Raw genomic sequence first — 266188 nt, 5'->3', positions numbered from 1 at the left:
CAGCAGTGCACCCAACATGTGTATTCTCAAACCCACAGAAATATGAATAAGGAATGAAAAAGAGATGTGTATAAGAGGATGAGGGGAGCCACTGCTGCAATGCTTATTATCATACAGAGGGGGATGAAGGAAAAGGACTGTGGGTGGAGAAGGAGCTTTCTACTGATGAGCTGAATTGAATAGCAAGTAGAAATCAAGTCTATTATACCAATCAGTGGCAAGTGAGGCATGTCAAACTCACTTTGATGAGCTAACACCCTTTTAATAGTTTGGAAGTAGGCTGTTTAGGAGAGTGGTTGTGTATAGACAAACAAATGCTTTTCAATAGTCAGGTCTCCTGATATGTGAAGGAACTCTTGTCGTTATTCTGGTAAGATATCAGAGCCCCAGAATTACAGAAAAAAGTAAAAAAAAAAAAAAGAAAGAAAGAAATGAAAATGTTCTGTAGAAATGTCCTCACTGGGGTTGGTTTCAGATGATTTTGACAAGTGCTACACAAAATGTGAAATATAATCCCTAGTTTAGAATCCAGTGATGGTAAATCTTTCCTACAGAAACCTTTTTTCGATTAATTTTGCCTGTCTCCGACTTTCCCATTGCCTCTTTTACTGGTTATCCTGAAATGTTTGACATTTTGGAGCACATTTCCAAAGGGTTTTTCATGCTCATGAAATATTCTTCCTTATCATGAAACTTGAGAGGCTTGTCTGGGTTTGGGTTTTATTTAACCCCACACAACAGTGTTGTTTTATCCTACCATATTCCCCCAAGCAAAATTGCTTGCCTTTTTATTTTTCATTTTGAATGAAGCTGCACAAGCTTCAATGCATTCAACTGATTACCATGCCTGCTGCTATATTTCTGATTGAATCTGGCAGCCTGCACCTAAGTATAGAACAGAAATGCTGCATGCTCTCATGAGGGAAGCAAATGTAAATGCATTATATCTTAGGCATGGTGAGGCCGCCTGTGCTCATACTCAGGTTGTATTGACAGCAAAAGCCTAACGTATGTTTAAAATGAAAGCCTTCACTGTGTTTTGTTTCATTAGTATTACGTCTGTGCGCTCTATGCATTTAGAACTGGATGTGAATTAAATGAATCCTCACAAAGCGGGTGCTGTCCACCTCTTCACTCAGTCAGTGACACATAGAGGTAACCTTAACACACAGTATTTAAAATTAGTGGAATATCAGATCTTTTTGGTGTGCACTGAATTGTGAGCATTATTTCCTTTGTCCCAAGTATCAAGTTTCATTAATCAGGCTCAAACTGGACCAAAACATTAATTGTAAATTGCAAATGTGTAAAAAAAGATTGCAATGCCTCATCAAAAAAGCACATAGCATGACTGTGGCTCAAAAAGGAGACAGCAGAGTAGACTTAATAGCAGGCAGTCAGACTTAATAAAGAAAGATAGCCACAATAATAATAAGAGCAGTATCCCATATTGTGTAGATGACATTTTTACCACCCTCCTCTGTTAGACATACAGGGTTTTGCTACAGTCATAATTTACACTAATGCACTGACACATCAGCCAGTAGCCTGTGCCACGTGTCACCTGGGAAATAATGTATAATGTTAGTGCACCTCGGTATAGCCCAAGCCTATTTCTGAGGGTCACAAACCATCTGTGTCTCTTTGCCACTCCTCTGTTGATGATGATGATGCCTCCAGTATTCTACACTCATCCAAAAAACCTACAGCAACTCAACCCAGTCAGCCATTTTGCAGGGCTACAACTGCCTTGGCAGAGCTCATATCCCATGACAGATTATAATCCCCAGACCCCTGAACAGAAGAAACATGGCGTCTTGTGGCTGCATGTGCATTGCATTTTGCTTTAATAGAGTTGCAATGTGCACAAGAAAGAGCAGAAATGTGCAATGAATAAATAAAAACTGTGGAAACGTATCAGGGTTAAAAGCGGTTGGGAAATACTTGTTGTGCCATAGAGTTGGAGTGGGCATATTTTATTATAAGCAATAAAACAAAAGTGGCAAAGGGCATCTGCTTGAATGGTAAGCCTTTTAAAAAAATGGCTTTGGTTATGACTGCCTTTGCAATTCATATTTCAGGGGAAAGATGCAGTTTTTTTACTCCACTATATAAGGCTATTTATTGCACATATAGTGCACAATATTCAGTATTATACCATAACTTACATCTATGGTATAATTGTCAAATTTAACTAGTTTTCTTTGACGAATAGCCAGATACAGCAAGTATGTCTAGTACAGCCTATTTTTGGTTTTGCCGGATTATTTATTTAACTTTGTAAACTAAGCGTGAACTAAAAAGTTGTTTAAAATGGACTTTATACATGTAGCTGAATTAACATTAACTGTCTCATATCAGTCAGGAAACATTTAAATAATAACCAGTTTTACTCCTAATAATCCTGTGCTGTGTTATAAGATATAAAAGATTGGAGTATTTGCACTCACTTAAGAACGTGTCTTCATGTTTTGCAACCAAACTGGAACCACGGCTGAATTAATGGGTGTTTAAATATTCACAGAACAAGCCTGCCTGTGTTCTGTTATGACAGCTGAAAAAAATTTAATTTTACTATTTGTCCCCCCCCCCAATCCCCTTTACTGTACCATCTCTAAACCCTCCATTTCCTCATTGCTGTAACAGATAATCTCCCTTTCACTCTCTTTCTGTCCTCATTATGAGAAATATGTTATACTTGGCAACTGAAATAGCTTCTTGGCTGGTAGCGAGAGCTAGAAAGAAAGGCAGAAGTGGGTCATATGCTGTAAGAGAAGAGGGGATTGAGGAGAAGAATGCTGGTTGTAAGATGAAAGGACAGGTGGAGGAAAAACAGACTGAGCACTCAAACAAGAAGGATCAACACTTGCCCCGGGCATAGAAATTAACCAAATGAATATTTTAGAGTGGGAGGGGAGTGAACACAAACGAAGGAAAAATAAAAGGACCATGAGTATGAAACAACTATTTTCTTTGCCCATTTTACTGCAGCTTGTAATTTAATCTTCCTCTGATTGTATGCTGTGATGAGCTCCGGCTGTGTTAACAATTCAACATAATGTCTATTTAACTTTAATGGAAGTAATCAATGTATTCACAATATAACATAGAAAATGCATCAAATTTTAAATGAGATATTTTACTGTTTCATAGGAAATATAAAGGCTTCTTGAATTTAGTTGCAACAACGTGTTGAAGTCAGGATGGAGCAATAAAAAGTAAATGGTACTTAAAAGAAACAGCTGGAGGAACTAGTTGTAACTCATGAAAATATTCTGAAATTGCACCACAATTTATAGATGTAATATTTTGCAGATTGTTCCTCTGCCCATCTTTATTTTATAGAGACTCTGCCTCTTTAGGGTGCTCTTTTTTAATCCCCACTCATTTCTTTTAAATATTAAACTGGGAATACTTTGAATTTTCTATTGTTTATAGAGCACAATATTAAAAGATTCAGAGAATCTGGAGACATCTCTGCACAAGGGAAATGACGGAAAATCAGTACTGGCTATCCATAATTTTCAGGTTCTTGGGCAGAAATAAAATAAAAATTCTTCTATGGAAATCACTGCATGGGAACAATTCCAGAAATCAATAACCATTTGTGGCTTTTTGTAAGATGAAGCTAAAATACAATATGTTGAACTTTCTATAAACTTTTCAATGTGCATGTACAATTGTTAAGTATTTATTGCACAACATGCTGTGTTCTCATTAAATGATTAACTGCAATAAAATAAAACCCCAAAGAAGTGTATGTACCATGCATATACTACCAAATGTTCTGGTTCAATGACAACTTGTATTTCCTCTTCATCATACTGTTCAAAATTTGACATCATCAGACCTGGACAACACCTAACGTACGACAAGTTACTGAGACATTTTATGTTGTGTTATACCCACCATTGTTGGCAGCTTTTGTTTCAATAAATCATTAAAGATTAAGGAACTACCACTGCATAGTTCTACTTAAATGCCCTACATCATTGATATAATATTGTAGTATTGATTTTTTACATTTTTCAAAAAGTTCCCCCAAAAGTTAAATATATCTTAATGTTTTGTGAGTAGTGTGGCCTATGTGCACATGATCCAGAGAAATTGTTATTATTATTATTATTTAAAACCAACTGAAAAGAAAACCTCTTCTGTGACCAGGTGAATAGAAGTTAATGCAATGGTAGTGCCTATGTGAAACTGGCCATTTCCATCCATTTTCTTTGGTTCTTACAAGCATAAATACATTTTTCTTGTTGTAGCTTCTGTTCTGTTCTTTGTTTTTTTTCATATATTATATATATATATATATATATTTTTTTTAATCCTTTGGAGACTAATATCAGATCATGCGGCACATCACTGAACAAATAGTTAATAAGGAGCTGTTTACCTGCTAATGAAAATAACTGATTGAAACTTTTATCTGAATTCCATAAAGCAGACACGACAATGCCCCCAGTTAAATAATAATGAAAAAATGTGAAAACTGACACACTACGGTAGAGAATGCTTATCTAATGCACGATATGATTAAATGGGTTGTCATTTTAAAAACATTTTTGTTGCTTTTTCCCCTTTTACGAGCCACGGGTGATAGCTGTATTTTTTAAAAATGGATATTTAACACCATCTTTAACCCTGTAGTTTATACTAAGAAAAAAAGAGACATTTTTTTCTTTTTTCATTTCTTTCTTTTCCTTTAAACCAAAATAATAAGAATTGATATTTGTTTTACCAAAAGGGTGAGATAACAGATTAAATAGAAATAATAGTTAATTGGTCAAAATAATTTGGTGTTTCTGGACCAAACCAGGTTATAGAGATTAATCAGGAAGGTTTATTTCTACTCATTTTTAACAAGATTTATAGTCACTGATATTTTTACTCTACTAAACGGTTGATCAAGTTGTTAAAGTGTTAAGTACTTGAAGAAAATACCCAGAGACAATACATTTAAAAAAGAATGAAGTGTCTTTAATGATATAGGCTACATTTGTACATTTCTACAGCAGACTTCCAGTAAGACTAACACCCAGTTAGAAAAAAAAGAGTAAGTTTTTTTTCTGAAACAATCAGAAAACTGGATAAGATGTCAAAGACTGAAATTAAATACTCAATGTAAATATCATCTTGTCCCATTAAATAATTAAAACAAAAACATTTTATAGTCTGAACAATCAATGTGAAATATAAATTACATCAAAGCACCTTTTCAAGAGTGAGGATATTAAAATAAATAATTGGCCTTTACATATCAAGACAGTACATCTTTATGGTAGTAATATAAGGCTGTGCAGCATCACTGAACACTCCGGCCAAATCATGTCAACATACAGCACATCATGACAAGAGGGGAATGCTGTCATGATCTCCACAATCAACAGTAAATAAATGGTCACACTATAAACACCTGCAAATGTGTTGCACAAACACAACTAAAAACTAATACTACTGCAAAAATAAAAATGCACAATTTATCCTATTGTTCTTTCCTTGGGAAAAAAAGAAAAACTGAATAAGAGAGCTGAGTTGGGCGAGAGATTGTCACATTTTTTTTGCAACATGTTATATTGAAAATATTGTCTGCCAGTGGTGAGAACTTCCAATACAAAGATCTGTTGTATAATATTCCTCAACTCATGAAGCACAACTGGCCTGAAAAGAAACATATTGCTATTCCTCTAACCTACTGGTCCACATCTGTACTCGAAGAGCACAGTTGTGAGAAGCTGCAGTTCATCAAACACACCTTCGTCCAGTTGAATCGTTCTTGAATGGGTCAATTTACTGTACACTGTTCATGCACAAGCCTTTCATTTATGCATTAATAAGTAATGTTAAAGCAACGGTCATGTGATCAGGTATAACAACACGTCCATTTTCATCCCCAAAAACCTGCCCATGCATGCACACACACACAGAAAAGTGAGAAAAAAGGTTAGAGTATAAAAAACAAAACAAGGGTTGACATTGTTTCAATAGGTGCTTCAAAAAGTCACAAGAATATCAAAGACTGAGGCACAAAGCTGCCTTTTTAACCCCACCAAAACGAGTACCAGCAAACAGGGATGGTGGCGTCTGTCTCTACTACCATAAAGGATTTAGAAAATTCATACATCTATGTTACAGTACGGTTAGAGGGGTTTATTGTTTACAAGGTAGCTTTTAAACTTCATGTCACACAAGTAAATTTTAACGCTTTGTGTTCTTTACGAACTTGAAATTTGGTATTTTAAGGAAATTGTAGTGTTTTTTTTTTTCTTTTTTTTTTTTTAATCAGACATCAATTAAAACACTGAGAAAAGTCTGTCTTCACATAAAACTGTACAATTAATTTGTACTTTAACAGTCCATTAAAATGTTTATAAAAATGTAAATCGGTGGACTTAATAACTGGTAGATTTTGACCTGCAAGGTTTACAAAAACATATTTTGTAGCTGAGACTGGATAATCACATAAACAACCAAAGCATCTTAAGAGATCGGATCCAGTGACTTCTGATAATAATCAATCCGAGTACTGAAGATCTAAGTCTACGGTACCGTCTGTCACCACCAACCTCACCCTTTTGGGTTTAGTGGGACCCATGGAGTGTGATGTTGTAACAGGTCCATAGTGTGATGTGCCCTGGTGTTCCCCTGGCGGGCACTGCTGCATGTCCTTCCTGCAATGTTCATCCTGACCTTTGAGCCCTGAAAATCCACCCAACGAAGACGGGTTAGAGAGCGGTGGCCCGCAGGGCTCAAGAACCAGCCGCCCTTGAGTGCCTGAAGGCTCCATCAGGCAGTGGTAGGTGTAGTTTGTTGAGCATAATCCTGGGTAACCCTCAGCACTATCTCTTAGACCCAGGGTCAATGAATGGTCTCCACTGAAGTTGAGCACATAGGGAGGACCTTGATAGCCATAAGGAAAAGAAGCTGAAGTCGAGGGCTGACTCTTGTTCGCTGGTGCTGGTGTGCTAGGTGGTGTGCTGTGGACCACTTGGGGGCTGCTGTGCTGAGACATTGGCGAAAGCGATGAGCCAAAGGAGAAATCAAAAGGGTCTTGCTGAGTGTAGCAAGGCTGGGGTTTGTCAGAGATAGTGGGTTTGTCTAGTTTCAAACTCTTCTCTTGTGGTGACGAATAATCATCCAAGCTTTTGCTGGGAAAAAAGAATTGTCTTGGCAACGCAGAGAAGTTTTTGTACATCATGTTAGTTTCATCCCTCTCTTGCTTGGCAGACGACAGCTTACTTTTAGTAAAGGATTGTGAAATGCAAGACTCTGGTTTGTTGAAATGAATGTTGGATCTGATGGGATTGTTGGAAGAACTGTGGTGGCTGACAATCTTTCCAAAGCCACTAACAGAAATGTTATCCCTTTCATGACTTTCCATATCGACACCAAATTTCTGACTCTGCTGAGTCCTTTCAATACCACCTGTCTTTGCACAAAATGTCCTGGATGTGATAGTGGGGCTGCCAGCAGCCATGGCATCTTCACAAGGTGCACTGTACAAGTTCTGACTCTGGCTTCCCCCCTGAAACTTGAGCACCCTGTGGATAACTGTTGAGGGTTTCTCTTGAAAGCTAATTGGACTGTCAGGAACATGGGGATGTTTTGCTGAAAAGAGTTGAGGAGAGGGGAATCTGTTGGACATTTGGGAATGAACTCCTTTGACTATGTTGGCCTGATTACTTGAAAACAACTGAGATTTACTTGCAGTGGCCATACGATGGAAAGGGCCCTGGGTTTTGAGGTTAGGCTGGGTTTTCATTTGGCTGGTGCTAGGCTTGCTGTTGATAGAAGGCTGAGTTACAGCAACAGGATTTTGAGATGCAACAGATGATAATGTTCCAACTAATCGAGGCTTGTTGGCAACAGAAAAGGTCTGAGCTTTAAGGTCTTCTTTGGACAGCCTTGCTCCTGGAGCTCTGCTTGTAATCCGGTCCTTAGCCATCATTTCGGTGTTTCCCATAGCTGAAAAACCAAAACTGGGGTTGTGTGGGTTTTTGTCTTTTGGGGCATCCCTTGCTTCACATTCTAGAGGAACAGAGTCACTTTTGGAAGAAATTAAACCCGGAAAAAACTGCAGATCCTCGCTAGTAAAGTTATTTCCTGGACTGGGGGGACCAAGGTATGGTGTTTCAGTGGTCCAGGTGTCAGATGGGCTGTGCGAGAGGGGGCTGCTGAAAGGATCAGTGGGGGGATCGAGTGAACACAGATCTGAAGGAGAAGACGGGAGTATGTTTTGTGGCTGATAATCAAAGTTTAGACACTGAAAGTCGAGAATATCATCACAGCAGTTGGTGAAGCTGGGCTCACCAGTAAGCATGTTATCTGCAGTTGTGAATGGAGGAGACTGGGATGGGGGCTGGATGACAGAATTAGAAGCAGTGGGACAGGCTGTGGGCTTTTCCAAGGTCTGAGATGAACACAAGCCTTCAGAGAGCCGAGAGAGACTGTTATCAATTTGTTGGAGTGTGTGACTAAGGCAAGTAGTGGGTGTTTCCACAGGCCCACACTTGCGTGTTCGGTCCATTTTGTGCCTCTGTTTCCTTCCTCCATTGTTCATCTCTGACCTTTCAGCGATTCTATCTGAAGCCGAGGATTTAACTTCACTTTTATTATCACTAAGAGGCGAAGACAGCGACAGTGGTGACAGAGACAAGGAAAATGGCGGGGGCTCTGTCTTAAGCGGAGCTGCATTGTTGTTCAGTCTCTGAGAAGAAGGGCACTCTTCTTTGAGTGTGCTAATATCATTACATACCATCTTTTGTTTCTCTACAATATGACCCTTCATCTCTTTCTTAATACTGGGCTCTATTTTTAGCTCAGGATGTAGGAGCTCCTCTTTGCTGTCCACCTCCCAAATATCCTCCGTCTTCCTCCGGAGTTTTATTACTGGTAGCGGAAAACCATTTAAATCAAATTCCGGCTCCAGCTTTTGTTGTGATCCACCTTCAAACAAGCAGCAGTTGTTTCGAAAACGATCTTCAGTCTTTGCTTCCTGCCTCACTATTGACAGTTTCTCATTGGAGCAATTCTGACCTTCACATTTTTCAGACTCTTGCGGGACTCCAACCAGATGCTCCTTCTCGAGTTTCTCTTTAATATCTACTTTTCCATTAGCAGATTCACCTGTCTCACTTACAGTTTCAGCTTTTTTAAAAACTTTATCTAAATTTACACCAGAGACAATCATGGCTTGCTTTTCGTTCATCCTCTCACCTCTACGCTTCAAACGATGCAGCCTGTTCTTTGACTTCTTACTAGCCTGCACGTGTGCCTGAGCTGCCTCCATCTCCATGTTTAAAACTGAAACAGAATCCATGATGGCCTTAAAAGGATCACAAATCACCAAATCATCTCCATTTTCTGTTTTTAATGCCAAGTTTTCATTTTGCATCTCCCATACTTTCCCTCTTCTCCTCTTTAATCGGAACTTAAAGTCGAGGCTTGGCTTGGTCTCCTCTGAGCCGCTCTGTTCGGGGGTTAAGATTCCCATCTGACCTTTTGGTTGGGATTTATTTTGATTTTTTGCACACCGTTGCTGGATTTTATCTGGATCTTCAGCTTGTTTGTCCTCTGCGATGTCATCACTCTGTAGCGTCTCCACCTTGATGAGCTCATCATCTTCCTTCTCTGACTTGCATTTTTGAACATTCCTCAACAGATGATCTCGCTGAGCTTTGTTAGCTCTGGAGCGGAGCACTCTGTTGAAAGGGGTTTGTTTGGTGATCCTTTTGGGAGTTGTCTTCTGAGGTTCTGTTCTAACCCTGACTTTACTCTCTCTTTTCACTTTGTTATTCTCCCCTAAACACGTAAGATCCTGCCTCTGCGCTAGACATGAATTCAACTCAGGGGCTTTTTTGGAAACTTGATCAGAAACAGAATTTAGACTTTGTTCTGAGTCTATTTCCACAGAACTGCGAAATGTGCGTTTCTTCAGAGGTATGTTGGACTGTGTGTGCGGATGTGGATTAGTGTCTGCACGCGAGTTGGTCGAAGCTTTTACAGAAATCGGCGACCGATGAGGTAGTGAGTTGAGGCAGGTGGCCGGTGGAACGCTGTGCCTCTGCAGAGTCTGAAGCGGCAAACTGTTCTCACTTAATTCTGTCTTCAGAGCAACTGGAAGTTCTTTGTTCAAGTATCCCTTGGTACTTTGTTTATCGTCTGCTTTTGTTTTCTTTGCTCTAGGCCTCTTCTTGCGTCCTTTTATATTCCTCCTCTGTGCTGAACGATGGCACCTGCCTCCATTTATTTCCATCTGCCCTTCAGCATTTTGCATTTCTTTTGAGACTGCGGTACTTAACATTTTCTCTACAATATCTCCCTGCAATCGTTTGTCTATGATGGATCTGTCTTTTCTTAAAATATCAGATAGCAGAACCTTTGCCTGTTTTATAACAACATTTTCATGTCTGCTCACTGGCTGTTTACGCAAACTCCTTTTCACTAGTTGTGGTACTTTCAGAACTTCATCCTGTTTACATGCAACACTGGCTGGATTTTCAACACACTGGATGTTATTTTTGTCATTGGACACCACTTCATCTTCAGACTCTTTCACTTCCACAGCACTTTTACACTCTACAGCAGGCAATGCAGAATTTCTTTTTTCACTCCGTCCTTTACTGTCATTTACAACATCCTGATGCTCTTTCTGTATGCAGCGTTTCTCCTTTTCTGACACCATTTGTATTTCAATAACCTTGTCTACCTGCTTCTTCTCTTCATGGGAGAAATCCACCCCAGTCTCGGTTGGATGCTGGCTCCTTACGTTATCTTTGGCCTTGAAAAATACTTCCCTCACTCCTCTGTAACCTTCCACCATGCCGATGTCTGACCTGGAAACTCGTTTTTCTGTCAGAGGTGCAGGTTTAGGAGGCAGTTTGCCGGTCCCTTTGACCACAGCCCTTCCTTTAATGTCTTTGCAGGGCTTTGTTGGATTTGAACTTTGTGGCAAAGATAACCTTATTAGACTAACCGTAACGTATTGCTTCAGAGATATTACTGGATTGTCTGCAGCCTTCTTCGATCCATCTGCGATGGTCTGACGAACCTCTAATGAGGACGAAACATCAGTCTTGAGCTCTGTTTGCTCTGCAGCCCCATTTTGAGCTGAGGTGATAATGCAGGAGTCAACGCTGCTGCATTTGTTGCTTTGAATTTCTGTGATTGCTTTGTCTAGCTTTTCTTTTGTTATTGCACTGCATGTTTTGTCAACCTGAACAGGTTGACAAACAGTTGTAGTGTTAGCTGAGTCCACGTTACCGGACTTTGTCTCCTTCTGCTGCGCGCAGCTAACCATGTTCTTTGTTTCTGAAGAGGTCCTCGTGTGAACTGTTTGCCTGTCCAACACTTTGACAGGCATACTGTTCAGACCTGCACTTCTTAATGAAGTTCTGCTTTTTCTAGTCACCTGCATTGAAGAATTTACGGTAAAAGGCTTCAAATTGACAGCACTGCTGTCATTTTCATCACCGGTTGAGTTCAGCGGCCTCAGCCCGTTATCTTTTGGCTTCTCCTCCTCCAGCTGAAGCAGCAAGGCCCTCTCCTTGCTTTTTGGATCTTTACAGTTCAGTAGAAAATCCACAGAGTGGCGCCGCACTCTGATCTTAAGGTCCTTCAGGATAACCTGGGACAAACATGGAACTGTCCTATACTGTTTGACGGTGGAGGATTTCAGGGGGTGGTTGCCGGATCGTCTTTGCTTCTCTCGTCTCCACTTCTTTGTTTCATTCAGTTTTCGGTTCTTCAAGGCATTTCTTCTCATCTGCTGGGTGAAGGAGTTCCTTGAGGGGATGGCTATGAATGAAAGATGACAACAGAAAAAGCCATGAGGGTATTACATTTTCACTCTTTAATGGGAAGTTAACAGGAATAATCCATCAAGAAAACAATAAAGAATGTTTTTAAAAACACGGTGCCATTCTTTCATATCCATTTACCATCTAGGTCAAGTGAAATGTGAATTTGCAAACTTTAAATAATAATCAAATGGGGGGAAAAAAGGCTGGGGGAGGGTGGTGCTTTTCAAAAGATGGCCTTAAACACCTCTCACGCTTAAAGCCCAGTGACAAAGCTGCTTAATGCATCTGCTAATGTATCATCCGACAGCTGTTCCACTGGAACCACTCTTACGCTTGAAACAATAAATTTTCCCTCCTTTTACATCATCATCTCGTCTAGTTAGCTCATAAAAAGCAGATGCACTCTCTCGTACAACCAAATCAAGACTACGACCCGACAGTCATCATTTATGCATTAATCAATGACTTTTAAGAAATCAGAATGTTCTAATTATGAGTTTTAATATCTTTGTAAACGGTCTTGCATGATGTTTGTAATGATCCCTGTCTGTCCCCAAGGAAGATGAGATCTAATTACCTAAAATCCTCTACGGTAAATCCTTTGTTTTGCTATGACGATTACATAACACACATCCTACTTATAAGCAGACTGATTAAAACAAAAAGATGACAGAAGTGTCTTAGACAAAAAAAACAGACAGTTTCAGTAATCATGCTTGCCGATACTGATGTCATATGAGGCAATTTGGTTATGTGGAAGTGACATGTAAACATGTTTTTACAAATAAGCGATTACATAAATGATTCCATTAGTTAAAACTGTTTCTGGTCTATTACTGCACAAAAAATGTGTTCTGGACTTGAATCTCTTCTGAATAATCCAAGTTTCAGGACGCTGTACTAATTCTGAACTTGAACTCAACCAATTCTTTGATGAATTTAAAGCTAAATGAACTTTAATGAAGGTGTGTCACTTTTTCAAAAAGCAAGCAAAGCACATCCTCTGTCTTAGGTTAAAGTTAATATTCATTTTAACAATATTTAGCATTTATATAACTCTATTTAAGCAACTGTGTTTAAGCTTTTATGACTCTTGCAGGATCATTTCTAGCAGAAAAAAACTGTTACCTTTAAAGAGTCCAGCGTGTATTCCTGGCGTTGCTGGCCTTGCAGCAAAGTGACCTTTCTCTCTGTGATGACGAAGATATCGCTCTCTCAGGCGGTACTTTGGGCCTACAGGGTCTTTTGTTTCCTCACATTCAGGCTGTTTTCCTCTGTGTTTGAAATGACCCTCTCCATTCCTGTAGAAAAGTTTTTAAAAATAAATGCAAGCTAAAAAAATATACGAAATCAGATTATTTCCTCACTGTGTAATCACAGTATATTTAAGATAACGCCTGATAAAATGATGGACACACCTCTCACAGGTGCAGCATTCACACATTTCGTTGCCTTCTCCGAAAAAGCTGGCACCATAGTAACATGTGATCTCCTCCCCTGGCGATATGGGTCGAATCACTTCCACACAAGCAATATTTTTCTCACCAGGGACAAACTGGGCAGGTGCAAAAGGAAAACAAAACTGCCTTAGACAAAGGTTGGTTGATCCCATGGGATGCAACAACAAAGCAGTTCAGAAACAGAAGAAGAAGAGGAAAAATACAACCTTCAACATGCTAAATTAACAGGTAAGCATTTAACAATTAATCGATAACTTTTATCTTGGAAAGTCTTTTAAAAGTGCATGAATTATCGTTACAGATTACCTTGCAGTTTGGTTTGCAGTCTTCAGCCCCAAAGGCCAATAAAAAAGAAACAAGAGACAAAATATTTCAAGTCATTAATTCGATCACAGAAACATATAAAAGGAATTGTTGATGCTGAATTAATCTTGTAAAAGCTCAAAGGCAAAGCCGATTAACTCTAAAAAAAATTGTTATAAGAAACAGCCCCCTGAAGTGGATGGAAAAAAATGACTTTAAATCCAAGAAGGCTTTTGTTTAAAGTTCAGTTCAGACTGTCGACTGACAGGAAACCGCTGTGCTGTCGTCATTATGACAGATAACACACTAAAATCAGAATCTGACTAATTTTCAACACCAAGTATGACTAAGACACAGTTTGAGATACATGCCAAAGTATTTTCTATGCAAAGTGCCCCATTTTTACAGAGTGTTGTTAAAAAAATATGTCGAAATATGTCAGTGATGAAATCTAACCAGACAATACTTTGCATCCCAGTTTAGTCTGAACTCTAATAAAAGCATGAACACAATGTGTCTATTATGCACGACATTTTTAACAAATATGATCAACAACCATCTAGTGTACATTAGTGAGAACAGCAAGAAGCAGTTAATGCCAGTCAAGCTTCAAATCACATGTCCAAGGACCAAATAAAGAGACTTGCTTACAAAAGCTCTGTATTAGATGACAATGTAAATTGAAATAAGGCTAACTCACTGTGCAGTTTGACGTCATGCAATACAAAAAGGCTATTAGTCATTTCCATAGTAACAGCAGCTTGAAGTGCTCTACTCATGAAACTTGTCATCAAACCACTTCAATCAGGTACAATAGGCTTGAATTGGTAAATGATTATGTATTATGCATGCATGGAGAAAAACATTAATGGTGAATGCAAACAAACTCACCGTGGTTGATGAAAGCTGCAGGCCCGAGCCAGAGCTGAGCGCAGCGCTTGCGTGTAGAATACATCACACTAAAGTCATTGACCCCTGCCCTCAGCACGGCGCTGTCAGCTGGGCTCAGCTCTGCTATGCAACCTAGCAAAACCTCAACCCGTTCTCCTACAAACCTGCAGATCAACAATTCAACCATCACAGAAAAACAGGTTAAAAATTCCAGAGTGGAACATTGTACTGTAACAACAGCAGATAACATTTAGTGCTCGTCTAAAAATAAAAACAATGTTACGAGTGTGTGTGATTACCAATGCCTTGTTGATGTAATCTTTGCTCCGTTAGTCTCTGAGGAGTATCTGTCACAGGACTCAATCTTGATACCACTATCCAGCAGGAAGGCACTGAGGTAGCGATAAACCTGCACCACATCAAATTCCAAGGATTATTATTAAATTCGCATTTAAGTATGAGTCTTTCAAGCACCATGAAACAACTGTTTTATTCCTACATGTTGTCTCAGCAGCTCCTGCCGATGGCTTCCCAAAGCATTGAAGTAGTCACCAGCCAGTTCTCCTACGGTCAGTGCCTCAAACGTGGCGTTAAAATCATGCGTCCGCTGAAACCGCAACAAAGTCTCCTTGAGGTTACCCCAACGCCGGATCTCTGGTGGAGGACTAAAACACAGATAACAGTAAATAAGAAACAGCTTCGTAATATAGTCCAGACACAATCACGCTGGTTTAATTAAATGCAGATTTTAGAGATAACATCCTCAAGTGCAAAATATATATTATTCTCTGTTAAAAATATCAAAATAAATAATTTTTAAAGTATATCAGTGATCAGTTAAACACACAACTGATTAGGACTAAATAATAAACAGTTATATGCTGGTCCAAATTTAGAAAATGATCACTGCCTGTGGATCTTTTGTCAGTAAAACACTCATCGCATATCTAATAAGAAATATAAGTTACACTAAATTCAACACTGAATGTGACAAAATAGTCAACAAAATATTTATTGAAACTCAAATAACATAACCTATAATAGTCATCAAAGTATAGAATTTTCCCTCCATAGTAGATCCGGTTGCATCACTTGAAGTTGGCCTACACTGAAAAGGGTATAATGACTATAATAATAATATATATATATATATATATATATATATATATATATATATATATATATATATATATATATATATATAATAATGAATATGAAATAGAGTTATGAGTTCAAAATTACACAATTCTTAAATGAGGGCTTGCATTAGCACTTCCACTATTTTTTAAGTTAATGTTTTGTTTGTCAAGCTAAGCAATCATTTCCAGTACACTAAATATCACAGAATAAATGGAGTGTACAAAGTGTACAAATTTCTACAGAGCAAATATGGGACAATAAATTAATGTAATTCAATTCCATGTGTACTATACAACTGGAAAAAAAGATGTCCAACAAGGAAAAGCTTAGATGTCATGGCATGCACACACATGGCCAGGGAAAACACCACAATAACAAAGTATTCACGTGGAGGCCAAACAGAAATTACTCACAATCACTAGGATGCAATTACACTCTATGACTGTGACACTGTTTGACTTGGCTTTGCATCCCATGACTAGCAGCCTACCTGATGTTCATCTTGTGGGTGCTGAAGCCCAAAAGAGGGTCCAGCACCAAACTGGTGGCCAGATCATCGGTGTCACACAGCTCCTTCACACTCATTCTAGTGTACCCGTCCATTGCCTCCCACCATCAGCATGCTGCAATAACAAGGGTCAAAATAACGCCATGAAAGCCACAACAACAAACCACAAACAGCTAGGAGTTTTGCATTTCTGAATATCCACTCTGCATAATGGCATCACATTCATGTAACATTAGTTACTGGATCGGTCGCTTATGTTGGAACACAATCCGAATGTGTTTTCCATATTTTTCTGTGTTACGCATATAGTAAACTCACAACTATAAGAGGATAATGACGTTATGTAAATGTGACTGTGTTCCAATTAGCATTAGTAGCACATTAGCTTAGCATTTAAGCTTACTGGGAAAATATGCTATGTTATCAGCTGAGGAGGGAGGAAGCTAAACATTTAAGTAGCGGTAAGGGCCTGCTGCTAACGTAATACAACTGCATTACATCGTTGATAAAATCAAGGTTTTAAGAACTGATGTGCTGAGCAATATACTTTTACATGGATGTTAGATAGTATACATACCTGGGAGTATTTTGTAATCAACGAAAGTATCGTCAGGTAGACAATTTTAACGCAAGCTGCTCGCTTGCTTTGGATTCCGTTGCCTACAAGGGAAAGTTAGCCTAGCAACACAAGCAGCTAGCTTTCCGCCGTCTTGTTGGCTAGCCCGATCAGCTGCATACGAAAATGGAGTCTCCTCGTCACTGCAGGTACTCGGCGGTTTGCTGGCAGTTGTGGGTCCCGGTTTGAAGTCAGAGAGGTAGAAATGCACCACACTCAAGCATAAACTATCTGAAAAATTTAAATGTTTTTGTAACCATTTAGTAGTTTTGCAAGGGTCGTCTTGTAGCAAAAGTTGATGAGCGACATCCAGCGCAACCAAACTACTATTGGCCACGCCCACTACTGCGCTATTCGCTGAGGTCAAGGGCAATTTTACAAATTGAACTTAGTGCAGTGTTTTGAGTTGTTTGGTTGGACGAATTCTTAGGGGGTGGAGCCACCGATGCCGCTAGATTTACTATGCTGGCCAGAGGTGAGTATTTAATCTGATACAGTGGCCTCTATTGAGCTATTGTGAAGTATTTCACAGATTCACTCACACGAACCAGGACACAGCGAGACTGCATCCATCAGGAGCTACACTGTAACCTGCAGGCACAATGGCACGAGTCCCTCCGCAAGTTGTGTACTGTAACTAAGGGTTACTACGTCTGATATTATTAGCGGTGATTTGTTTAGGATTGTAATTACTGAGAAACTCACTCCGATGGAATAGTGTTTTTAGGGAGTCACAATTAATTTCGAAAGGACTTTAGTATTTACAGACGGTAATTAAAGGCGCTTATTTTAAGTCTCAGCCAAGGAATTCAACATGCATTTCTGAAATGTTTAACTTAAAGGGGCCCCACCCGCGGTTTGTTTAAAAGTTATAAATGTACACCTTCACTTGAAATTAGATTAAGTCTGTTTTAGGATAGATTGCAGTTTTGTTTTTTTGTTGTTTTTTTTTTTTTTGTTTGTTTTTTATTTGTTTGTTTGTTTGTTTGTTTTTTGCCATTTAATATACTGAAATATACCCTGCCTCTACATATACCCTCTACCAACAATCTTCCTAATGTGTGGACATGTTTCAACTGGAAAACAATCCTATGTAGAGCTATTGCATATTTTAAAGCACCTCAAGCATTACAGCTATGACCTGCGGCAGTAATCACTGTTCAAAATATAATTACAAAACCTCAGCTAAACTGTTTTATGTGGTTGACTGAATTTATTAACTATGAATTATGGTTCAGTTAATAAACACTGATCAAAAATAAGTAATTTACCTCCCTGGAGGAGCAGTTACGCCCTGACATTTAGTTACTCATCCTTTATTTATTATCCTTTAATCTTTTTAATAGTTCTGATGAAATCTGATACACGAGTCAACAAGGGTTGACTAGTGATTACCTAATTTTAGAGGTCTTAAATAACTCAAATGGTGTAAAACATTCCACGAAAAAATCATTAATCAAGTTATTGTGGAAGAAAAAAAAGAAGGAAAGATTCAAGGCATGAAGACAACCAGTTCATGCTATGTTGATATTCTTTTTATGTAGTGTCTCATTATGGTGTCTGAGTCATATTGCATTAAATGTATGATTATATGTGTACATAGAGAAAAATAAAAATAAAGTGACCTTGAGAGAAGAAAAAAAAACGTAAAAATGACATACTCCCATTGCATATGTCTTCTGTAACTGTTGTGGCTTTCAATTTAGTGATAAACTGAGACACTTGCTTCCTTTTTTCACATTTACCATAAAAGGAGAACCACACACAACTTTAAAAAGTCTATAATTTATTTATACCTTGGAACAGAGACCATCCGATTGACTTGAAAACAAATTAAATACAAATTAAAAAGAAAAAAAAAGCCACTAATTTCTATTTAATCTTAATTGCAATAACCTTATTATATTATTGTTACCCAGTGACAGTACATGTTGGAAAGCATCCCTGGTTAATAAAAACCCTACACTGATATTATTAAGCTTGCAGTATCTAAGGTTAAATTTGTCAGTAGAAACAAAATGGAAACTAGCGGTTTGAGAGCAGACATTAGGAGGTAACATCTATTCAGAAGCAGTTGGAAAATTTCCTAATCAGAGGTTTTTATGGTTGTGGAAACGAGTGACAGTAGCCTTTATAGTATCATTTATTCACAATGTAGTATCTGTACATATTCAGCTTTCCTTTAATTTAACTAACAAAAATGTCAGCACTGATTGTAATCAGCTTTCATACCAATGAGTTTTAACAATTTTCTAAATGAGGTTTTATCCACAAAAAGGGCCACTTAAAAATAAAAATAAATAACCTTCTCAACAACAGTTTGAACATTGCTCCCTCATGAACATAGTCTGCCAGTACATTTTAAAGTTTACATTTTTAACTTTACAAGTACCCTGACTTACATCATCTGCAGTAATGTTATTTAAACATGTATATTTTCTTTAAATGTGGAGCATTGCACTTAATTTCTATATATTTAAATTTCACTTCCTGAGTTGATCGTACTGGATGTGAATTGGATACGAGCACATAATGAGAACCAGTGATTTCTTTTGTTCATCTCATGCACATGTGCAGTGAAGTGCTGCACCATATCCTCATTGTTAGAAAACCATACAAAATATCAATAAACATCTTATAATAAAATCATTATTATCTTCTGAAGTAGCAAGTTAACAAGCTGAGGCTGAGTAAATGGTAAAAAAAACAAAAAAACAAAAACAAAAACAGGGGGAGTATGATGGCTGAACTCCAGCTTTTCCACCCTCCGCCTAAGTATGTGTTTGTGAACTGCTCTCATTTTGGCTTCGCAATCCGCAGGGCTGCATGTTTTCATATTTAAACAGAGGGCTAAAGAATGAGGATAGACAGCAGACAAATAAAACCAGACACACCAATTATGTAACAGGGCAGACAGAGTGTTTGGGTTACAAGAAATGGGCAGGGAGAGACCCTGAAACATTGCAGTGAAGTATTATTCACCAGTTGCAACAGCCTGAGCTGAACTATGGTCTGCTTTCACTGGGAACACCCTGTATGCCAGCCAAACATAATGCACAGTGGTAGAAATGCAAAGTGGACCATTTGGAACATTAAAAAAGATCATTTCCATTTCAAAAGGTATAGAAATAAGAACAAAATTAATTTTTTTGGAATATAGTTTTAGTTGAGATTACTGTGTCTGAGGGGGGATCACAGTTTGTTCACTTGAATAATCTGAGAGCATAAATTTAATTTAGTTTATGGCTCTTATTTCCATGGCAAGCAGCTGAAAAAAAAAATGAAAACACACTTGGAGAAATTTAGAATAAATGCTATCACAAACATTGCAAGTACTTCCACATGAATGCAGAAGTTTTACAGAGCATAGAAAATTATTTATTGACCCTAAACAGCAGCAGCTGGTCCTAAACTTTAAGCTAAATTCAATGGTCATTTTCTGTACATGATTATCTTCAGTATATTCATGTTTTTTTTTGTTAGCTATGATTTGCATGTATTACCCATACACACTGCGAGGTTCACCCCCACAAAAAAAAAAAAAAAAAAATGAAATAAATAGGAGTGATTTAATACCCTTTCCTCATGAACTTTACCAGCAACCCTTTGGTTTAAGCTTGATAATCAAATTAACCCAATTGTTGATTTTACAATGAACAATCTTGAAGCACTTTGAACTGGAAGTCAAAGCAGCGGTTTAACATTTTTTCTCCTTTCAATTACAGTTAAATATACACATTGCCCACGTTCTCCTTAAAGACTATATATGCATACATCGTTCAGCACAGATTCAGTATCAGTTTGTGGGACTGCATGATGATGGTTGCTGAAAATATTTGCTTAACATCTTCAATACAAAATAAGCTGAGTGACAGAGTCACCTTCTGAAACTTAAATGAACTTATGTTTCAGATGCAAATAATTTAAAAATACCTGTATATATTTAGGTTATTCCTGGCAAAAAATCTGTTGTCTAAAAAAAATAAGATTGAAAAAGCCTCTTCCAGTGCACAACCTTTGCCAAAATCTCATTTCCTTCTTTTAAATATAGTCTCATTTACAGGAAATTTCAAAATGCTGAATCAATGAAAGCCATAAAAAGCAGCCACAATGTCAAATGACAAAACAGCAAACACAAAGTGATGATGGAATACCTCAAATAAATGTTTATTCATCTTCAACTTCAAGTGAACTAAAAACAAAAGCAAAACAAAAGAAAAAAATGAAAAATATAACAAAAAAAAAAAACAAAACATGGTTTTAAGTATCTACAAAAACAAAAAAAAAAGAGCAGATGTACATAACATCTATGTCATCTCATGATTATGATCTCAAATAATTGATTTTCATAGATGGGAAGAAAAAAATATATATCATGAATCCATCTAAGATAACAACTCACTTGCACATATAATGATCCTGTGCACCCAGTGTGTGGTATGTGCCGTTAGCATTTGACCGTGCAACTTCATCCCCAAATACCCCCCCCCCTCACCCAACCCACCCATCATACAGGCATACATGAAACTCTGAAACATGATGTACAAAAGCTTGTGTTTAGCAATAAACAGTGGCTGGCCTTAACATAAACAGACAAAGCTCCCCTCTCTCTTGTTTCCCTACCCTCTGCAGCCAGGCTTGAATTTGCATGATGAACGGGCAGAACCCATCTCTACAAATGACAGCAAAAACAAAACAGAGGTTGTGAAGGATGGTGGGTAAATGAAAACATACATACAGAAGACAGCAACACCCTCTGTGTCACTCACTTTTTTTTTAACCATACACACAAAAAAAATGTACGCAAATATGCAAACAAATAGATAAAATTAGTTGTAGAGGGGGAAAAAATAGAGCATGAATGAACCCTGGACATTTATTTTCTTTGTTGCCATTTGGTGACAATGGAGAAAAAAGTTTGGGAGGTAGAAGGAAGGAAAAAAAAAAGAAAAAAAAAAAAAAGACTGTTGGGCCAACAGGGGTGGCAAGTCGTAGGAATGGAGACTCAGCGGGTGTTATTTCTTGGCCTTAGCAGCCTTGGCTGAATTTCGTGGAGGGGTGACCGGTCTGCCAGATCCCATTCCTCCTCCTCCACCATAAGGATACAACTTCTTATCCGCAGGCTTTAGAATCTATGAGACAGAAACAGAAGATCTCCATTAGCCTGGAAGATAAACTGTAAAGGAAAACAGTCATTTTAATAATTTATTAGTGATCAATCTTTTCACTCATGTGACAAAGACAGTACACCTTTTAACTAAGATTTTAAATAAAGACAATCATCTTGATCTGGCCAGGATATATTTTACATGGTCATTTGTTTTTATCACAAACCATGCTTAAAAAAAACAAACAAAAAAAACTCCATGATTTAGAATATTTGCAGAAACACTTGTAAGAAATAAACTATAATCCAGTTAATACTTTCCAACAATGTGAGGGATCACTAAAGGAGTTCTGGTCCAGTCTTCTGTACAACATTGCTTCACTTTGTTGACTTTCCTGTGATTTGTTTATCCGCAGCTCTGTTAAGGTCCCGCAGCCGAGGTCTGGACTTTGACTGGCCATTGCAACACTTCAGTTTTATTTTTTCCTTTTTCAGCCATTCTCCTGTTGATCTGCTGCTGTGTTTGGGGGTCACTGTCCTGTTGTTTGACCCAGTTTAAGCCCAGATTTAGCTACAGTCAGATGACCTCACATTTGATTCTACCATATTTTGGTAGAAATAGAAGTTTAGGGTCAAGTCAATGACTGCAAGGTGTCCAAGTCTTGTGGCTAGAAAGCAAGCCAAAATCATCCCCCTTTGACAGCTGGCATGAGGTGTTTGTGCTGATATGTTGCAGTTAGTTCTCACTGAACATGACACTATGCACCATGAGCAAACATCCACTTTGGTCTGGTCTGTCCAAAGAACATTGTGCTTGTGGTTTGTTCAGATGCAAATCTGTAAACCTAAGTTGTGCTGCCATGTTCTTTTTTAACCAAAACAAAAAAAAAAAAAAGCTTTCTCCCAAATAAACTGTATTTGTTCAGTCTTTTCCTAATTGAACTGTCATGACTTTTCTCATTTACTGAGGCCTATAAAAACTGAGATGTTTATTTTTTAATAATTTCTCTGAACACTGTTTGACCTTGGGTGCCCATTCCTGTACAGACCAAGACTGGCTTAAATATTTTGTAATCTTTCACACTGTAGCAGATGGACTTTGCTTAGAGAAGTGGCTTTAAAACCTTTCCCAGCCTGAACAGTTGCCTCTGTATGATCATAAGATAATAACACTCGTGTTTTTCTTATTTGGCAATGTGCTAGTTTTTATTAAATAACTGAGTTTGTATATACCAAATTCTAAGGTTTAGTAAGGACCAGACTATTTTCCCTCATACATAAGATCCAAATATGAGAGGAGAGTGTAAGTTCCTTCTCATATGACTGTAACTTTATATATATATATATATATATATATATATATATATATATATATATATATATATATAGATATATATATTTATTACACATACATTTATGCCAAACTTCCACTACAACTGTCACAATCAGCCATGCTGTACAATGATGAAAGTAGAAAGTAAAAGGCTGTATTTAACGTACCTGGAAGGAACACATGAGTGTCTCATCCACACTCATCATTGCACCAGCGTTGTCAAATTCTCCACAATAGTTGGGAGCTGAAAACAGAGTGACGAGTTGTCTCTTTGCGAAAAACTCATAACCATCTTCAACCACCTTAGGACAGAAAATAGAGGCATCAGTACAAAGCAGAGGATAATCTGATATATAATCTACCTTTCAGAAGAAACATCATGATAGAATCATAAAAAATAATAAAATAAAAATCTTACCAATTAAAAGTTTGATGTATCATTATTACATACAGCACTTAAGAAAAGGCTTATCAAGGTTTCCAGATTCTAGCAAGCTAAGGCTTTCGTATACAAGAGGAAGCCAATAAGAGCCCCTTCATTGTGCTGACATGTAATCATTAAGTGAAAAAACATGCAGACAGGCATTTTTTTTAAGTCTCTGAGCCACTCTTGCTATGTTGCATACAACCAAAGCATGCTTATGTGAACTCCAGTCTCATGCAACATGCACACCAGAAAGTAGACAGTACCTGATGTGCCCTGCATATTAGGTCCATGTCATGTTTGTGCAAAAATTTGGCCACCACATCTGCCCCGAATGTGAAGGAGACACCACGGTCATTTTCACCCCAGCCGAGTACGTCTTTATCTGGATCAGCCCACAGCAGGTCGCACAACAAACCCTGGTCAGGCACGTCTGTGGGTCGCATTACTCTGCGGATCTGCTCCATCGACTGAAGATCGGGAGAGAGGCCTGGAGGGAGAGATGCAGAGAAAGCACACATTTTTTAGTCTGCTTCTCAATATCTGGTCGTTTTAAAATCATCTAAGGACATGACTCACCTCCATGACAGCAGAATATTTTCTCATCTACAATGGCAGCCACAGGTAAACAATTGAAGCAGTCTGTGAAGGTCTTCCACAGCTTTATGTTATATCGTCGCTTACCTATGAATTGAAAACAGAAAAATTTTAGTTTGCTTAATAAGTATAATGATTTTTCACAATTTAGAAGTTGTTTTGTACTTACACTCATCATAAAAGCCATAAATTCGATTAATAGAGGCGCACTCATGGTTGCCACGCAGCAGGAAAAAGTTCTCTGGATATTTGATCTTGTAGGCAAGAAGAAGGCAGATAGTTTCCAGTGACTGCTTTCCTCTGTCTACATAGTCACCCAGGAACAGGTAGTTGCTTTCTGGAGGGAAACCTCCATATTCAAAGAGTCGCAGCAGATCATAGTACTGACCATGGACATCACCTGTAGGGGGCAGCAGAGAAGAACAGTTTCAACACAGTGCAGCTGCTTTTATATGCAACATTAACAGCTATCAGCTGAATAAACCCCACATTACATATGAGCAAACCGTCTAGTGAATAATTTAAGCAGCCCTCATAAAGCACATTTTCTTATGTAACAGAATTCATCAACTGTGCAGCTTCTTGGGACTTTTTTTCCCTCCCCATTCTTGCAGTCAAACTCACTGACCCCCTCAGTTCATTAAAACTCACCACAGATTTTTAAGGGAGCCTCGAGTTCAAGCAGGATTGGTTGGCTCAGGAAGATTTCTCGGGACTTGAGGCACAGGCCTCGGATTTCATTCTCTGTTAGCTGAACATTCTTTCCTGGCCGAGACCCCTTGACTGTAAAAAGAGAGATGGGACGCATTTTAGACATAGACACAAAAACCACAAAGAAAAACCTTTACTCAAAGCAAGAGTAAGAAAGATTGGCATAAAGCAATGAAATGTGATGTTTGGATTTTTTACCAGACCACCAGGCTGGAAAGTTAACACCTCCCACCAGCCAAATGCTGTCAAATTCTGTTAGCAGTTCAGTCTAACAGCCATTTCAGCAGGTACTCGCATCATTTAGAGGTGATATTGAACTGTACACTTGGATATTACAAGCTACAAACACAACACAAAAAATTGAGCCTGTTAAGCAATAAGATATGATCAGTGGGAACTAGCTTAATGTTATCGGGTTTTCCTTCAAAGGCGAAAGCTGAAACTTACTTCCTCTTTGAGATGATACTGCTGCAACACAAATACTAATAAGGTGTTCTGAGCATGCACCGCTAGAAACAACGATTTGTAACACTCCCTCTGGTCAACTGAGAGGTAAGAAAAGGCTGTAATAAACCTTAAATCAGACAGAAACATTTATTATGTAATAATGGCGTTTACATTCTGTTCTCACTTCTTCACTTTTGTATTCTCAAGAACTCGGCAGGTTTGTAAAGTGTCTGCTTATCTTGCGTTTTCACATTTACAGGACCAAAGCCAAAATATAATAATAATAATAATAATGGATTAGATTTATATAGCGCTTTTCAAGGCACCCAAAGCGCTTTACATTGTGTGAATCCATTATTCATCCACTCCTCACTCATACCTGGTGATGGTAAGCTACATGTGTAGCCACAGCTGCCCTGGGGCAAGCTGACGGAAACGTGGCTGCCAGTCTGCGCCTACGGCCTCTCCGACCATCACCGAACATTCATCCACACATTCATACACCAGCGATGCCAACACTGGAGGCAAGGAGGGTTAAGTGTCTTGCCCAAGGACACAACGACAGATGACTGCGGGAGCGGGAATCGAACCGCCGACCTTCCGATCATTGGACGACCTGCTCTACCGCCTGAGCCACTGCCGCCCCTAATAAGACATAACAACTGAGACTAATCTATTTTCATGGCAACTTATTTCTCTTTGTCACACATAATATAAAAAATGTGTGGTCATGGCTTTAAAAAGAGGGGGGAAAAAAAGACAACTACATCTCAGGAAGTTGTGTGTGCAGTCATGCAAAATGCTACTGATGCAGTTTGGAATCGGGTTTGTTTGCATCACTGACAGAATCAATCACATTTGTACATTTATCACTTGATGCCTAAGCACCTCCCAACAGTAAGAAACAAGCTTACTAAACAAAAAAGTCTTTTCCCCAACTATTTCTACACGGACTAATAAAAAAAAAGATACACTACCTAGAGCGTTGATAGTATCTGACAGCTCTCTCTGGTAGACTAAATCGGTGTTAACCATCTACCACTCAGACTACATCTATACCTGATGCAGTGGGTGCTGGGTCGATGAAAAGGATTTGTCCATTCAATGAAAAAGATATTCCCTTTCACAACTTTAACCACACAGGATCAATTAAGTATCTGTACATCTTTCTTAAAAAAAAAAAAAAAAAAAAAACATTTCTTTCTGGTTATAATGATAGAACAGCACTCAAATTCACTAATTTTGCATATTTAAACAAGTAAGTATACACTCTTATGATAACCACAAATAATGGATATCCAGTGAAACGCAAACCCTTTTAAAATCAAATAATTACATTCAGAGATAGGGTTCAGGTACATTACTGTTGATCACAATGAAATTAGTATTTGCTTGAATATGTAACAGGGCAGATGTAATGGATTAATTTTTATCTTTAACTTCAGAAAAAAATACCCTTTTTACTTCTTTTTACATACAATGAGCCTGAAACTGAAAAATGAATGCAAAGGTTAAAGCAGGAATCCCCAAATGGATATGCAATAATGGCGCTATTGTGAGCGGACGACAAAAGGCAGTGAAAAGTAGATATAAATACCACAGTGCTGCTTGTTGCTTTAAACCTGGATTATAGAAGGCTAAGCCCTGACAGAGCTTACTCCAAAGTTAGCCTCATAGCTAGTGGGCAACAGTGAGCCCATCATGAGGAGTGCAGACAAAAGGCTTTCCGTTACACTGATCAGGACGCCCAAAACAAAGAGCTGGACCGGTACAACAGAAAGCTGTCGGCTGTCAGGAGTGGTGGACTCAACAGTTGATGCGGTTCAGCACTCCTGGGTCAATGCTAGGTGATCTGGTTTGGCTTATGTGACGTCACGCTCTCCAGACATGCCACTAACATGGCGCCCCCAGAGTTCTATTAGCTCAAGATAAACTAAGTAATCCAATTGAAACTGCTTATTATCCAAACACATTTAATTGGTTTGGTCTCAAAACACAGTCAGCAAGCGGGAGGGCAACCCTGTTGTTTACATTTGTGATTGAGATGGCACAGGATGATTTAGCAGTCTTTGAATGTAGCAACTGCAGTGGGACATGTACTTTTGGGACTCTGGTAGTCCTGTTTTAAACTGAGCAATTGGCTATAAGGTAAAAAGTGATGACCTGTTATTCCGAGTAATAAAACCACAGGTGCCACAAAAAGGGTCAAGTGAGTTACATAACAGGATATAAATACAGCCACTATCAGGCTTGTGTCTTTTCCTGCGTTGAGCAGACACCCTTATCAGGGCTGATGTACAAAACACTGCAGCATGTTCCACAGTCAAAGTCAAACTTCCTGGAGGCAATCTGACTGCACGTGCTTATTTGTGTATAATCCCAATCACCACCACCAGCTCAGTTAAGGCTGATCATGCGGGGCCTTTACAGAAGAAGGTAAACAAGCTGAAGACTAAGGTTAAATATATTAAAACTATTAGTTTAGGGGAAAGTTTGTGTATCCACCATTCATAAAATGGTCAAAATTATTTTTGACATTGTGGCTTGTTAAAGATTCCTTCATCTATTTTCTTTTGGAGCTTTAAATAATACCTTAAGGCAATGAGTTAGGTGCTTTGGACAAATCTTTTATTCATTTTACTCATTTTCACTGAGAATGTTGTTTGTTGCAATTCCAGATGTTCTCAAGATGCTTCATTTTTATTAATTCAAGTTTTACATTTCCAACTCTTTATTCTCTTAAAAATGTACTAGTATTCCCTTAATCAATTCATACATCTTATAACATTAGAATTTTCCTCCAGGAATTAAAACAGTTTTCATTTCAATCGCATTCGTTCATATGGTTGTTCCTACATCAAGCACTATTTAGCTTAGTTGTCCTCACCCTGCAGTTGAAGGTTTCTTGAGAAAACAAGCAGCATATCAGAGCCAAACTTTTCTAAAAGTTTACTGCAGAAAGCTAGGAAATGAAACACCTGCAAAAAAAAAAAAAAAAAAAAAAAGGGGGGGGGGGGGGGGGGGGGCAAAACTAAACTAGCTTTATAATCAGTGGGGCTTTTTCTGGGGGGTCTTTTGATCTGTTGAGAGATGAGGTTAGATTTTTTTTTAATAGTTATGTTTTACATTTTAGGCACTTCTTTATATAGGCCACATTTTTAAAGCTATTATATCCTCATTAAATTTAAGTGAATCCTGGATGAAGAACCTTAAAATTTTCATTGGAAAGAAAAAGACTTAAGGAATATGGCACGCCTATCACTACTTGAGGAGCTTAACTGCATAGTTGGTCAGACAAGATTTGTGATCCAATTTGCTGTCCTCACTGCCCCCAATACACAAACTATAACTTCAAGATGAAATTGTCCCATTTATGTTTACATCCTTCATGACATAGCAAATCATAACAGAATACAGCTAGAATTCAGGATCTTCCACTCATAGTCTCCATCACTCAGATTTAGAAAACAATAAAGCCACACATCTGACTAAAGACTATCTTAACATGCTTTCAATAACTTTGTGATATGCACAATTAATATATCTGCATGACTGTCACAAGATACAAAAGGTTTTATAACTATTTAAATTTTTTTCTTTGATATGATAAGCACATGACAAGGATGTACAGATGCTATATCAGCAGTGCCACATGGCAATTCTTTGTCATGCAACTACAAAACAGCAAATCCCAGTACAACCCATCTATGCATGAGATGCATGCATCCATGATTTGCGTGTGTGATCTTTGTTTTTTCAAATAAATTTCTGTAATGCCACACATTTAATTTTGATTTGTGGATACACATTGATCTCCAAAGACAACAGATACGGAGAACTGGCTATAAAAAAAAAATCTGACTGAATTATATCGTTCATAATAATAATAATAATAATAATAATAAGCTGGACGAGCTTCGAACAAAAAAGAATAAGAGAAATCCAACCACTGAGGCTGCGCGCAGAGTAATCTTAAGTAGCCTACTTTATCATACTGCAACCGCCTTTAACTTTACTGACATATCTTGTATTTGGAAAACACATTTCGCCCCAACCAATAAATTACAACATCAATTTCTACCACATTGATACATATCGGATTCGGTTCTCCTCACCTTCCAAGAGACGCTGAATTATAGAGTCGATGTTTAATTTGTCCGGCTCCGCCATTTTCTTTATTTTCTGACGTTATCGGGAAGTAAAGACCTTGGTATTCCGTGTTGCTCCTTAAAATAAAGAAAGAGAAAAAATAGTGATTTACCAAATGTTGAGTACGATGCACGTCATATTTCACACCGTTTAGCTACCGAATGTTTCGCACTGGTACTTAGCAGAACAGGGAGATGATCTATGAGCTTATCCGAGGTTGGGCTATCTAGGCTAGCTAGGTAGCTAGCTGTAGCTAGCAACCAAGTAGCATAAGCTACACATTCAAAGTAGCAGCGGCACAACTGAACCGCAGCTGGTTCGATGAATAAACATATATATTAAAACATGTATTAATTATTTAAAATGCTCCCGAACCTTCTCTTCGAACTGATCCCAATCCTCCTGGTAAATTAAATATCTGTTTATTTGTTCAATTTAGTCTTGGCCCTTTTTTCTGGTTTGTCCAGGTCGCTGCTCTTCCTCCTGGAACTTTAACAGAGGGGCATAGCAAGCGTCTACGGTAGCACAAGAGGCTGAATCAAACTGAGCATTCACGAGTTTCTAAAGAGATGATTGGTCCCGTATCATTTTAACAACCCAAATGTTCACATTTCATTGGATGAATTCCGGCTCTGTCTTATATCTAGACTCCACCCTCATCCATTTACAACTGTTAGAATGGATAACCGAGTTAAATCTAAAGCGCGCCACCCAGTATTTATATGTGGAACTACATTAAAACCTAAAAACATCCCTTCATACACTGATCATAACAACTTTAACAACACATCTTGGACCTTGATTAAATAAAAATTCCAGTTGAAAATCTAAAAAAAAAATAGTATAGTATATATAGTACAGTATTCATTATACTGAGAACAGAATAACACAAGAATAATCAAAATCAAAATTATTAATCCATAGAAATCTGGATTCGGAATAATACTCAAAAGTGAAAAGATCACAGGCAAACCCAGCTTCTGTGGAAATTTATCAAAGGTCAGGGCAGTCTACAGCGTCCCTGCAGAAACTGCTGGCACACTCCAGCTACACGAGGCAGAGCATTGTCCTGCATGAGAGAGAACCCAGAGAGGTCCCACTGTATGGTCTGACAATGGGTCTGAAGATTTCATCCTGGTACCTAATGGTAGTCAGGGTACCTCTGGCTAGCACACAGAGGTGTATGCAGCTCTACAAGGATATTCCTTCCCAGATCATCACTGACCCATTTCCAAACAAGTCATACTGGAGCAGAACATTCCCCACAGCGTTTCCAGGCTCTCACATCTGTCACATGTGTTCCATGTTAACCTGCTTTCATCCGCGAAGAGCCAAGGGTGCCAATGATGAATCGGCCAATTATGGTGTTTTTTGGCTAATGCCAAAGTTAGGCTGTGAGCACAGGTCCCACTTGTGGACATTGGGCCCTCATACCACCCTCATGGAGTATGTTTCTGTCAGGATGAGCAAAAACATACACATAAGTGGCCAGCTGGAGGTAAATTTATAAGGGCTCTGGCAGTGCTCCTCCTGTTCCTCCTTGCACAAAGGAGCAAATAGAGGGTTGTTGTCCACCCACGGCCCCTCCACGTTTCCTGATAAACTGGCCTGTCTCCTGGTCACTCCTTCATGCTCTCAACACTGTGCAGACACAGCAAACCTTCTTGCCACAGTGCACATTGATATGCCATCCTGGATGAGCTGTACTACTTGAGCAGCTTCTGTGGGTTGCAGATTACCTCTAGAGGTGAGGGCACTGGAAGGATACCAACTTGGTCAAAAATCAGCCAGAAAGGATGAAGATAGAAAGACAGGGAAATGGTCTGTGGTCACCACCAGCAGGAACATTCCTCTTTAAGTGTTGTTTTGCTAACTGTCTCTCATTTCCATCTGTTGTCTGGTCCATTTGTACAACAGCAGGTGAAATTGATTCACAATCAGTGTTTCTTCATAACAGGACAGATTGAAATGCTAGAAGGGAGACTAACTTTATTGTAGTTTAATCTTAGGCACGCACAAGAAAAGGGCACAGCCATCCTACAAGTGTCTGTATACACACTCTGTTACATACACTTATAGTTAATTGTAGCATGTGTATTTACTGTAACACTACAAAGGTAACAATAAATAAATAAATAAAACAGAGTAAGGAGACAATAAGTAATCCAGTTAATCAGAGAATAGGGAGAAAGTAACAAAGTTGTAGTAAAATAATATGGCAAGTGACATTTTAGTGGGATATTTACATTTAAAAACATTTGTCAATTCAAAATTGGAAGACTGCAATCCCACCCTGTCCAAAAAATTACAAAGAAGCATAAGCATGTTCAGTCCTACCCCCGCAAAATCATTGATTGATTTTGATTGATTGAAAGATTTATTTGAACAAGAGACAAATAAAAAACAGGAAAACAAATGGAATATAAAAAAGAAAGGAAAAGTAAATTAAGGTTTTGTTCAAAAGGAGTAGGAAGAAGCCAGCGCTTATTCAGTCCCACCCCCTTAGCCACACACCATTTACTGCCTCATATGTATTTCATAATATGCTTATATAACATAAAAATCTTTGGATCAAAATAAATAATATTGATATAATATTGACATAATCAATAATAGAAACTATACTTGTGTAATCAATAATCATAATGATGATGCCTGTAATAATAATAATAATGATAATAATAATATCACTGCCCCCCATTTTTATACTTTTGGTTGACCATGTTCTATTCCACAGTTTAACACCACATACAGACACACAAAAGCTCTTCCTTCTGCTTCCCACCAAGTACATTTGAATATTGCATTGCCCCGTAAATTATGACCCCCATTTCTTTGGCTGAAAAGATGTTGAGTGGTAGTAAATGCTTACTAACTGTACACATGATTTGTGCTGCATGGTAATGAACCAGGTCCGGAAGTTTAAGTAACTTTGATTGTAAAAAACAGGGAATATGTGTGATTAAGAAACCCAGCTTTGCGTATGATACGGACAGTTTTTTTTTTTTTTTTCTTTCTTTTTTTTTTTTTTGCTATACTGACATTGAGTACAGTAGGTGAAATATGGAAGAACGACCAATCCAGAATATGGAGTGAGTTGTTATATAAAAGCTGCTTTATTTTATTTATTTTGTGTTTTTTTTTATACTTTGTTTTGTATGTGTCTGATGTGGGCTTCCAACTAAGTCTATCATCTAGTATCACACCCCAGACTTCAATTTCCCTTACATTTTCAATAATTACATTATCAATTTTTATATATTTATTAACTTCCTTTTTTATATATATAATTATCAGATATTGCCTTGGTTTTCTCTATATTCAGCAATAATGTATTACAGTCCATCCTTTTTTTAATTTATTTAAATTTATAATATTAATTACATCACTAAAATTATTTCCAGAATAAAATATATTAGTATCAGCTAACAGTATTGATTTCAGTGATTAGAAACTTAAAATATGTCATTTATATTTGTTGTCAAAAGGTTTTTCCAGGTTTTTGAAAGTTGTGGTAGGCGTGACACTGGTCTGCAGTTTGTATTTCGATGTTTATTACCTGGTAGATCAATGGTATTACTTTAGTTGTTTTCTTTTTCTGTGGAAATGAGCCAGTTTGGAGAGATAAATTGTAGATGTAAGTTAATGGTTTTGGGATGCCATCGATAATGTGACACAAGGACTTCGGGGAGACAAGGGAACGTTAACAAGGTTTATTCAGTGACTGGTATTCTGAAGAGAAACATACAGTTACCGATACAGGGTGAGGAATCTGGGAACGGAGAGGGAGTGAGTCCATTAGGTGTGAGGTTTAAGGTCCGACAGGGAGTGACTGTGGTGCTGGAGTATATGAGGACTAGGGACACAGTGGAAGACAGGTGTGACAGGTTGGCTTGATTATGGTGAGCGGATGAGGAACAGGTGTGGAGGATCAGGGGAGTGAGGAGTGAATGGAGGAGAGGCAGGACAGGGGAGTGCTGGAGGAGTGGCAGGACAGGGGAGTGCTGGAGGAGCGGCAGGACAGACTGTAACAGATAACGCTCTTAACCAACAGCATATCAATATCATCACAGTCCCTGGAGAATTTGTTATTACACTTTTAACAGCTGATTTAACCTCCGACTTGTCTACTGCTGAGAGAAAGATGGCATGAGGATTATTCCTAATCGGTGTTCCACTTCCTTGGCCTGAAATCTTCGCTGCCAACTCTAGTCCCACATTCACAAAAAAAGTTATTCATTCTATTAACTACCTTATTCAAATTGTAATTATCACCGTGTTAATCAGTAAAATGTTCTAGATACATAATTTTCTTTTGTCCCACCTTTTCTTAGCTTGTTTAATATATCCCAGACAGCTTTTATATTAGTCTTATTCTTATTGAACATATTTCTATAATATATATATATATATATATATTACTATCTCTTATTACTGTTAACTTGTTTTCATAGGTTTTATATCTATTTTCCGATTCTTTTGTTCTAATTTAATTCATTTTCTATAAATATAATTTTTTCTTTTTACAAGCATTTTGTTTTTCCTCGATTACAAAATCATATCAACTATTTTTATCACATAATGATTTAAATATATCAATAAATTGCTTTTCTCTGATACTTTCTGACATTACTGACATCATCATATATAAATAGGACAGGTAAGTGGTCACTAATATAATCGATAAGTATGCCACTTATATTCTGTTCAATATATTTGGTGAATATATTGTCTGTTAGTTGCGCAGTGTGTTGTGATTCTTGTAGGTGTTGTGACTTTCAGAAACAAGGAAAAGCTATTCATTATTTCTAAGAAATCTTCAGTTGGTTTATGTTGCTTTGACTTCATAAAATCTATTCTGAAGTCTCCACAGTTTTAGGTACTTCTCAACTATACAGTTCCAGTTTTCCATTAAAATCTCAACCATTAAACCGTTTGGTTTAATGGTTTTATATATATATATATATATATATATATATATGGATGAATAGATAGACTTTCTCTAAACATTTGGATGCACATTCAACTTTCAGTGTATTGCACATGATGCTTCTTTCTAAGAAGGTGATTCACTGCAAGAAAAAAAAAAAAAGACATCAGAGCAAGACAACACCTAACACACACACACACACACACACACACACACACACACACACACACACACACACACACACACACACACACACACACACACACACACTGTTGATGCATCTTCCAGACATAGATCTTGATATTACGCAAACCAAAATGTGTCTCTTGGAAAGAAAATGAGACATTGAAAAGACATGCCCCCTTTACTTTTCTCCCACGATAAAATCAGTGGAATTATAACTATTGGAAGCAGTTATATGTTAATTCTTCTTATTACGTTCTAAGCAAACCAAGTAACTAGCTTTTTTTTATTTTGTTTTGTGAAAATGAAACAGATGTGTTCTAATTATTACTTTATTATTTCCGATTGGGAAATTGGGCTGTGCATTTTACCCATCTGTATATGTACCAGAAAGCAATGGGCTGCCACTTTTTAGTGCCAGGGAAGCAGTTATACTGGTTCAATCAAGTCTATTTGTGGCTTAGAGTCAACAATTAAAGTGCTCAACAATGATCAGAAGCAAAAGATCAGCAACAATTAAATATTTATAAAACCAGATACACGTAGACTGATATAGGAAGGATAATCTAGCTTTGGAGCTTTTTCATTCTAGCTGCAGGATCAGATAAGAGCAGCTGATTTGTAGATCTAAGACATGTAGTGATAAAATACGGCAGAGAAGTTCGACAATGTAATGGGGAGCTGCGCCTTCTAGAGCTTTAGAAACATAAAAGCAGCTTCAACTTAATGTGATATTTTACTGGAAGCCAGTGCAGACCGTCTCTTTTCTTTGTTCCAGTTATGAATCTAACTGCAGCATTTTGTACCAGCTGCACACGAGGCAGAGCAGACTGAGAAACACCCGAGTAAAAGAGTTACAGAAATCACACCTGAGGATATGACTGCTGAGGTAACTGATTTTAAGTTTTTCAAGCAGATGAGCGGCTTCATTTTGGCTGCTCTTCATAACTGGAAGAAACAAGATTTGACTACAGAGTTGATGCGTTTATCGGCTGCTACATTACAGTAAAACTATAACTCCAACATTTGTCCCTAAGATAAGGGTCTTGCTCGAGGGCCCATGGTGGTTCACCTCTCTTGGAACTGCTGGGACTTGAACCTAGGTTGTCCAAATCCAAGCCCCCCTCACTAGCCACTATTCCACTACCCCCATGGAAGTCCCAATTGTGAACTTTAATAATAAATATATGGGTTTGAAATTTTTTTCATGCATGTTGCATATATAAAATTAATGAAAATAAACTTAGAGAAGGTTGGGAACAGAAGAGCATCATTACACATTTGAACTTCATGAATATGAAGGGGTCACTAAGCAAACTGGTATCCATCATGGAAACCCCTGACCACCCTCTCCACCACACACTGGTCAGTCAGCAGAGCACCTCCATCACGTCGTTTATTAGTTCACCTTGGGCAGACAGAGAACAGCCTGGACAAACAATGGACTCTACCTGCCGCTTTTAACATATAAATATGTCTATTTTATTGTTGTGTTTGTTGATTTAAGTTATTGTTTGCCTTAACATATGCTGGTGCAGCCCTAATTTCCCAGTTTGGGATCCATTCTTTCCACTTCTACACTGTTGCTGCCTTTCCAGACACAGATAATTATATTATGCAAGCCAAAACTATGAATGTGTCACTTGGTAAAGGCGGTATTCCTTTTCATGTACTTGTTTTCTTTCCCTTTTTCCTCATGATAAAATCATTGCGATTCCAATCACTGTTCCTCATTTTAAAGTCTGAGAAATTCAGGTTACTACTCATTTTTCAGTTTTATTATATGAAAATAAAACCAGGGTTTCACCCTAAAAAATGATAGGGTTTAAATTTGTTTTCCACATGTCACATTTATAAAAGTTAACTTAGAAAAAGGTTTAGAACAAAAGTCAGTTATTCCAAATCTGAACCTAGGATCACAAATATCTGCTCCAAACTGCTACAACCCTCCTTATTATTTTACCATAAGCCTGAACACAACAAAGCATTTTGAAAATACTTCTACACTGTTGATGCCTCCTCCAGACATAGATTTTGATATGACGCAACTCATGAATGTGTCTGAAAAAAGGCAGCATTCCTTTTTTATCGCCTCCTTTTTTTTCCATGATCCATGAAACTGTGACTGTGATCCTGCTAAAAATCCCAGTCTGTTTTGGCTTTGCGGATCCTTGCATTCGTCATCATAGTTTCGACAGAAGTACCGTAGGTGTGGATGTAATGGAGGTGAGCTGGGATGTGTAACTTTGGAATCTGTTTGGACTTGACGGGAAGAAAAACTTTTTCCAGATGACTCACTTTGTTTTGTTTCTAATGGCCAACTTGTAATGGATACAACAACAATTCAGCATCATCACTTTTATGACTTTTATGACATAAAATCTCTGCTTGTGTCAAGTTTTGATCACTAATGATGGGACATTGCGATCTTTTTTTTTCCCAGAAACTGGCTAGTTTTTCTACTGAGACATACTGAGAAGCAGCTCCTCAGCAAGTCTGAAGAGAAAGAGGAGGGAAAAACATAGGTACATGACAAGTCCATTCTGGTTTGAGGTCCATTCCACCTCCTTTGTTGCCGTGTTTAAGCTGAGCCCCACCTACACCTTACATTCCTGTATAAATACCCCATCTGATCCCACATAGTCTGCACAATAGTACATCGCAGAACAGCATCTTAAAGGACGCAAAGGAGGATAAAAGTAGAAGAAACCTTGATACCTCAACTAATTCATACACTTTCAACAAGGTAGGCACCATTTTCAATGTTTTGTAACTTAAAAGTTTGGGTAAAGCTCTAAAAAAGAAACAGACAGAAGCAAAAAAAGCAAAGAAATAAGATTATTTTTGTCTGTATTTGCCGCTTTTAGCATTACTTTAAGAAGTCTTTTATAATTTTTTTTAAACCGTGGGTTTAAATAGAATAAAACCCAGAAACTGAACACTTTAAATATAAAACAAACTTTCAGAAAAAGAGATAAATGCATATAATTTTAAATCCACTGATTCACAAAAGATGGGTATTCAGTGTTTCATCTGCATCTTATCTTCTCTTTGTTTTGTTTTTTATCACATATATTTTAAATACTTGTGAGCTTCCCCCAGGTGACATCTTACATAAACCTTTTTTTTCTTCTTCTTCATTATATATTTAACTTACTTTGTGCAGGCGTATATATATATTTTTTTACTGTATCTTTAATTTGGTTTGTAAATAGAGATGAAAATATAAGAATCCAAAAACTAAAAGGAAAAACAAAAAAAGTAAAGCTAATTGGAGGATGTATGGGAGTGGTTTATCTATTCCTGGGTGGAGGACCCGGAGGCTTGGGCCTGTCTGGACAGGAGTTATAAAAATGTAGCTCTAAGCCACAGTTTCTGTGAAGACGTGTATGTAGGAGCTGGTGTTTGTCTGAGTGTGCTGATCTCAAAGAAAGATCACAGATTAACAGTAACACAAAGGACTGATACAAAACCCACTTTAAAGCCTGGAACAGTGAAAAACATTCAGATTTGTTCCACTTCATTCAGAATTAGCATTTAAGTAAAGGAACTGAAAACATAATTTACATATATACATACATGACTTGCTTAAATTAACAAAAAGGGAGATATCATGAGGTATAAACTAAAAAAAAGGGGGAATTTTAGAAAGCAACCACTAAATCAGATTTAACAAAATCCAAAAGAAAACATAATATAAAGTAGTAACAAGTGCTTTAATTATCTCCCTAATGCTTTCTTCCCGTTTTCTCCCCAGCTTTGATTTTCCAGAATGGGATCTTCTGCAGTTCAGATGGCATGTGTGGCCTTTGGGGTCCTTGGACTCATTGGCGTCATTATTTGCTGCTCTATTCCTCGCTGGAAGGTGTCGTCCTTCATAGGATCCAACATTGTGACAGCACAGGTAATGAAACAAATTACTAAAGGAACATATTGTGATCTTATCATCATGCTAAGAAGAGCTCTGCATTCTTTACCTTAAACAATTGTGTCAGGCAGCAAAATGTTTAGTCCCACTAGTTCATACTGAAGTTAAGGAAGTACTGAATGGGAATACTACTAGTAAAAGTTCTACCACCAGGCATGAACGATACGTGAAGTGACCCACAGTGTGTTTCTTTATGTGTGTGAGTAGACCACTCAAGAGGGCCTGTGGATGGAGTGTGTGGTGCAGAGCACCGGGCAGCAACAGTGCAAGAACTACGACTCCCTGCTGGTTTTGCCCTCAGACCTGCAGGCTGCCAGAGCCATGACCATCATCAGCTGCATGCTCTCCTGCCTCAGCCTCCTCATCCTCTTCTGCGGTGCTGACTTCACCACTTGTGTGGAGAACGAAGACGCCAAGTCTAAGATCAGCCTGGTGGCTGCAGTAGGCCTGCTGCTTGCTGGTCTCATGGTGATCATCCCAGTCAGCTGGTCTGCAAATAATATTGTGAGAGACTTCAACAACCCCTTGGTACCTTCCTCCAATAAAAAGGAGTTAGGAGCATGCATCTATGTGGGTTGGGGAGCTGGTGTGCTGCTGATTCTGGCTGGTGGTCTGCTCTGCTGCTTTAGCAGACCCAAATCCAGCAGCTCTGGAGGAACCGCCAAGTACTTTAGCAACAGTGCTTCAGCCCCAAACAAAAACTATGTGTAGTGGCTTTAATGAAAGGGACAAAGATTTGAGAGAAAGAAGATGAGGAGAGGGATATTTAGTGAAAGACTGGGGAGGAATGATGTAAAATAACACCAGGGTTTAGGTTTAGAAAAAATATGATTGTGTAAATATTTAACACTGATAACTGGCTCCATTTCTAACACCATTCCAAGCTATGATGGAGATCTTTTCATTTTGGTAGCAGGGTGAGGTGTATGGCATCAACATAAAGGCTATAAAATTTAATTTGCAGCGTTTTTTAAGCATAAAGGTAATAAGTTTTATTTGGGTTACTTTCTTCAGAGCCAGCTCTTCTAGCTAGAAAGAAGTTGGATTTTCTTTCTTCTCACTGAAATGTTCAACCTTAAAATTGGCTTTAAATAAATAACAACACAGATGATAAAACTGTAAAAATGAATTAATAAAGGAAAAAATAATCTCACTTAATGAGTTCTAAACTCAGCAACTATATGTATGAAATATCAAATCAGTCTTTTGATGCACTATGGCTCTAAATGAACATATATTTTGCTTTTTATATTAATTTACCTGTTTCTGTTTTATCTTTAAGGTTGTGGTCAGAGAAAGCTAAAAAAAAATCTTTAACCAAATGCACCTCAGTAGGCCTCAGGGAATATCTGTGTGCAAATGTTTCTCAGCTGATACATTTTTAAGCATATATGTTATATTTCACATAGATTTATACATTTGTTATTACTCAATTTGTTCTGTTTCTCATTTTGTATGATGAGTAAAAATGATTAAAATCTGGTAAAATTCAAATGTGTATTTCTTGTGTTTTGAAATTACTAACAGTATAGTTTTATTGTTAACACTATTCTTTGTAATCTTACCCTGGGTGGTACTGTCATGGGTTCATATTTCTTCTCATGATGCCGGTAGAATCTGAAATATTTGTTTAGATTTTAGGTTTAGATTTTTATTTGACAAACAATCTACAGCTATGCTATGCTAACAGTTTTAATGGTAAGGCAAGGCAAATTTATTTGTATAGCACATTTCATGTACAAGACAATTCAAAGTGCTTTACATAAAACATTTCAGCAGGGTGCAGAAAGCAATTCAAGTTCATAAAAAAAAACAACAACAAAGATTAAAAGAAATGTGGTAATGTAACTTCTCTCTGGACAAAAGCAGCATGACCAACAAACATCACTAGATCCTGCAGGGTCAGCTGCTGTTCAAAGTTCTTTCTTAAAAAGACAACCACATAAGAAAAACATGTATTTAATCACATCAAATAATAAGTGTGAAAACAACAAAACAAAGTCTAGCCAGATTACAAGTAAGCCAAGGATTTCTTTAACTGAGACTAATGTAACCACCCTTGGTGCTGTAATCTGGCTGTTGGGAAACAATGGTGTTGTAAATATAAAAGGTAACTCCCTTCTTAATAGCAAATAGTTCAACTATCAAGATTTCCATGTAATATCTAATCTTTACCTCCTAAGACCTAGAGTCCTCATATGCGGACATCACATATTTGGCTGCCTGCATCATAATACTGAATTCTGTGTAACAGAAACCTGTTGAACACTGAAACTGCCATTTGGTGGTGTTAGAAGAGATTCTGCTTTCTACAGTCCAATATTACCACAGTAGCATGTATGGTGCCCTTATGTTTCCTTTAGTTGGGTTTAAAAAAAACTGCTAACTTAATTGACAACTAACTGACATTGTCATTCTTTCATTGTCATGCTTATCAGAAAAGAGAATGGTTTTCAATAAAACTGGTGCAAACAGTCATATCAGGTCTCTCCTGGCAGTATTGAGGGTCAGTCACACTTTAAGTCCCCCAAGTCCAGCAGAGGGTGCTGTAACATGCTTAATATGTAACAGCAGCTCAAAACTGATTATTATGCTGCATACAAAACACCAGTTCTGTTGGAAATTGATTCACAAAAAACACATTACAAGAAATAAGGCAAACAGTATCACAAAATTTATAGTGAGGATAAGAGGACTCAATTAACTCCTAATGAAAGTCGAAAAGTTGCTCGTTTTGTCCTTTCAGAAGATAAATGCTTAATGATAACAAGTCATTTGCCAAAAAAAAAGTCACCACCTACATTTAACTAAGCAAACAGGTATGAGTCTCCTGTTGGATAATTACTGCATGGGTGATTATCTTTATTATTGATTATCTTAACAACCATGTGAAAAGACTCATCCTTTGTCATGAAAAGGAGGTTCATTTTTTTCAGAAGGGTCAAATCATTGGCACCAAGCAGAGAAGAAAAAGAGAAAGAGAGATGCAGAAACTACTAAAACTGGGTTTAAGAAGTGTCCAACACATTATTAAATAACTAGAAGGATAATGGGAAACCATCATCTTCTAGGAATAAAAAGGGGTCAGAAAAACATTTTACCATTTATCCTGTTTCAGAGTGATGCGAGCATCAGGGCAAAAGAGATGCAGCCATCATTCCTAGTGCCTACTATAAAAGCTTGTGGGGGCAGTCTATGATCTATGAAATAGTGGTTCAGGGAGCATGAGAAATCATTTTCATACATGGATTGGCCACCACAAAGTCTAGAGCTCCATTGAGAATCTTTGGGATGTGCTGGAGAAGGCTTTGCACAGTGGTTGTTGGACTCCCCATTATCAATACAAGATCTTGGTAAAAAATTAATCCAACAATGGCTGGAAATAAATCTTGTGACATTGCAGAAGCTTATCGAAACAATGCCACAGCAAATGCTGCCGTAATCGATGCTAAATGCCCAACGAAATATTAGTGAGTGTGAGCTACTTTTTTTTTTTTTGTGACAACTTTGTTTTTTGGCCAGGCAGTGTAAAAACACTACTACATAAAAACACAACAGTATCTAAACACTATTTACCAAAGAGTATTGTCCAAGCATGGAGCCAGAAAACATGGTGGGGACTGAGTTTGTTTACAGTTTTCACTGCCTGTTAGAAAAAACAGAGCCGCCTCTTTGCATTGAGGCTCTTGTGTCGTTTAAAAATGGGGTGCATTCGTTGGGGACTCCGTTCAATTGGGAGTTGCAACATTTTTCCAAAACTGGGCCTTTTAAATAACATATTCCCCTTCTCGCTAGAGGCTGTGCTGCATCAAGAATAACTGAAAGAGAAGATGAGACACACAACTAAGAAGACAACTGGCTCATCTGGTTAATACAGGTAAAATTCTTGTTTCACCACATTAGAGCAAACCACAGAGCTTGAGCATTTTTCTATGAGAACTTTTAAAGTGTTCTTCCACATCTGACCACAACTGGAAGATTGTTAAACTATGCTCTCCTAGTCAATGAGTCCAATTCATCACTTAAAAAACTAAAACAATAAATAAATAAATTAAAGAATTACAAAAACATTTAGTCTCTTCTGCAGGCTTTACTGTTTCAGAGTGCATCATCCGCCCCTGTCTCACTGACTTAAACTTGATTTCTTTGGAACTTTGTAAATAAGCTATTAGTCCTCTGGAGATTTGCCTTTGTTTAAAGATCCTTTAACAGTTTTGTCAATTTTTTCAGGATCTGTAAAGGACAAAAACTTTAACTGCATTTGGTTCACAGACAATTAAAGATCATCCTGAATTTAACCAAAGCATTTACCACAGATAAAAATGAAATGCACCTTTAAAGTTGCTTTGCACCTGCTCATGTACCACATATACTGTCTCGATGCTCTGAGCTGAAATCAAACTGCTAATATGTGGCTCCATTCAGACCCCACGCAAACTCTGTCAGTGACAAGCCACAAAACAAAACCACATGTAACCTAATTTTCCTGCATGTATTTAGCCTTGAATTTATCACAACCTGAACCCAAAATACATGTTAACATATAGCAGGCAGTGCTTGGCTGAGAGGCTCACACACATCCATCACACATAAGAAATAAAAAATTAAATTAAATTAAATGCACTATTATTATTACCACTGGGAAGAAAAATGCTTTTTTTGTGTGCGATTTTCTGAACCTGCTGCATTTGTATGTGAGTGAGGCAAGGAGTCCATTCAGAGCAGAACGAATTCATTAAAATATTTTTATTTTCAAAGTTTAAAATAATGATTTTCTTTACTTATCTCACAGTTATTTCAAGCCTTATTAATATGAAGATTTCTCTGATGCACTAGTGCTGGGATCGCCAACTGTCGACCTGTTGAGCCACTGTCCTGCAAATTTTACATGTTTACCAGCTGCAATACACCCGAGTCAAATTATTAATAGGTCATTATAAGGCTTGTGCAGAACTTGTCAACAAGGTGTCATGTGAATCAGGTGTGCTGCAGCATGGAAACGTCTAAAAACCTGCAGGACAGGTGGTAATCCGGCACTAAAGTGCAGCATGTTGACCCTCCTCTCTACATCCTGGAAAAAAAATTATATGAACTGCAGTATTAGTATTTTGAATTACTCTGTGGGTCCAGATGGATTTTAGTTTACATTAAAAACTTTTAAATAAGTTATGTTAAGAGCATATTTACTAATCTAAATACGTTTCTGTGTTCATCTACAGGTTTTACAAATACAGTAAAGCAAAGAAAACATCTACAGGGGAGGGACAGTGTCATGGCCCACGCTCCCTCACATCTCCTACTTCCTGATGACCTTATTTGGAACACCGTGTGACACTGCCATTAGGACGGCGCAGCTGGAGGACATCAGATTCATTACTCATCCCACATTTAAACCCCAGACGGACCTCCAGTCATCGCTGGATTATACTACTTGCTATGGTAACCAGTCGTGCTCCAAGTCTTGTCTCTGTCCTGTGAAACCATTGCTGACCTATGTATGTTCTCTCTCCTCAAGTACTCAACCTGGACCTCGCCTGTGTTACAGAGAATCCTGTCTGCCCGCTCCAGCCCGTCCTCCAAGCAAACTCACCATATTCCTCTGTACATCTCATAATAAAGGGTTCTTTGACTTTTCCCTGCTCTCCCTTCTCCTTGGATCCACACACCAAGCCCTGACAGACAGAGCATTTGTCAGTTTAAGCTACAAATCAAATCAAACTTTATTTATAAAGCACTTTTCATTCCACAGGCAACACAAAGTGCTTTACATGATTAAAAACACTTGTGCATATTAGAAATAAAATAAGCCTTTGCATACATCAAAGCAGAATTACATAACAATAAAAACACTCATTACAAAATTTCACACAGTCGCACACACACACATGTATACACACACACCAAGCATCCCCCCGAGGAAAACACTGGAGTTAAAATGAAGATTAAATAACCTTAAGAAATAATAAGAACAGCTAAGAAGGAATAAATGAAATGAAATGAATGAAATGAAAAATACTTTATTAATCCCAAAGGGATAAATGCATAAATAAATCAATAAATAAATAAGAAGTACAGTTGAGTAAAATTAAAATAAAAAAAAAACATGAAATAAAATTATGTAACAAATAGAGATCAAATAAATTTAGTTAAAAGCTAAGCTAAAATGATAGTTTTTAAGCCTCTTTTTAAAAACATCAACATTCTCTAGAGCCCTAAGGCCCTCCGGCAGACTGTTCCACAGACGAGGGCCGCAACAATGGAAAGAGGCCTCGCCATATGTCTTGGTCCTTACCCTTGGAACAACTAAAAGGCCAGTACCAGAGGATCGCAGGGTCCATGAGGGTTCATGACTTAAAAGAGGGTCTGATAAATAAGAGAGCCCAGGACCATTAAGACATTTATATACTACTAAAGAACCTTTTAGTAATCCTGCAACGTAAGGGGAGCCAGTGCAGCTATTTTAAAACTGGTGTAATGTGTTCCCACTCTCTGTTCCTCATCAGAACTCGTGCCGCCGACTTCTGAAGTAGCTATAGGTTTGAAATGGACTTTTTGGGAAGACCAGAGAGCAGGGCATTAAAGTAATCTAAATTACTAGAAATAAAAGCATACATTAGCACCTCCGTGCTGGCAAGAGAGAGAAATGGGCGGACTCTGGCAATGTTTTTAAGATGATAAAATCCAGTTTTTGTTCTATTTCTGATGTGTGTCATAAAATCAAGCTCAAAGTCGAAAAGAACACCCAGATTTCACACACACTGAGAGGGATTAACTTGATTTGATAAAATTATCTCTCTCTTGCCCTCAGGACTGATAATTAAAACTTTAGTTTTGTCCTGGTTAAGCTGTAAGAAGTTCTCTGCCATCCATGACTTAATATCTAAAAGACAGTTTAAAAGGACATTAACTTGCTCCAGGTCATCAGGAGACACGGTGATGTAAAACTGTGTATCATCAGCATAGCTGTGGAAATCAATGCCATGTCTCCTGATGACATCCCCAAGAGGTAACATGTACAAATTAAAAAGTATTGGGCCTAAAATCGATCCATGGGGAACCCCAAAGTTGACTTTATGGATTCTTGAGGAGAATGTATCCATACTTACAAAACAAAGGCGTTCTGTGAGATAGGTGTAAAACCACTTAAGAACAGTACCTGAGAGGCCCACTAGACTCAGAAGTCTGGTGGGCTTGGTGGTCTATAACTTGTACTGGATAATACAGGTAGATTGTTAAAAACAAATGAGTGATGCTCAAATGAATTGTAGTTTTTCAATTAAATTATTTGTGCTGATAATGACTGTTGAGCAACTGAAGCTGTCCCACCGCCTTTTTTACCTCCCCTGATAGAAAATAAAAAATTAAAATTTGGGGGAGATACCTCAGTGGGCGTAACTGATGCATCAGTGCCGAGCCAAGTTTCAGTTAAAAAAGACAGTCAATATTATTATCTAAAATCAGATCATTGATAATAAAAGATTTGTCTGACAGTGATCTGGAAGATAGCCTCCAGGTAGAAGTAGAGTGGCCTGTAGCATTAGAGTGCAATGCAGGGTTCTCCGCGGTGGCGGGAGGAGAGACATCGACCCCCGAAGCAGTGGACGCAGGAGAAGAGAGGGAGAATTCAGCTCGAGCACCGACACGCTCCCAGCCATTAACAGGACGCGTTTCGGCGTATCTCTTCACCGCGGCTTTCAGAAGCTTTCGACGCCTCGAGGAGCCTGGGATGACCGTTGGGTCCCGGTTGCCTTGGTCCAGACTGGTGATGCGCTGATCAATGCCACGCTGATAGTCCCGGCAGCCACAGAGTCACACCCAGGCAGTGGAGCGTCAGCTAAAACCTGGAAACGGTTGGATAAAACCAGGCAAGCACTGTTGGAGTCTTTCTTAGGACGACAGACAACCTCGGACCAAGATGGCAGGTGTTTTGACGTGAAGCTGGAAGAAGGCCGGGACGAGGTAGCAGGGTCCCAAGTCATGGTATCCTGGAGAGCCATATTTAGTGACTCTATGTGAATCGACTGCTGATGGGCTACATCCATCAGGGAATTCAGCTGATTGTTTTTGGACTTCCTTTTTTGGAGTTCCTCGGATAGCTTCCGGATGTCTTCTTTCAGGTTAGTGATCAGAAAGTGCAGAAGCAGCCATTTCAAGCCTTCTCCAGTTTCTGGATCAGCGCTGTAACAAAATGTTGACAGGGAAAGGATGAGTATGGATTTAAAGACCCACTCTCCCAGTGAAAATCATGTTTTTCGTGTTGTTCACGTGTCCATGTGGCATTTATCTGACGCTAGAAGACATATCTTGTGGAAAAATCTGATCAAAATGGCTTCTGAGTATTTATGCATTTAAATCATTGTGAATTAATGGTTGGCAGAAAAAGGCGAGCTCAGACAGACCCTCATTTATATGTCATAAATCCACAGGGCGAGGCCACAAGCTCTTGCCCCGCCCTCTCCACCCGTTCTTTCTCTGAGGACGAAAAGATGGCGGATTAACACGTATGTACAGTAGCTAATCACGTTAGCTTTCATTATTTACCGAAAAACTTTGCTGTGAGAGAGGTTTCTCAGTCATCACAATATAAAAAACCACATGTTGGTTTGCAGTCAACACTTCAAGGAAGACATGGGTCTTCATACAGGGCTCCAGACTAACTTTTTTTACAAGGAGCACAGTGGCCTCTAACTTAAATTTGTAGGAGCGCAAGCAGAAAATTTAGGGGCGCACACTGAAATCGCCTTGCATAGCAAATATTCACATTTCCTCTCATTTTCACTATATTAGTGATAAATACTTGAACAATAAATTCAGAAATTACAATTCACATTTTTTTGCAGTTGACATAACATAAAAAACACATCTTACTGGCCGCACTAATACAAAACAAGTAGACATAGAATTTGTCAAATCAAAACAGATTTGATGATTTGATTTTCACTTTGTAGTTGAAGCAGAACGGCAACTTTGTCACCATCATCCCCCATCGGGCATGGTATGACTGGTCCATGCAGTTCCTGGCAATAAACAGCTTCAGGGACTGATACTCCTCTCCAGCCACGTTTCATTTTCAGTCGGGTCATGAAACAGAGGTCTGCTCTGAATGCAGCTAGGAGCTGGGTGCTGCTTCGAGAAGACCAAGCCTCGTTTGAGGACTTTTGGACAGGGGAAGGGTCTGCCATTGGGAAGAGTAAACTACGTTCATTCACGTCAGTCTCCAAAAGTCTCCAATAATACATCAAAAAAACGTTGCTAGATTTGTCGTTAGTCACTTAAAAAAAAAATAATAATAAAGTCACTAGAGGGGTCTGAAAGCTAAATATAGCTGGACACACTGAGGAATAATAAATTCCCCCAAGACCCGTCTCTTTCCACACATTAGCCAATCACAGTGGTCATTCGTCCCCTCTCACACGCACATTGGCTGTCGTCTTCTTCGTTGGTGTTTGTCTCCTTTTCTCATACTGAAGTTAGTTTGAGTCGGCAAACCCGCAGCTAATTTAAGCATTACTGTGAGTTACTGGGCTGAAGAGAGGAGCAGAAGTTTGTTAGCGACAAAATAAATGAAGCTATAACTACTACAAGAAAAATACCGGCAAATGTATTGGTCGCCATTACTTGAGTAAATGAAAAATTCACTCACAATGTCTCACATCGCAAAATGCGACTATTTGGTCGCAGTCTGGAGCCCTGTCATAGCTCCTATGTTACATGCCTTTTGTTTTGCACTGTAAATGATTGATCGGTGCACTAGTATGCAAGCACTGAGCAGCACTGACTTCTCCCACAACTCAGAGGCAAATTGCTAATGAGCTACTGGTGTTCTGCAGAAGCAGAGTCCTGAAAAAGGGCACAGGTTTTGTGATTTTTCCAAAAACTTCATAATCACAATTTAAAGACCACTGAGAAAATTTTAAATAGTTCCAAATTAGCAACTGAAGTAGGTCTTTAAATTCCTTGGATTATAATGTCTTCTATAAGCACACCAGAACTATAATACATCCCATTGTGATCGGTGATCAGTACATGGTTTAGTCAAATTTCCCCAACAACTGGTGGGGAGGATGGAATGTTGCTGATGTCCCTCCATTCCATGTTGGGACTGAACACACATCCATTAAACTTGACAGGAGTGGCAGGCCAATGCGGTTTCTGGAGTCATCTATAAGCAGGTTAACTTGGGAAAAAGCTCCTTGGTCATAGGGAGGGTATTGTACTAAGTGCTAAATACTGAAAGCAGTGGTTTCCTCCAGCATCTTTAAAAGATTCCACCTCCAACCAGAATGAATCAGTCGTCGAGAGAACCCTGCTAACATTTCACCACTGTGTCTTAAGTGTATCTAGTGAGCCTGAAAAAAAAAACTTCTTTGGCAACTGTTGGACTTGTATCCTGCTGGACACTACTGATTTCGACAAAGGAGCTTTAACTTCTGGAGCAACTCCATGGATGCAGGTAAATGCATTTGATAATAGACCAAGAGTTCTTTAGATAAGTATGTGCACTGTTGTATATATATGTAAAAAAAAAAAAAAGTCTGTGCACTGTGTAAGGACCGCATGCTTTTTCTCACCTGAGAGAGAACTAGCCTCCAATTTCTGACCAAACATGGTCCCTAAGTTGGCATCTGTGTGCAAAAGGTATATACTAGATGATTTTAAGTCCAGTTCTCGTGCAACTGTTCGTTATTTATCTGGAAAAACACTTGGCTTCACTATGCGTTTCAATGTGGATATGTACAGCCAGTTGAGGTCCTGAAGCACAGTAAAGCTATCTCTGGTTTCTAACTGAAAGCACCTTTTCACAGCTTTTATCTCTGACAGAACAGGACTGAGAAAATGCACACTGCTGGTCTTGTCTTTAAACGTTTCACTCAGGAGCCATGCTGCATAGTATTGCTCAGAACCAGCTACTAAACTAAAATATAAAGTGAGAGCATCTTGATCAAGGATTCTATCGACGCAATCTGCTGTCACTAACCAGTGAGTGAGAATTGGAGAGACTAATTTAAAAGCACATCCTCCACTGTTAACTGTCTCATAAATAGTCCAATATTCATTTTGATGTTAAGCTGAATGCGCAAAGCAATTGTAAGTCTCCCTGATCATATAGTCAATATTGCTAGGGAGCTTCTTCATTGCTGTTTGAACCGCAATGTTCAAGGTGTGACATTCTCATCTGATTAACTGCAGATCCAGCTGCTTCTGTTTGAGCGGCATAAGCACCAAATGATGCCTCCCGATCACCACGCTCACTCTATTCATTGCTATGCCAACTATATTTGCAATATCCAAGGCTTTAGCTTGCAGAAAGTCCATGATGGCTTCAGTAATCCCTGCAGCATCTGCGCTCACAAGATCTATTAGCCCCAGATAAGTGCTGACAAATCTAATGCATTTTTTTATAGGTACTTTACACATACGCAGAGTAACTTGTTCGTGATGATGTTGGTTGTTTTATCCAAATAAAGAGAGACCAGCAATTCAACGATGTCCTCTTCAAGCTCTTTTTCCAAGTATGGTGCCAAAACAGATTTGATCAAAGCCATAAACTTGATTTTGTGCATCTGAAAGGCTCCAATCTCAATCTCTTCCTGCAGAATGTCAGACAAAACATCTACTGCATTAACTGAGGTGTGGCAAGCAACATATGTTGCAATGCTGAGCTCACGCTGTTTCTGGTTGTCACAAATCCCGGTGCAACCATTACTTGCTGATGTCACTATAAAGTCCTTGAACGTGGGAAGGCATCTCATATTGTGCTTCTTTTTTTCAGCATGGTCCTTGAGGTCGTTTAGGTGGGCTCAAATGTCCGTATTGTGAAATTTGCAGTGGGCCTTGGTTTCATCATTCCTCGATGGACCTAACCACAATTTAAGGTCACTGTCACTTTCTCATTCTTTTCTGTAACTTTTTAAAAAATATTTTACCCATGTCAGCATTTTTGTTGCTGGGTCTATTGCTGCAGTTTCACTGGCTGCTAAAACAAGCATCAGTGTCACTGGTCACTGATTTAAATCAATAGGTCATTTTGTAGAAGTTGACAATGAGCAGTTGAATCCATTTTATTTTAATCAGATGTGTTAGAGCAAGGAAACATCTGAAACCTGCAGCTCTGTGGCCCTTGAAGAGTCTACTGAAAGTTTTTGCCGTCATATTCTGTTATTACTTCAATCAAACAGCCATTTCAGCAGTTACTTAAATAGTTTGGATGTGATATTGTACAATCAAGTCTGGATATCACAAGGTATAAACAAGACAAATATTTGAGCCTGTGAAGTACTGAGATATCCAACATTTAAGAATCAGTGGAAACTAGCTTGCGGTTGCCAGGTTCAGAAATAGTGGCTTTCTCTGAACAGCAGACAAAAAGGGGTCATTTAAACCCACTTCCTATTTGAGTTGGTACAGCTGCAGACCAAATGCTGCAAAGACAAAAGAATGGTTTCCAGTGTGGGTTTAACCATTAAATGCTCCTGATTTCCGCTTAACTCTGACTTAAGTTTTGCAAACAGTTTGTAGAACGGTGGAGTGATTCTAGAGAAGTTAGTTATGTAGACTCTAGTATCCTAAAAAAAACCATCAGCTTCCTCATTTCTTGGACAGTGGTTGGTGTAATCTCATTATATATCCATAGCCAACCGTAACCTTACTTCAGAGGCGGACTATCAGCCAGATAGCAATAGATGCCTCAGCTACTTAAAAGCATGAGTCTGGCAACTTTACTCACCCCGCACTGCAAGTATCTTTGTTTAATATGTGGATTTTCTTGAGTCAGCCAGGACATACAAAATTACCACAGTGCACATGTGACCCAGCAGCCCCACACACGTTGCAAACGCACACACCTAATGCCCACAGGCTGAATATGTACTATAGCTCATAAGTGTTACATGTTCCTACAGATTACACAACAGAAAATACTAACAGAACAAATAACTTGAAAAATCACCTGAATGGTAATGAAACAAAGAAAAAAGAAAAATGAATATTGCTAAACCACAATATCTAAATTAGAACGTATTTTCCAGGCTGCAACACATGACACCATCGCAGTGCAGGCCCTTCCTTAAAATATAATCAAAACACGACTCAGAAACTAAGAAGGAGAATGACGGTCATCAGATAGTTTGTGTTCTTTCTTGGCGGAGCTTTTTAATGCCATTTTAAACAGATTTTTAATCAACAAAAAGAAAATATGTTGCTCTAAACAAGGAGCCATTCCTGCTTTGTTTTTATGCCAGGTCGCATGTGAAGTGACTTTTTTTGTCAACCAATCGATGGATTCCAGTGTGTCAAACTCCACCCTTTTGGGTCGGGTTGGTTAGATTGGTACCTCAATAGAAGGGTCCCAACAAAATTGTCATGATTGCTGCTCTGCTGCCAGCTCCTCATCAGGCTCATTCCCGTCTTACTTATTCACTCTCCAGTCTCTGCTTCCCTGCCAGATGGTCAACTTGCTTACCTCTCGGGCCTCGTCCATGTCAGACTTTTTCTGCCAAATGTTATTCTGGATTCTCAACCCTGTGCTATTGTTTTCATTTGTCCGTGTTTAAGTCAGCGTTGAAGCACTGTACTTATGTAACTGAGATAGTAACTGTGTTGTTGTATTTATAACATTATATTAAAAATTGTGGCTGGGACATGAACATTTTCAACTTGTCTTCTTGTTTGCAGAAAGCATAGCAGATGTAGCTTCTGTTCAACGGCAGTGGGATTGTTTAATTCTATTGATGTGGTCATGAGTTTATGATGACTAAGTGAAGCAGCTGGCTTCTTCAATACCATACTGACCTCACCAGATACTATTAGAGGGGTTAGGTCTAACACAACAGCAACCGGATAACTGACAGTAGCAAGTCTGAATGAGGACACGCTAACCAGCCACCTAGCATAACTAGGTAGCTAGTTAGCATGTTGGTTGTCCGACTGATGTCGTGTTAACCCTTAATAGTCTCTGCTGAGACCAATATAGTATTGAAGATGCCAGCTGCTTCACTGAGATTACTTCCAGGCGATTGAACAGATATTAATACAGCATAAGTCTTCACAAAACATCGGTCACGATGTTTTCCAACTTCTTCTACGGTTTGTTTTGAAAATGCGCTCCTTTTTTTTCTACTACATGACTTCCGTTCCAACTGAAATGACTTTCTTTTCAAGTGAAATTCCCCTTCACACACACTAGTAGAATTCCTTTCATACATACTAGTGAAACGCGATTTCAGAAATTTCACTATAGTGTGTGAATAATTTCAGTATGATATATGAGAGGTTTCTCCATAGTGTATGAATGATTTCATTATAATGTAGGATAGGTTTCGGTATAATGTGTGAATGACTTAAATTTCTTAAATGTCTGTGAGAGGGTTATTCTGAATAATGCCTCACACGACCCCTCATACTTGTCTTCCCTGCTGGATACAATAATAATAATACAATAATGCACTACAATCATTATGGCATATGGCATGGTAATAAATGCTGAATGTACAACAATTATTTTGGTCATTATTTTTTTACATTTTGTTAATAAAGACTTCAACTTAAAAGAATTATACTTTTAGGCTCTAAAGGGTTAAACCACATGTCTGACAACTGAGTGTATTTCAGTCTTTTAAGTTCTTGTGTATCTAAATAATTTAACTGCTGTATTTTGGGCTTTTAATTTCTTTTAGAATGAGCTGTTATTCTACCTTTTGTAATTCCTCTAATTGTATTTTAATAATTTCTTTTAGTAAACATTTCAGTTGTTTTCGGTGTATTTTAGTTTTTAAATTTCTTTTAGTGTCTTTCAGACATGCTTGCAAAGAACTTGATGAGGTCCGTTAATCTAAATCAGGTGTTCTAGAGTAGGAAAACATCCAAAACATGCATGGTAGTGGTACTTGAAGACCAGAATTGAGAAAAATTTGACTAATGAATCATTTTGCTGTCAAATTCTTTCAGCTGTTTGGTATACAATATATTGTATTATACACTATTGATATCACAAGGTAAAAACAAGACAAAAGTTTGAGCCTGGGAAGGACTGATATTTGCAACATCTGAATAAACATGACCAGGTTGAGGTTGTCTGCACCAAGAACAGGTCTTTCTATAAAGGTTGGAAACTTAAACCAACATGGAACATATGAAACCCACTTCCTGTATGATCAGATACGTCTGCAAACCAAATACCTTAAAAGTGAGGTTTTTCTATCACTCACTGTGAAGAAGCCACTGGGTGTAACACCTTCTCAAGCCAACTAAGAGGAAAGAAGAATATAAACCAGCATCTCAAACAACACACAAGCAGAAAAGAAGAAAAAGTCAACTAAATAATACATTTTCAAAAAGGTAGGCACGTTCATACTATGTATTTTTTCTGTTAAATGTTAGGCGTAAACTCTAAAAGGAAAAAGATAGAAAAGGAAAAAAAGGAATGAAATAATAAAAAAGTGTTAATACCTGTTTTAATTATCTCATTCTTTTCTTCTATTTTCTTTCCAGTTTTGTTTATTCCAGAATGGGAAAGCCTATTGTCCCTGTGGCCTTAGGAGTCCTCGGACTCATTGGTGTCATTGTTTGCTGCGCTGTTCCTCATTGGATTGTGGTGTATGGCAAACTTCCCACCGGTGAGGTTGAACAGGTAATAAAACAAATTACCTAAACTGATTTTATAAGGATAACTACTCTGTATTCATTAATATAAATTTAATATAAAACAACTGTAAAATGTGTTTAAGATTTGAAATTCAAAGTTTAAACTATAAATCTGTATGTTCAGTATTTGGATTAGTACTGCTGATCCATTATTGTGTAATCTATTGTAGATTAACACTGATAACATATTTTAAAAAGTTTATTAGATTGAATATTCTCTAAATGATTTAAATTTAATTAAATTCAAACTGTCTCACGTAGACATAGTCTCACTAACTTATGGTGCAGTGAAGGAAGCATTGATAAGAAGTACTTTGTAGAAATGTTCCACTATCAGGCATGAACTGTATATAAATAACCCACACTGTCATTTTTTATGTGTGTGCAAGTTGGCTCAATACGGCCTGTGGAAGTTTTGTATGGTGCTGCTCAATGAGCGGCTGGAGTGCGTGAATTTTGAAGTCCCACCCATATTAGCCTCAACCTACCATGCCACCAAAGCCATGACTGTCATCAGCTGCTTGCTCACCTGCCTCAGCCTCCTCATCCTCCTCATCCAACATTTCGGTGCCAGCTGCATCCCCTATCTGCAGAATGAAGATGCAAAGCCTAAAATCTACCTGGTGGTCGGGGTGGGCCTGCTGCTGGCTGGCCTTCTGGTGATCATCTCAGCCATCTCGCTTCCTCATGCCTTGGAGCAGTTTTTGAAGTCCAACCTGGAAGGAGGACGTAAATCCTTTGTACTTGTCAAGGGATCATGCGTCTATGTAGGTTGGATGGCTGGTCTGCTACTGCTTCTTGATGGAGGTCTGCTCTGCTTCTTCAGAAAGAAGACCACTCAGATTGGGTCTGTCAATATCACCTTGTGCCGTTTCTTTTAATATTGATCTGATTGTAAATTGAAAGGACAAGAGTCGTCTGATTAATTGATGATTAGTTTATATTTACGTAGAAAAAAAGTTTATACTCGTAACGTGATTTTGAAGTTAAAATAGATTAAATTACTCAAATTATTGCCATTTAAATCCAGTTTTACAATGTGAACATAACGCATTCATGGAATATGTTTCTGGAAGCCAGTGTTTATTTCTGTTGCTTAATTGTTTTTTTGTTTTTTGTTTGTTTTTTCCCTAAAAAAATATGTAAACCACTTTTTTCTTTTTATGGTTGACCTATCATTTATCTAAAATTTTATTAAATTACATTATAAAAAATTTGATAAACTTGGGGTATGAAACTTCTTTAAACAGTAAAAATGGCTTTAAATCTTTTAGAGAAATAGAATTTGTGTGTACAAAGGGATTTTTATATCAGGATTAACAATTATTTGAACATGTAGCCAACATTTTATTTAAAATAAAAATTTGAGGGGAAAACAGGAATTTGAGTTTCATAACAGGACTAACAAAAATACACCAACCTTTGGCTAAGAAACCTTGAAAAAATTAAATAAAGTTGTCTGAGACTGACCAATGCATGTTTCAAGCAGTTTTATATGTTACAAGATTCAATTCATTGCAAATGGACATTCATGCACAGAGGAGTGGACCTCGGGGTTTTCTTCTACATAATAAAATTAATAGAATAAATGGTTTTAGAAATTTTGGAGAATTAGCAGCAGCAGGCGATCGATACTTAAATACTGATTCCTCTGAATCCTGCTTTTTTTATATTCTATAATTTATTCTCATATTAAAATATTAATGTCTCAGTAATTTAAGGCGTAAATATGAAGTTTATTATTAACAGAAACACAGCTAAAAACTATAATGGAAACCATTAATGTGAAATAAGGCACATAGTAATGTTGCTTCCTCACTGCTCAATACTCACCCAGTCCAAAATGCAGTCGTGTGAAGATATTTCACTTCCTATATACATATATATGTATATATATATACATATATATGTATATATATATATATATATATATATATATATATATATATATATATATATGCGATTAGTGCGATTAATTGCATGACATGCTGCAATTAATTGCAATTAATCGCATTGTTACACGCAAAATGTGTCTTTCCTTTAAAAGAAGGCCTACAGCTTTATAAAGAAAATGCAGTAAATTTTGGTTTACAAAAACTACATCAGGGGTCTCTAAACTGCGGCTCTGGAGCTGCAAGTGGCTCTCTGGACCTTCCACAATGCCTCTAAATACGTGGCTAAAACATTTTTTTAAATCTATCTTTCTTGTCATTAGGTTGGAAACCAGTTTTTTTTTTTTTTTTTTTTTTTTTAAACGGCATTTTCCACAAATATCTACATCCGTTAGAAGAAAGTCTGTTTATCCTCTTTTTTTATAAAGATTTAATGTTTTTCTTCATTTTAAAACCTAAAAACGGAAATAAAAATGTGGTTCTTCAAAAATAACAAGTATCCTATGGTGGCTCTTCATTAAAATATATATTAACTTGCCTTTATGAAAGTCTCGTAACATTTGCGTCTCTAAATGAGTTTTATTTAGCTGGCTGAGGGAAAAATGGCTCTTTGGACTGGAAAGGCTGCAGACCCCTGCACTAAACACATAAACAGGTTTAGCAGCAGTTTTCTCTTTAAACAGCAACAGTTAAAATATTTCTTCATATATATTTATAAAATAAAATATTTATGAAAAACAAGGATGAAATGTTCAGGATTTACTAACTAAAAGGTAAAAAGTCAGCAGGATGAATTAAAAGCTGTGAAGCTGCTTCCTTCTTAACAAAGAAGGAACAATCTATTCACAATATGCACAATAACTTCCATCCATGCACCTTCAGTGCTTCAGTATCCAGATTTTTGGCCTATAAATTGTCTAAACTTTGATTTTTAGCTTGACTGTAACTGCAGCCTCCACTACCGGGAGTTAAGGGGTTAACATCTCATTTCCGGGTGTAGCGTCAGGTATGTAGATGTAAATATGAACATGTGTGGTATCCACAGAAAGTCCAGAATCTCAGCTACCAGCTCAGCAAAACCATTTCTATCACCAACAAACACAGTTAAGACAACAAACAATTTAAAAAGCAGCTACACAAAGTCCGAAAAATATGTAAACACAGATGATGTCTCCCCGGGTCCACCCCACGGCATGAAAACGAACAAACGACTCCTCTACTGAAAGCTCAAATCTCACAGGTTCCACAGCTTGAAGTTTATGGGGGTATTTTTCAACCTTTAATCAAGAGCACAATTGTTTACTTTGAGAGCAAGCTTTCTGGTTTTCACGCTCACATATCTTGCTCTCTCTCAAAACTCTGCTCTGACACTCAGAAAGTCCCTCTTGCTTTCAAATATATTGTTCTTCCTTTCAAAACTCTGCGCCCAGACTTGGTCTCTTTCCCTCACACACCTGACAGACACATTCTCTGCTCTCTCAAAACTTCTGCTCTTTTAGATTTATATATATCAATTAAATTATTAATGATTACAACAGGTGGACCTGTCCTGTACAGAAGCCAAGACTTACCAAAGAAATCCAAGATACATCTTCGTAATAAGTTTGAATAGGGATTGAAAACAAATTTGTTTATATACATTTGGTGAATGAGTCTTATTGTTATTAATACAATGCCATCCAATATTACCAAAGTAGCATGTATGGTGCCCTTATGTTTCCTTTAATTGTCTTCTCCATCATGCTTATCAGAAAAGAGAATGGTTTCAATAAAACTGGTGCAAACAGTCATATCAGGTCTCTCCTGGCAGCATTGAGGGCCAGTCACACTTTAAGTCCCCCAAGTCCAGCAGAGGGTGCTGTAACATGCATAATTTGTAACAGCAGCACAAAATGGACTATTACGCTGCATACAAAACACCAGTTCTGTTGGAAATTGATTTGCAAAAGACACATTACAAGAAATAAGGCAAACAGTAGCACACAATTTATAGTAAGGATAAGAGGACTCAATTTAACTCCTAATGAAAGTCGAAAAGTTGCTCAATTTGTCCTTTCAGAAGATAAATGCCTAATGATAAATCATTTGCCCTATTTACTTACTTTAATTGTGGTTTTAAAGACAACAAAATATTAGTGTGTGAGCTACTTTATTTATTTATTTATTTATTTTGTGACAACTTCTCTTTTTTTTTTTTTTTTGGCCAGGCAGTGTAAAAACACTACTATATAAAAACACAACAGTATCTAAACACTATTTATTATTGATATGATATGATATTTTCCAAGCATGGAGCCAGAAAACATGGTGGGGACTGAGTTTGTTTACAGTTTTCACTGCCTGTTAGAAAAAACAGAGCCGCCTCTTTGCATTGAGGCTCTTGTGTGGTTTAAAAATGGGGTGCATTCGTTGGGGACTCCGTTCAGTTGGGAGTTACAACATTTTTCCAAAACTGGGCCTTTTAAATAACATATTCCCCTTCTCGCTAGAGGCTGTGCTGCATCAAGAATAACTGAAAGAGAAGATGAGACACACAACTAAGAAGACAACTGGCTCATCTGGTTAATACAGGAAAAATTCTTGTTTCACCACATTAGAGCAAACCACAGAGCTTGAGCATTTTTCTATGAGAACTTTTAAAGTGTTCTTCCACATCTGACCACAACTGGAAGATTGACTAGGAGAGCATAGTTTAACAATGAGTCCAATTCATCACTTAAAAAACTAAAACAATAAATAAATAAATAAATAAATTAAAGAATTACAAAAACATTTAGTCTCTTCTGCAGTCCTTACTGTTTCAGAGTGCATCATCCACCCCTGTCTCACTGACTTAAACTTGATTTCTTTGGAACTTTGTAAATAAGCTATTAGTCCTCTGGCATTTGGTTCACAGACAATTAAAGATCATCCTGAATTTAACCAAAGCATTTACCACAGATAAAAATGAAATGCACCTTCAAAGTTGCTTTGCACCTGCCCAGGTACCACATATACTGTCTCGATGCTCTGAGCTGAAATCAAACTGCTAATATGTGGCTCCGTCCAGACCCCACGCAAACTCTGTCAGTGACAAGCTACAAAACAAAACCACATGTAACCTAATTTTCCTGCATGTATTTAGCCTTGAATTTATCACAACCTGAACCCAAAATACATGTTAACATATATCAGGCAGTGCTTGGCTGAGAGGCAATCTATTTTTTCATGATCTTCTCTGTCTGATTTCCCATCTGCTGTCCTTTTCCCAGACACATTACTGGCATAACGTCACACAGACGTGCCCACAGTGCACGTGCAATCAGTCAAAACATTGACAGCCCAGGTGAAAGCAGCTGTAGCTGCAGCATTGCTGTAATCTTTGGATATTAAAAACTTAATAAAAAGGGACCAATATAAAAGCAGCAAACTGGAATGTCTGTGGTATAAAAACCCAAGAGGCTCGATCCACCATATTCTCCTTCATCCATCTTAAAACACACCTGGAGAATTTAGTCACTGTAATATGAAACTAAAGTTAGCATCAATAATAGAAACAAACTTAGAGCCACAGAGTAAATTTTAGCTTCTATTATTCTTCTAAAATAATGTCAACTCCTCAGATTGGCTTTACTGTATTCAGAAAATCAACGAGACATTTTCTGAACAGTTTTTAATAACTAACTTTGCCACGATCACCTTAAACTGGGATCAGACCCACTGTAAACAAAGTGGTTTTACAGTACAGTTGTTGCAGATTTAGGAATGTATATTTATTGGACCTGCAAGTACTGAATCTTAATTAATTAAAATATTGAGGTATTTTTTATTTTATTATTACATTTTTTATAAGGCTTGTGCAGAATTTGACAACAAGGTGTCATGTGAATCAGGTGTGTTGCAGCATGGAAACGTCTAAAACCCTGCAGGACAGGTGGTGATCCTGCACTAAAGTACAGCACACGGACCCTCCTCTCTACATCCTGGAAAGAAAAATATATGAACGGCAGCGTTAGTATTTTAAGTTACTCTGTGGGTCCAGATGGACGTAGGTTCACACTAAAAACTCTTGGATAAGTTATGTTAAGAGCATATTTACTAATCTGAATACATTTCTGTGTTTATCTGCAGGTTTTACAAATACAGTAAAGCAAAGAAAACATCTACAGGGGAGGGACAGAGTATTTGTCAGTTTAAGCTACAGATCAGTGCTGTGACAAAATGCTGGCAGAGAAAGGATGAGTACAGATTTAAAATTTCTTGGATTATAATGCAGTCTTCTATAAGCAAACTAAGCAACAGGCGTCGCATGGCAGATTACTCACACCAACCAAGTGACTTGCGACTTGACTTGGACTTGAGACAAACGACTTGAGACTTGACTTGGACTTGAGGTCAAAGACTTGAGACTTGACTTGGACTTGCAAAAAAGGACTTTTGAACATCTATGACTTCTACATCATTTCAAATAATTATTTATACATTCACAATGCTCAATTTTATTTCTTACCTTTATGCAGGACATAGGCTACTGTTGGCTGGAACACTGACTTTGCTTCTCTTGCTGAACTTTAATACATCCCCGTGTTTTCGGTAATCAGTACATGGTTGAGTCAAATTTCCCCAATAACTGAATGCACATCTATCAAACCTGACAGGAGCGGCAGGCCCATATGGTTTCTGGAGTCATCTTTAAGCAGATTAACTTTGGAAAAAGCTCCTTCAGCTGGTGCTTTGGATATAGGAAGGGTAAGCAGTTTGATTGCACCAAGTGCTAAATACTGAAAGCAGTGGTTTCCTCCAGCATCTTTAAAAGATTCCATCTCCAACCAGAATAAATCAGTCGTCGAGAGAACCCTGCTAAGGCAACATTTCACCACTGTGTCTTAAGTGAATCTAGTGAGCCTGAAAATAAACTGCTTTGGCAACTGTTGAACTTGTATCCTGCTGGACACTACTGATGTGGACAAAGGAGCTTTAGCTTCTGGAGCAACTCCATGGATGCAGGTAAACACATTTGACTTTAGTTAAGTCTGTGCACTGTGTAAGGACTGCATGCTTTTTCTCACCTGGGAGAAAACTGGCCTCCAATTTCTGACCAAACGTGGTCCCTAAAGCTACATTCATACTGCAGGGCATAATGCTCAGTTCAGATTTTTTTGTGAAATCTGAATTTTTTGACAGTCCGTTCACATTTCCAATTAAATGCGACTTGTATGTGATCCGCTATATGGACCTTATGCATACCAAACATGCATAGAAGACACAATGATGTGACAGTGAGCGTGCGTGTGACGTCTTTGTGTTTGAGAAAGTAAACATGGACAGTAACAGCGGAGCGTATGTTGCACTTTTAAAATTACTGTCTAACCGTAGCCAGTACATTTTCAATGGCATTGTTTTAAGGAGGAGATTACAAAAGAGGAGAGACAGATTTGTGGCCATGGCTTTTTGTGGAGCAGTGGCAGCAACGTCTGTACAGAGAAACATGTGGGTACAGAGTTGCAGCCAGGAGTGGTGGGAGAGTGATGTGAGCACCTTTACAGATAAGGAGTTTACAAACAATGTCTTGTATGACGTGTTGGTCAGATTAATAAGACCTGGCCATTCAGACTGAAGTCGCATGGCAAAAGATAAGATGCGTATCGGATTTAGAACCACATATCCAAGTGACCTGGGTTGCATGTGAAAAAATCTGATCTGTGTCGTTAAGACTGTTATGAAAAGATCAGATACAGGTCGCATACTTCAGCCTGCAGTGTGAACGTAGCCTAAGTTGGCATTTATGGGCAAAATACTGGATGATTTTAGGTCCAATTCTCGAGCTGCTGTTAATTAGTGATCCGGAAAACACTTGGCTTCACTATACGTTTCAATGTGGATATGTACAACAGGTTGACATCCCGAAACACAACAAGGCTATCTCTGGTTTCTTACTGAAAGCACCTTTTCACAGCTTTTATCTCTGACAGAACAGGATTGAGAAAATGCAGACTGCTGGTCTTGTCTTTAAACATTTCGCTCAGGAGCCATGTTGCATAGCATTGCTCAGAACCAGCTACTAAACTAAAATATAAAGTGAGAGCATCTTATTGATCAAGGATTCTATCAATGCAATCTGCAGCGACCAGCGAGTGAGACTTGGAGAGATTAATTTCAAAACACATCCCCACTGTTAACTGTCTCATAAATAGTATACACCAAATGATGCCTCCCGATCATAACGCTCGCTCCATCCATTGCTATGCGAACTATATTTGCAATATCCAGGGCATTAGCTTGCAGAAAGTCCATGATGGCTTCAGCAATCCCTGCAGCATCGGCGCTCACAAGTTCTATTAGCCCCAGATAAGTGCTGACAAATTGAATGCGTTTTTTTAAAGGTACTTTACACATATGCAGAGTAACATGTTCGTGATGATGTCGGTTGTTTCGTCCAAATAAAGCGAGACCAGCATGTCACAGATGTCCTCTCGAAGATCTTTTTGAAAGTATGGTGCCAAAACAGATTTCATCAAAGCCATAAACTTGGTTTTGTGCATCTGAAAGGCTCCAGTCTCAATCTCTTTCTGCAGAATGTCAGACAAAACATCTACTGCATTAACTGAAGTGTGGCAAGCAACGTATGTTGCAATGCGGAGCTCACATTAATTCTGGTAGTCACAAATCACGGTGCAACCATTACTTGCGATGCCATCGTAAAATCCTTAAATGTGGGAAGGCATCACATTTTGTGCTTCTGTGCCAGGACAAGGTTGGTTACCATGTCTCCCTTAATTGCACTGCAGGTGTAACTTATCAGCATGGACTGTGGGGCGTGCGAGGTCGATATATTAGACAGGGCTCACTAGACAGGGTGAATTCCCTCTTCCTAGGTCGCCCTTTGTTACGGCCCCTGCTTGTTGCAGGCAGCTGTGGCCGTTTATGCGCTGATTAGGGACTCCAGAGCGCTGCCCGGAGTGGCCAAGGCCAGCGACTCTGCCCCCGCCCCGTTTTGACTGGCACCCCTCTGGACCAGTCAGGCTGCAACCCGAAGGAAAGCTGAGGCTGAAAAGGCTGCAGTCGAGGCAGGTCTGGAGGGGGCGATGCCAGAATGGCTTCGGTCTCTCTCCCCCTCATGTTGTGCACCGGGTGTGTGTGTGTGTCGCGACCACCTCCTTTTCCACAATGGGTGCCTTAAGTGTTTAGTTGTGTTAAGTTTACTGTGTGATTGTTTTCAGTGCTGGGCTAGGTTAGTGTTTTGTGTTGTGACGACGGTCACTTTAGTTTATGGGCCTGCTGCTTTTTGTTTGGTTTTAGTTTCACCACCGAGTGGCGGTTGTGTTTCGTTTGCACTCGGTGCGTGTTTGGTATAGGGTTTTGTTTGTTTCTGCAGGTCCGCTAGCCCCAGCACACTTTGCCTTTCTGTTACAGGTTTCACTCACCGTTCACAGGTTTTAATAAAATGTGCTTATTTTACTTAACCATCTGTCCTCAATGTTCTTTTTTTGTTACGCCCAAACATACCCCTTATATTGGGTCGTAACACCCTTGTAGACCTCCGAGCTGTCATGGTGGAGGTGATCATGCCTTTCAGCTGAGTAGTATACAGTGAGCACCGCACCATTTTGCTTTTTCAGGTTTTGTGTCTTCCGACATTCATGCGGTTCAGTCTTCTTACAGCGTTACTTCTTGCAGCTGCACCCGGCGTGCAGGTTTCCATCATTGGCAGTAGGGGGTTTCCCAGAGTATGCATCAAGTTCAAGTTCAAGTTCAAGTTCAAGTTTATTTATATAGCACATTTTCTGCAACAGCAGTTGCCCCAAAGTGCTGAACAACAGAACAAAAACACTCCACAGTTAAAATAAACACTACACAATAAAACAATAAAAACCAATAAAAATAAAAACAGAAATAAAAATTGATAAAAAGATAAAATCTATAAAATAATAAAAACAACAAAACTAGAATTAAAAACTAGAATAAAATTAAATAATAAAACACGCGAATGTCAAGCTCAGTTTTGTTCAAATGCCAGTGCAAAGAAGTAGGTTTTGAGTAAAGACTTAAAACCAGCGACAGACTGAGCCGCTCTAATGTGAAGGGGAAGTTTATTCCACAGCTTAGGAGCGGCAACAGAGAAGGCTCTGTCGCCCCTGGATTTAAGTCTGGCACTTGGGACCTTCAATAGGAGCTGTGAGGAGGACCTCAACGTCCTTGCTGGAGCATGCTGGTGTAGCAACTCCGACAAGTACGATGGAGCCAAACCATTTAAAGCTTTAAAAACAATTAATAAAATCTTGTACTGGGTCCTAAACATAACAGGAAGCCAATGCAAAGAGGCGAGCACAGGGGTGATGTGATCACGTCGTCGTGCCCCTGTAAGCAACCGAGCAGCAGCATTTTGGGCAAGCTGCAGTCGGTGTAACGATGACTGGTCAATGCCATAATATAGGGAGTTGCAGTAATCAATACGGGACATAATGAGCAGGTGAATAACTTTTTCTAAGTCATACTTAGGCAGGTAGGGCTTTAACTTGCTGAGCATCCTCAGATGGAAAAACACACTTTTGACTACAGAGTTAACCTGCCGGTGGAAGTTGAAGGAGTTATCAATAATCACACCCAGATTTTTGGCATGGGTTCGACAAAATGAAGTAAGCGGACCGAGAGCGCTAACTGCACCATTTAGAAGTTCTGAATTTCCAAAAACAACAATATCAGTTTTGTCCTTATTTAAGTGGAGGAAATTTAAATCCATCCAGGCTTTAGCTCATACAAGCAGCTGAGAAGGTTGGTCAGAGAATCCCCCTGTGGTTTTAAGGGGATGTAGATCTGAACATCATCAGCAAAGCAATGGTACGCAATATTGTACTTCTGAAAAATAGACCCCAAGGGCAGCATATACAGGGAAAAAAGCAGTGGACCCAAAATGGATCCCTGTGGGACCCCATAACTGAGAGGGGCAGCAGCTGAGGCAAACTCCTCAAGCTGAACACAAAACGACCGGTCCGACAAGTAAGACTGGAACCAGCGCAGGGCAGTTCCTCTAATACCGACACACTGCTCCAAGCGGGTCAGGAGGATTTGGTGGTCCACCGTGTCAAAGGCTGCAGTCAGGTCTAAGAGAATCAAAACCGCAGGACTTCCAGAGTCAGTAACTAAAAACAGGTCATTAAAAACTCTTAAAAGTGCAGTTTCAGTATTGTGGAGAGACTTAAAACCAGACTGAAATTTTTCTAAAACTTTACTAAAAACTAAGTGAGCCTGTAATTGACTGCACACTATTTTTTCTAAAACTTTTGATAAAAAGGGTAATTTGGAAATCGGCCTGTAGTTAGTCAGAACTGAGGGATCTAAGTTAGGTTTCTTTAAAACAGGCTGCACAAGAGCATGCTTAAAAGCTGCAGGAACACAGCCTGAAAACAGACTGGAATTAATTAAGGACAAAATTACAGGGCCGATGGAGCTAAAAGTACTTTTAATTAGCGCAGGGTGACAGCTATCGAGGGGGCAAAAAGAAGATTTCAAGTGAGAGACCACATCAGAGAGTTCAGAAAGTGACACCTGCTCAAACTGCTCAAAAACAGATGAGCACTCTGACAAGACAGCAGGATCTAACCCAGAGGGAGGGGATAAAGACCTGATAGCAGCAATCTTGCCTGTAAAAAAACTTAGAAATTTGTCGCACAATGAACGTGAAGGTGCTACACAAGCGGACTTAGAAGGATTGATGAGACAATTTAAAGTGCTAAAAAGAACCCGGGGATTGTGGCTGTTACTTGCCACCAGGTTAGAAATGTAGCGCGTTTTAGCAGATTTTACAGCAGACTGATAATTGGAGAGACAGTCCTTCAATAAACCCAAAGAGACCTGGAGTCTATCCCTTTTCCAACGTCTCTCTGCACGCCTGCACAAACGCCTGAGAGCGCAGATGGAATCATCCAACCACGGTTCTGGCGGAGGTTTAGAGCGCCTAGTCACAAATGGCGCAATAGAGTCCAATATACCTGTGCATGTACAGTTGAATAAATCAGCAAAATCATCGGCATTAATGGTACAGCAACTCACCGAGTGGCTCGGCAGCTTTTTTCTTTAAGTTTAAACAAACATTAATTGACTTACCACTCACCATCCAAGGACACATTATAAACCTGCAAGACCTTGAGGACCAGAGTTGCCCCTGGCCTACTGAAAATTTTTGCTGTCACATTCTGTTATTACTTCAGTCAAAAAGCCATTTCAGCAGTTACTTAAATAATTTAGATGTGATATTGCACAATTCAGTCTGGATATCATAAGGTATAAACAAGCCAATATCAGAGCCTGTGAAGTATTGAGATATCCAACATTTAAGAATCAGTGGAAACTAGCTTGAGGTTGCCAGCATCAAAACTGGTGGCTTTCTTTAAATGGCAAAAGCTCAAACCAAAAGGGGTCACCTAAACCCACTTCCTCCACGAGTTGGCACAGCACGTTGGTTCTTCTTCTTTCTTAAGTTCCAGACAGAAAACATCTTCATTTTAATATACCCGTGCTCTGCCAGTTACAGAAGACACACTGGTTGCAGCAGGGAAGGCAGACAGGAACTGCATGTTTCTGTGATCAAAGCCAGTGAGCAAAAAAGAAACCCTAACACGATAAAAAAAAAATAATGGCGTTAACTAATTGTTGCGTTAAAGTGCGATTGACATGTTAACGTGCCCAGAACTAATCTATATATATATGTATATATATGGCTCTCAAATTATTAAAATTTGATTAAAATCAGATTAATCACAGCTTACAAATTAATCATGGTTAAATGGCGACTATGCCTGAAATTAGCCAGTTTTGTTATTAATGGACCCCTCTGGAGAAAGGAAAAGGATAACCAAGCTTTATTGAGCAAACAATGAACAGAGGAATGGTCTTATGATTAGGAGACAAACGGAGGAGTTGGCAGAACATCCCGGAGCCACGGAGCAGGGAAGGGGAAAGAGGAGTTGTCCAAGCATGTAGCAACAACAAGGTCCGACAGGGAATGTGTGTGGTGCTGGAGAATATATTGCAAAGTGAGTAGATTGGAAACAGGTGCGAATGATGAAACTCAAGGTGGAACCTGGTGCAGGTATAACAGTACCCTGCCCCTGGATTCCAGACGGCCTAGGAGGACGGCCAGGAGGCTGAGACAACAACAAACCTCAGGAGGTCGGTCGGGAGGTCGCAATGGCAGGAGCTGGAATTCTGGTGGATGGCCGGGATGTCGTGACGGCAGAAGCTGGATCTCTGGAGGACGGCCCAGAGGTTGCACTGACTGGATCATTGGATCGTCTTGATCACAGACCTCCTTGGAGACAGGAGTCAGAAGCGGGAGAGGAGCATCTGGACCACAGACCCTCTCAGAGACAGGAGACAAGAGCCAGGAGCAGAAGAGGAGCATCTCAACCACATACCCCCTCAGAGACAGGAACCAGAAGCGGGAGAGGAGCGTCTTGACCACAGACCCCCTTGGAGACAGGAGACCGGAGCCAGGAGTAGAAGAGGAGTGTCTCAACCATAGACCCCCTCGGAGACAGGAGACAGGAGCCAGAAGCGGGAGAGGAGCGTCTCGACCATAGACCCCCTCGAAGACAGGATCCGGGAGCGGGGGAGGAGCGTCTCAACCATAGACCCCCTCAGAGACAGGAGTGGGAGAGGAGCGTCTTGACCAGAGAACCTCAAGCTGCTGAAGCACTGGACACGACATGGGCGCTGGCGTGGGGTGCTGGGCAGGACCTAGGAGCAGGCGTCCAACGCTGAAGAGCTGGGCAGGACCTGGGCGCCGGCGTGGGATGCTGCGGAGCCGGAGACAACACTGGAAACGTGGACCATGGAGCTGGTGGCAACACTGGAGAAGTGGACTGTGGAGCTGGCAGAGACACTGGAGGCTTGGGCTGTGAAGACGGGCTGGATTTCTATTATAGCCAGGATGCGTACCGCCCAAACTTGCTCCAGCAGCTCAGCTATCCCCGAAGAAGACAGCAACATTGGCTTCGTATCCACCAGTGTGATAAGGTCTAACGCCACATGTAATTTCTCCCAGGGACCAGGGTTCGTCGCAAGGGTGTCCATGGAGTCTTTGACTATGGTCTGTGTGGCCCTGATGTCCTCAGAAGAGAGGAGGACCACTGGGTCCAGATCCAGATGATTGCCTGCAGATTCCATAGTTGGCCAGCTCAATCTCTTTAAAGGTCAGACCTTCTGTTATGAATGGACCCATCCGGAGACAGGAAAAGGGTTAACTAAGCCCCTTAAACAAGGGTCAGTAAATGCAGCATGTAATTTACTTCTATATGAGGTGTGTCCCAATTCAAGAAAGAAATAACATCGTGGAGAGACAAAAGGTGAGTCAAAACACCCTGAATACGTTTAAAACTACAAATAGTTTTTTCTGTTGATTCTTGGTTTGTTTTATTGTTTTTGTATTTATGTCATTGAAATTGGCCATCACTTTAAAAAATAAGCTTTGATAACCTTTGTCGAGATCCACATTACATAAATCAATTTTGTCCTTTATTGTTAAATGTTAGAATATCAAATTTAACCAAAGGACTGTTAGTTAAGTCACGTGGAATTGCTAGCTCTATGTCTAAGCCTCCTCCTTTATCTGGGCTTGGGACCGGCAAAGTAACACAAATGAGACACTTCGGCAGAGTTACTTAGGCTTTTTTTTTTTTTTCTTTCTTTCTTTAGTTTTCTTACTTTTAGTTTAGTTTCTAACCTTATGCTCCACTTAGAAGCCTACAACGAGTCACAATAAAACATGAACATTTTTTTAATTCTTAACTATTTTTGGGATAGATAGTTTTCAGACCCCCCTGCTGTACTGGCTCACAGAAAGAGTAGGTCATCTTCATTTTGGTCAAGGCTTTCTATGCCAGGTTCAGCAACTGAGGGAGCCATCTTGAACGAGTAAGCAGCTGATGTTCCAAAAAGGTGTAAAACATCATCTGGCAGCTTGTACTCAGAGCAAGCCTCACCAGACAACTTGAGACCATATCATACATACAGGACGGATTTAAGAGTCTGCAAAGACATTCGATTTCTAAGTTTGCTTTTTACCACACTCATCTGGCTGAATAATCTCTCAACTTCAGCATTTGAGTGTGGCAAAGACAACACAGACACAGCAGCCATGGCAAGATCCTGAAACGGGTTGATATCAGCTGCATCCCTGAACTTCCAAATTTCACTCCAGAAGCCCAGTGTATATTTTGTTTCATTCCACTTACTGAGATGGATGGCACGCCAATGCTGGACAATCTTGTCTGTCTCTACAGGAGAGTAGCCAATGAGATTGGCTATTTTTTCTATTTGTCCCAGGCTCTTATTGTGCTTTAGAGTTTCCTCTACATTGAAAACTGACATGTACTGCAATGCTTTGATGTTGTCCGGCAGTCTCACCCTCAGCTCGTTAGTGAGGGAGATGGTGAAGGCTTTCGAACATTGTTCTACTTCTCAGGTGCAAGGTGGAGCTCAGCTGCCTTTGACTCAAAAAGGTAACCAAGGTACGGTTTGGGACTGATGTATCCATCAATTGGCTCCTGAGCACATCAGTATTTGCCATTAAATTCAGCACCCTGCTACCCACAGACTTTATCGGGCTAACCAAGCTGCCAAGAAGTTTAAGAAGATCTACCTGCTCACCCTCAAAAGCACCAAGCACTGACTTCAAAAAGTCAGATACAATATGTTTTGAGGATCACTGTACATGGAGTATAAAACTTCAGCCATGTAACAGTGTTCACTGCAAGGCCGGCTTTACGCAGGGGCAAGAGGGGGCAGTGCCCCCTCAAACAAACATTCTGCCCCCTCAATCAAATGCGCCGAAATGGGCAAATCTCTCCAAACGCTCTCTCCCCTCTGTACTGAACTCTGTGTGTCGGAGCTTCACAGGATCCATTGTACTGTCTTCAACAAGTCCTTCCCACCACCACAGAAAACAACCAATCAGTGTTTAGTATGCAAATGAGTTGACATACAGCCTGATCTTGCGGTGTCATATTTCTCCCCCTCGTAGAGAGAGCGGCTGCTGAGCTCCAGCGGTAAAACTTATAGAGTAAAGCTCTGTTAAATGTGTTGTAGCGATACTGAATAAATACTTATAATAACAGACGTATTTATTGCATCTATTCTGTCAACTGGGGTTTGTTTCTGTTCTATTTAAACGTGTCTACGCCTGTTAGTAGGAGCAGTGATCAATCACGCACGGGCCATAGATGTGACTGCCTCCTCGGTACTAGACTGAGGGAAAACGAGCTGCGCATATGAGACCCCTCAAGCTCCGCCCAGCCTTTAGTTCAGCATGCTAGTTTGAAGAAAAAAATAACAGAAAGTTTCACTCTACATTCCCGCTGCTTTCAGCAGTTCAGCTCAGAGCTTCATGTATGCCTTGTTGGTTCTTAAAATTTTGATGAAGGATCATTTAGTTTTTACTCATTTTCATTTATTATTATCATTATTTCCCCCTGAAGGTTCACTGCCTTATTTTGGTAGGGGGTTTAATTTTTTGCTCTGTTATTGTTGTGCTTGATAGTTATGATTCTTTAATCATTATGGTCTATATACAGACAGAAACAAACACACAGATAGTTGAGTTTATTGTTATTAGTTTCAAATTTATTCAAAATGCTTAGACATCTAATGGCTGTCCAATAGGGCAATTGTTATTTTGTTGGTTGTTAAAGCTTTGATAATGGATCATTCTTTTCTTTTTTCTTACTTCATTTTGTTATTGATATTTTCTGTTCCCCCCCTGAGGGATTGCCACCTTATTGTGGTCAGGGGGTTTGCGTGCCTCAGTGACTCTAAGAGCTATACCAGCAGGAGCTTTGGTTTCAGGTGGGACACCCAAGCTGGACAGGTCTTAGAGTAGAGGCCTGACAAAGTGCAATCCATTTCTTTGAAGTTGGACTCCACTAACAGCACAGTTCCGTTAAAGAAACACTTAAAAAACAACAACAAGAAAATGCTGAAGTATGTACTCATAATGCCCCCCTTCAAATTTATGCCTGCCCCCTCATGTATGCATTCCTAGAACCGGCCCTGGTTCACTGTACTTAATCCCTGCAATTATTTATTTTAGTGTGACAGCAAAAAAACATTTACACTTACATCCCGCTCTGTAAGCCAGGGCGGGATCAGCGGCGCCTTTGCGCATCACGATTTATTTTCAGTGTGTAAGCGGAGCGGTGTGGACCTCCTCTCTGCTGCTCTGACTGCAGCCGCTGCCAGAGCTACCGTGAGACTGACCGCCTGTATGAGTGCTTTGGGACGGGGAGGCGCTCCTGCAGCACACGCTGCTTGTTCACGACAGTAACTGCAGAACAACTTGTGCTTTCAAAGAGTCTCCAAACCACCAGAAGAGTCTCCAATAACGACGGTAAAAGTTGCTAGATTTGTCGCTAGTTGCTTTTGACAAAAACAGTCGCCAAAGGGTTTGGAAAGTTGCCAGATTTAGCGAGAAAGTCGCCAAGTTGGCAACACTGGACAGCCTACCTAGCAAGCAACAATTTCCCACAGTAACACAGGATAGTGAATCACCTCTGAAATTTCTCATAGGACACTTCAGTGGACATTAACACCGACTGGTAACACCAACAGTAAAAAAAAAAAAAAAAAAAACACGGTCTGAGGCGCTGTTGTTTTAAAACCAGTACATACTTCATTGACCCCTTGAGAGTCCGCGAATATCAGATATTACCAAATATTAATGTCACCATTTAACAAACATGCTTTTAATCTACTTGGTTTTGTAATGTTTCTACTTAAGTGTAGTTTAAAAAACATACAAATCTATTGAAACCTAAAACATACTCTTCTGAGCTCGGTTGCTGATTCACCACTGTCTTGTGCACAATGAATTCTACGAGAAAAGAGGTCACGAAGGATGCATCACCAGCAGCCTTCGTTTGAGGCCAAGCAAAGTGTGGATTTGAGGGGTGGATTTGGAGGGTCCTTCAAATTCTGTGAATTGGGACAGTGCTTCACACACCGCGATGACATATGTAGCCAACGAATCCACACTTCAAAGTGTGCAGACTCTGAATTGGGACACACCTATGTTGTTCTAAGTCATCTCTGCCATGTTCTAGATCAGTGGTTCTCAACCTGGGGTCCTGGACCCCCCAAGGGGTTCCCCCAAAGAGCACAGGGGGTCCCTGAGGCTTTGAACTTTAGAGCCATTGTGATTAATGTGCAAAAACTGTCCCTATTTTAAGGGAAAAAAGTAAGGCTTTATGTTGTTCATTTAACTTTGGCTTTATTAAAGGACAGGACTTACCCAGAATACATTATATATGGTGAGAATCTCACTTTTGAAAGCCTAAAACCAGCATGGTTTCAGTACAGGATGGAGCAGGGGGTCCATGGCATTTTAGTATATGCATGAAGGGGGTCCCTGAGGAAAAAAGGTTGGGAACCACTGTTCTAGATCATAATTCAGAATTCATATATCATCATCTCACCAGCCGTCTCCATGGTGATACTATCTGTCATAATTCTATTCAATTCAATTTTTTTTAAAGCACATTTATGACAACCTCAGTTGACCACAGTGCTGTGCACAGCAGTGTAGTCAGAAGACCAAAGCCATTATAAAAATAAAATAAACCAATTTAACTCATAAAACAAATTACAGAATAAAATAACATAAAATACATTAATATAGCATAAAACAAATAATACAATAAAAACTCAATTCAATTGCTCTAGGTGGAGGAAAAACCAGTGAGAAAAGGTATGTTTTAAATAATGATTTAAAATGCTCAATGCTCTGTGCTGATCTAATGTTAAAGGGCAGGCTGTTCCAAAGTCTGGGAGCAGTGACAGAAAAAGCTCTATCACCTCTGCCTTTTAACCTCGTTCTAGGAGCTGTGAAGAGCAACTGACTTGTCAGCTGACTTGACACTGAAGTGTAAGTGTTTGTGCAGCAGTGATAAAAGTCCTACTGTAGCATCACCCAAAGTAAACACCTGTACCTGGTGGTCCATGGGAAGCGGTCGCCGGTAATCAAGCAGAAGGATCCAGGTGGTTTGGCCGAAGTCCTCCTGTTAACCAGAAGAAGCAGCTGGCGTAGGAAAATGAAGGATTCCAGCTGTCTTAGGAATCCAAATCAGAGTCGTTTCAGAGAGTTTGTTCACAAACAAGCGTTACTGGTCAAAATGCTCCTGGTTGTAATTGGGCTCTGAAGATTTGCACTTTGGACTGCTTTCCAAAAGTTCACTCAAACAACAAAAAGTGATAAAAAAAATCTGCAAAGTTGAATAAACTCATGCTGGAGGATAAAAAGGTTGTTGTTACGAGTGTGTTGTCGGAGGTGTGGACCCACTTGCAGGCAGTCAAGGCAGGAGACAGGTCGGTGCAGGTAAATGAGTTTATTAACTCGAACTCAGGAGCCGGAAACACACAGTACAGGTGCATGAACCACACACACACACACACACAAGGATCTGACAAGGCAAAACTGAAAACCATCGGGATTTATAGACAGAGGGAGTAATTAGGTGCAGGTGACGTGAATGAGGAATCAAACCAGGTGGAGTAACGAGCTCGCAACAGAAACCAGAGCACATGAGGGAAAACAGGAAAACAGAACTGGACATGACAAAAACCCAGAAACCCAAACCATAATCAGAATCTAATAAACCAAGAAACACAAAAACCCAGGAACCATAACAGAACCCTAACAGTTGTCTGGTTTCCTGGCAACGCTTCTGGGTTAAATGTGAGCAAAAATATTAACTTACAAACAAATCAAGACAAATAACGAAGACAAAAGACAAAAATTACTTTCGAACATACTAATGTAAATTCATGGATTTCTTTGTTTCTTTTCTCTACAATTTTTTAACTATTGATCACTTATTGAATCTGCCTAGAAGCTTCTAAATTTACAAAGATAGGACTTACTAGTTAAGGCGGGGCCTTACGCCGTTGTCCAATTAGAGCACAAGGATGTTGGCACAAATAGGGTCATTTATATACAAAGATCAGAAACTAATCAAATATGAAAAACTCGTCCTATATCTTGACCGTGCGGGTTACTGGTCATCAGGAGCATACACAAACTAAATTAATAACTTTTATGCATTTCTTTTTTCTCTCTACCTCTCTCCAGTAGACAAAAAAAAAAGCTGAAGATCACAAACTGTCAGATTCTCCTCCTGGCCCATCTTTTCTTCGGGATATACCTGGATTTTAATCCTATTGGTTGCAGCAACAACAATTTTGTTGCGACAACCAGCTGCCCAGTGATCCATGCTGCCTCATTTGTAACAGTACATTTTCCTTCCTTGTTGGTCATTCGACACTGCTGACATTGTTCTTCCTTAAAGTGTAGTGAAAACACGACTCAAACTAAGGAGGAGAATGCCGGTCATCCAACAGTTTGTGTTCTTTCTTCTTGAAGGTGCTTCGTAATGCCATTTTAAACGGGCATTTAATCAACAAAAAGAAAATATGTTGCTCTAAACAAGGAGCCATTCCTGCTTTGTTTTTATGCCAGGTCACGTGTAAAGTGACTTTTTTTCCCAACCAATCAACAGATTTCAGTGTGTCATACTCCATTATTTTGGGTTGGGTCAATTAGATTAATACCTCAACAGAAATGTCCCAACAAAGTAGGACAGGTTAGGTCGGATATTTGGGTACCCTTCTCTGTTTTCATGTGTGGGAACACAAAAAAATGTATTCCAATCTGCCCTGACCTGCACCTTACTACCACAAGCTTCCATAAGTGGGTCAAAAATGACTTACATTTATTTCCTATGTATGTTCCTATGCATGGGATTGATTCTCATCAACTCCCACTGTAAGGATTATACTGTATTTTCTGAATTCAAATTCTGATATGTAAACAGGGTGTAAAAAATGCATCAGAAGCGACTGACATGAAATTGTATTTTGCATTTTGAGAGACATAATTTTGAGAATATAGCAGTTCAGCCCATCTCTTGTGACCCACCTTATTCAGGGGCAGCACCATCAAGGCTCCCCCACCACTGGCATCCACAATCATGGCCACAAATTTGGGATTAACAGAGCAGAAGTTGCTATCCCAGGTCATCTGGGAAATCCGGATGTCATCGTAGCATTGGTCAGCTTTCACAGCCTGACCAAAAACGTGACGGAACTTACTGGTCCTCACAACCTTCCTGGACATGGTGAACTGAGAAATGAATGAAAGACAGAAATTTATGTGTGCAAGAAGTCTGAGAAAAACATTCATTTTAAATGCATATCAAAGGTCAGCCAAGGGGCACTATAAGAGTGATAAACTAGAAGCAAGTTCGGTTAAATATGTAATCCTAAGCAGTGACAGATCACATCCCGTATACAGAGGCCAGGGACGTAGTCCTCATCTGCCAAGCTGTCACTCTTAGTGGATTCAGCCTCTGACTGGACCTCTGAATCTTTCCAGTCAATACTGTAAATCAAACATTTTGTAATGAATTTTTTATCACAAATATTAAATTAATATCAGTTGTCAATTAAGCTCGAAGGGATAGTTTAACAGTTTTATGCAACTTACACACTGTTCTTCAAGTCACTGATTTCCTTTATGTCCATCTCTACATTTTGCTCTTGTGAGCTGTGTCTCGGTGGTGGCAGCTTCAGCCTTGATAATCCTTAGGGATTTGTTTTTTCATAGTCTTGGAAATTCTCGTGTTGTGTCTGGTTTTAGCGAATTATTATAACCCCTTTTACTGTGGAGATACAACAGCCCTTTTGGCTGCTCTTTGTGTTGTGTTGGATTCTTCGTTTTGGATAAGCTTTTAGTTCCTTTTTCACTATTTACCGCTAGAATGTGTTGGGCTAGTTTTAGTTCATTCTTATATTATCGGGACTGCTTCTCAGTTGTTTTCTTTGTTTAGTGTGCCAGTCTTTTGGTTTCCCGCTAACCCCAACACTGGCTGGCTACCTCCTCTGTAGGTTGTCCATGTGTCTGGTGTTCACAATAAAAACCGCTTGCTCATCCACTTCCATCTGCCTCTCTCTCACACTTCTTTTGTTACACCCATCATACCCCTATGCAGGGTTGTAACAACTAATTATAAAAAAAGTTACCAAAGTACATTTTTTTCTGATAAACTCACCGGTCTGGTGAAAGTGCACCTAGGTACGCAGACAGGGCTGGTGCAGGTTTCAAGATGCATTTTCTTTTCTTCAAAGGTGTTAATGTAAAAGTTTCTTTATCTATTCATCTATAACAGCAAAATTTTGAAGAAGGGGCACAGGAAGAGGCTGTGGTTATGCAATGAAGTCATTTCTTAAGAAAACAGTTGATGAATTTTTGAGAACGTGTGCAAACTTGCAAATGGAAAATTAACACTTTGTCATTCATTTAAGAGGAACTCTGCAGAACTTTCGCATGGCTATGTTACATTTTTACCTCAAACAGCATCCGTTTAAGACTGTAGGAACTTATGTTGTTTAAACATCAGCATAAAAACTTAAATCAGCAACAGAAATCATTTCAAGTGACATCACTAAACATATTCAACAGCTCCAATTTTCTAAAAAAAATGAATGAGCTAAAGCTAACCGTATTTACTAAGCAGGACCTTGAAATGAAAACAACTGCAAGAAGAAAAAAATTCACCACAAACTAACGTGGACAAACCTGCTGCAACACACCTGTGCCAGTTTACAGTACCGGCTGACTGTTAATGAGTGTTACCTTCCAGGACTATAACTCCTAACTGTAGTATGGAGGTGTACACTCACTTGTACTCGGCTCGTTTAGGGCTTTTCAGAGGCAGCAACAGGGTACAGCTGATGGGTATGGCATCCAGGATACACTTCCTTCAGTCGGCACCAACGCTCAAATGCTTGACCGATTTTCACCCACACCCTGCTTCGTTTTTGGCCCATTTTAATTTGAGAAATGTAAGGGGTAGATGCCATTTCTAGACTGTGCTATCGATCTGGCAACTCTGGAGCTCTGCTTCACATGACATCAACCTACTAATGCTATTGGCTTAGAATCCTTCAGTGTAGATGTTGGCATTGCAACCAAATATAAATATTTATATATTTTGGACCCGTCAAAATTTATAAAACAATTATTTATATCCTATAATATATTTTTATTTCAAATAAATACTTTTATTCTGCACCCCTCTAGACGTTCTTTTGATGTATTATTTTTGAAAAAGTTATTTTTTTGATGAAAAAGTTGTAGCTATCACCTTTAATAATTTAATTGTTGTATTCTGGGCTTTTAATTTCTTTTAGTGTATTCTACCTTCTAATTCCTTTCATTGTATCTTAATCATTTCTTTTAGTGAACATTTCATTTTGTGTGTGTGTGTGTGTGTGTGGGTGTGGGTGTGTGTGTGTGTGTGTGTATTTTAGTGTTTAAATTTATTTTAGTGTCTTTCAGACATGCTTGCAAAGAACTTGATGAGAAGGTCCGTTAATCTAAATCAGGTGTTCTAGAGTAGGAAAACATCCAAAACATGCATGGTAGTGGTACTTGAAAACCAGAATTGAGAAAATCTGGCTAATAAATCATTTTGCTGTCAAATTCTTTCAGCTGTTTGGTATACAAGATATTGTATTATACACTATTGATATCACAAGGTAAAAACAAGACAAAAGTTTGAGCCTGGGAAGGACTGATATTTGCAACATCTGAATAAACATGACCAGGTTGAGGTTGTCTGCACCAAGAACAGGTCTTTCTATAAAGGTTGGAAACTTAAACCAACATGGAACATATGAAACCCACTTCCTGTATGATCAGATACGTCTGCAAACCAAATACCTTAAAAGTAAGGTTTTTCTATCACTCACTGTGAAGAAGCCACTGGGTGTAACACCTTCTCAAGCCAACTAAGAGGAAAGAAGAATATAAACCAGCATCTCAAACAACACACAAGCAGAAAAGAAGAAAAAGTCAACTAAATAATACATTTTCAAAAAGGTAGGCACGTTCATACTATGTATTTTTTCTGTTAAATGTTAGGCGTAAACTCTAAAAGGAAAAAGATAGAAAAGGAAAAAAAGGAATGAAATAATAAAAAAGTGTTAATACCTGTTTTAATTATCTCATTCTTTTCTTCTATTTTCTTTTCAGTTTTGTTTATTCCAGAATGGGAAAGCCTATTGTCCCTGTGGCCTTAGGAGTCCTTGGACTCATTGGTGTCATTGTTTGCTGCGCTGTTCCTCAGTGGATTATGGTGTATGGCAAACTTCCCACCGGTGAGGTTGGACAGGTAATAAAACAAATTACCTAAACTGATTTTATAAGGATAACTACTCTGTATTCATTAATATAAATTTAATATAAAATAACTGTAAAATGGGTTTAAGATTTGAAATTCAAAGTTTAAACTATAAATCTGTATGTTCAGTATTTGGATTAGTACTGCTGATCCATTATTGTGTAATCTATTGTAGATTAACACTGATAACATATTTTAAAAAGTTTATTAGATTGAATATTCTCTAAATGATTTAAATTTAATTAAATTCAAACTGTCTCACGTAGACATAGTCTCACTAACTTATGGTGCAGTGAAGGAAGCATTGATAAGAAGTACTTTGTAGAAATGTTCCACCATCAGGCATGAACTGTACATAAATAACCCACACTGTCATTTTTTATGTGTGTGCAAGGTGGCTCAATACGGCCTGTGGAGGGCGTGTTCTGTGGAGAACACTAAGCAGTTGAAGTGCATCAATATCAAAGTCCTACCCGATTTTCCCTCAACCTTCCATGCCACCAAAGCCATGACTGTCATCAGCTGCTTGCTCACCTGCCTCAGCCTCCTCATCCTCCTCATCCAACATTTCGGTGCCAACTGCATCCCCTATCTGCAGAATGAAGATGCAAAGCCTAAAATCTACCTGGTGGTCGGGCTGGGCCTGCTGCTGGCTGGCCTTCTGATGATCATCTCAGTCATCTGGTTTACTCATGCCTTGAAGTCCATCCTGGGTGGAGCACCTGAATCCCCTTCACCTGTGGGAGCATGCATCTATGTGGGTTGGGCAGCTGGTCTGCTACTGCTTCTTGATGGAGGTCTGCTCTGCTTCTTCAGAAAGAAGACCACTCAGATTGGGTCTGTCAATCTCACCATGTGCCGTTTCTTTTAATATTGATCTGATTGTAAATTGAAAGGACAAGAGTCGTCTGATTAATTGATTTCTAAGGTTATGATTAGTTTATATTTACGTAGAAAAAAAGTTTATACTCGTAACGTGATTTTGAAGTTAAAATAGATTAAATTACTCAAATTATTGCCATTTAAATCCAGTTTTACAATGTGAACATAACGCATTCATGGAATATGTTTCTGGAAGCCAGTGTTTATTTCTGTTGCTTAATTGTTTTTTTGTTTTTTGTTTATTTTTTGTTTTTTCCCTAAAAAAATATGTAAACCACTTTTTTCTTTTTATGGTTGACCTATCATTTATCTAAAATTTTATTAAATTACATTATAAAAAATTTGATAAACTTGGGGTTTGAAACTTCTTTAAACAGTAAAAATGGCTTTAAATCTTTTAGAGAAATAGAATTTGTGTGTACAAAGGGATTTTTATATCAGGATTAACAATTATTTGAACATGTAGCCAACATTTTCTTTAAAATAAAAATTTGAGGGGAAAACAGAAATTTGAGTTTCATAACAGGACTAACAAAAATACACCAACCTTTGGCTAAGAAACCTTGAAAAAATTAAATAAAGTTGTCTGATATTGACCAATGCATGTTTCAAGCAGTTTTATATGTTACAAGATTCAATTCATTGCAAATGGACATTCATGCACAGAGGAGTGGACCTCGGGGTTTTCTTCTACATAATAAAATTAATAGAATAAATGGTTTTAGAAATTTTGGAGAATTAGCAGCAGCAGGCGATCGATACTTAAATACTGATTCCTCTGAATCCTGCTTTTTTTATATTCTATAATTTATTCTCATATTAAAATATTAATGTCTCAGTAATTTAAGGCGTAAATATGAAGTTTATTATTAACAGAAACACAGCTAAAAACTATAATGGAAACCATTAATGTGAAATAAGGCACATAGTAATGTTGCTTCCTCACTGCTCAATACTCACCCAGTCCAAAATGCAGTCATGTGTGAAGATATTTCACTTCCTATATATATATATATATATATATATATATATATATAAATATATATACACATATATACATATATATGCACACACAAATATATATATATATACATATATATATACACACACACATATATATATATACATAAATATATATGTATATATATATATATATATCGCACTAATCGCATATATATATATATATATGCGATTAGTGCGATTAATTGCATGACATGCTGCAATCAATTGCAATTAATCGCATTGTTACACGCAAAATGTGTCTTTCCTTTAAAAGACGGCCTACAGCTTTATAAAGAAAATGCAGTAAATTTTGGTTTACAAAAACTACATCAGGGGTCTCCAAACTGCGGCTCTGGAGCTGCAAGTGGCTCTCTGGACCTTCCACAATGCCTCTAAATACGTGGCTAAAATATTTTTTAAAATCTATCTTTCTTGTCATTAGGTTGGAAACCAGTTTTTTTTTTTTTTTTTTTTTTTTAAACGGCATTTTCCACAAATATCTACATCCGTTAGAAGAAAGTCTGTTTATCCTCTTTTTTTATAAAGATTTAATGTTTTTCTTCATTTTAAAACCTAAAAACGGAAATAAAAATGTGGTTCTTCAAAAATAACAAGTATCCTATGGTGGCTCTTCATTAAAATATATATTAACTTGCCTTTTTGAAAAGTCTCGTAACATTTGCGTCTCTAAATGAGTTTTATTTAGCTGGCTGAGGGAAAAATGGCTCTTTGGACTGGAAAGGCTGCAGACCCCTGCACTAAACACATAAACAGGTTTAGCAGCAGTTTTCTCTTTAAACAGCAACAGTTAAAATATTTCTTCATATATATTTATAAAATAAAATATTTATGAAAAACAAGGATGAAATGTTCAGGATTTACTAACTAAAAGGTAAAAAGTCAGCAGGATGAATTAAAAGCTGTGAAGCTGCTTCCTTCTAAACAAAGAAGGAACAATATATTCACAATATGCACAATAACTTCCATCCATGCACCTTCAGTGCTTCAGTATCCAGATTTTTGGCCTATAAATTGTCTAAACTTTGATTTTTAGCTTGACTGTAACTGCAGCCTCCACTACCGGGAGTTAAGGGGTTAACATCTCGTTTCCGGGTGTAGCGTCAGGTATGTAGATGTAAATATGAACATGTGTGGTATCCACAGAAAGTCCAGAATCTCAGCTACCAGCTCAGCAAAACCATTTCTATCACCAACAAACACAGTTAAGACAACAAACAATTTAAAAAGCAGCTACACAAAGTCCGAAAAATATGTAAACACAGATGATGTCTCCCCGGGTCCACCCCACGGCATGAAAACGAACAAACGACTCCTCTACTGAAAGCTCACATCTCACAGGTTCCACAGCTTGAAGTTTATGGGGGTATTTTTCAACCTTTAATCAAGAGCACAATTGTTTACTTTGAGAGCAAGCTTTCTGGTTTTCACGCTCACATATCTTGCTCTCTCTCAAAACTCTGCTCTGACACTCAGAAAGTCCCTCTTGCTTTCAAATATATTGTTCTTCCTTTCAAAACTCTGCGCCCAGACTTGGTCTCTTTCCCTCACACACCTGACAGACACATTCTCTGCTCTCTCAAAACTTCTGCTCTTTTAGATTTATATATATCAATTAAATTATTAATGATTACAACAGGTGGACCTGTCCTGTACAGAAGCCAAGACTTACCAAAGAAATCCAAGATACATCTTCGTAATAAGTTTGAATAGGGATTGAAAACAAATTTGTTTATATACATTTGGTGAATGAGTCTTATTGTTATTAATACAATGCCATCCAATATTACCAAAGTAGCATGTATGGTGCCCTTATGTTTCCTTTAATTGTCTTCTCCATCATGCTTATCAGAAAAGAGAATGGTTTTCAATAAAACTGGTGCAAACAGTCATATCAGGTCTCTCCTGGCAGCATTGAGGGCCAGTCACACTTTAAGTCCCCCAAGTCCAGCAGAGGGTGCTGTAACATGCATAATTTGTAACAGCAGCACAAAATGGACTATTACGCTGCATACAAAACACCAGTTCTGTTGGAAATTGATTTGCAAAAGACACATTACAAGAAATAAGGCAAACAGTAGCACACAATTTATAGTAAGGATAAGAGGACTCAATTTAACTCCTAATGAAAGTCGAAAAGTTGCTCAATTTGTCCTTTCAGAAGATAAATGCCTAATGATAAATCATTTGCCCTATTTACTTACTTTAATTGTGGTTTTAAAGACAACAAAATATTAGTGTGTGTGAGCTACTTTATTTATTTATTTTGTGACAACTTCTCTTTTTTTTTTTTTTTTGGCCAGGCAGTGTAAAAACACTACTATATAAAAACACAACAGTATCTAAACACTATTTATTATTGATATGATATGATATTTTCCAAGCATGGAGCCAGAAAACATGGTGGGGACTGAGTTTGTTTACAGTTTTCACTGCCTGTTAGAAAAAACAGAGCCGCCTCTTTGCATTGAGGCTCTTGTGTCGTTTAAAAATGGGGTGCATTCGTTGGGGACTCCGTTCAGTTGGGAGTTACAACATTTTTCCAAAACTGGGCCTTTTAAATAACATATTCCCCTTCTCGCTAGAGGCTGTGCTGCATCAAGAATAACTGAAAGAGAAGATGAGACACACAACTAAGAAGACAACTGGCTCATCTGGTTAATACAGGAAAAATTCTTGTTTCACCACATTAGAGCAAACCACAGGGCTTGGGTTGAGCCTTTTTCCATGAGAACTTTTAAAGTGTTCTTCCACATCTGACCACAACTGGAAGATTGTTAAACTATGCTCTCCTAGTCAATGAGTCCAATTCATCACTTAAAAAACTAAAACAATAAATAAATAAATAAATTAATTAAAGAATTACAAAAACATTTAGTCTCTTCTGCAGTCCTTACTGTTTCAGAGTGCATCATCCACCCGTGTCTCACTGACTTAAACTTGATTTCTTTGGAACTTTGTAAATAAGCTATTAGTCCTCTGGCATTTGGTTCACAGACAATTAAAGATCATCCTGAATTTAACCAAAGCATTTACCACAGATAAAAATGAAATGCACCTTTAAAGTTGCTTTGCACCTGCCCAGGTACCACATATACTGTCTCGATGCTCTGAGCTGAAATCAAACTGCTAATATGTGGCTCCGTCCAGACCCCACGCAAACTCTGTCAGTGACAAGCTACAAAACAAAACCACATGTAACCTAATTTTCCTGCATGTATTTAGCCTTGAATTTATCACAACCTGAACCCAAAATAAATGTTAACATATATCAGGCAGTGCTTGGCTGAGAGGCAATCTATTTTTTCATGATCTTCTCTGTCTGATTTCCCATCTGCTGTCTTTTTCCCGGACACATTACTGGCATAACGTCACACAGACGTGCCCACAGTGCACGTGCAATCAGTCAAAACATTGACAGCCCAGGTGAAAGCAGCTGTAGCTGCAGCATTGCTGTAACCTTTGGATATTAAAAACTTAATAAAAAGGGACCAATATAAAAGCAGCAAACTGGAATGTCTGTGGTATAAAAACCCAAGAGACTCGATCCACCATATTCTCCTTCATCCATCTTAAAACACACCTGGAGAATTTAGTCACTGTAATATAAAACTAAAGTTAGCATCAATAATAGAAACAAACTTAAAGCCACAGCTGTGTAAATTTTAGCTTCCATTTTTCTTTTAAAATAATGTCAACTCCTCAGATTGGCTTTACTGTATTCAGAAAAAGAACGAGACATTTTCTGAACAGTTTTTAATAACTAACTTTGCCACGATCACATTAAACTGGGATCAGACCCACTGTAAACAAAGCGGTTTTACAGTACAGTTGTTGCAGATTTAGGAATCTATATTTATTGGATCTGCAAGTACTGGATCTTAATTAAGTAAAATATTGAGGTATTTTTTATTTTATTATTATATTTTTTATAAGGCTTGTGCAGAATTTGACAGCAAGGTGTCATGTGAATCAGAAAAACCTGCAGGACAGGTGGTGATCCTGCACTAAAATGCAGCACACTGACCCTCCTTGCTACATCCTGGAAAGAAAAATATATGAACGGCAGCATTATTAGTATTTTAAGTTACTGTGGGTCCAGATGGACTTAGCTTCACATTAAAAACTCTTGGATAAGTTATGTTAATCTGAATACATTTCTGTGTTTATCTGCAGGTTTTACAAATACAGTAATGCAAAGAAAACATCTACAGGGGAGGGACAGAGCATTTGTCAGTTTAAGCTACAGATCAGTGCTGTGACAAAATGCTGGCAGAGAAAGGATGAGTACAGATTTAAAATTTCTTGGATTATAATGCAGTCTTCTATAAGCAGACTAAGCAACAGGCGTCGCATGGCAGATTACTCACACCAACCAAGTGACTTGCGACTTGACTTGGACTTGAGACAAACGACTTGAGACTTGACTTGGACTTGAGGTCAAAGACTTGAGACTTGACTTGGACTTGCAAAAAAGGACTTTTGAACATCTATGACTTCTACATCATTTCAAATAATTATTTATACATTCACAATGCTCAATTTTAATTCTTACCTTTATGCAGGACATAGGCTACTGTTGGCTGGAACACTGACTTTGCATTTCTTAATGAACTTTAATACATCCCCTTGTTTTTGATAATCAGTACATGGTTAAGTCAAATTTCCCCAATAACTGAATGCACATCTATCAAACCTGACAGGAGCGGCAGGCCCATATGGTTTTTGGAGTCATCTTTAAGCAGATTAACTTGGGAAAAAGCTCCTTCAGCTGGTGCTTTGGATATAGGAAGGGTAAGCAGTTTGATTGCACCAAGTGCTAAATACTGAAAGCAGTGGTTTCCTCCAGCATCTTTAAAAGATTCCATCTCAAACCAGAATGAATCAGTCGTTGAGAGAACCCTGCTAAGGCAATATTTCACCACTGTGTCTTAAGTGAATCTAGTGAGCCTGAAAATAAACTGCTTTGGCAACTGTTGGACTTGTATCCTGCTGGACACTACTGATGTGGACAAAGGAGCTTTAACTTCTGGAGCAACTCCATGGATGCAGGTAAACGCATTTGATATTTGACCAAAAGTTCTTTAGTTAAGTCTGTGCACTGTGTAAGGACTGCATGCTTTTTCTCACCTGGGAGAAAACTGGCCTCCAATTTCTGACCAAACGTGGTCCCTAAGGCTACATTCATACTGCAGGGCATAATGCTCAGTTCAGATTTTTTTTGTGAAATCTGAATTTTTTGAGAGTCCGTTCACATTTCCACTTAAATTCGACTTGTATTTGATCCGCTGTATAAACCTTATGCATACCAAACATGCGTAGAAGACACAATGATGTGACAGTGAGCGTGCATGTGACATCTTTGTGTTTGCAAAAGTAAACATGGACAGTAACAGCGGAGCGTATGTCGCACTTTTAAAATTACTGTCTAACCATAGCCAGTACATTTTCAATGGCATTGTTTTAAGGAGGAGATTACAAAAGAGGAGAGACAGATTTGTGGCCATGGCTTTTTGTGGAGCAGTGGCAGCAACGTCTGTACAGAGAAACATGTGGGTACGGAGTTGCAGCCAGGAGTGGTGGGAGAGTGATGTGAGCACCTTTACAGATAAGGAGTTTACAAACAATGTCCTGTATGACGTGTTGGTCAGATTAATGAGACCTGGCCATTCAGACTGAAGTCGCATGGCAAAAGATCAGATACGTATCGTATTTAGAACCACATATCCAAGTGGCCTGGGTCGCTTTTGAAAAAATCCGATCTGTGTCGTTAAGACTGTTATGAAAAGATCAGATACAGGTCGCAAACTTCAGCCTGCAGTGTGAACGTAGCCTAAATTGGCATTTATGGGCAAAAGGTATATACTGGATGATTTTAGGTCCAGTTCTCGAGCTGCTGTTCATTATTGATCCGGAAAACACTTGGCTTCACTATACGTTTCAATGTGGATATGTACAACAGGTTGACATCCCGAAACACAGCAAGGCTATCTCTGGTTTCTAACTGAAAGCACCTTTTCACAGCTTTTATCTCTGACAGAACAGGATTGAGAAAATGCAGACTGCTGGTCTTGTCTTTAAACATTTCGCTCAGGAGCCATGTTGCATAGCATTGCTCAGAACCAGCTACTAAACTAAAATATAAAGTGAGAGCATCTTATTGATCAAGGATTCTATCAATGCAATCTGCAGCGACCAGCGAGTGAGACTTGGAGAGATTAATTTCAAAACACATCCCCACTGTTAACTGTCTCATAAATAGTATACACCAAATGATGCCTCCCGATCATAACGCTCGCTCCATCCATTGCTATGCCAACTATATTTGCAATATCCAGGGCATTAGCTTGCAGAAAGTCCATGATGGCTTCAGCAATCCCTGCAGCATCCGCCCTCGCAAGTTCTATTAGCCCCAGATAAGTGCTGACAAATTGAATGCGTTTTTTATAGGTACTTTACACATATGCAGAGTAACTTGTTCGTGATGATGTCGGTTGTTTCGTCCAAATAAAGCGAGACCAGCATGTCACAGATGTCCTCTCGAAGATCTTTTTGAAAGTATGGTGCCAAAACAGATTTGATCAAAGCCATAAACTTGGTTTTGTGCATCTGAAAGGCTCCAGTCTTAATCTCTTTCTGCAGAATGTCAGACAAATCATCCACTGCATTAACTGAAGTGTGGCAAGCAACTCATGTTGCAATGCGGAGCTCACGTTATTTCTGGTTGTCACAAATCCCGATGCAACCATTACTTGCGATGCCATCGTCAAATCCTTAAATGTGGGAAGGCATCACATTTTGTGCTTCTGTGCCAGGACAAGGTTGGTTACTGTGTCTCCCTTAATTGCACTGCAGGTGTAACTTATCAGCATGGACTGTGGGGCGTGCGAGGTCGATATATTAGACAGGGCTCACTAGACAGGGTGAATTCCCTCTTCCTAGGTGGCCCTTGTAGACCTCCGAGCTGTCATGGTGGAGGTAATCATGCCTTTCAGCTGAGTAGTATACAGTGAGTACCGCACCATTTTGCTTTTTCAGGTTTTGTGTCTTCCGACATTCATGCGGTTCAGTCTTCTTACAGCCTTACTTCTTGCAGCTGCACCCGGTGTGCAGGTTTCCATCATTGGCAGCAGGGGGTTTCCCCAGGGTATGCATCAGTCGCCGAGTGGCTCGGCAGCTTTTTTCTTTAAGTTTAAACAAACATTAATTGACTTACCACTCACCATCCAAGGACACATTATAAACCTGCAAGACCTTGAGGACCAGAGTTGCCCCTGGCCTACTGAAAATTTTTGCTGTCACATTCTGTTATTACTTCAGTCAAAAAGCCATTTCAGCAGTTACTTAAATAATTTAGATGTGATATTGCACAATTCAGTCTGGATATCATAAGATATAAACAAGCCAAATTTCTGAGCCTGTGAAGTATTGAGATATCCAACATTTAAGAATCAGTGGAAACTAGCTTGAGGTTGCCAGCATCAAAACTGGTGGCTTTCTTTAAATGGCAAAAGCTCAAACCAAAAGGGGTCACCTGAACCCACTTCCTCCACGAGTTGGCACAGCACGTTGGTTCTTCTTCTTTTTTAAGTTCCAGACAGAAAACATCTTCATTTTAATATACCCGTGCTCTGCCAGTTACAGAAGACACACTGGTTGCAGCAGGGAAGGCAGACAGGAACTGCATGTTTCTGTGATCAAAGCCAGTGAGCAAAAAAGAAACCCTAACACGATAAAAAAAAAATAATGGCGTTAACTAATTGTTGCGTTAAAGTGCGATTAACATGTTAACGTGCCCAGAACTAATCTATATATATATGTATATATATGGCTCTCAAATTATTAAAATTTGATTAAAATCAGATTAATCACAGCTTACAAATTAATCATGGTTAAATGGCGACTATGCCTGAAATTAGCCAGTTTTGTTATTAATGGACCCCTCCGGAGAAAGGAAAAGGATAACCAAGCTTTATTGAGCAAACAATGAACAGAGGAATGGTCTTATGATTAGGAGACAAACGGAGGAGTTGGCAGAACATCCCGGAGCCACGGAGCAGGGAAGGGGAAAGAGGAGTTGTCCAAGCATGTAGCAACAACAAGGTCCGACAGGGAATGTGTGTGGTGCTGGAGAATACGTTGCAAAGTGAGTAGATTGGAAACAGGTACGAATGATGAAACTCAAGGTGGAACCTGGTGCAGGTATAACAGTACCCTGCCCCTGGATTCCAGACGGCCTAGGGGGACGGCCAGGAGGCTGAGACAACAACAAACCTCAGGAGGTCGGTCGGGAGGTCGCAATGGCAGGAGCTGGAATTCTGGTGGATGGCCGGGATGTCGTGACGGCAGAAGCTGGATCTCTGGAGGACGGCCCAGAGGTTGCACTGACTGGATCTTTGGATCGTCTTGATCACAGACCTCCTTGGAGACAGGAGTCAGAAGCGAGAGAGGAGCATCTGGACCACAGACCCTCTCAGAGACAGGAGACAAGAGCCAGGAGCAGAAGAGGAGCATCTCAACCACATACCCCCTCAGAGACAGGAACCAGAAGCGGGAGAGGAGCGTCTTGACCACAGACCCCCTTGGAGACAGGAGACCGGAGCCAGGAGTAGAAGAGGAGTGTCTCAACCATAGACCCCCTCGGAGACAGGAGACAGGAGCCAGAAGCGGGAGAGGAGCGTCTCGACCATAGACCCCCTCGAAGACAGGATCCGGGAGCGGGGGAGGAGCGTCTCAACCATAGACCCCCTCAGAGACAGGAGTGGGGGAGGAGCGTCTTGACCAGAGAACCTCAAGCTGCTGAAGCACTGGACACGACATGGGCGCTGGCGTGGGGTGCTGGGCAGGACCTAGGAGCAGGCGTCCAACGCTGAAGAGCTGGGCAGGACCTGGGCGCCGGCGTGGGATGCTGCGGAGCCGGAGACAACACTGGAAACGTGGACCATGGAGCTGGTGGCAACACTGGAGAAGTGGACTATGGAGCTGGTGGCAACACCGGAGACGTGAACTGTGGAGCTGGCAGAGACACTGGAGGCTTGGGCTGTGAAGACGGGCTGGATTTCTATTATAGCCAGGATGCGTACCGCCCAAACTTGCTCTAGCAGCTCAGCCATCCCCGAAGAAGACAGCAACATCGGCTTCGTATCCAGCAGTGTGATAAGGTCTAACGCCACATGTAATTCCTCCCAGGGACCAGGGTTCGTCGCAAGGGTGTCCATGGAGTCTTTGACTATGGTCTGTGTGGCCCTGATGTCCTCAGAAGAGAGGAGGACCACTGGGTCCAGATCCAGATGATTGCCTGCAGATTCCATAGTTGGCCAGCTCAATCTCTTTAAAGGTCAGACCTTCTGTTATGAATGGACCCATCCGGAGACAGGAAAAGGGTTAACTAAGCCCCTTAAACAAGGGTCAGTAAATGCAGCATGTAATTTACTTCTATATGAGGTGTGTCCCAATTCAAGAAAGAAATAACATCGTGGAGAGACAAAAGGTGAGTCAAAACACCCTGAATACGTTTAAAACTACAAATAGTGTTTTCTGTTGATTCTTGGTTTGTTTTATTGTTTTTGTATTTTTGTCATTGAAATTGGCCATCACTTTAAAAAATAAGCTTTGATAACCTTTGTCGAGATCCACATTACATAAATCAATTTTGTCCTTTATTGTTAAATGTTAGAATATCAAATTTAACCAAAGGACTGTTAGTTAAGTTGCGTGGAATTGCTAGCTCTATGTCTAAGCCTCCTCCTTTATCTGGGCTTGGGACCGGCAAAGTAACACAAATGAGACACTGCAATTATTTATTTTAGTGTGACAGTGAAAAAAACATTTACATCCCGCTCTGTAAGCCAGGGCAGGATCAACGGCGCCTTTGCGCATCACGATTTATTTTCAGTGTGTAAGCGGAGCGGTGTGGACCTCCTCTCTGCTGCTCTGACTGCAGCCTCTGCCCGAGCTACAGTGAGACTGACCGCCTGTGTGAGTGCTTTGGGACGGTGAGGAGCTCCTGCAGCACACGCTGCTCGTTCACGACAGTAACTGCAGAACAACATGTGCTTTCAAAGAGTCTCCAAACCACCAGAAAAGTCTCTAATAACGACGGTAAAAGTTGCTAGATTTGTCGCTAGCCGTTTTTGACAAAAAAAAAGTCGCCAAAAGGGTTTGGAAAAGCGCCAGATTTAGCGAGAAAGTCGCCAAGTTGGCAACACAGGACAGTGAATCACTTAAACCTCTGAAATTTGGAAACTTCAGTGGACATTAACACCGACTGGTAACACCAACAGTAAAAAAAAAAAAAAAAAAAAAAAAAACACGGTCTGAGGCGCTGTTGTTTTAAAACCAGTACATACTTCATTGACCCATTGAAAGTCCGCGAATATCAAATATTACCAAATATTAATGTCACCATTTAACAAACATGCTTTTAATGTACTTGGTTTTGTAATGTTTATACTTAAGTGTAGTTTAAAAAACATACTTTTTTTTTTTTTAACAAAATCTATTGAAACCTAAAACATACTCTTCTGAGCTCGGTTGCTGATTCACCACTGTCTTGTGCACAATGAATTCTACGAGAAAAGAGGTCACGAAGGATGCATCACCATCAGCCTTCGTTTGAGGCCAAGCAAAGTGTGGATTTGAGGGGTGGATTTGGAGGGTCCTTCAAATTCTGTGAATTGGGACAGTGCTTCACGCACCGCGATGACATATGTAGCTAACGAATCCACACTTCAAAGTGTGCAGACTCTGAATTGGGACACACCTATGTTGTTGTAAGTCATCTCTGCCATGTTCTAGATCAGTGGTTCTCAACCTGGGGTCCTGGACCCCCCAAGGGGTTCCCCCAAAGAGCACAGGGGGTCCCTGAGGCTTTGAACATTAGAGCCATTGTGATTAATGTGCAAAAACTGTCCCTATTTTAAGGGAAAAAAGTAAGGCTCTATGTTGTTCATTTAACTTTGGCTTTATCAAAGGACAGGACTTACCCAGAATACATTATATATGGTGAGAATCTCACTTTCGAAAGCCTAAAACCAGCATGGTTTCAGTACAGGATGGAGCAGGGGGTCCATGGCATTTTAGTATATGCATGAAGGGGGTCCCTGAGGAAAAAAGGTTGAGAACCACTGTTCTAGATCATAATTCAGAATTCATATATCATCATCTCACCAGCCGTCTCCATGGTGATACTATCTGTCATAATTCTATTCAATTCAATTTTTTTTTTTAAAGCACATTTATGACAACCTCAGTTGACCACAGAGCTGTGCACAGCAGTGTAGTCAGAAGACCAAAGCCATTATAAAAATAAAATAAACCAATTTAACTCATAAAACAAATTACAGAATAAAATAACATAAAATACATTAATATAGCATAAAACAAATAATACAATAAAAACTCAATTCAATTGCTCTAGGTGGAGGAAAAACCAGTGAGAAAAGGTATGTTTTAAATAATGATTTAAAATGCCCAATGCTCTGTGCTGATCTAATGTTAAAGGGCAGGCTGTTCCAAAGTCTGGGAGCAGTGACAGAAAAAGCTCTATCACCTCTGCCTTTTAACCTCGTTCTAGGAGCTGTGAAGAGCAACTGACTTGTCAGCTGACTTGACACTGAAGTGTAAGTGTTTGTGCAGCAGTGATAAAAGTCCTACTGTAGCATCACCCAAAGTAAACACCTGTACCTGGTGATCCATGGGAAGCGGTCGCCGGTAATCAAGCAGAAGGATCCAGGTGGTTTGGCCGAAGTCCTCCTGTTAACCAGAAGAAGCAGCTGGCGTAGGAAAATGAAGGATTCCAGCTGTCTTAGGAATCCAAATCAGAGCCGTTTCAGAGAGTTTGTTCACAAACAAGCGTTACTGGTCAAAATGCTCCTGGTTGTAATTGGGCTCTGAAGATTTGCACTTTGGACTGCTTTCCAAAAGTTCACTCAAACAACAAAAAGTGATAAAAAAAAAAATCTGCAAAGTTGAATAAACTCATGCTGGAGGATAAAAAGGTTGTTGTTACGAGTGTGTTGTCGGAGGTGTGGACCCACTTGCAGGCAGTCAAGGCAGGAGACAGGTCGGTGCAGGTAAATGAGTTTATTAACTCGAACTCAGGAGCCGGAAACACACAGTACAGGTGCATGAACCCCACACACACACACACACACACACACACACACACACACACACACACACACACACACACACACACACACACACACACACACACACACACACACACACAAGGATCTGACAAGGCAAAACTGAAAACCATCGGGACTTATAGACAGAGGGAGTAATTAGGCGCAGGTGACGTGAATGAGGAATCAAACCAGGTGGAGTAACGAGCTCGTGACAGAAACCAGAGCACATGAGGGAAAACAGGAAAACAGAACTGGACATGACAAAAACCCAGAAACCCAAACCATAATCAGAATCTAATAAACCAAGAAACACAAAAACCCAGGAACCATAACAGAACCCTAACAGTTGTCTGGTTTCCTGGCAACGCTTCTGGGTTAAATGTGAGCAAAAATATTAACTTACAAACAAATCAAGACAAATAACGAAGACAAAAGACAAAAATTACTTTCGAACATACTAATGTAAATTCATGGATTTCTTTGTTTCTTTTCTCTACAATTTTTTAACTATTGATCACTTATTGAATCTGCCTAGAAGCTTCTAAATTTACAAAGATAGGACTTACTAGTTAAGTCGGGGCCTTACGCCGTTGTCCAATTAGAGCACAAGGATGTTGGCACAAATAGGGTCATTTATATACAAAGATCAGAAACTAATCAAATATGAAAAACTCGTCCTATATCTTGACCGTGCGGGTTACTGGTCATCAGGAGCATACACAAACTAAATTAATAACTTTTATGCATTTCTTTTTTCTCTCTACCTCTCTCCAGTAGACAAAAAAAAAAGCTGAAGATCACAAACTGTCAGATTCTTCTCCTGGCCCATCTTTTCTTCGGGATATACCTGGATTTTAATCCTATTGGTTGCAGCAACAACAATTTTGTTGCGACAACCAGCTGCCCAGTGATCCATGCTGCCTCATTTGTAACAGTACATTTTCCTTCCTTGTTGGTCATTCGACACTGCTGACATTGTTCTTCCTTAAAGTGTAGTGAAAACACGACTCAAACTAAGGAGGAGAATGCCGGTCATCCAACAGTTTGTGTTCTTTCTTCTTGAAGGTGCTTCGTAATGCCATTTTAAACGGGCATTTAATCAACAAAAAGAAAATATGTTGCTCTAAACAAGGAGCCATTCCTGCTTTGTTTTTATGCCAGGTCACGTGTAAAGTGACTTTTTTTCCCAACCAATCAACAGATTTCAGTGTGTCATACTCCATTATTTTGGGTTGGGTCAATTAGATTAATACCTCAACAGAAATGTCCCAACAAAGTAGGACAGGTTAGGTCGGATATTTGGGTACCCTTCTCTGTTTTCATGTGTGGGAACACAAAAAAATGTATTCCAATCTGCCCTGACCTGCACCTTACTACCACAAGCTTCCATAAGTGGGTCAAAAATGACTTACATTTATTTCCTATGTATGTTCCTATGCATGGGATTGATTCTCATCAACTCCCACTGTAAGGATTATACTGTATTTTCTGAATTCAAATTCTGATATGTAAACAGGGTGTAAAAAATGCATCAGAAGCGACTGACATGAAATTGTATTTTGCATTTTGAGAGACATAATTTTGAGAATATAGCAGTTCAGCCCATCTCTTGTGACCCACCTTATTCAGGGGCAGCACCATCAAGGCTCCCCCACCACTGGCATCCACAATCATGGCCACAAATTTGGGATTAACAGAGCAGAAGTTGCTATCCCAGGTCATCTGGGAAATCCGGATGTCATCGTAGCATTGGTCAGCTTTCACAGCCTGACCAAAAACGTGACGGAACTTACTGGTCCTCACAACCTTCCTGGACATGGTGAACTGAGAAATGAATGAAAGACAGAAATTTATGTGTGCAAGAAGTCTGAGAAAAACATTCATTTTAAATGCATATCAAAGGTCAGCCAAGGGGCACTATAAGAGTGATAAACTAGAAGCAAGTTCGGTTAAATATGTAATCCTAAGCAGTGACAGATCACATCCCGTATACAGAGGCCAGGGACGTAGTCCTCATCTGCCAAGCTGTCACTCTTAGTGGATTCAGCCTCTGACTGGACCTCTGAATCTTTCCAGTCAATACTGTAAATCAAACATTTTGTAATGAATTTTTTATCACAAATATTAAATTAATATCAGTTGTCAATTAAGCTCGAAGGGATAGTTTTACAGTTTTATGCAACTTACACACTGTTCTTCAAGTCACTGATTTCCTTTATGTCCATCTCTACATTTTGCTCTTGTGAGCTGTGTCTCGGTGGTGGCAGCTTCAGCCTTGATAATCCTTAGGGATTTGTGTTTTTTGTAGTCTTGAAAATTCTTGTGTTGTGTCTGGTTTTAGCGAATTATTATAACCCCTTTTACTGTGGAGATACAACAGCCCTTTTGGCTGCTCTTTGTGTTGTGTTGGATTCTTCGTTTTGGATAAGCTTTTAGTTCCTTTTTCACTATTTACCGCTAGAATGTGTTGGGCTAGTTTTAGTTCATTCTTATATTATCGGGACTGCTTCTCAGTTGTTTTCTTTGTTTAGTGTGCCAGTCTTTTGGTTTCCCGCTAACCCCAACACTGGCTGGCTACCTCCTCTGTAGGTTGTCCATGTGTCTGGTGTTCACAATAAAAACCGCTTGCTCATCCACTTCAATCTGCCTCTCTCTCACACTTCTTTTGTTACACCCATCATACCCCTACGCAGGGTTGTAACAACTAATTATAAAAAAGTTACCAAAGTACATTTTTTTCTGATAAACTCACCGGTCTGGTGAAAGTGCACCTAGGTACGCAGACAGGGCTGGTGCAGGTTTCAAGATGCATTTTCTTTTCTTCAAAGGTGTTAATGTAAAAGTTTCTTTATCTATTCATCTATAACAGCAAAATTTTGGAGAAGGGGCACAGGAAGAGGCTGTGGTTATGCAATGAAGTCATTTCTTAAGAAAGCAGTTGATGAATTTTTGAGAACGTGTGCAAACTTGCAAATGGAAAATTAACACTTTGTCATTCATTTAAGAGGAACTCTGCAGAACTTTCGCATGGCTATGTTACATTTTTACCTCAAACAGCATCCGTTTAAGACTGTAGGAACTTATGTTGTTTAAACATCAGCATAAAAACTTAAATCAGCAACAGGAATCATTTCAAGTGACATCACTAAACATATTCAACAGCTCCAATTTTCTAAAAAAAAAATGAATGAGCTAAAGCTAACCGTATTTACTAAGCAGGACCTTGAAATGAAAACAACTGCAAGAAGAAAAAAATTCACCACAAACTAACGTGGACAAACCTGCTGCAACACACCTGTGCCAGTTTACAGTACCGGCTGACTGTTAATGAGTGTTACCTTCCAGGACTATAACTCCTAACCGTAGTATGGAGGTGTACACTCACTTGTACTCGTTGGCTCGTTTAGGGCTTTTCAGAGGCAGCAACAGGGTACAGCTGATGGGTATGGCATCCAGGATACACTTCCTTCAGTCGGCACCAACGCTCAAATGCTTGACCGATTTTCACCCACACCCTGCTTCATTTTTGGCCCATTTTAATTTGAGAAATGTAACGGGTAGATGCCATTTCTAGACTGTGCTATCGATCTGGCAACTCTGGAGCTCTGCTTCACATGACATCAACCTACTAATGCTATTGGCTTAGAATCCTTCAGTGTAGATGTTGGCATTGCAACCAAATATAAATATTTATATATTTTGGACCCGTCAAAATTTATAAAACAATTATTTATATCCTATAATATATTTTTATTTCAAATAAATACTTTTATTCTGCACCCCTCTAGACGTTCTTTTGATGTATTATTTTTGAAAAAGTTATTTTTTTGATGAAAAAGTTGTAGCTATCACCTTTAATAATTTAATTGTTGTATTCTGGGCTTTTAATTTCTTTTAGTGTATTCTACCTTCTAATTCCTTTCATTGTATCTTAATCATTTCTTTTAGTGAACATTTCATTTTGTGTGTGTGTGTGTGTGTGTGTGTGTGTGTGTGTGTGTGTGTGTGTGTGTGTGTGTGTGTGTGTGTGTGTGTGTGTGTGTGTGTGTGTATTTTAGTGTTTAAATTTATTTTAGTGTCTTTCAGACATGGTTTAACATGCTTGTAAAGAACTTGATGTGGAGGTCCATTAATCTAAATCAGGTGTTTTAGAGTAGGAAAACATCTAAAACATGCCTGGTAGTGGTACTTGAAAACCAGAATTGAGAAAATTTGGCTAATAAATCATTTTGCTGTCAAATTCTTTTAGCTCTTTTGTATACAAGATATTGTATTGTACAGTTTTGATATCACAAGGTAAAAACAAGACAAAAGTTTGAGCCTGTAAGGGACTGATATTTGCAACATCTGAATAAACATGAACAGTGGAAACTAGTTTGAGGTTGTCTGCACCAAGAACAGGTCTTTCTATAAAGGTTGGAAACTAAAACAACACAAAACAACATATGAAACCCACTTCCTGTATGAGCAGATACGTCTGCAAACCAAATACCTTAAAAGAAAGGTTTTCCTGTGAAGAAGCCACTGGGTGTAACACCTTCTCAAGCCAACTAAGAGGAAAGAAGAATATAAACCAGCATCTCAAACAACACACAAGCAGAAATGAACTAAATTTTCACAAAGGTAGGCACGTTTATATTATCTCTTTTTCCACTTAAATGTTAAGCGTAAACTCTAAAAAAAAAGATAGAAAAGGAATGAAATAACAAAAAAGTAAAAAGTGTTAATACTTGCTTTAATGATCCCCTTCTTTTCTTTTTCCAGAATGGGAAAGCAGGTTGTACCTGTGGCCTTAGGAGTCCTCGGACTCATTGGTGTCATTGTTTGCTGCGTTGTTCCTCAGTGGATTGTGGTGTATGGCAAACTTCCCAATGATAGGTTTGGAGAGGTAATAAAACAAAATAAAAAAGTTGATTTTATAAGGATAACTACTCTGTATTCATTAATATAAATTGAAGAAAAATTAACTGTAAAATGTTTTTAAGGTTTGTAATTCAAAGTTCAAACTACACAGTAAATCTGTGTTCTGTACTGTTAGGTATTTGGATTAGTACTACTGATCCATTATTGTGTAATCTATTGTAGTTTAACAGATAACATATTTTAAAAAGTTTATTAGATTGATTATTCTCTAAATGATTTAAATTAAATTAAATTCAAATTATCTCACATAGTCAGTCTCATTAACATAACCCACACTGTCGTTTTTTATGTGTGTGCAAGGTGAAGAAATACGGCCTGTGGATGGAGTGTGCTCTGGAGGAAAATGTGCAGCTAAAGTGCAGGAATCGTGAAACACCTTTAGCCTCAACCTTCCATGCCACCAAAGCCATGCTTGTCATCAGCTGCATGCTCACCTGCCTCAGCCTCCTCATCCTCCTCATCCAAAGTTTCGATGCCAACTGCATCCCCTATCTGCAGAATGAAGATGCAAAGCCTAAAATCTACCCGGTGGTCGGCTGGGCCTGCTGCTGGCTGGCCTTCTGATGATCATCTCAGTCAGCTGGTTTCCTCAAACCTTTGAGCGTTTTTGAAGTCCACCATGACTGGATACACTACGTACCCTGAAATTAGCTATGGAGCATGCGTCTATGTGGGTTGGGTAGCTGGTGTGCTACTGCTTCTTGATGGAGGTCTGCTCTGCTTCTTCACAAAGAAGACCACTCAGATTGGGTCTGTCAGTCTCATTTGAAAGGACAAGAGTCCTCTGCTTAATTGATTTGTAAGGCTAAAAAAACATTTATACTTGTAACGTGATTTTAAAGTTAAAATAGATTAAATTACTCAAATTATTGCCATTTAAATCCAGTTTTACAATGTGAACATAATGCATTCATGGAATATGTTTCTGGAAGCCAGTGTTTATTTCTGTTGCTTAATTGTTTTGTTAGTTTTTTTCCCCCTAAAAGAGAAAAAATATATAAACCACTTTTTCACTTTGTGGTTGACCTTCATTTATCCAAATGTTTAAGAAATTACATTACAAAAAACTTGATAAACTTGGGGTTTTATATAGTAAGAATGGCTTTACATCATTTAGAGAAATAAAATTTGTACGGAAGCATTTAACTGCCACAGCCATGGTATAAAAATTAGAGCAGTATCACGTTATAACGGGAAAGTTTCTCGTTATAACGAAAAATGTATCTCGTTATAAGGAGATTTTTATCTCATAATATCCTCAACATATCCTCGTTTAAACAACGAAAGAACATCTCGTTATAACGTGATACTGCTTCAATTTTTATTTCATAGCTGTGGCAGTTAAATGCTTCTGTAAATTTGTGTGTACAAAGGTTTTTTATTATTATTATTATTCCTTTTTTTATCAGTATTAACAATTATTTGAACATGTAACCAACATTTTCTTTGAGGCAAATTTATTTGTATACCACATTTCATCTTGTGGAAGTAATTTTAATGCATATGGTAATCGATCATATTTACTCATATAACAATCACACGTGGAATCATTCTTGTATTCATATGATACATTTATTCCTTTATTATCCTCAATTACATTTTATAATGTGTATTTTCCTTTTTTTAGAACATTAAAGTTATGATTCTCCTGGTGTGTTCTTGTGTGAGGTCAGGCTGACCACTTTCCTTCCAGACTCGTGATATGGGAAAAGGTTGAGACTGAAGGGGCAGCGGCTTGATACAAACAGTTGTTTAGAAAATAGCAGCCTGTTTGGGCGAGACAATAAGGGAACGGTGCCTCACAGTCTCTCCTTCCTTTTATCAGTCCAGAGACTGGCCTTCAGCTTCGATCAGGTTGAGTAAAACTGAAAATGTAACAAATCAGAGTCCTCCTGTTTGCCCCCGGAGTTAAGACAGCTCTCGCAAATTTGCAACTTTGGTCTGTATTTTTCTTATACTTCTTCTGTAATAAACCTCATATACTTTTACTCATTCTGGGCTCTTGGTAATTCTTCTACAACAATGTACAAGACAATTAAAAGTGCTTTACATAAAACATTAAAAGCATTTCAGCATGGAGCAATAACAAGTGCATTAAAAAACATTAAAAGACATAAAATAAATATAAAAAATAATAAAAATGGAAAGACAATGCTAAAAAAAACAGAGACAAAATGCAAGAAATAAGAGAAAAACAGCATTAAAACATAATCAAGTTTAAAAATTCAAGGAAAAAACAGATGCAGATTTGGACTTCTAAACTAGTGAAATGCAGCAGAGAACAGGTGGGTCTAAAAACCTGGATTTAAATAAACTGATGACCTGAAGGTTCTGGTAGATTCATACTGGGTCAAGATGTCACTGATGTATTTTGGTCCTAAACCATTCAGAGCTTTATAGACCAGCAGCAGAACTTTAAAGTCCATTCTCCGATGAAGAGGCAGCCAGTGTAAAGACCTCAGTGCTGGACTGATGTGGTCCAATTTCTTGGTTTTACTGAGGACTCAAGCAGCAAAGTTCTGGATAAGCTGCAGGTGACTAATTGATTTTTTAGGTAGAACTTGTAAAAACACTCTTACAATAATTAAGCCGACTAAAGATGAAAGCATGGACTAGTATTTTCAGGTCCTGCTAAGACATCAGATCCTTTACCCCTGATATATTCTTAAGGTGATAGTAGGCTGATTTTGTAATTCCCTTAATGTGTTTCTCAAAGTTAAGGTCTGAGTCCATCAATATATCCAGATTTCTGGCCTGGTTGGTGGTTTTGTGGTGTATAAACTGAAGCTCTGAGGTCCACCAGGATGCAGACACTGGAGAGCTACAGACCATGAAGAGGATGCCTGATGCTGGACAGGAAAGCGGTCAGCTACAGACCAGAGAGGACACATAAGGCTGGAGATCAAGGTGATTAGCTGAGGATGAGACACATGATGACGAAGATGTATGTGTACAGTCAGACAGTTGGAAGTTTTGTTTTATATTATTTGTGCAGCAGGGTTGTACATGGCTTAAACATGAATAATAAAGTGTGTTAATGGCATTTTTGAAGTCTTTTTGACTCTTCGTTGCCTCTCTTAAGCCCATAAATAACCAGTGTCAGCTTTGATAATGAAAATTACATTACATTAAATTTTATTTACATTAGAAAATCTTGTGGAGATAAACACTGAATAGAAAACATGATTGTTAACCAGATGAGAAGTTTGACCATTTTACTTTTTCATATAAGTTTTTATTCAAATTTACAGTCAGAATAAACAGTAGCAGCAACGGTAAACAGATAAAACTTCTGTAAAAGAAAATACAGAATATGCACATGTGATATAATAAAAACACTGAAGTTGTGGCAAAATATCTTCAAGTAATGTAGTGAGAGAATTTCACAGCTTTGATGGCAGTTTCAACACTGAATAAATATAATGTGCAATTGTGCTAAAAACAGTGCAAACTATGTGCAGATTTGTCAACAAGAGGCAAACTGAGAGCAGATCCAGATTCTTCTTTAGCTGCTGCAGGCTGTAGACCTCCATGATGACCCAGGACTTCAGTGGAGAGACAGTCAGGTGCTGGGAGTGCAGGACGTGTAGACACACAGACAGACAACAACCGTTTACAACAGTGTTTAGCTGTTTTCTTTATTTGGCTTCATTTACAAGGATGTCTATATTATTACAGTTTCTGGTTTACAGGCTGATGCCAGACTGACGTGTTAGCTGAGTAATTATGTTGTATGAACATGTGGTAGGATTATTAGATCATTTAAAACTTTTTCTGAGTTATGTAATATAAATATGAAGTTGTTTCTTTTGCAACATTGTAATGCACATGAATCATTTGTGCACAGAGTTTAATTAAGTAAAGAAAATCAGACAAAACAAGTAAAAATAGCCCTAACCCCCCGTCATAGCGTCACTAACAGCAGGTGAGCTTACCTTTGCAGTGAGACCGTGTTGTGCAGTCCTGCGGTGGAAGTGTGAACAGATCCTGCACCCAGCCATTCCTGAAATGTCCGTGAGCTTCCAGAGATTTGTAGTTTCTGAACTGTTCGTACGTGTAAACACTGATACCATAAACGAGGTAGCTTGTTATGTCCAGCAATGAGGTTGGAGGTAGTAATGTAGCATCTGCGATCGTAAGGATCTACGACATCCTCTCATCATTCTTCTTTTTATTCATATTGACAACGGAGTAAACGGTTTTAGAACATATTAGTAACTAAAGTACTGCTCCTGGTGTTGCTTGTTTATATCAGAGATGCAACTGATATGGCGCGGGAGGGTGTGTCTACTAGTTAGGTCATGTGTCTGACAAAGCTGGATTAAACAAAATGAGAGCATGTGTTTGTGTTTTTGTTTTTTGCAGTGGTTTGCTGAAGACTGATTTGTTATTCAACTTTTCTTTTTCACTCAGGTTGTCTGTCTGTAGGTCCTGTGCTGTCATTGGGTCCCATTGGTGTCTTTAGCCCAAAATGGTAACTGCAGTACCGCAGCGCCATCTAGTGGTGTTTGTCAAAAAAATAAATAAAAAAATCTATTTATCATGTGCAGGGATTGTATGTAGGAATTCCTCTCAGAAACTGTTGAAGTGGTAGCACCCAATTTTTACGTCTTAAGACTTTATTTTTCCGTCTTAACACCTAAAAATTGTACGTTTTACCACCAACGTCAAAATAGACGTTTTGGTCCATTCGGCCTTCCATAGCAAGCACACACACACAGGCAGCAGCATGCACGTACCATTTAAACAGGTCAGCACTTTACACATTGGCAAACACGGCTTGAATGACGCAGAAAAACACGTTACTGTAGTCCAGTAAAGTAATTTTGTTACCAATATTAATTAATAATTATATTATATTAATAATAATATGGGTTAGGCGGCTGGTGTGCTGCAGATTCTTGGTGGTGGTCTGTTCTGCAGCTTCAGCAGAACCAAATCCAGCAGCTCTGGAGGAACCGCCAAGTTCTACAGCAACAGAGACTCAGTCCTAAATGTAAACTATGTGTGGTGGCTTTAATGAAAGGGATTTGAGAAAAAGGAGAATGGCAGTGTTATTTTTGAGATGTTTAAGTAATGATGTAAAATGACACCAGTGATTAGGTTAGAAAAAACAATGATTGTGTAAATAGTTAATGCTGATAACAGGCTAATCTGATATAGTCAGTTCTGAACTCAAGATTCATACATGGAATACTAAAACAGCCTTTTTGATGCACCATTAATCTTAATTTACACGTATTCCACATTAAATCACTGACCTGTCTTTATTTTATCTTTAAGGTTTTGGTCAAAGAAAGGTAAAAAATTAAATGAAATTAAAAAATCTTCAGTCAAATGCACCTCAGCAGGCCACAGAAAATATCTGCAGGCAAATGTTTCTCAGATATGGTTTTGAGCATCTGCTATATTTCAAATAGATGTATACAACATTCATATTCACTCATTTTGGTCTGTTCCTCATTTTTTTATGATGATTGAAAATTATTATGAAAATCTTTAAAATTTGGTCAAATTAAAAAATGTATTTCACATGTTTTATTTGGGAAGCAAAACAGTCATAAAAAGCTCTTGGAAAATACTGAAGACTTTATTTCAGACTATGAGCATATATTAAAATAAGACATGTTTTAAAAATTGGTCAAAAATACCAAATAAACAAATTCAAGCTTCAAGCTAGAAAACAAGTTTCATCACATCTGCTGTCATGATGTCTCCCTTTATCTCACTACAACCAAAAGTTAAAAACATTTCCTCCCTCTAGTTGTCTGTTTTTCACTCTTTAGTTTTTCCATTGACTTCAGATCTTGGTTTATTTCCTTGTTTCAGATCCATCTTTTATCTTCTTAATGCTTGCTCTCCAGCTCACTCACGCGCTTGGTCAGCTCCTCTAGTGCTTCTTTGAGGCTCTTTACCTCCTTCCTCAAAGACTGAACCTCCTGAAATAAAGAGAGTGGAGCTCAGAGAGATTGTAATAAAATACTTCAGGCCATTAAAATAATATAAAATACTCACCCCGTTGTTGTCCTGTTGACTGCTGCCAGATGCAGTTGTAGTCTTCAGGAGACTCTTGTGAACTTTGAACTCCTTGGCTTTGGTGGTTGCTACAAACCCGTCCTTTAGGGAGATCATGTTAGGTGGAGCATCTTTTCCCTCAAACCACTCATCAGCCTCTGCTGAGGGCTCTGGACCGATGGTGTCCGGGTACAGATCTTCCTGGAACAGATCCGACTACACAAGCAGAGGTGGAAACAGTGACTTAAAGAAATTTCAGTCATATTCATAAGAGTAATGTTTGTAATCTCACCTTGCGTGGTACTGTCATGACTATGGGTTCACATTTCCTCTCATGAAGTTTGTAAAATCTGAAAGAAGAAATATTTGTTTAGAATTAAAGCCGCTGTGTTGGCAAAGTTGAAATAGATTTATATTAATATAAGCATGACAAACAATCTACAGCTATGCTATGCTAACATTGTTAACGGCACAATAGTGTTTTGAGGTAAATGCTAACATGTAAGTAACTGGCCAAAGAGGAAAACAAATTTTAAAATTAAAATTTAGCTCTTTTTCTATACATACAGTAAAAATTAGGCTGATGGAATTAGTAAACAAAAAATGGACAAATTCCATCATGAATGGGGCATGTAATTATGAACTAAATGATATTGATAGACCTTGAGATGTTTCACCTAACATGACAAATGCACCCAGAGGAAATGTTGAAAACATATTACTTAAAACATAAAAAAAATCACTACCTGGCAATTTCACATTTATTGACCTCCAAGCCCCTTTTTGGCATGTATCCCATCCCCTTCTGGCTCTCCTTGCTGCTGTACTGGGACAGGTAGTGAACATATGGAGCTTCATCTGTCACTTCAAAGTAACGGATGCTGCTGTCTCCCTGTGATGAGCACATCAAAAATTAGGTGTTTGTTTTGACGTGGGTGAGAATGGCTCATTTTTTCAAGATGGAAATCAAACCTTGCCACAGAGGTAGATGACACCAGTGTCTGGGTCAAAAAATGGCAGGAGAACACCACTGCTGGTGTCCAGCTCCTGCAGGGTCAGCGGCTCTCCAAAGTTCTTCTGCACAGTGAGAATCACATGAAAAATATTAATTAAGTTATCTTGAGTGAAAAACAACTAAAGTCGAAGCCGAAGATTTCTTTAATCGACACTGTGCTGTAATCTGGCTGCTGTGAAACAGTATTGTTGTAAATTTAAAAAAAAAAAAAAAAAAAAAACTTGAGAGTTTCATTTAAGTAGAGTTTGTGTTTAAAGTGTGTTTGTGTTGTTGGAGCCTGTGTTCAGTCATTCATTATATGAACTGAATTATGTGGAAAAAAATTGATTTCTAAAATATGTCAGAGAGTAATAAACTTTCTACAGTTGGTGGCGAAACCAGAATGCTTCTTCTATTTGGTAAAAAGAATTAAAACATAACAGGCAGTTTTCCACTAAGAATAAATAGATTAAAATTGGTAAAGTTAAGATGAAAAAAGAAAATTTAAGTCTGAAATAAAAGGCTCTGAGAGCTATATGCACTCACCGGATCCCACAGCGCCACCTGTCTTTCACTCATGCGACTAAATCCGGTGCTCAGGATCTTCCCATCGGACACAAACACGGCCCTGACAGGTCTGGAGCCCTCATGAGGCTTGTCCCTTTCCTGCAGGTGTGAGGTGGAGCAGCAGAGACAGAAAAAGATTTTAAAAAATTCAAGAAAAATCTAATCATTTAAAACTATGTTTCTTTTGGCATCTAATCACTTTACTCAAATAATTGTTATGTTTTGATTCTCTTAGAATGAGCCATTTATATTTACTTGTGGTGAGTCCACATACATGTTTCACCTAAAATGACAAATGCAAACCTGATGGTGGCACCAGAAAACCCCTTAAACACATATTACTAAAATATTAAAATATATTTTTGCCACCATTTTTAGTACAGTGTCTCTGAATGGACAAACAGTATGTGTGTTAAGTGAGAGCGGAAGAATTTTGGCCGCTAACGGCCACCATTCATTTACAATTGTGCTTGGCATTTAAAGTAATTGCAATGCCCATCTTTACCACTAGATGTCAATAATTCTTACACACACACACACACTTACACACACACACACACACACACTGGAAATGTCTGTTACTGTCAGAGTGGACATGAAGTGACTTATAGAGGGTTCATCATATAGAATTACATTATGTCTAAGAAATATCACTTTTGTTATTCTATAATATGAATGAAATAGTAATTACCTCATTCTTATTATAAGCAAGAGATACAAAAAAATGGGGAATACCATTTAAAGCTGCCATGTTTTTAGTCTGAGTTGAAAAGAAACAGCCTTTAAAAGATTAAGTGACTATTTAAATAAATTGTTTTATGTATTCATATGATGTTGGGTATGTACTCATCTTTGTTTTCTAATTATAATAATAAGCAATTGACCTGTAAGACATATTATTCAATATGTTTTGCCAAGTGATGATGGTGATGAGCAGCATATAGAGAACTGAGACAATAAAATGGGTTCAATGAAGGACTCTTACAGAGACAACTGTCCCCTTGCGTGGGTCCAGCACCCGCAGCTTCTTGTCTTTGCATGAGGTGAGAATCCTGGAGCCGTCCCTGTTCCAGCAGGCACTGTAGATGAGGTCAGTGTGCACGCTGTCGATCCTCACTACTGCTTCCCCCCGTGCCACGTTCCACAGGATCACCACGTTATCACAGCCTGCATCAGAAGTAGTCAATAGTTTGAATCAGCTCAGTTTCAGTATCAGTTCACATCATAGATATCAACTGTGTTTGTTGTAAACAGTGTTGTGAAGATAGTTGTCATGGCTGCAGAGTGAAAAAGGAACAAAGCATCATGTGCAGAGAAGAGAACTTCTAAATAAAGAAGTCTAGAGAGAAAAGTTTTAACACACAGTGGGGTTGAGTTTATGACATTATGAGTTAGTTCTGCATTTAAAAAAAAGCTGATCAGTGGACATCTAACATAATGAAATGAACATAATGTATTTGCTGCATGTTTGTGTGAATGCACAGCTGGAAAGCTGCAGCATGTTCTTATGAGTATACTGTTTTGTGTTTTTTTATCTCAACATTTTGGCCTAAAAAACCTCTGAGCTGAAGACTCATAGCGCTTTATGTCAGTAAAGATGGTGGGTGGAGGCTGTGAGAACTTCCTGTTCAAGAGAGATGTGTGTCTCTGTCAACAAATCCTATGTGATGTAGATTACTTTTACCCCTGTCTGGTTCCTGAATACAACATAATACAGTTCTTTATAGAAATTCTTTGGTAAAAAATGTGAACGCAGACATCTGAATTCAACACTGTTGAGGATTAAATGTGACTATAACCTGCACTCATCAGCACATTGTGAGCAGTGGGGTGCCAGGTCAGGATGCCGACGCGTTTGGAGTGGCCGTCCAGCTTCACAACAGGCTCTGTAAGAGATGTGGTCAGCCCACCGTCCGGGATCTCCCAAATCTATTTACCAAAAACAACATGTTATTTACATATGACATTTCATCTTATATTCCAATAATTTTGAGATTGCATCATCTTACCATGACACTGCAATCCTCTGAGCCGCTGGCTATTATGTTGTCATTGTGAGGACAGAACTCAATGTCCAAGACCGGACCTGTGTGGCCGCATACGGTGGGATAAGACATGTCAATACGCCCCGTCTGCAGACAGAAACATTAAGGAGATTAGAATATGCAATTTAGACTAACAGCAGACAGAAAAAAGTAAAGTGCAAGGCAGCATATAAATGTAAAGAAGAAAGGTGAAAGAAAAAAATCTAGTTTAGATAGCAAATCTGCAGTCAGCTGACATAAATTCCACAACTTTTTCTTCAATTACACCAAATGTTTGGTAACCTGGTTTAAGAGGAGATCAGGGCCAGGAAGGTGAAACCTCATTTGTTTTCACATGTCTTAGTCTGAGCAAACAACTTACAAGTGCAGTATGGAAATTACATCTTACACTAAAGTGTTAAATGAACAGTTGTCCACCATAATATATGACTAACATCTGGCTTCAGTTAAATAATGAAAGCCAGGTGAACTGCTACAAATATCTCTCAACAGTGTTTTCTTTGAATTTACGGTGCTTTTTTCTGCTCCTTTGTGCACACTGGCACATACATTTCATTTGTCCTTTAAGAGTTCAAACTGTACAAGATTATAAAACGTTTCTGCAGAGGTCAATTCTTTAAAAGCAAGTGTTATGGTAATATGATAGAAAATCAGTAGGTACACTACAGCTCTAAATTAGTCTCTTATTGTTACCTGAGCAGTGACTTCTAATGATATATTTATTTACAATATTGGCTATGATAAGAATGACTGATTTAGTAGCCAAACAAAGAGACTTAAGTTCCTTTTAAACTCAAGATTTACTCATTATGAGGCATTAAGCTTTCTACACATGCTTAGTGAGCAGTACTGACTACCATGTTCAACTTAGGTGTCAAATATTATCTAACTTTAACGTTTAAAATAACCAGGAGACTATATCAAAGACTTTATTTAAGATCTTCTGAATTGTTCTTTTTTAAGAGGGCCTTTTTTTAGGTAACATTTTTCTGCACGAAATATTTCCAATATACATATATATATATATATATATATATGTATATATATAGACATACATATATATATATACATTTCCAATGCATTTGATTTACAGACAAATTCTGTTTTGACCAACTTTCCAACTAATATTACATCTTTCTACAGTTTCGGGGAAATGACATTCATTAAAGAAGTTGCATGGTATCGAACAAACTCCATATTTGACTGAAAAACAGTCAAGCTGAGGCCACATCCTGTCTCTGACTGAGCTAAAAACAACCTCCTAATATGGTCAAAACTCAATGGCAGAGGCAAGTGACGTGTAGTAAGACAGATTCAAACTTCCTTATTCAGATAAACGTGTGATGCTTGTTGCAGAATTCAAATTCTCTTGTAAACAGGGTGTAAAAAAAATGCATCAGAAGTGACTGACATGAAATTGTATTTTGCATTTTGAGAGACATAATTTTGAGAATATAGCAGTTCAGCCCATCTCTTGTGGCCCACCTTATTCAGGGGCAGCACCATGAAGGCTCCCCCACCACTGGCATCCACAATCATGGCCACAAATTTGGGATTAACAGAGCAGAAGTTGCTATCCCAGGTCATCTGGGAAATCCGGATGTCATCGTAGCATTGGTCAGCTTTCACAGCCTGACCAAAAACGTGACGGAACTTACTGGTCCTCACAACCTTCCTGGACATGGTGAACTGAGAAATGAATGAAAGACAGAAATTTATGTGTGCAAGAAGTCTGAGAAAAAGATTCATTTTAAATGCATATCAAATGCTTTTAGTTGAACACATATATGGAAATAAACTGACAAACACAAAGCTGAAAACAGTAGAAAGACACAGGAAAGCTAGAAAAAGGGAAGCAAAACCTTTCACAACTGCTTCCTCTAGTCTGTGCCTGGTTTGTCTTCTCTCTAATTTGTGTGTTGTTGAAATAATTGTGCACGCAATGCACAAAATAAAATAAATAACAGTTAAACAACGACACAAAGGCATGTCTTTATGATCCATTTGAGCTCATTTGCTTTTAGCCTAAAAAGGTAAAAAGGGTGCCAAAGAGGCAGTTACACCACATCCCTTACAAGAGAAACAAAACCACAAACCTTTCTCTAGTCTTTTCTACAGACACACACTCCTGTTGTCATTGACCCTTCTACAAGTATACAGACTTTAATCATAAAAATGAAGCTGTAACAGTGTTTGGTGAATGCATAGCGGCATTTTCTCTCAAATCTTAAATTATCTAGGCGTTAGTTCAGTATCAGCTACAAAATTAGCAATTCTTGCTTCATCAATCAAGAGTATTACTACTAATAAAAAAGAAGTCACTTCATATGTTCTGTTTTACCTCCATTTGTAGAGTTTACTTCCTGAAATCTGCAGCCGCACCTCAGCTCAGACACAGAAGCGTAAAACAGTTTTGCTGCATGTGCATCACAAGACCTCAGAGGCTGCCCTACACCTAATTTAATAACCCCTGTAGAGTGAGCTGTAATTTTATCAGGAGCCTAAATGCATGTCAGTAATCCGCTTCTAACACTGTATCACTGTTGTGATGGAAAACATTGACAAGTTCAAAGCAGGTAACAGTTCACTCCCGTGAAACCGTGAAAAAAAGAATTATAACCATGTGGAGTATGAGGAAGAAAGATGCAATATTCATGTCAGTTACATTCTGTCATCTTCCCCTGGTTATTAAAGATGTTTGGCAGATGTGCATGAGATGCACATGCTGATGTTGCTGGCTTACCTGACAGTCGTGTGGGCGCGATTCAGCTCAAGGAGTTTCAGCAGTGCACCAAACACTCTGCCACCAGAGTGAGGACGTCGAGAAGACGATAAGTTAACATACATCACAAAATGACATGAAGGAAGTGAGAATTTCAAACGAAGGTGGAAGTGGGAGGTGTCTCCTGTGACATTTTTAGGCTGACAAACTGCAGAGGGCAACATGAAGGGAAACACTACAAGTTTCACAAGAGTTGGTCAGGAAATAAGATAAAAATTTCAGAACAATACAGATTATTACTGTGTAAAAATCAGAATGCATAAAGTAAGAAATGGTGATGCGCTGATTATAGATAAGGTTTTAAATAGAATTACCATGGCCACAAATGCTTTTAACTAATGTGAAGCACTGATTCAAATGCAAAGAGATAGATACAGTTTTATTTCCTGGAAAATTAGCCTTGCCACATCCTTCAGTCCAGTCCAATAAGAAAGAGTTAAAAACTGCTGAGACTGATTATTCTTGTTCACTTATGCAATAACTAATTCCATGTTTAGAGAGTTTTGTTGGAAAATTTGCTTCCCCTCTGCAGTTTACTTAATTTCAGTTGTTAAGTTTAGTGAAGGCCTAAAGAAAGTGGTGTAACTGGCACTCCTCTACTGGTAAGATGCAACATCACGCTCTATTTTCAGCCCGAGTCTGTGGCTGCGCAACTGTACCAAATGTACCATTGGTGACACCAGCTGCAGCAGGAACAACCTTAAATGTGGTTTTGTAGACACTGGCGGGTATTTGTGTCTTTTTGTCTGCAGATGGTAGTTCTCAACTGAATGTTGCAACAAGACACAGTCACAAAACTTTTTCAGGCCTGTTGTTAAGAAAAAAAATAAAGGTGTGTTGTCCAACCCAAAGGTCGATGGATGGAGAAGGCGCTTTGGGCCCCTAAGTCTTTCTAGGTAAATATATCTGGTGTGTAAACATTTATTTCCTTAATGGGTGAAATGTACACATGTTCCTGAGATTGGAGACATGGGATCTGAACGGGTCATGTTTAGAGCCTCCAAAGTGGATGTGGCTCTAGGAGCTGTGGCCAGAAGGTTGGTGGTGTTTGTCCCAGCACGAACCGAAGGGAAGCCAATAAGCTGAAGGAGACTTTTCTGACTATGTTGTTACAGGGGTCACTTGAAGCATCTGACAAGAAAGAAGAGAGCTGAACCGAAAGGAAAAGCTTTTGATTTACTAGTTTATCTGTGTTCAAGCCCTTACTCATGATCAGGAAAGATGGATAGTGACCAAAAGAATGAGATCACAGATACAAGTGACTGAAATGAGCTTCCTGTGGAAAGTGGCCGGCTCAGCCTGAGGATCGAGTGAGGAGCTTACACATCCGCTGAGGTGGTTTGCTGATTAGGATGCCTCCTGGATGGATGGATGGATGGATGGATGGATGGATGGATGGATAGATGGATAATGGAGCTATTAGTGTAGAAACTAGAGTGATGTTCTCCCATGTAAAATTAGTTCGCTGGTTAGTATGAACATGTGGTATTTTAAGGTTTTACACATCAAAACATGATAGTGGTCACCCGGTCCAATTCTTAAAATGATATAGATGCAACCTCAGATGAACACTAACCCAGACATTTAACACTGAGTCATTATCTTTTAAAAGCTAAACTGCAGAAGTAGTGAAAAACTTAATCCTGGTCCATGATTCAACAGCTTGTAAAACCACCTTTAGTAGAAATATCTAGAAATAATTGCTTTCTGAATCATGCTACCAGTCTGTTTCATTGTTGGGGAGGAATATTGGTCCAATCTTCTTTACACTGAGTTTGCAGCATTTGTTCATACACAGCTCTCTTAGAGTCCCACCCCATTATTTTACTCAGATTGAAGTCTGGACTTTTGCTAGATCATCGCAGCGCCTTGCTAATTTTCTTTTTCAGCAACTCTGTTGTAGATTAAATGTTGTGTTTGGGATCATCGCCATGTTACAAGAACTAGTTTTAAGCAAAGCTTCAATCCTAAAACAGATGTCCTGATATAAAGAAGATTTTAAAGTCCATTCTTTGACTGCAAGTTTTTACACACCTGAAACCTCTGCTCGAACAGAGGTGCCCACACTTTGTGATGTTTCATTATTCAAATACATTTGAAAAGAAGCACCTTTAGGGTTTGTCTTTTCATTTGCATGGAAGCTGGAAGAGTTTTTTACTTTTTTATTTTTTTATTTTATATTTTTTTACTTAGTTTTAATTAAATATGCAATGACACAGTTTACTTTGTTTCATGCTGTTGTTCACCTCAACTTACATTTAATTGATTATAAGACCTGGGGAGGGTTAGAATAATTGTAAAACATAAAAGCAAAGAGGGTGGATTTTCTATTGTTGGTTGTTTTCCACATAAAAATACATGATCCATTAGAATTTAATGTCCAAGACACTTAGTTGTGGCTACAGACTTTTTAAACTATGTCACTTTGAGGCCTTCTAATATCAGGTGTAATACACTGGAAGAAAATTTTAAGCCCTTAAAGATTATTAAATTAACTTCAGCTAACATGCTCTGTTTATGCTGCTCTCCTGTTTCTCTTTCTGTTATACTAACAACCTAAGTGTGCAATCTACTCCTAATTATACGTGTAAAGCCACATCTATAGCTGTATTGTAACATAACATCATTTCTAAACATAAATGTTTGCACTAAAATCCACTTAGGGTTTAAATTTTGAGCAACAGATGGAAGTTAATACCACTGCCCTGTTCTATTTCTTTGTTTTATACAATAGGATTATGTATGTTGATTTTTCTACCCTTGTAAGGGCTGATCAGGCTTCAGGTCAAATAAAAAAAATGTAATTATAGTAGCAGTCTTTACAAGGTTTGTATCACAGAGCTAACCACATCCTAATTAGTTGTAAGAAACGGATTTTAGCTTAATTGTAATAAACGTGAATGTCGTGTTGAGACTGTGGGGGGTGTGCACTTATAAAAAAGATTTTGGATTTTGAGAAAAATTATTTTTGTTAGCAAAGTACACTCAAGTCATCCTATGCAGCAAAACCAACTTGTGCATGTGAAATCACACAAAATATTGGGCTGGAAAATTGGAAAACAATCACTACCAAAAAGAAAAAAATCTTACTTTTAACCTTTACTTTAAGGCCACCCCGTAAAAAAAACCTCTTCAGAAGGACAGACACATAGGTATCTCTAAGAAACATAACATCATCAGTAGAAAAGAGATGTCCTGCAGACACATTTAAAAATATAGACTTCAGTTTATTGCACAATCGTTGCTGGAGACTGAGGAGTGTGAGAGCCTGTCTGTTACACAGGATACTAATGTTGGACAGACAGGTGAAACAGCAGCTCAGGGACAAACTGTGCGTCTGTGTTCGAGCATCTTTCTCTGCAAGCGCACAGACTGGTAAATGAGGCACTGTGGGAATGAAATCAGCATCCCGTCAGTGCAACAGGAGAAAGTAAACTTGCTTGCATGGGTTCTGCAGAGGAGCTCCATACACACATATGTAAATACATAGGGAAATGTAAAATAATGTAAAATACACAACCCTGGAGAACAGCTGCAGACCAAGTTTGACTTGCCTGCATCAGAGAACTTGAGTTTCCACCAGATGGAGCCACACTCACTCCTGTGACACCTTAGAAAATACCAAGAGGTTGCAGATATGAAATGAGGATAACAGACAGACCCTCCAGAAAGCTCCCTTCATCTTTAAGGAAAGGGCTTGTCTCATTACCTGTACACATAGACCAGTGTCATTAGAATCCACAGAATTACAGTAATTATAATAATCAGTATATAACAATACAGATAATCCATTATAAACAGGTTGTTAACAGGCTATCCGGCACCTGTATCATTTAAAATAAAAAAAAAGTTTTGTTAGTGATGTTTCCATACATCTTGGTTTTTTTTTTCTTGTTTGTTTTTTTCATTTAACATACAGACAAAAGGACAAACACCAATTTTCTGACCCGGTTCAACTCCTGTAACATGGTTTTCAGAGAATTTTCCCTTTCCCCCTTTTCTTCTCCCTCGTGTGCAGTCTGTTGCAAGGTCTCTAGCATGAACAGACTGCACTAAAGCTGGCAGGTGAAGGCAGACAGATTATCTCACAGCCATGTTTCAGACAGCAGAAGTCAGGCCCCGGATGTTACAGCTACAGTTATGGCACCCTGAGAAGTGGGAGACCCAGGATGTTGAAATGAGCCCTCCGTAACAGCGGATCAGTGAGCCGTTTACCCGACGCAGACTGTTTTCACTGTTACGTATCCTTCGGCTGATAATGCATAGATTGACCAGTGGTAGTCACGAGGTATTCACATGCCCGTCAAGGTTCCCCCACTATGGTCACAAACGTCTTTCTTATGTTGTCTTTAAAAATAAAAATAAAAAAGAAGCGGTTACATTTATATGATCAAAAGCATTCTTAGTAAGGGCCACGAAAGGTGAAGCAACTCTACATTAGCACTGAAACAAATTTCAGAGTTTGTTTTTTCAGTTTTTTACATATATAAGGACATAGCCGAGCAAAAACATCATTGATATTTGAAATCTGAAGCACAACAGGGAGCCGTGTCTGCTTCCCTCTCTCATGTTTCACTTTTGGCTGTGAAAGAGAGCAGCAGCATCCATGTGGCACAACAATCTCATCCCTTTTTATTCTCCTCCCTTAACATATTTGTGTATGCTTCAAAATTAAATCAGGGTATATTTTCTGCACTGCATGTTTATATCATCTACAAACATTTATTTACATCGTCTATATGAACCTTGAATATATTTCAGATCTATAATTCTCTCTAATCCAAAGCCCTTTGGTGAACGATGAATAGTGCAGTTTATCTGGTAGTAATGTTTGCCTCTGCTCTTATTTTCCTGCAGTAGTGACCCTCCCACCCCTTCCCTCCTGCCCACTTCCAGGAGTGAATGAATGACCCGTTGCTGGCTACAAAGAACAGATGATTAGATAACACTATGAGACATCAGTTTCTGTTTCACAGCTACTTTCATGCATTTTTTTTTTTTTTAGTTTCATTCATTGGCCAAAAAATACATTATCCTCTGCATTTATATTGTACACTCTAGTTATAGCAGGTCAGAGAGAGGATAGCAGACAAACAGTATCTGTTTCTTTATCAGGGAGGGGAGGGGATTCGGTTGCTGAAGTCTGAGGTTTACGTTTGTGAAAAAGACTCTGGGAAATCCTGCTTCACCTATGAGTCAGAGTCAACACAGGAAACTGAGGACGTGCTACACCTCAGAAGCTGCTAATATGGCGAGATGAAGAGGAGCTGACCGGATTGGCAACTAGTCAGTGGGCGGCTGTGACTGTCGGTGAGGGAAATAAGTGCAAATGTCATCAATAAAATAAAAGTCTGCCACTAAAGAGATTAAGGAGTTTCAGACATTTCAGTCTTAAACATGACGCAACAAGCAGAGGTTTGTTTTTACCAAAAAGTAGAAAAAATAGAGCCAAAGCAACAATAAATAAGCATGTAGACTTACTGAAATCTTTACATGTTAGGAGGGTGGAGGGGTTCATTCCTGCTTACAGCAGTTAGACAATTTTATGAACCGAACCAAAAAGTGCAGCTGAAGTTGAACACAAATATAACAATAGTGCATTAAATGTGCTCATTTTGTGGCAATGACACTATGAACATTGTCAATGTACAAGTAGGCATCCTAATACAGTACAAATATAGTCAAGAAAAAAAACGCCATCAGGTTTTAAAACTCAGATTGACACTTGACTGCAGATGCTATACGATTTGCTTTTTTTTCCTATTACATTACATGTTTTAGGACAAAAGAACGTGTATTGGGAGAAAAGCTGAAAAAGAAAGAGAAAATCCTCAGGATGTGCGCTGTTTAAATAAAACAGATGCAGAAATTCACCTGCAAATAAATACAGTTAAATAATAAGAACAGCAAATAGGATCTATCTGTTAAACATATTATTTTGTGCAAAATATTTTCATAGAAAAACACAGGCTTTTCCTATTAAATAGGATTAAAATCTTTAAAACATTTTAGCAGTTTGGAACAAGTTACTATTGGCAATTATAAAGTGGCAACAATTTCATTATTAGTGCATCCTGCTGCCACAGAAACATTTAAATGTGCATATAGAGCCATTTTAGTGGCAAGTTTCATCATTTTAAACTGAACTTTAGAGGCATTTTACACACTATAAATGTGCAAAAACGTGATTAGAGGATCCTGTTTAGCAAACTAACAATACTAAACAATACAGCTGGTAAATATTTGCATTGTTTTGTTATTTTTATCATTAAAAATGACTGAATTTTGTTGGCACTGAGTTGCTGTGCAAACAAAGACGACAACACTGCTCTGTGGTGCAGGGAGTAAACCTATTGCTAACATGCTGCGATGCTCAGGAATGAACCCATCACCCGAATTTATCCTAATCTGATGACGGTGAGGACAGTTCAGATCAACACACACATAAAGAGGCAGTAGCAGAAAACAAGCAAACAAACAGTCCAGTAAGATTCAGTAATTTTGAGGACAAAGTGATAACTATACTGTGCTTTGCACAGCGCTTACAGTATACGCGTAGTATAAAAATAGAGGTGTGAGGGAGTCTGAGTGTGTTCGGTGTATGTGATGTGGATGAGTCAAGATATGGATGTGCTGCATAGGTAGCAACAGTGACATCTGAGAGTATGATATTGTTTAGTCTATCATAACCAACTACATCAACAAATGTTCAAGTTAACCTTCTAGAAAGGTTTTTAACTCAGTAGTAGCCTTTTTGCACTTTATTATACGCAGTTAATCAACTTACTGTTTTAATATTTCCATTTACTGTGTGTGTGTGTATATGCATGTGTGTGTGATTTGTATTTGTCCGTGTAATGCCGAGTGTTAGGGGGTCTAAATGATTGTGCATGTTACTAGACATACTTGTACTTGTATTTGCACAAATTACCAAGATGGACGAAGATATGAACATTCTGAGTTTTAGTATACGAGGTGAACACATGCACATCACCTCCCCTCTACAGACACCCCCAGCCCCCCAGAAGTCCTCCAACATAATGTCCCAGTGCTCCTTGTCAGGGGGTGGGGGTGGTAGTGGGGGTCAGTCGGAGGGACAGTTGTAGCTGTTGATCCACAGCAGGTCGTCTAGGACACCCCAGTGCAGGTAGAGGATGGAGCCCACCACCAGTACGTGCATGATCTGGTGGCTGTTGCACCAATAGTCGAAAAGGCCTGGCCGAAAGCGCTCCGGGATGCGTGTGATGTTGATCACCCCGCCCAGCACGGCCAAGGCGTCCATCGTGATGAAGTGGCGGAGCGAGGTGGGACTGCCGCCGCCCACGCCCACCCAGCGAAGCAGGAAGAAGGAGAATCGGAACAGCGCCTGCCAGGCGAAGGAGCGCAACCGCCGCACGCTGCTCCGAGCCGTGACGGCGCAGTAGATGGCGTGGCTGGACAGCAGGATGTAGACCAGCAGGGCCACGGTGCGGATGAACGGGTAGCACAGCAGCGTGCTGTATACGATGGGCAGCGCCCCTGAAACGGAAATACAAAAATTAAATAAAATAACTTTGAGCAAAAGCTGAAAACCTTTTAGCTGATTTCATGTTTTCTTCATTGTAGGATGTCTCAACTAAAAACTTATTTTTTTCCCTTTTTTCAAGCATTTCACACAAAAAATAACTGAGTTAATCAAGAATTAACAACATAAGAGAGCCTGTTGACATGACCATAAAAATCCAATAATTCTGACTCATTAGATCTTTTTTATAACTGGATCTGACATGTTCACATACACTGCAGTAATACGATCATGGGAAAACTATGCTTCACATTTTTCATTCTGTTATCGGATTTCCTTCGGAGTATGTACTTAGACTCAAACTTCCTGTTATTTAACTTACTGTTATTGTTCCTGTTATGTGGAAGCTAACAGGCTACATGCTGCTGCTAGCCTTTTACACTCCACGAGGAGAAAGCAACAGTTGACTGTGTTTTTATTGCTGATTCTGACCGACGTGTCTGAAATAGATTTAACCTGTTAATTCCCACCTAATTTTGTTAATTTCTGTCTATTGACATTACCAAGTTTAAAAGCTTATAACTCAATGATTACTGAGTCAAGATTATTCAAAAGACACCTAATTTTAAAGGTAATAAACTGTAGTTTCATAAAATTACCTATTTTAGTATGAGGCTAAAATAAAACTTGACCTACATCAAGTAACATTTAGCTGAATACTTTTTTTTCTCATGCGTTTTTTGTACCCATTATTGAATAAATATAACTTGAAGGTGCTTTATGCCAGTCATGACAATAAACAGGTAGGAAGTCCCTTTAGCTTTGTTGCTAGCCATAGCAGTCCGTTTAAAAACTATATTTTGGTATATATATATACATATATATATATGTGCCACTTCTGATCATGCATACATTATTTAACCTGCTTAATAAGGTCATTATTAAAGACAGTAATTTTATTTACTTTTCTTATCTTTAATTTGTTGTATTCGGTTTATTCAGCGTTCAGGGTGTAGTGATAAGGCTGTTAAGTAAACATCAGCTGCACCTTTATCACTAAGTTGTGCTTGTCAGTTAGCCTATACATCAAATTATGAATTATTATTTTATCAGTACTGGTTTGTATAAAGTAGGCCCATTTATACAGTTTATTAGAAGAACATATTACATATAATAAATGTAAAATATGGCCCTTGACATTTTTATCACATTAGGGATCATGGAAAGATCACAAGTCATGTCAGATCTTGGGTCAGACTATTGCATCTATTGGCCAATTGACTTAGCAGAGCTCTCTGTGGTGAAATGTGTTCTGACTAAATCAATACTGGTACACCTCCCAGCAAAACACTTACACAGTAAGTCATTGACAATCAATAAGGAAAAATTAAACCCTCAAAGCAAACAGAGCAGCAATAAAAAGAACGGCAGCTGACAACGAGTCCAAAATGACTAAACTGTGAGTCGATGCACTGAGTTCCCAAGAAGGCTTACCCAGCGTGTTGATCATGCAGATTCCACACACATCCAGCTTGAGGAGGGTGTGGTACACCGGCTCCCCTCCCTCGTGGTTCATGAAAAGGTGGTAGACGACAGAGCCCAGCTGGGGAGACAGGCAGGCCAGGAAGTGCACCACACCCAACCAGGTGACACTGATCTGAGACCAGGGGATGTTGAGGGGTAGCAGCACCAGGAAGCAAACCAGAGGGATGCCTGGAGAGAAACAGGAAGAGCTCTGGTTATTAAAGGTTTTAGTTTTGGCACGTTTGAATGAAAATGTGCGCAGTGGCGACAGAAAACACAGCCTGAGGTCTTGGCTTTCGTGGTATGAAAAACATCTGCTGCAGCACAATGAAGTAACACAGCAACATCGACAAAACCAAATTAAGGTGTCATGTTCACTGTGATGGATTATCTCAGAGCTCGTGGACAGAGGATTTCAAACTGTACAAGAGGAAGTAGCTTTGAGGGGCTTCAAACTCTGCTGAGTGAGTGCAGATCCAGCAAGAAGAGCAGAGGGGAAACCTACAAGATTGGCACAAAAGCATCGGTGTTTCCTCTTGAGAGAAAAACTGGCCTCCCTCCAAGCTTCTTCTTTTCTAGCAGCTGAAGGCGATCATTGCTAGGAGGGCAAAATCTAGACCTTGAAATTTAATCCAGGGACATTTGTTACGATCATTTATCACCCTGCAACACACATGCATTATTGCCCTCGCTTTCATTCTTTTTTTTTTTTGCTCACACTGCCATTCCCAAAGTCAAGCCGTTTGTCCAAGACAGGTGATACAGTGAATGCCATCTGCTTTAGCACATCTATTTTAAGTGTGTTATCTCTGCCCCTCACACCACTTGTCCAGAGTCAACCAGCTGAACTCAGGCGTAGACGCAGAGGAGTGAGCCTCCTCTGAAAGAACTGCAGCGTGAAAGTGTCCGCAACCTGAGCTGCAGGCAGGATGTTTTCAGTTCACATGCAAAACAAGCCAGCTCATGAAACTTAGCTTAAATGTTACACAATAAAAACAAAGTTCCACCTGCACAGATCTGAGTGGGTTCCTCTCCGACTTGGAAAACTGGACAGAAGCTCAAATTACACATCAATCCTTATATGTGGCATAATGTTTGTTAAGGGAGCAGCTGAGCTTAGATGTCATAACTGAAGAGTAATAAAGGTGTCCAGGATCCCCACCGCAGTTTCATCAGCAACCGCTGGGCTGTCAGAGCATTTTGGTTTAATGACCTTCAGAACAAGGAAGCTGTCGTTGATGTTAAACTGTTCAGCTTGCATGTTGACAGGATAGAAGGTCCTAACAAGTCCCATTAGATGAGTCTGAAAACATTTTGAAAACTGATAACATGACCATCAGTCCCATCTCTGGCTGCACAGATTAATGCATTATTGAAATTAATTTAACCCTGCAAGAAACTAAAAAAAGAGAAGCATATTGTATAACCCTGACATTTTATGACCTCAGAAAAAAAGCCAGTCCAAGCCATTTCCAGTGTGTGTTCAGGTAAACAAACCTTTGTTGAACTTCTCTATAAAAACGCTCATGTTTTAGCTTCCTATAAAGTACGAACCTAGGTGTTTAAGCATTTTTATATAGATAGTCTTATATGCACAATTATTAAATCAGTTTTACATCCCATGAAATGTTATATCAGAACTTTGAATTAAGCTTAACTCATGACCAGTCTTGTGCTCCTGCCAGCTTTGGTTTCACAGAAAATGCATAAAAATATGGCTGCTTGTTAGCAGCAACAGCTGGTAAAGCACAGACTTAATTGCTGAATAATTAATCAAATTATCAAAAAATATCCACTCAGCTGCAGCTGTCAGAGCTTTCAGTGTCTTTCTTAAAGTGACTTGAGGTCTAACAGAATACCAGAAGAAATGCTTTGCACTTAAAGCAATGCAACATAAGTTTACGACTTTAAAACTATGTACTTCCAACTGGTTTTGATGGCACACTGATGTTTATTTTGCATATTCCTGGAGTTGTGTTGCCCTGCAGCATCTCGAGGCTGAGAAACCGCACTTCATAACTTTTTTTTTTTCCCCCTAGCTGTGAGCATCACATGACAGCTGTCTTTTGCTTTTACAACACCATGTCACATGCCAGCAGCTGGATATCAAGACACTGGCTGGTTTGGATGCAGACCATGGCTTATTTAGCAAAGAAACCCAAAGAAAAGAAATTGAGAAAGTGACAGAGCAAAAGACAAGATAAAAGTTAACATCAAACTCAAAGAAGAGACAGGATGCAAAACAAAAAAACATGCTGTATTAACTTTCATTAGTGGGCGTCGAAGTGCACCAATTTGTCATAGTTTAGTAGTGGGACTTTAAAAAACTGAAATAAAAAAAGTACAAGATCAGAAGTGAAACCCCAGTAACAGTATTTTTGTTCTCACCAGGGTTGTACACTTTTATCATGCATTAATAACTAAAATGTAGTATTTATACATCAAAGACAAGGAAGAACTGAAATGAGAATTTCATCCACTTTTGCTAAAACTTTTGCTAATCAAAGTTTAAAAGATATTAAATTTATTTACTGATCATTTCTAAATCCTTTATTTATGCTTCAAATGTAAGATCATTTGTTGCTTTCCTTGGTAACCACATTATGGGCTAATAGCTGAAAAAAAAGACACTCACTAAACAGGAAAATCAAAGTCATTTAAAAAAACATGAAGCACTTTGGTGTTTGTAGTTACATCTTTGACTGTTCATTTTATGATTTATAAGCAAAAACAAAACTGTCAGAGGAATATCATAGACTTCTTTGTTTTTAAATATATAATAACTATATTGCAGAAGTAATATGTAAATTTTTTAAATGAAGCAGCTCAAAACTGATCACCTGCTAATTACAGCACTTAAATAATAGTAATTAGATAAGATAATTTGCTTGTACCACTTGTAGAATTAAAGGGCAGCTATGCATATCTCTGTAAAGTATAAATTCAAGTTATTATTGGGTTTTTGTGCTGGTGAACGCTTCATAAGTAAATGATAAATTTAGCTTTATTTTAGGTAGAAATTCATCAAATCAAATATATCTGTTCAAAAGTAAGTTATATGTGTCTTGATTGAGGATCTCCAGGCTGTACAGAACTTGTACTGTGTAAGGCTTCATCTTTCTGCAGGTACAATATCAGCTCAACGTCAAAAGAAACTACACCTACTGAGTAAGCAGATCATGCTGATCTTTTTTTTTTTTTTTTTAACTCACCGTGAGTGTATATGTTTCCAAGTTCATTGTGCAGGTAAAACAGGCTTCTGATGCAGTCCTGCACGGAGGAAATTGGCCGGTATCCCGTCAGGACGTATTTGTTAAACTGAAGATGTGGAGGTGAACTCGCCCAGTCCAACAGCCTGGGTCCATTTAAAAATGCCATAGCAAACAGGACCGTTAAAAGGACGCCGCCAAATAAGTAAAAAACGGACTGCACACCTATATACACGTTCAGTAAGATTATTGCGACTAAAACCTTATGGGATATCATTGGTGTTGGTATTTAATGATGCTTTTTATGTTGTGCCGTTAGCCGCCTAGCTCGGCGCTAGCAAGTCTCACAGCAACTCCCCGGCAACGGTGCGTCCGCGCCGCCGCTGTTTGTTCTGAACCACCGGTACCTGTGCAAGTGTCATCCGCAAGGATGTAGACAGACACGGCCAGCCAACTGCATGGTGCAAGCTTGGGGCGGTCATTACATTTGGCATTTATAAAATGTTTTTGTAGCACCTGCAAGCCTGAGGAACAAGACGTTTCCCTTCATGTTAAAGCCACTTCCTTATTCGTTAGCATTCCAGTGCAGCAGAACAGGCTTGAACGCGTCCCAGTGGCAGTGATGCTGCGCGAGCCGCACGTCCATCCGACTCCAGATGATGCTAGCTTGATCCCAGCGGTCAGATTTGTAACGGAGGACTCGGAGGTTAGACCTCCACTTTAATACCAGCAAACCGGCGTCGCATGCTTAACTCAGTTCGTCAAATGGTAGATGGCTTTCGTAATATATATATATAAAAAAAAATCTGAGGTGATCCGTGATTTCGGAGCGGAGACTTTGAAGGACTATGGACTAGCAAGCCGGGCAGTCGCTTACCGACGTCCGGTTATTGAGGATGAGAAGGCTGATATTTGAGCCGGCTTTCTCCAGACAAGCATGACTTGGCCCGTTAAGCATACATTCATTTCCTCCATTATTAGTTTGATCCATTTTTCTTCTACCATTATTTCCAGCTCTCGGTATTCCTTAGAACGCGGAGCCGTCTCCGGCGGCCTTCAGTCTCCTGCATTGCCTCTATCGTCAAGTTACCAAACTGAAAACCAAGTACTTCCGGTTTGTGTTTTCACAATAGACCCCATCATGGAATTCACTGTAGGTGAATTTTATGTTTTTGTGTAGCCTGTGCCATGGGCGGATCTACAGGGGGGCAAGGAGGGGCAACAGCCCCCCTGGTTTATAGCCATGCCCCCCCAACTGCCCCCCCAATATTTATGTCTTTAAAATGAATCTCATAAAACCAAATTGCTTGAATGTTTAAAAGCACATGTTTGAATTGGAAAAATATTTTACCAAAGAAAAAAAAAAACATAATTTAAACTAAACTCTTTGGCACACGAAAAGCTTAGTTACGGCCCTGCGTCAGACACCTTTTGCATCCCGCTGCGCGACAGTGCACCAGTCACCACGCCTCGTTAATGAGACTGTATTCAGTCTGGAAGGGTGGAGTCATTAAGTAGGACAGGTAAGGCTATTTTTTCGCCATGTGATGCTCTAAGGCACAAAGTTTTTAAGTACAAATAAACTAGTTATAAAATAGATGTCTCCTAAAAAAAAGAAAAAAGACGGATGACCGCGGCTTAGCACGCTCGCTCGTTAATTGCTTGCTAGCAGTACTCACTCCTGTTTTGTATTGTTAGAGCACATTTTCCTGATTAGTTTTGCTAACAGTTAACACAAAAGCAGTTTCTCCATGGCTCAGAAATGTTTAGGGGTCATTATTTTATGGGCTGAAGCCTGACTGGTGGTTCTATACGATGATTAGAGCAAAAGACCGCACAATGAAACCCTGTTACTCTACATCCATCCATACTGTAAGACATGTAACATAAAAAATAGGCTGCGCAAAATAACACGTGTCTGAATATAACCGTGCGACTTGTGTAAATGTGATAAATCACTTTATGTTGTTATAAGCTGTTTATATTATGCGATGAAAATAATGTAATTGTGATGCTTGAAATCCACAGGCCACGATGAAAAGAAAATTTAAAAGTGGAGACATTTCCAGTTTTTTTGGAAAGAAAGTGAGAGATGATGAGAAGGGGAAAGAGATGGGAGGAAGATGTGAGGAAGAAGAGATGGCAGAGACACCAGGAGGGTCACAGATAAAGAAAGCCACAGTAACAGATGAAGGAATGACTGAGTGTGAAGAAAGTGATGCAGGGGATGAAGAGGAAAAGTCTTCAGAATCACTGAGAGAGACAGAGGACAGCGGAGAAGAGGCTGATTTAGAGAAAAGAGAAAAGGAAGGCACAGAGTCAGGAAATCCACCCTTTATTCCAGCTGGACCACCTGGTATGTACAGTATCTATTCTCCATTTAGGTTAGTGCAGACATTAGATGTTACAATAAACAACATATTGTCAGTGAAATCTACAAGTGCATTAAAAAGCTGAAAAAAGCGTATAAATATATACATGTGTGCGTGTGTGTTCGTGTGCGTGTGTGTGTATGTATGTGTTTCTTTTAGATATATCAAGATGCAAAGATGACGCTGTAGTGCAGCCAGATTTAAAGACATTCCCTAAAACACTTCATGGAGCAGCAAAGAGGAGTTTCCAAAGCATTTGGTACAACACTTGGTCATGGCTTGAATATTCTTCTTCAAAAGATGCAGCCTATTGCTTTGCCTGCAGACATTTTGCTGTGTCAAAAACAAGTGTATTTGCATCAGAAAATGGATATAGCAATTGGAAGAAGGCCACATCCAAAAACAGTGGGTTCAACATACATGCTAAGTCAGATGCCCATGTAAATGCCATGATAGCATGGAGTCAGTACAAGAGTATGTCAAGTAAAGACACTTCTGTACTCAAAATGATGGGAGATGTTAATGAAAAACAAGTAACTGAAAACCGGGAGTACATTAAAACTCTTGCTGAAGTTTTGCTTTTGACAGCAACTCAAAACATTTCCCAACGCGGCCATGATGAAACTCAGTCATCAAAAAACAAGGGAAATTTTCTCGAGATTTTAGATCTTATCAGCAAACGTGATGCCTTTGTGAAACGACGACTGTCGCAAGGTCCCAGGAATGCTAAGTACACCAGTAAAGGCACTCAAAATGAGATTCTGGGGTGTTTAGCTGAAATGGTGAGAGAGGAAATTCTCAAGGAGGTCAAAGAAAGTGAACATTTTTCTATTTTAGCAGATGAGACAAAAGACATGAAAAAAAATGAGCAGTTGTCTTTAGTTGTCAGATATTATTATGATGGTGTGGTTCAGGAAAGCTTCCTGGAATACCAAAGAGCTGAACACTTGGATGCTGCCAGTTTAACCGAGAAAATAATATCATGCTTGGAGAAGTATGGATTGCAGTATAAAGAGAATCTGGTAGGCCAAGGCTATGACGGGGCTGCAGTGATGAGTGGCAGGTGTTCTGGTGTTCAAACAAGAATTAAGGAAGTTGCTAAATATGCGTTCTATGTTCACTGCAGTGCACACTGTTTGAATCTTGTGATTGTTGACTCTGTGAAAAGTGTCCCAGAAGCTGCATGTTTTTTCACTCTACTGGAAAGACTGTACACATTCATGTCAGGCTCATATGTTCACAATAAGTGGACTAATGTTCAAAAAGAAATGTTCAATGGACCACCTCGAGAATTACCTAAACTTAGTGACACTAGGTGGGCCTGTCGCTATGCTGCATGCAAAAACCTTATGGACAGGTTGACTGCAGTTATCAGAGTGCTGGAAGACATTTCAAATGAGGCTAATCCACAAAGAGCTGTAGAAGCAAGAGGATTACGCTCTCAGATTGACTTTAATTTCATAGGACTCCTTGTTGTCTTCAGAAAAGTCCTAGGTGAAACAAAGATTTTGTCTGAGATGCTCCAGTCAACCAAAGTGGACCTTACTAAAGCAGCTGACCTTACTGAAGCCCTCAGACATGCTCTAGAAGACTACCGCAAAGAGGAGAGCTTTGATGAGCTATGGGATGCAGTGACTGAAATGTGCAACAGTTGCAATATTTCTACCATTGCCAAATCAAAAAGATCCAAACAAACATCTATCAGACTGGCTGATAGCCTTGTAACTTCCACACTTGGACACCAAGCAGATGTCAACAGCAAAGATGCTTTCAGAATCAGTATATTCTTTCCCATTATCGACTCAGTGCTGGGTGAGATGGAGAGACGCTTCTCAAACTCCAGCTGTAACATAATGAGAGGTATACAAGCATTAAACCCATCAAACATTGACTTCTTAAAGGAGGACTTGGTGTTTTTAGTGGCTAAGGCATATGGCTCTGACTTGCAAGACTTAAAAACTGAGATGCGCCAGGCATTAAGACTTCTTGAAAGAAGCAAAGCAAATGGCAAAGTTTGCCCAACTAGTCTGACTGAGTTTGTGACGTTCCTGGAACCTTTTAAGGAAGTTTTCTTTGAACTATTTAGACTGTGCAAGATTGCCATTGTTTTGCCAGTGAGTACCGCAGGGTGTGAACGGAGTTTTTCTACTTTAAAGCTTGTCAAAAACCACCTGCGCTCAACCATGACAGATGATCGTTTAAGCAATCTAGCTATCCTTAGCATAGAGAAGCAGCGAGCCAAAGCAATGGATTTGGATGTCTTTGTGAGACGTTTTGCTGCACAGCACAACAACCTTCGCCTAAAGCTGTCTTAAAAGTAATGGCTGAAATCAGTCCTGTACAGTGATTTAAGTTATTTTTTTGTATTTCTTTTCTGTTTTATTTTTTTGGGGGGAAGAAGGCTTTCTTCCCTCCATTATAACAATTTTTTAAATCATTTTCTTACAGGATATACTAATACAATAAATAGCTTTAAAGAGTTTTGTGGGTATTTTTATTGACTGCATTTGATTATGGAGGATTTTCACATAGTTAAATGAGGACGTCAAGCATAGCCACCCTGCTTGGACCTCTTGCCTCTCCTTTGCCCCCCCATGTAATTTTTTCTAGATCCGCCACTGGCCTGTGCGCATATATATATATATATAATGTTCTTAGTCTTGTCTTTAACTGACTTTCATCCACCTTATTTTTGTTTACTTCTTTTCAATTATTCCACAATATGGTTTATCTGTTCTTGTAAATTGGATAGAAAGTGTTTTAACCTCCTGAGACCCGAGCTTTTCTTTGGTGTGCATTTTTTATTTCTCCTAGTTCTTTGGGGTTATTAGGACCTAGTAAGTATAATAACTAAACTTTGTTTTTGGACAGGAAGTAGTTTTTGCAAAAATTGATGTCCTCATATGGGGACAGCCGTTTTATCATTTTATATTAAAATTTTCTTTGCTATTTGGCATCAGAAGGTCCCAATTACCGTATAAACAAAATTTCACCGTTTTAGTTTTAAAAGTTCTTACAGAAATTTATGTCCACATATGAGGACAATGGGTTTATTTTTACATATGACACAAAGGGACACCAGTTGTGAAAAAATATAAATGAGTTTATTTTGCTTTTTAAACAGTGCAAAAAACATTCACATACACTGTATTTTAAGCCCTTAACATGGCTATACTAAAATATAATGAAAAAAAAAAAACATTCAAGTTTTGTCAAGCCCCTGCTCGTGGCTCATAGTCTACAGTGCAAACAACTGCCATATATTACTAGCCAAGAACATGGCTATGCTAAATACAGTGCAAACAACTGCCATATATTACTAGCCAAGAACATGGCTATGCTAAATACAGTGCAAACAACTGCCGTATATTATTAGCCCTGAACACGGCTATATAAAACTACAAAAGTGCCAATTACAACATAGAATTTGTGACTCAGTGCACTTGACTCTTTTTATTTTTGAAATATAACAGAACACTTTGTTGTCAGTTACTTTCCCTGAGCAGCCTTCTCTAACTGGTTTTATCCAACAAGATACTCAGCAGACTGTTGGAACAGAGCAGCATTACTGTGCTGTATGAAATGCTGCAAAGCAGTTGCGTTCACTCTGTAAACAGAGGAACACATTGCAAGTCATGCAACGCACACGTGATTTGCCACTGCAGCCCTGCCCTCTACAACGCATGGGATTTTTCAAGCCAACCATCTCTGGGAGATGAGATGCAGAACATGTGCGAACTGAGACATGTGGGACTGGAGTGATCCGAGATCTTTTGCCTGGTTGTGTAAGGTGTGCATTCTCTTTCTCAACATTTGCGAGATGTGCATCTTCTTCAAGAATGTCGCACTTGTTCAGGAATACCTGAGCTGCTACCATGCGAAACTCCAGAAACTTCATGATAGCTTTCCTTGGGGTACCTTGTTCCTGGTTGTCACGGCGATACAGCAGCCAGCTGTTGACTAAGGCAAGATCAAGGAAGTGCATCAGCATGCGAATGGTCCACTTTTTTGTGCGGACACTCATTCGGTAGTAGCTCATCATTCTGTCTGACAAGTCTACCCCACCCATCTTGGTATTGTACTCTCGCACAATGTTTGGGCGTCTGACAGTTAGATATCTTTTGTTTTTTTTGCACCACCGCTGGCAGGTGTCCTCAGGCTGTTCAGCATGAACGACAGAAAGCATCACAACTGGCTTGTTGTCAAACCACTTGACAACACATACTTTCCCATCTGCCCTGGTAACTGTGGCTGAGGAACCTCTTCCTTGCTGTTTCAGCATCTGATCACTCGGCAACTTCTCCATTGCTTTGGAGACCCGGTTCTTCATCACTGTGCCAGTAAGGTACACCTGCTTCCTTAGCATGTGTTCCACAGCTGACATGGTGGTGAAGAACCGATCACAGTACACTTTTGTACCTGGCTGCAGTGTTTCAGATAGACGTTTGATGACAAGCGCTCCCAAGCCTAGCCCCTCTGACTCCTGAACCTGCAAAGCCAGTGTCTTTGCACCTTGATATACTTCAAAGTCCAGCACAATTCCATCTGTTGATGCCAGCACGAAGTTCTTCATCCCCACAGGATTGGGCTTGAGAGGTACATACTGTCGGAATGGGCAGGCTCCAGTGAATGGGATCATCTGTTCATCTATTGAGACACATTCTGGACGAGCCTGAAGACGGCAACCCTTGAGTATGCGATCCATGAAAGGTCTCACCTTCCAGAATTTGTCAGTTTTCTTCTTGTCTTCAGGAATGTCATCATCGATGACTACTTTCAGATGGCTTCTCAGTTTGAAGAACCGATCACGTGACATTTTGTCACTGATAGCAGGGACTCTTAGAGCATTGGACCAGAACATCTTCGTTTGTGGGTAATGCACACAAGACATCAAAATGGCTACTCCAAAAAAGTAGTACATCTCTTCAACTGAAGTGTTGAGAGACCTCCCACTGTTAGCCAGTGACATGGCATTTGTGCAGTCGGTAAGGAGTTTCAGCAGCTCTGAGTCAATGTACTGCTCCACATGATCAAGTGGCTGCCAGTCCATTCGTTCATCTCTCAGATAATCATCTTTACCTTGGAACTGGAATAAGTCTGGGGTAAATGGAGCAGATTTCCAGCGTTCACCACGTGCAACATTTCTAGGTTCAGCCCTGGAGTCTCCACATCCTAGTTCCTCATCTTGTTCTAGAAAAATTATAAAGATCTCATTTATCATGTATTTAACATTTTCAAAACAATTTAGGTTCTACAGGATAAAAAGATAAAAATTGGGTTTTGGCTCACCATCATTCTCAACACGATTTCGTTTACGTTGATGCACTTGTGAACGTTGTTGCTCACTTTCGCTCTCATCCTCAGTGATGTAGTGATCAGCTTCTTCTGCATCAGGTGGTGAATAATCTTCATCTGAATCATATTCTGGTGAACTTGGTGGTGAATAATTATCCCCAGCATCACGTGGAATGTCTCCATCCACAGCTGGATCATTCTCTTCACCATTGGATAAATCTTCAACTTCCGAGTCATTTGCAATAGCCATGAGCAACTGCTCTGCTTTTGACAATGAAAGTTTCCCTAAGATGACAAAATGATTAAATTAACTCCAAATTCAAACCAGAATCTATATTATAGTCAGATAGCAATATATGATGATGTAATTACCTATAGTTTACTAGATATTTGCTTCTCTCATTGAAAAAAAGTACCACTTGTCCATTATAATCTTCAAAATATTCCCCAGTTTAGCTAGCCACATAGCACATTAAATAACGTAATTTAGCCCTAATGTCCTCAAACAAGTACTTAACATTTAGACACGCTGTAGTTTGCAAGTATTTCTAAAATTAGTCAAATTTGCATGAAATATGATGCTTAAGATGTTACTGTACATAAACAAACTAGTTTCATTCATGAAAGTGAGATAGAATTTTTACCTTGTTCTTTTTTCTGCCGGGAGTGGCTGTAGAAGGTGTTTACTGAGATTGCCGCCATCTTGTTTCCATTTAAATGGATGTTATGATGTCTTTTAACCACTAGATGGTGCTGTCAGTGGCCCCAAATAAGGCCAGTGGGTCAAAATTGTAGAAAATCGAATAGCATGGTGCAGAGAGGGAAAAATGCAATGTCCTCATGTGTACACACAGGGTCTCAGGAGGTTAATGCTTCTTTTCATAGTTTCCACTGTTTTTCTTCTGTTCTGTAAAGGACAGAAACTATCTCAGTGACAACGGCTATCAGTAACCTTCTTCTTCTACATTACTACAACCTTTTTTGACACCATGAGTCAGCAGATGCACAGATTACAGTTTAGACAATATAACAACAGATTATGCGTTTTGTTGCAAATTGCATTATGATTACATTGTGATTATAAATGGTTAAAACCTGTGTATACCTCTTATTTTACTTTACTCCTGGTTTCCTGGTTAACAGGATGAGAGAAGGGTTGAGGAAAGAGAGCAGGGTGGAAATAAGGGAAAACGGAGAGAGAGAGAGAGAGAGAGAGAGAGAGAGAGAGAGAGATAGCAGGTGAAGAGGTTGGAGAGAAAGGTGGCTGAACTGCCAAGTCAGCTCCTGTTTCACCTGCCTTCACTGCAGCAGTTTCCACAATGATTTCACACAGCTAAGGAAATAGTTTAAATAAATGTAAAAAAAAAAAAAAAAAAACAATACATTAATTGATTGGGACTATAGTTCATTCATTCATTCACTTCTGTTTATTTATTTATTTTTTTACTTTTTGTAGTAAGCTGCTATAGTGAATGCAGGAGGAGGAGAGAGGGGAAGCAGGATGAAATGTTAGAGCAAAGCAAGAGGGAAGATGACTGGGAAGATTGCAGATCCCAGAGATTGAACTAAAACTGCAATAACAGATTATTTCACTGACTAAATGTCAAAATGAGTGGAACTATTTTTTCTTAAAATACTATTTATAATTGTATAGAAATAAATTAGACATTTTCAAATAATTGTTACACTTTTTAACAGCAGCACACACACAAAGGACGTGTAGACACTGGTTATTGGTAGAAATGTAGATTTAAGAACTGGATTTCTAAAAGTTACTTTTAAACATGTTTGAATTAGTCCTAAAATGTCATATAAGTGTCTTGTCCTTCAAAAAGAAAATCCAACATGATCTTATTTTGTTATTGTTACAATAAAAGGTTGCATTTTATGATGCCAAACTTTTGTAAACTTGAAGGTTTTTATTTTTTTCCAGTGCTGGGTCTATTGCATTTCCTTTGAGTTCTCAGGTTCAGGATAGAATAAGCAAATTAAGTTCACTGAAGTGTGTTGTTACACTCCAACAGTCCTACCAGGAGTTTGGACACCATTGTGCTTTTTAAACCAATATGGAGAGTAAAAACAAAAAGTCTGCTTCAGCTGTTTTTTCAAAATCTGTGAATATTACACATGCGCTCACTGGCCGTTTTATGAAGTACACCTTGAGTTGCTTGTTAACATAAAAATCTAATCAGTCAATCACAACAGAAACTTAATACACTGACGCATGTGGACATTGATTAAAATGACTTGATGAAGTTCGAATTGAGTGTCAGAATTAGGGAAAAAGGGGATTTAAGTGACTTCAAATGTGGCATGGTTGTTGGTCTGAGTATGTCAGAAACTTTGAGCAGCAGTTGTCTGGACCAGAATGTCTTGTTGATGTCAGAGGAGAATGGGCAGACTGGTTGGAGATGATAGAAAGGTAACAGGAAGTCAAATAAGGTTTAAATCAAGGAATGCAGAATAGCATCTTTGAACATAACCTTTGTCCAACCTTGAAGCAGATGGGCTACAGCAGAAGAAGACAGCACTGGGTGCCTCCTGTCAGCTAAGAACAGGAAACTGAGGCTACAATTCACACACACTCACCAACATTGGACACTAGACAATGGAGAAAGGTTGCTGGTCTAATGAGTCTCCAGTTCAGCTCCACATTCTGATGGTAGGCTCAGAATTGTATGGAAATAACATTAAAGCATGGATCCATCCTGGCTTGGATCAACAGTTTAGGCTTCTATTGGTGTCATGGGGCAGGGGATATTTTTATTAGCACACCCTTAGTGCCAACTGAGTATGGTTCAACCACCACAGCCTACCTGGGTATTGTCGCTGACCATGTCCACCCCTTTATGACCACAGTGTAGCCTATTCTGATGGCTACTTCCAGCGGAATAATGCACCATGTCACAAAGCTGCAGCAACTGTGTCAATATAGAGCAAAATCTCTGAGGAATATTTCCGACACCTTGTTGAACCTACAGTTTGTCCTGAAGAATCAAAGCAGTTCTGAACACAAAAGGTGGTCCAACTCGACACTAGATGGACCTAATAAAGTGGCCCATGTGTGTAAATAAAAAAGAGGTTAATTATGTTCTAAATCTCATTTTTCTTATTAAGATCGCTGCTGCTGAGTGGCCTGAGTTTAAACAGCTTGTTTGCAAACATTAACAGGTTTTTTAGGAGCTGTGGTGGATGTTAAACATAACCTGGCTGAAGCAGAAAGGCAGAAATAAAACCTGGGAATGCTGCACCAATCAGAAGTGTTCAGCATTGCAAGCCTAATCTAAAGATTTGGGCTTTAGAGTAGGACTTGCATACCTGGACACTTCTGATTAATTTCAAAAGGCCTACTTTTCTACTAAGACCATTTAAGGACTGAAATCTTCGCCAGAGCTCTGGTAGCCCCTTCGTCCTTCAGCTGAAACAAAGGAGACAGAGAACAGGACCCCGTGAAAGACCCAAGTTTCTGGAAAAAGCTGCTGCAATGCAGCTCAGGAGGAGAAGACTGTTGAGAATGAATCACACCACCTCCTCCTTTCCCCCTGTCTTTTACAGAACTGTGATGAACGGTTCCCCTTCATGCAGTCTGAAAGTTGCACACTAACCAAATGTTTTGGTTATGTTTTCCAAATAACTCATTTCTATAGAAAGGGGAGGTGGTGTGTGTGTGTGTGTGTGTGTGGTGGTGGTGGTGGTGGTGGTGGAGGTGTGGAGGTAGCTGCGGCGGGGGGCTATGTTGTACAAATCTATAGAATATCTTTAAACTTTTTTGTATTAATTCTCATTCATGTAACTGGGAAACATTTTCCTCACAGGGAAAAAAAGTCTGTTTGATTCAGTTCATTTCAAACATTTTTCCATTAATTCACCATCTTGTTCATTTATTGTTTGTAGATTAATAATGTAAAACAGTTTGCTAAATATCACTGGTAAATTATGTTAGAGTATCTCATTCATGAGTGAGTGAGCTTAACCCGTCATTCACTTATTAAGTTACCTTTTCACCTCCATCTTTCTTATTAAACTCACTTGCTTTTGTTGTGGGCAAATTAGCTGGTTTCTAACCAACTGGGCTAACAGAAAACATAGATATGACTCACTGATTTGCCCTAGCTGTTGTTGATGTGGTCCATAGCTAAAAGCTACATGATGGGACATGAAGAACCAATCTGCATCTAAATAGTTCCTGTAAATGATTAGCTTACCACATACAAAATTTAGAAAGCCAAAGGTCAAAATTTCTCTTTTCATTTGTTGGATGTTAATGAGTACTGTGTGAGTACTAGAAATGGCAATCCTCCTGTTTTTTTTTTTGTTTTTTTTTAAGTGGTTGAACTATAAAGACATGTCACATTAAACATTTTCAAAATAAAATGTACATTTAACGTTGTTAACAAGTCCATGTGGTGTTTCTATTTGCTCACAATATGTGGAAACCATGGCTTTAAACTTAAAGCTACAGTGTGCAAACAGTTATGAAAAAAGTGTTTCAATCAGATGTTTTTTCCACATAATTAAACTGAATTGAGCTGAACTCTAGGGGTCCCAGAGCAGGCCCCAGCTCACAGCTAGCCTTAGACATCAGCTTGTTCGGTTCATTTAAGTCTCTGGCCCAGGAAGTGCTGCCCCAGCAGAACAACAACACAGCAGATCACACTCTCCACCGCTAATTCTGTAGCAAACACTGAAGGCGAAACTCACAAACTGTGGTCTGTATTGCCAGTAAAGGAAACTGTGGTGGTATCTGCTAAAAGTTTTCAGAGTTATTCTGACAGAGCATTAGGTTATATAAAAATAATTTAAGAACTCATAGCATAAGATTCTCACTGCCAGCATGCACACACAAAATTTCTACTCAGTTTGAGGTTCTCTACTGTTGCTTTGTTGTTCCATTTTCCTTTTTTTAAGACTTTTTTCTTCAGGAAAAAAAGAAAAGAAAATAATTAGTTGGAATAACAATACTGTTCTTTAAACATAGCAAAGATCTGGCATCATCAAACTAAAGCAAGCCAATATGTCATTCCTGTGTGAAGTTTTGAATAGAATGTCTGTGTGTAGAATTAAAATAAAGCTGTAAATGTCTAAAAGCGCAAGAAACGAAACTCTCACAGTGACAAATATATCAATATACTAGGTTTTCATCACCTTCTGCAGTTTTCTCTCAAATGGCCACAGACCAAACCCACGTGTAAAACATGTCAAGTTCATTTTCCACCAATCAGCCAATAAAAAGTCTGCTTTATGCTCAGTGTTGTCACCTTAACATCATCCTGATCGTCTTACTTGTCACTTTGACATTTCTGCATTTAACCTGAACACATCCAGCACGGTGAGTTTATATCAATTTGCTCATTTTAAAATATTTTCAAGCTTAATTAGAAAAATAACATATTGCTCCAGGAACAATGGAATATAATACTACAAATAAATACCTTTAGTTGTACCATCACTTATTTAAAAACATTACAGAGAAATGAATGAAAAAATAGAAGGAAATCAAAGATTTTTAAAACCCTTATTATTTTAACTAAGGTAAGAGCGTTTTAAAAAAGCATGTGTATTATTATCCAAAACATTATCAGTGTTGTCTAAAGTGATATTTTATAAATAACATTAGTCATCAATTCAAATTTGTAAATCAAAGGAGACCCAGAAAAGATCCTGGGGGAAAGAAAAATGAGCTGTAGACAGTGATTTAGTAGTGTTATTAAGCTGCTGTTTTTCTTTTAAATCTATGAAGGCCTTTTTAAGGACTGAAATGAAAGCAAGCAGAGAGTACAATCCCCAAGTATAGCAAGTAAAAACATTACTGACAACCCAAATCAGTTCTCATTAACTCTAACCACAATCAGATGAGTAACCATTTAAAACCAATGAATCAAAAATGTGTTAATAATGTGTCAGAAACTGTTGTTATCTCTGAGCAACACAGTCATATAAGATAATGTGAACCTTTGTTTAATGTAATTGCTATATTATAATGGTTTTTCTTTATTAATCCCAACTGGGAAATTAGGCTCTGTGTTTGACCCGTCTCTAAATTTAGAGAACAGAGAGCTACCATGTTTCAGAGCCTGGGGAGCAGTATGGGGTTTAGGGACCTAGCACAGGGGCCAACAGTGGTTTATCTCTGTTGACATGCTGGGGATTTGAACCCAGGTCATCCAGACAAAAGCCCACCTCTAAAAGAACCACCACTCCTTCGTATGTCCAGTCAGGGAAACAATTAAACTCAGAATTATTTATATAGATGTTAAACTAAAACTTCAGTGCAACTCAAACAGTTTTACAGAGAAAAAAAATAAAAATAGATAAATAAAATAATTACAAAGATTAAAATGAACATTTTAAAGAGTAAATCGTAAATAAAAATAAACTAATGTAGATGGTGATAAAGCAGGAATTCAAATAAAACTAAATGTTAAAAGAATACCATGGATCAAAGTACCAGAGAACATGAAAAGCAATTTACAGATTATTTTGGTCATAGAAATTTAGGAATCACAAGGAAGCCAGCACTCTGGTGATAGAGAGAACAAATAGATTATTAATTTAAGGTGGGGGGTAAAAACAAACATTAAAGCCTTTGTAGGCACTAAGGATTATGTTTTCTACTCTAAACTGTACAGGGATCCAGTAAAAGCAGCGTAATACTGGAGAAATATGACTGAACAGCTACATATTTTGTGACATAGTAATGAATCTACAGTTCATATTTAACAGGCCAAAAAGTATGGATCTGGACATCAGAAGAATGTAGGTTAAGGTTAGGAAAACATTATAATGGTGAGCATTAACACAGAACCTTTTCCCAGATTATGAGATAATTGTCCCCACCCCACTATGAAAGCTGTGAAAAAAAAAAAGAAAAGAAAGAAATTGTATCCATGTGCATGAACATGCAGTTCATAGACCAAGCTTGTGACACAGCTGTTCTCTAGGGTAGGATTTTGTCACCAGCGCTTCTTTTTTATGCTTACAGACCCCCAAAATATCTTGTTACGGTAAAGAAATAAAAAAAATAAAGATGGACCATTATTTATAAAAGAAATAAATGGGTTTCTCAGAAATGAAGGGAAAGTATCTGGACTGTAAGCAGTAAGATTACAATATCAGAAGCAACTTTAAGCTAGATTTAAAACTCAGATAGTTTAGTAGGTGGGAGAAATAGTTTATTACTGGTTTTGTGTGATATAGCTTCCTGTTGTGTTTCAGCATCATCTGGGCAGGAGTGGCTTTTTTTTCATCTGCTGTATGTCCAACTAAAGTTTTTATCTTTTTCAGTTTGCTCTTCAGGCCTAACAGCATCATGTTTACTTTGTATGTGTGGATCTGCTGTGGCCTTTTGCTGCACTATCCTCCATGCACATACCAATCATGTACAGAGGGGACACCAAAACAGTGCCAAGATGCAGAATTTGCTCCAGGTTCCAATTTGGCTGGGGAGGGCTTTGACATCACCAAAATGGAGCGTAAAGGGGCTTTTGTGCTCGATATGAATCTGTGGAAACGCAAGGATAAAACTTGTACCCTGTGTAGCAACCCTTATCTGGAAAACAAGAAGCAAAAACTGCCCCTTTCAGTGGTCGACTGGAGGGCAAAGCAATCCTGCAGTGCAGCAGTGTCCTCTAAACTTCACAAATCCAGTGAGTCTCTGGTCAGTTCCAGCTCCTCTTCTGTTGAGAACAACTGGAAGGTAAATCTAGATGTAGAGCGGAAGGGCAAAAGTGCCTCGCTGATGCTGGCTGGAACTCATTCGAAACTGGCTGAGTACTCCATGGAGAAAACAAAGAACGACAAGTTCAGTTTTACAAGCCACAGCATATCCTGTGAGTACTACAGGTAAGAAGATTATGAGGGATTAAATTCCCCACATAAACTTTTATTTGTGTGAAATGAATCCAATGCTGATACACTACGTTTTTTTTTTCCTTGCCTGCTTTCCCAAATGACAGCTACGGAGTTTCCAGCAATCCAAAACTGCATAAAGAATTCCGCAAAGCAGTGAAAAAGCTTCCCAAAGTCTACAGCTCAGAAAACAAGCAACGATTTTACAAACTGATTGACAACTTTGGCACCCATTACATCACCAAGGTAAAATGATAAGGAATGAAATAGCACAGTTGGACCAAAAAAAAAATGCAATATTGAAATTATGCTAACACAAAATGTTTTAAAATGCATCCTTTTAGGTGAAATTGGGGGGAAATGTTCAGTCCATCACCAGCATCCGTCAGTGTCAGGCCAGCTTGCAGGGGCTCAGTGCAGAAGAGGTGCAGATGTGCCTCTCAGCTGAGGCCTCGGCTAGTATCAAAGTTACGATAAAGGTTGAAACAAATCACTGCAAGAAGGACATAAAGAAGTCTGAGAGTAAGTCAGACTTCTCCAGCCTCTTCAGTGATCGGTAAGGAACATTTTCGTTTTCCATTCATTTCAACCTCCGACACTTAGAAGACTTCAGAATTTCTGTACAAGTCACTCCTTTCTTGTTTTGTGTGATTCATCTCAAACTGTGAAAAATGTCTTTCATAAACAGGTTCACAGAGATAAAAGGTGGTCATACCACTGAGCCAGACCTCCTCTTCTCTGCTAGCAAAAACCCATCAGCCTACAAGGAATGGCTAAACACAGTACCACAGAATCCTGACCTGAATTCATACTCCCTAGAATCTCTGCACGCATTATTGCCTGAAAAAGACCCAGCAAGGAAGAACCTGCGTTCAGCCCTCAGCCACTACATCCTGGAGAAAGGTCTGTGGAGGAACTGCAGTGAGCAGTGTCAGGCTGGTATTAAAACTGATAGAAAAGATTCCTGCGTCTGCCAATGTCATAACGACCTCGCTGTCAATCAAGACTGCTGCCCAACCCGTAAGGGTATGGCTCGGGTCATCATAACAGTACAGCGGGCTTCTGGGCTCTGGGGTGACCACACGACATCGACGGATGGCTTTGTTAAGGTATATTTTAACAAAGTGATGGTCCATCGTTCCCATGTCATTTACAACAACAACAACCCACACTGGGGCGCGATTGTTGATTTGGGCTCCCAGGATCTGTCTCTAGGAAACAAAGTGTATTTTGAAGTTTGGGATGAGGACAGTGGTTGGGATGATGACAACTTGGGAGGATGTCTGCAGGTTTTAAGTGAAGGTGTCAAGTCAGATCTCTGTTCTCTAAATCATGGCACACTGTACTTCAAATGGGAAGTGAAATGTGCTCCAAGTCTGAGCGGTAGTTCGTGCTCAGACTACAAACCCTCACCTATGAGTCCAAGTCTGAGGAAGCTGTACATGTCCCGTCATGCCCATCCTATTCCAAAAGTCATCCTGAAAGAGATGGGTGTGTTTGTGGATGAGTCAACTTCATGGAAAAACCAGAGTTTTACTACCTAAGTGCAAGTATGATGTAAATTACCACAAATGTTTCAGTTATGCACATCTTCATTTAGCATACTGAGTAGATCTGCAATTTCTGCATTATTTCTGCTTTTTTCTTTTAGATTCTTCCTCTTGTTCACCTGTGTTTTATACATTTTCTCATTGTTACTCTCTGGTTTTCATGATTATGTGACTTATTTTCAAGAATCAGAGAGAAATGAAAAAAAAAACTAGGAAAAAACTATACTTGTCATTTTGTTAGTTTGACAGTCTGTTCTTGCTGCATTGTGCAACTTAAAAAATAAAAGAAATAAATAAACATGCTTTATCCCTTGGAATACTGAAGATGTTCATATGTCTGGTATGTTTGGTAATAATAACAAAGGATTAGAGTTAATCAGTGTCCTGTTCTCACCATTTAGATCATCCACTTAAGAGAAACAATACTTTTGTTTTATCATGGTTCCTTCTAACTAGAAAGATGGCCTGACTTTTATATTGTTGAGAACTGTTTGAGTTTGTCTATTTAGACTAGTGATTCATCCAACTCTGCATACTGTCTGTTGAACAAAAATGAAACCATCAAACCACATATTTTCCTCTTGCTCTCTTAAAGACCACAGTCACCTCACCCCCCTGCTTTGCTTCTCTTAATCATAGACCCTACTGCTTACGTTCACAACCAAGGCAGTCATATACATGCAAGACAAAGTAGCAAGATATTGGTAAGTCATTTATCAAGTCCTTCGTCTAATAGTCTTAAACACAACTAACCATCTATGGGTTACTGAGTACTGGTAACAGTTTAGTTGTTGTGGAGATGGGAGAAGGGGACTTTTCAACTTTTAACTAAAGCGAGCATGTCGTCATAGCTGTGGGTACCCAAGTTCTTTCTATTTCAAAGAAAAACTGCAGTCAGCATTGGTTATTGAACTTGGTAGTTGCTTGAAAGAACTGATACTAAGGAGTAAAGAAAGACAGTGTCAGAGATGGCAGCGGTGGAAAATAAGTGCACCAGTGAATTTCTACAGTGAACGCAGATGAGAGGAAAGACAATGACAAGAAAAACTCACAAGTCTGAAAGTGGAATGACGAAAGTTTTACAGGAGTTCCAACAGTGTTAGGCTACTGCTCAACACAGCAGTGGTCTAACACTAATATGACCTGCGGTGAGTAAGCAGTAATGAATCTGGTAACACTGAATAAGCTTTAAATTAAAATAATATCTATTAGTATTAAAAGACTGAGAAAGGTTTGAAATAATATACCATCAAAAAAACCATGTGCTGTCATAAATGTTCATTTTAGGGTGGTAAATGTAAATATTCTTCTTCATCTAATAACATTTTACTCAAGAAGGTTATGTGGTAAAGGTTAAGATCAGTGGACACACTTCTTTGTGCCTCAGGTGATACAACAAATCAATACTTGGAGGGTTGTTGATTTGAACCTCACTTTATCATATTCATACTTTGCCCACAATGCTTCCAGTATCGGTCACACTGGTATATGAATGTTTGGTGGTGGTTGGAGAGGTTGTTGGTGTGGACTGGCTGCCAAGCATGTAGCTTACCACATGTGGAGTGAATAAATATTTGAATTCAGTGTGAAGCATTTTGGGTGCCTTGAAAAGGGCTATATAAATGCAGTTCATTATAATTGTCATTATTATTAGTTGTCTTCATGTGCAGGTTTGCTTTTGTCGCAATTTCCTTGATCTAATACTTATATAATATGTCTTACAATCCTTTCAAGCGTAGTGTCCACTACAGTGGGCATCTATTTAAAAGCTGTGAGCTGCTACTGTGAGCATGGGTGAGGAAGGGATATTTGAAAACTTCAGCGGACATCTGTGAGTTATCCAATACTCTGTAACTCACTGTAGAATAAATAACTATACTATATACACACTTTATCATCATCAAATGTGCCTCGGTGATAAAAAAGAAAAAAAATGATACAGTTACATTTATCTACAATATTAACATAATAGACATATGATAACATATAATTTTAAGTATTTAATAAAATAGGTAAAAACATAAATGAAATATAAAAAGTCAAATATGACTAAAGAATAAGAAAGCATCACTTTGCAAGTTAAACGTATGTGAATATATATGAAAGGGTTAATATTCTTTGTGACCCTTTTTATTTTACAACGCATTTACTCCCGAACAGTCCATGAATACATAAAAAAAATGCTGAAATAGCCATAAACATACATTTTACAACACTGTGTGTACAATTATTAATACATATTGTACAAGTGCTATTTTCTGTGCATATTTTCCTATTTCAAGCCAATCATACTTTACTGCTTTCATAAGGTGATAAACTGATTTTCCATCAATGACAGACAGCATACTTTTGATTCTGATTTGATTATTTTCAATACATTTTTTGCACTGAAAGAGTGTGTGGCCTGAAGTAGTTAAATGTGTAAGTGTTAAGCAGTTTCAGGTTAAAATACTAGCAAAATAGATTGAAATGGCACTTAAAAGTCGAAAATTGTACAGTTGCTGTCAGATGGTACGGATAATACACACACTCCACACTCCAATCAGTAAAAAGAAGGGTGTCTATATTGTGAGCATCTTATTATGTAAAGCACTTTGTGCTACTTATGTATGAAAGTTATGTATGTGATACATAATAGAAACCATGTTTACATTTACAAAACAAAGGTACAATGCCCAAACACTTTTACCAAGGACTAGACAACTTTTTAGAACAAACAACTGTACAAAACGTGACATACTTTTAAAATCCTTGATGCAAACATGCATGCAAAACATTTTTACAAAGTTCTGAATACATTACTGAAACACTTTTACCAGCAACAAAGCAACTTTATATCGATGTGAAAATCTTTTTTCTGAGTTTACCGAAACACTTTTACAAGTTCAGGAAACACACACAGAAAGGTGTTTCACCAAAATCTGTGACCCATCAGTAGCTGTGACCGCAGATGGCGATAGCATACATTTCTCAGTATGACTTACAAGACGAGCAAAGTCTTAAAAATGCTTGTATTTGAGTGTGAGTTCATTAAAATGATAGCTATCAGAAATGGTGACTTATTTCACCCCTTTAGTCTGGAATCTTCTAACATAATGTGACCCTCGCATAGCTAGGATCACAGAGGTCACCATTTCTGATAGCTATCAGAGACCTCGTCACATTTTAAGGTGATATGTTTTACATTTTTACAATAAAACTATCACATTATAATGTGATAATGTCCTAATTTTCTTTTTTATTTAGGTAACAGTTCTATGCCTCTGTAGCTTAAAATGAAACTGGTAAATGATAAGAAACAACCCACAAAGCTTTGACAGATAAGGCTTTGACAAAACATGATTCTTTTACATACAACTGTGTTGCATATAATTATACTTTGTTGCATGGCAACTAATATCCTGCATTTTAATCAAAACCATCATCTTAAAACCATCAAAATGGGGGTTATGAATACAGAGGAAACATATCGGTGCTGTAAATGGGATTGTGCATATGAGCCTGATTGTGTAGTTTTCTGTAGGTGTGTGTATATGTGTGTATGTAGATGTATGTATGTGCTCTGGGCCCTTTATTTTCTTACTACAAGGCAAAGACCTCGGCGTGTACCTTGATTGTTCCTTTAATCTTTGTAAGCAGGTGAGTGCAGTAGTCCAGTCTGGCTTTTTCCATCCGAGACAGCTAGCTATAGAGACATACCTTCCAGCTAATGTCATTAAACATGTAATCCATCTGTTCATCACTTGTAGATTGAGCTACTGCAACTCCCTGTATTTTTGATTGGATTAATCTTCTGTTCATCGTCTCCAGCTGGTCCAGAATGCAGCTTATCGTCTGTTGACTGGTACAAAACGGAGGGAGCACATAACACCAGTTTTTGCATCTCTACGTTGGCTTACTGTTTCTTACAGGATCCAATTCAAAATCCTGCTTATTGTTTTTAAAGCACTAAATGGCCCAGCTCCTTCTTATCTGTCTGTGCTCCTATTTATTCGTGCTCCAGCAAGATCCATGAGATCCAGCTCCCAGCTGATATTATCCATTCCAAAAACCAATTTTAAGTCTCGAGGTGGCAGAGCCTTTTCTGCGGCAGGTCCCTCTGGAACAACCCTGTAAGTGTTAAATCTGCACAATCACTGGAAAATGTTAAATCCCTCTAGAAGATGCATTTTTTTCAACTGCCTTTGATCACAAGTTGATCTAAAAAAAAATTTCTTTTTTTTTTTAATTGCTTTATCATATTGCTTAATTTATTGCTCTATTACTATTTGCATTATTTTATTTTGGATGTGTTGTAGTTTGTAAAGCACATTGGGCAACATGACCTGTTGGAAATGTTTTACATAAATAAACCCGACCTGCATGTATGTATGTGAGTGTATGTGTATGGATGTGTATATATATATATATATATATATATATATATATATTGTTGTTGTTGTGGTATGTTTAATACAATAACATTGACATCTGGAATAAATCAAATCAAATCAAAGTAACCTTCCATTCTGTTAGCAGTATTAGACAGAAAACATATATCGTGTGTGCTAATGAATGAACTTCTATACCAGCCTGTTTTTGCATAAATAAAATATTTTTTTCTGTCTTTTTCAGTTTGCATTATCCGGCCTAACAGCATCATGTTCCTTTTGAATGTGTGGATCGGCTGTGGACTTTTGCTGTACTTCCCCCCATGCTCATACCAGTCATGTACAGAGGGGACACCAAAACAGTGCCAAGATGCAGAATTTGCTCCAGGTTCCAATTTGGCTGGGGAGGGCTTTGACATCACCAAAATGGAGCGTAAAGGGGCTTTTGTGCTCGATATGAATCTGTGGAAACGCAAGGATAAAACTTGTACCCTGTGTAGCAACCCTTATCTGGAAAACAAGAAGCAAAAACTGCCCCTTTCAGTGGTCGACTGGAGGGCAAAGCAGTCCTGCAGTGCAACAGTGTCCTCTAAACTTCACAAATCCAGTGAGTCTCTGGTCAGTTCCAGCTCCTCTTCTGTTGAGAACAACTGGAAGGCAAATCTAGATGTAGATGTGGGGGGCAAAAGTGCCTCGCTGATGCTGGCTGGAACTCATTCAAAACTGGCTGAGTACTCCATGGAGAAAACAAAGAACGACAAGTTCAGCTTCACAAGCAATAGCATATCCTGTGAGTACTACAGGTAAGAATATCAGGGTTTAAATTAAACTTCTTCCCAATGTTTCCATATTGAATCTAAATTGATTCACTGCCATAAACTAATGTCATATCTTTTCCTGCCTGCTGATTCAATGAAAACAGCTACAGGGTTTCCAACACTCCCAAGTTGCACAGAGAATTCCGTAATGCAGTGAAAAAGCTTCCCAAAGTCTACAGCTTAGAAAACAAGCAACGATTTTACAAACTGATTGACAACTTTGGCACCCATTACATCACCAAGGTAAATTAAAGCAACCATTTTATCTCCAAAATGAACATTGAATCCATGTGTACTTTTACACTTTGTGATAAATCCTTCCATGTTTTTATATGTCTCATATTCTGCAAAGAAAACAAAAAATGGATTCTGGTTATTTTCTTCCCCTTGTTGTATTTCACGCTGGCTCTCACATGTTTTACCTGCATTTAGGCAGTAAATTAACTCAAAGTTCTTTGGCTTTATCCACTAAGTGTGGTCTCGTTTCCAGAGTAACACCAGATACTTTTAGGTAACTAGACTGTGTTTGAACACACCATTCCAGGTGAAGCTGGGGGGAAGTGTGGAGTCTGTGACCAGCATCAAACAGTGTGAGGCCAGCCTGCAGGGCCTCAGTGTGGAGGAAGTTCAAATGTGCCTGGAGGCAGAGGCTGCTGCAACAATCAAAGTCAGTATAAAAGCAGAGTCCAAGCACTGCCAGAAGAACTCTGACAAGATGGAAAACAAGAAATCTTTCTCAGATTTCTTCAGTGACAGGTAAAGAACACACTTTTTAAAATTTGTTCTTGCTTGTGTCATATCCTTCTCATTTTCTATCTGTAATTTTATGCAAGTTCACGTCTTTTAAGTCCAGAACAGCCAGTTTGGCTCAGCTGTTGAAACATTGCTCTTCTCAACAGGTTTACAGAAATAAGGGGGGGCCATACCACAGAGGCAGACCTTCTTTTCTCTACAGACAAAAACCCATCAGCCTACAAAGAATGGCTAAAGACAGTACCAAAAAGTCCTGACGTAATCTCATACTCCCTTGATTCGCTTCATGAGTTACTGCCTCCTAACACCTTTGTTAGGAAAAACCTGCGCTCTGCCATCAGCCATTACATTCTGGAGAGAGGCCTGTGGAGGAACTGCAGTGACCGTTGTCAGGCCGGAATCAGGAGCAACTCAAGAGACACCTGCGTCTGCCAATGTCACAATGAACCAACTGTTAACCAGGACTGCTGCCCAACCCGTAAAGGCATGGCACGGGTTGTTATCACAGTACAGCGAGCCTCTGATCTCTGGGGCGACCACACCACTGCTACGGATGGCTACGTGAAAATGTTCTTTAATGGAGAGGTTCAACGTACTCGTGTTTTTCACAATCAAAACGACCCAGACTGGAACACAGTTTTCGACCTTGGCATCCAGGATCTGTCCTCAGGAAATGTAGTGAGATTTGAAGTTTGGGATGAGGACAACACCTGGGATGATGACTTGCTGGGAGAATGTGAGAAAGTTCTGTCTGCTGGAGTTATGGAGGATGTGTGCAATCTGCAGCATGGCCGGCTCTACTACAAATGGGAAGTGAAGTGTGCTCCGAGTCTGAACGGAAATACATGCATGGACTATAAACCATCGCCTATGAGTCAAAATCTGAAGAGATTTTATGTGTCACGTCATGCACATCCTATTCCAAAGTCTATGCTGTTACAGAAGGGAGTGTTTGTGAATGAAACAACCTCTCTGACCAACCAGAGTTTTCTGGAGGCCATAGGTTTGGGGTAAAATAACAATAATATATGCGAACAAGGCTTACATTGCAAGATAACTCATTTAATAAAAGGTGTAATCTTTATTTCAAGCTTAATCTTATTAATTTGCAACAGAAAATAATGTTTTTAATGCTAATTCAACCATATTTGTATTGTGACTGCTTTGGGTCAGGCTAATATCCATTTAGGAAATAGATAAGCAACCAATTTAAAGAAGCAAATAGCCTAATTATACGACTATAAATGTATGAATCGCATTCAAACATGGTTTTGAAAGCTGATATGTTAAAGAGCCTGTTATAGGTTCATAATTTATGATGTGGCCTTTATCTGAAATGCAAATAATGTATATTAGATGAAGTTTCTGCAATTATACTCTGCTCATTTCTAGCATTTTATTGTGTCTACAAACATTAACAACATGCATTTGTGTCTTTTATACTGTTTCAATTACTTTGTTCATTTATTTAGAATAAAATAAGAGCATCTGAATTGTTGGAGGTTTTTTTTTAAATCCTTTATCTCATCACTTTTGCTTCTGGTTAGACTGGTGTTGTTCAGTTTAAATTACAGTTTTTTTTCTCACTACATAGGAAGTGGTAATGCTTCCTGTGTACCGAGGATGTTTCATTATGTCTTTTAAAGAGAACATGTTCAGGCACATGTTAAGTCAAATGTTTTGACTCAGACGTTTTCATTTAATATACTTTGACAATACAATTTATTGGATTAAAACAGCAAAAACATAACGCTCATCTTGATTGTAAAGAAGACACATATTTCTGTCTTGCGCTTTCTTGTGTCTATTTATGCTCATCAGTCTCCACCAGTTTAGATGGGAGAGACAGAATTGAACTGGTGGGGTACAGCAGCTTTTTGTACAAACGAGACAAACAGACACTGGTAACAAACGTCCACTTACAGGGACATACAGGAGAGTTAAGAAAAATAAATCAAAAGACAAACAGATGGTACAACAGGGCAAAATAAAGTAAAACACACAGGAGAGTAGTAAATTACACTGAAATCATAATGGAGATAATCCACTTGCAGAGGTCCAAATCATCCTTATTACCCTAAAGGCAGGAAACAAAAATAAAAATACTGAATCAGGAGAAGAAAATTACAAACCACTTAAAATGTGCACAGTTTGCAGGGAAATGGGACTAAAAGAACAAGGTTTATCTTCAGTACACTTCTTTCTACTACCTTCAGCTAGATCTTAAAGCAGCTAGAGTGATGATTCCTTCATTCTCACCTTTGTATCCGTTACCAAGGACAGGGTTCACTCCACCATATTTGCCAGTCTGCTCTCCTGTAGAAGTTAATATGACCCAGTTCAGTGTTATAAAGCTGCTTAAAAGGACACAGATGGAATAAGAAAACAAGCACTGACAGATGCATTAAATCCTCAAGAAAGGGTTCTGACTTTTATTAGAGGATTCAGCCTTCTCACCATGCACGCTATATAACCTTAAGTGGAAAATAATCCATAATGCAAATGCGTGCTGTTAGTGAGAACACCATTCAAGCAAAAGTACGCACTCGGAGAAAGTTGAAATAACAAACTATGGGTGCAGAGTCCATTGTACAATGAAATGTTTTATTATTTGTTTTGCAAAGGACATGATTATTATGTTTGAAAGGAGAACAAGTGAAGCACATAGACACTAAAACCCCATCCACATCAGAAATTATTAAAACTCTTCTTGCAGAGAGAAATGTGCTGCACTCTGTTCTGCCAAAGCAATATAATACACAAAGAAGTTTGGGAAAGTGAATGGAAGTTGGTCATGAAAGAGGAACTCTGGCTTACCCAAGGCATCTTGAGTCACTCCAAGCTGGGCACCATAACCTAAACAAAAAATTGTAACAGTATTTAGACTTTTAAGAGCATTATAGGAGATAAATACATGAGATATATTTGTTTTGGGTGCGTCAAGAGTGGCGGATTTGTGCAGCTACAATTTGTAGCATTAAAAAAGAATTGCATTGTGATGTAATAGTGTGATATAAGACATACAAAGTGTACCTTGAGATTTGCATGTTATTGTGTGAATGTGTGTTTCTTCAGGTGAAAGAGTGCATGGAAATCACCTGGTTGTTGAGCTCCATAACCTGCAGGAGCTCCTGAAACAACATACAACACATACTTGAAGTGATACACAAATAAATGCAATCATTTTAGGATCTTATCTTACATGACAAGATAATAAACCACATAGCAATGTTATGTTTTCCATTATGCACAGTTTATCACGTTTTTGATTGCACATAACAGCTCATTCTCACCATATTTGCTGGTGGTTTTGCCACCTTCAGCAGCAAGGCTGAGCTGCTGAGAAGCATACGGGTAGCCTCCTTCACCTACAGGAATGACAAATACGTCAGTGTGGTCGTTTAACTGACTGCTGTGATGTGATAAAATGACAGGTTTTCACAAGGTGAGAACATTTTTTGGGGGAGGGGGGGGATTTTACGTATTTTAACAAAAGTAAGGTGTTTTTTTGTTTTTTGTTTGCTTTTTTTAGCCTTATATCTTGCAGACAAGGACTATCTCATTAAACTAACATGATGGCATTTGCGTTTGCAAGTCTTTTGTTAATAATTCATGCCTGAGTGTCCTGGTGTGTATTTTTTCTTTATAAACTGGGTCACTTGAAATTATGCGCGTGCCCCCCTTTTCATAAGCATACAATGCTTTTATAGTCCTTATTGTGACACACAAAGGTGCAAACTTTTTTGGTTCGTACCTTCCAGTCCAGCGGGAATCACAGGTGCATTACCGTAAGGAGCCTGAGCAGCTCCGGCTCCTGCAGGAAAGAAAAAATAAATTATTTGGTCAGACTAAATCATCTATTATCCCCCTTTCACCTGCAGTTCTCTGCTATGCTTTGTGGTTCAAGTCTGACTCATGCATGGAAAGCCACACTGACAAATGTCAGGTTTGTGGTCAGGTAAATGTGTCAGAAGGACAAAGGCACATCCACAGCGCTCACCGTATTTTCCACCAGTTGATTCCAGTCCAGTACCAAGTGCACCTGAAATACCATGACATAAATGTGTAAAATGTGAGTATGAGTCCAGCAGAATTTGGGCTGACTCAATACAGTCTTAAAGAAAAATCACATGACCAAATTATACTACAGAGATTACGCTAATTTTTGTTTAATTCTGCATTTTGTATTTTCACTGGAATAACAGTTTTCGGCTTCACGTTTGATCATCCAACACATTTCTTTTCCTCTTCTGAAGCTTTGGAGTGTTCTTATTTAGTATGTGTTTTGTTGATGCATCTGGTCAGACCAGCATGTATCCATCCTTACCATATGCCCCCTGGACCTGTCCAGCATAGCCTCCTGTACTGAGGGCTGAAAAATCATAAAAATACAAAATGCAAGTTAAGGACTGCTCAGCCAGTTGTTGATTGACAGGAAACCATCAAATGAAACAGTATTTAAAGCATCTACAGAAGCAGGAAATCAGAAACCAGCATATAAAACTGGTCAGCTGCCATGAATAAGATACAATAGCTACACCCAGTGGATAGACGATCATGTTGGCCTTATTAAGCAGACTATCATACAGCTGTCATACAGTAATCCACAGGTTAAGCAACTACGGTTAGTGCCATCCCGTTAGAGGTTTTCAGCAAGTTAAGTTACCTTCACTCTTTCTTGCTTTGTTCTCAGCACCATCGGCTAACTCTGCAGGGTAACCAAGCCCGGAAACATAGTCCTAATTAGCACTAATCATGTTGATAAGCTAATAACTCTTTCAGTTCTTTATAGTTTTCCACCATTTTCCCCCCAATGTTGATTTTAGAAAACACTCACCAGCTCCATAACCGTCTCCATATCCATTCCCGTAACCTGCTGAGAAAAGGGGCCATGTAGTGAAACATTTCAAAGACTGGATAAAGGAAATTTTAGAAAGTGCTCCACATGCCAAAAGATAAATGAATACAAATTGCTGACAAAGCTTTTGCAGCAGCATTTCCACCTACAGTCACAACAGAAGGAAGTCTGTCAACATAAAAGCTGAGTCTTTTTGGTTGAGTAAAACCTGGTATAGTGACAACTTTCCTGCAGATTGTTTCTGACACCAGTCAGAATGAAGAAAGGCTTTCTGTCACTGCAGGTTGACACTCACTTTTCAAGACTCAAACTTTTGTTTTTGCACATAAACTGTCTTTGTTTTTGTGTTTTGTTTTGTCTGTTTTTCCTCAGGGTGGGATTTGTACATGTTCTGATTGGACTTACCATAACCATTACCTGCCACAGCGCCAAGATACCCTGTTACTCCATCACCATAACCTGTAATAACACATAATAAGTCTCACTTTATTTTTTATTTGAAAAGAAACTTGACTCTTCAAAGAAAGTTTTCACAACAGAAAAGAAAATATTTCACTTTCTGTTTAAAGAGGAGTGGAGGATTTACGACTGTAGTTTATTTATTGTTTTTTAAGCATTATTTGTTATTTACTAGAAAGGAAAGGAAGCTGCAAAACCTGTCACGGTTGCATGGCATGGAAGGTGTGGACCCAAATGCAGGCTTACAAAGTGGGAGACAGACAGGTGCAGGAACAAGGTTTTAATAAACAAAACTAAACAAGAATAGATGGGCTAAACTTGGCATGAAGACTTAAAGAAACTAAACGTGACAAAAAGACTGCAACAGCCTAAACTTGGCATGAAGAAAATAAAACAGGAAACAGAACTAAACACAACAAGACCATAAAAACCAAAACCCAAAACCAAGATCACGACAAAAACCTTCAGTGGAAGATGAAAAGGAACTCAGACGGTTCTTGTTTCACAGGCAAATGATTAGTTTACAAGTCAAAGCAGGTGCAGCAACGGATTTTCTGCTCAGAGGCCATCCTCGCCCAAGCTCGTGCTCTGAGCTACATTTCTTTCTCAGGTGTGTCAAAGTGTTTTCTGACAAGGTATTCATGTTTAGCATTGGGCAGGTTGTGTAGCATGGGCACTAAAAGGAAGAGTTCTTCTTTTTATCACAGGTTATATTAAGAAACTAATGTTTTCCCAGTACTGACAGCATGTAAAACAGGAAGCTGCAAGCAGCTGACAATTCGCTTAACACAACGACGACATACTGTAAACTCAAAGGTAACTTAAAACTGCTCTTTAAAGCGGAAAGCAGGTGGAAACAGAGGAATAATTCCACAGTCTCACCATTTGACTTCCCTGCACCACCTTGGGGATATCCACCCTGTCCTAGCGCCGCAGCAGCTAAAATGAAGAGGAGAAAGAGAGGTTGAGGTTCATCATCCTTATCTCTGAAACAGTGAGAAGGAAAATTCACACACTTACCCCCAAGTTTTCCAGCTGCACCACCAAGATATGTTCCCTGTCCCAGACCTGGGGAGAGGGCTAGAGGCATAAGGTGGGAAATCTTTACTAAAGGAAGTGTTAATCCACATCTTACTGTCAGTGTATTAACATTACCTGCTCCATAGCCACCAGCTCCCAGGCTTGCTCCCAGATAGTTTCCTGCTCCACCGATATAACCTGTGGAGAAATTCAGCACAAACCCTGCAATTTATTCTCAGTTACTAGGCTAAAAATTTTAAACATTTAAATGTTTTTTTTTTTATATATAGATACAATAGCAAATGCAGGTTTTGTTTTTTTGTTGTTTCCTTTTTTCATGGGATAATTGCACTGAATTTCCACAACATAATGAAACTAAAAGTACCAGTAATGCTTTTTTTTTATCTATTTTTTGTTGTTGTTGTTGTTGTTTTCCACAAATATCTACATCCCATAGAAGAAAGTCTATCTATCCCCTTTTTACATAAGTTTTATGTTTTTCTTTAAAATGTAAAAAAATGTGATTCTTAAAAAATGACAACAAACTTAGATATTTGTCAGAAATGAACATTTGTCATTTTTTCAGAAGGTCTCATAACATTTGTGGGCTAAAGTCTGAGTTGGGCTGAGGGGAAAACGGCTCTGCAGACCTCTGCCTAGACAGACTAAGAATGACATGTGTATGTGGAAGCACTGGGAGAAATCCAGTGTAAACATTAAGCTGATTAAGAACAGATTTTCTGAAGTCTGCATTTTCTTTAAAACTCCTTAATAGCTGAAGCAGTTATGTAATGCAGCTTAAAGTATTAGTAAGTGTTACAAAATGTTGACTGTACAAAGGATTATTGCACTGAGTGTCTGCTTCTAATAGTCTAAAGCATGTTATGTTTATGAATCTAATTTAATACAAAAATGGGGATCATGAAAACAGTTAGTTAAATTTTGGTGCCTTAAAACAGTTGATGTTATGTGTAAGCAGAAGTCATGTCCATAACTTTACATTTAGATTACAACACTGTGGCATCAGAGATGTAGCATGAAGACAAATAATTAAATATTCCACATGTAATGATGTAATTATAAAATTATTTATCTACCGTTTACTGTTAAGCATGAGATCCCCCAGCTCCCAAACATACAGATGATCTTTTTGAGGTATTACGACTGGGATATGAAAACATCAATCAACTGTTTCTATCAGCAGTTTGTTGTCACCACCACCTTCTTCTCCAGATCCTGAATCTTTTACATGGTCAGCGTTTTTATCACAGCTTGCAAACTCAAAGAACCTGTGACAGATGAGCAATGCATTCACTGAAGTTGTGTGTAGGTGTGGGTACAATGATGGTCTAAAGCTCAACAGCTACACTAATAAACCCAAACAAAAGCATGAAACCAAAACCTAAAACACCAATAAATAAGCTTTGATCAACATACAATGTTCCAACCTGCTGAGCAGGTGCACCACCGGGCTGACCATTTATCAGGTGATAATATAATCAAATATTCTCAAGCCTGATGAGCAAAATGAAACAAATTTTAAGAAAGCCATCCCAGGATGGAGTTTACAATTAATAATAAGCTCATAGGCAGATCCTAATAATGCAGTTTAACTTGTATTTTTACTTTTGGTTAACGCTTAAGTCAGAAAACAGAACATTTTGTGTTTCTTTTCCTCTAAATACATTCAAATCTGAGTTGGATTTTCCACAGACCGACCCAAAAAGTGTCGATGAAGATTTCTTTTTATAATCACTATCACATAACCATGTCTGTGTCTATTTTTAAATAAAGTAGCTGCAACGATTATAACATAATTGGACCTGCTTTTAGTGACCAGAAAAAAAATTATGTGACAAACCCTTTGTTTTTTTCACCTGAGACTGACTTGAGGCCTTACCTCATTTTCAAAAGATTTATTTGTAGGAGGCTTTTTAACAGTCAGTCTATAAGGTTCTCTGCTTGGAAATTTCTTACTGGGACCACTATACTACTTCAAATTGTAATAAAACCAGCATCTTTAGTGTATTCTTTCATGAATTAATCCGGCAATGAATGAGCAATCTCAGTTATTACAAAAACGTGCAAAATTCAAACTGTTTAGCCTTTTCAAAGTAAACCTTAACCAAACTTTAACCTTTTAAAACCTGAGGTCCCCCAGTTGGGGGACATAAAGAAAGGATAGCACAACTGTGCACAAAATGGCCATTTTGGAGACCTCACCAGATGTGTCAAGCCTTTGCTCAAGCCATATTTGTGCTATGTGCCATCCTCATTTATTCTTCAACATTAATATATAAACTGATATTTAGGGATCTTAACTAATCTTATAAGTGTCCCCTTCTGTTTGACTCCAAACATTTCCAAACAGACCTTGTGACGGCAGAGGTATACTCATTTCACTGTGAGTCTGCAATTTTTAGGTAGCACAAGGCTCAAAGCACTAAAGTCTTATGGGGGAAAAAAATATTAACAAAAACAATAAATAAAAACTCAGAAAAATAACTCTCAGTTGGAGACTTAAAAACAAACATCAGCAGCAGAAATAATGGCTAAATAAGTGCTATAACAGAGTAGATCTCAGGAGTACACAACAAAAAGACAAAAATGTGTGGATGGTGAACAAGATAAAGCTTTGCTCTTACTTGCTGTGTTTGTACTCCTCCCAGTCTGCCCTGAGATAGAGGAAGCTTTTGACTTTGTTTTTATAAGTTCAGCTTTAGAAAACTGTTTTGCATCCTGACCCTCTGCAATAAAGCCTTGAGCTGCTCGCCCTTCTCCAGCTGAGATGATGCCCAAGCTTTGACTTCCACTTGCACTGGGGATCACTGGTCCATATCTCTGCCCTCCATCTTGAACAGTAACACTCCCGTGCATTTTAAGTCTGCTTATGTCTTCAGCCTCAGGTCTTTTGGCAGTCTGCCTGCCTGCCAGAGCAGATAAATAATGTCCGGTTTCCTGGCCCTGTACACTGGAGAATGCACTGCTGCTGACACCTTGTCCTTGTGAAAGGGGTAATTGATGGCTTCTCTCCTCACGTGCTGGTGGATTTGTGCAACCAAGATGTTTGTTTGCTTCGCCACGATGTGGCTCAGGAACTAAACTTTGAAAACGTTGAGTTTCTGAGCCCAAAAGCTCAAAACGATTCATGTCCAATACCTCTGACAAATCAGGAGATCCACAGTTTCTGGATTTTTTCTTTTGCTGCAGAGATAAATCATAGTTTCTGTGTCCCTGAGAAGAGTCAGAACCTAGACTTCTGATGTCTTTATTAACAGGCAGTTGTCTTCTTCCACCTCCTGCTGTGAGTGTAGCTTCATTATTCATAGCCTTTCTTTTAGAAACTGCAGGGTCATAGCGTTCTCCCCCTTGTGCTTGTGAAACAGCCAGATCAAGAACTTTATCTTTTTTATCAGGACACATTTTGGGTCTAAGACTTGATGCCTTAATGGCTGGATCAAGGCTTTTGACCTCAATTCCTGCATGTAACTCTGGAACAGTGGGACCGAGAAAAAAGCTTCTCCTGGGCGTTTCAGGTCCAAGTGTTCTGTCTTTTATTCCGTACAAGTGCCCTAAAGCTCTGCTCTTTTGTCTCTTAAGATCTTCAACAGCTTGGCCCAGACTGGCCACTTCAGGTCCACCCAAATCTGCTGCAGACACACCTGGCAGAGAGATATCATCATGCATTCACAACTTCCTGGCTCAGACAGAACAGTTCTTCTTTTAGGGTAAACAGCACTGTCCTGTATCTTTATACAATTGTGTATAAGATAATGCAAAGCTATAAAACTCTTCATCCACTAAATGTACTGAGACTAAATGGAAGTAATTTAAACAAAAAAAAAAATAAGACAAAATATCTTTTGTTTCAAGTTAGTCCAGTTTCAAGGGGACATGTAAAACATGGCATGACAACACAAGTTGCAGCAATGCCATTGAACATCTAAGTATAAATCACAAGACAAAGACAACACCCGAGTCAAACAGCATCGCTGTGGGACCAACAACTGATATGCGAAGCATGGTCACTCACTGATGTGGCAGGAAAGCATAAAAGATTATAAAAGGTGAATTTATATGGGAGAAAAATGGGAAATGTCAGCGCAACAAGGAGTTATTTATCGATTTTCAGATTTTAAATTTTTACCTAAATTACAAAGTTAATTTCAACCTTCAAAAAATTTAATAAAATAAAAAAATACTTAAATAATCCCTGAAGGGACGTTGTAAAACACAGTATAAAGTAAACATAACCTTGGTGTACACAGATGTGCTTTACTTGTGGGGACATTTAGTAGCTTTGATTAATTACGTGCAATTCACCTGGATTGTTGTCAGACCGAGGCCTCCTGCTGATGTTTGTTCTACTTTCAAACAAACTTTTGGGAGTTTTGGTGCATTTCTCATGGCCACAGATTACATAAAACTAGCAGAAAATGCTGAAAGACAAAGGCCACATCTCTAATCTATTTTCAAACTTTGAAAAAAAAGAAAACAACATTGCATGTTGAGCAATAATAAGTCCTCAAGCAACAGGAGGGATGTACGAGTCGTATGAACGTTTCCGCATCAGAGGAAACGTGATTCTCTTTTTTTGTTGTTGTTGTTGTTTTTTAAGCCACACTTACTGGTAGTAGTGGGGTTTGGATGGCTTGTGAGTGTGAGTACACACTGCCTTAAAAATTTATGTGCACCTGTGATGCAACATATGACAGCTGGTTGTTCATTCATGAGTTAATTTTATTAACGCAAAAGCAATTTTAGAAAACATGTTGTCACTTCATGGTTTGATAGAAACATAAATTATATGGTTGATGAGTGCAAATACTAAAACTAAAATACATTCTTTTTACAATGAGCTTCATCATTTTTGTAAATCACTTGCAGTTACTCTCCTAACTAATCGAGATCACATATTTTTCAAAAATAAAGACAAGCTAATTTGACCAGAATGAATAAATAAAGACAGTCACACTTGAAGATGAATGTCTGGCTGTCTGAAAACAGCTTTTCTGCTTTGTCACTTCATGAAAAACATTTTTAATTAGATAATAACTATCTTATATATCCAAATAAAAACAACTGCCATACTCTTGAATTTCAATTAATATTTTTAAAATAAACAAAGTGTTTGTTTCTTTATTTCTTAAAAAATGTTAGCAATAAATATTTTCCTGGTGGTTTTATCATTTTGAATTGCCTTGTCATATAGATTCACCCTTGTTTGCATTGACACAGAAAGACCCTGTTATAGCAAAGTTGTCAATTTGCATTTCATTTGGATAACCTCTTTTCCAGCAGCCCCATCCAGGTCTTGTTAACCACAACTAGCACTCCTTTCTCTACAAAAACCAACCCCGATTAACTCATGACTGAAGGTGAAGCACAAGGAGCTGGGAACTCATGCAACATGCAAGATAGACAAATATCAGCATATAAATATCATCTGTGTACACAAAATAAGATAAAGAAGCTGATGATTGTAGACAAACATGGTTTCGTGCAAGTAAAAAAGCATGACCAGGGTAACAATTTTACACAGACTGCAGACAGACTGAGACAGAAAGACCACAGGTAGATTTAGTTGATTTAGTTCATCAGACCCCTAATCAGTGGGATAACTTTGAATCAACTTAACCTGCTGACTCACAGATAAGACTAACATGGGCATTTTACAGACAGCAGGATTTATTTATTTGTTATTTATTCAGAGGAACAGGGTATTGCATGGGCAACAACATACCACAGAATTGGTTATACAACCTCTTCTGTGCCACCTTTTTGTGTGTGTTTGTGGCTTAAGTTATGCAACAGAACATACTGTCCTGTAGCACATAATTCTTCACACAATGATCTAAGTGATGGGTCCTGAGGTAAGACACGATTCACCACTTACCTGGTCGTGCTCCTGGATATCCAATGCCAGCATAAGGCCCGTATCCTGGCAAGGAGACAAAAAGGTTGTTTAATCTTGCAATCAGAGAAGCACTCTGTTTTACAAGGAAATACAATTTATTTGCTGAGATGCAATCTGCTTCTGTATATTATGATCACAGACATTCACAGAAAGTTGGGATTTATGTACAATTTAGCAAACAAACAGAAGCTCAGAAAGAGTCTAAATCACTGTATATCTTTTAAATACGCTCATTTGAAAACAACAGAAGAAATTGTGGAAAAATGTATATTATTCCTTACCTGGAAGCGTGCCAAGGCCAGCACCATATACTGGAAAGTCACAAAAATAAGAGTTAAATTCAGCTGATGGTGTAAGATGTGCCAGCCTGTATTTTTCCAGTTCCATTTTTGGGATTAAAATGTGTACAAATTAAATCTTTGCCTGTGCTGTGATAAAGACTGGACATCCCTGAAGAAATTAAAAGTGCAATGTAAGTTTTAGTGGTTCAGCATCAACGGTATGAATTCTCAACTGATATTTCTTCTTCTTATTTGTAAGTCTTACCACGTTTCCCACCCTGGCCCAAACCAAGACCAAAGCCATTTGCGAGTCCAGGTCCCAGTGCCATTCCTGTGCCTAAACTGGCTCCTGCATCCAAAATAGAAACGAATAAAAGAAATAATTAGTATAAATTCCTATTCATTTAATTGAGTTTTTGCTGCTGTGAGGGTTTGATGATGTACCATAAGCTCCCTGGGTTCCATATCCACCATGCTTCAGGCCTGCTCTCCCTCCCAATCCAAGAGATCTGTACCCTCCTGTAATAACAAAAAAACCCAACTCAGTTCACTTTGGTGTTCATCAGCCAGCAAACACTCATTAACTGAGGGTAAATAATATTATAATATTATTTCCCTTTTCAGTAGATCTATAACTTCATGCATGATGGAAGAAACAAGTCCTTTATATATTGTTATTGATAGTTTTATAATGTTTTAACATTTCTAATATTTGAAGATTTAATCGTAGCTTACCGACACCGAGGTGAGCTCCAGGATAACGTCCAACTGAGGAAAAAAAAACATGAAGCATGATATTCATGATATCCATGAAGATAAGGCTATATGATGTACTGTTGTCAAAAAGTTGGACATACTTCCAGTCTTCATTGCTTTGGTGCCATATCGACTCCCCAGCGCTCCGAGGGCACCTGTAACTGAAGGAACTAAGAGGAACCAATGCTTGTAAATTAAACTTTTATCAGATGTTCATTTCTATGCAGGAATGGTTTGAAATAACAAAACAGGGATTTACACTTTCTTCACTTTTACAAGGATATTAAATGTCATGTTCATATGGCATGTGTGTTCCTAATATTAGAAACATTTCAGCTGTGGACATATTTAACATAACAACATGATAACATGATAGGGTTGCTTGTAAATTGTGCAACAGTTAGTCGCCTGCAAATCCAAGTCAGAAAATGCACAATGCAACCTGCAACACCATCTCTGACCTGTTGGTTTAATGTGTATCTGATGGTGAGTGTATGCTCTAAGAAAGACTGACCTCCAGGTTTTACACCAATGCCAATGCCTGAGGAAAGAGGACATAAACACAGATGTCAGAAACACAGCGTAACTTAACATATTCTCATTCTTTTCCAAATAGTTAAACATGCAAGAACATGTATACAATTATATTAATAAAAACTTCATGACTTACCTCTTGCTGGCAAAGCATTCCCGTAGGCTACATTTTGAGGTTTAACCCCTGAAATATTGAAAAAATATAAATACTGTTAAAAAAAAAGTATGCAATTAAATTGAATGGATAGTCTATTAAATTTAGCATACACATTGTTGAAAATACACGTGGCAATCTTGGACCCATTCTGTAAAAATGTCAATGATGAATATAAGGCACATAAGTAAGGCTGCGTAGTGCATACTACTGTAAGATACAGTAAGAACAAGCAATATGAGAGTGAGAAGTTTGACATATCAAATTCTTGACAGGATTGTAAAGAATACTGGAGCAATTATACTTTCAGATATAATAATATTTTCTTATCTGTAATTCAGGATTTAATCTTCTTAATTAAACCTTCATGTCAAGTGAGATCTTGATCTAAGAAAAAAGTTTGAGCAATCTTACTTTCATATCAATACTGTTAAACATATCCATTAACCACTATGAGGCAAAAGACTATAAATGACTGTAAATGTGTGACAATTGCAGAGCAAATGCTGATTCAGCAAAAGGAGCGTGGAGAGACAGTCGTCCATTGATGGACACAGAGGACAAAATGCGGTGACTGTGTGGGTCCGATTAGTTCGTCTCACAAAGCGCTGTCAGATTTTGCCGGCTGCTGCCACCTTTTTATCGCATCCTTTGATATAAACAGAGAACATAAACTACGATGGCTTGGCAGGGATGCAGAATTTGGAGCCAAAGCCCACAAAGACCAACGCTTTCTTTCTTTCCCTCAGTCTCACAGACATGATATTTAACAAGTAGGTGACACTGAGTCACTGAAAATGTTCGATCCTTCAAAGCTTTCACTGTAAAATTAGTCTCATTTTTGCTATTGACATTTGCAATGTATTTTCTTTTATATAATAAATTACAAATAAAAAATTCTGGTAACATGAAAATGTAAGTTTTGTCCTGTTTATTTCAACATATGTTCCAGATTTAAAGCCTTTTCTTTAACAAATAAACCAAATATTTAACCTAAATGTAACCAAATAAATAAAATTCTCAGAGAAATTAAAGTCAGATTTGCAACAATCAAATTAATCAAACTTGTTCTTTCAAGTTTTTACATTTAGTACTCAACAGTACATTGCTTCAAGGTTCATGGAAATAAAGCATAAAATATTACCACATCTTCCACTAAACCATTACAAACTTTAGTTTTAGACCTGTGAACTTTCTCATTTGCATTTCTTACCTCCTTGTAGAGTTTGCTGAGCCAACCAGAGAACCAGTGAAGTCTGCAGCAGAGCTCTAAGAAGCATGATGGAGGAGGATGGAGGAGGATGGAGGAGGGCTGGGTGTTGTACTAAGACAGCAGCACTGGGAGAGAACCAGCTGATGGACAGATGGACAACTACAAAACTGGTACTGACAGCATCACTGCCCCAAATGTCATATATACGTTGTTTTGATTTTTTTTTTTTTTTCTTGATACACTCCCACTGATCCGTCCTCCCTTCTGAAGACACATTTTTCTGACTGGACAGTGTGTTTTCATTAGCTAGGGGTGCATACAAACACACACACAAGTGAGGCAAAAATGACTATTTTCTCTGAAAATACACAATGTCTCAATATTGCACACAGAAAATATGAACTCTGGGTAACTGAAACTGCATTTGACTGAATGGTTTGTTTTAATATATAAAATGTTTTAGTTGCAGCCAAGTTCACAAAAATATCTAATTATTTAAAACTGTATTCCTTGGTTTATGTTGAAAGACTTCTGACATATAAGGAATAAAATAAAGGATAAAAAAAATTATCATCAATTTATGTAACAAAACAAGTAGCATATGTACATTATGCATGTATGTATTGTACTGGTCAGAGAATAATGTGCTAGATAAAGCACAGTTTTCTGCCTTTGTGGTGAAAAAAGAGGCTGCAGTGTTTTGCTGGGATGCATCATCTTAATAGTCCTGGCTCTGCTCCACTAACTATAATGGAAACCAGTTCACAGACCAGATGATGATGAATACCTTTAACAGATTTCCAATGAAAAGCCAGAAAGACACATGCAAGAGTGTTTTTTCTTTACAGATGTTCTTCAGGACACAAAGCAGGAATGACTGGTAGCAGCGCTATAAAGAAAAATTATTTAAACACACTGGCAGTGTCCATTAATGCAAACACATCACTGTTTTGGGGTAAAAAAAATTAAATACAGATCAGTTATATAACACCTTTTCCCAATTTAATGACCTCATGATATAATGTTTTTCCTGCAAATACACTCGTTTGATTTAAAAACCTTTTACCGTTTTCCCTGTTTTTAGTGAATCAAGCAAACATTGTACCTTTTTATAACATTATAGCCATTCATTGCATGTCTGAATGGGGCTACCTGTAAAAATGAAGGTAAATAAAATTAAAAATAAAAAAAATAAAGCAGAAGTGGAAATTAATGAGAGCATTAAAACAGAATCTCTTTATGCAGTTTAAATATCCTGTTAAAGAAATAATGGAAATTGCAAAGTAAATATGACATCATTAGTAAGTGAATGTGTGCGCTGGCGAGCATGTGTGCAGGTGTAACTAGATGTGATGCCTGGGGAAGCATTGTGTGTTTTGTGCACACATGCAGATTGTATAAGAGACACTGGGCTTGGTAGTGTCACCAGACTAAATTTAGAATAATCTTTATATTGTATACTGTGGAAGGTCTCCTGTATGAGAGCCATTTTTAATGCAAAGTTTATGTCTTAACCTCAGGCATGACAGCATTTAATGCAAACGTCTGCCTAGAGAACCACATATTTTGGTTAAACCTTGAAAGGAGCCACTTGTTTTTATGCCACCTTAGGAAAACTGTAGTCACATATGAGGACCACCACATCGTCTTCCCTGGTGGTACTGAGCATAAAACAATAACATAACCCCCGTCTGACTCACGACTCCTTCACCCATGATTAACCTCTAAACATTTATCTGTCTGCATCTGTCTCATCTATAAGGAGTGTGTCAGTTTCTCAAAAGAACATGTCAAAGCTTTGAGAAGAAGAGCGGGTAGTTGTCAGAAGGGAGAAAGAGGTGGAGGTGCAGACAGTGTTGGCTAATTTATCTAGAGAGGCGTAATATAACATCAGTTTGTGGAGACACATCTGGATGGCAGTTTCACTGTGGGCTGTTCTAGTTAAAACACTCTGTGCCCCTCTATACTGTACACCAACAAATGACACACTGTGTGTATTTGTGTTGTTTTATTCTCTTATTTAAGGATAAAATATGGGTTGTGACATTCATTTATACTGTGTTTCAGTTGATTATGCATATTTATCCTAAAAAATCAATGTGAACGATAGTAAATACTAGTACACTGGTCCCAGTTATTCTGCATAATGGTTTAAAGACATTAGATTAGATACTTCTTTTATATCACCTTAATAACTCTCTTATCCAATGAACATGTAAATCCATGGATAGTTTCCGCTTGGATCTAATTTTTTATTTTCCCTTTGTAGTATATACTGTATAACAGTTATATACTAATCTCATTTTATTCCACCCCTTGTATTTCTAATATCAAGTATTGTCATATGTATAGCACTTTTCACACAGTCGTCACAAAGTGCTTCACAAAGAAAGTAAGTTGAAAAAAAATCACAATCAAATAAAATACACTAAATAAAACGTGTAAATAGGAATATAAAATGTAATATCAGTCATAAGAGCTCAAGTCTAACTAAAAGCTTTTTGGAATAAAAATGTCTTCAGCTGCTTTTTAACCCTTTAAGGCCCGACCCATGAAAAATGGTCAGAAAAGTCCAAATCTTTTTTAATATGAGGTCTTTATTTGGCCCTTTAAAAAATTTAACAAAAAATGTACTTTTTTTTCGGTATATTTACCATTTAGTACCATGTGAGATTTCAAAATTATTATATGTGGTTTTCTGCTTCCTGGTATCTATTAGGTGGCAGAAGACAGGTATCAGATTGTTTTCAACAGGATTTTGTGCTAAGTTTTTACCATAAAGTGATGCAAAATGTCTCAGAAACTGTATTTCTCAGATATGTCACGTTGGGCTCTTAGGGGTTCAAAATATCTATAAAAGTCTTGAACTATTATTATTATTATTATTATATCTTTTATCTTTGTGAGAGAGAAACAACATTTTATTTCTCCTGTATGTCTGTTGCATAGCAAATTGATAATAAGTATTTGAATGTTGCGTCTTCAATCTTTGAAGTTGTGGGACACCAGAATCACCTCCTCAAGTTGCTGCTTGGATGTATACTGCCCCCCACCTTTGTTTTAAGGATGCTCCACAGGTTTTCAATAGGGTTGAGGCCAGGGAATAGTGGTCACATCCTTTCTGCCTATACCGACAGCAGCCAAAGATTTAGTGGTATCTTTCTTGCATGAGGTGTTGTCTTTACTGCAGAAAGAATAGATCTTGATTTTATGCCATGGCAGGAAATGGTCAGTTAGAAATTTAAAGTATTTTGAAGATATAATTTTGATACCCTTGACCAGCCTAAAGGGTCCCTCCATCTCAGGCATATTTAAGCCCAAATCTTCACTCCACCACTATCTTGCTGACGTCACAGCATTGTTGGGACATGGTGGGCATCCACTATCCATCCAAAACTGTATCCATCTGGACCGTGCAGTGTAGCATCAGTTTGAAAATTAGTCTTCATGTATTTCTGAGCCCACTGCAAGCATTTGTCTTTGTGAGCATTGGCTGAAAAAAAGCTTTATGTATAGCTGCAGCCGCTGTGGTATCATACATGAAGAGGTTCTTGGGATTCCAGACACAAGCACCTTCAAATACCTGCTTGTTGTTCATCAGCGGTTTACCTGATGGAGACTTTTCTTGATTTGCTCTTATCTGAATAAACCGTTTGCTCTCTGAATCACATACATACATGTTTAACAATACAATGATCTCACTAAAGTTTTTGTGAAATGTCTGGTGATTTAATTTCTTTTACAAATTTCATACTTTTTATTTGCAGAAGGTCTTTTCCACCAGACTGCTTGGAAACTGTGACTTACTTTATAATGTGGACAACTTCCTTGAGTAGTTTCCCTTTCATTTAACTCACCTGGGAAACTAATGAAACTGTTTGAAATTGTTGTCAGTGATCTAAACAGAGAGGATAAACATAAATCTTCCACAAAAAACTAAAACCGAAACATTTAATGAACTGAAATCCTACCTGCAGAATCATTTGGAGCATAGAGTACAAAAGGTCTGTTGTTGGCTGAAGCTGAAGGAGAATCAGCATTATGTTTTATACTCACGTGACAGGCTTAAAGCATTTTGGAGTTATAATGAATGAGGGTTTTAGACATTGGAAAATGTGCAGAAAGAAAATATGGCAACAAATTATCAGCTGTTTGGTAAAATTTTAGCTTAACCCTTTAATGCTGTGTGTATCATGTTTGGAATAGTTTCTGAGACTTTCTGATCACTTAACAGTAAAAACTTTGCTCAAAACCTTTTTGAAGACTATTTGATACTTGCCTTCTTCTCCTTAGTTGATACCTGTTGCACTACAATAATGTTGAGATATCACACTGTAATAAATGGTAAATTTTGGGTCAGGTTTTACTGGGGGCTACAAATTTGCAGATCAATAATTTGGTCTCTGAAGAAATGAAAACCAATGTACATTTTCTTCTCTGTGAACGTCTAGTTGTAACACTTCCAGGCAACAAAATACCCAGAAATTTTAAGTAAAGCAGTACACAACTTGCTGTTCTATTTGACTAATGACTGCATGGCCCCTGATTCTCTTGACTTGAACAGTTTCATGGTAAATAAACACAAACCCCAGTAAAATAATCAGATTTACTCCTCGTAAACTACAGCAACGGTAAGTTTGATTTATTCAGCCTGGGGAATGGAACAGTAGTGTTTTTTTTTTTCTTCCAGCTTGTGAAAGACTATGCTCCACCTTCAGGGGGCTTAATATTAGTGTCGAGCTCCATGTAGCATACAGACTAAGGGAAAGACAAAGACCTACAGAGCGATCCTGCTGGCACTGCAGGAAATCTGTTGACATTAATTCACCTTCCTAGACAAAACAGTATATTAAGGGAATGAAGACATTATAGAGACAAATTGTACTTCATCTGGGATTTTTTTTTTTTTTTTTAAACTATATACTAGCCAGAGCAGAATATTGGCTGTTTTGTCAGAGATAGCATCAATATGATTAAGGGGAGGTTATTGTGTGAGAAAAAGTTAATTAAATTAAACAAATATATCGACAGATGAATTCACAAGATGTGCATTCTTTATTTTAAAGACCAAGTTGGTAGGTGGGAGTTTCCACTGATTATGTTTTCAAGGCTGGCAGCCGAATGTCAGCGGCACTCAACATTTCCACTTACATGTTGAACTGAAAATTAAAAAATATACCTGAAACAAGTCACATAGTGTAAAACTTGGGAGCAGCACTTATAGTACGTGTCTCTGTCAGACAGTTAGTAAACATCTAAAGGATGACACTGTAGGCCCTTCATTTACTCCGTCTGCACAGTACTTGCATGTGTGATGGACAGTATCCTGAAGTTTCACTAGAGAAACTTTGCATGTGACACCAAATATCCTGCTGTAGTTATGAATGGTTCAAGTTCAAGTTTCTATTCCTACCTAAAACATCCTGAGAGAGTTTGCATAACAAACATCAGAGAAATGGTTGCCATGACGCTGTAGATTCAATAAAGAGCTAAGATGTGAGCCACTCTGAAGTGCCCACAAATAAAGAAAGCTTTGGCTTTATGAGGGGGAGACAGGTCTGGGCTTCTCAGACTGGCTGAGACTGCCGTCGCCTCAGGCCAACCTCACACACACTTACTGCATCACACACAATCAACAGTTGTCTTTCTCCTGGCATGAAAAATGTACAGACTGTGCAGGTGTGAAGGGATGTTGTGAAGGTTAAAAGTACCTCAATTCAGTTTGCAAACCTTTTTTTTTTTATCAATAAAACAATTCACTCAAATTGGAAGATGATTTTATTGCATTATTCTAACGAAGTTAGATGTGTTGAAGTAGAGTTTACTCATTCTCTCTTGTGCACTTTGCTGTGTTGAGTCTGCAGCATTTCCTCCTGCTGTTGTGTGTGTGTATAAACGTCATTCCCATCTGAAAAACTGAAGACTTTTTGAATGGGTTCATTCTCTGTGTGGTTGTCAATCATTTTGCAAAAAGAAAGTACTCACATGTAATGACAATACTGACATGGTTATGCTTTATGCAGCTGAGACAAAGCAAAGGAAAAGTTAAATCATCTACAAAGTCATTATTCATTATATGAAGAATATAAGCTGTGTCTGTATAAAAAAAAACTGGCATTTGTCCGGCTGCTGTTCATCCACAATCATAGTGTTGAACCAATAAAAAGATTAGTTTCCATCCTTGAATTCAAATATTGCAATGCTGTAGAATCAGGTGGATTGGGAAACACATATCCCATATATCTAAGTAAAACTTTAAATTTGCATGTAAATATTCACAAAAGTCTATTTAGCAATGAAGCTATAAGTTAATTAACTTATTTAGAGTTTATTTGAATTTATGTTTCCTGAGGTCCAGCAGCACATGCAAACATCTTTGTATCTGTTAGTGCATCATGTCCTCAGACTGAGATGGTGTTTGCCTCTGCTCACAAAAACACAAGAGCTAGACGTTTAGACGGGCTGCTTGCATGCCTGACTGACATCACTGCTGGCTCTCTGTACCGTCTGCACTGCTGCTTGAAGCTGTCCAGACGGAGATGACAAAGTCCTGTGTGAAAAGTGACACTCAAGGGGGGCAGAATAAGTCTAACAAGTGCATTTTTGTGTGGATAAAGATCATGAAAACAGTAAAATAAAAATAATAATATTTTTTTTATGCTTTTGAAAGTGCTAGAACGTTTCTTTTAAATACCAAACCGTCACTGCAGCAGGACAAGGAGCAACTGTGTGGAGGAGAATCTGTATAGCTGAGTGAGCAAAGTCCTAAAGGAAAGTTTCAGAGGAATTATGCACTGACAGCAACATTACCCCATCTGGTGGACAGCTCACTTCATTGTTCACTTCTATCAGTGCAGAATTCCTGTCCCACTGACTGCCACACAGCCCCACGGCAGAATATTTACACACAACATTGTTAACAAGATGTCCTTGTCCTGTCTCTTAGTGATCTTTGAGTTTTTGCCAAACAAGTGAATTTTAATGCATCCACATACAGAATATCTGGCTTTTAGAAGAGAGACTCATGGTCATGGTATTTTATCCATTTTTCCACTTCTCAAATAAATAAATAATAACACTGGTCATAAAGGGATGGACATGGTCAGCAACAATACTTAAGTAAGCTGTGGTGGTTAAACCAGGCCACGTTGATACTAAGGGGGCCAAAGTGGTCATTACACACCAATACACCACCACCAGCCTGAAGGGTAGACACAAGCCAGGATGGATTCATGTTTTCATGATGTTTCCAGCACGTTTTGAGCTGACATCTGAATGTGGAGCTGAAACGGAGACTCATCAGACCAGCAACGTTTTTCCATCTTCTGTTGTCCAGTGTTGGTGAGTGTGTGTGAATTTCAGTTTCCTGTTCTTAGCTGACAGGAGGCACCCGGTGTGGTCTTCTGCTGCTGTAGCCCATCTGCTTCAAGGCTGGACGTGTTGTGTGTTCAGAGATGCTATTCTGCAGACTTTGGTTGGAACCAGTGCTTATTTGACTTTTCTGCTGTCTTTCTATCATCTCCAACCAGTCTGCCCATTCTCCTCTGACCTCTGACATCAACAAAAAATTCTGGTCCTGACAACTGCTGCTTACTGGATATTTTCTCTTTTTCAGACCATTCTATGTAAACCCTGGAGATGGTCGTGTGTGGAAATCCTAATAGATCAGCAGTTTCTGAAATACTCAGACCAACAACTATGTCACGTTCAAAGTCACTTAAATCCACTTTCTTCCTCATTCTGATGTTCAGTTTGAACTTCATCAAGCTTTCTTCATATCACTCAACAAGAATGTGGATATGTTGTTAGAAAAAAATATTTATTTTCATTTATATGTTTTCAAAAAGACAAGGCATCAGTGGCTAAAATATGCAACTTTGTGATGTGAGTGGTCATTTATTCTCTGCTGGAAACTGACCATTAATAACATTAATCCATTAAAACAATTAATGTGAAATAATGTGAATTTCCACCTCTTTTTCTCATTTCTTTAAAATCCATCCAGTTTGCCCTCCACAGCACCTCCTCCCTCATTCCTGATGTCACGCATCAGCCTGCATTTGCACTTGCCCAAATATAAACTAAGTTTCTTGGCCCAATGACAGATTGTAATGGGGAGGAGTCTGACACAGTGAGTTCAACTTAGGACGGACTGAAGGACAAACACACAGCAAGGAGGATTTGTTGGAATAAATAAGAGGACAACAAAGCAGATATTAAAACTCACTGAGCATTATTTGCCTGAAAAAGTAAGTTTTTGCCACATTTTTTGCCATAATCTCACTGGTACAGAGCTAACACCTTTCTCACCATACTGTAACACTAGTAGGCCCTAGTAGGCTCAATCCTAGTCCTCTACGTTGTTTATTTTAGACAGTTTGCTTTCTTGAAGGACAGTTTTCTAGTAAAAAAATATGTAAATAACTTTAAAATTAATCTTTAACATTTGCAGTGTTATTAATTTGCAATCTCTGTGATTGTTTGTGACCTAATGCTGAGCTCATAAAGACATGAAATTACATTAAAGCTTAACTTTATCATAGTCAGCAGGTATATGTGTACAATAGAGAAAGCTGTACATATCAACATCCTTAACTCTTGTAAAACTTTCTTAATTATACTACTGTTCTGCAGATGTCTCTGTCTTCAGCCACCTTGGCCGCTCGTCGGGTGCTTGTTGCAGCGTCACAGTCAAGCCATGAGGGAGGAGGTGAAAGCGTCTTTACTGACCTTCTGAACCAAATACAGCCAGATTATTTAAAAGCCTCCAGATTAAAGCACTCGCTTGCAAAATCGCCACTAAAATACACAGTCTGATTCTTCTGTTAAATATTAACTGATATTGCTGCGGAACTGGCAGCCAGCCTGCATATCCATACCCCTGGCAAATACTCAGGAACTAAGCATTAAAGAAACAACAAACCCTCACAACCCTTTGTCTCCTTGTTGCAGTCATGAATGTATTTGTTGTTTTTTCAACAGCAAGAACCTGGAAGATACTGACTTTTGTTTTGGCCCTTCCTGGTGTTGGCGTCTGCATGGTTAACGCTTACATGAAGATGCAAGAGAGCTCACACGCACAGCCGGAGTTTGTGCCATATCCTCACCTGCGTATCCGTACCAAGGTGAGTCTAGTGGAAACTTATCAAAAGCCTATCTGCAACAACTTCTAATTATTTTCACCACAAGATGTAATAACACATTGATATGACTCCTTCCAGAAATTCCCCTGGGGTGATGGAAACCATACTCTGTTCCACAACTCTCATACCAATGCCCTACCGGACGGCTATGAGAGCTCCAATCACTAAAGATCAGTTCTCATCAGTGACCTGCTGCATGCCTTAAACTCCAATCTTCAGTGCACTTGCTTAGCAAAGGACAAGCAATAAAAACACTTTTAACTGTATTACATTTAAAAGTCACTTCATTTCTTTATTTTCAGAGAAGCACCTAATTTTATCAATACTCACAATGTTTGTGTTCATGCATTTGGTGTTGAGATGAGTGCGTTTACACGTTAATATCCAGATCAACAACTTAAAGTGTTAAAAGCAGAAAGCACTGAATATGTTAAAATCCTGTATATGTGGGCTTTAAAACATTTGTTTAATAAATTTTTATATTAAAAATATATTTAATACATTTATATTAATCATGTCTGATAAAATTTCTGACAGGAGAGGCTGCTGTGGATTTTAAAAGAAAATAAAAATAACGATTTATATTTAATATATTATACTGTATATTTTTAGCTGTTTATGCAGCCATAAAGTTGTACATAATATAGTCAAAAAGGACACGTTGTTCATAAAATTATAGTCCAAGTGGATAAGAAATCATGAAAACAACTAAATGTAAATCTGGAGGTAAACTTTCCAGAAACAGCACAGTCTTGTGATTCATTGTCAAAGTTTGAAATATTTAGTTTAATTCAGTTAAAAGAAAATCGCACTTTTTTTTTTACTATAAATTCATGCTTTAAATATAGATAATTATTTTCCAATACTTCATTCTGGTTCACAATAATTTAAATAACCATTGCATATGGGTAATTATCAAAAAACAGTTCCTAAATCTATTAAAATGTGGAGTTGTGAGCAATTCTGTGAAAAGTGGGGTGCACCTAGGTGAGCCAATGCAAAACATCTGGACTCCTGAAATTACAATCGTCTAGCAATCCCAATTCACAGTAACATTAAGGAGGAGGAGCACGAGAAGCTCAAATAGAAGAAGTTTTAGCTGAAGCATTTGGGGCACAAACCCAAACTAGGAAAAGGGCAAACGGGCAAAGTCTGAGGAACAGCTCTACTTTCCAGCTAGAACAACTGCTTCTAAAGTGTTTTCTAACCATTAGCAATGTAGCCTATACTGCCACTATCTGCCATTTTACAGCAGTTTGCTCACTTTAAACCACTAAAAAGAAACATTAGATTTATATTTTTCTTTTGTGGCTTTAAATATTTCTTCAGGTGTGCTTTGCTGGTGAATGAAACCCAGCCATCATCTCCATCTCCGCGCAGTCTGCTGTAGCAGGACCCAAAACGCTTCAGGGAATATTCTGATGTTTATTTCCTGTTCATTTGACAGGTCAATTAATAAGATACAGTATGTTAGCAAGCTAACACTTGCCTGGGTGAAACTCTTAGATTGATTTTTTTTTTCCAAACACAACAAAAACAAAAAACCATGAAAGCAGATTGATGTTCCAACATTATGTTTAGTGAAATAAATTTAGAACAGACAGCTGAAACTTATATCCTGTATATCTATTCCATATCATTTCTATGTACAAAATAAACAAACCCACCATAAATCCAGCTACATGACATTTATCAAATGTACTGTTCTCATCCGCTCAAATGTTTTCCAAATAAAAAATTTAAATTAAAATGACAGTATAAATGCCATTGGAAAATAATCAAATGAGACAAAAATATAACATAAATGTGTCATGAAGGGATAGGCTTTAATTACATCAAAACTCAAAAGTGTCAAGATTCTGGGAATAAAAAAAAAAAAAAGAAAATTCCTTGCTTTAGCCCTGAAGAAATTCATCTGTTTTCCAGGAAATCAAGCTGTATTAGGAAAAACAAAACAATGGCAACTCTAGAAGTTCAATAACTTGGCTCTAACTTGTACTGGCCTTTGAAATTAATCCAGTCCTTCCAGTCAATGTGTGCCCCCTTTGCTCATTTCAGAGCTGCTGAGGTGAGCCATATCAGGTCCCGTTTGAGAGTTTCTATACAGTCCACCTCTCTGGCAAGTCTGCGAAGGCAATCCCCAGCAACGGAAGAGGAAAAAAATGGCTGAGGACAGTTCTGACAGCCCAGCAGCAAGGTCAGGCAGGCCCTACCCAGTGTTGGATAGCTATACCGTTGAGAAAACCAGTACAACTGGGGCAGTAAAGCAGCCAGGGCTTCAACTGCAACAACAGTTACTGAAGAACCAGAACCCTGAGCTGCTGGTTTCACACTTTGCAGCAAGTCCTTTGGTCCTAATGACAACTTTTCTGGCTCGAGTGATTTGTCTGTTGAAGCACACACTGATTTAGAGACAGAAGTGACTCTTTTGATTGTGTTTTTGTCTAAAGCTGCATTCAGTCCTGTGATTTTTTGTATCGTTTCAACAACGGAAGTTATCTTCGTCTCCATTTCTTGTAGTGAACTGTTCAGTTTCTTTGTCAGTCCAGTCAGCTCCAACTCAGATGTCTGACAAGCCAGGCTCTCCTTAGCAGACTTGGGGAAATCTTGGTCCATTTTAGGTACAGTCTTTTCAGCGTTGTCCTCTGTTGGAGCTGACACACCTTCACTAGAAGCCTTGGAGTAGCAGGACAAAAGACGTGACACACAGAGATCCTCCAACTCTGTCTGTAGTTCATTTACCAAAAACCTGCAGGCTCCAATCATCATCTCACCTAAAGGTGTTTTCTGGAAACCCAACTCGTCTGAGAGCTCCTCTGCTTCATTTTGGCAAACATCCAACACATCAAAGGCCATTGTGTCCAAAATCTGACACTGCTCTCTCCTCCCTCCTTCCTTGTCCTTTGCTGTTTCAGTGTCTTTGCTGATGCGACACCCATGCAGGTAATGCAGCACCGGCAGTAACATTCCTGCGCTAACATCTTTGATATGAATGGCTTCTTCTGCATTGCTCTGAGATTCACCAAACCCACCCCTTAACAGAGCCCTAAAGTATTCGGAGCCAACGCTATCTGTGCCCTCTGCCCCAGCCACAGCCTCCCTATTGGCTGGGACTTGGGTTCCATCATCCAGCAGCAAGACCAGGTCAAAGTTTGAGTTACCATAAGGACATATGTCAGCTAGGCGTGGCTTTTTCAAGGGAGGGGGTGAATCTTTGTCAATATTACGGGCTGAAGGTGTTGTGAATGGATTTGTTTTTCTTTTGGCAAAGTCAGTTTTAATCGTAACTGTCAGAGCAGACAGGCATCCAATCAAGAGAGAGAAGTACAGAGAACGGAGCTGAGAAGTCAGACCTGAATGTGGTGAATTAAACAGGTCAGAGAGCAACTGTTCACACTCTGTACGGTCTTCATCCACCTCGTCATCAGTGTCACAGCCAAGGCGCTGCAAAGCCACAAGCAGCCCGCCACTATCCAGAAGAAGCTTCCTCAACAGGGATTTGTTGCTGTTGGAAGATGAAAAAATATATAAAGTCATCAATGGTCACTTTCAACGGTACATGAAAGTTTCCTCAAAGCAAATCAGATACTACAAGAATAACAAGAGCAAGCAACAAATAATTCACAAACCAAGTTTAAGTAAATAAGCGAATCATATTCAGAAATATATCTAATATTCACCTGCAGATAAAGGGCAGAGAAAGTGCACAGTTCATCTTGTCCGACTCTGAGCCTGATAGCATCACATGTGCAAGAACACCCGAGCCAAACCCAGACTCGCACTGCACACGCAGATTATTCAGAAGAGCAGTACCTAAAACATTAGCACATCGTTACAAACTGTTCCTGAATAAAATGTAAAGTTTTTTCAAGTATTAAGATCTGATACAGTTAGCAAATTAACCAGTAACGAATACCATATATAGAATACCATATATAGAATACCATTTAGTGCCAAATAATGCCTCTCAGCTTTTCTGAACCTGTGGTGTTCATCTTACCCAGCTGTTTAACTTTGTCTTTAACTCTGTCGGTCCGCTTTTCACCTCCCTCTAATCCCCCTCCTCTTTGGCAGAGATGGTGGCGAATCAGTGCTACAGAGCCGGTTCGAACCAGTGCCTGCAAACAATTTGGGTTGCAGCTCAGCCTGCAAAGCATACGGAAACACCTGCTGCTGGGGTCCTGGTGCTGAGTGAGGTAGTACAGCAGGCCGGACATGACGCCTGAGCTGACCAGAGCGGCACTTGGGTCGCTGGCGTGGGAGAACCGTGACAGCAGTAGCAGGATGGGAGACTCAGGCGTCCAGGGCTCTGGGTGATATGGGTGATGGTAAGTCGTTGACCGAGGTATGGAAGGAGGGGTGTCAAGAGTGACTTTAGTTAGGGAAGTCATTGAGGGAGCCCTTCTCCTTTTCTGTGAGGATGAGAACTTTGATGGAGAGAGAGGTGTTTGGGTAGTTTTATTAGGCGAGGAAAGGGTCTGAGGCGTGATTGAACTGGAGGATGATGAAGATGAAGAGGAAACAGGGGAATGCAGAGCTGCCTTTTTAGGTGTTACAGAGACAGCAGAGTTGGATGAGTTCTTGAGAGAGGAAATGGAATATGGGTTCGGGGATGATGTTTGAGGAGATGATGATGATGATGGGACCTGAGGACTCCCCCATTCCCCATCAACACTGGAAGCATCCAGCAGGTCTCCTTCAGAAGATATCAATCCTTCAGACAGCAACCAGGACCTGGAGAGAGCATCAGAGATGTACATAAATGACACCATTCACTGAGAAAATGTTGTTTTTTGTTTGTTTTTTTTTAAATAAAGCCGCACATTTTAATTTTCATACCTGAGACTTAGAAAGCTTGATGAACATAGACCTTGTTCTCTACCAGTCTCCTCCTTCTTGTATCCCTCTGGAGGGGGAAAGTCAAAAGAATCTAAACCTGAGGAGAGAAAGAGCTCCGTGGAAGACATGCTGGTGGTGAAGCTCACATCCATTTTTTCAACTATCTGCTCCTCCTCTCTGGTGAGCTTCACTAACTGTGCAACAAGAAGAGGGACCAGCCCAAACTCTTGCAACTGCTCCATGGCAGATTCATCAAAAACAAAGTCAACACAGGCCAGAATAGCTAGCCTGGACAGTGGGTGACTCTGATGAGCAGATAAGAAGCCTGTTAGCACCTCCAACCCACCACTGTCTTTGACCTTGGCCCGATTCACTGCTTCTTTGCAGCACAAGCAGAGAGCCTTAAGGAAGACTCCTGACTTCAGTGGATCCTTTTTAACCTCCTCAACAAATTTCTGAATGACCCCCAGGGATCCCACAAGAGGTCGCAGGCAACCTTGGGAGCACATGTTAGCCAGTGTTTTGAGTGCAAGCTCTTCAAAGGGTGTACCCGAGTCCCCTGATGCCATGACACCAAGCTGAGCCAGGACCCCAGAACGGGACACTTCCCTGGCACATTCAACACCACAGCCCCGGGTCAGCTCATGGAGGGTCTTTAATGCCGCCCTCCTCAAAATCTGGGGATATTCTGGAGCAATGAGAGGAGCAAGAGCAGATAATGTCCCTTGAGTGAGCAGTGAAAGGCGGTTTGAGGGGGAATCTGAGAGGTAGAGAAGAGCCCGAGCAGCTGACTGAGCACACTCCAGTTTGGGACTGGGATCTGTGGGTGGAGCAGCTGTGGGAGAGGATGAGGCAGAGGACAGGGACACGCTCAGGAGAAGAAGAGGAACACCACCTAGAAGGAAAAAAAAGAGAAAAATTAATAATAAAAAATAAATAAATAATACAGATGCAAAACATGTTTCAGAGATCAGATTAAAGGTCCAAACATTTATAAATGTTACTTTGGTCTGGATTAAAGTGTTTTCTTTAATTCACTGATTATGAATTAGAATAGCAAAAGGAAGCTGAAATCATCCACCCTATAAAATGTTTAATTATGAAAATAATGTCCCTGTTTGTAAACGACTAATAATTTATTTATTAATTTCAACTAAAAAAACGCTGAGGTAATGCTGTTAAAAGCCATCTGCACCAGACGTCATTGACCTTTCCTCCCTGGCCCCACATGAAAAACCCAGCATCACTAAGTTTAAAAATGGACCGCCAGCAAAAACCTTGACAAGTAAGTAAATGTTTATTTATATAGCACCTTTTAAAAAAAATTCCAAAGTACTTCACAATAAAACACAAAAACAAACCAGGACACATCAAAACAAATAAAACTAAGCTAAATCAAGTTTAAAAAGATGTGTTTTTAGCTGCTTTTTAAAAGAGATCACTGAGTCTGCAGATCTCAGGCTGAGAGGAAGGGATTCCAGAAGGAGGGAGTCACTGCTGCAAAGGCTCTGTCACCTTTGGTTTTCAGCTGTGTTTGCTTCACAATCAGCACACCGTGATCACATGATCTCAGGGACCTGCTGGGAATGTATGGCTGCAAATGGTCATGAATATAAACTAGTGCCTGATCATTTAAAGCTCTATATGTTAAAAGCAGAATTTTAAAATGCACTCTGTAATGAATAGGGAGCCAGTGCAGCTGGATTAGTATATAGGGGTGACATGTGAATGCTTGGAAGATTTTGTTATTAACCTTGCAGCTGAATTCTGGACAACCTGAAGATGTTGCAGAGATTCTTTACTTAAACATGTGAAAAAAGCGTTACAATAGCCGAGACATGAAAATAAGGCATGAACGATCATCTCCATCTCAGATTGTGAGACAAAGGAGCTCAGCTTGGCAATATTTTTAAATGATTAATACAAGAATGAGCAAGCGTTTCAATATGAGCATCCAAAGAGAGAGCAGGGTCACAAGTTACCCCAAGGTTCCTGATTGAGGGCTTAATAAATGAGGCAAATGGGACAAGACCCTCAACTATCTTTAGGAGAAATCTGTCAGGTGCACAAACAAGGACTTCAGTTTTTGTATTGTTCAGTTGCAGAAAGTTGTCATTCATCCAACTCCTGACAGCATCCAAACACCCAAGAAAGATCTGTCTCTTTAAAACATCCCGAGGTTTAAAAGAAATATATAACAAAATAAGATCAGCATAAAAATGCATAAATATCTTTAAAAGAGCCTAAAATATGCTGCAGAGGGAGAAGATATAAACCAATTTAGTAGCAGCCACAAAAAATGATCTTCCAGACAGATTTGAACAAAACCATGTCAAAGAATATCCTGATACTTTAACCCAGTGTTTTAGCCTGTGGAGCGAGGCGGGATGATCGACAGTGTCAGAAGCCGAGGTCATGCCCAACAACAATAACACGAAACAATGGCCTGCATCACTCTGCATCAAGATGTCGCTGGAGACTCTGAGAGGGGCTGTTTCAGTAATAAGTCCTACAACAACCAGACTGAAAATGATGAAGGATTCTGTTTATCTAATGTAGCTGTACGCTGCTTTGCAACTACTTTTTCTGAAATCTTAGAAATAAATGGAAAGTTTGAAATTGGTCTGTAGCTGCTAAAAACAGAAGGATTAGGCTTTGTTTTTGTTTGTTTTTTTCAAGTGAATGGATGACAGCATCCTTGAAATAATCAGGGACTTGATTGATGATTAAATCATGTTTTTTTCAGCTGAGGTAGTTGTCAAAAAAATCAAGTCCCACCTGTCTCGACGCCACCTGGAAAAAGTGATTCACGCTTTTATTAGCACCCTCCTGTACTATTATAGCTTGCTTTTCCTTGGAATTCAGTCTCATGCCTACAGCTGGTACAGATTTTCTACTGGTACAAACAAAGGAGGGCTTTGTTTGAACCAGTATGTACCAAACTCCAGTTTTAGTGGCTTCCATTCATCTACAAATCCACTGTAAGATTATTTTTTGTTTTCAAGTGTCTCAATGGTCTTAACCATTTTTTCATTTTTCTGATCATCGTGTGCTATTAGATCAGTTGACCTTATGCTTTAAACAAAACGTAAAACATTTTATAAATTCTTAGAAGACGAGGTCTTCTCAGTTTTCACACATATGTGAATTCTGTGTAATACAGTCTGCTTTCCTAATGCTCTGAGAGTGTAATCATATTGCATTATTAGTCCGTGCATGAATACAATTTTAATTATGTAAGGAGACACAGCAACATTTCATAATTACCAGCAGAGTGGATGAGTGCTGAGCTTTCTGGATCCATGGCCAAATTTCCCAAAGCCCGGGCTGCTCGGTTCTGGACCGTCTCCATGGCTACATTTTTCTTCATGATGTCCACTGAAATTGTTAAGAAAAATGTGTATATATGCTACTCACTGTAATATCATGGGTTGCAAAGATAAACCGATCAAATGCAATCACCACTTACCCAAAATATTGATTCCACCCAGTTTACGAACCTATAGTGAAATATATTGTAATGTTAGCCATTTCAAACAGTGCTTTCATTAAGATATTGATGATTTCATCCTCTATTATTCTTTTCCTCTCACCTCCAAGCGTGTCTCCAGCTCAGTGCAGCAGTTGGCCAAGATGCTAAGAGCCAGGTCCAGAGTTTTCCTCGAGCACTCTGGGTGTTTGAGCAGATTCAACAGGGGTCGGAGACCACCCTGACCTCTGAATCTGGCAATGCCGGCCTTGCCACTCTTGATGTGCTGCGTCCGTATAGCAACTAGGGCTCGCCACTGATAGACTCTAGATCTCTTGTCCATTTCTCTGAGACCACCAGAATCTACATGGTTTTCAGTACCTGATCCAGGTTTGTGGAGGTGAGCCAAGCACCAGGTCAAAGATGACTCCGGTAATAATGGTTGCCCCTCTACGGGGGGTACTCTCGAGTGCTTCCAGTCATCTTTCACAGGTGATGCAGCCATGTCCCCTAAGACAGGCAGGTGATGGTTAGGCTTATATTTTCACTATCCTTTGCTCAGGTGTTAAAAACAGCGTTGTACATCACTGGGCACGTCCAGTGAGATACGAACAAATAAATTAGCATAGATCTTCATTTTAAATTGCTAACTAATCACTGCTCGTGTGAAAATATACGGTTTTAAAGAAAATAATGAATTTCCTCTAAAGTTTTTGTTAAAACAATGTGTTCAGAAACTATGGTTACCGGCACGAAAAATTAAAGTTGTACCACCTGACGCCGCACTTACTGATGGGAAATGAAGTTCACAACTTCGGTCCACTCCCTAAAAAAACAGGCCTACATCGTGAGAAGGCCGAACACGCGTTATTCTACATAATGGACGTGTATTTGCTCAGTATAACACATCTTTGTACATCTACTGACGAAATAAAACTCTATTTCATCAATGTTTTGATACCACTGGCAGAATAAAATTTGTGAAACAAAATGCAATCGCCTGTGTTAGCCGCTAACGCCATCTTTAGCCAAACAACAAAACATGGGCGGACGTGGGACGGAGCAAGAAGTGAAGAGGAGGATCGCTTACATATATTTTGGGACTTGTAGTTTAAAAACTGTTGCCTTGTGGCGCCATCTATACATTTTGTGCCTTCTGAGAACTCCATTACCCATGACAACGATGAAACTAAGCTTGCGCCAAGCACGTTAACGCGTTTAGGGATTGTAGTTCGTTTCAGACTTCATAATGCTCAAATGCATGTTATCGTCCATAAAAGAGAACTACATTTCCCAAATTGTTGAGTGTCGTTGTAAAAGTCACCGTTTTTTAGAACGCAGGAAAACACATCGCTGGATCTAGAGGTTGTTAAATTCCTCGGTATACATATCGCTTGTAAAATAAGAATTTTAGTTTTACTGTTTGGGGGTTAATAGAATGGAAGTAATCGAGACAATGGTGATACCGAATACTGAAGTGGATGGAAAGGAAACGGTCGTGTCAAGTATGGACAACGATAAAGCAAAAGCTGGCAAGTATTTACAGTTTTAAGTTGAACGGGTTTCATCCAGTCATCGCATGATGCGAAGAGAGCCTGATGAGTGCGCAGGATCTGGTTTTGTACACTAGTCAAGTACGACATGATCATGAATATTCATCATGTGATAACTTTTGGCTTCGGATAGATATTTAACTGAACTGCTCGTGTTAAGTAAAATGATCAAGTTTGGGAGGAAAGCAATTATTAGTTCAAGGTCATAACATTTGTCTCGCTTTTGTTCTTATCTCTAGAATTTATTTGGACGCTGCAAGCTACATGGCACCTTGTCAATACACGATTGGAAATGGATCAGGCATTTGACCAGCCAGTTTGCAAGAAAAAGAAACTATGGGAACTAGTAGCAGAGAAAGTGAACGCCAAACTCAGGGAATCGGAGGTCACTGATATCACTGTAAAGGCATACGAGTGTGACCTCAAGTGGAGAAACATGCTGGCCACATACAGAAAGAATGCAGAAAGGGCCAAGCGGCTGGGGACAACTGGTGTTCATTGGGAGTTCTTCAAAGCCATGCACGAGGTCTTGGGTAAAAGCAGGGAGGAGATTGAAGCTCAGCGCAGGGCCAAGTTCAGTGGGACAAGAGTTGGCAAGGCCATTGCCAGTAAGAGGTTTACCCCTATCCTCCCTACACCTCCTACGACATCTACTCCCATCACAACCAGGCCTCCTCAGGACATACTGCAACTGTACATGGAGCTCCAGGAGAGGAAGATGAACATGTGGGCACAGCAGAAAGCACTGGAGGAAAGGAAAATAGAAGCCATCAACAATCTGGCCCAGGCTATCTCCAACCTGGCTCAGAGGAACAGCACACAGACAAAGGATGGACACTAGGCCAGAGGAGACATTTTGTTTTTTTTTGTTTTTTTTACATACTTGAAAACCTAAGTGATGCTGCACAATCCATAATTGTTAATGTCTGTGAAACATCCTTGTAGATTGCTACTCATTTTTTTACAGTTACAGTTGATTAAATAGTTCACATGGTGTCATTATATCAACAAGCAAATCATAAAAGACAGAATTCATACTTCCAACAGGAGGACACAGACCCACCTGTCATTTTCTCATCCCAAATACATAAAAAATGTCCTTTTAAACCCAAACAAGAATAGTAATGAATGGTTAAATATAAAAGTAAATAACACATGAGGCATCCTGCTGCCACCTAATTAAAGCAGACAATCTTGATTTATTTTTATAGGAGACCCAGATATAACTGAAGAATTCAAAAAATAAAAAATATAACTGTCAATGCTAAAGATATATTTATAATCATGAAGAAAATGTGTCAATAATAGCATGTTTATTGCAGTGCCTTTTTCAAATGTTTAAAGATATGCCAGACTTCAGATTCAATACCTTTCAGTGGTCACAGCAGCACAGTAGATATGTCTACACTGCAATTGTTAGTAATATAAATATACAGAATTATATTCTGGTGTGGCTGTTACAACATGAATGCTGCCAGTATTAATGATAATGGTATTTAAAAGTTAGTTTTTTTTTATTTTTGTCAGGATGAATCCCAGTACAATAATGAGCCCGACAATAAATAGTAACGTCACAACTGTTTTTTTCCTCTTCTTATTTCATCAGAAATACTGTGGTGCTGTTAAATGTTTACCAGGACCCACTGTTGGTTTGCATTACTAATATAAAACCGTATTAATATCCATCCCGCCATGTATCTATACCTCAGATACAAGGTTGTCGGCTGGGGGGCTGAAGCCTATTTTAGCTGCTATCAGGTAAGTACGCCTTGAACAGGTCACCAGTCCACCACAAGGCCAGCACAGACTAGTTATAATCTTTTTACGTTTTTATGTACAGTATATTTCTTTTGTAATGTGGTTATTATAGGCAATTATATCACTAGTGGTAACTTGACTTAGCTTTTTTTCAGGCAGTCCTTTGAAAATAGCTCATTGACTGATTATCGGATTAAAGTCACTGAAATAAATCCGTGGTTAAATCTATTACATATATTAAAGTCAGTAATTCTGAATTAGGGATGGGCGAATCGACACTCTAGAGTTATAATGTATGGCAGCCAAAATATCGGATTCAATACTTTTTTAAATATCCCAATACCACTGTGCTGATACAAGACATGCAACTTGCTTATACACAAAAAGTGTGTGAAAATCAGCCAGTGTATTCCTTCCATGGCTTCCATGTCACATGATTACGGTAGCCTATCAGAGATCATAATGATGCTGCGAGTGATGTGTTTTAATATTTTACTAGTTTAACAAGGGTTCTTGCTCATTGTTTTATTATATTGCTATTATATATTATCTTGTGTTATGTTCAGTTTAGGAAATTTAATCTTAAAAATATTTTAATCTTATTTCTCATTTAATTTACTTATTTCTAATTTCATTAGCACATCTTTAAAGTATTATGTTCATAGATTTTTGTCATAATTTCAACTACCTTGTATTAAAGCACACTGTACAACTGTGAGATTTTACCTGAAGGAGTAAAAAGTATCAGCACTGGTATAATAGTGTTGTATCAACAAGAAAAAGTTTGGTATCACCCATCCCTTTTCTGAATGCTTATATAAAAAAAAAATAAATCACAGAAAGGTGATCAAAACCTGAGGACCTAGTCTGTGCAAAGTACCCTAAAATAAAACTAATAATTCTGACAGTGCTGATGAGAATTGAAGGTGTTTGTGTGCAGACAAGCTCAGACAGTTAAGGTTCTGTTCAAATAAACCTTTATTGTCCACAAATTTGCCAACAGACATAAAAATCATGTGCTTTCTGAATCAACATTTCTAAACAGCAAATCTGCAATGGTGTCACGTCTACGTACACCCTCCTCGTCTTCCTCCTCTCCTTTTTGGGAAAGGGCTTCTTCTTTCTCAATCTCTCCTTGAACCACTTGTCCCATGTTCAGAAACACGTTATGTAACACACAAGCAGTCAGCACAACTGCTCTAGCTCGATCATAGTTTCCAATATCCAGATACTTGAGTCTTTGAAATCGGGCTTTAAGCTTGGCAACAGCCTGATCGAAGATCTGAAAATGTTGCTCCAAGGTTTTGTTGAAGAGTTCATCTTTTGGTCCGTAACTTATTGTGTATGGGGTTAAAACCTGTGCAGTTAGTGGGTAATTGGCTCTGGCTATGAGGCAGGAGTCTGTTGGCATCAGTTCAGGCTGCAGTTTAAGTCTGTCTCTCAAAGCCTTGCCTCTCTCCAAATCTGATCCTTTACTGATTCTACAGTGTAGGAAATGGCCACTACGATTGCATACAAGCTCAAGATTTAACCAAGAGTCAGGTTTGGCCTCCCTCTTCATCCTCTTCACCTCAGGTACTGCAGAGTCATTTTTACCTACAAGCAGACGTATCGGGATCTGTGTGTGTCCCAACACTCCCAGGACCTGAGGGACAGCTTGCACCTCTTTTCCAAGCAGATTGGAAATTGGAAAAAGTGCCTCTTCAGCCTCTTTACCTGGGGAATAAAAAGAAAATACCACCGCTAGTTAATTTTTTTTTTTTGCCTTGCCTTGCCATTATCCAACAAATAACAACATAATCAACCCACCAACTGGCCACCTGATGTGCTTCTCCTCTAACATGTTGATGCTCTCACAGAAAGAGAAGAAAATCCTGTGGATGTTTCCTTTCTCTAACTTGAAACGACGGGACACTGAACGGTAGCTGACTCGTTCAGAGAGCAGGGTGAGAGAGAGCAGGACAGTGTGGGAAACAGATAAACGTGCCCGTCCGGCCATCCGAGTCCTGGACTTAGAGTTTTGAAGCAGGTCTGAGATGTACTGGTGACAATTTAAGAAAAAACGTTATAGTATTAGTTATTCAGCGGATTAAAGAATAAACGGAGTGAATTTAACATACACAAAACCTATGGAATAGTGGGAATTATGTCCTCTTTTATAATACTAACATAAATCTAAAGGATTTCTCACAAGTCTAACAGAAATTCAGATACTGTAATTACCTTGACTGCTGCATTGTCCACATTATCAAGCGGTTCTTGGGACATTGTCTTCTCATCGGGAGAGTTTGTTTTTGTAATGCTTGTTTGTAAACTTTGGGGGCCCTTATTTACTTGACTTTGCGATACCTGCACATAAAAAGTATGAGGGGGTTGCGTTACGAGTTTTGCTACAAGATCTGATTCCAGGATCTCTTCCACCACCTGGTCCAGCCGATGCTCCAGCTCACTCTCTGACAGGGGTTGCCATTCCCGCTCCACCATGTCCAAAACGGCTTTGCCTGCCGATAAAACATGCTCACTGAAGTCCATATGCACCAGTAGGTGAACCAGATCAGTTTCTTCCCCGTAACAGAGGTCGTCAGTTCAACAGGTTGTTTGTAAAAACCGCGACCTTATGCTTTTGCTAGCAACACCATGCTAATCTAGCCAGCGAGCTAGTGAGCTGCATTCAAGTAATGCCGGAAATTCCGAAAAATTCGAACAGTGCGTGAGGCGTTGGAGGACCGTAGGCAAATAAAATTCAAAACTGTATTTACAAATATGTAATTATGAAATAATTTTTGTCCAATTTCTTAAAAAGATGGAGTTTATATAAAAAAAATTAAAAGAAAAAGTAAAAACATTTCCTCCTTTCAACTGTCATTTTCAAATAATTGTTTTATATTATTGTAATTAAATTGAGCTATGACTGTAGTTTTCATTCTAGGTAAATATTATCTATTGTAAAAAAAAATGGAATAACGGTCTGGCCTCTGCTGCTGGGTTTAAAAACGAACTAAAAAGTTGTTTTCAATGTTTAAAACTCTTGTCTGATAGAACTCCATCAGTATGCATCTTGCTAAATATCACAAAAGATTGTTGCTTTAATTTTATTTTTCTGTTATTCCATCTCATTGTATCTCTTATTACAAGTCCTTACGTGACAACAGTTACTAAAACCCCTTATGTTGCTTTTGTTTTTTGTTTTTTTCACTTCTTCTTTTTTGTGTTACTTCATATAGTTCTCTTCATCTAAGTCTGTATTTGCATTAGTGATTTCCCAACGAGACTTTGTACCATTGACTGTTGACATGTTAGTCATTACTGCTGTTGATCACTGACATGTGGAAAGACTGTTATATTTGGTCCTCAATTTGCTGTTACACACTGTGTGTTTATTTAGATTGTTGAAGCAGCGTGTCTGTGATTAGCACCTTAAACAGCAAGTTTATTAGCTGATGTCACTTTTTCTGGTCAATGCAGATTGGAAGGGATATGTTTTGTGTGTTTAGAGAGTAAATGTCAGAGTAAGATTGTGTATTTTACCTGGACAAAGTATTTGAATTTATTCATGTGTGAAGTTATTAGGCAGCTTTTGTCATGAATGATTTCATTTTGAAGTAATTTGTCAAGCAGTATTTTTGTACTGATAAAAGTGAAATATTATGAAAATATCCCAATTTCTTTTTATTTTAATTTATATTGTTCAGGCCATTGTCTCAAGGGAGGAGAGGTCTTATTATACATTTGAGGAAAGATGGGTACCCATCATCTTTGACGATGATGCTCAGCTGGACAAGATAATCGCATACTTGTCAGACTTTCTTGCAGCTGCAAACACCTGTCTCCATGCTCCATGACCTCCAGGGATAGGATCAGATTTATCCTAAATATGCTGCTTTCAGAGGAAGGTCAACAGATAAACTGAGGAAGGATATACATTTGACCTGAATGATAACTAAAGCTTAATGAAAATCAAATGTATAGAAATTAACTTTAAGGACAAGGAAGTTTTCCAGGTGATGGATGAAGGCTCCCAGAAACAAACTTTGACCAATCAGGATAATTTCATTGTCTATATGAAAACTAGAGGTAATCCCTTATAAATAATTAAAGGGCTACAACACTTAGTATAGGTAAAACAAAATGCCAGAGATGAGTCGAGTTTGTGCACCAAAAAATTTCAGTTATTTAATTTTCACAAATAGAATAAAGGTTTCACAACTCAGAAACTGTGTTTTAATGAATCTGGGTGTTGTTTAGCATATTTCAGTCCAGGTTTGAAGAGTCCATGTGCTCTAGTTCTTTATCAGGAGCTGTCTATTGTGGTCTAGACCGCTGCAAATTCAGTGGAATAACCCTTTATATATATTCTAATTGGAAGCTGGGAATCGGAAGCTAACTTCAGTGTCATGCTTACAACTGCAATTAAAAAAACATAGTAGCTCTATGTTGAAAAAAAGCTTGTTAACAGCCTGTTTTACATATAGTTGGCACACCTCAGCAACAAAAAACAAAAATATATTACAAATATAACAAACAGCATAAGTGCAATGACCTGATAGAAGTAAAATGTTCAACATTCTATATTTTCTATATTTATCAGTCTTGCCCGAACTTCTGCATCAGTGACAAAAACATAAAACAGAACAGTAAACAGAAGTGAAAAACAACACTTTTAATGTTAATTCAGTTACAAGTGCAACTCTGTTTGTCCCACTGTTTAACAGCCATATTTCGCAAACATGTCTTTAATGCAACGTTAAACAATTTTATTCAACATCGCCAGCTCAGAATATCATTTTCCAGTGGCAAATACAGGAGTTGTTGTTTCTTCTTTTTAAAAAAATGAATTTTCTAAAGCTTAAAACCCAGTGTTACACTTTAATTTTAAGTTTTAATGTGCAGAAGAGGTTGCATCTTATTAAACTTTAAATGTTGGGGAGGGGGAAAAAAAGGGTATTTATCATGTACAATACAAAAATGCCAGCATGAAATAATTGGTGGTGATTATGGAGTAAAGAGTCAAATGTGGAGCCCACTGCAAGCAGCTTCAAGTCACCTTTATCATGACATGCTGCCCCTTTAAAACTGGTTCATTCTTATTTTAGGCAACTGAGGCCACTGATCAAAAGTCACCATCTCTCGGATTTCAAGGGCTACAAACCTAACAAACAAAAATGAATCAGTCCATACTTCTGACTGTTAATTTTCTGTGGCTGCTGGGGACAGCTATTTAATGAAAATATTCACTCATCTTTGAAAGTACCAAGACATTCTTCACCTTAATGTTGGATCATTTACCAGCAAGTGAATCAATGTTTATTTAGTTTTTTGTTCAAAAGTTCCCTAATACAGATGGTAACTTAGAAATCAATAAACTCTTAGCTACTGTTCAACACATATCCAGGTCAAAGACAAAAGGAAAGAAAAAAGAAAAACAATGTTAATCCTGGTTATAGTTTAATAATGAAAACACACAAACACAAAAGCCTAAAAATTTCACACTTTGTCAGTTCTGACATTTAAGCCAGCAAAATAAAGACCACAAGTAAGGCAGCATTAACCCTACTCCAAAGACTAAAATTCATTAAATAAAAGAGGTACAATTCTTCCTCTACCAGTCCCGTGGATGACTGACAGTGTTGTGACAAGTCCGTCAGGTATCTCTGAAGGGTCTTGTGTGAAATTATAAATTTAAAATGCACTAATCAATGTCAATACAAATTACCCACTTTGAAATTTGCAAGGGGAATCTGTTTGTAATTGTTAACGCCCAGCTGAAGATCTTCAGTTGACTCCTGAAAACTTCAACCACTGAGGCATCACTTCCCATAATTCAACCCCTCCCTCACACCCTGTGTGTCCTCCCTCCAACCCCCTCATGTTCCTCTCGTTTCTCTGTCTCTTCCCTCACTGTACAGTCTGCTCATTGGCTGCACTCCCTGAATCCTGAGGCTTCATGACGTCAGGAAGCTCTGGGGGAGTGGAGAAGGGCTCGTTCCTCAGCTGCTCAAATGAATCATCTGGAAGAACCACAGAGAAGAAAAGTAAACACAACACACCAGGAACAGTTAACAGAATAAGCCAGAAAATCATAACTCAAAGTGAAAATGATCAAATACAAGTTTGATGAAAGGGTGAAAGCCTTACCACTGAGACGAAAAGCTAATCCCACTGTGGCTGGGGCCTGTGGTCGGGCTGTTTGATTTGTGAAGCCACAATTTCCAAGAGTTTGACTGTCATTAAGCAACACATCGTCCTGGAGAAGAAAACGGAATAAAGCACATTATGGCTTAGTTTGTCCACATTTCTTTCAGTGCACATTATGTACCCCTTCAAGAGTTTATTTCAACAGCATGTGAATAGCAATGACAGTGCAATGTGTGCGACTTCCAAGTAATTCTGCAAAAATTCAGTGAACTCAATAAATGTGCAAACAAGAGAGCATACTGATTAAAGTTGCCATGTCACACTTTTCTGCTACTCTGCATATTAATATCCACTTAGTTGTAAAAAAAAAAATAAATAAATTACACATATTCTCAGCATTAAAGATACAGATTGGTACACAGATTTAATTGCCATTGTTTAGCATTTTCCACTGCTTACTTCCTGCACCATGGCGTGCTTCCTGGAAGTTCTACCTCTACAGTTGCATCAGCAACTGTGGAGAAAGTCAGGGATCACCAACTCCAGACCTCAAGGGCCAGTGTCCTGCAGATATTGGATGTTTCCCTACTGCAACACCTAATTCAAAATAAATGGACCTCTAAAAGCTTGTTGTCAAGTTCTGCACATGTCTATTAATGACCCATTCATTTAAACCGAGTGTGTTGCTGCAGGGACACATCCATTAACTGCAAGATAGTGGCCCTCAAGGACGGAGTTTGTGATTTCTGCCCATTCTCGAAAAATGATCAGCTGTTCATAAGTAAAATGAACTTTGCTGTCATATGTGACCAAAAAAGCCAGTAAATCATCTAATGAGAAAGTAAAACATGGCACATTATTAATGACTTTCTAATGGTTATTTTTAATTTCAATTAAACACTTTAATGTTAAATTGCACAACCAGAACTTGGATGACAAGTTCAGGTGGACCTGAACAAAACTATAGGCAAACTATGTAGATTTTGATCAGAAAGATGTTCTAGTTGGTTTACCTTATAAAGTCTTTGATCTTCAGGAGCCCTCTTTAAAATGCCTTCCACAATACGCTTTAGTTCATAGACTGTGGTAGATTCTTTGGCATCTGTGAAGATGGTCGTCTTGTGACGTCGGATCATTAAAAACACATCCTGAGTTAGATCAAGTAACAGAAGAAAGAACAGAAATTAGACACTGATGATTTGCAAGTTTAATCATGATGGCTAAAATGAGATTGTCGAGAAAAAAACAAAACAAAACCTGCTTTCATAAACATGCTGCTGATAAATCACCTATCTTAACAATAAATGAAGTATCAGATTCTTCCAAAACTATGCAACAAGATGCCACCCAATTCCAGTTAAAGATTTCTGCTTATTCACTAACAAAGAGGTCTGCTCGCCTTAACACATGAACAAGTTATGTATATCATAGTTAAATCTTACTATAAAACACACACACACATTTATATATATATATATATATATATATATATACACATATATATATATATATATATATATATATATATATATATACATATATATATATATATATATATATATATATATATATATATATATACACACACACATATACACTTACACTTGATCTTAGTAAATAAAGCTAAAAACCTTCGCATATCAGGGTATAACGTAAGATATAAGATATGTTGATTGAAATTCTTAGGATATCACGTTCTATTGTACTAAAGATGGCTGATATAAGATGTTAATTATTGGCAACTCTTCACTAATCTTCACACCTTACTGGGCGTTTTAAGAGCCCCACTACAGCTGTTGGTTAGTGTCACGACGAGATAACAGCAGTTGCATTGCTAGCTAAAGCTAAGGGTTCAACCAAATGTTAATCTTCAAAACAAATTAGATTTACAAAACTGTATGAAAGTAGATTGGGGGCGTATCAAACTCCCAAACCTTGGCATATGTGGTGGAGCCCGTCTAAAATCAAATAACAACCCCCTAACAACTTTAACCAGGCATTGCCATCTAAGCTGTTAATGACGTTAGCCAAACTACTTAGCTTCCTCATGGCTAACTAGCTATTGGAATAAAAGTATTGCAGGTTTAGCTGTCACATATTCAAAATTATGTTAAACCCAGTGCCATTTGATTGAACCCTACTCTGCCGCGAACTAAAGCAACCTAAAACATAATGTTCAGCTACCGAGAACTAATCGGTAGACGTTAACATAGCGGAAGCTAAAACCGTTAGCACAGGTTAGCCGAACAAAGACATCAGCTTTTGGGTGACGGGTAACCGAAAAGGGTTGGTCGGCTAATGACAGTAGACGTTTTACACTTACAAATGTGTTTGGTGCCTAACTAATGTCAGGTTTGGCTAAGTGAAAAGACGCTACTGTGTGAGCTTTATGTTTTCCTCACTCACCATCTCTTGCGGTTGACTGCACAGCAACTGTGAGATCACAGCAGCATCAACCAGCCACAGCTGTAATTCCACAGTAGACCAGGAGAAGGCGCTGCTGGGATCTCATTTACTGTGTTATAGTTATTGGTGCATTTATGTAGACAAGAAAGAATAATACAGCAAGACAGGACTAAGTGACAAAACATGCAATAGATAAGCAATAGCAGTAATAAAATTTAAATGTGTAACTTAATATTGTTTTGAACTTCAATTTTTACATTTTCCATAGTTGGAATTTACCTGCTTAGATGGAACTTAGTATTAAAAATGGTCAATTAACTACACTTTCTATGCTGCTAATAGCAAATTACAGTCTTAATTCTTATCTGTAAGTAAATTATATATTTGAAATACGCTACAGTGCAAGCATTAAAATGCTGTTAATTATATTTAGATTATTCTTCTGATTACAGTTGTACATATCAAATTATAGACATATTCATAAAACAAAAAACAGAGCCTAGGCACCCCAGAATGAAAACAGTTATTCATTGCTTGAATTAAATCCATTGTTTATACACTTTAAAACTTCAGTAACATTCAGGAAATACTTAACAGGGGCAATAAAAATGGAGGCTGACAACAAAATAAAGGTATTTAAAGACAAGTCTGATATAAAAAACGGTCAACATTGTATGGTCAGTCTTACATAGGTCTGCAAGTTTTAAATTTGACTTGATCTGTATCTAGTCTATCCTCATCTTGACTTCAAAGTCTGGAACAAAAATCCACACTACGGCCATTCTACAATGTTCATAACACACCATCATATAACATCATCTAAACAAAATATTCTACATTAAAAATAAGTAATTCTGAAGACTGAAAGTGTCCTTCCTATTGTTTATGGACAAAAACACAAATAAATGCAGGAACATGGTTTTGAACAAGTGAAAAATGTCAGTGAGATGTACAGTTTTGTTAATAAATTCCTCATCTTGGTCAAATCATCAGCACTGCGACTGTCCCATTGTGAAAATGAAGTACCACAGTGGAAAAACATTCTTCTTCTTGCTTGGTTTGCAAATGTAACAGAGTCCAGTTTGGTTGATTCAAATAACCTGAAAACAAGCAGAAAGTGAGACAACTGGTTCATTACTGTAACTACTTAAATGATTTCCCAGAAATAAAATAATAGAAAAATATTGTATAAAATAATATATAACAATATGTATAATAAATAGCATAGAAAACATACTGTATATATATATTTTTTAAAGTCATATTCAACATACCAAGTTATCTTCTATCTAACCACAAAGGCACTCTCTTGGATCTTGGAAAAAGTATACTGTGGAACAGAGAAATAAAAGCAAAATGGTCACACATTTATAAAGTAAATGTCTATTCATGCTCAAATCTCCAAAACTTACATTCAGTCCTCTGGGGGATTGAACAGGCTCTAAACCATTACAGAAGAGTAATGAAAAAGGCCTCTCCATAGTCTTTGAATGTTCTTTAAAACACAAACTGAAAACCTTGGCAGGCAGGTAAACATCCCAGTCTGCTGCATGCTCCTCAGTTAGATCACATACCATCCTGTTGGAAGATCACAGAAGTTACATCATTAAGATGTCAGTATGATAACAGAATATTCAAACACTGAACTTAAAATCACTTGTTTATACTGAAAATATATTGATGTGACAAAAATGTTTAAAATTGGAAAAACACCAAAACAAGGGTACAGATATGAAATTCCTAGATTAATAATACCACAGTGTAATGAGAGAGCAAAACGTGGCGTAACAAAAAATAACTTTCGCACTGCTTAAAAGCAGTTTGCATACAGACCTGTCAATGAGCTGTGGTGTGATCAAATCTGCTGTGCCTGTCTGATGATGGTGAACCACAAGTGCAATGGTAACCTTAAGCAGATCTTTTAGCTCTCGGTTGATCTAGTATTGGAAAACATACAGGATTTTTTGGGTCTTATGAGGCTAAAAACTCCTGCTTAGAACAACATATATGACTACATCTATCATTCAAAGGATTTAACTGTTATTTTAACATCTTCCAGCTGACAAGATTTTGGAGTTTATTTGGCTTTAAGGAAGCTTAACTGTAATTGCACTTTTGATGATGCTATGATCTCAAGTTCTGTGTAAAGGCTGAACCAACATTCAACTCACTTTGTGGACTATGTCATGAGGTAGTCTAGAAAGGATTCTGAATGGGTATCCTAAGTGGCCGATGATGTCTGCAATGCTTTTCGCCACATGTGAAGGGAGACACATCTGCATCGGTACAGCCTCCACCCATTTGGAGTAATAGTCTGTCACTGTCAAAATGTACTTATGTCCATTCAGTGTTTGGGGCAGAGGACCTCTGACATCCAAAGCAAGCCACTGCCATGGCTCTTTCACCTGCAAACAGAAGATTACATAATGTTTGTCTTATTTTGTGAGCAATTCTGTTCAAACTCCAAATGACCATTATATTATTGTATACCTACCTCTATCACATTTTCAGAGTCATTACAGTCCACCTGCAAAATATTGTAGAAGTGCAAGTGACTAAAACGCATTAAATTATACACAATGTGTATCTGACAAAATTGATTGACCTTAGAACAATTTTGATAACTTACACTGAGCTCATTATCTGGGGCCCACTGAATATTCTGCTGTGGAAATTCACACAGACAATTTGTACAATAATTGACAGAAAAATAGTCAAAGTTAGACCCTGACAACAGCTTCATTTATCCAATGTTACAGCTTAACAATCAAATGATGCTCAAATTGAATATTTACACCTGGAAGATCAAATCAGTGAGTGCTTGTCACCTACCTGAGGTACACAGTAATCTCCGTGAAAGAAATGTGGAAATGACTCGATCTTCATCAGCCTTTCATCCATTATGATTCTCCATTTCTCTGTGTTTGTTTTGTCTTTGTCTCTGATCATAAAAAACAGATAAGTTAACACATTGCTTTTTAATTGCTTTTTTTCTTCCAGTCTGATTCATACAATTACACAAATATATAAATTACATTTGAAAATACTGTCTGATGTTGATACTAGAATGTATACATAGAATATGAAAGAATATGAAAGTTAAGAGCGTTAATTTGAGCAACATCACAACAAAAAGCTTGAATCTTATTTATTCAGGGGTAGTTAGATTTCTGTAGGCTTACTTGAATGTAATCACTGCACCTGTTTTTTATTTATCAAATAAATATCTAAATTTACTGAAGAAGGGTATGCAGTCTATGGCTGAGAAGTTGGATCTGGTAGCAAATGCATTTGTATACAATTTTTGTATGTATGTGTGTGTGTGTAACACTTGTAATTTATAAATGTAAAAGCTATGAAAGTCCTTGGTCTGTTGTTACATACTCTGGAGGCTCTTGTTCTTGTTGGTTGAGTTCATTGTTCAGAATGCTGCTCTTTGCGATGGAAGGAGGGGTTGATGAAGACTGAACCGACTCCTTCTCTGAGGTTTTAACACCTGGGGACTTAAGTCACAACACAGAGAAATAACACGTCATCTTCCGATTTTGCTCTTCAGAAGTGGGTTTTAACTGATAAAAATAAGGAAACAACCAACAAGAAAGAACAAACGAGAGCCTCGTTTTCAGCATAGAATGCCCTCACCTTTTGTCTCTTACGTCTTGTGGCGACAGAAACCTATATAAGAAAAACGGTGACAGGAATTTAAAATCATTTCAGTAAAAAACAGAAAAAGATATTTTAAAGAAGCACTAGCCAATATAAAAGGTTTTTACATCATTTATAAACACTGTTAAACTGGGAGCAGTCTTCATCTGAGCGAAATAAAGCTAATACAAACGTTTCTTTTCTGTGTGTTGTCAGTGGAAGGAAATATGGTGGGAACTGCATCTTCTCGCAGTGTCACACATTTTCCTGTTCTATCAAGGTATTGCTCTTCAAAATGATTGATGCACAGTACAGAGAAGCGAGTAGGAGTCCAGTCTTTCCACTTCATGTTCATAACCCATTTTTTAAGTTTTCTGGGATTGTAGATGGGAAACCTGTAATAACACAAAACTCATTAAAGTCTTGACTATCCATTTCTGTAAGGACACTTACAGAAACAGCTGAGTCATATTCATAAATGCATACATATTTAATATGAAATAAATCAATCTTTCTGTCATGCCTATTTTGTTATTGCCTGGTAGTCTGAACCCTAAAGGACAGAAACTGCCAGGTAAGTATTACTTCAAGACTTAAATTGTACTCCTTGTAAACAGAAAGAGACTGAAAGACACTTTCCTACGTTCTTGGGCAACATAACGCTGCAAAAATAAAACATAACTGAACACGAACAAGTAAGTATTACTATGGAAATTAATATTTTGCCGACTTTAATTTGATAAATCAGCTAGCTAGCTGTTCGTTGTTTATAGGTAACAACTTACACATTAAACTGAGTACTTACTTAAAAAACTTAATATCTGAATCGCTTGAGTTCTCACAGTTGTAAGCACACTTATACCTTCCCATTTATTACACAATTTCGGTTAACTTGAGACCAAACAAATTGCTAATTTTGCTTTGCTTTGCTTTTGCTAATGATGTGAACACACCGGATCAAGCTAACATTAAAAGACCTGCATCCGGTTTGGCTTTTCACAATAGTAACCGCAAGGTAACGTTTGACTAAGCGTAACTACTAAAACGACTAAACATCTATAATTTGTTGTAATTCGGAGTTGTGTACAAATAATTTTGTCAATATTGTATCACGCTCTTACAAACTGTAGCGTCATTTATGATCCCGTTTAATTAATTAATTAATAATTACCTAAGGCCCATTCCCACTATCCAGCGTTAATAAACGATGTTTTAACTTGACAGCAACGGACGCTGAAACTTCTTCTTCGTCGTTTCTATATTGACTACAGAAGCTCAATACCGCCCTCTTAAGTATGGCAAATGTGTACATAGATAATAACAGTGGTGGTCTTCCTTTGTGAAGAAATTAAAAAACTAATAGCCGGTCACTGATTGCTCAGTTTTATATTTTTATTAAATGAAAATCAAGTCAAATTATTCATCATAAAAATAATTTTCTCAAAATATTGCAGTGAAATATAATCGAATGACCCACACAAGACACTTAAATATGATTGTTTAATGAACAGTAAATCATGGTATAAAACAACTACGTAAAGCAGCTTAGCTACTTTTTGTTTTCCACTCCACTCTCCACTCATCCCAGTCCAGCAGAGTTCGTTTTATGTCCCATCCTGCAGCTTCAACACCTGGAGATTAGATGACCATTGTCATGATGTAAATGTAATGGTGTAAATCATTAAAACAGATGCAATTTGTTGGTTAAAACTATTAAGCATGACTTTACCTTTAAGAAATGGATCGAAATTTGCATCCATCAGCTTGAAACTCTCATGCACCATTTTCCAGAGACCTTTTGCTTAAAAATAAAACAATAATAGAAAACTTGCCATGTGTATAATGTAACATGGAAACATATTTAACTCAAATGAAAGGAGGTTAAGGGCTCACTTTGCTGCATTGGTGCACAGATAGGCTCTCTGGACGTTGGATGACTCAACATGTTACTAAGCCACACAGCTTGACACACTGCTCTGATTTCATTACGCACTGATGCTTCTGGTCCCAAACAAACACACACGCAGCCTACAAGAAACATAGCTAGGTTTAAAATAAAAAACGGACTTTTAAATTATGTCACTTTGTTCTAAAACACAGCTGATCTGTGAAGAAAGGTAGGATACCATTTCTGATTCCTAAGAGGTATGGCATGTTGTTTTCCTTCAAAGCCAAATTCAGTTCTTCCTGGCTACAAAATAAGGAGAGTTACATATAACTGTCTGACTTTTAAATTTTTAGAACCACACATGATAAACGTAGTTACCTCTGTACAACGTCCTGTAACCTCACTCCTAGTTTGATTGGGGCTGTTTTTCCAAATTCTGAAAAATGGAAATTACTTTAATAGGCTAAACAAAATAAACAGACTAAACAAGTTACTTTTGACTACACACTATAGTAGCTGCTTTGAAAAAGCTAAGAAAAGCTTGATAAATGTGTGACAACATACCCAAAAAAACTGGCTCCTTCTGATTGGCCTCTATTGGACTAAGGATTCTTTTGTCCTTCAGGTACTGCTGCAAAACAATCGAAAGTCGTGCCTCGTTGAAAGTTTCCATGACAACTGATCGCACAGCCTTGTAATTGGCAAAGAGGTGAAGGATGGTGAAGAGGAAGAAGAGGCTGAGAGTCAATCTAAGGGTCAGAACAGAGGAAGAAAATGCAGATGCATGAAATTAAAAGCAAACCCCCCAAATTTAGTGTTTGGAAGACACATATCCTTGCACACTAGTATTTGCCCGTTGGTTTTGAAACTTACACTGCATTATCAGTGACGAGAGGAATCAATATCAAACTGACCAGCAGTCCAGCCAAGTTTACTAAAGTCTCCTGAACAAACAAATAATAAAAAAGTAATTACTGAGCAGACTTGGAGATTAAGGCCTTTTAATAGAGTCATTTTGATATATTAAGAGTGAGAGAGGCCAATTTGTCAATAATAATAACTCATCGCTTCAGTTACAGTGTCAAGAATGAGCAAAACACAGCCATATAGGGTATAAACTTTGTCTTTTATAATAATAATCAGAACTTGACCTTCACTTTTTCTAAGGTAATTTTCAAACACAGAACAAATAAATGGATTCATGAAATAGGCCTGATCTGAGCACAACGTAAATTATTATTAGGCAGGATATTTTTATTACTCACACTGCCTTCTTCATTATGTTAATTCTACAGTTTAAAGTTACCTGACTGCCATCTTTAGCAGAAATGTCAGCCATGTTGTCCCTGCGAGCCTGATGGACAGTCAGAGCAGCTCTGGTCGCACCACCTGCCACTCCAACAATTGACTAGAGAACAAAAGCACAAATGCTTAAGTTACACAGTAATATTCAGTTTATATTTACCTGTAAAGATTTGTTTTTAATCAATCAGCAGAACATTTATCAGTTTTAACTTTAAGCACCCTAATGCCAAACTAAGTTTCTTTTCTACATTTCTTATCAGTTGTTTCATGACTCAAAAGCAACTCTGTAGCACAAAGATTCAACACGCCCAGGTCCCACATCTCCGAGCTTGCAAACTACCCAATCATAATGCATGTACCTGCAGATGGTTAGGCCATAGGGCAGTAGCACATTTGTTTTTTTTTTTTTGGTTTTCTTTTGAGCTGTGCCACCATGGGTCAAGGCCCCATGGCAGGTACAGCGGTCCCTTTTATCGGCAAAATACTGCAGATGCCTTTTAGGTCATTTCTTGTGATCTGTGAGTCATTCTTTCCCCGGTAGGCTCTGTCTTACAGATAACGGAAAAAAGCTCAAACATCAAAAGAGGACTCAGATTAGCATGGTCGATGTATTTGACTTGGGTACCCCCTATAATCTCTAGTCCCAGCCTCTCTCTTTGGCTTGAGGTGTCGATTTTCTGTCTTAGAATAATCCAACACATTTGTTTATAAATGTCAAGCTTTTCTCACTAATTAATATATAATCTGCTTCAGAAAAAGCTGATTCAATTAACCTTAAATGTATCACAGCTAATTTAATATTAAATCTGTTTACCTTGAATATCCCTGCAGTGCACACAATCAAAGTGAAGCAAGTGGGAAAGTAAGGGGCCAAGATTTCCATGAACATGGCAATGTCATTAAGAACATCAGCAAAAAGTCTGGTGGGGGAGCGAAAAAAGGGTGATCACTAAGCAGTAACTGTAATCACTGGATAGAGCAATACTCCCAACTTTTGGGCATACCTCCATTTTTTGGCCTCAGAGTCCAGTTTAGTCCTGGAAAGCAGACACAAAAAATCATTTTTAAACAGAATATCCATTACAGAAGGGAAACTGAAGTTTTTGTTGTACTAACAAAGCACAAGTATGAGCCTACCCTTTCTGCCAAGCAAACAGGATTCTTCCCAACATGCCAGTCCCATCTGCAGGTGGAACATTTGTTTTCAACTCAAATGCCAATAAAGAAATAACAATCCAAAAATAATTAATGTAACTTAAAAGTACTTATTCAGAAAGTCCCACCTCTTAATAACCAGGTAGCTGTGGCTGCAGCCACAGTTGCTTCTTGGTTTCCAACACCAACACCTTTGAGAGAGGCTTGAGTGGCCAAAGTTCCCGAGAGAGAGCTGGAGAACGCCTGAGAGACAAGAGGAGCGTGAATGGAGATTTTCAATCTAGATGATAATAATGATATCTGTGGTTTTGGTGTTCTTTCTAGTTACTGCACCTGCAAAGTATCCCAAAACTGGTACTGCAGATAGTCATCACTGACACTGTCTGGATAGCCTTGAGGCAGAAAGACACTCTGAAAAAGTAAAAATGTTAAAGTCTGAATGGCAGTGCGTGAACCATCAATGCAACTGCATCAAACTTCAATAAACCCTTACTTTAAAAACTCCAACAACAGAGTTGCTTCTTGTTTCACCTTCGCGTCCATCTCTCGTTCTCTCTATCATTCCATCCTTTTCTAAATACTTCCAGGACTGTGCACTGCCATATCGCTCTGTAGCCAAAACGGCACCTCCGCCTCTCCTCATTTTTAATATAAATATAGGGACAGTCAGCTAAACACTAATGTCGTGGTCTAACATCTACTTTGATTAAAGTTAATATGAGGGAAGCATAGGTTTTTTACAGCCGACGTGTCGCTCTCCTGTTGTTTTTCTTGTTGCGTTTCCGGGTTTTTTTTTCCGCCTTCACGCTCATTGGTGGAGGGAGAATTGAAGGCGGAGCTTCAATACGCCTAGATTAAACGTCTTTGTTCCAAAAAATGTTTCAACCAGATACAATCTCAACTTCCTTGGAAAAGATAACGAAATCTAAAATAATCTTCAACTCCTAGGCTTAGAGAGACCAAAGTATGGTTGGTAAAATACTTCTTTCTAAAGCAGATGCACTTTGCAATTTTGTATATCCCTTTCTGTCCTTATTTATTCATAATTTATTATTATTATTATTATTATTATTATTATTATTATTATTATTATTATTATTATTATTATTATTATTATTTTTAATACAAATATAAAACTATTAAAAGAAAAATTAATAGAGAAATAATTAAACTATTTCTAGACTTTATTTGGAAAAACAAACCTTACAAGCTAAAAAAAAAAAAAAAAAAAAAAAAAAAAGATGTACTCTCAGCCAGCAAGAATCTGGGTAAACTTGATATTGTAAATACTTTTAAAGTTAACTGGGTAAAAATTTCTTACAAACCCTAATTCTTTATGGTTTTTCATTCCAAATAATATATTTAACATGATCGGTGGCCTTTCCTATATTTTAAAGTGAAATTATTTTACTTCTAAACTATCAATTACTCTCTCTATGTTTCTTCAACAGTGACTTCTTGCCTGCAAATTATGTTTCTCTCACAACTTGTCGCCCCACAAGATGATCATTTGGAACAATTTGGAAATAACTGTTCTTCCAATATTGGTTGGACCACGATATCTCTAATATCATATCACTATTTGCTGTAACTGGCAATATGTTGACTTATAAACAGTTTCTTGCACGTTATGGTTTCCTATAACTCCTAAAGATTAAAGCTTTTCCTCCTGGATTATTTATTCTCATTAAAAATCATTTATATATAGCTATGCAGCCTACATTACTTGTCAATGGTATTGCTATAACAGATAGAAACTGTAATAACAAACATATTTGACAGACATTTCAGATAAAAAGAAGAATCACTTCACGTGGTAAAGAGATCTCATATTTAAGATGTCAACTGGGAGAAAGCCCTGCTTCTGCCTGGTAAATAGTGCATTCCCAACAAAACAAAGAAATTCATTTTAAGTTCCTTCACAATATTTACCCAGTTAATGCTGTGATCTCTAAATATATGAGTATAGATAATAAATGCTCCTTTTGTGAGGCAGAAAATGAGTCTCTAACACATTTATTTTTCGAATGTGAGAGAACCAAAGTTTTCTTAACTCTTCTCAAAAATTAATTGACCACCTAAATCTAGTTTACTCCTTTAAACTAATAGATACAATTTTCTACTATGAAAACCCCATTAATAATCCTCTTGAAAATGGGTTAACTTTTTCATTTTAAATGCAAAATACTTCATTCATAAACGAAGATATCTAAAACAGCAGCCGCTATTTGTTTCATTCCAGTTAGAAGTAAACTCATTTTCCAATCTTTTAAACTCATTAGAAATGATAAGAAAAATATCAGGGTTCTTAATTTTATGAAAATATTTTTAATAGCACTGATTAGCTCCTCTTCATAATATGTGCTTTATCCATTACTGTCAATTTAATTGTATCCTCTCATATCCTTGTTTTTTCTGATTTAAATTGAATGCCGATTAATTCTGAAATATGAGCTTGTTTGTTTTGTCATTACTGTCCTCAATCTTGTTTATTTGTTCTATCTGTATTTTATGTACTTATTTGTGGTTTAAATAAAGTTTTGTTTAAAAATAGAACACAAATATAAAAAATATAAAAAATATAAAACATTGAAACTTTAGTTTTTGTGTTAGGCAGACTTCACTTCAGCATCAAGTGAAAATAAAATAAATTTGAGGGGTAAAAGTAAAGAGGGAATAACTCTATTCTAGTTTCTACTTGGTGTTTCAAACAACTGCTGATAAATTAGATAATAAATAGATAGGATAATAACTACATAAATTATTCTAGCGTACAAATTGAACACACTGTAGCATACTCTTAATATGGTTGAGGCTTGGAAATCAACTGATGCTGAATGGTGAGATAACATCTCCTCATGTTTACAGTTTAACTCTACAATCTGGAAATTGTTTGAACTGATTTCAGTCTCTGTGCTTATTTGCATTTAACAGATTTATCAAACACAGTTGTTTCACAGTTCATGATGGTGTCAGTCACTTAACCTTTATCCATCCTTTCATTGGCTATGCAGGATCTACGAGCGGCTGGAGCCCATCGCAGCCAATATCAGGTGAAAGGCAGGATACATCTTAAACAGGTCACCAGTCACTTAATCTCTAAGAAAAAAAAAGCTCCTGGAATGCAGAAAAACTCTGTATTGTTGATATAGAGCAGGTAAAAAAGATTAAACAGGGTTTCATAGGTCTATCCCAGGGAAAATGTTGTTTCTTGTTTTCATGTTCTCAGTGTAAAACAGCTACTATGTGCAAGTAAAGTGTCAGATGATTTCTGTAAATCTTACTGAGCAAAGTCATTTATTTGCATCATAATTAGCCCTAAATTTCCATGTTGCTGTAAATGTGTTAGTGTTTACCACGAAACATGACTTTTCAGATTTTTGTACTTAACAACCCCTTAACATATAAACTTAATTACAATTATATGAAAAGAAAATAAATACAGTAAATAAGGAGGGGAAAAATAAAATCCAAATAAATCTAAAATACAATTACTATTAGAGAATAAAAAATCATAAATAAATTATCTTTAAAGAAAAATTAATAAATTATAGTAAATAAAACAAATTAAGAAAACAAATTAAATAGATAAATTGAAATAAAATATTAAAAAGTGGTTTGCAGCTAATTTCCGACACCATTCTGAAACCATTTACTGTTTACAGTGACTATTTGTCTGAATTATCTCACAACTTCAATTCAGGTTCCAAGACTTCTAATCATTACAGACTATACAAAGAAAATTATATATAAAAAAATAACTTTTAAAGCATTTTTTAAGCATTTATTACAGACCAGCCATAAATGACATCTGAATAAACTTTATATCTGTACCTCATTTAAAAATGCACTCGTTTAGATAAAAGAACTGCATCTGAGCAGATGAATCCTGCACAAGAAGCTCCCCACTCATTTAATAGAGCAGAAAAGCAGAAAATGTAGAATATTTCAGAAAAAAATATATTTAAAATTTGCTAAAGGAACAGGTTAGGTATTGTTATGGAACAACTTCAGACCATGCATGAATTGTTGTTTTCTTCCACCATCAGTATGACAGTGAAACGCATCTGAGCAGCTAAGTTTACCTCTTCTTTTACCAGATGATAGAGAACCAGGGTTTCTTTAATCCTCAAGTTTCTCCTTAATCAGGATGAAAGCTAAAATAAAAAACATATCATAGATATTAGAGCTAGTTTGTTAGTTGTTTGCTTGGGTGACTACATCCAAAGATTTCTCCATAGCCTTGGTTAGATCAGTGACAAGTTTTATTGTTTTTAAGCACTTCAGGCAATTTAGTGATGAGGTAGGAAGTTGTCAACAATCCCTTCATTTACTTAAAAGCAGAGGTAAATCCACCTCACACTACAAACTATAATCAACTGCAGAGATTTGCTCAGTCTAGCCAAAACAATTGGATGAAAAGTCAGAGGAGTTCCCTCCCATGTTCATTTTTACCCAGCGGGAAGAGCCAGTTTGTCCACAAAGGGCAGTGTCATCTCTGAAAAACAGGCCCCTGTGATGATCAACTGGTGAGTCAAGGGGAGGGGATATATCTTATCTCCAGGTCAGAGAGCAGAGAGATGGCAGAAAACCAGAAAACATATTAACTCGTAACAAGATGCTGTGATTGTTTGTGTTGTGAATGATTATTAACTCTGACACACATTGTTTAATTATCAGTGAGACACGGTGAAGCCAACTGGAATCTCCCTGTTTCACCCCAAGGTAGCACAACTGCTGACACACCTTGTGCAGCACCTCTGGAATGTGGACTGGAAAAGCAGACCGGCTGTAACACTGAACAGTGTGTGACTAACAAGGGTGACTGGCTGTGTTACAACACACAAGAAGAACGTGGCATCTAAAGTAACCGAATTAGGGAAGATCGTGACGAAAGGACAACAAGAGCACAAGAAATGCAAAACCTTGACTAATGGGCGTGGTAGTTTCACACAGAGTTTCACTTCAAGCCGTCCTTCCTGTCATTCAGCAACTTATTCAGCACTGAGCTTTCACAGGGATAAGTCGCCTCTTAGGAAGTTGATTTCCTACAACATTCAAAGGTTTGATGGACCATACGTGGACAATTTCAGTGAATATTTCCAATTTTTAAGGACATCGTATAAAGCTACAGCTGTCACCTGAAAGTGGAATATTTCTAAGGGGAAAAGAAGATCCTTGTTATTTTTGTTACTGATAAATAACTGGACAAACTTGGCTTGACAGGAGTGCGATCAGACCAAGGAGAATATTCAGGACTGAACCTTTTAAACACAACCAGGTTTGTATATTATCTCTGCCTTCAGATGGGCTTTAAGACTGCTTTATTTGCTCAAACTGACAAAACTGTCCTCAAACAGAAGCTTTATTAATGAATCTGCCATGTTGACTGTAATACTTGACACGCTCTTCACTAAACAAGCATTACCACAGTGTTGTTTTACAAAATGATTTAAATGTAACACTGCTAATAGATTTTCTTAAAATAGTAAAGAATCAGGCTATTCCAGTTTGCTGTGCACCATTCTTTAGTCAAAGCAGAGATCAGGTATGCTGCATCTTCTTTCAGTTTCCCATGAAAACTTCTCAGTCAAGCAGAAAGATTTGAACTTTTTACCAGTTTTTCATCTCATTCTTATTTTTCAGTGAACAGGGAATGCTGCTACTATTACACCATTCCTGTTATGTCTTTCTGTTTCATGTAGGAAACTTTAAAACCTCCCATAAATACTCTAAATGTTTTGAGGAACATGTTTCGACTAGTAAGGGACACTGTTAAAAATCTTTGAGCTGAGATTGTTTTGTACAGCATGATAGATAGAAATCACCTCAGTAACTTATGGTTAAGTGGATTCATGAGAGTGACAATATGAGACACAAAGACAAAGTGGTAATAAGATTTTCTTAAATCAGTGGATTTAGAAAAAAAAGAAGTAGAAACTGTTTGTCACACTGTTTGTCACAAGGATGGGCTTTGAGGTGAATTTCTAGCTGTGACGTTTCCTTTGGTCATGTGTTGGCATCCAAACTGAAAAAAATACTAGACACTATAACTCAAATTCACTGTTGTCTTATTAGGAAGACCCATAACAGTAATTTAGAAATAAAAAGATGAGGATCTGATATTTTAATAATCAAGAAAAGTCTGTAATTGCAACATTACATTATTTTAATAACCATGTTATTAACTGAATGCATTGAGAGAAAAAGCTACTCTGAGATCATTAGTTTTTATCCCTTTATCTCCTTAGATTAAAGGTAATTAAAAAAAACTTTTTGTCTTCTAAGGGCAGGTTTTGAACTTAAATGAACAAACAAACCAATCATATGCCCATCCTTTGCTTTTCACCATTGCTGTCCACATTACTAAATAAAATCTTTTTTTTTTTACCATGTTTACTTCAGCTTGTCCTTTTTTTGCAGATATGTCAAAGTCAGCTCAGACATATGACAAAGAAGAAACTGTTTCACTCAACATTATAGGAGGAGCAGCAGACGAACAAAATAACACTTGCAACCAAGCGAAAGACACGACTGGAAAGATTGCTGCATCCTGCTGTAATGATGAGCATTACAGGAGACTGGCTCACTGCAGCATCATCTGTGGGTGCTCCTGCATTGGAATCCAAGCTCTGGAAAATTCATTAAAGGTATTTCAGTAGTTCTTTACTATTCCTCAAGCCTTCTTTCAGGTGGTTATCTGATAGATCCAATTCATGTTGGCAGCTCTAACCTGAAAGACAAAAAAGAAGAAGAAGAAGAAAAAAAAAAACACACACCTGACAGTCTGAGAGCTTTAAGAGAAAGAATGTGCACTTAGCATGGTTATGTCTGGCAGACATGTTAAATCACGTTAGATGCAGCACCTGCTTTTTCAAGTGAGTTTTTCAGGAGTGCAAATTCTCCTTCTACTCAATTTTGTAAATAAATATAAATATAAACATACATACATATATATATATATATATATATACATTTCTATAGCATTATTCATTATTGCATTTTTATGTCTTAGAATAAAAAGTGTGGAACAAATTATATAATCTGATTTTATACAAAAAGTACAAATGCAACAAAATAAGCGATGATGCCCATTTTTGACACTCTCATGTTCTGATAATCCCACCAAAAGAACAACTGTGTAATTATGGGATGAAAAATTACTCTTTTGTTTTTTGTTGTTTTTGTTTTGTTTTGTTTTTTTTTTTGTCTAATTTTAAAATCTAGTTTTAATTGCAACAACTGGTATTTAAAGGGGTAAATTCAGAAACACATTGAATATGTGATATGTGGAGCACTGAAACTAATATTTTTTTAATTATGTAAAAATACATATTTCTATGGCATTATTATTGCATTTTATGCATTAAGGTGACGCAAATCCTAGGCACGTAAGAGGATTAATGTTGCTGAGGATGTTACATTTCTTTGCAGCAGTAATTAGTGACTTCAAATATTAATCCAAAATATTTTCCCTTTCTCTCAGGCTGAGAGGACAACTGACCGAGACACTGCTGCTAAACTTTCAAAGAGATCAAGAAATCTCAGCATCGCCTCCATCATGACCTTTTTTGCCATTCTGTTGTCGCTGCCCTTACTAACACTGCTCATCTCCTATCTCATCACTCTGAAAGAGTGATGAACCTCAACAGAAAAGTGTTGCGTCTCGTACAATTTTTCGGCATGCAAAAAGACAAAGCTGCTGAGGAAAAGACTAAAACTCATAAAGAGCCTGGAAGTTACATGAAACACAAAAAAGCTGAACCTTTCTTGTGCTGACGAAAAGAAAGCAAAAAAAGCTGTGCCACTTTAAACTTTTATAATTACGCTTTCCCTATTTTTTTATAAAGAACAAGCAGTCTACAAAATGGTATTAAATCCATACAACTTTTACATGCTTCCTACTGTGTAATATTTATTTAACAATAAACAAATATATGGACAATTCTAAATCAAAAGGAAAATATAAAATCCAGCATTAACATAAGTTGAAAACATGACATTACAAGACCTAAATATTGTCCTATTGGAAGGTTTTCAACCCTTTTTAATTTCAATATGCTTTTAATGGTAATGTGATAAAGTTGATTAAATATAAGGAAGAAATTTGACTAATTTCTTCTTGAAGAAGATAAGTAGACAAAAACCCTAAAAGGGGTTGAAAACTTTCCAAATGCACTTTACATAAAAAAGATTAGAACTGTCATGCTCCAGTAAGAGCCCAATTCTCCTTTGTTATCATTACAGGTTTACCCTCACTGTTACTGTTCAAACTTGTAAATATATGAAAACCTAATGAGTCAGTCTGGAACAACTGTAGCAACACAAACATAAAGCTCAAGAATTTGATGGTTTACTGGAAACAAATGGCATGGTGGTCATTATGGCAGTGCTTAACAGAGGCTCTTGAGGTGCCAACATTATCTTGATTTTATTGCATTGTTACTATAACTTTATTATTTTCTTTGATGTATACACATGTTGTACTTTTATACATTTACACAAAGTATTTTATAATAAAATGGGTTGTTGTGCTTCAGGTTCCTTGCTGCTTTTTAACATTCTCTCATACAAATATGGCAACAATTACAAATATGGCAACAAACATCTCAACAAATTTTACAGTTAAGGCAACCTCATTTACATTTGGAAAAAGGAAGAGAAACACACACACACACACACACAAAAATAGAAATGCAACACAAAAATATTCACCACAAAGCAATCTGCAGAGAACTTTAAATAAAAGCAAAGGAACACAGCGGTGAACAGTTTCTACTAGAAATGCTCCCTGGATTGCTTCATTTCTCCATGTTATGTCACATAAAAAACAAGACGTTCACAACCGTGAAGTTACAAACACAAATAACAAATTATTTACCAGGCCCTGTCCTGAGCTGAGTAAAATTATTTATGCAGTCCAAACTATTTGGAGACATTTGATTGTAGAAAATTTATAGACATAAATGCCACTGTGAAATTGGCTGTAGCAAATACAAATCTCTAGCTGGCACATTTACGTTATATTCAGCCTTTAATAGAAAAAAGTAGCTGCCCTTATAAACAACTTTAAACAATGCTGCAAAGGGAACAAAACACTAGTTGTTTTCTTTTAAAACAGGCATTACAACAAAAATCTGATGCAATCTGTGCTGTTTTATGAAAACAAACAGTTATCTTAATCATCTACAACTCCTCCTGCAGGCTGCAGAGCCAGAAGTCTAAAAATAATAAACACAATGTTCAACTACTTTACAAACAAAAATACCGGCTTTTGTTTTAAGATAGTTTTACCAAACAAAGAGGCTGAGGGGAGAGACGGACAGCAGAGACTAAATGTGGAAACAAATTAGACTTCAGTAAATACGGATAATTATGTTTAACACTATGTTTATAACCAGCTTCTAGGATACAACACATTTATAGTACTAAGATGTACTGCTCCTTAAATTACAGGCAAAAATGCTAGAAAATATCAAATACTCCATTAAGTGCCTGCCCTCACAACATTCATTTATTGACTGATCAAACAAAAAGATCTGGCAGATTACCATTAGATGAACAGTCTTATCTGTTACAACCTCCATTAAACAGGCTGATCTTTCTGATCATGTATCAACCACAAATTCAACTGATCGAGCTTTGCGCAGAGCATTGAGTCCACATCCTGAACGCTATGGGAAGATTCATCTTTAGGGAAGCCTCCTCGTCTTGTCCTACAGGAGGAGTTTCCTGCTTTTCCAACTCCAACAAGAGGCTTCTTTGGTTTTCTGGCTTCACCAACCTCCAAGAACTCCAAAAAACGTTTGACACGTTTCTGGCCAAACCAGGACTCGGAACCATTCCTGCGATTGAAAGGCACCTCAAATATGGTTTCAAGCCGACTGAAATACAGGAGACAAATACCACATTAGAGAGGCAGTTAAAGTGAATTAAGGCAAGGAAAGATATTGGGCAAACACTTATTTTCTGTGCTTTGTAATGAAGGTGATATAGATAAGGTACCGCCTTCTGGTCAAACTTAAAGTGACAGAGCAGAAAATGAAGCTGCAGCCGTCATAAATGTTCAAAATACTGAATCAAAGCAGGATTTGAGGATGTAATGTGTTCACGCTGATACTTAAAAGACAGGTAATGTGCAAAGGAAATGAAGGAGCAGATCCTGACTGGTAAGATAAGTTAATTACAAATTAGTAAAAAGAAAAAAAGAAGAAAAAAGTCATTAATTACTGGTTGATCTGATTACAATAATCAGTTTTAAACACACACATAAATACATATTCACATGAGGCTGAAAAATGGCAGCATTCTCAAAGTTCATTGCACTAGTTATTTTTAAAGCAATAGAAAGTGACTCGTCTGGCTCTGGTTTTTACTCCAGAAATACAGCATGGTGTCATAAATACAGCGATTTTTCAGTTCCAAAGTCCAAAGGGAAAAGGTACTGAATGCTAATCAAACTGTCTCATTTTATATTTATTACCTCCGCCAAGACGGTGGCTATGTTTTCTGCGGTGTACGTTTGTTTGTCTTTCTGCTAGCAACATAAATTTAAAAAGTAATTGACTGATTTTGATGAAAATTATAGGAAATCTCAGAAATGGAAGAGAATGAAAAAGAGATCGTTCTTTGAACTACCGAAAAGACACAAAAGCTCAGAAAGATGTGATAACTTGCTAGTGGCTATCAAGCGTGTTAATGCTGGTGACGCTGGAGTCCTTCGAAATATTCAACAATTTGATCAGATCATTTTGTGACTGAGTAAAACATTTATTATATCTGTTTAAAACTTATGATTGTTTTTTTACAGAAATACAATTAAATGGCTGCTTATAGTAACAACGACAAACATCTTTTGGTGGTGTTTCTTGTTAGAGGTCACAATGTGACATCAAATTTAAAAAAAAAAAAAAAAAAAAAAAAAAAAAAAAAAAAAAAAAAACCAGCATTCGTTCAGTCCTACTGCCACCAGCTTCGCCTCAAATCTTTTTCTAGCCTTGACAGTGAGCGTATCAATGTAACTGTTTGACATTATGGATCATTTTCTATCAAAAACTAATGGAAAAAACTTCCAATATATGAGAACAAGTTGCACACTTCAACAAAGACACTAGTATGATGCAAGATAGACAGCTGTTCATGGCCACGCGACCACTGGGTTGTGAGGTAAGTTTACGCCTGTCCACAGGAAGATACGGACAATTATACTATTAAAGCTTCTAAATCAGCAACTAATGCCCACAATCACTGGCAATAATGAAAAAATAAATAAACACAAATGCTTGGTGAAGGTCTGTGCTCTCAAAGTACTTCTAGTTAAGACTGAAATCTGTTCAGCTTTATAAATATGTATTGAAAAAAAAATTAAACATTTTTTTGATCACGAGCTTACCTCTCTGGGGGTTTGCAGAAATTCTTATTGGTGTAAATTTCTTCCAAGCTAAACTCCTTCTTTTTCAGCCTGAAATTTAACAGAAAGAAAAGAGAACAGTGCTGTGATCAGTTAAATATTGATTAACAACAGCTCAATAGTCCACACATATAGTGAAATGTATTGACATAAATTGACCATCAGTGTGACCCAGCAGGATTTGCCTTACTTTCTTTCCATCACCAGATATGAGGACAAGAGCTGCATGAGTTTCAAAATTATTCTTAAACTTACTATAATCACACAACATCATGACCTTTATACTGTGATCTAATATTTAGCTGGACATGTAATGCTCAGCTATTTTTCACCTCAAAATTTTCTTAAGTTTGTTGTAAGTGGCAGCTTGGGAAATAATGTAAATTTGTTTACATCCTTTGCAAAAAGATAACTATTTTCACACAAATTACTTTTGCACTTGTATACAGCCAGTTAAGCTTTCACCCAACTTGGCCCTGCTTTTTTCCACCCCCATTTTAGCTAATTTGTTACAGAAGAAGGAAGTCAAGCTGCAAAAAGCATGCAACTCATCTGTGGCTATGCTAAATTAAATGAGAATTGACATGTAGTGAGTAAACGTTGGAAATTGCAAAGCAGATCACATCCTTAGCTATGCCAATAGCCGTCTTGGCTGTAGCGCACATTGTGTAAAGTATTAACAAATAATAAAATTATTATAATTATCATACTTCTTATTGTCTCTAGCAATGTTTGGTATTTACGCTGCTCAAAAAAAATAAAGGGAACACTTAAACAACACAATGTAACTCCAAGTCAATCACACTTCTGTTAAATCAAACTGTCCACTTAGGAAGAAACACTGATTGACAATTAATCAGTGCTGTTGTGCAAATGGAAAAGACAACAGGTGGAAATTATAGGTAATTAGCAAGACATCCCCAATAAAGGAGTGGTTCTGCAGGTGGTGACCACAGACCACTTCTCAGTTCCTGCTTTCTGGCTAATGTTTTGGTCACTTTTTAATGCTGGCGGTGCTTTCACTCTAGTGGTAGCATGAGACGGAGTCCACAACCCACACAAGTGGCTCAGGTAGTGCAGCTCATCCAGGACGGCACATCAATGCGAGCTGTGGCAAGAAGGTTTGCTGTGTCTGTCAGCGTTGTGTCCAGAGCATGGAGGCGCTACCAGGAGACAGGCCAGTACATCAGGAGACGTGGAGGAGGCCGTAGGAGGGCAACAACTCAGCAACAGGACCACTACCTCAGCCTTTGTGCAAGGAGGAACAGGAGGAGCACTGCCAGAGCCCTGCAACATGACCTCCAGCAGGCCACAAATGTGCATGTGTCTGCTTAAATGGTCAGAAACAGACTCCATGTGCGTGGTATGAGGGCCCGACGTCCACAGGTGGGGTTTTGCTTACAGCCCAACACCGTGCAGGACGTTTGGCATGTGCCAGAGAACACCAAGATTGGCAAATTTGCCACTGGTGTCCTGTGCTCTTCACAGATGAAAGCAGGTTCACACTGAGCACATGTGACAGATGTGACAGAGTCTGGAGACGCCATGGAGAACGTTCTGCTGCCTGCAACATCCTCCAGCATGACCAGTTTGGCAGTGGGTCAGTAATGGTGTGGGGTGGCATTTATTTGGGGGGACACATAGCCCTCCATGTGCTCGCCAGAGGTAGCCTGACTACCACTAGGTACCGAGATGAGATCCTCAGACCCTTTGTGAGACCATATGCTGGTGCGGTTGGCCCTGGGTTCCTGTTAATGCAAGACAATGCTAGACATCATGTGGCTGGAGTGTGTCAGCAGTTCCTGCAAGACGAAGGCATTGATGCTATGGACCGGCCCGCTCGTTCCCCAGACCTGAATCCAATTGAGCACATCTGGACATCATGTCTCGCTCCATCCACCAACGCCGCCCCGCTGCACCACAGACTGTCCAGGAGTTGGCGGATTTAGTCCAGGTCTGGGAAGAGATCCCTCAGGAGACCATCCGCCACTTCATCAGGAGCATGTACAGGTGTTGTAGGGAGGTCATGCAGGCACGTGGAGGCCACACACACTACTGAGCCTCATTTTGACTTGTTTTAAGGACATTAGATCAAAGTTGGATCAGCATGTAGTGTGTTTTCACTTTTGAGTGTGACTCTAAATCCAGGCCTCCATGGGTTAATAAATTTGATTTCTATTAATTTTTGTGTGATTTTGTTGTCAGCACATTCAACTATGTAAAGAACAAAGTGTTTAATAAGAATATTTCATTCATTCAGATCTAGGATGTGTCATTTTAGTGTTCCCTTTATTTTTTTGAGCAGTGTGTATATATATCATTCTCTGTACCGCTTAGTCCATTAAGGTCACGGGTAAGCTGGAGCCTATCCCAGCATTTACAGCTGAGAGGCAACTTAACATTACTGACTGGCATTTAAAACATTGGCCACCACTTACCAATTAAAATGCATACACATTTAATGCTTAAAAATCCTGGATTCAACCTAGACCTGTCTCAACAGATGTTTCTATTTAGTCTTGACTTTTACAAGAAATCATAGAAATTATTCTATCTGGACATGTCAAGACTAAAATTAATGTGATTTTAATGAGATTCAGTTTCATCTAAACCAATAAAACGGTTTCAGCTTTAAATGCAAATCTTCAAACCCACCCTATCAAAATTTAAATCCCCTCTAAGTGAATGTGGAAAAAGCAAAAAGTAAATACTGCTATGAGCTTACTGAAATGGTGGGAAACATGTCAGATTATGGTACTTAAACAATACATAGGCTCTGCCTCTACATTTACTCTGGGTGCTTCTTTCAGTTACTTTGGCAGCTTGGTACCAAGATTACAAATTTGTTTAAATCAAGTATACACAACACACACTGCTGTAGTGCTTCCTCTAGTGCTAAGTACTGACTTGTAACTTTTTTATTGGTGGTCCTGTAAAATTACAGAGTTTACAAATGTACATGTAGTACATACCTAATGGGTTTGGGAAGACCCATGGGTGTCAAGTTGGTCTGAGGTTTGGGTAAAGTTTTCCGAATTCTAATGGATGACACCTTTCCTCGTTCTTCATGCTTCTGCACAACCTATGATAAAAGAGATCAACCATTTATATAACCATTTAAATACAAACTCTGACAGAGTTATCGTGAAACAATCCTTGATGTACTATAAAATGTGTGATAAACACAATGACATGGGAATATACTGTATGTCCAATAGAGTTGTTTCAATTGAAGAGAAACACCCCACAGAAGATAAGCTTGATTTTAATCTTCAGAGATGTTTTACTCTTTTTTATGTTGACTCATGCTGGTCTGTAAGCTGACTCAACAGTTTGACTAATACATTCATAACGATATGGTCTAAATCAGTGATTTTACATCGTATGTATCTTCAATTGACTTGATATTTACTTAAAAGACAAAATGTTTGAAAGCTGTGACATCAAACTGCTTACTTCCAATGTCTATTTATGCAAGGCCTTACTACTGTCACAAATAAAAAAAAATGCTTACTTTGATTTCAGAATCAGACAAAGCTTTTTCCTCTCTCAACCCAACATCTTCAAACTCATGGCTGGAGGAGCTTGTGTCTTCACCATCATCCTCCTCTTCACTCTGCTGTCTCTTCTCAGATTCAGATTGCAAAGGATTGCCACTTTTAAAAAGCAAAAGGAAATGTCAGAACAATTTAACACAGAGTAACTGGTCTTAGAAAGCTGATGAGATATTAAAATGTGTGTTACCAGTTACTAGAATCCAAGGCAGCATCAGAGTCAGCTCTGGGGATAAAACCAGGAGGATGCCATACAGAGGAGCTCATTGGGGATGCTAAGGTGGAAGAATAGGAAGGAGAGGTAACGTGACCTGATGTACAGGGGGTGGCAGCAGGTCCTTTGCAGTCAACCTTCTTGGAAAGAAAAGCCAGTGGACTCGAAAGAAAGCAGGAAGCAAGAGCTGAGAGGTACATGCTCGGGGAATGCGTATGACTGGGAGACATGTGCTGGATGACGGGATCATATGGGGCAGATCTTCTGGATGGGTAAATTTCCTTCCGAAGACACAGGGGGGCAATTTCCCTCTCCACCTCCAAACTGCAGACCGTGTGTCGACGAGCCCGCCGAGCTAATTTCTGAGCTTGAGAGGCAAAAAGGCTGTGATGATGATGGTGGTGATGATGATGATGTGATGTCCGAGTCCTACTGTGATGGGATGAAGTCGTCCAGGGTGCTTCGTGGGGAAGGAGGGTCAGGATCTCTGGGCAAGAGTAACTGCGTGACAGGCGTCTTGACACATCTTCTTTTGATGAGTGCAAGTGTGATGCAGTCAAGTCTGCATCCTCCATAGTGATGGATTTGGTCATCTCTTCACTTTTATTTCCTCTACTAGGGAAAACCCTGCAGCCCCTCCTTTGGTTATCTGCTCTTCTTCGCTTAGCATTTATTCGTCTTGTGCCAGACCTTCGGCTATAGTTACTCATTTCGAAGTCCGTGAAAAATATCTCATCTTTCATAGAGGCAGAACTCTTTTCTTTCTCATCTAGAACATGCTTATTGAGATTGGGTATACGTTCATAACGGTCTAAATTAGGCTGGGATTGTACTAGATCAGGTTGGGGATTATATTCAGAAGGTGTCATTTCAAAATATACAGGACCCAATGAGATTTTTTTGTGGTTATGTTTAGACTGGCTTTCTTTGGCTGTCAAATGAAGGTTGCCGACACCTTGTTTTGTTTCTTGAGTTGCACTGGACACTGAGGACTGGACACTATTTCTAAGCCTCTTGGGCAGTTGGCTCTGTCCTCTAGTTAAGTTATCTGTAGTCATGAGTTTCAAGGTTTCCACTGATGAGGTAGACACCAAAGTGCTGTCTGTTTCTGCCACTGAACTTGGACGATTTGCTGACTTCCTTTTTAGTGGCTTTTTGTTTGTATTCCTGCACCTGTTTGTGCACTGGAGCTGCTTTTTATCAGGATGGACAAAAACTTCAGATAAAGGCATCTCCTCAGTTTGTTTTGTAGAGGTGATTGCCACAGTTGTTTCTAGATCCATACCGTTATCATTGTTTATATCAACTTTACCAAAAGTGGTTTTCTTCATTCTTTTGCACGAACTATTGCTCTTCACTTTGCTGCCGTCCTTTGGGTTGGCCTCTGGTGCGGCACTTTTATTCAGTGAGCAAACCAACATAACATCAGGGGAACTTTCAGTCTGTGTGGCAATCACTGCTTTATCCACAGTATTGAGTATCTTTTGTCCATCTTTCCCTTTCCTTTTTGCCCTTGTTGACACAACCTGTCTTGCATCACTTTTTACATTGGCTTCCTCATCTGGAATGGTATTCATCAGTGTAACTCCCCTTCTTGGTGTTCTTGGGCCCCTAATCATGTCACCATCTGAAGCCATGCTCAGTGACAGCTGATTTCTTGTGTCATCTTTTTGTGATAAAACTTGCCTTCTTCTCTTCTTAACAGAGCTTTGGGAATAATGGCTCAGTTTCTGTGTTCTCTTTGCTCGTCCAACATTTGGCAATGGACACATTTCAGAGTTGTGCTGGCTTTCCATCAGCTGTGCATCTAAAGCGGACATCAGAGAAGTTCCATTCATACTGTCACTTGGGTTGTTGCGGATACTCTGTCGAACCAAGAGGCAACTTTCTACATCACCAAAATTAACATCAACATCAGGACAAAGACTCAAATCACAGTTGTTTGACTGAACTGAGTTCTGGTGGCCATTCATCTCTGGGTCAGATGGTTGTTTTTTGTATTCAGATATCAGAAGCTTAGAGTTAACTTCCTTTAACTGGGATCTATTTCTGATAAGTTTTTTGGGCAGTGGTTTCAGCTTGCCTTTCTGGTCCTCCACGGCATTGGATATCTTTAACTTGGACTCACGTGAGGCACTTACTTTGGCAGAGGGCTGCAAGAGGCAGGATGAACTCAGAGTGGACCCAAACGATTCTGAAACTTCCTCAGAAATCATGCAGGGCAAGGAGTTGTGTGACAAAGGCACTAAATCAGGTAAGGTTTTTTCATTCTGATTTATACCGCTTTCAACAGCGTGTTTAGGATGGTGTGTTGACAAGTCATCAAATTCAAGTTTTTTTGAATATTTGTGAAAAATAGTTCTTGTGCTTGTTGTATCTCCAGTATCGGTAAGATCCTCTTGATCAGCTTTAGTATCCTGATTACTGTTCTCATTTTGTCCTTCTGGACAGAATGCATTGTCTGGCTCTGATTGTTCAATGTCAGCTGCTCCATCAGCCTGTAGTTCACAGTCAGGGAGTTTCACTGACAGTTCCATGGACGGTATAGGGCTACTGGGCCTGAAGAGTTTCACTGGAGTCATGACGATCTCAGTGAAACTAGCCATTTTTGACTTCAGTGACTGAAACAACGGGGCAATTGTCCATCCCTTTGAGGCAGACACATTTTCAGTGTCCCCAGTAGATAATTCTCCACAAATATCCATGTCAGGTTCAGTCACATCAAGATTCTGAGAAGTCTTTTCTTCAAATGGTTTCACTACATTTTCTCCATTGGTTTTCTTCTGCACGCTTTTGGGGTCTTTTTGCCTGTTAGAACAAAAGAGGGGAAAAAGTTACTCTCAGACAAAAACAAATCAACTTTAGGCAAGGCAAGGCAGTTTATTTGTATAGCACATTTCATGTACAGGACAATTCAAAGTGCTTTACATAAAACAAAGATATTACAGATATTTAGAATAGTAAAAGGCATCAACACATAATCAACACATAATCACAATAAAATAATAAATTACATTAAAATGATTAAAAGCAAGATAAGTTAAAAAAAAGTTACCGTGCAGATTTCATGCATAGGCACATGAGAAATGTTTTTAACCTGGATTTAAAAATGTCTACATTTGGGGAAAGTTTAATCTCCACTGGCAGTTTGTTCCATTTGTTTGCAGCATAACAGCTAAATGCTGCTTCTCCATGTTTAGTCTGGACTCTGGTCTGGACTAGTTGACCAGAGTCTTTGGATCTAAGAGCTCTGCTAGGTTTATATTCTCTGAACATATCACAGATGTATTCTGGGCCTAAACCATTCTGGGATTTGTAAACAAGAAAAACTATATGATCCAAACTGCTATACCCTGAATGCAGTTTCTCCTTCACTTATTGATGTAAAATATAATGCATTTTATTTATAAAGGACTTTAAAGGCAAAGGCAAATTTATTTGTATAGCACATTTCATGTACAAGACAATTCAAAGTGCTTTACATAAATCATTACAGCAGGGTGCAGACAAGTGCATTAAATAATAATAATAATAATAAATAAATAAAGATTAAAAGAAATGCAATTAATGAAATAAAAGCAGAAGGAATATGCTAAAAAAAATAGATATAGATAGAATAGATAGACAATATTAAAACATGATTCCAGCTTAAAAGAACCAGATGTAGATTTTGACTTCTAAATAAAAACTATTGAAATGCAGCAGAGAACAGGTGGGTCTTGCAGATTTTAGATTTGTTAAAACATGTCAAAGTGCTATACAATAAAAACAAAACATACAAAGTGTGAAATGGTAAGAACAATTCCTGTAAAACCATTGACAAATAAGAAATGCTTCTGTGACGCTTGACTGTTTACTACATCATTAACGTGTATATAAAAAGCTTAGAAAAATGGTACATGATACTTACAGATTTTGATCCTCTGCAGCAAAACTGATGTCGAACTCATCCTGCAAATTAAGTAAAAGTAATGTTTATTTGTAATACAACAAAAATTCAAAACTGATTCAATTTGTACTATTTGTATAAAAGCAACATTTATTTTTCCTTCTATGCAATAAAAAATGTTTTGCATTTAGCTAAAAATGGCGAAGGAAGCATTAATTCCTAATGTGAAGTTTGTTGTAAAATATGCTAATTTACATAATTCCCTCCTTGGGAAAAAAAATATTGCTCTATTTTCCAATGAGCAGAAAAACGAACTTAACAAAATTTTGTGAATACTCTGCCAATTTCTCCTACGTCAATGCCCACTTTGTCATTTAATTAATGAAAAAAATAGTGATCGTTCAAATGAAATTAAAATACATTAATCTTGAAGGAATTTTTAATGTTTTTTTGTTTAACTGAAAGAACAATAAAAACTAATCTCATTCTGAATGTGTGAAGTTTTTTTGCACTTGTAGGTCACATAAAGTCACTTAATTACTTGTTTGTGTCAAATGCAGCAGACTGTGAAAGAGGATTAAAACAATTAACCCTCACACTTCTTTAGCTGTACAATACTATAGCTTCTGCACACAGACAGTAAAAAAAAAAGATAGGGGAAAAAAAACTAAGACAGAGGGAAAAATTGTGTTTTCAATCGCATCACAATTACTCTCTCACAGAAGGAGAAAACAATTTAGATGCAAGGGGAGGGACATGCAAATTATGGAAAGAAAACCAACCCTGTTCGATTTCTCAAGCACAACTCTTGGCTGCTTGGACTCCGACATTTGCACCTATAAGTCAGAGGATAGAAATTACATAGAAAGGCTCATTCTATTATTGATCAGATCCTAACAACAAAAGGCAAGCTATTCTTCATACCATAATTGCATTTCCTCTTTGTCTCTTTGAAGGGGATGGATTTGGTTTGGATGGTTTCTGAACGGCTCGGCTTTCTGTGTAACGCTGCTTTTTTGGAGTCTGCACTCTGATCGCTTGAATCCGATCACTCCTTCTGTGTCCAGACAGTCCATCATTTGCAAAGCTGGAAGGAAAAAGAAATTATTTCTCAATATTCTACACTTTTCTTGCTTGCTTTTATTTGGAAGTACGCTGGAAAAATATAACAATTCTTTGCGATGAGTGATGCATCTGTACAAGTATCAGAAATTGCACTTATCAAGAGGGAACAGACTCTTCTACTTAAGTACTTAGCTTAGGAGTAAATATGAACATGTACCTGAAGGCATTTACAGATCCAACAGTTGTTGGTTCTGTGTCCTGCACGTAGATCTCTGGTGCTGTTTTGATTCACTTTAAACTAATCCTGGTCCGCTTCCATGTGAACACACACTGGAATCCTGGTTGAGTTCACTTGCAGTTTGAAAACAAACAGATCATCCAGTGAACCAAAGACAGGAAGTCAGTAGGGCGCATCATAGCGCAATATTTTGGATTGCTTGCTTCTTCTCCTGCAGCTCATACTGGACAGATTTTGGCGAAAACTGCAATAGGTTTGCCTGGCCTGACCAACGTCACACAGGCGATATTCCTTGTAATGATCAATGACCAAGAAGAAAGAAAAATCTGACTCACTGACTGGCTAAGACTGAAAACACAGAGTCCACTGCAAGCAAACAAAGGAGCAACAATAAATTTATGCAGTCTTTGGGTTTCTGTTTTGACTTTACGGTTCAAACGTAATGCATTTTTCACAAGTAGCTGTCCAGAATTAGCTTCTTTGGTCTACACCAGAATGCAAACATGCATTCACCCTGCTCCAAAAGAACCGTACTATCTGCAGATGAGGACCAGGATTTGATCGAAGCGGACCAAACAGTGCCAGCGTGAGCGCGCCATAACACATCAAACTGATGTGAAGAACAAGCTGTGATAAAAGGGATAGCTCATAGTGCAGAGAGGCAGTAGAATGGATGTTATACAGTAAGAGAAAGTTGAGGCGCGCAGATTTAACAAGAGAAGTCTGTTGGGGGACCTCCCATACTTCACTGGGCACCTCTTTGCACTTGACTCTCTTTACCCATTACTGTAAATATATAAATAAAGGTAATTTCTTTTTATATAGTTTTTAATAAATGATAAATGTTCACGATACTAAAATGAAAAAAAGATTCAATGCAATTGTTGGTTTTCTTTGCTTGGTAACATTTCATGAACTGGCTTCATATGAAAGCAAAGATAATGAACTGAACTGATATGGTTTAAACTTACTTTGATTTAATTGGAATCTAATTAGATTGTAGTAATTAGGATTGGATTCTATTTCAGTTGAACTGTTTCTTAAAAGGCGCATTTATTCAAACCAGTATACTGAATTTCAAAGGATAAAAGAAGGCCCTGAAACTAAATAAACTCAGCAAATAGGTTTTTTATTATCTCTAGTATATAAACCCATCAGTCCACTGAAAAGCCATAGACCAAGAAGGGAAAAATACTCCAGCAAAAAGAACAAAACAAAACAAAAAGGTGCCACAACAATTATACCTGGGAGTGATGGAGGAAAGGGAGAGGAGAGGTGGTGGAGGTTCACTGTGGGGAGGTGCACTACAGACAGGGTTTGGGGGAATAGCATCTTCATCCATTGGACAAACTATGTGAGGGAACAAGTCAGAGGGATAAGTCAACATCTCCTTGCTCTCTCACACGTTCTCTTTTTCTCTTTCCTCGTGTCTGGTCTTCTCTGTAAATAACAACAAAAATAAAAAAAGAAAGAAAAAGAAAAACATGCAGGGTATGGCATCAGTACACAAACACTTAAAAATCAGGTACAAAGAATGATGAGTTACACTTACTCTCCTAAATTATGGGAAATGGAAGCTTAATCTGTAATGACAAATAGAAACAAGTTATTAGTCTATAAAATGTAAGAAACTAGGAGAAATGGCTATAACAAAGACCTTGTTTTATCTGACTAACAAAGGAATCAAGACAAATTCACAAACAGATCAAATCAAAACAGCTGCATTTCATCCTTGCTGAAAACTGAGTTTTGCTAAGGAATTACTTTCTCTCTCTATTGGCTTAACAATCAATAGAAAATCACAAAGAAATTAAAAAAAGTTCACAACAAGTCAAGGCCGGATAACGGTTAAAATTAAAAATTGCAAATAATACGAGAAGAGCCATGTGAGTAAGGTCTAAAAAATAAAATATTATTAATTTTATTAATACATACATATTTTACAAATATATATGCTTAGTACTTTTGTAAAGGCTTAACTTCCTTTCTCAAGCAGCATGTAATGTCATGTAGTGAAAATAAAATAAAATTAAATTAAATAAAATGTAATTTCCATTTCAAATAAAAATTATGAACAAAAGTAAAATTCGGTTCATAATTTGACCAGTCTTAGTTGTCCAAAATAAAAATAAATAAATAAATAAAAGGAAAAATGACACACACGCAAACAATTCATTCACAAGAGCTACAAATAGCAAAAGAAAAGTCACCTAGCTTTCACCTAATAACCGTACTAAGCTGATTAAAACAACATTTTAAATAAAACATTTTAAGTTTTTTGCGTAATTTAGAACAAAATTATGTCTGAGCGTTTTCAGGCAGTTGGAAGCGGCGGTTCGCTTAAAACTGAGCGTGGTCTACTTGCTGGAAGGAACAGTCTAATAATCAAACTTCTATTAATGAGCTATCATAAGACAATAATAGCTATCGTTAATGCATGCTGTGCATCTCGATCACGTAAATCTAGACGGTAAAATATGTAAATTTGGTCGGAGCGAAGCTTTGTAAATAAGTCTGAACTGCATGATTCGGCTAACGTCAACCAGGACGCAGCAGTTAATGCACCAGGCCACAGTCTTAGCCAAGAGCTGTCATATTTTTTCCACCAAACGTTCTAGTTTTTCAATGTAAGCAGTCACACCCAAGGTTTCGAGGTTATTTACACGCGGTAAGAATAGCTAATAATATTCGCGAAACTTACCTGAAATGCTCAACGCGACCGTGAGATAGTATTCCAAAACCGCCGTAAACAAAACATGCCGGACGGACGGCGCCCTACAGCTACTCGCCGATGTACCCGTTTTTACAAATCTAACAAGCAGACAAGACGGATCATCCAATCACAGCGCGAAGCATTTTTTCCGCCCGGAAAGTCTTATTGAAATCTGACCAATTAGAAAGAACGTTTTAGGGTCACAGACTGAGGGGAACCAATAGGAACACGCCGAAAAATTGTAGTCTTTCCATGTCCTCGGGTGACCCAGTATCTTAAAGAATCCACCCCCCCAATTTAAAAAGTTGACCTATTTTAAAGTACACTGTAGTTCCACACAGGTATGTATTTATGGAGAGGGGAAAAAGAAAAAAAAATAAAATAAATGACATTGCTTTATTGTTTATGCAGTTTATGATTGAGTAAATTTCAGTTGGAGTTCAATAAAAAATATTTAATTTTCTCCCCACCACCCTTACCACAGAATTACCTGGATAAGATTGTTGACAATAATCCTGTTACTTCTGTCATTTGACAAAATTAACTGTTAATTACCCCCCAAGAGTAATTAAGATTAACAAAGGAGTTACTAACCCTAACCCTCAATGACCTTCCAAATTTTAGAACGTTAATATAATGTATAGTTGGAAACATTGACTTCACAGAAAAAAATGCTATGATTTAAGGGGTTGGGGACTGATTTAGTTCTCAGCACACAGTCACATAACAGCATCCCACAAACCATTTATTTAAAAACAATGTGCAGGAAACAAAGGCATTATTCAAACAATCTATTTCCAAAACCCTAACAGTAAAGACTGAGAGAATATTTTAAGTAAAACACAAATGATGAATGGTTATTACGATTGTGTATGATTCATTCACTGTTGAAATAATGTCAGGTGTAGAGCTCAAAGTCTATTCTTTTGGAGTTGTAGAACTGCGATCCCTCCTGGTTTACCCTTCTACAGTAGACACCGTCGTTAAAATAGCCCTCATCCACCCAGCCCTGGAAAACAGACAGTAAGGAGATTAAAGGCCATGAGGTCACACGGAGTTTAAGGCTAGCAGACAACTCAATAGTCTAATAAACATAATGTGGTTTACTAAATACTTTGCAAATAGATAAGAAACACAAAATAATCTTGTAACTTTCTTAACAGAGCTTAAGTTAAATCCATCAGCATGTGGACAAAACATAAGAGTTCAAGGTTGTAAAAAGATTTTAAAATTTTAAAAAATGTTCTGAATCCATGACAGAATTAGATGTATCTACAACTGTTATAAAGTTTTCTTCATATGCATAAAAATGAGAATCACCTGCATCTGTTGACTGGTAAAGGGGCCATAGATCTCTGAATTATCCTTATTTTCCCATTTGTACTCCCACATCACATCATCACTCACTGGAAAGACAATCACACATTAAACAAAATATATATTGAGTGATATTCAGAATAAATTTTAAGTGAAACTAATTAACCTCTCGTCCCCTCTTCATTGTTGTCCGCTGACTTATCGTCAATCTTCTCATCAAATTTATCAGCGAACATGTCGAGCTCTTCTTCTTCGTCGTCATCATCACCAGTTGTCTGCTGCACCGCTGGCCGCTTGTTGGTCATGCTCTTCATCTGATACACTAATTTTTCATAGGTCTGTTGATAGATTTCAAACATCCCAGATCCAACCAGTCTGTCAGCTAACGCTGTGAGCCTGTCTAGCTTTTCTGTATCTCTTTTGGTTTCTTCTGTGGGTTCACTCTCTTCTTTCAGCTTTCCCCTCTTTTGTCCCCCAAGACCTCCTAACCGCCGGAGCGCTGCAGCAACTGTTTCTCCGGGTTGCATTAATTCAATCACAGCTTCGGTGAGCTGGTGCTGGGTGTAGGATGCTAGGGGGTCTTCTGCAGGCTCAACCTCCTCCTCCTCCTCCTCTTCATCTTCTTCTGCTTGCTGTTCTTCTCTCCGTTTTTCCTCCTCAGCCTCGTCCTCATCACCAGTTCTGCGTGTCCGTTTGGCTCCAAGACCTTTCTTCTTTTTTTTAACAGGCTTTTCTTTTATTCTCACCTAGAAAAAGAAACTTTTTATTGCACATTGTTTAGAAATCCATATGAATGATGCATTAGACCCCAAAATAAGCCATTACCCAGTCTATGTTGTCAAGCCAGTTGTCCCTGATTTCTTTTTCCTTTTTAATGAAATAGTTCCCCTCTGAGTCAAAGTGTCCTTCTTGCATCTCCTCTTCCAGGTTGAAAGGGGTAATAGACACTCCTTCGTCAAAATCAATTGTTGCTCCTTCTTGGCCTGAAAACAAAATCAATGTTGCATTAAAAAACATCTAATTACAAGCATGTAAAGTAAAAAGTTTGTACATGTATTTTATATGTCAGAAACAAATATGTTTAAGGTGAAAAAAGGCTAAAAGTAAACAAGACCATGTATCACCTGTGCAAAGCTTTATTATTAATAATAATAAAAAAAACAAGACTTGCCTTCCACATCATCACTGGCTAGAATATTATATTTGTTGCTGTTTTTGTCCTCCCCTTCATCCTCTTCATCACTGTCAAGGGAATGTTTACCCTTGAACCTGGACCCTGGTCCACTGACAGCCTCACAGCTCTTCTTCAAAGGTTAAAAAAAACAGCAAACACAAAACAGCCAACAATAAATATAATTTTTCTTTTCATACAAATGTTCTTTGAGACTTAATTCAATAATCCCTATTCATAAAAAAACAACTACACTACAGCAGTCCATGCAACCATTTTAAAAATTAATCTTATAGGTAAAATTTGATTGTCAAATAATGTCAGTATTACTTCTACTTATGAGTCTTAACTGAACAACCAGCTTTTTGGGTTAACCAGTCAGGCCATCAATCACGCTTCCCACTTACCATACGTTTTCTCTTTTCCAGTCACATTTTCTTCCCTTTTAAAGGCAAGCTTTACTGACTGAGCATAAACATGATCAATACTTCAAAATAAAGAGAACAGTTACCAAAGAGTCTTATTAAATGCACAGTCATAATTAAAATACAACAAATTGTTGCTGAGAAAGTTTTAATTATACAACTTTATTGCCAAAGTGGGGAGAAAACTCATTACGTAAAACTTAGTGTTCGTGGCCAAACATTTACATAGCCTATCAGCTACTGTTAAGAAGTCTATTTTTAAGTATTTTGTATCATACATATCATTACTTTATTAATGGTGCCAACACAAATCTCCAATGTGAAGTGTGTTGGCTTTTAAACTGTCAATACTGACCTGTACAGTTCTTAGCCTGAAGGAGGCCCCGTCAATAATTTTTAAAAATGTATTCAAAATTTGATTCATCTGACTTTGGCCCAATATTTCATTGTGATTTTGTAAAATTTAACTGAGTTTGTGCCCAGATGAGGCAACAACATTTCTGGATCTAGGTTTACTTATCATTGTTTTCAGTCATTTCTGAGCTAATGTGTCAGTCCATACTAGTTTTCAGCCTTTTTTCTAGCATACAACTTTTTTTCTCTCTAGAATCGTTTCATTCTTTTAATAAAATTGTGCACCATAAATTTATTTTGGGAATAATCCTTACATTTGCTTATGTAATGTTAAAGTCACGGAATCCTGCCCATTTTCATTTCACATCGAAGTCTCAGTCTGTCTTGAATGCCATTTTTATATGAATCATGTGCATGTGCAAAGTATGCAAAGATACATAACTGCAATGTGATGGAATTCAGAGTGCAAAAGGTGACAGATTGAATTAGACCAGGTGTGTAATTGTGCTTCTGACAGGTGGATGAGTTGTAAAGTCTGACTGCAGCAGGTAGGAAGGATTTCCTGTATCGTTCCTTAGAACAGCGGGGTTAAATGAGTGTTGCTGAAGCTGCTCTTTAGCTTGTCCAGGGTTTTGTGGAGGGGGTGAGAGGGATTGTCCATGATTGCCAAAAGCTTTGCCAGCATTCTCTCCTCCACCACCTCTCCCATGGTGATCAGTTTACAGCCAACAACAGACTGTGCCTTCCTGATCAGTTTGTTCAGTCTGTTGGCATCCTTTGCCTTGATGCCCACACCCCAGAACACCGCAGCAACAAAGAAAGTGCTTGCCACAACAGGCTGATAAAAACATCTGTAGCATCTTGTTGCAGACATGAAACAACCTGAGCCTCTTCAGAAAGTAAAGCCGGCTCGTGCCCTTCTTGTAAATGGTGTCTGTGCTGGTGGACAGTCCAGTTTATTGCCCAGTGTTATACCCCGTTACTTGTATGAGTCCACATGGTCCACGTCCATCCCCCTGATGTAGACAGGAGATGGCAGGGGGCTTGTTCTTCCTGAAGTCCACCACCATTTCTTTTGTCTTCGCCACATTCAGTTGCAGATTGTTCTCCCTAAACCATTTCACAAAGCGGACAACCAGGTCCCTGTACTCAGCCCCCCCCCCCCAAGCACCCCACAATGGCCGTGTCATCAGAGATTTCTGTAGATGACACGACTCAGTGCAGTACATAAAATCTGACGTGTAGGTAGTGAAGAGGAAGGGAGACAGCACAGTACCCTGAGGGGCCCCGATGTTACTAATCAGACGACCAGAAACACAGCCCTGTAATCTCACAAACTGCCATCTGTCCACCAGATAGTCATCTGCCTCCAGCAGTCTGGGCTGAATGGTGCAGAAGGCGCTGGAGAAGTTGAAGAACATGATGCGGACTGAGGTGTTCGGTCTGTCCATTGAGGAGTAAGCCTTCTGCAGCAGGTGGATGATTGCATCATCAACCCCAACATGAGGCTGACATGCGAACTGCAGGGGGCCTTGCAGACTCTTCATGACCTTCATGATGTGAGAGGTCTGTGCCACTGGCCTGTAATCCTCCAGTGCAGCAGGATGTACTTTTTTGGGCACTGGGACCAGGCAAGATGTTTTCCAGAGCACTGACACTCTCTGAAGGCATAGGCTCAGGTTGAAGAGGTGCTGGAGAACTCCACAGAGCTGGCTTTTTAAAAATTAACATTTTACGCAACCTCACGACTGTTGTCAGATTAATTTTCATTTTATATAATACTTTATTTCGTAGTGCTTTCATGGAATTTAGATATTACTAAAAATGATCATGTTTGTATGACTGTAATGAGAACTGGCAAGGATTAATTGCATAAGATACTTGAAACAAACTCTAGGGTGTTAACTGCTCTGTGCTGCCTATTCCACACCTCTATTTATTGTTTGTTTTTTTTATTTATTTTGTTTTTTTTACCATGTACACTACCGTTCAAAAGTTTGGGGTCACTTTGCAATGGGATTCAATAGGGAAGTGACCCCAAACTTTTGAACGGTAGTGTACCTTGTTTTTAGATGGTTCAGACTGAGCACTTGGCACAACTGTTTTTATTAACTGCTCATAACTTATATTTTATGTTTCTTACATCTTGCGTTTTTAGTGATGTCAATCATGGATGATTGCACATGTCTGTTGCAAACTAAATTGCCCTCTCCAGGGACAAAACAATAACGTGAAGTTAAGTGAAAAAAAGATACTGTGCAACAGTAAGATAAAATACTTTAGTATTCATCATCTTGGTGACTTTTCAATTTACAAATTAGATTTAATTAAAAGACTTGTAGTGATACTGACTCCATATTTTGATCAAAATAAAGTTGTTAACCCTCGACACCACACCGCTTTCCTCTTAGAAAATGAATACTTGAAGACAGTAACATTACCTTTTTACTGAGGCCCTCGTCTTCTAGGTCAAACTCTCCGTTACCATCCTCAAATGTCACTTTTCTTTTTGACATGGCGCTACAGGAGGAGAAAAAGGCACAAATTTATTTCAGTAAAACAACTGCAGATGAGTTAAGACATCGTGTCGTACTGCTCACATTAGCTATGTTAGCTAACACATTAGCCAATAACAACAACAGAAACACAACACATGCAGCACGAGTACTTATAACTATTCAGTAATACCTAGAGGCGAAATAACGTTAAGCACTTAAGCACGTTCTTCATATAATATGAAAATCTAGAAAGCTATTAAACTCATATAAAAGGTTGTAAAAACCTGCTGAAAATAACTGAAGAGACGTTGGCTTTCGTTTCTTGCTCTTTTTCTGTTTCCCCCCTCTTTTTCATACTTTGACAACACCGACATAGTGCATTACTGCCACCTTGTGGTGAGGAGGACGCTGGCTTTTCTATTTATGTTGACAGCAAATATATTTTCAAAAATATCTGCAAATAAAATATTTTGTGTTAATTCCAAGCTTTGCTTTTACATTTTATCTAAAAAAAATGGATGGGCTGCATTAATTAAGATTTAACAATACCACTGGAAAGCTTTGGATAAAATTATGATTTGTAATAGTAAATCTGAGGTTGAACATTACTAATGATTATTTCAGAGTTTAACTTGTATTATAGTCTCTGTAACAATAAAAACTATCATCTGCATTTCGAAGTAATCATATTAATCTGTACAGCTGCACCCAATCTTGTTATATTTGTGTGTTTTCTTATTAAATAAAAACTACACCAAATGTATGTGTTTTAGGCATGTCTTGTTTTCAATCTGAAACATTTGAAGGCATTTTTCATTTTTAACCTTAAATCCCACAGTGCCTGAGTAAGTACGACAGCATATATGAACAACTATGGAAAATTTATTGGACATCGACACATTGAAATCAGAGATGTCTCATGAACACCTTGGCATTTAGTTTTTGATGTGAAGTTTCATCAGTGGACTTTTTGCTGACGCTTACATACTATGTTTGTCCTGAATGTCTTTACACCTTGTACTATTTAAGATTCAGATTTCCGTAAGACCTGATTGGATAAAAAGAAAAAATCACTCTCAAAAATAGACATGGCAAGCAAAGAGATACAGAGCCATATTGTCAAAAGGTCACTGAATGTCTGTTTTTACTTTCATAAATAAATATCAACCACATCTGAATAAAACTCTCTGTCTCTCTTTGAAGAATGAACCATCACATAATATCACACAGAAAACAAGCTCATCTCACATCAAGAAAAATAACAGAAACGGAGAAGTGAAAGCATTGGCGCAGATACACAAACCATCAAACTCCACTTCAACATTTAGCATCTCATTTCCAGGTAGCATTTCTTGTCAGTGAGGCTGGTTTCGACTGTTTGGTACAGCTTCATGCGGCCAATCAGCTCAAGACAGACTCTGGAGAGAATATAATGTGTCAGGATATTGTTACCAGGAAGTGGGTCGAGTTATTTATATTTCAACACTTGTCCTCACACCGGTGAGAGAACCGGTGGTAGAAACCTGACACTAAATATTCAAAGCTTGTCTGGTTCTGGTTGAGTCAATCTGATGTAAAACAATTGGCGTTGCATTTAGAAACGGCAAGAATCAATAGAAAATATCTGTAAGTAGAAATAATGTAAAGATGGCACCGGAGGGTAAAGTCACCCTGTGAGGCATTTCGCTCTGGCAGAGGTAAGTCTGAGTCACTGTTTTCTATTCTTTCACATAGTCTAAGTTAAGCACAAAAATAACTGTAAAAAAATGTAGTTACTGAACTCAGTTGCAGTCATTGTCAGTATAGCTTACACAAAGGCAATTAGCACTTTTTTTACTTATATTCAGCACATTTATGTGTATCTGTCTATTTACAGTAAATACATTTTCAGTATGAATATTGCATGTTTACACACAGTTGGGAAAACAGAAATTATTTGTAAGATGTAGCAAAATGTATTTTATTCTTGCTGTAGTTTCAACAATTTAATATGTAGTCAATAGTTAATTGTAGAAGTCCAAAGGAAAAGGGTGAAGCCACTTTTGTAAAGCCACTAAGGTTATATAACAATATATATATATATATATATATATATATATATATATATATATATATATATATATATATATATATATATATATATATATATATATATATATATATATATATATATATATACATACATACTGGAAGCTATGCCATGATCAAAGACAGTTTATTTATTTTGTTTGTTTTATTTAGTCTATTTTTATATATTTAATTATTTCATATATTTGTTATTTTACTTATTTAATTATGTACTTATTTATGTACTCATTCCTTTATTTTTATTTTTATTGTCCTTATTTGTTCTCATTGATTTTAGGTTTATTTCAATCTTGTTTTCACTTTTTAACTTTTTAACTCCAGTGTTTCCCTCATGGGGGATCCTCCACCTCAGGGGCAATGCCTACTTGATCTCTGGGGTCGTTGCTGTGGAGATCACCCTGGTCGGGGTGGTTGGTGGGGTCCATCCTGGCCTTCCCTGATCTGGGAGGTTTCTGTGGTGACGCCCTCTGTGGTCCTTTGTGAGGCAGCTCCTGGTGTGAATAGATCCCCAAGATATTGTTTCCTCACCACAGCATCAAGCGTGGTGAAGATGTGTGTTTATCTTCCGATGTTTATCTCAAGTTATCTTTTATTTAGATTTTTCAGTTAAAGAAGTGGTTCCCAAACTGGGGGGTGGGCCTAGCAAAGCTAAATAAAACTTATAGTTTTTGCATTGCTAGCAAAACATGGACAAATTTGTGAAAGTGCCAATGGCCAAACAATGGTGCATCAACATCAGAGATTTCAGCTACCAAAAACAAAAGACAACAAAATATGATGAGGCAAATCTTGCCATAGGCATGATCAGCTAATGGTTAAGTATTAGTAATGGTCAGTGGTGGGTAATAAAGAGACACCACAGTGTGTTGTATGTCCTAAAATATCAGCATCTGACAGTATGAAGCCACTTGGGAACATTTCATCCTGAACACAAAGAAAAGGCTGTTGATTATCCGTTGAGCATCCGTCTCAAAAAAGCTCAACTCACCTGAAGGAGTTTGCAGAGTTTCCTGGTTTAAACGCCTCATACTGTAGTAGAGGAACTGATCATTCCTTCTGCCACTGACATGGTTGTAACTATAGTTAACAAAGTAGCAGCCAATAAACTAAAGACTATTTTGTGGCACATTTCTTCGTACGTTTCATTGTAAGCATCGGGACGCATGTGGTAGTGGGATCAGGGAGGGCTTGACGTTGTTGTGGAAGAAAAGGGAGCCCTGCAGAAAAAGTGTGTGAAAAAGAGAGTATGATCAGGTGTGTGTTATTGAACTTTGATGTTTTACACTTGAGTGTGTTAATGTTAATGGATTTTTTATATTCAAATATTGTTTTTATTATGTAAAGTGCTTTACTGCTTTTGTATGCAAAGGGCTTTACAAATAAAGCTTGATTTTGTTTGATATAGTTATTTGGCACATTTAACACACAAGGCAATACAAAATGCTTCACAGAGAAAGAAAAGCATGAAACATAAGATATTAACATGATCATAATTAATTTATTAATTAAAAAGACTATAAAAACATATGTTACATTTTGTGTTTGTTGGACATCCAGCGCAACTTTACCCTACATCAAATGAGTCAACTTTATATAGTAATTGGGGAGCACATGAACTAAAATCATTTTCATCGCATTTGGAATCACTGAGTAAACCAGATGATCTTGTCCAATCTGGATGCTTAAATTATGCATGTGTCTAGACACAAAACCAAGCAATGTAAACATTGAAATTTTGAAATCATTCCTTGTGATTTAAGGGTTGTGTATGTCTGCAGCAGTCTATGTCTCATGTCTATCTCTTCCAGTCTAAACACTTTCCAACTATGAAAATGCTTTCTCTTATGTAGGAATTTGGGATGAAGCTCCATGAGAAGATTCTGACCCATTACTTATCATGTACCTCTCCAGTAGATAAAGAGGGATATCTCTACAAAAAGGTTTAAGAAAACATAGAATACAGATCTCAAATCTGTTTCCAGGTTGAATCAAATGCAACAATCCTGATGTGCACTGATTCATTTCTTCATAGAAAGAACGAAACGCCACTTACCAGCGCAGGTGGTTTGTCCTGAAGGCAAACCTACTTTTTTACCAAGAGCGTCCAGCTGACCGCCACCTGCTGGGAGTCATCGTGCTGGAGGGGTGTGAAGTTCGTTATTCAGAGTCTGATGGAGAGTTTGCCTTCTCGCTGGTGTTTGGGCCTGGATTCAAGACCTACAGATTAGCAGCAGGGGATCGCCAGACTCAAGAGAGCTGGGTGAAAGCATTGCTCTCAGCCAGCCACTGTCACCTCTCTCTGCTGGTGAGAGACCTAGGGAGGCAATATGAAGGTATGAAAGGAGTTTTCATTCAGGCCATTTTTATGATATATTTTTTTATTATACATACATATATATATATATACTAATACATATTAAAAATAAGTAATATTCATTGTTAGTTTGTTGTTTCATTTCCGTTTCTTGCAGAAGCTAAACAGCAACATGGCTCTAGTGAGTCCCGCTCCCCAGTCAGTTCCCTGAATCCATCCACAAGCAGCCTCTTATTCACTGCACATATACCATCAGCCCTGGTCAGGGAATCAAGAAGCTTCAGCGCCAGCTCTGTTTTACAAGCATCCTCAATACCAACTAAAGTGGTTACTAAAAAATCTCCCAAACTGTGGCCTAGAAGAAATGCTTACGTCACACCACTTAATGGACCGGCACCTTTGTATGGTGAATGGCCTTTGGTAGGGTCTGATCCACTGGAAGAGTTCAGCAAACTTCATGATTATTATGGCCAGGAAGTGAAGAAAGCAAGAGAAGAGTGGCTGAAAAGTCATCACACACAAGTCGACCACAGTGATGAAGATCTCATCGACCTGGGCTAAAAAAAAATATTTAAAAAGAGGAACTGTGATGAATTAATCATGTGTGTCAAACAAGAACTGAATCTGAAGTATTTTGAGTTATTATATTTCCGGATTCAGAGCTTGAGGCCCAGACAGCTGTATATGTGCTAAACCTTTTCTTTTTTTCATATATCTATATATATATATATATATATCTAGCTTAGACGTTTTCTATGTTAGACTTATTTCACAGTAAGGTTGAATTTCTAAATTTGGGTGAGACAATATGTTCTTTAGCTGATTAAACTGATTTTTACATATTTACATCTTTTGGATATTCAGCCGAGTATAAATGAGCATTTTCATTGTATTTTAAGTTGTTCTTGCATATGCAGGTTAATACATCAGTTATTCATCTGCTCCATGAGGAAGCCATGACAGTGTGACCCAAAGTACTACTAGTAGTAGTAGTAGTTTTTAAGTACTTGTTTCAAGAGTTTTGATACAGTACTAAGCAAAGAGTAATATATAGAGTACTTTTCGGTGCAAGAAACTAATAAAACTAATGATAAAACTCAATTTAAAGGCTGTTGTTTGAAACACAAATGCAAACATGAGTCAAAGAAAACATTTACACAATAACATGGTGCAGGAAATATGCATTGTATATATGCAATTTTACATGTTTATATAAAACGCCTCTTCTCAGTGACGTTTTTACCTGTTGTAGAAAGAATTGTGTCCTTAGTGTGCAATGAACCACCTCCACAGTACATAATCTTAACTGTTTAATTACAGATCTCAAAGCCATCTGTTATTTTTTTTATAGTTGTTTATGTCAGAGATGGATCAACCTGGGGCCAAAGTGTAAAAGAAAAGGCTTTATTGTCACAATTATTATATTCTCAGGTATTCAGACACCAAATAGTACTCTACTCTGGAATGATTTACTGGTTAATTGATTGGTTTGATTGACAGAATAATTACACATCCCCATATTCCCAACTGATAACTGATAAGAGGCTATTTCTAAAATTTTAAGTTTTTTCCCCCATTTTCTGACAGTCATCCAAACTGTGATGTTAGGAACTTAATACAGATCAAAGAGCTTCAGAAAGCAAGGCAGTGGAGGATGAAGAACAGTAGAGGGAGCTGCAGCCACATTATCACTGCTGGATGACATTATTAAACTACATCAGGAAAGCAGTTGATGAAAGCACAGTTGGTGTGGAATGAGACAGTGTACGATAGAGCTCACTTAACGATGTTACCCATTAATTCACTTCATCAGCTATTACTCCTAATTTCTATTAAATCTACTATATTGATTTCTGATAGGTTTACATTTTGAAAACAAAAAGGTTTTATATTTGTAGATTTAAGGGGGGACTAGGAATATCCCAAACATGATTTTCAATGCGTTTCTTATTTCCACTACTTCAACAGTACTTTAAAGAACTGTTTGAACTTTTTGGACCATTACAGATACTTAGATGTTCATAGATGTTTACCTGGATGACTGCAAGAATTGACAAAGTACACTTAACCTATTAATGAAGCCTATGTCCTACAGTATTTGCAGAAAGAATGCATAAACTTAAAAAAGATTTTAAAAAAAATCACCTTTGTTTTACAGACTTGCCTGTAACCTTCATATTTAGACTACTGTATGGCAATGGACTGAACACAATCAGATGGACTTAAATAACAAAACAGAGCAACTTGAAGCTGGTGAGTAAACAAACTAACTGGAGCATAACCTATGTCTACTATGTAGCATAGCTTCCTTCAGCCTGTCTTCCCCATAGGTCATGCTGGGAGCTTCTTCACATTCCATACCATACAGACATACATACCAATCATCTAGAGAATGAATGATGGCTCCAGAGAAGTGTGCTGAGACAGCTCGCTTTACAGCAGCAGCCCCTGTAGTGCGTACACATCTGTACAGAAACACTTCCACATGGCAGCCGCATGTAAACACACTAAGAAGCAAAAGTCTGTTAAGTTCACCAGCTGACCTATCTGTGAAAAGTTTGACATGCCACAGCTTCCTCTCGTGTTTTCAGGAACAGCTTGTCACTCATAATGTGTGGAAAAGGGATAATGCGAAGAAACAACTTCATTTTCCACTTCACGGTTTTTCTGAAAGATAATAATTAAATCTTTTTTTTTTTTATAGTACATAATGCAAAATGGAAATATGATAGTAAAATTACAAAAAAAAAATCTGTGGTTAATTAATCTAAAGGGATAATCCTTCAATTTTTCATGTTGCTGTTTAATCTTTAACACTTCTTTGGACACATGCCATGTATTACATGCTGTGGACAGAAGTTTCCATTTATGACATATATCCATAAAATCCATAAAGACTAATAAAGCATAGTCAGTTAGCGCAGTTCTTCATAAAATCCGTGAAAAGCTTCTATTCATAAATTTTGGTGCAAAATTGTGCAAGCTCATTTTTAACTTTGACTGCTCTTTCATTTGAAGACTAACATGCTGGTGGTAAAACTGAAACATTACGACATCAGTCCTTAAATATAGTCTCAGCTCCTAGGCTTAGATATAAAAGATAAATCCTGATTTCAAAGTACTGAATAATAAAGTGGGACCAGCCACATGTCTGGTGTGTTTTAAAGTGTTAAATGAAGCAGATCATCTATGAAAGAAAGCCTGAATATTTGGTGTGATAAATGACATTTTTGCAATAATAAGGGAGGTCATTGAGTGAACCAGTGGTCGAAGTTCAGCAGGAACAAGGAGAGAACAGGAAGTGTGTGGCTCTGGATGTCCCACACAAACACTGAGCTACGTTTGGAGTGGAAACCAGTAAAGAACAGAGACGTGACTCAACATCGACTGCCCGGGAGAAGAGATTAGTGGAATCAGAAACACTCACAATCAAAGTGCAAAAATAAATTCATCTAATGAACTAGATTAACAAATTTGCTAATAAAATAAAAACAGATTATCTCTGAGATAAATATGGATGCCCCCCCCCCCAAAAATAAATAAAAAAAAAACATACGAAGGAAGGCATTTTGCCCCTTGCGGCTGGCATGTTGGCAGACCATCAAGTTTATTCAGCTATTTTGGTCGCTCTCAGCTGTTCCTTTTATGTTCTCCTGAGAATGTCTGCTGCTATCAGCCTGCCAAGTAATCCCCCTTATATTTAGGGGATATAAGGGGGCATGAAGGCTAGACAGCATGAGACACACCAAATACACCTTTGCAATGATGAGAAAGTAGGACCACAGCCAAATTTTATTAGTGCTTTCACTCATCAGGCTTATTATCATTTAAACAAGCCTGACAACCTAAACAGAAATTTATTTATGAGCCTCTCGTATCCTTTTTGTTTTGATTTCTTATGTTTTAAACAGTCCAGTCATCAGTTTGGTCATTTTGTATGACATCATTTTCATGAGGATCAGAATATGTGTTTTAAAGGTAAGCTCATGAAGTAGATAAGTAGATAAAAGCCATTTTAAATCAATCCCAGATATTTTTGCATTAATGCACAAAGAAAAACCAAAGTTATACTTGCTAGAAGATCAATAAGTCTATTAACATCCATATCCAAATATACTGTATGCTATTTAAAGATACATTAATGATTCTGTTATTTAAAGCTGCATGCATTTGAGGCATTTCTGCACAGACCAGACAAAAATGTTGCTTCTCACACACTGCTTTCTCTTTGTGTTAAGAGATCTTTAGTTTAATTTTAGTTAAGAACCATATCTGAGCTGTAGTATTTATATGGTCCTCCTAAGCAGCCCCTGTCATCAATTTTATCAGAAAACATCTCTCTCTCTCTCTCTCTCTCTCTCTCTCTCTCTCTCTCTCTCTCTCTCTCTCTCTCTCTCTCTCTCTCTCGCTCTCTCTCTCTCTATATATATATATGTATATAATTGCATCTGTATGTGCAGAGCTGAGCACATACAGGGTAAGAGCTGCATCAGTTGCTGTCGGTATAAAATATAACATCGCAATGGACACAAACCAAAAATAAAGTGAGAGACTGGTCACAGCTCCTTTCTATAAGCAGATGATGGTGGACAGGAGGGTGGAGGGATAGTGTCCAGTGGTCCAACTAAGCATCTATGCCCTGAATGTCCTTATTAGTCCACGTGGGACTGCAAACCTGCGGCATGGTCCCTCAGCTATCAGGTTTACTTAATTCCAAGACTCCTGGGTCTATTTTTGATCTCCTGTAAGGTGATATGCTGTCCCGCCATTCTGTCTCCTTCACTTTTGCCATCACTTCATAGTTGACCATCCTCTCTCACACCCTCTCTCTTTTTAATCCCCATCCAAACTTGAAGCTGCGGCTAAAGATAGACCGGCCTACGGAGTATATAAGCCCCTGGATATATACGTATAACGCGGGTTCACACTGTCTTGTCTTCCTTGATCAACCAAACCTCCACTCTTAACGTCTCAAGATGGTGAGTACCAGGTGACCTCCATCTCTGCACTCTGCTGATGGAAATATCGACAGGGGGAATCAAACCATCCTTTTGGATTTACTTTTCTTTTTGTCAAACACAGCTTGAAGTAGAAATTCCAGTAGATGGATGGATATTTTTGTGGATAACTGCATTTTGTGCTGATGATTTTTTTTTAGTTGTTAGTTTGCTTTTTGGTCAGTTATTGTTTGCAAATTCTGGATTTATTAAGAAATGCCAAGCCAAAGCCATAGTTGAGCAGACCTAAAGTGTAGAGAAAAAAATATATAAATTTTCAAATATTTATTTAAAAAAAAAAGAATTTTATATTTGTAGTTAGAGCATAAATCTATCAAGGATGCACTTGAACTTGAGAAAGTGCAAAATTGATCATTTCTGTAAAGTTTTATTTTAAAGTTCAAATTAAAGAGTTTTTTTTAGGAAAATTCTGATTTTAGGTATATATATATATATATATGAAGGAAAATATCAGCTAATAGGAAATAGCAATAAGCACAACTGTCATTAGCATCCCAAATTTATTTCAAGATTTTGATGTGTTTGTCCTCCAGTCACCAAAGAAGGCCAAGAGGAGGGCAGCAGCAGGAGACGGCGGCTCCTCCAATGTGTTCTCCATGTTTGAGCAGAGCCAGATTCAGGAGTACAAAGAGGTGAGGTTGTTTCAAATGTAATGACACACCATTTCAGCACGAGGCCTCTTTTTCTACTTCATGGGCATTATTCATGTCAGAATCAGTCCTGGGAAACCATTATTAAAAGTTAGGTGAGACTGTTTTGAATGGTCTAAATCTGCTTTAGCAGCTCTTGGATCTGTTTTCACAGCAGTTGCTTTTTTGCATACCTCCTCTTCTCCTCTGACAATTTAATAAGTATGAGAATGTCGTTAAGAGGAGCGCTGAAATTTTGACGCCATCTGAAGCTCTCCATATTTTGCTCACCTTTGACCTCCTGCTCAGCTGTCATTTAGACATCTCTTCAAGGTTCTTTCAGATGGCTGAGAGCTCAAAAGCAAAACAACTGGACCACTGCTTTTTAATCCACATGGAGTTCTTTTCATGTTTTGGATATTTGATTTAAGGAGGAGAAGTGTAAAAGTACAGTGTGGCTGCCATGTGTAGGGTCGATTAAGGTCAAGGAGATGATATTTTACACAAGTGTGCTGTGAAGAGACAGGATAGCGATGGTGTCCAGATTTACAGCGTGTTGTCAAGGGATATGCATCCCAATCAGAGTAAGCATTCCTCTTGTGACAAGTGATACAGGCTTCTTGAGTGCCACTTAAGAAAGTAGAAAATGATGATTAGGATGATCTTAACACGTTGCACAGATGGAAAGATATGAGTCAGATGGATGTATTTGTAGCTGTCAGCTCAAGGGAAGCTTGTGGGGGTGTATGTGAGAGATAGAGGGCAGGAAATAAGAAGGTAAGGTGAGAGAGTGGGATGAAAGGTCATTGAATAAGTTCAGGTTCAAGTCCAAGAGGTTATCTTAAGTTTCATTACCATAAGGAGTAGATCAGACAGCTGTTCGCTGACGATACATTCCCAAATTAACTTGTAAGAAAAAAACTACACATTAGGTAACCTTGCCAGCTCCCCCTGCTCTGCTCAAGACCAAGTCTGACTTCCAGGGTGCAGCTCATTTCTTCCACAATATCCACTAACAACATTTGTACATGACTGTGACAAAGATACTTCCCAGCTGCTACTTACATGGACAAACTGTTGACAGAGCAGTCTCTAAAACTGTCCCTCTGCACAGGCTGAATTTGTGTTTCCTTCCAGTAATAATCCAGCCTCTTCTTTCCAGGCCTTCACAATCATTGACCAGAACAGAGATGGAATCATCAGCAAAGATGATCTGAGAGATGTGCTGGCCTCAATGGGTGAGTCCTGATGGAGCTATGCCAGAAAATCATGTTTAATTACATTTTATGGCCTCTTAATCTGATATGCATTTCTGCACTGTTTAGGCCAACTGAACGTGAAGAATGAGGAGCTGGAGGCTATGATCAAGGAGGCTAGCGGCCCCATCAACTTCACCGTCTTCCTCACCATGTTTGGAGAGAAGCTGAAGGGTATGCATTGCATTTTTCCCTTATAAATAGTCTTTTGCATCATTTATATAAGAATAGAGTTTGATTTGATGAAGTGTGTTCAGTGGTGGCAAGTAACTATGTACAACACTTCATGATTAGTACTTTGGTATGCATAACCCACCTCCTCCTCTCTTCCTTGTCAGGTGCTGACCCCGAGGATGTTATTCTCTCTGCCTTCAAAGTCCTGGACCCTGAGGGTACTGGATCCATCAAGAAGGAATTGTGAGGACTTTTTTAAAGGATATTTCTGTCCACCATTCATGCTCAGCTAATGTGAACAGATTCTTAACTCTCCCAATCTTTCACTTTACTTATTTCAGCCTCCAAGAGCTCCTGACCACCCAGTGTGACAGGTTCACCCCAGAAGAGGTAAAGTCAGCTACCCGTTACTCGTCTTGTTACACACTATACACAGTGATCTTAACGTCATAGAAACAAGTAAATCTTTCCTAGTTGTTTGAGATAAAACATGGATTTATCCAGGAATATCCATTTAACCCAGTTTTTGAGATTGGTCACCTATCCATTGTTTGTGAAAAATGTCTGTCGATGCCTGTATGTTTTTCATTAAGACATCAAGTTAGTTTTTGTGACATCAGTGTCAAAACACTTAAAAGACCACATCAAACACATAGGCAAACAACAAATTTTAGTCAAATGAAGTCATTTGTTGTGATATTTAAGTTTGTTTTTCAAGGAGGGCATTTGACAAGCCAGTTCATATTTCGATAATGTGGTGTCTTTCTTTCATAAACTGTTGTTGATTTTACTAGTTTATAAGTGTGTTTTTCTCTCTCAGATTAAGAACATGTGGACCGCCTTCCCCCCAGATGTGGCTGGCAATGTAGACTACAAAAACATCTGCTACGTCATCACACACGGAGAGGAGAAGGAGGAGTAAAGAGAAAGCCAGAAAAGAAAGAAAAGAAAGACAGCTATCCCTTTGCTTTCTGCTTCCCTCAATATATTTTTTCTCCTCCTCTTCCTTGCTCACCTTCTGTGTAAAACTCATGTACTCAGCCATTCATGTTCAAACCAAAGACTTGTCGGACACGTGAGATGGTTGATGCCCATGGGATGTCTATGTTTGCTTGTGGGGAATAGGGATGATTTTCAATAAAATTATCCTGTAACATCATTTTCAACATCAAGCTTTCCTCAAACAACCTCACTTTCCCTCTTCACCTTTGTCTACCCTGTCACTTCAGCCTCTGGGGCGTTTATGTGAATCAAAACATGTCCCGCTGCTTCCCTCAGTATCTGCAAGGGAAACAGGTTTATTTGAAGGAGGCTCACCAAACACGAGGACCTCATTCCAAATTCTGAAGATGTCCTCTTGGGTAGAAGCAGTGAGATGTGGGAAAGTATCCTCAGATACAGGAAAAAAGATAAGTTGCATCCTTAAAGTGATGACAGCTTTCTTTCTTTGAAATGTGAAAAGAGACTGAAGGAGAGGAGAGAAAGGGGCGAAAGATAACATTCAAGTCTTCGATTTCTTTCCCCCCACTCCTTCTTGTCTCAAGCAAATCATCTATTTTCCATAAGCTGTCTCAAATCCAGACACTTAACTTTTCCTTGCCTTTCCTCTGTCATGAATAAAAGGGACAAAATGTGAATAAAATCACCAGCCTTTTGTACAATAGTGTGTCTGCTCAGTGGCTCTGTGGGGCAGGGTAAGGAAGCCAACAGTGAAATCCTGAAAGTACACTCATCTAGTGACATCTAGTGGGACTTATTTATATCTATGAGTATGTGCACATTGGTGCCTAAGAGCTATAAACAGCAAGTATGGTGCTAAATAAAACAAAAACCACATGACCAAGTGACACAAGCAGACAAAATCCCAAGACTGAATTCTTTATCATGGCTGTCATTTATTAACCAGAGCAGTCATATGCAAAGAAATCATCCTCGACATCTAGGAAGGCAAAAAAACCACACCTAATTTAATATATTATAGTTTATTACTCATCACAAATGTCATTTTCATTAATTATAAATACAACAATTGTCAATCTGAAGGAATGAATTAATTTAGCTATGATTTTATTTCACTTTCGCCAGAGAGAAAGAGTGACATGTAAACTTAAAGACAAAAGAAACAACAGCATGGTGAGAAAAAAAAAAACAGCTAGGACACTTTTTTGAAGTGTTTGCATCATCAAAGTCATTCCCAATCAAGCATGAACAAAGAAACACACAACGGACAACAGGAGAGAAGTGGATGTTCTTAATTTGTCCTCAATATTTCTGAGCCAAGTACTGAATCTGCAGCTAGTGTCAGATTCATCCGTTCATCACATCTCCAGCTGTCTTAAAAAGAATTGACACTATCATCAAGACATGGGACGTGAGGAGGTATTGCTCATTAAATGTCATAGTCCTTTGTTCTGAAAGTGAAAAAAACACCTAATGAAGCACATAATTAATTTTTCTATGCCACTGCTCTGATTAGATCAGTGCTACTGTCACCACACACACCAACAGTCATGATGGAGGAGGGTTTGCATAGATGTGTTGGGGTTAACCATTTTAACACTAATCTGTGTCCATAGTGATGTCAAAATAGCAAAGGGATTATATGTGACTTTTACATATCTGAATGACATCCCTGTAAAGACCCAGAATAAGTGGAAAAACAATAAACAGAGGACAAGCTGGCTACAATTATGTTGAAATTTTGCTAATTATTAACTATGAAACAGTACGGTTACAGAGTATGAATGTTTTTTTTTGTTTTTTTTTTGCCAGCAAATGGTTTTAAACTAACTACCTGACACTATTCATTGCATACTGATGGGTTCAGTGCCATTTAATGTTTTCGTAAATAAGTTACAGTACAGAACACTGAGTGTAAATAGATAGGGTGTTAGTTCAGGAGTCATTATGAATATTACAACACAACTTGGTGATATAAACATAATGAAGATTTTCCATTTCAGAGCAGTTCAAAGCTCATGTATCACCACTTAGTATATTATAAAGTACAAACTCCCACAGATTCTGTATAATTAGTCTCAACGTTTGTTCTATTGGAGGCCCATTTTTCACTCAAGTCCATTTAATACTGCACTTCTTTATACTGGAGACTTGTGAACTTAGTTGAACAAACCAATAATGACAGTAAACTCAAATAATAGTAAAGACGTGCATCAAGTTTGTTGTGTAAAAGCAGAGGACTTGACGTGCAAAAAAAAGTTAAAATAGATCCCCCTGCAGCTACACTGTGTAGTCTGCCATCTTTCCAGTCCACCAGGCATCGCTTGCTCATATAGAAAAATAGTCAGAATGAAAATAATTAATAATATACTATATTAGATTAAATTAACCACTTTGTACATAAATACACCATTACCCGCAAGTCAAGGATCAGAGGTTAACGCTACATTGGCACACCTTGCACCTCCAGTCATGTGGCTTCCTATAGGTCCTCAAGGCAGAGATTTCAAAACTACTCAGTTTCTATGTCAACTTCAGTGGCGTTTTGTGACTAAATCACAAGTGCAAAACACATCCTTCATTCTTTTTAAACACTTGAAATCACATTCCAAACGGGTTAATGAACAAATGTCTTACCCATTCTATAATTTGGCTAAATAAAAATGCATACACCATTTTTTTAAGTATGTCAAATTAACACTAATCTTATAGGTTGTTTGGTCTGCATGGCGTTTGCATGGATGCGCTTGTACGTTTTCACACAAGCAGTTTGACAATTTTGCCCCTACGTTTTGCAAAATTCACTGCCAGACATAGTAAGTTTAAACTTAAGTTAAAACTACTAAAGTATAAAAAAAAAAACTATACATGCTCCCCTTTAGTTAGTTTGATTAAGAAAAAACTAAACAAAACAAGCAAATGAATGTCCACCACTGCATGCTGTGTCTGGTTGTACTTTGTCTTTTTGTCTTGACCTGTGTTACAGATCAGATGGATTCTAATTACACAGAAAAAATTATTTGTTTGGAAAAAAACAAAGGATTCAGTGGTGGTTTGTCTTGAGGAGAAAATGAAAAGAAAAAAAAAAGCAGGCATAGGGAGACCACACGTAGAACATCAACACATTTCACGTTACTACTAAGGCACACACACACAAACACACACATTTGACAAGACAATAAATACATCCTCAACATAACTAGCAGTTCCATCTTCAGTGCCTGCATTTGAGATGATTTCAAAGGGGATTTTTTTCTTTTTTTTTTTCCCACCCCCAGATAACTTGTCCACATGAGACATGACGGGACATATGGAGTGTTGACTTGATCCGATACATCATAACTTTAATTTATATAAGCTGTGGCACTATTTCTGAAGGTGTTCGTTTTAACAATCCCTTGCGCAGATGTTTCTCTTTCAACTGCCATCAGTCTGTTAAAAATGATAAAAACTTAAAAAACTAAAACGGATAATGACTGTAAATCTCAGGAGGAAATTTTCAGATTCACAGCCGGTGCTCCAGTTGAAAAAGTATATTTGTCCCACATCAATAAAACTCAGTCAAAAGAAAGCATTAAGTGAAAGGGCAAATGACCCTCGAGGTGCTATTAAAACCATGAGGCTCTTCTCCATCATCGTCCTTGAACTACATTAAGTCATGATGTGTTACACAGGAAGCCATCCCATTTTTTTAATTAATTGCTTGTTTTCTGTAGGTCTTTTGTTCATCTGACCTCTTTTTTTGTTTAGCTCCCTTTTCATTATCCTGGAATGACAGGGTGAAAACTAGGCCGAATCTTTCCCTGCTGCAGCTCCGTTTTTGTCCTCCCCCTCTCCTCCCCCTTTATCTTTTTTCTTCCCCCCTTTCTTTTTCTCTTTTTCTAGCCTCTCTTTCTCCTTCTTCAGCCTCTCCTTTTCAGCCTTTTCCTTTTCCTTCTTTTCCTTTAGTTTTTTCTTCTCATCTTCCTTTTCCTTCTTCTTTTCCTCTTTACTTCTCCTCTTCTTCTTTCCTTCTTCCTCTCCAGTTGTAGCATTAGCCGATGGTGCTGCCTCTTTTTGTGCATCTAAACATGGCTGTAGAGGGGCATTGTTTGCAGTAGGAGAGGGGATAGTTGGAGTAATTTGCTCTGAGACAATCTTAGGAGACGGGGACAAAGTGTTAGGAGCAGGTGTGCTTTGCACCGGGGCTGAAGCATCAGGCTTGCTCTGTGCTGATGTGCCCTCTGAAGCTTGAACTGGCCCACGGGATGAGCCAGTTTCACCCATGACTAAGGGACTTTGAACATGGGGAGCTGGAGCTCTCTGGCCAGCTCCTGGAGGCATTGGTGGTTTATGAATGGGGCCTCGGCTTGGGCTTAATGATCCTACAGGTGGAGAGCGAGGTGGCAGGGCCTCAACTCCTGATGGACCTGAAAAGGAGCCCATCTTAGCTTGAGTGTGGAATGGAGCCTTAGACTTGCGGAAGCCAGGGAGAGAGAGAAGGCTGGAGGAGGCCCTAAGGGGTCCTGGCGGTGGGACTGGGCTTCCAAGGAATGAGAAGCTACCACCAGAACTGATGGCGGTAGCGCGACGTTTGTACTCATAGATGGCTCTTGTACCATGGAGTCGACGCATTGGCTGGTGTGTCAGCTCCCCTCTTGACTCCCTCCATTTCTTCACCTGGACGCTGCACTCCCTTTCGATGAGAGCCTCGGTCACTGGGAGTGTAATGACCTGAACATCAACATGTCAGTCAAGGGCAAAGACAGAGGAAGTGAAGAGTATTAGACTGGGCACAACATGACAAAGTGACTCATAACTCGTGTTTCTGAGTAAAAAGAGAACCAAGTACAGTTTGCAAGCTCAATCTGAGACAGAGAAACTCACCTCCTGTACCAGTATGTCCTCTCGGATAGTGTCGGGTGAGATGTTTCTAAGACGCTCCATGGTCTCGTACATGCCCTGCAGTTCTCGCAGTTTATCAACAGAGCCAAGCATCTGTTTCAGTAACACCAAGCCCACACGAAATACTATCTTTACCCCTACAACCAAAAAAGTTTCCATCAACACACAAGAGAAAAATAAAATAAATCTGAGAGGTTATGCTGTTATCATGCAGTTAACAGGATTATTTTATAAGAAAACTTATATTTAGATCATTTATCACCAGTCAGAGCGAACCATACAGATTGAGTTATACCTTCACAGAAGAACATGTCCCATACTCGCAGGACACAGGACCACGGTAATGTACGTGAGAAGATGCACATGAACCACTCAGTCATGTAGAGAATTGGATCAATCTTGAATTTCTTAAGATGACGATATGCCATTGGACATGTACGCCGCAACAGAGAGAAGAAGATCTCGCCATCGAGCTGAATTGCTTCCTAAAAGAAATAAATGACACATTAACATGAAACAGAAGCTGACAGGATGAGGACAGACAGCGTGTCCGTACACTCACCAGTCCGGCACTGTAGTAGCCAGGAAGATACTTCTCACATATCTGGACGAGGCACCAAAAAGCTTGCTGAAAAACAACAACAGTTCACATTATTTAAGGTTGAACAAATATCTGTACATGCTGTAACACCTGCATTTATATTTTTTTATATTTGGCTTTTTGGGATGAAATATTTTGTGATCTGATCACAAAATAGCTCATAATCCAGCCAAGACAACAGAAGATAGTTTGATCAACAGAGCTCATGTGCTCTTAAAGTCAATTTGCAAATGTAAAATGTTAATTTGCTTGTTGAGTTCAGAAGAATTAAGGAAAGGTTACTGCACACACAGCCTTCCTGTCCTTCAATATAAAGACACATTTGTACCAGGCCAGGGCACCAAGAAATGACCATTACAGCACAAATCTTTAAAATTCACACCAGCATACAGAATACACCAATATATTTATGGAACTGCGAGAGCTTAGGTTTCAGAGGGTCAGACTGCAGATCTGTGTGGTCACCAGCCAAAGCTATACCCAAGTAACAACTGTGAATAGTCCTCTAAATAAATTTTTATCTCATTTTCTACATTTTTTTCCCAAAAGGAATCTGAATTTAAAAAAAAAAAAAGAAAAATAACTCTTTTTTTAAACTTTCTCACTTCTGCCCAAGTCTTTATGAAACTTTCTAAAAATCAGACATTTCAGTATTTCCTGTAGAAATATCACCATTTTATGTTCTACATTATTTCATGGGAACCTCTCACCTCAGCAGGCATGTGCATGAGTAGCACTGCAGCCACTGGAGCCTGGGCCTGACAGTAGCCCTCATCAGGCCGGTAGACGGTATAGGCCTTAAGGATTCGGTACAAATCCTGTTGTCTGCAGGAACAAGCATGAAAATTACTAGATGACCAGCAAATGAAACTTTGATGTAAAACCCCATGTTCTCAAAGTAATCCAGATGATGTAATTGTCTACAATATAGTTATATGATCATACAATTAGCTGATTTCCTCTTTTTCAAAATGCTTTTCTAGTATAAATGTATGATAGTGCTAGATCTGCTACTATTCTGTAGTTAGTAGTATACAGTTTTGAGTTTCAGAATGAAAACTTTGCAATGATTACCTACAATTTTCTAATAGTAAAGATCCACTGATTGTACATCTTTTCAAAATAAACAAGTACTTATATTTCAGTATTTGCCGATATCGAGTACCAACGTGAGTACTAATAAATCCCATGACAGTTCACTGGTAAGGAGTGTGGGCCAGAAGGCCAGATGCAAAGACTGAGAGGTTAAATGTGTGATATATCAAATCTGTCATCCTGCGGCCATCTGCTAAATTTAAGTCTTGAGAATCTTTATAAACAAGGAGGATGAAGTGTTTTTTTGTGAATTATGTTCATATTTGTAACAAAGCACCTGCCCAAAATCAGCTTCTCTTGCTGGATAATGCCAAATACGGATTTTTAAAATAGCATCCATAATAACTTTGATTCTGGACATCGATGACAAAAATTCTAAATATAGGGTTTGAAAACTATCAGAAACTTTAAAAATGAGAAGGATAGTGTTTTTGTTTGATTTGGTTCACCACTATGATAAAGCACCTGCATACCCAAAACAAACTTCTCTCACAAAGATAATGCTACACTCAGATTTTTATCATGGTACAAGTAATTAATTTGTTTATTTGTTTAAAAAAAAAAAAAAAAAAAAAAAAGTTAATTCCACAGATTAATCTCTTTGTATTTATATGTTAATTTTGACAGCCTTAGTTTTTTCACAATGGTATTGGATTCTATAGTATCAGGACAATTTTATGAATACCAAGTATGAGTACGCCCACATGGTATCGGATCAATACCAGATACTGGTATCAATATCCGTGCATCTCTAACTGATAACTAATCAATCCCTAACTGCACCTGTACTCTATATTCAGAGTGCAGATGCAGTATTTTCAACCGGTAATGCTTCCTGTGTCAAAGCCCTGCATGCAGTTCTACAAATGTTGACATGATTAGACTTTTCTGATAAAAAAAAAAAATTACAATAAAAATATGTGAGCTGGCTATAAATATATTTGAGTGGCTGTTGATGTCCCTTGGACAAGTAGGTTTCCATTAATAATGAACATTCACTGTGGTGCAAAACACTGTGGGTAATTTTACCCATGGCCACCACGAGCAGCAAACATCTCATGAAAGGGGAACTGCCGGTGGAGATCCTTCTCTATAATGTCCAGCCATTTAGCCTCGCCCTGCTCTCTCTCCAGTTCCTGTGACAGAAAACATAGTTAAAAATATTTACTTTCAGCAATCTGTGTAATTAATTTTGATTCCATAAATTGCCCATCAAAGCTGCTATCCATCTATGAAACTAACTTTAACGTCCAAATAATGAACTGCAAATTGTATAAAGTAGAAGACAAACTCTTCCTCATATCAAAGGAAGAAAAGTAAGTAAACTGTTGGGTCCCACACAAGACCAGACCCTCCAGCTTGGACAAAGAGGCAAGTCCCTGACAAGCAGGATTACTGGTCCCGATAAGAAGCTTAGAGCTCACTTTGTCTGCGCCTGCGCCCCTTTAGCACCCCTGGCGCTGAAATTACTTTTCTCAGTTGTAGATTTCATATGCAGTTCCCAACTTCAAGCCCGTTACTAAATCCAAGTATTATGGGTCATTCACTATCCTCACTGTTTAACAACTACAACAGCTTATTTGTTTTGTTTTAAAAGTGTTACCTCAAATTTCCCTGGGTTGGCATTTAGAAGGTCTTGGCTGTTGGACAGCAGCTGCCAGGCTTTGGCCCTCAGAGAAGACGGAATCCCCTTCCTACAGCGCAGCTTCACCTATGTCAAATACAACAAATCAAGTCCATTTAGAACACATTCAAACAATGCAAATAACTTGTAGTTCTCATTTTTAGTCCCACAGAAATCCTACTTAAAGGCTGTCATTCATACCTTCTGGAAACTATGTTTGATCCACTTATCCCAGTGGCAGAACATATCAAGCCATTTCAACTCCCTCTGCCTGGCAACTTCAACTCGGACTTCCTTTTCGCTGCAAAATAGTGAGTAATGAATAATTACTCCATCACTGACATAACTCGGAAGTTGTTCCCCACCCTTTAAATACTACGCTTAGATATCAGATATTCTATTTACTACACTTTCTTTCGGTTATTTGAACAATATTACGCTAAATTACTCAGTTACTAAACAGTCCAGAGTGCACAGTCACTGCTGATAGTAAATCAATAGAATCTTAATTATTTATCAGCGGAAGTGCAATTAGGCTGTTGGATTCATAGAAGGAAATCTGACCAAAAGAGGGAGGGGAAAAAGTCAGTGGGTTTGGGAGGATGACACCAAAGAGACACATAGTCAGTAAAATCTGAGTCACAAAAGCACTCTCAGCATGATCTGAGTCAGGCCAAGGGGAGATAAAGGACAGACAGATATGTTAAGTGCAGCAGAAAAGAAAAGGAATACAGGAAAAAGAAGCTGAGGCTGAAAAAAAGAATGGTCTCTTAGGGTCAGATGAAGAAAATGACTGAAAGGAACACAGATGAGCTAGATGGTCATTCATCTTTGAAAACCATAGTGTATCATATAACTAACAGATCTGTCTGGAGAAAATGTTACAAATTAAAATCTCTCGCTCTCTTTTTTTTTTTACCTTCCTCACAAAGCCATGCTTCATCAGTGCTTAAAAATATCTTAAATCTAGCTTCTAGGATAATAAAACTGAGCAATTATGATGAGCATTTTGCACAATAACAGGGAGTGTAAATGATTAGTTAAGGTCCAGTGACTTACCCTGTTTCACTGTACTGATTCCCACCCAGGAAACCATATTTATCAGTACGTCTCACAGTCAAGCCATTGATCTCAGAGTCTGAGCCCACAGAGCTCCCATCCTCTCCCAATCCAGACAAGGACTCCAATGTTCCCGACATCAGACTGGCTGATTCTAAGTAGCTGAGGTTGTCAGGGGCTGGCCGTGGACTGGGTAGCGGGAAGGGTGGCTCATGGATCAGTGGGACAGTTGGGCTAGGGGGTCCAACTCTGGTTGGGGTAGCAAACAGTTCTCCCTTGACTTCACTGGAAGTGTCGTGCTTTGGAGAAAGAGGGGGAGGCAGAGGCTCACTTTGAGGTTTTAGTGCTTCCTGGAGTGGCTGAGGCTTATCCTCATCTGTTGTTGATGATGCTGAGGGAGCAGGTGTGGAATTGGAGTCAGCACTCATCTGAGACTGACTCACTGTTAGCTGACCATCATCCATGATGGAGTTTGGGTTATAGTTGACATGCACGTCAGGGTATAGATTTGGACCAGGATTTTGATCGGGAGAAGATGAAGCCTGTAGCGCTGTTCTTGGAGGTGATGGCTCACTTGCAAGTTCAGAAGTTTCAGTATTCAAGAGCTCCGTAACACCTGGTTTCCTACTCTCCTGCCTATTAACATGAGCTCCAGTTCCTGTATCATTCCCTGCCAATTCCTCTCTTTGTGGAACAGCTTCATGTACCACTGATGGGAGGGAGGTCTCAGGAGTGTGTTTTGTGGGACTTAAGGGAAGATGTGGAGTTGAGAGTGAACTCCCTGAGAGTGTTGTGGGAGTACTTCCAGTCAAAGCTTTGTCATTGTAAAGGGAAGACTTGGGTATGGCTATCTCCTTGACGGACTCTGAAGCAGGATTATTAGAAGGGAGAGCTGATAAAGATGGAGCTGCATGAGGATCACTCAATGCAGGTGATGATGGAGATAAGGTGGAGAGTTCAGCCATTGTTCCACTCTGATCTCTCCTTTGCAAATAAAGAAAAAAAAAATAAAGGTGAGCAACAGTCTTCATCATCTTTCAGATCATGAATACTATGAGGCAGTGGGTAAACATACAAATCTATTCTGCAATCCTGCACTCCTGGTGACCTTACAGAGCAATTTATTCATACATAATATGAGGTAAATGGACATAATAAAGAGACCTCAGGTCACTTTATATATTATATTAAGTATTACTATTATTTTCTACAAAATTCCTGGACACAGTTTAATAACATACACAACAAACTCACTCTTTCAAATATGATGCAATATCATTATATACTGTTTGAACTGAACTGAATAATACTTAATTAGTCCTCTGAGAACATTTTTATATATTTATGCAAAAATTATAAGTTCAGACAACAACTGATGCCATAAAATGCAATGTGTCTTACGCTACAAAAGTACAATTGGCTCACAAAATGTTTACGTAATTCCGGATACTTGGAATGTATATTATACAAAAGGCCATAGCAAAGACGATAATAAAAAATAAAATGCTCAAAATCATTGAATTATTCCCATTTACCACCGTTATACAACAGCGACGGGAAAGTCTGAGTGAACGTTATGTAGCTGACAAAGCTGTGGTAACAATTCATCTACAGATGCACTCTGGCACAAACGTTGACATATAACATTATCAACAAAGCACCCAGACAACCACTGTGAGCCATTTTAGCTGATAAAAAGGATCATGTCTGTAGTGGTTCTTTCACACAGCTATTAGTTATATGTCACTTTAGCAATGAATAGCATTACTCTTTGTTGTCATGTTCTCTAGAAGCCGAAGCGACTCAACTTCCCGATTCAGGGGCAACGGAATACTAATAGCTAATAGTTAACACACCATCACTGCCTGCCAAGGCCCCGGTGGAGCAGCGTCCACGGCCTGTCCTGCCGAGTGCCCCAGTCCACTATAACTTCATCTCCGCAATGTAACTCACCTACAACCGACGTGTCACTGTGATCCGTCCGCCTGGACAGCCAGGGGGTTCATGTAGGCACGTCCCCCCGCCACAGCTCCGGTTCGACAACCTCCTCCGTTTGATAACACGAAAGAGAGAGACCAGGCTAGAAACCACTCAAAGGCGTGAGCTAGTGAAACAGCAAACGTCCTGCAATCAGCAAGCTAGCTAGCTAAGTTAGCTAATTTTAGCCTAATGTAACAATTAGCATTAGCGTTGTTAGTGTTCTGTTTCTGTTAGCCTAGCTAGTTGGCTGAATGTCTAGACATGAGAGCTCAATATATCCAAAACAACCAAATTAAAGTAAGCCTCCTGGTTACACCTTTTATACTGAACCAAAGGAATTTGGTGTGATGATTTATCCAGGCATTGCGGTAAGGGTGCATCCTACACGGACAAACTGCATTTCCTACTGACAGCTACGTGCGTGTACTCGTGGTCGGGCACGCACACGTACAGGAACCTCCCTTCCACATAGGAGAACTACAGTTGACTAATATTTTGCCTAAGCTTTTAACTGTCACAGCAAATGAAAAAATCAATGAAACCTATTTCTGCAGACATTACAAGTTACTAAAAACACATTCATTGGATATTTCTTAAATAGAATAACGATAAAATGTAATTTCTTTACTTAAGAATATTTAAGGGGAGTGGTGCACTAGATGGCGCGCAAACGCCACGAAACAATAATAAACCAAAACAAAATGTTTCCATGACTTCAGATCACTGGTTAACTCACTCGTTTATCTTCTAGATACTTTCTCCAGTATTGAAGGAATAACTGGGGCTGCAATATTGTTGAGCTTGGGAGAAACCATAACAGTGGCCTCTTTAATTGTGTCAAAAGTGAGGACTTTAGTGTTAGTGTTGTTTCCCATAAAAAATGTGGTCTGATAAGTCAGTTGTGTAATAAAAAATGTTTCTAAATAAATCATGTGGTCCTGATCCAATCACAGCAGAATATTTAAAGTTTGGTATTAACAGAATGTTAATATTGCTTGCTTTATGATTTTCAGGAACGATAATGCTTGCCACGTGCCCAGCTCTATGTTGTCTGTCCTACTGGTACCCACAATTAAAGATAAAACACCCAGTATTGAGATATCCAGTATTGAAAATAGACCCATTCCTTTAGCTAGTGTGTTATCTAAGATGCTAGAAACAATATTTTTAGATAGATTTAGGGAGTGAATGCACACCACTGATGAGCAGTTCGGTTTTAAAAATAAGCATGGCCCAGAGGCTTGATGCCTTCAAAGCCTTTGACCATATCAGTCATGGCAAACTGCAAAATAACAACTATGTGGGTTTGCTCTATATCTTATTTGGGCTCCTTATTTTTCAAGTTTGGGTGAGTGGCATTCTGTCACCTGTGGTCTTTAATTTATATATGGACACTCTTTCACAAAGACTTGAAAACTGTAAAACTGGCTGTGTGGTGGAAGAGAGGCTTATTAGCACTTTTTTGTATGCTGATGTTTTCTTATTCTCCTGGCCTGCAGCAACTCCTCAGAATCTGTTAAGATTATGGTTAGCAATTTGATATAAGGTGTAACACTAAAAATCAGTTGTTACAATTGTGGGGACAAAATGGGCATTCCCTTCTTTTATTCTGGTCGAAGATTAATAAAATGTTATGGGTAAAGTGGAATATCTACGTCATGTCATTAGGAATGAACTTTGTAATGATGAAGGTATTCAGAGACAGTATTGCAAATTGTATGCACAGGCAAATATGCTGGCATTCAAATTTATGATGTGCTTTTATAATGTCAAAATTGCTTAGTTATACATACCTCTGTACTTTACCCACTTAGGATGCAGTTACAGTAAAACCAAATTTGATAAGCTGCAAGGTGCAGTGAATGATGCACTTTGAATCCTACTGAAGGTCCCCCGATGGACGAGTACCAGTCAGTTGTTTGTGCAGAATGCTGTATCCACCTTACATGCTGTTTTACAAATTTTATATATAAATGTCTTATGAACTTGGATGATTCCAAACAAATATATTGTTATGATTGTACCAATAACAAAGGAGAACAGTGTACAATATAACTCTGAACTCTGGAGGCACTGGAGAAAGTGCTTGTTTGAATTGTTGATGTAATGTAGGGTTCTGTATTGCCTGTTTTTTTGGGGGGGGGGGTCTTATTTTTTACTTCTGATATGGAACAAATTGTGAGTCTGACATACAGATAGAAGTTAACTGAATTTCTTCAGTCTTAGCCATACTAGGCTACAACTTGTCTTTTCATGCCTTGACCTACGCCTAACTTCACCAGGTTTTCATCTTAGAATTTCATGATTTCATGAAGAACCAGAATCAGAACATTTTATTGTCATTCAGTCAAAAAATATCTCAGATGCATTTAGAGAAAAATATTCTGTACATAAAGCTCGCAAAAAACCTCACAATAGAAACTGGAACCACGTTAAAAAAATATAATAATGAAATATGATTAGCAGTATGGTTACAGACAATGGATGAAAGGGCAGCTGTGGATACACAGTAAAAAAAAAGAATAAGCTAAGAGATGTATTGAACTAAATAAACACACATATACTTAAAAACATATATATTTATATATAAAGCAGGCCTATGGCAGGTTTATTAAAGAAGAAACATTTGATTTTGTTAAATATATGGGTCTTCATGAAAAATGTCCATTTTTGCTGTAATGTTATGTAATGGCGGTAATGGCTGCAGGCAGGAATGACCTCCTGTAACTCCTGTTACAGTGGACCTAAAGGTACCTCTCACTTGGCAGACTGTGTTGTGTCCTCACTGTGTTGTGCAGAGAGTGTGAAGAATTGTCCATTATATTAAGCAACTTGTGCAGCATTCTTCTCTGGAGAGTTAGCTCCAGGGGATTGAGCGTTGTCACCAGGACAAAAACAACCTTCTTTATTAGTTTGTTCAACAACAACAGAGGGCTGCATAGCAGATTCCACTTTCTACAGCAGACTTACTGAACATATGTGGACACTGATCCTAAAATCCACCATCATCTCCTGTTTTGTTCATGTTCATGATGAGGTCATTGTTTCCTCACCATCCCACAAAGTGATTGACCAGTTCCATGTACTCAGCTTAATGTTCACCACTGATGAATCCCGCAACTTTCCACTATCACAAACTGTGGTCTCTTATTTCATTGACAAGCACTGTAATACCTTCACCTTTACTTTTTCTGCTCACTTTCATGTCCTGAACTGCTTCTATAATGATGTAGCTCTATGATAGAAATCTATAAAAACATTTGAAGACTAAACAAGCACCAACTTTGTCTGGAAATCGTGTCATGTCTTCATTTACAGGCGTGCCTGTGTTGTGGTGTTCATAGAAAACCTCAGAAGTGGGGGAACACCCATGTCAAGTTTTTTCAAAAACAGGAACTCCCCTTAAACTTGTCTTATAAATGTTATCCAGCTGGCTTTTCAATGACAAGTTTCCACAAGACCATGGAAAGAGACTCAGCCCTTTGTACTGAAGGCATGGATTGTTACCATTGTCAACCAGACATAGATGCAAACAAACTGCGTGGTGGAAACGTAAAGTCACATAAATATTTAAGATTATTGTTGGGTTTCCAGGCAGTGCAAACTTAAGCTGAAGTTGATATGTTACACAATAAAACATGATCTATAAATAAGACTAGTTTTGTGAACAGTGGCTTCAGATGATGACCCTACAGCTGACCAGAAGGACACCAGAGATGTGGCAGACCCAGATCCCAGGCAGGAATACCATCACCTATTTAGTTTATGGAAGAACGTGTTGCAGAACAACAATAAGAAAAAGAATAGCAGAGTACATTACCATCTTTATTTAAAATTACAAGACAATTAATGAAATAAACATAATACATATAATAAATATTTATATTAATAACATATATTACAAACATATCAAAGTGCTTGTAAAATATTTTTATATTTGTCACAAACGTGCATAATAGAGCACTTATGAATGTTGATTGTTTAACATAGATGTTAAAATATCACATAGATTAACTGGTAATTTCATAAATGAGCTATAAACACTGGTACATTTCATTACATGTATTTTCAAATATACATTATTAAAGCACTAGTATATTTATATATTTGTAAAAAGTGTCACATTTTAAAAAACTAATTTTCAAAAGCACCTTTTCATAAATGCACCACTAGATCTGATAGTGCTTTCCCCCATTTTCACAACCAATATTTAACACTTTGCTATACAAAATACTGAATGCGGCAGACAGAACGGCACACATTGTTTCAGAAAGACATTAGGAATAAAGTGCTTAAGAATTTTAAATTCTTTAGTTGGTGGGATAAGATTTACATCTGGAGAGTTTGCAAGCAAAAGTTACTGCTGTGACCTCCAAGAAATGAGTTTAGTCCATGAAAGAAACCAGCAAGTTAATTATTTAATTCTTTTTAAGTAGGTGAATCATAACTTGTTTAATTAAACTGTGTCTGAATGTGTGTGTTTGCTATTTGAATGTTATTGCTTTCTCTTCAAGCTTACTTTGCCACACCAAACAAAAGGCAACTCGTTTACACTTTGGTATGTGGGAACCTACATGTCTATGTGAGCAGCATCTGATATGTGATCAAGAGTCTTTGGTCTTTTCTGAAGGGAATGTGCTGATCCATTTCTGTGTACGGGCTAGACACTGATTCCAGTCATATAGGGGACGATATTCAAAATATCTTTGGGCTTTGTCTGTGCTCACTGTGAACGTGGTGCTGGCTACAGCCAAGGTGTAACTGTTCAGTAGTGGTGTATAGTTGTACAGAGGGCTCAATATCCAGCGAAGGATGTCGTTAAACATGGCCAGGAACCACAGCACCAAGGCAGGCATGCGAGCCCTTCTGAAGTTGAATGCAGAGAGCAACGTCATATTGAAATCCTCGTAACTTTTGTAGGGTGACTCATCGTAGCAGAAGAAAGCTTCACCCCCGACTTTGTGAGGTCGCTCTCTCAGGGCTCGAGCTGCCAGCACATGCATCCAGGCCACGTTGCCTAGCAACACAAAAGATGAATGTTACACATACAAAAAGATTAACTTCTCCAAAACTGCAGCCTATTTGGGAATACTAGCCATAAAATGTATTTGAAAGCTTAAATATATACAATCTAAATATTAAGTGCATTTTTTTACCATTTCATTTTCTTTTTAATAATTATTTATGATTCTTCATTAAAACCAACAACAAACGTTTAATATTAGTTGTTAAAAGTTGCATTATTGTTGCATTATATACTATACTGCACAAGTTCACAGTTTCAATTAATTTGGAATGAAAAACTAAACAAATGTGAAAAAATATGTTTCACAAAAGTGGAAAAATAACTGATGAAAAGTTAATAGCCATTCACTGCATATTCCCAAATTTGGGGATATTCATCACTAACACATGAACATGAATCTGAAACCCCAGAATAAATAGTAAGTCAAGTATCAGTATTTCAGATTAGGTACAAAATTCGAGTAAAGGGACAGGTTCTTCACACCTCTGACCATTTTTACCTGATTCCATAATATATCAGCTGATGTTGCACCCACTAACAGAATACCTAAGGTTTGTCAAATGCAGATCTTTTCCACAGTAAGTTAAGTATCTGAATTGTATTATTTCATATCCACTTATTTATGTAATAAATAAGTGCTATAAATAAATTAAAATACTTAAAAATGTATTATTGATTATTACTTATTTGGTCATAAACAAAAAGCTGCTGCTATGAATTAAAAAATGTTGAGGCTGTCTACATGCTAGTGTTAAAACAACAAACAAATATAGAATATCCCTATTGGGTATCTTTTACATGACCCATCTCTTAATGTTACATGTTGCATCAGAGGTTTTTGTCTGTCTTTGTCGTCACTGTATGAACTTATAATAAAGGGAACTATATCAGTTGCAGAAATCTTCAAACTTCCTGTGAAATGTGAAGGAAGTGGCTTCTACATATGAAATAAGCTTCCGCTTTTAGCCTTGGTTAAAACATTAGTTACAGTCTTAAACTTAAGTTTAAGAGTTTTGTTTACTTTGTGTTAAAAAATAAAGCAAAGTATTTCTTAGACAAAAATAGAACTGAGGTTGGATTTTTGGGCTACAATAGGGGGAAAAAAACACTACTCTGTTTAATATGAGTAATTAAGACCCAACAAATGTTTTGGAGTTATACCTGCATAGACTCGCCCATGTTCAATGTGGTCTGGGATGCCCCCAATAATCAAGCCTCCCCTTTGAACACCCAGTTGGTAGAAGTCTTTGATCAGCTGATGTCCCTCGCCGTAGATCCCGGTCGGCCTCAGTGAGCAGGTGTATAAACACTTCCCTCCCTTTACCTGAACAAAATACAAAACCAACACATAAATTTAGATAGAAGGTTGTCAAAGATGCCAAAAACACACAAAAAACCCAAATGAGTCAAAGGGATGAGTTAACAAAACTATTGAAAACCACAGCAGCAACACCACAGCAACAAGGGAGGTGGTCTGGAATTCTGTGGTAAAGTTGCTTAAGAAACACCTCCCAAAATATTTTCTTTTCCTTCTTTTTTTTTTGTTTTGTTTTTTTTCTTTTGTTTCTTTTGTCCAGACTTGAGCACAACTAGTTTTAAGCTTTCACATTTCATCGCCCAGTCTTTAGGTTGCAAGGATTAAGTATCGTGTACTGTAGAATGCAGAAATAAGAAATACTAGCACAAATATTTTGAATAAAACTTATTTTCAATTCTGTTTCTGTGGCTTTAACATTGTAGTTTTAAGATGATTCAGATCATTTTACTTTCTTACTGCCACTGTAGTGTACTCAACACTTCAAATGTGACTTTCATAGATCTGCCTCAGTGGAATTTAGTTTTAAAACAGTACCACTCTTAAGACTGTAAAGGTGAAGAATGTGCACAAGAAAAAGAAGAAAGATTTACGTCTTTTCCTTGTTTGTTAAACAAATATTGTTAAATAAATCATACCTTGGTGCCATTAGCTTCAAGCACAATTTCCTCTGCTTTGGCTTTACTCTTGGGATAGGCCATCGTGTGTTTTACTAGGTAAGATGTGTCTTCATTGCCTCTGCAGAAGAAAAAAAAGTTAAAAATTCAGACCAAAAATCAAAACAGGCAGATAGCACTTTATTGACCTTCCACTTGCATGATAGGAATGTTTTAACAGGGCCAAATGGCAACAGCAGCTCAGACAGGATTTGCAAAGAAAGTCGTAATTACCAAGAAACAACAAGAGAACGAATCAATCTTCATGAAGCTTTTATTCTTTGTGTATTTCTTGTGGCTGATTTGGACAAAACCCCTTTCTTAGAGTATGACTTAATCTTCTGATCTCAACAGAGACACAATCACAAAAAAATGTTGTGAGGTGCAGCTGCAGAAATGTACGTGCAAACCCAAGCGCACAAGCACAGACACATACAATGATTAACATCTGGAACAGTGTCGGTGATTCCTGCTGGCCAACTGATGCTGGATGTTTTCCATTACAGCTCTTCTCTACTTCATAGAAGTATTCAGTCTTATATATATATATATATATTTCAGTATGTGAACCCTTTCACCTGTTGAGACTAATCTGTCACAGTTGACTCTCCATCCTATTGCATAGTAAATATCACAGATCGACCTTTTTAAATGAATCCACATTAACAATTGTCAATTAATGCAGATGTCATTTTTACTTCATTTTAATGGGTCGTAGTAGCTTGTAGCTTTTCATATCACAAGAAAAATAATAATGAAGAGAATGTCCGTGAATGTACTGAATGTTCTGATTCTTATCCACTGCAAAGTTTAAAGAGTGACGACAACAACATGCCCCAGCATATGGTCAACCATAAAACACTGTCATCAGGGACACGATAAGCCAGTCTCACAGAAACTTGCATGTTGACAGATAACTTTAATCTCACCATGGCCATGCTTTTTGAAAGCATTCTCCTTTTGTGCCTAATACCTTTCTGAGTTGTTTTGCATCCTTGCATCAAACTCTCACTTTTGTATTCTCAAATCTCTTTGCAGGATGAGCAAGACAGCCCCAGACATCAAAATTTAGAAACATTGTTCTTTTGTCCGTTAAAGTGCCAGAGTAACTTGTAGGTGTGTAACTAAAATAACACAGATGCACAATAGAGTCATGCAACAAATCTTTTTCATTCTGAAGTCTTGCTTTAGGTCAGATCTAGCACAGAGGAACAGGTCTATTTTTAATGAAAGCTTGTGAGAACTAGTAAAGTATGTTTGCACTGCAAACTACAGACTTGACATGCTTGTATAAACGCTCCATAACACATATCTGTCATTCCATCGTCTCATGCAAAACATTTAGAGGCATAAAACTGCGTCAGTGCCACGTCGAATTGATAAAAGAGTTAGCCTGGCTGCAGTTCCAGTTTACTCTCGTTTCAATCCCAGATTCAGTTTACCAAAACAAAACTCAAAAGCCCTTCCACAGTCCATATGTCCACTGGATACTATATGCAACAAACATTCGACTCCACCCAGTCTTATCTTTTCTGTACAGCTCTCATGTGTTCCATGATCGTGTATTAAAGAGAAAAAACAGCTTTCACAGTAAAGAAAACCCATGGAGTTAAAACATTTCTCACAACAGTAGTCTAAATCATATCAGTGTGGCTCCAATTAGGAGCATACTTTTAAAAAGGATCACTTGGAAAGCATAATCAAAACATCAAAGTAGGATTGTACATAGCACAGACAAGTAAAATTTTCTTTTTCTTTTTGAAGTTTCACCTCTTAAAATGGTCTCCGTTCATGTTAGGACCAATCACTTCCATACTGCTGGTGTAGACCAGGCACTCGATACCACACTCCACACAGGCATTGATCACGTTTTCTGTTCCTGAGGAGAGAACAAAAATGATATGTAAGCATATTTGATGTGGAAATATCTGAGTGTATTTTACAGGGAAACAAATGTGTTTCCTCAAAAAACAAATACATAATGCAGCGGAGTTTTTTTTACATGTCTTCGGGGCTTAGTAAACCTTACCTGAATGTACTTTTTATCTGGATTTAAGAGTTTAAAAAAATTGGAAAGAAACAGTATAAGATTCTAAAGGAGATGCTCATCTCAGAATTATAATTGGATCCACAAATACAGAACAAACATTTAATTAATTTAAATGGAAGCATGGCATACATATGTGTTTTGTTTAGTTGACAGGAAACTGTGCTCCATAAAAATCTGGCCTCCATTATCAACACTGGAACAGTACACTGGAAAGAAATGTGGTCGCTTGAAAGTGGAAGAACTGAGATTTCTTACTATGGTATTATTTAATTCTTTTTCCAGGTTTTTCTGATTTCCTCACAATAGGCCTGTTTTTATCATAACGTAACTTTGGAGGCATGGACATAGTTCAGTGTTGATGTTAATGTGATAAAAACCATTGCAAGAATGATCATTTGTGGTTCACATTTAAACTTGTGACCGAGGTTTTCTTTCGTGCGCAGCCACAGAGAAAAGCAGGATGATGCTATAATACTTGAGTTTCAAAAGGACATTAAGAATCCACAAGCATACAGAAAACTTGCAATAAAAATGAATTAAAAAATACAAACAAACAATGAGTGTAGAATAAGTAAAGGATTGAAGCACCTGCTAAAACTTAAGAATGTCACATATTAAACATTTATACTAAATAGCATGCTGATGGCTCTTAAGTAAAATATTTGGGGATGACCAAGTTGACTTCAGTTAATCTTAATGTGGTTACGAATATATAAAATGTTCTAATAATTAGCTACATGCTGAGAAATTTCATGAGATGTGGTGAAAACTTTGGCCTGCTAAAGAGTCTCCTATGTCAATATTTAATGTTATGTTCTCAACTCAAACACCTAGTTAGAAACCTAGCCCTAATCTATTATTTTGCCTTCAAGAATGCAGGAGGAGCCAACAGCAATCTGACAAAATAGTGAAGCTGATGAGAGAATCCTTTCAAAGCAGGACGTTTGAGAAAAAGAATATTAAATTCCTGTAATGTTTGTAATTCCTGCAGAACTGGGCAGGCACAACTGAACAAAAGTCCACAACTAAATAGAACATTTCAGACTCAAATTACTCCTTTGATTATTTACAAAGAATCTGATGACAAATAACTCAAATATAATGGTGTTTTATGAGGTCTGCTTTTTTTTCTTTTTTGGAGAAAAAATAATCAGTTGATTCACTTTGTAGACAATAAAGAATCTTTTGTCTATCTGCTGAATCACTGCAGCCTAAATGTCATCAGCAAAAACCCGAACAGCCAGTCACTTTTCTAAATCTGCAGTATTTTCTGGACATATATTTTCCACAAAGTATCGTCTGTGTGAATCTAAGCTTATTCTTTTGTGCCAAAGATCCCTATTGCTCAAGTAATATAAATGTATATTTTATGGGTGCTCCTTTGGTAAGTTTAACATTGGATTTTGCATTTTTACATAGCTGTTTAACAGACGCTTTTAGTAAGAAAACAAGATTCAAGTTTCAGAAAGAAAACCTGCCCTATGTGCTGAGAGTGATTTTCATGAGAGGTACATAATGATGAAGACAACGCATGAACCTGTTTAGTTGGATAGCTGGGGGCAGAACTCACATTCCCACAAACACAAACTGAAAGTATCAATGCCTTTTTTCCTCTTTTTTCTATTTGTTTCTATTTTTAAAATGTATTATTTAACTGAACTCTGTGACCATTTCAGTGGCTGAGATTTAGGTTATCTTTCATTGTTTATGTTTTCAACAATGACTCAGTGTTTGGTTACTCTGGAAACTTTGTTTCATTTCAATGTGATCAAAATCTTCTTGAGTCTCCAGTCACACAATTGATACACAAAACAAAACATAAAAAAACAAAACAAAAACAAAACAACGAAAACCACATTCATGCACACCTTACTACTATTTATGACTCAGTGACTTGTAAAAGTAGACTTATAGCGAAACAGTGTGTCACAGGTTTTAGCATGTAATCTGAGTAAGACTTCACATGACTACATTTGTTGTTACAGCAATAGAAACCATGAATACTTGTACTATTATTACCAGGTTTCTACAAGAGGCTGAGAACTTAACAGGTCTGTAAAGAGACTCTTTACAGATTCGGTTTAAATCTAAACTCCCTAATATTCTTACTAAATCAATAGTTGAGTTTCTGAAGCCGCAATAAGAGCATTTTGTATTTTTGATGGTTTATTTCTTTGACTGGAGACAGGCTGTGAACTGTAAAATCCACACTAACAGTAGATAGTGACTAAATAAAAAATGACCTTAGAAATATTAGCCCATAAATAAATAGTATCTTTCCCTATTTTTTAAGGAGTGACTACTGATGCCTGTCGCCATGGTTACTGTTATTAGTATTACTATTATTTATTAATTGATTTATATGGGGAAAGATGCATTGGCTCTGGAAGCCATGTAACAGTGTGATGAGCCAGATTTTAGTGATTCTCGGGAAAACTGTTAAACCATCTTTACCACTTCCTGATGTTTCCTGCTCAACTATTTTCCTTGTTATCATTCCCATCATCCCTTCCTTTGAGACACACCTGTAACGTTGACAGAGTAAATGAGGGTCTCCGGAACTTTGTGCCAAACATCCACCAAGCTGGCTGTATGAATAACGACATCTGCCCCACGGGTGGCTTCCAAAACACTGCTGTAATCCGTGATGTCTCCCTGAATGACAGAAACCTTTTTCCGCTCTGTGTGAAAAACAGGAAGATACAGAGTCAAAACCATTTATAGTTGTTTGTGATGACACATTCCCAAGAACTCAAGTGGTGCATAAGCAAAACAAGGAAAACAACCTTTGTTTATGATTAAGACATTGCAAACATTCCCTCTGGACAAACTTGCCTTGCCTCTATAACAACTACTTTGTGTTGGCAGATTCTCTGAATAACCCATCATTGTCATTTTGTACACTGCAGTAATGTAATCTATTTAAAATAATGAAAAAGAAAACATGACAAATTAAGCTACATTCATGCAAAAACTAATCTCGTTCAGTAAATTGCTGCACTGGTCTAAATGTGCTGGAAAAAATAAGGCTGCACCTTCTACAGAAAAAAAGTATCAAAACACAAGTAAAAAGACTGTTAAATGATTGCATGATGTATACAGCCATCACACGCACTTCCCTCACACTAGACATTCTGTAGACTTTTTAAGTTTGACAGTAATATTGAATCTTATCGTTTTCAAGGTCTTGAACTCTTAGTTTATCTCAACACTCATGCCATGTCCTTGAAATGTTGATAGAGCCATGCAGCTGACACAGAAAGGACAAAAGACTGGACTTTTGAACAGCAGATTAGAGATTCTGATATGACACTGTGACTCTTGGCGGTTGATTTCTCATTTCTAATACTAGGTATACATTGAAACTGCTTCCATTCTTTAAACCAAAGATGGAAACAACTGAATATCATTTTCTTTGTGCAGTGAGGCTTAGACTAGGCGCCATTGAGACTAAGCTCTCCCGTTGCTGTTAGCTGATCCCTCTGTAGACTTGACTCCACTGAAAACAATACATATCATGCTTCACTCCCATCTTATAATGAATGATGAAAGCTCAACAAAGAATTTTCCACAGCGCCACAAACTCATCATTTGTGGTTGGTGTCCCACTCAGTAATGAGGAAAAGACTTAGGTTGTTGTGTAATTTACACCATTTTATGCTACACTTCTAATTAAATTCCCTCTAACCAGGAAGAAAAACAAAACTTAACTTCTGATTGTAACTTGTGACTGAATTCCTGTGGTTTTCTGTAGGAAGTAAAAACTTAATAGGACGGAAACACTTTTATCACCACCTGTCACCACTGCCAGTGCAATAGCAGATACAGAAGCCTTTTCTAAGAATTTAAAGGTTATTACACTGACAGCAAATTATACAGGAAATTACAAAATACCTAACAAACTAATAAAGAAGGCTGGCTCTGAAGTAGTCTTGAGTACCTGGAGTTGATTGCATAAAGAAAAATGTTGCAGAAGCTGCTCAGCAGAATGGTCAACACTAAAGTAATTAAATAAAATGTGATCAGTAGCTGTTTCTTCGGCTCTACTGCAACAAAGAATGATACAAGTGGTCATTTCTGCCCACAGCAAGAACTCTACACAACAACTCACAATAATGACTACGGTAATAACTATCATTAATATGCCATGCTGTAAAATCAGTCTTCATTTTTAGGGACTGTTAAAGTATAATTCAGCTCAATTAAACATTTTTATTCCCATTCAGGAAAGGTTTGGGAGTAGTCTGTCCTGGATTCACTGGAACTGTCAACACTGCAGGTTGACCCTTTGACTAGAGTCTCCATCTGAGGGAAGTCAATGTTGTGGCATGATGTTGCTTTTTCCCTTGTGGTGACACAGAGCTAAGTTGAATAATTGTGAGAATCATTCTGTCTCATCTCGCTCAAAATACATCATATTTACGGAGTATATTAGAAGAATAAATAGAAGGCAGCTGACCTAAAGACAAGTTAGTCACTAGTAAAGATAAAATAAAAACGATTCATATATTTTCTGTCAATAAAACTCTGCAACCAAAATCCATTTAAAAACTTTGTTATTGTTATTATTATTATTATTATTAATAACAAGGGGTCATCAATCTTAAATGACAATGTGAGCTACCCAGAACTAAATTAAAAAGAAAGAAAATTATTTTTTTAGAGACTTTTACAAACAGTGATTCTACTCCAAAAATACGAACGTATTCAGCAGGGGCAAAGGAAGAAAAAACCTTCCCCACATACAACTTTAAACCACACATTTAAAACTGCAATTCAGTTCAGTAAACAATGATCGTACCAAAACAATTGTGACAAAGAAGCCTCTTTTTGCAGCTTACCTGTGTTGAATCCATTTAAATCTGAATTGATGTGTTTATCGAACACTCGGACCTCCGCCAGTTTCTCTTCCTTCTCTAACAAAAGCTTCAGCAGATGCTGTCCGAGAAAACCGCAACCACCGGTAATTAAATACACAAGACCTTGCTGGTTAGACATCGTTGTAACGACCGAAAAGGTTGAGTCAAAAACTTGAAACAAGCAGGCGAACGTTAGAGCCTGCGTGTTATATAGTCAACGTCATGACGTAGCAAATAGGGCGAGGTTGTCTCCAATGGCAACGCAGTAACAAAAATAGTCATGTATATATATATATATATATATATATATATATATATATATATATATATATATATATATATATATATATATATATATATATATATGACTATTTTATATATATATATATATATGTATATATAGATAGATAGATAGGTAGATAGATAGATAGATAGATAGATAGATAGATAGATAGATAGATAGATAGATAGATAGATAGATAGATAGATAGATAGATAAACATGCCTGTCTTTTAAAATTGTTTTATCAATTAATCTGCTCTCACAGATCTTAATAAGTTTATAAGTGGAATGCTCTGCCTCACCTCTCATCACTAAGATTAAACTCTACATTGGTCCAGATGAGCAGTACATCACAATTCAAAAGTTCACACTATATTAAAATAGATATAAACTATAGAATATACCTATCATTTAGGTCAATGCTTAAAACGTTTGGGTCTTATCAGAGAATGGTCCTTCTCAGGTAGTTACTTGAGAAGAACTGCCAAATGCTTACAATCCCATAGTTCATAAATGTACTGTTTGAAAAGGAGGTGAAAAAAAATAAAGTGAAACTATTACTAACTCAAAGATGTTCACTTTGTCTTTGTATCTTAATGATGTTTTTTTCTTCTTCTATTCAGACAGTAATAGGATGTTGTAACATAACTGACATGTTTGGCTGTCACCTGCAGTCTTCTTCAGAAACATCCGCTGACGTGTTGCTGATGTTTTATCAGCTGTTTTCCAGAAACTGTCATTGTACTGAGTGAGCAGTTCCTCTAAGGATTAAAGCAGCCATAGCTTTACATCTTTTTAGGGTCTAAGATTACATTATGTACTGTATGAATTGAGTGTGTACTTGAACTACAAGCTGAAGCCATGCCAATAGATTTAACTTCCAGATTGATTCAACAAGGCCTGAGATGTTTGCCTTTAACTGTCTTCATGTCGAGTAGCTATATTGCAGTTATAATATGGGATCAATGATCATATTGTACTAACAAGAAATCATATCACCACACCATAGATCCTGGATTTTACATGATACTTAAAATGGTCCATTAAAAATGGTAAAAAAAAAAAACAAAACAAAACAAATTTTAAATTATTTGAATTCAACCCAATTTATCAGTCAATGTTAAAAATATTTGCCATTAAATCTAACTAGAGTCCATGTTGCTGCCAGTCACAATCAACATTTCGATGTAGTTTTCTCACTTGATTAATGATATTCCCATAATTTTGAAAAAAGAGAGTCATATTCACTGTTTAGAAGAGATTAATAGACAACTTGATTTAAACCCCTGCATCACGCCTAACGTCATACCTGCACAAAGGATATCCCACACTAGTGTCGGGTCATTTGGAGGCAGGAAGATCTGGCTCAAGTTCAGCCTTTGCTTGTGTCATAGAAAAAGGAAGCAGGAAATGATGAGTAAAAGGTGGCTATAAGGTCAAGGGATTTCTATACTTCTAGATCAGTTATAAATGTGCGTGTGCTGAAAGCTCGATGGGAACATTCATGTTATATATATGGTCAGAAGTTCTGACCAAAGTATTTTGAGAACAATTGTTTCTGACATTGAAACTACATTTGTGAAACTGTGGTACAGGTGTTTGTCATGCAAATACACATCAGTCTACCAGTTTCACTTTCTACCTCACCTCTCATCACTCAAGAGTAAACTCTTTTTCCATTTCCAGAACTGCACCCATGACGAGATTTCCAGGTCATGGACAGGGTTTCAGTAAAAAGAAAGAAAAAAAAAAATCCCAGTCTGCCTAGCCAGTAACACAGAGTCTAGGCAGCCAAATGTAGTTTTCAGCCGATATTAAAATCTGCTCTGAATACTTTACTTCCTTTCCCCTCTGGCCATCAGTCTAAATTTACAAAATCTTTTTGATGTTTTAGATGAAATTTCCACACCTCTTATGTCTGCTTAAAAAGAGCCGATTTCCTGTCAACTTTGTAAGGTAATTTATGTACCTTGGTATGTGGGATGTGAAAACTTCCACACACCAATTCAGACACCAGTTGTTTAACTTGACAGTTTCTAACACAGTTTCCATATGCTGGCAACTAAGATAAAAAAAAACCCTCAACCCCCAACTGCTCCCTGGGTGCTGG

General features: G+C 38.2%; 24 protein-coding genes and 1 long non-coding RNA gene across 39 annotated transcripts; 10 read left to right on the top strand and 15 right to left on the bottom strand.

Annotated features, from left to right (window-relative positions):
• Nucleotides 1-4958: 4958 nt before the first annotated feature.
• kmt5c (lysine methyltransferase 5C) lies at nucleotides 4959-17043 on the bottom strand. Its single transcript, XM_041967886.1, has 9 exons — nucleotides 16681-17043; nucleotides 16086-16218; nucleotides 14955-15120; nucleotides 14755-14864; nucleotides 14456-14619; nucleotides 13568-13587; nucleotides 13220-13356; nucleotides 12930-13102; nucleotides 4959-11796 (listed from the first exon to the last, which is right to left on the bottom strand). The coding sequence occupies exons 2-9, from the start codon at nucleotides 16196-16198 to the stop codon at nucleotides 6515-6517; spliced, it is 6165 nt and encodes a 2054-aa protein (XP_041823820.1). The 5' UTR covers nucleotides 16199-16218; nucleotides 16681-17043; the 3' UTR covers nucleotides 4959-6514.
• A 1441-nt stretch (nucleotides 17044-18484) lies between these two features.
• ppp1caa (protein phosphatase 1, catalytic subunit, alpha isozyme a) lies at nucleotides 18485-30020 on the bottom strand. The gene is made up of 8 exons (XM_041967553.1): nucleotides 29863-30020; nucleotides 29454-29564; nucleotides 24832-24963; nucleotides 24350-24580; nucleotides 24163-24267; nucleotides 23850-24073; nucleotides 23327-23461; nucleotides 18485-21851 (listed from the first exon to the last, which is right to left on the bottom strand). Exons 2-8 carry the CDS (start codon nucleotides 29506-29508, stop codon nucleotides 21735-21737), a joined length of 999 nt encoding a protein of 332 aa, XP_041823487.1. The 5' UTR covers nucleotides 29509-29564; nucleotides 29863-30020; the 3' UTR covers nucleotides 18485-21734.
• A 7179-nt stretch (nucleotides 30021-37199) lies between these two features.
• LOC121628512 (claudin-4-like) lies at nucleotides 37200-40022 on the top strand. The gene is made up of 3 exons (XM_041967562.1): nucleotides 37200-37346; nucleotides 38358-38504; nucleotides 38736-40022. The coding sequence occupies exons 2-3, from the start codon at nucleotides 38373-38375 to the stop codon at nucleotides 39237-39239; spliced, it is 636 nt and encodes a 211-aa protein (XP_041823496.1). The 5' UTR covers nucleotides 37200-37346; nucleotides 38358-38372; the 3' UTR covers nucleotides 39240-40022.
• Nucleotides 40023-53738: 13716 nt separating this feature from the next.
• On the top strand, nucleotides 53739-55595 carry LOC121631171 (claudin-4-like). Of its 2 annotated transcripts, none has more exons than XM_041971888.1 (3): nucleotides 53739-53864; nucleotides 54018-54142; nucleotides 54560-55595. In XM_041971888.1, exons 2-3 carry the CDS (start codon nucleotides 54125-54127, stop codon nucleotides 55049-55051), a joined length of 510 nt encoding a protein of 169 aa, XP_041827822.1. In that variant the 5' UTR covers nucleotides 53739-53864; nucleotides 54018-54124; the 3' UTR covers nucleotides 55052-55595. The 2 variants fall into 2 exon arrangements, with proteins under 2 accessions (XP_041827822.1, XP_041827816.1); XM_041971882.1 differs by having other exon boundaries at nucleotides 54018-54156.
• A 41240-nt stretch (nucleotides 55596-96835) lies between these two features.
• LOC121632217 (claudin-3-like) lies at nucleotides 96836-99218 on the top strand. Its single transcript, XM_041973475.1, has 3 exons — nucleotides 96836-96926; nucleotides 97068-97191; nucleotides 97527-99218. Exons 2-3 carry the CDS (start codon nucleotides 97069-97071, stop codon nucleotides 97788-97790), a joined length of 387 nt encoding a protein of 128 aa, XP_041829409.1. The 5' UTR covers nucleotides 96836-96926; nucleotide 97068; the 3' UTR covers nucleotides 97791-99218.
• Nucleotides 99219-102795: 3577 nt separating this feature from the next.
• coro1a (coronin, actin binding protein, 1A) lies at nucleotides 102796-109743 on the bottom strand. The gene is made up of 11 exons (XM_041973462.1): nucleotides 109591-109743; nucleotides 108333-108536; nucleotides 106812-106934; nucleotides 106602-106731; nucleotides 105788-105969; nucleotides 104782-104901; nucleotides 104214-104318; nucleotides 103988-104133; nucleotides 103534-103591; nucleotides 103242-103457; nucleotides 102796-103165 (listed from the first exon to the last, which is right to left on the bottom strand). The coding sequence occupies exons 2-11, from the start codon at nucleotides 108528-108530 to the stop codon at nucleotides 103073-103075; spliced, it is 1371 nt and encodes a 456-aa protein (XP_041829396.1). The 5' UTR covers nucleotides 108531-108536; nucleotides 109591-109743; the 3' UTR covers nucleotides 102796-103072.
• A 3092-nt stretch (nucleotides 109744-112835) lies between these two features.
• Nucleotides 112836-122944, bottom strand: paqr4a (progestin and adipoQ receptor family member IVa). The gene is made up of 3 exons (XM_041975610.1): nucleotides 121870-122944; nucleotides 118628-118846; nucleotides 112836-117147 (listed from the first exon to the last, which is right to left on the bottom strand). The coding sequence occupies exons 1-3, from the start codon at nucleotides 122141-122143 to the stop codon at nucleotides 116714-116716; spliced, it is 927 nt and encodes a 308-aa protein (XP_041831544.1). The 5' UTR covers nucleotides 122144-122944; the 3' UTR covers nucleotides 112836-116713.
• A 4859-nt stretch (nucleotides 122945-127803) lies between these two features.
• On the bottom strand, nucleotides 127804-130402 carry LOC121628186 (piggyBac transposable element-derived protein 3). The gene is made up of 4 exons (XM_041967142.1): nucleotides 130178-130402; nucleotides 129528-129818; nucleotides 127942-129428; nucleotides 127804-127845 (listed from the first exon to the last, which is right to left on the bottom strand). The coding sequence occupies exons 1-4, from the start codon at nucleotides 130233-130235 to the stop codon at nucleotides 127804-127806; spliced, it is 1878 nt and encodes a 625-aa protein (XP_041823076.1). The 5' UTR covers nucleotides 130236-130402.
• A 4399-nt stretch (nucleotides 130403-134801) lies between these two features.
• On the top strand, nucleotides 134802-139240 carry LOC121633256 (perforin-1-like). Of its 2 annotated transcripts, XM_041975133.1 has the most exons (5): nucleotides 134802-134862; nucleotides 136818-137375; nucleotides 137489-137627; nucleotides 137726-137937; nucleotides 138070-139240. In XM_041975133.1, the coding sequence occupies exons 2-5, from the start codon at nucleotides 136843-136845 to the stop codon at nucleotides 138923-138925; spliced, it is 1740 nt and encodes a 579-aa protein (XP_041831067.1). In that variant the 5' UTR covers nucleotides 134802-134862; nucleotides 136818-136842; the 3' UTR covers nucleotides 138926-139240. The 2 variants fall into 2 exon arrangements, with proteins under 2 accessions (XP_041831067.1, XP_041831059.1); XM_041975125.1 differs by lacking the exon at nucleotides 134802-134862 and having other exon boundaries at nucleotides 135501-137375.
• A 279-nt stretch (nucleotides 139241-139519) lies between these two features.
• Nucleotides 139520-146365, top strand: LOC121633239 (perforin-1-like). 4 transcript variants are annotated; one of them, XM_041975093.1, is made up of 6 exons: nucleotides 139520-139635; nucleotides 142935-143043; nucleotides 143546-144104; nucleotides 144224-144362; nucleotides 144664-144875; nucleotides 145019-146365. In XM_041975093.1, the coding sequence occupies exons 3-6, from the start codon at nucleotides 143572-143574 to the stop codon at nucleotides 145884-145886; spliced, it is 1752 nt and encodes a 583-aa protein (XP_041831027.1). In that variant the 5' UTR covers nucleotides 139520-139635; nucleotides 142935-143043; nucleotides 143546-143571; the 3' UTR covers nucleotides 145887-146365. The 4 variants fall into 4 exon arrangements, with proteins under 4 accessions (XP_041831027.1, XP_041831046.1, XP_041831017.1 ...); XM_041975102.1 differs by lacking the exon at nucleotides 139520-139635 and adding an exon at nucleotides 139729-140079; XM_041975112.1 differs by lacking the exon at nucleotides 142935-143043 and having other exon boundaries at nucleotides 139531-139635.
• Nucleotides 146366-146556: 191 nt separating this feature from the next.
• On the bottom strand, nucleotides 146557-160215 carry LOC121631139 (glycine-rich cell wall structural protein 1.0). The gene is made up of 23 exons (XM_041971856.1): nucleotides 160065-160215; nucleotides 158834-158881; nucleotides 158678-158704; nucleotides 158265-158333; nucleotides 158143-158175; nucleotides 157852-157926; nucleotides 157673-157756; nucleotides 157408-157437; nucleotides 157106-157150; nucleotides 151345-151407; nucleotides 151210-151269; nucleotides 151072-151128; nucleotides 150136-150189; nucleotides 149710-149745; nucleotides 149539-149580; nucleotides 149200-149244; nucleotides 148873-148914; nucleotides 148627-148686; nucleotides 148166-148240; nucleotides 147971-148003; nucleotides 147690-147728; nucleotides 147132-147188; nucleotides 146557-146949 (listed from the first exon to the last, which is right to left on the bottom strand). Exons 1-23 carry the CDS (start codon nucleotides 160129-160131, stop codon nucleotides 146945-146947), a joined length of 1146 nt encoding a protein of 381 aa, XP_041827790.1. The 5' UTR covers nucleotides 160132-160215; the 3' UTR covers nucleotides 146557-146944.
• Nucleotides 160216-168169: 7954 nt separating this feature from the next.
• LOC121629825 (cytochrome c oxidase subunit 6A, mitochondrial) lies at nucleotides 168170-169473 on the top strand. The gene is made up of 4 exons (XM_041969638.1): nucleotides 168170-168313; nucleotides 168699-168774; nucleotides 169047-169189; nucleotides 169286-169473. The coding sequence occupies exons 2-4, from the start codon at nucleotides 168699-168701 to the stop codon at nucleotides 169373-169375; spliced, it is 309 nt and encodes a 102-aa protein (XP_041825572.1). The 5' UTR covers nucleotides 168170-168313; the 3' UTR covers nucleotides 169376-169473.
• Nucleotides 169474-170764: 1291 nt separating this feature from the next.
• armc5 (armadillo repeat containing 5) lies at nucleotides 170765-178563 on the bottom strand. Of its 3 annotated transcripts, none has more exons than XM_041969623.1 (8): nucleotides 178263-178563; nucleotides 177640-178025; nucleotides 177516-177546; nucleotides 177314-177424; nucleotides 174047-174941; nucleotides 173208-173941; nucleotides 172888-173020; nucleotides 170765-172712 (listed from the first exon to the last, which is right to left on the bottom strand). In XM_041969623.1, the coding sequence occupies exons 2-8, from the start codon at nucleotides 178018-178020 to the stop codon at nucleotides 171257-171259; spliced, it is 3741 nt and encodes a 1246-aa protein (XP_041825557.1). In that variant the 5' UTR covers nucleotides 178021-178025; nucleotides 178263-178563; the 3' UTR covers nucleotides 170765-171256. The 3 variants fall into 3 exon arrangements, with proteins under 3 accessions (XP_041825557.1, XP_041825543.1, XP_041825549.1); XM_041969609.1 differs by having other exon boundaries at nucleotides 178290-178563; XM_041969615.1 differs by having other exon boundaries at nucleotides 178306-178563.
• Nucleotides 178564-178844: 281 nt separating this feature from the next.
• si:dkey-66i24.7 lies at nucleotides 178845-180645 on the top strand. Of its 2 annotated transcripts, none has more exons than XM_041974893.1 (2): nucleotides 178845-179047; nucleotides 179308-180645. In XM_041974893.1, the coding sequence occupies exons 1-2, from the start codon at nucleotides 178954-178956 to the stop codon at nucleotides 179907-179909; spliced, it is 696 nt and encodes a 231-aa protein (XP_041830827.1). In that variant the 5' UTR covers nucleotides 178845-178953; the 3' UTR covers nucleotides 179910-180645. The 2 variants fall into 2 exon arrangements, with proteins under 2 accessions (XP_041830827.1, XP_041830837.1); XM_041974903.1 differs by lacking the exon at nucleotides 178845-179047 and adding an exon at nucleotides 179058-179149.
• Nucleotides 180646-181786: 1141 nt separating this feature from the next.
• LOC121633027 (protein ALP1-like) lies at nucleotides 181787-183525 on the bottom strand. Its single transcript, XM_041974888.1, has 3 exons — nucleotides 183050-183525; nucleotides 182636-182867; nucleotides 181787-182542 (listed from the first exon to the last, which is right to left on the bottom strand). The coding sequence occupies exons 1-3, from the start codon at nucleotides 183356-183358 to the stop codon at nucleotides 181839-181841; spliced, it is 1245 nt and encodes a 414-aa protein (XP_041830822.1). The 5' UTR covers nucleotides 183359-183525; the 3' UTR covers nucleotides 181787-181838.
• Nucleotides 183526-185471: 1946 nt separating this feature from the next.
• Nucleotides 185472-189455, bottom strand: elob (elongin B). Of its 2 annotated transcripts, none has more exons than XM_041973848.1 (4): nucleotides 189368-189455; nucleotides 187975-188109; nucleotides 186962-187070; nucleotides 185472-186834 (listed from the first exon to the last, which is right to left on the bottom strand). In XM_041973848.1, exons 1-4 carry the CDS (start codon nucleotides 189368-189370, stop codon nucleotides 186722-186724), a joined length of 360 nt encoding a protein of 119 aa, XP_041829782.1. In that variant the 5' UTR covers nucleotides 189371-189455; the 3' UTR covers nucleotides 185472-186721. The 2 variants fall into 2 exon arrangements, with proteins under 2 accessions (XP_041829782.1, XP_041829790.1); XM_041973856.1 differs by lacking the exon at nucleotides 189368-189455 and adding an exon at nucleotides 189285-189364.
• A 780-nt stretch (nucleotides 189456-190235) lies between these two features.
• Nucleotides 190236-194331, bottom strand: zgc:153292 (uncharacterized protein LOC100003014 homolog). 2 transcript variants are annotated; one of them, XM_041973753.1, is made up of 12 exons: nucleotides 193818-194331; nucleotides 193206-193407; nucleotides 193010-193042; nucleotides 192752-192870; nucleotides 192200-192308; nucleotides 191997-192029; nucleotides 191862-191894; nucleotides 191539-191772; nucleotides 191201-191304; nucleotides 190780-190945; nucleotides 190642-190697; nucleotides 190236-190467 (listed from the first exon to the last, which is right to left on the bottom strand). In XM_041973753.1, exons 1-11 carry the CDS (start codon nucleotides 193880-193882, stop codon nucleotides 190653-190655), a joined length of 1143 nt encoding a protein of 380 aa, XP_041829687.1. In that variant the 5' UTR covers nucleotides 193883-194331; the 3' UTR covers nucleotides 190236-190467; nucleotides 190642-190652. The 2 variants fall into 2 exon arrangements, with proteins under 2 accessions (XP_041829687.1, XP_041829678.1); XM_041973744.1 differs by having other exon boundaries at nucleotides 191997-192032; nucleotides 193818-194327.
• Nucleotides 194332-194498: 167 nt separating this feature from the next.
• rusf1 (RUS family member 1) lies at nucleotides 194499-198141 on the bottom strand. Its single transcript, XM_041973731.1, has 14 exons — nucleotides 197854-198141; nucleotides 197694-197771; nucleotides 197489-197603; nucleotides 197343-197388; nucleotides 197210-197242; nucleotides 197020-197125; nucleotides 196207-196308; nucleotides 195774-195844; nucleotides 195465-195649; nucleotides 195279-195336; nucleotides 195139-195203; nucleotides 194906-195040; nucleotides 194742-194813; nucleotides 194499-194643 (listed from the first exon to the last, which is right to left on the bottom strand). Exons 1-14 carry the CDS (start codon nucleotides 198001-198003, stop codon nucleotides 194558-194560), a joined length of 1302 nt encoding a protein of 433 aa, XP_041829665.1. The 5' UTR covers nucleotides 198004-198141; the 3' UTR covers nucleotides 194499-194557.
• Nucleotides 198142-202017: 3876 nt separating this feature from the next.
• LOC121650628 lies at nucleotides 202018-205899 on the top strand. The gene is made up of 3 exons (XR_006012306.1): nucleotides 202018-202641; nucleotides 203784-204010; nucleotides 204847-205899. It is a non-coding gene; the product is annotated as an uncharacterized LOC121650628 (long non-coding RNA).
• prr14 (proline rich 14) lies at nucleotides 205775-220568 on the bottom strand. The gene is made up of 12 exons (XM_042002171.1): nucleotides 220432-220568; nucleotides 219283-219313; nucleotides 218975-219170; nucleotides 217352-217514; nucleotides 217210-217263; nucleotides 216449-216489; nucleotides 212515-215346; nucleotides 212285-212426; nucleotides 211743-211852; nucleotides 208753-208821; nucleotides 206907-207244; nucleotides 205775-206876 (listed from the first exon to the last, which is right to left on the bottom strand). Exons 3-11 carry the CDS (start codon nucleotides 219115-219117, stop codon nucleotides 206947-206949), a joined length of 3852 nt encoding a protein of 1283 aa, XP_041858105.1. The 5' UTR covers nucleotides 219118-219170; nucleotides 219283-219313; nucleotides 220432-220568; the 3' UTR covers nucleotides 205775-206876; nucleotides 206907-206946.
• A 265-nt stretch (nucleotides 220569-220833) lies between these two features.
• On the bottom strand, nucleotides 220834-226581 carry cd2bp2 (CD2 (cytoplasmic tail) binding protein 2). Of its 3 annotated transcripts, none has more exons than XM_042002181.1 (7): nucleotides 226493-226581; nucleotides 226152-226230; nucleotides 222932-223064; nucleotides 222586-222743; nucleotides 221927-222506; nucleotides 221764-221849; nucleotides 220834-221452 (listed from the first exon to the last, which is right to left on the bottom strand). In XM_042002181.1, the coding sequence occupies exons 1-7, from the start codon at nucleotides 226561-226563 to the stop codon at nucleotides 221342-221344; spliced, it is 1218 nt and encodes a 405-aa protein (XP_041858115.1). In that variant the 5' UTR covers nucleotides 226564-226581; the 3' UTR covers nucleotides 220834-221341. The 3 variants fall into 3 exon arrangements, with proteins under 3 accessions (XP_041858115.1, XP_041858127.1, XP_041858120.1); XM_042002193.1 differs by having other exon boundaries at nucleotides 226506-226581; XM_042002186.1 differs by having other exon boundaries at nucleotides 226399-226550.
• A 1068-nt stretch (nucleotides 226582-227649) lies between these two features.
• Nucleotides 227650-231697, top strand: pheta2 (PH domain containing endocytic trafficking adaptor 2). Its single transcript, XM_041970572.1, has 4 exons — nucleotides 227650-227905; nucleotides 230147-230236; nucleotides 230329-230629; nucleotides 230768-231697. The coding sequence occupies exons 2-4, from the start codon at nucleotides 230156-230158 to the stop codon at nucleotides 231169-231171; spliced, it is 786 nt and encodes a 261-aa protein (XP_041826506.1). The 5' UTR covers nucleotides 227650-227905; nucleotides 230147-230155; the 3' UTR covers nucleotides 231172-231697.
• Nucleotides 231698-235434: 3737 nt separating this feature from the next.
• mylpfa (myosin light chain, phosphorylatable, fast skeletal muscle a) lies at nucleotides 235435-238846 on the top strand. The gene is made up of 7 exons (XM_042006700.1): nucleotides 235435-235589; nucleotides 236162-236260; nucleotides 237420-237495; nucleotides 237583-237687; nucleotides 237852-237930; nucleotides 238029-238077; nucleotides 238508-238846. Exons 1-7 carry the CDS (start codon nucleotides 235587-235589, stop codon nucleotides 238607-238609), a joined length of 513 nt encoding a protein of 170 aa, XP_041862634.1. The 5' UTR covers nucleotides 235435-235586; the 3' UTR covers nucleotides 238610-238846.
• An 807-nt stretch (nucleotides 238847-239653) lies between these two features.
• On the bottom strand, nucleotides 239654-250314 carry LOC121653294 (TBC1 domain family member 10A-like). 3 transcript variants are annotated; one of them, XM_042006689.1, is made up of 11 exons: nucleotides 250207-250314; nucleotides 249864-249954; nucleotides 247911-248894; nucleotides 247053-247152; nucleotides 246831-246938; nucleotides 246257-246363; nucleotides 244843-244957; nucleotides 244094-244159; nucleotides 243827-244016; nucleotides 243514-243668; nucleotides 239654-243360 (listed from the first exon to the last, which is right to left on the bottom strand). In XM_042006689.1, exons 3-11 carry the CDS (start codon nucleotides 248873-248875, stop codon nucleotides 242434-242436), a joined length of 2733 nt encoding a protein of 910 aa, XP_041862623.1. In that variant the 5' UTR covers nucleotides 248876-248894; nucleotides 249864-249954; nucleotides 250207-250314; the 3' UTR covers nucleotides 239654-242433. The 3 variants fall into 3 exon arrangements, with proteins under 3 accessions (XP_041862623.1, XP_041862615.1, XP_041862606.1); XM_042006681.1 differs by having other exon boundaries at nucleotides 249864-249990; nucleotides 250207-250312; XM_042006672.1 differs by having other exon boundaries at nucleotides 249864-250313.
• Nucleotides 250315-254049: 3735 nt separating this feature from the next.
• On the bottom strand, nucleotides 254050-263987 carry hsd3b7 (hydroxy-delta-5-steroid dehydrogenase, 3 beta- and steroid delta-isomerase). The gene is made up of 6 exons (XM_041969223.1): nucleotides 263779-263987; nucleotides 261463-261618; nucleotides 258658-258766; nucleotides 256870-256969; nucleotides 256078-256240; nucleotides 254050-254907 (listed from the first exon to the last, which is right to left on the bottom strand). Exons 1-6 carry the CDS (start codon nucleotides 263933-263935, stop codon nucleotides 254495-254497), a joined length of 1098 nt encoding a protein of 365 aa, XP_041825157.1. The 5' UTR covers nucleotides 263936-263987; the 3' UTR covers nucleotides 254050-254494.
• Nucleotides 263988-266188: the final 2201 nt, after the last annotated feature.

This window comes from Melanotaenia boesemani, chromosome 2, assembly GCF_017639745.1.
Source record: "Melanotaenia boesemani isolate fMelBoe1 chromosome 2, fMelBoe1.pri, whole genome shotgun sequence".
NCBI classification, from domain to species: domain Eukaryota; kingdom Metazoa; phylum Chordata; class Actinopteri; order Atheriniformes; family Melanotaeniidae; genus Melanotaenia; species Melanotaenia boesemani.
This window is presented reverse-complemented; position numbering and strand designations above follow the sequence as displayed.

Excerpts from the sequence above, each read along its gene's own strand:
- kmt5c (XM_041967886.1), bottom strand. The coding sequence starts at position 16,198 with ATGGACGGGTACACTAGAATGAGTGTGAAGGAGCTGTGTGACACCGAT. Across the intron at positions 14,865-14,954 it reads AGGAGCTGCTGAGACAACAT|GTTTATCGCTACCTCAGTGC; the intron begins GTAGGAATAAAA and ends GATGTGGTGCAG. Across the intron at positions 13,588-14,455 it reads TGCAGCTTTCATCAACCACG|ACTGCAAACCAAACTGCAAG; the intron begins GTGAGTTTGTTT and ends TTGGGGCTGAAG.
- ppp1caa (XM_041967553.1), bottom strand. The coding sequence starts at position 29,508 with ATGGCGGAGCCGGACAAATTAAACATCGACTCTATAATTCAGCGTCTC. Across the intron at positions 24,268-24,349 it reads TTATGGCTTTTATGATGAGT|GTAAGCGACGATATAACATA; the intron begins GTAAGTACAAAA and ends TTCAATTCATAG. Across the intron at positions 24,074-24,162 it reads AATATTCTGCTGTCATGGAG|GCCTCTCTCCCGATCTTCAG; the intron begins GTGAGTCATGTC and ends CTCTCCCTCCAG.
- LOC121628512 (XM_041967562.1), top strand. The coding sequence starts at position 38,373 with ATGGGATCTTCTGCAGTTCAGATGGCATGTGTGGCCTTTGGGGTCCTT. Across the intron at positions 38,505-38,735 it reads CCAACATTGTGACAGCACAG|ACCACTCAAGAGGGCCTGTG; the intron begins GTAATGAAACAA and ends GTGTGTGAGTAG.
- LOC121631171 (XM_041971882.1), top strand. The coding sequence starts at position 54,034 with ATGGGAAAGCCTATTGTCCCTGTGGCCTTAGGAGTCCTCGGACTCATT. Across the intron at positions 54,157-54,559 it reads CCACCGGTGAGGTTGAACAG|TTGGCTCAATACGGCCTGTG; the intron begins GTAATAAAACAA and ends TGTGTGTGCAAG.
- LOC121632217 (XM_041973475.1), top strand. The coding sequence starts at position 97,069 with ATGGGAAAGCAGGTTGTACCTGTGGCCTTAGGAGTCCTCGGACTCATT. Across the intron at positions 97,192-97,526 it reads CCAATGATAGGTTTGGAGAG|GTGAAGAAATACGGCCTGTG; the intron begins GTAATAAAACAA and ends TGTGTGTGCAAG.
- coro1a (XM_041973462.1), bottom strand. The coding sequence starts at position 108,530 with ATGTCCAGGAAGGTTGTGAGGACCAGTAAGTTCCGTCACGTTTTTGGT. Across the intron at positions 103,592-103,987 it reads AATAAATGTGAAATTGCCAG|ATTTTACAAACTTCATGAGA; the intron begins GTAGTGATTTTT and ends TTCTTCTTTCAG. Across the intron at positions 103,458-103,533 it reads TCATGACAGTACCACGCAAG|TCGGATCTGTTCCAGGAAGA; the intron begins GTGAGATTACAA and ends CTGCTTGTGTAG.
- paqr4a (XM_041975610.1), bottom strand. The coding sequence starts at position 122,143 with ATGATATCCCATAAGGTTTTAGTCGCAATAATCTTACTGAACGTGTAT. Across the intron at positions 118,847-121,869 it reads TGGAAACATATACACTCACG|GCATCCCTCTGGTTTGCTTC; the intron begins GTGAGTTAAAAA and ends GTTTCTCTCCAG. Across the intron at positions 117,148-118,627 it reads CTGCATGATCAACACGCTGG|GGGCGCTGCCCATCGTATAC; the intron begins GTAAGCCTTCTT and ends TTTCCGTTTCAG.
- LOC121628186 (XM_041967142.1), bottom strand. The coding sequence starts at position 130,235 with ATGGCGGCAATCTCAGTAAACACCTTCTACAGCCACTCCCGGCAGAAA. Across the intron at positions 129,819-130,177 it reads CCGGCAGAAAAAAGAACAAG|GGAAACTTTCATTGTCAAAA; the intron begins GTAAAAATTCTA and ends TTGTCATCTTAG. Across the intron at positions 129,429-129,527 it reads AAATCGTGTTGAGAATGATG|AACAAGATGAGGAACTAGGA; the intron begins GTGAGCCAAAAC and ends TAATTTTTCTAG.
- LOC121633256 (XM_041975133.1), top strand. The coding sequence starts at position 136,843 with ATGTTTACTTTGTATGTGTGGATCTGCTGTGGCCTTTTGCTGCACTAT. Across the intron at positions 137,628-137,725 it reads GCACCCATTACATCACCAAG|GTGAAATTGGGGGGAAATGT; the intron begins GTAAAATGATAA and ends GCATCCTTTTAG. Across the intron at positions 137,938-138,069 it reads TCCAGCCTCTTCAGTGATCG|GTTCACAGAGATAAAAGGTG; the intron begins GTAAGGAACATT and ends TTTCATAAACAG.
- LOC121633239 (XM_041975083.1), top strand. Across the intron at positions 144,363-144,663 it reads GCACCCATTACATCACCAAG|GTGAAGCTGGGGGGAAGTGT; the intron begins GTAAATTAAAGC and ends ACACCATTCCAG. Across the intron at positions 144,876-145,018 it reads TCAGATTTCTTCAGTGACAG|GTTTACAGAAATAAGGGGGG; the intron begins GTAAAGAACACA and ends TCTTCTCAACAG.
- LOC121631139 (XM_041971856.1), bottom strand. The coding sequence starts at position 160,131 with ATGCTTCTTAGAGCTCTGCTGCAGACTTCACTGGTTCTCTGGTTGGCT. Across the intron at positions 157,927-158,142 it reads TGGAGCTCACCTCGGTGTCG|GAGGGTACAGATCTCTTGGA; the intron begins GTAAGCTACGAT and ends TTGTTATTACAG. Across the intron at positions 157,151-157,407 it reads TGGCCTTGGCACGCTTCCAG|GATACGGGCCTTATGCTGGC; the intron begins GTAAGGAATAAT and ends TCTCCTTGCCAG.
- LOC121629825 (XM_041969638.1), top strand. The coding sequence starts at position 168,699 with ATGTCTCTGTCTTCAGCCACCTTGGCCGCTCGTCGGGTGCTTGTTGCA. Across the intron at positions 168,775-169,046 it reads GTCAAGCCATGAGGGAGGAG|CAAGAACCTGGAAGATACTG; the intron begins GTGAAAGCGTCT and ends TTTTTTCAACAG. Across the intron at positions 169,190-169,285 it reads ACCTGCGTATCCGTACCAAG|AAATTCCCCTGGGGTGATGG; the intron begins GTGAGTCTAGTG and ends GACTCCTTCCAG.
- armc5 (XM_041969623.1), bottom strand. The coding sequence starts at position 178,020 with ATGGCTGCATCACCTGTGAAAGATGACTGGAAGCACTCGAGAGTACCC. Across the intron at positions 177,547-177,639 it reads AGCTGGAGACACGCTTGGAG|GTTCGTAAACTGGGTGGAAT; the intron begins GTGAGAGGAAAA and ends ATTTCACTATAG. Across the intron at positions 174,942-177,313 it reads AGCACTCATCCACTCTGCTG|GTGGTGTTCCTCTTCTTCTC; the intron begins GTAATTATGAAA and ends TTTTCCTTCTAG.
- si:dkey-66i24.7 (XM_041974893.1), top strand. The coding sequence starts at position 178,954 with ATGGAAGTAATCGAGACAATGGTGATACCGAATACTGAAGTGGATGGA. Across the intron at positions 179,048-179,307 it reads CAACGATAAAGCAAAAGCTG|AATTTATTTGGACGCTGCAA; the intron begins GCAAGTATTTAC and ends TCTTATCTCTAG.
- LOC121633027 (XM_041974888.1), bottom strand. The coding sequence starts at position 183,358 with ATGGACTTCAGTGAGCATGTTTTATCGGCAGGCAAAGCCGTTTTGGAC. Across the intron at positions 182,868-183,049 it reads TGGACAATGCAGCAGTCAAG|TACATCTCAGACCTGCTTCA; the intron begins GTAATTACAGTA and ends AATTGTCACCAG. Across the intron at positions 182,543-182,635 it reads GCACATCAGGTGGCCAGTTG|GTAAAGAGGCTGAAGAGGCA; the intron begins GTGGGTTGATTA and ends TTTATTCCCCAG.
- elob (XM_041973848.1), bottom strand. Across the intron at positions 187,071-187,974 it reads AAGATCAAAGACTTTATAAG|GACGATGTGTTGCTTAATGA; the intron begins GTAAACCAACTA and ends TTTCTTCTCCAG. Across the intron at positions 186,835-186,961 it reads ATTAGCTTTTCGTCTCAGTG|ATGATTCATTTGAGCAGCTG; the intron begins GTAAGGCTTTCA and ends TGGTTCTTCCAG.
- zgc:153292 (XM_041973744.1), bottom strand. The coding sequence starts at position 193,882 with ATGGGAAGGTATAAGTGTGCTTACAACTGTGAGAACTCAAGCGATTCA. Across the intron at positions 191,305-191,538 it reads CTCATGACATAGTCCACAAA|ATCAACCGAGAGCTAAAAGA; the intron begins GTGAGTTGAATG and ends TTCCAATACTAG. Across the intron at positions 190,946-191,200 it reads ACACCACAGCTCATTGACAG|GATGGTATGTGATCTAACTG; the intron begins GTCTGTATGCAA and ends ATCTTCCAACAG.
- rusf1 (XM_041973731.1), bottom strand. The coding sequence starts at position 198,003 with ATGAGGAGAGGCGGAGGTGCCGTTTTGGCTACAGAGCGATATGGCAGT. Across the intron at positions 196,309-197,019 it reads GCACTGCAGGGATATTCAAG|TCAATTGTTGGAGTGGCAGG; the intron begins GTAAACAGATTT and ends TTTGTTCTCTAG. Across the intron at positions 195,845-196,206 it reads CTGCTAAAGATGGCAGTCAG|GAGACTTTAGTAAACTTGGC; the intron begins GTAACTTTAAAC and ends TTGTTTGTTCAG.
- prr14 (XM_042002171.1), bottom strand. The coding sequence starts at position 219,117 with ATGTTGACTTATCCCTCTGACTTGTTCCCTCACATAGTTTGTCCAATG. Across the intron at positions 215,347-216,448 it reads GCTGCAGAGGATCAAAATCT|GCAAAAAGACCCCAAAAGCG; the intron begins GTAAGTATCATG and ends TTGTTCTAACAG. Across the intron at positions 212,427-212,514 it reads GCCTTGGATTCTAGTAACTG|TGGCAATCCTTTGCAATCTG; the intron begins GTAACACACATT and ends GCTTTTTAAAAG.
- cd2bp2 (XM_042002181.1), bottom strand. The coding sequence starts at position 226,563 with ATGAAAAAGAGGGGGGAAACAGAAAAAGAGCAAGAAACGAAAGCCAAC. Across the intron at positions 226,231-226,492 it reads TCTTCAGTTATTTTCAGCAG|CGCCATGTCAAAAAGAAAAG; the intron begins GTTTTTACAACC and ends CTCCTCCTGTAG. Across the intron at positions 222,507-222,585 it reads GGCTTGACAACATAGACTGG|GTGAGAATAAAAGAAAAGCC; the intron begins GTAATGGCTTAT and ends TTCTTTTTCTAG.
- pheta2 (XM_041970572.1), top strand. The coding sequence starts at position 230,156 with ATGAAGCTCCATGAGAAGATTCTGACCCATTACTTATCATGTACCTCT. Across the intron at positions 230,237-230,328 it reads AGGGATATCTCTACAAAAAG|AAAGAACGAAACGCCACTTA; the intron begins GTTTAAGAAAAC and ends ATTTCTTCATAG. Across the intron at positions 230,630-230,767 it reads CCTAGGGAGGCAATATGAAG|AAGCTAAACAGCAACATGGC; the intron begins GTATGAAAGGAG and ends CGTTTCTTGCAG.
- mylpfa (XM_042006700.1), top strand. Across the intron at positions 237,688-237,851 it reads GTTTGGAGAGAAGCTGAAGG|GTGCTGACCCCGAGGATGTT; the intron begins GTATGCATTGCA and ends CTTCCTTGTCAG. Across the intron at positions 238,078-238,507 it reads ACAGGTTCACCCCAGAAGAG|ATTAAGAACATGTGGACCGC; the intron begins GTAAAGTCAGCT and ends TTTCTCTCTCAG.
- LOC121653294 (XM_042006689.1), bottom strand. The coding sequence starts at position 248,875 with ATGGCTGAACTCTCCACCTTATCTCCATCATCACCTGCATTGAGTGAT. Across the intron at positions 247,153-247,910 it reads AATCAGTACAGTGAAACAGG|CGAAAAGGAAGTCCGAGTTG; the intron begins GTAAGTCACTGG and ends ACTATTTTGCAG. Across the intron at positions 243,361-243,513 it reads AGGACATACTGGTACAGGAG|GTCATTACACTCCCAGTGAC; the intron begins GTGAGTTTCTCT and ends GTTGATGTTCAG.
- hsd3b7 (XM_041969223.1), bottom strand. The coding sequence starts at position 263,935 with ATGTCTAACCAGCAAGGTCTTGTGTATTTAATTACCGGTGGTTGCGGT. Across the intron at positions 261,619-263,778 it reads TTTAAATGGATTCAACACAG|AGCGGAAAAAGGTTTCTGTC; the intron begins GTAAGCTGCAAA and ends TTTTTCACACAG. Across the intron at positions 256,970-258,657 it reads AACGGAGACCATTTTAAGAG|AGGCAATGAAGACACATCTT; the intron begins GTGAAACTTCAA and ends TTTCTTCTGCAG.